Source organism: Cupressus sempervirens, chromosome 11 (genome assembly GCF_028749045.1).
Source record: "Cupressus sempervirens isolate cs-2001-9-10 chromosome 11, ASM2874904v1, whole genome shotgun sequence".
NCBI classification, from domain to species: domain Eukaryota; kingdom Viridiplantae; phylum Streptophyta; class Pinopsida; order Cupressales; family Cupressaceae; genus Cupressus; species Cupressus sempervirens.
In genome coordinates, this window is record NC_143128.1 from 727,431,174 (window position 1) to 727,719,531 (window position 288,358).

Below are 288,358 nucleotides of genomic sequence, written 5' to 3' on the forward strand. Positions count from 1 at the left end.
GTTCATTTGATGGTTTCCCCAAAAGTCTTCCCAAGTATCCTAAAGAAAAAGTTGTTCTTGTTGAACTATGTAGACAAAAATTGAAGGTGAACACCTTATGTTCCAATTAAAGAAGATATCTGAGATTTCCTTCCCAATAATAGTATGACCTTATTCCTGTGCTTCTAGGTCTAGTCCATAGACCTATTCAAAAATTTTGAAAGTAAGATTAAACTGATTGATTATGAGGTAATAAGGCCTGAATATTACCCAATGAATTTTGTAAGAGATCATCTGAAACTTAGGTCTGCTCATAGACATGTCCCACACATTGAATACTACTGGGTTAGATGGTATGATGAATATTAGACTAGGGAAAGGTATGGTCTAGGCTATCAGTCAATAAAATAAAATTATATTATGATATTTTTGGGTATGTACAAGATCATGGTGTGCCAAAAAGTGGCAATCTGAACAAAGTGAAGTCCTAAAATGCATCAAAGCATTTCAAAATCTATTCCAACTTTTTCCCACCCATCTTGATACTAAACAAAAACAATTAATACCTTTATAGGGTCTATCATATCTTTTGATAGCAACCCTGTATGGTAAACTTTAAAAACGTCCTGAAAATGTGTTTTTGGCCTGTTCTTGTGTGTTTTTTACTTCAAACATATAGCTGATGACTTTTTTTGACCAAAATTTGATGAAATGAAAAGGGTTTCTTAAGAATGTTCTTACATTTTCATAAAGGAAAAGTTTGTCAAATTACAAGTTCAGTAAGTAATTATTACCAATTTTCTAATGGAGTTACATATAAAGAGTTGATTGACACACTACTTGAAAAACAACTATAGCTTTCAAATGGTACAACTTTTGAAATCCAAAAGATGCATCACATTCTATGCTTCTTCTACTATAAGGGAGAAAAAATAAACAATAAATTTTGCACAGTTTTAAATTACTTAAAGTGGTGAGACAGAAAAGTTTTTTAATTCCAAAAATACTAAAGAAGAAAATTAACAATTATTTATTTATTTAGAATAAAAATACACAAAATTATGTGTCACATTAGGGCATGAGTCAGTTCTTCTATCTAGAATATTATTTAAAATTATTATCATTTAATTTTGATTAAGGTGGTTAGACATACATCTACTTCTTATTTTTGTCGTGAAATTTTTGTATTATTGCATTATAATTAAAAAATTTGACCAATCAATTTTTATTTTTTTTCAGATAAGGCCTAGTAGTTTGGAAACTAAATTCAATTTCCTAGAGATTCTTTTCTCTCAACTTTTTGATATAAATTTTATAACAAGTAGAAAATTGCACATCAAGTTGACATAACCCTAATTTGCTATTTTTTTATTACCACTTAAGAGCATATTTTGGTTGACCATGATCTTGCACATACCCTATTGACATTTTTGATCTTGCAAATGATGGCTCCTACATGCATCCCTCAAGTTACAAGCAAGTCAAGAAGACTCTGATTGTGTCAACTCCACCTGAAGGTCCTATTGTCAACATAATGCAGGCCCTAAAGTGTTGGATCATCAAAAGGACAAAGAAGTGGGTGGAAGGTACTAGAGTGAGGAAGAAACAAATTGGAACTATGAGCTCTAATGGTGGAGTAGCTTTTGGAACAGCTCAATCGACTACTACCATATCCATGATTGTTATTACTTCAACATTAGTTGGTCCAACATAATTTGTTAGTGGTGGAGGAGACCAACCTCCTGAAAAGAATATCCAAGTCACACTGACCTATGAAGGAGGATCTCTTCTAGACATGTGAAAGGTTGGGAATGATGAGAATAACACAGAGAAGGGGTAGGAGAACTCAATGACCAAGCCTCCCTCCCCCATGCAAGTCATCGACCTTGATGGTGACAACAATCCCCTGGATGGTCAACAACAAGATGCATCTCAGCAATGTGATACTTTATCCCTCTTAGTCACCAAGGTAACTATCTTTCCTACTACCACCCAGAGCAAGGAGACACCTGCAGTGGCAAGGAAGCTCTTCAATCCTACAACCCTACACTAAGCTATCAATGTCATTTCAACTAAGTCATAGTTAGAAGAAATTATTGATTGAAAGAAGAGAAGGTATGAGGAAGCTTCCCCATCCAAAGACCTCATTGTATAAGGGTAAAAGCACAAACCTATGTCACCTTTTATAAAGAAACGTGATATCAGAATGTGACAGTTCAACATTAATGACCAAAAATATAGTATTTGTGTTTAAAATATGAAGATGATCTAAACTAATGAAATGTGTATAATTGGATGAATTTTATGCCTATAATTATTATAAATTTTTTGAGTAAGAATTTATTCATTTTATTTTATTTTAAAGTCCCTTTTTTAATTGTAAAAAATATAGGGTGTAGTTCCCGTCAAACAAGTATATGCAAATCATCTTTTTTTGTTCTGATTTGAAAATATCGTATAGATGACATGTATAGCTAGTGAACAAAAAAAGAAATAATTATTTTTGATGTATATTTTCCTTGGTATAAGTACTCAAGTTTGATCTTATCAGAATCCAACATTTTTTTCCTCCTGTCAAAACTTCCCTATCAAATCTATACCTTGTTGAAAAAAAATTACATATTCGTGAAGAGGATTCTCTCCTCTAGAGATAAATATAATTTTTTAATTCTTTTGATATGATTTACTATTTTTTTTTCCCTTTTTTGAGGGAGCATCTTCTAAAATGTTAAAATATTGGCTTATAATATTTTGAGATTATAACATATTATAACTAATCAAAACACTCAAAAATTTATATAATGATGATATTGAATTTGAGATCTATAAAAGGGTCTTTTTAGTTTTTGAAAAAATTTGAGTTTTGATAGAGAAATGAGATTTGACCAAAACATGTTTTGGTATCATAAACAGTGACATAGATCTATGCTTTTACCGACAAGAAACTTCTTCTCAACCACCAGCAAAGAAGGCAAAGAAGCAAAAGATTATAGTGACATCAGACACTGATTCTTCTACTATTCATATGCTAGTAGAAATTGCAAAATCTTAGAAGGAGGAGAAGCTTCATGAGTTGACCACAAGTGATTTCCAAATTAGAATTGTTGACATAGGTATTCGTGTGCATGATTCCATGGTCAACATATAGAAATCAACAAATGAGAAATTTTAGGATAGACTTGAAGAATTGAGGGCAAAGATAGAGGTAATAAAGGCCTCAAACAAAGAGTTGATGGATTACATCAAGGCTACACTTTGAGGCACCTCTACAAGTACATTTGACCCAAGTGTAGAGGATAACAATAATTTTCTATTAAAGTTACAATAGGAGAGGCAATTTGGTCAAATTGATCATTCTCTAATTGATCAAATGAAGGCCCAAGGTCTACCTCTCATTGAGAACCTTGGAAATATATTGTTAGACATTTGTAAATTGAGAGAAGTAGTGTCCAATCATCAAACTACAATGTAAAAAGCATAAGAGAATTTTAAAAAGTAATTGAAATTGTTGTAGGAGGTAATTGATATGAAAACTAATATTTCTGTGACCCATGGGATTCTTGAAACACATCAAGAACCATTTCTTCATTGAAAGAAATTATTAGAATTCATAGTTGAGAGACTAGTAAGATCTAGAAGTGAGCTAAATGATGTAGATGATTAAGTGCAGAAAGTCATGGATAAGATATTTGAACATCTAAAGGTGTTGTATATTGAATCATATATCACTAATAATGGTCAACTGGTTGACATTTAGTGAATGAAACCTAAATTTTTAGCATTTCTAGAGGAACCCAATGATACATCAAGCTTGTAGATGTAAAAGACCCAGGAGCTTTTAGTAGCAAATTATGTTTTGAAGTACACATAGAAGAAGCTCCAATTGTCACCAATTTTCATATCAATTAGATTGGTGACACTTCATAGCCTAGTTACTAGGTGAATTGGCATCTGCATTACCCTAGTTTGGCATTATTATGTGATCTTGATTAGATTTGTGTTGATTTGCATAATAATGGAAAAATCAAGCACATCTGCATGAAAATAAAGGAGCTCAATTGAAAATGTAGGGAAAGGTGTATGTGATAACAATCAGTGAAATATATAGACTCACACAAGTTGTGAGCATAGAGAACACATAGAGAATGCTGAAATAAAAACACATGCATAAGAAAAGAAAGAAAAATACAAGCTATCATAAATTGCCTAAGTTGAATATGTTGATGGTTGATCACGGACTCTATTTTACTTCCAGGATTGGCAAGAGTTACAACGAGAGAAAGTGGGACATTGGATCTAGAAATATCTAATAAATGTTTGATATCTTGCAAATATCATGCATACATAATCAAAAAGTACTTAGATGACTATCCTCAAAACATGCACAAAAGGCTTAGAAAGATGATATAGAAGGAGACAAACCTATTTTTTATCTAATGTGTTTGTTGCATGTGTATGTAGAACAAGTTAAATAAATTGGAGATTTCATATGTAGCATGTAGGAAAAAATTGTGGAGGTGATAGGAACTAGGCATTGTTCCTATAGAAAAAAGAAGAATGTAGAATGCAAGCATGTTATCAATGATAGTAAGAAAGAAGAGAACCACATGCAACATAAATGCATACGACCAAAGCATAGTATAAAGGGTGCAAGTGTGAACTAAGAGTAAAAAAAACACCAAATAATTTAGACATATAATGTACATCAACAAGTGATGTGCATCTATGCACATATGTTAAAGAAATAACACACATTCATCCTACACAACATCCTACAAGAGGTAGTAGAAGAAGGGAAAAAGAAGAAGAAAAATATTGCTACATTTGACATGCATGGTTTAAATGCATCATTGAAGTATGGAAGCAATATCATGCAGCCACAACATGAGACTCAAATTCATGCCCACAACACCCTTGCTAGAAAGGAAAATGTATTTGCATAAATATTCAAAAGGAAATATAAAGATGAAAGTGCAGAAATCAATATGCAGGAACGACATGCATTCACATGGGGATAGTAGCATTATATGGAAAATAATTCCTTAGCATTATCATGCAGCCATTAGTATTTAAACCCTCATCACATATGTAGAGAGGTGACAATACATAATCAAACATATTCTTCATGTAACATGTAGTGGATACAAAGGAATAAACATAAGCACAAAACCACAACTTGCAAGTCATGACCCATATCAAAGTGTCGAGGTTGGGCATATGAAAATAAGGTTTAAAAAAAAGTATGAGACTTGCATCCCATGACCTCTAGAGCTATCTAATTTTATACCATAAATAACGATGGGAAAATAATGAAGAACATGCATGAAAATGAAAGAGATGAACAGTTAAAAATTGCAAGCTCAGCCACAAAATCATTGCATTTTTATAGAAAATTTACTTAATGGAAGAGGAAAATTCAAATTCCTACCTTTATGCGTTGAAGTACCTTCAGTTCCTAAAAATGATGCTACAAAGACTAGTTCATCTTCATGTTGCAATAGAAACTTTCCCTCATTATTTCAATCCAAGTTTGAGTTCAAACTAGGACATCTTTTTCCTCTTCATGTTCCTTTATTTTAATATTAATGTGTGAAAATGCATTACTATATTCATAAAAGTGGGTGGCATTTTAATATGCATAGTGAGAAATGTTTTATTTTTTCTAATTGTTAGAAAGGGGGAATGCTTATGTGTTGAAGGGGGTATTTTTAATAAAGCAAAGTCCAAGTTGTGTATAAGGGGATTTTAATTAAATGTTTCCATTTTATTACAAATGTAAATATTTTAATGGGTGATGTTTTTATAAATCATCCCATTTAAATATATTTTCAAAATTCAAAACATTATGGAGTTAGTGGGATTTATTTTTGCCAAAATTATGGGTAGGAGGAATTGTATAAAAGAGCAAGTTGCATACACCTACCAATGCATTTCTTGGAGATGTCAATTTTTTAATTTAGTTTGGGGCATGATTCAAAAGGGTGATAGCTTTCAGTGTTTAGCTAATTTCATAGAAATCATTGATTGGTTTCCAATTTGGAGGATGATGCATAATGAGGATTTTGGACCTATTTATGCCCCATTCTCAGGCATTATTCAAGTTAGCTCTTACACTCTACCTCATTGTGAGTTCTTGAATTCTACCTCCTTTGAGATATAGTATTTTGTAGCTCAAATTTCAATTTATAATGTACTTTTAATCATTTTGGATCCTTCTAAATAAATATGGAGTAGTTATGTTTTTGATCTTGAAGATGATGGCTCCTACATGCATCCCTCAAGTTACGAGCAAGTCAAGAAGACTCTCATTGTGTCAACTCCACCTAAAGGTCCTATTGTCAATAAAATGGAGGTTCTGATGTGTGGGATCATCAAAAGGATGGAAAAGTGGTTTAAATGGACTAGAGCGATGAAGAAAAGAACTAGAAGTGCAAGATCTACTAGTGGAGTAGCTTCTAGAACAACTCAATCATTTTTTTCCACATCCATGACTGTTGCTACTTCAACATCAGCTCATCCAACATAGTCTGGTGGTGAGGAGGAGACCAACCTATAGAAAATAATATCCAAGTCACTCTAACCTTTGGAGGAGGATCTCTACCATACATAGGAAAGGTTGGGAATGATGAGAAGAAAAAAGAGGAGCATGAGAAGTTAGTTACCAAGCCTCCCTCCCCCATGCAAGTCATCAACCTTGATGGTGACAAAAATCCCTTGGATGGTCAAGAGAAAGATTCATCTCGATAAGGTAACACTTTAGCCCTCTCAATCACCTTTCCTACTACCACCTAGAGCATGAAGACACCCACTATGGTGAGGAAGCTATTCAATCCTATAGCCCTATAGTCAGAGATCAATGTCCTTTAAACTAATTCATTGTTGGAAGAGACTATTTATTGAAAGAAGAGAAGATGTGAGAAAGTTTCCCCATCCAAAGACCTCATTATACAAGAAATTTCTTCTCATCCACCATCAAGGAAAGAAAATAAGTAGAAGACTATAGAGATATTGGCCATTGATTCTTCTATTAGTCATATGTTATTAGAAATTGTAAAACCTCAAAAGGAGGGAAAGTTTCATGAGTTGATAATGAGTGATTTCCAAATTAGAACTATTTACATAGGTATTCCTCTACATGATTCCATACTCAACATATGGAAATCAACAAATGAGAAAATTGAGGATAGAGTGGAATAATTGAGGTTAGAGAAAGAGGTACTAAAGGTATCAAACAAAGAGCTGATGGATTACATCAAGGTTGCACTCGGAAGCACCTCTACAAGTACATTTGACCCAAGTGCAAAGGAGAACAAGAATCTTCTATTAAAGTTACAATAAGAGAGGCAATTTAGTCAAGTTGGTCTTTCCTACATTGATCAAATGAAGCCCCAAGGTCGCCCTCTCATTGAGAACCTTAGAAACCTGCTATTATACACTGATAAATTGAGAGAAATAGTGTCACTTATCAAACTATAATGCACAAAGCATCAGAGAATTTGGCAGAGTAATTTTCCTTTTTGAAAGAGGTAATTGATATGAAAACTAATATTTATATGACCCATGGGATTCTTAAAATAGACCAAGAACTATTGCTTCATTGCAAGAAATCACTAGAATTCATAGTTGGGAGCTTAATAATATGTAGAAGAAAGCTAAAGGATATACATGATTTAGTGAAAAAAGTTGTAGATAATATATTTGAACGCCTAAAGGTATTGGATATTCAATCACATGTCACTATTGTCACTTAGGTTTGCACCCTTGTCCAAGGCCTATGAGCAAGGACAACCTAGTGAAAAATGGAAACAACCTCCAAGCTGTGGGACTTGAACTGTGAGGTTGAGTCTTCGAAGAAGGTCGACTTCCTCTTACTATCAGGGTGCACCTATCTACTCTTGGAGAGGAAAAGGGGGAAAAAGGAGCACAAAAGAAAATCCACCTAGTCTATTCTAAGGAGGTGATGCACCAAAATAGAGTGTTCGGACCCATTTCTGCCCATATATGCACTACAAAACCAAGATAACATTCAAAGACATACACACTCAGACTTATGTCAATCAGTAACCGCATACAGATCAGAGAACCAGTTGAATAACACAAGGAAAATTGTTTCACTTATACATTATCTAGTAGGCCAACAATAGATACAATATGCTAGTCACAAATCTCAACAGTACACCAATGAGAGGCAAGATGAACGCACATGCACATTGATGGCTGAAGGAGATGATACATTATGCTATATAGTTTAGAGACACATGGAATTTTACACTGTAAACCTATGAGCAGTAGCAAAGAATAACAGAGAAGGGTCGACCTTAAGAAAAGATCACAAAATTGCCTTTATAGTTCAGGCATAACTGAGGAAACTGGCTCTGCATTAACTGCTCAACTACTGCCATCGAACCCAAAAAATATCCAATCAAAGATCACACTCGAGCATGGTTCTGAAGTACAAAATTAGATATTTGACTGAAGGAATGCCTTGAGTAGACAGAAGCGGTGCCAATGAATGATCTTGACACAGTAGATGGATTGACTGAGATGGTGGAGTGTTTCCCTATGCCTTGTATTCATTTCTGGTAGGTCGGAATTGATCGCGAAGATCAGATCGCAAGATAACATTGATCATCTTTGCTTCCTGGTTCATGAATCTGTCAAAGTCAAAAATTCAACCAGGCTATATAAACCAGTTGGGCCAATCATCTCTCTTTATTCTACCACCTAGGGAGTCCTTCCGCGGTTGACCACCTTTATCTAACTAACCGCACCACCTTTTAGACTGTTATTATTCACCGTAACTGCCAGCTGCTAACCGTCAACCGTCAACAGCCAACCCTGGTCTACTAGTGAGCCACGTGTTGAAAAATTGCTATGTCACCAACATATACATCGCGCAGCTTCTCCATAGCGCGATGGTGCCTTCCATCGATCTATCTCAATCTGGCGATTGTGAAGACTCGTCATACTCTGTGCTATCCTTACCCCGAGCCCATCCTATCCGGTGCTTCCTCAGTGACTGCGCCACCCCAAATGACACCTCGCAATATCTGGTGAGACCTGGCCTGCTGATCCACATGGCAGATGGGTGTTATGTCGCCATGGTAAAATTCGCACATCTTCACCATAGCGAGATGGTGCCATCTGTTGATCCGAATTGATCTGATGGTGAGCAAAGTAGATCATTCTCCTCAGCCCATCAATGAATAAGAATTGGCCACGTACCAATGGTCTAACGGGTCCTCGCTGACATCCCTAGACCCACGAGGACATGTGTCCTCCAGGTGCTATATCACCATCATAATTCTCATGTAGCTCTTCTATAGCGTGATGGCGCCTACCGTTGATTTGAGCTGATCTGACGGTGGAGATCTTAACCTCTGACGGCATTGACAACGCTGATGATCTGGTCCCATGTACTAACTATTTTTTGACTTGGTATATGTGGTAGTTTCTTATTGGCCATTTGAAGCGTCAACCTAGCAGATTACAAGACCTAACCCCACGGAGTGGCCATGTGTCGACTAGGTGCCATGTCGCTATGAGAAAATTGAGGTCAAATTCCCATAGCGCCATAGTGCCCAATTGATGACATGTCTTTTATCTGCACATGACTCCCTCTGATTCACCACCATGGCACTGAGCTTTTTGACTGTGCAGGTGAAGTACAAATGGGACCCAACCGCTTGCTTGAAGTTCCTGCCATTGATATTTTTCATCGCTGCGAACCTTGCCACCGATACAGAGACTCTCCATAAAACATCTTTCGGTTGGCCGAGCGCTATGTCGCTATCAAAAAACTCATGAGTTTTTTGATGGTGACATGGCACCTTGCCACCTTTCATATTTTTTGGCCAACAAAACTGACCGCCCGTCGTGAACCTTGTCGGTAACTGATCACCCGTCGTGAACCCTTTTTCGGCACGCCGCGAAACCTAGTGCCTGGCTCGTGAACTGATTGCCTATCGCTGGACCCACTGAACACGCGTCAACTGGGTGCAATGTTGCTAATGTAACTCTCACATAACTTTGCCATAGTGAGATGGCACCCTCCGTAGATCTTCCTTAGATCTGACGACCAAAAAACTTGTGGGCCATGGAAACTTTTATAAGGTTTGATCGTTTAAATTTTTTATGTCTCTTAGGCATTAAAATAAAATTACTTTCGGGATGAGCCGTTGGACGAGCTGAATGTTTGAATTTTGAATTTTTTGGCAGGTGACAAAAGATAACATTTCTGGTGACTCACAGGAGGCATGAGCCTGCTCGATGTATAAGACCAATGCTTGCAAAAAACTCCATTGGGGTATAGGGTCAAAAAGTGTGAATGTAAGAACTGCAAAACCCTAACCCGCCTGTTGGGACATTGAAAACCTTGAAAACCCTAGCTCTATTTCTATAACTGGAAACAAAATAGAACTTCCTTTGCAACCTAAGACTGTCAAAACTTTGGAAGTTGGAAACTCAAAAAAAAGAACCCTGTGCACGTGCACTACTTGAAAAGCAGGAAATAACAGAAAAGAAACTAGACTAACTATGTACATGGATTCACAATCTTCATCAGAAGCAAGCTTTAAGATAAATCCCATTGACTGGGATGGGCAGAACTTCACCGTTGGGTCTGCTCAATTGGAATGCATTAGCCTGTTTGCAACAGGCAATCAGATAGGGCCCACTCCATAGTGGGTCAAACTTAGAATGTCTTCTTAGTTTTTCTCTATCGGAGTCCCACTTGAGGACTAAATCTCCTTCTCTGAAGGTTCTGGCCCTTGCCTTCTTATCAAAACTCCTTTTCATCTGCTATTGATGCATCTCCAGGGCTTGCATGGCCTTATTTCTCTTTTCTTCCAGTTCAATCAGCTCTGCCATTCTTACTGACATGGCATTATCTTCAATCAATTCCAGTTGATGAGCCAACTCCAAGGAAGAGAATTCCAATGAAATTGGGAGTCTGGCCTCTCTACCATATACCAGCACAAAAGGTGAATTCCCAATAGATCTCTTGGGTGTTATCCTATCAGCCCACAGAGCAGTTCTTAATTTCTTATGCCAGACCCTTTGATTGTCTTCTATTGTCCTCTTCATGATTCTGATCAGATTCTTGTTGGAAGACTCAGCCAAACCGTTGCCCTGGGGATAATAATTTGATGATGTGCTTAGGTAGATATTGTGATTCATTTCCCATGCACAAATCTGGGTTCCAACAAAATATTTAGCATTATCTGAGATGATAGTAGAAGGAGCACCAAACCTAGACACAATCCCATTAAGGAATTCAACAACTGATGGTTCTGTGGCATCCTTCAAGGCAACTACTTCTGTCCACCTAGTGAAATAATCAGTAGTAGGCAAAATCCATTTATGACCTACACTAGATGGAGGATTAATGGGGCCTATAAAATCCAACCCCCACTGCGTAAAGGGTTGATCCACCTGAATAGGATGAAGGGGGAGAGCTACAAGCCTTTGTTTTCCTGAAAAGAAAGCACATTTCTCACATTTTCTCACATACCTATAACAATCATGGAATAGAGATGGCCAATAATAACCAGCCCTCATGTTCTTCATGGCAGTTGTTCTTGTAGAGAAATGGCCACCATCAGGTCCATCATGAAGTTCTTTAATCATCCTTTCAGCCTGATCCTCTTCAATGCATCTCAATAGGGTCCCATTAAAATCCCTCTTGAATAGGATACCATCAATTACAACATAGGGAATGGACTATAGTCTATATTTTCTTCTTTTAGCTCTGTCGAATCCTTGAGGGTATCCATCCCTTGATAAGAAGCTCTTCATATTATTTATCTAGCTCTTTGGGCCATTAACATTTCCTTCTTCCTGCTGCTATGTTAATACCATAGCAGCCTCTTCATCAAAATCCTGACCTAATAACATTTCTTTGCACAATCCTCTCCCTCTTACCAGCTTGGTAATCTAAATATCAACATCATATTCGATTACCCTAGTGATCCATCCAACTCTCTTTTCACTGATATCCTTGCTTAGCAAAAAATCTTTTACACTGGCATGGGGCACCAACAAATGGATCCTATTGTGGGATAAGAGGTGCTTGAATTTCTTCAAGGCTCTGATGACTGCAAGGGCTTGCTTCTCAACAAAGCTAAACTTATCTTCATATTCTTTGAGCCCTTAACTAAAGAAAGCTATGGGCTACTCCTCATCCTTGCCATTTGTTTCAGTCAAGACAACAGAGATACTTGACTCACCACCTAAAGTGTAGAGGATGAAATCTTTCTCAAAATTTGGGTTCATGAGAGTAGGGGCTGAGGCTATGGCTGTCTTGATTTCTTCAAAACTCTCCTTCCCCTCCTTGGTCCATGAGAAGACCATGTCTTTCTTAAGCATGGCTATAATAGGTTTCACCATGGTAGCAAGATTAGGGATAAACCTTCTCACAAAGTTTATTCTACCAAGGAAACTTTGCAGCCCCTTCTTGTGTTTAGGAAGAGGAAGGGCAAGTATTGCCTTTTTTTTTCTGGATCAATGGTCAGACCATCCTCAGATACAATGTGTCCCAATAATTTTCCTTGGCTTGTAGCAAAGACACACTTGGCTGGGTTGAGGGAAACCCCAAACTCTCTACATCTTAGAAATACCCGCCTTAGATGATCAAGATGATTTTCTACATCTTTTGAATATACAATTATATCATCAAGGTATACTAAGACAAACTTATCAATTAATTTTTTAAAGGCCATCTCCATTGCCTTCTGAAATTTGGCACCTGCATTTGTTAGTCCAAATGGCATCTTGCAATAAGCATAGGTGCCCAATTTAGTAGTAAATGATGTCTTGTATCTATCAGATTCTTTAACCAGCACTTGATTATAACCAGAGAATTCATCAAGAAAAGAGAATCTCCTTGACCCACTGACCTTAGATAGAATCTGCTCCATAGAAGGGAGAGGATGGCGATCTTTAAGAGAAGCCTGATTAAGATCCCTAAAGTCCACACACAATTTGATCTCTCCACTCTTCTTCCTTACAGGGACAAGGTTAGCTACCCATGATGAGTGTTTGATAGGAAATATTATATTAGCCTTTATCAACTTGGATAGTTCTTTTCTCATTAGGGGCTCAATCTTAGGGTTCACTGGTCTCTATTTTTGCCTTACTGGTTTGGCCTTATCAACTAAATCTATGGTATGCTGAAATAAACTAGGGTCAAACCCTTTTAAGTCATCATATGTCCAAGAAAATACATCATTAAATTCTTGACATAAATGAATGAATTTTTCTTGCTTAGTTTCAAAACATACCTTCCCCATATTCAGATATTTTCCATCAGCAATTGTAACTGGGGCATAATCATCCTTTTCTGCAGCTAGATTCATTCCTTTGCCTGTTGTTTGATCATCAGGATTAAAAACACTCTCCAAAGTAATGAGACCCTTGGGAAACTTGTTAGAACTAAGGTGAATGATCTGATCACCATACTGATCTTGTAGCCTTGACTAGTTTCTATCTGAGAATTCTGCCTCATTCTGCAAGAAACTCACAATTTGTTATCAGAATCAAATACCTGCCAATGAGTGTTGTTGTTAGGGATGGCAGGCCTCACTACCACCTTAATTTTTTGCTTCTTTTCCTCCTCAAGATTCCTTGGTACATCATAAGCTGCACCCACCACTGCAAGTCTATCAGCATGTTTATTTTCTTTCCTAGGAATGTTCTGAATATTAAATACATTGAAACCCTCAAGCAAATCCCAGACTCTGTGTTTGTAAGACTTGAGTAGGCTATTTTTGGTGATATTCTGGCCTCTCACCTAACTGACTACCAACTCACTATCTCCATATACTTTCAAGGCTTGAATTCTTCTCTTTTGGGCAAGTAAGAGACCTTGAATCAAAGATTCATACTCGGCCACATTATTGGTGCAACTGAATTGGAGCCTAAAGGAGAAGTAGTATCTTATTTGTGTAGGAGAGACCAACATAACACCAGCCCCTAATCCATTTCTATTCCTTGAGCCATCAAAGTACATACTCCATATCCCATTTATATCATCATTAGTCCCAACAAGATCAAGAACTTGAGCCTCTTTCTCTATTATGCAATATGTACTAAGGCCTGTCTCAAGAGTTTCCGATATAGGCTCAAACTGATATGCATTTGCCCACTCATCTAAGAAGAAATCAGGGATCTCTACTATGGAATTGATAGGCTCATTTACTATGTGATTTTCATCCATCTCTAGAATAGGGCAATTCATGTTGATGGAATTGGGGGTGTAAGACTTAGTGTGATGAAGGCCTTGAGGTTCTGCTCTAATTGAGGCATTGGCTCCATATCTAGTCTTAAATGACATATATGACCAATCAGAAGATATGAATCCACCAATTTGAGCAGTGAAATCCCTTGAAAGACAGATAGCAAAATAGGGCTTGACCTCAGTAATAGATATGTCTTGAATCACAGTGCAACCAGGGCTTGCATGTAGGGCCATCTCCACATTCCTAAGGATACCTATAGTTTTGATAGTACTACCATCTAATTGTAACACATCCCTAACAATGGGCTCATATCTCATTCCTAAAGCATCGGCAACACACCTAGGCATTACTGAGCTGCTAGCCCCTAAATCTATCATGCAATTGTGGACTAATTTGCCTCCTATAATCAGAGAAACATAGAATGGAGGAGGTCTAACCTTTTTATTTGTCTCCACATCCCTTACTGGCTATACTAGACTTGTGGCACTCTCCATGGTAGATGGTTGATCCTTGGGTTTAATGTTCTCTAATTCTTGTTGCAACAACCTCTTCTACATTGGTATAGTAGCAACAGCATCCCACATAGAAATATTCACATTGGTCTTCTTCATTTGCTCCACCACATTGAATGGTGTATTAGGAACTTTGGTAGAGACTTTGGGAGCTGCACTTATAAGAGGTTGAGATGGAGCAACAAAAGGATCACCTGCATCTTTCCTTCTAGAATCTTGTTTTTGCTGCTATGAAGCACTTATTTGTTCACTTGATGCATGTGCATGAGGTGTAGCACTTGAAGTTGAGGCCTGCTTAGGAGAAGGAGGGGCAGCATGTTCCATAGCTCTCTTCTTGCTTCTTGTGTTATGAGCAACAGAATCCTGGTTTACATTACAATGCTCCCCAACCTGATGATTCATGAAAGAGCAATCATAACGTCCTTGAATATATGAGGCCTCCTTGGGATGATCCCCCTTGACTGATTGCTTTGTTGCAGGTTCTTGGATAGTTAGGGCCATATAAGATTTTGCCTTTTGGCACATGCAATAGGTATAAGAATAGTTGCAAGAAGGGCAAAAATCTTGATCTTGGGCCAAGTTATTTTGAGGGACTATAGCTCTATTCTAATTTGAGCTTGAAGCAGAGGCATGACTATTTTGCCTACTCTGATCAAAAGAGCTATTCCACTGATTAGGAGGCCTACTACCACTTGGAGCTTGATATTGCAATTGGGGAGGCTTGCCACTTTGAGCTTGCTACCTTTCTAAGGCCACCACCTTGTTACTCATCTTTTGTATTAGAGAAAAACTATCCTCTAATCTCTTTCCTTGGTCCTTCAATTCCCTCCCTTGTTCTTGCAATTTTTTATCCAGGGTCTTCTCTCTTTTATTTGTATTCAGCACTAGACCTTGGAGCATTTCTTTGAGCTCATCTATCCCATTTGAGGATGTAGAAGCTCAAGGGACTAGAGTAAGGGCTTGTGATGTAGAAGTTTTAGGAAGGGGGGCCATTGCTGGTTGGTGGTTAGGAACATCGGGAAAGAAAGGCATAGGGGGCCTTGGAGCCAATTTTCCTCCTTGTATTAGGATGTTCTCAGCTTTTATGGCTGTCTCATAAGCATTAGGCAAGGTATCTCCTCCCATAGTTTGGATTGTAGTGGCAATATCACTGTTAAAAGCTCTAAGGTAATGCAAGAAGGCATTACCAGGGGTAGGTTTCACTGTAGTAGGTATTCTATCCCATGTCTTTTGGAATCTATAATTAAAATCAGTCATACACTCATGGGGGGCTCTTTTTATTGTAGTCAACTGCTCTAAAAGTGACAGATGGTCACTTCTACCCTCAAAATGTTTGCATAATCCTGCTCCTAGTCCATCCCAATCAGTTATAGAACCATGAGCTGAGTCTCTATACCACTGTAACACTTTTCCTTTTAAAGATGAGGCTAGAAGTCTGATAGCAACATAATCCTCTGTAATACCATGAATATTATAGACATTTGCTACTTCTTGAATATGCTCTAAAGGGGAGATGGAAGTTTCACCAGTAAAATTAGGTATACTTTTTAGTGCAGATACTAGTATATCATGTCTTTGGGCTAACAATAGAGGACTCCCACCATTAAAGGTGGCAAAGGCATGAACCCTTGGCTGTGCCATGTAAACAAGTGTTCTATTGATGAGTGTTGATGGAAATCTAGGCTGAATTCGAATAGTAGGAGGAGTAGAGACAGACCTTATGGGTATATTAACTATTATTACACCCCTAACTAGTGATAATGAAGTTCTAGTCCTCCTTCTTCTAGGATTTGAAAGAGAAAGCTCTTGATATTGAAATTTACCTCTAGAAGATGCCCTTGTTTCAGCCCTAGGCATGAATCACTACAACTTTGGCATGGAACTAGATCTGTTGATGTTCAGAGTCGCCAAGTACTTTGAAGAACCAACCTCTTGAAGGCTTGAATACTGAACCCAGCACTAACTCTTCAGCATTAATCTCTAAAACTCTTCCTTCTTTGACACCAGTAGACTTTAAATTTGTAAATCTTGTTGTTGTAGTCCCACCAGGCATGCCAAAAATTGTTTTCACTTAGGTTTGCACCCTTGTCCAAGGCCTATGCGCGAGGACAACCTAGTGAAACATGGAAACAACCTCCAAGCTATGGGACTTCAACTATGAGGTTGAGTCTCCAGAGAAGGCCGACTTCCTCTTACTATCAGGGCACACCTATCTACTCTTGGAGAGGAAAAGGGAGAAAAAGGGGCATGAAAGAAAATCTACCTAGTCTATTCTAAGGAGGTGATGCACCAAAATAGAGTGTTCAGACCCATTTCTGCCCATATATGCACTACAAAACCAAGATAAGATTCAAAGACATACTCACTCAGACTTATGTCAATCAGTAACCGCATACAGATCAGAGAACTAGCTAAATAACACAAAGAAAAGGGTTTCACTTATACATTATCCAGTAGGCCAAGAATAGATACAATATGCCAGTCACAGATCTCAACAGTACAGCAATGAGAGGCAAGATGAACGCACATGCACATTGATGGCTGAAGGAGATGATACAGAATGCTATACAGTTCAGAGACACAGGGAATTTTACACTGCAAACCTGCAAGCAGTAGCAAAGAATAACAGAGAAGGATCGACCTTAAGAAAAGATCACAAAATTTCCTTTATAGTTCAGGCATAATTGAGGAAACTGGCTCTGCATTAAATACTCAACTACTGCCATCGAACCCCAAAAATATCCGATCAAAGATCACACTCGAGCATGGTTTTGAAGTACAAACTCAGATATTCAATTGAAGGAACACCTCGAGTAGATAGAAGTGGTACCAATGAATGATCCTAACATAGTAGATGGATTGATTGAGATGGTGGAGTGTTTCCCTATGCCTTGCATTCATTTCTGGTAGGTCAGAATTGATCGCGAAGATCAGATCGCAAGATAACATCGATCATCTTTGCTTCCTGGTTCATGAATCCGTCGAAGTCAAAAAGTCAACCAGGCTATATAAACCAGCTAGGCCAATCATCTCTCTTTATTCTTCCACCTGGGGAGTCCTTCTATGGTTGACCACCTTTATCAAACTAACTGCGCCAGTTTTTAGACTGTTATTATTGATCGTAATCACTAGCTGCTAATCGTCAACTGTCAACAGCCAACCCTGGTCTGCCAGTGAGCCACGTGTTGACAAATCGCTATGTCGCCAACATATACATCGCACAGTTTCTCCATAGCATGATGGTGCCTACCGTCGATCTGTCTCAATCTAGCGATCATGAAGACTCATCGTACTCTGTGCTGTCCTTACCCCGGGCCCATCCTATCTGGCACTTCCTCAGTGACTATGCCACCCCAAATGACACTTGGCGATATCTGGTGTGACCTGGCCCTACTGATCCACGTGGCAGATGGGCATTATGTCACCATGGTAAAATTTACACATCTTCACCATAGCGAGATGGCGCCATCCGTTGATCCGAATTGATCTGACGGTGAGCAAAGTAGATCATTCTCCTCAGCACATCAATGAATATGAACTGGCCACGTCCCAATGGTCTGACAGGTCCTCGCTAACATCCCTAGACCCATGAGGACACGTGTCCTCCAGGCACTATGTCGCCATCATAATTCTCATGTAGCTCTTCTATAGCACGATGGCGCCTGCCATTGATCTGAGCTGATCCGACGGTGGAGATCTTAACCTCTGACAGCACTAACAACGCTAACGATCTGGTCCTATGCACTGACTATGTTTTGACTTGGTATATGTGGCAGTTTTTTATTGGCCATTTGAAGTGCCGACCTGGCAGATTACAAGACCTGACCCCACAGAGTAACCACATGTGGACTAGGTGCCATGTCACTATGAGAAAATTGAGGTCAAATTCCCATAGCACCCAACTGATGACATGTCTTTTATCTACACATGGCTCCCTCTGATTCACCACCATGGTGCCATTCTTTTTGACTATGCAGGTGAAGTACAAATGGCACCCAACCGCTTGGCTAAAGTTCCTGCCGCTGATATTTTTCGTCACCGCGAACCTTGCCATCGATACAAAGACTCACCGTAAAACATCTTTCGACTGGCTAGGCGCTATGTTGCTATTAGAAAACTCATGAATTTTCTAATAGCAACATGGTGCCTTGCCACCTTTTGGATTTTCTGGCTAACAAAACTGACCGCCCGTCGTGAACCTTGTCGGCAACTGACTTCCCGTCATGAACCCTTTTCCAGCACACCGCAAAACTTGGTGCCCGGCACATGAATTGATTGCCTGCCGCTGGACCCACTGGACATGCGTCAGCTGGGTGCGATGTCGCTAATGTAACTCTCACACAACTTCGCCATAGCGAGATGGCGCCCTCTGTAGATCTTTCTTAGATCTGACGGCCAGAAAACTTGCGGGCCATGGAAATTTTTATAAGGTTTGATCGTTTAGAATTTTTTGTCTCTTAGGCATTAAAATAATATTACTTTCGAGACGAGCTGAATGTTTGAATTTTGAATTTTTTGGCAGGTGAAAAAAGATAACAGTCACCAATAATGGTCAATTGCTTGACATTGAGTGAATGAAAGGTAAATTTATAGCATTTTTATAAGAAGCCATTGATCTGTCAAACTTCCAGATGTCAAAGATCCAAGATCTTTCATTAGTGGATTCCATTCTGAGGTGTGCATGAGAGAAACTCTAATCAAATATCTCTAAAGTTAAAGAATTGACAAAAATGCATGATTACTAGATGACTTGAGCTGATAACATTCTCATCCTAGCTGTTGATAAGCTCAATACTATAACTAATGTAATGAAAGCATACAGAACTAAGGTTGTGACCAAAAAGAAAAGATGATTCTCTAAAACTCTCTTTTACAAGTGTCACCTCTTCTCTTCCTCAATTTCTAATATTGTAGCCATTTTTGGTATTCTTCTCATAGGCTTGGAGTTTGTAACAGATTTTGACTTAGTCAATCCTATTTTTTAGCTTTCACCTATTCAAAGATTCTCTATAACGTAATCATCAAATGTAACTGGTCATTCCTAAAAATGTCCTTCAAATGTAAACTCTTGAAGAGTAAATAAGATCGACAAATAATTTTGTGGGAAAACCCTTGTAGCTGGGACTATTGTGTGAGAATCTTCATCTTGAATTTGTTGTTCATCTAATTTCTATATGGTACTTGGGATGAAATGTGATGTTAATGAAAATTGAGAGATTGCAAATAAATTTGGTTTTATTTCTTTGATTTCACTGGGTTGTGTTGGGTGGTCATTTTACACGAGATCAATGGTAGGAATCCATTGCATAATTCCTCTCTTGAAAAGCTTATCCTTTTGGGATAAACTCCAAGGTTTAGTATTTCTCTTGCGACCTACCAAAATCTACTCAGTTGAAGATAAATGTGATTGTTCATGAGGAGGCCTTTGTTGGTTTTGATTATAATCTCAAAATGAAGAAAATCTATTTGTTGTCTCAAAATCACACACAAAAGAACAATATTTTTGTATTTTTCAGGTTTTTCAATGAATGCAATTCTAACAGTGCAACTAAAATGAGTTCCTATTCTAAAGAGGGGTTAGTAAAGAAAATAATGAAATTAAAAGAAAATAAAATAAAATTGAAATAACTTGAAATTGAAATTCTAAAAGGACATAAGCTATAGAGAACAAGATGCTGTGAGTTAAAATTTTGAAGAAATTGATAGGAAACTAATGAAAATAGGAGCAGTGCTTCCTAGAATCCACTAATGCAATTGTCGATGAGAAATTTTAATAATCGTATGATATTTCACCTTTCATCAAATCAGAAGACCATGGAAAGTGGACTCATGCGAGGCAAAAATCTATGTAGACACAATTTGATGATCTCTTCTCAAGCTTGTAACATTAGCAAAATTTGTGAATCTATAGAAAACACCAGAACTAGAAGATCGCACAACCAAAAACAATGCAATAAACCTTTGGCTCAATCACAATCTTATGAATAAAATCCACAAAACAATGACACATTTAGGCAAGAATCACTACACTCCAAATGCGAGCACAAAAGCATAATTTTATTGCATAATAAAGGCGGCCCTTCTTACATTTTACAATGGGGTATTTATAAGAAATTGTCTTCTCAATTTGTGTTGAGAGTGAGAGATATCTTCATGCAATAAAATGCATTTAAAAGATTAAAAAAAACTAAATATATACACACTAACAATTAATCTAGTGCTTAGAGGGACTCCATCCATATTTTATTCATTAATTGGATGCATGAGCCCTTTACATGTCAAAAACAGAGAAAACATGAGAGAGAAATTAGCAGGAAGACATCCGTTGAAGTGGAAGTGCATGGAGGTGCCAAAAATAGAAGTTGGTCCTTCACTAGGTGTGTGTCAAAGTTAAAATATCATCAGAATGTGCTCCCAATGCATGGAAAGTGTTATTTTTGGAATTGGCAATTAATTGTTGGCACACCTCTAAATTGTAGAGCTACAGACCTATGTACTTGTAGACCTACAGAGCTACATGAAAATGTGGAGCTACAGACCTGCGGAGCTGCAAACCTTGACATGGTCAAAATCTCAAAATTTTACTAAGTGTCAAAATTAAAATTCTGGCATCTAGGTTTTGTTCTTCTTCATCCCAGAGCTATGTTTGGATGTTTTCCTTTGAATTTCTCTATCATCTTAGTAATCTTAGTAGCATCCAAAAGATCTAAAGCCTCATGCTTTTCCTTGATCTTTTGTCTGTAGTTGTCCACCTCAATTTGAGTCTATACAAAATCTCCAAGTTTGGTGTCCAACTCTAATAGTGCTTCCTCTGTCCTAAAGGCTTGCCTAATATCTTCAACACTGGATGCTTCCTCTATTGTCTTCTTGAAATTATCTACTAATACCTCAACTAGCAATAGCTTCTCTCATTCTTCATCTTCAAAAATGTCCAAGCATGCATCACTATACAACTTTTCTGCTTCCAAAATTCACTCTCAAGCTTGGTCTTTGAGCTGATGGATCTTTTTGTGTAATGTTTCCATTACTTTATTGCCATCCGCTATCTTCTCTATCCAATCATTAATCATGCCCATCTCTTCTCTGGCATATATATTGATCAAAGTGTGGTACCTTTGCCCTTTTATGGCTTGTAGAGTCTGCAAATCCTTGCTCCATGCCGCTACCTCATCCATGATACTAAAGTCCTACCTTAAAATTGCTATGATCTTATTCATGTTCTCTTGCATAGCATGCAGTAGCTTCAAATTCCCTATGATTGTGGTAACACCTCTATCCTCAAGTCTTTATCACCATTCCTAACAAGCTTTTAAGAATGGTTTGAGCTATACACCTTCCCCTTCTCTAAGAATGGTATTCAGAGTCTACTCAGGGTGCTCAGGATCAAGATGACCAATTACTTCGGCTAGATATAACTTTAGGATTTCAACTTGCCTCTGAAGTGTGTGGAGTTCAATCTCATCTTGTTCCATGTGCTTGAGAAACTATTTGGCTCCCATAGTCATCATCTATTGGGTTAAATCCCATGTAGACCTTCCCAACATAACATCCTTCACTTCATAATCCTCAAGACTAATAGCTTCTACATCTGTACCTTCAAGAGGGAGAGGTACTTGTGCAAACAAATCCTATTTTTGTATGGTAGTGACAAATATGAATGGCATTGCATCATGTAATGGAGACTCGGGTTTTTTTAAGATCTCTACAATATCACAAATGTCATCCTTCAAAGCATGGAACTGAGGCTTAGCACTCCTCATTATCTCCTTTTAGAACCATCTCAAAATGCGTTTCTCTATGACCTTGGCTCTTGATGATGAAGAGATGTGTTCAACTACCTCCTTCCCTTTATCACTCTTTCTTGGAGTTGTCTCCTATTGTGAGAACTCTCCTTTTGTAGCCTTAGTCTCTATAGATTATGCAACTTGTTCCTCAGCATCTTGGGAAGGTTGTTGTGCATATTCTACCATCTATCCATCTTTTGATGATTCATCAGTAGCCTTGGCTCTTGTTGCTCTTGTGGTGATGGCTCCTTTTGAACTTGTTCCTCTTCTGAACTCGAAGGTGGGGGAGTTACTAAACCCTTATCTACCACCATAATCTATCATGGAGATGGAGGAGTGAGATCAGTACCTTATGTTTCTGGTGGCATCTATGTCCAATCTTCTTGTTGGAGTTCACCTATAGGAGTGTCCTTGATCTTATCCCCAATCAATTTTGTACCTATGGGCATGAAATCAAAATTTGACATTGAGAAAACACCACCACTCTCTTCACTCCACTCATCTACCCACTATTATGCTTCATCTTCTAAGGAAGAGAGCTCTAATGGTTATGCTTGAGTGGGTAGTGGGATACCCATGATACTCTTTCTCCTTTGTAATTTTGTGGCTCTAGCTAGCTAAGTTTGTCCTTGTAGGGGCACTTGTTCCTCCCCCTCTTCTGATTCTATTTCTTCCTCATCTTCTTCCTCCTCCAAAATAGTTTTAGGAATAGGTGGATTAGGTACTAATCTTCTACTAATCCTTTTCCTTTTCTTCATCTTAATCTTGATCCTCTTATGTTTCTTAGGGATGGAAGGAGAAGGGGGCTCTTCTTGTATAGGAGGAATGGAGGCTTTTGGAATTTCTCCCTCTTCTGGTTGGCTTGGCACAATAGGAGACAACTATGGTTCATCTTGGACTAGGGTAGCTCCAATATCTTAAGACTCTTGTGGACTCTATTCCTACTACTAGGAAGGTGGCTATTCTATTTGAATCCTCTAAGGAGAGCTCCTCTTTCTTTTTTTCTTTCCCTTCCTTTCAAGAGGGTGATAATATCCCACTAGACAATCAAGCCAATAGACTGTCTCTAGCCTGATGGGAGACTAGAGCGCAAAGATAGGAATTGTGACTTTCCTTCCTTTACCCCTTTCTGGGTGAGCATGTCCATGGAAGATGACTATGTCAGGAATTGGATCAAGTGGAAAAGGTTTCTTAATCCAATCCTTTGTCAATCTAATAACATGCCTCACTCAATGATTAATATCATCACCTTCTTCCCTGTCAACCTCGACATTCAAAATAGGTCTTTCACCAACTTTATCTGCATTGAATAGGGGATCCAGTAATTCCATAGAATCTTGTTGCCTTATCTCCTCTAGGATGTTCAACTAGAGAGCCTTTTCTGCTAGATACAAAGTCATCGTATAATAGTCCCTAATGTGGACATCATAGTCATTCGTGGCATTCATCCAATGATCTTCAACAACATCCTCATGATCGAATCCTTTTCCTACTAGACTTTCCACTTTCCCAATATTGTCAAAATATGGCTAGAGAGAGTTGTATTCTTCAAGGGGATAGTTCTCCCACTCCCACTCGAAAGATAGAATATCATGTTTTTGCTTCACTTGATACATCCTAATAACCAATGGCCATTCCCACTAGGGTCTCCATTGCCTCTTTATCTTCTCATAGACTAACTCAATTTTCCTAGAGATCTCCAATAGTACCAACTTGTCACTAGGATATCCTAGGAGCTTCTTAGGATTGATGGATGCACCAACTACCCATAAATATATGAACATCTTGAATTGTATGAAGTAGGTTCTGATATCATTGATTTGTGCTTTGGCTTCATCAAATAACCTTTTCCCATAGTTAACCTTAATGAATCATATGATAACAAAGATGAATGCATCATTCACAATCATGTATTCCTTGCTCTGTGCTGAGAGCTTCTTCTTGACCAACTGAGGATAAACTATGTAAGGCTAGGCATTGGGGTCTTACATATTGCCTCTCTTGTACAAACCAGGATAGTTGGTTGTCCTTGCTACAATTAGGTACACCAAGTAAGAAGTCATGTAAAACTTCTTCTTTTCCTTCACCATCCTCAATTTCTCACACAAGTTTTCACTTAGTGTGGTGGCTCAGAGTCATGGCATCTTCATCTATCTAATGGTCTCAATGAAGTTGACCATGAATGTGCTGAGGTGACCTGCTACAGGTAAACCCATGACTCTACTTAGGAGAATAATGAAGTATCCAATGTCTTCCTTCATGTATCCCTAAGTCATATCCACCTTTATATTTATCCTTCCTTGAGGAGGCCTCTCAATGAGGTATGATGTTTGTATGATGTTAATGGCCTCTGTTGATGCTCCTTGTACCATCTCTCAGCAGCTTCATAGGAAAGTCAGATGAACTGGTCTAGCCATGGTAGGTGGAAAGTCTTCTCATTGTTATCAAGTTTTAAATCCAATACCACCTCCCCTGTGACACTCTTGACCACCCTCTAATTAAGGACAAAGTGTTGTGATAGAGCCATGATTAATTCAGCTAGTTGTACCGACACAGGATATGATGCTACATTCACCAATTTAGAATGGATCAATATGGATACCAAGGCTGACCTTTCTCTTAACTTATTGCAAATTCTCAAGAATTCACCTAGATCTGTGTGTCTGAGGTTGGTATCTTTTATTTTAGTGTAGTCATCATGGAATCTAGACTTTGGAGGTACACCTTGGAGCCTGAATACTACAGTTTTGGGTTCTGCTCTAGATGTGGATTCCATTTAATCACCTGCACATTGTGAAAAAGAAGAAGAAACATTATTAGTCAAAGGATAAAACACAAAAACTATGAATTAAAGAAAAAGAAAGAAATGCCCCTATTTGGGCATTTTGCTTTTTTTCATTTTTTTCATTTGTTCCCCTTTTATTTTTTATTTTTATTTTTTTTAATCCTTTTTTTTTCGAAAAAAGAAATTTAAAAAAATTTAAAAAAGAAAAAAAAATGGGAGGGGGAAAGGTGCGCTCACCTAGGGTTTTAAGGCATGTGGCCGAGCTAGTAGTGCGTGAGTGCAAAATAAAAACAAACTCATTTTTAATGCATAGGGTTCTACGAGTGTGGGTGGGGAGCATCGTCATGCGAAGACTTTGGAAGCGTGGATGCAAAGCATCACTGCACTAATATTTTGAGAGCATAGGTGTAAAGCACCACTACGCTAGGTCTTTTAAGAGTGCATGCACAACTGCCACTATGCTAGGGTTTGAGTAAGCCATGGGCACAGGAAACACCACCACACAAATTTTTAAGTATGGTGTGGATACCACCACCATGCAAAAGTTTAAGTGTAGTGTGAGCACCATTGCCATGTGTAGGAGTTGAAGTATGGCACGAGCACCACTATCGCGCATGAGTATTACCTTGTGATCTCGATCCAAACAAACTCTCAAACAAACTTTGTAAAAACAATGAATGTTGTGTTGCAGCCAAGTGGGGTTTTATAACCCTCCGCAAGGTGGGAGTGTGTGGCGCACTCTACCCATGTGCGCATGGGCTTCAATGCGTGATGATAAAAATTTATCTTATTATTATTAATTATTAATTTTAAAAAAAATTAGTTTTTTGAAATTTGCATTTCAATTTTTACAATATTTTTTTTGTAATTTTCTCAATTTTGCCAATGTTTTTGTAATTTTTTTGATTTTCTAACTTTTTTGTGATTTTTTTGATTTTCTAATTTTTTTGTTTTTTTTCAATTTTTTACTCTAAAATTCTAACTCTAACAAAAATTTCTTCTCTCGACTCTCAAACTATGAGTCTGAGAGTCGAAAAAAGTAGGGGGTCCCCATTCCTAGTGAGGAATAGGGCATGTGTTGTGGACACCACAACAAATAGCCCCAAAAAAATGAAGAAATGACCAAGGCATTTCTTCATCAGCAAATATTTTTTGATGTGTGTCAAACACCAACCAAACTTTGAACATCTCGAGCATCTTTCGAATGACTTTACAATCAAAATCTCAGAATTTGAAACCTTCAAACTTAATGTGTGTGTTGTGTATTTATTCATTTTGAGATATTAGGATGTAGCCAATCAAAAAAATTTGATAACTTGAAAACAATCTTCCACTTCTCCCAACTCATTCATTCAAAATCTCCACGAAGGCTTCTATCAATCAATTGCTTGACTAGATGAGAGAATTATTTTGAGGGCTCTTGGTGGGATGCCAGGTTCTTTTAATTTCTAGCTTTTTGAATAATTTTTCCATGTTTTTCAAAACATTACTTTTGATGAAGAGATACTGTGTTTTGAAAATTTATCTTTTGCCATTTTAGATCTTCAAAATCCTTTAGATTTAACACCATATTTTCTCTTTTCTTTTCTTTTTTTTTCTTCCTTTTTTTTCTATATCTTGACTATGCTTAGACTGTGTAGTTAGAAAATCAATGTTGTTTCTCAGATTTGATCTCTTGTAAACATCCCTTGCATTCCTCTTTTAGAAATTTTTGGAAACTCTCACACCAAATAATGATCTTAGCAACCTCTCGAGGAGACCCCTCTTGTTAGAACCAGTTGAAGTTTAGATCATCCCCTATCATCTTTGTCTTCAATTCAACAACAACTAAAACCATCAAATTTTAAAATTTGCAAAGTGTGGAGAACTTTATGGTTTAGGCCTTTGATTTCTAGACTGAAAATCCCCCATTTTCACAAGAAATGTATGTCGCTCTGTTGGTATAAGACACACAATTGTTTGAATGTTTTGATGAAGAAATACCTCTTCCTGAAATCAGAACCAAAGAGTGGTTAGTGAAATCTTAAGATAAAATCTCAAGTACACCTTACCCCCTAGGACTAACACAAATTTGAATGAAAACACATGATTGAAAGCAAACACACAACATGAAAGAAAAAACACTTGTAGAAATGAAACTCTAAGCTAAATGCGGAAAGAAAATCTAACTAATTTTTTTTGTGTGTCTTTTAGGCTTCAAAATAATGCTTTAGAAATTGTCCATTTATGGGTAACGGAAGAAATTCCCCCTGTAAGGAATTGAGCCTCAAAGTGTTTTCTCCCAAAAATTTCACGATTTAATAAGGGCCTATCTCCAAGCATTGAAACTTGGTATGACTACTTGGCTTTTTGTTCACCTTATCCTTGAGTAGAACAAGGTCAAAAATCTTGAATGATTTGATCGTGGCTCTTTTGTCAAACCATCTTTTCACAATAGCCTAATTTTTAGCCATGTGCTCCAACACAACTATTCATTTTTCATCCATCTCTAAAAGATTCATCAATCTAATTTGTACTTTGTGAACATCTTCAGCATACACACTCATGAATTTCAAAATTGAAATTCTAAGATTAAGTGGGAACATTGGTTCTTATCCATAGACAAGAAAATATGGAGAAGTCCCCAAAGCATTTTTTACTCTCACTCGATCTATCCATTAAGCATATTTGAGTTGTGTATGCCAATCCCTAGGATTCTCCTTCAATAATCATTTTATTAGTGTGATCAAGTTCTTGTTTGTAGATTCTACTACCCCATTTCCTTGTGAGTAATAATTTGAAGAGAACTTGATAATGACTTTTTTTTCAAATGCCCACTAGGTCAAGAATGAAAATGTGAAAGAAAATCTATTATCCCACATAAGGGCAAATGGCATTCCAAATGTGGTAACAATGTGTTCTTCAAAAAATTCTATCACCACCTTTGCAATGCAATTTCTAAATGTTTTTGCTTCTGTCCATCATGTCCAGTAATCTATAGCTATGAGAATAAATGCATGTCCACTTGATGATGGTGGGTTGACGAGGCCAATGAAATCTAGCCCCCACTTTGTGAAGGGGCATATCTCGTACATAGGTTGTAAGTGCATTGCCAGATTCCTTTCTCTATTGGCACTAGTTTGATAGATATGACAAGAATGTACATGCTTGAAAGTGTCTTTGAATATCGAGGGCCAAAAATAACCTTATCTTAGAATCATGTGATTCATTGCTTCTACCAAACCATGTCCTATACCATACTTATCATGAAAGTGTTCCAAGACTTCTTTTGCTTCCTCATGGCCTAAACACTTCAGATAAATCCCTTAATAATTTCTCTTGTACAACTTGTTGTCATGTAGCATATAAGATTCACACTTTATTTTAAGTCCCCTGCATTGTGAACTATTCATCCACTTTGGGCATTGATCTTGTAAAAGGTAATAAAAAATCTCTTGATACCAAATATCAGTCATGACCCCTTGATTAATGTTAACTTGTGATACAACCATCTTCTTCTGATCATCCTTATCTATTTCATTGTCAAACTTGAAGTCCTTTTCATTTCCATCCTTGTTATTAGCTATCATTTTTTATAACCCTTCACCTCTGACTAATCTCATAGATTGAATTTAGAGATTGAATTCTTGAATTATAGCCATCCACTTTCCTCTCCTTTCACCAAGTTCATTTTTCATTAAAAGCATCTTTACTACTGGATCAGACACAATTGCATATACCTTACTTCTCAATATGTAGTGATAGAACTTCTTCACTGCCTTGATTAATGCGAAGGATTGTTTATCAAGGTTTGAATAATTCAACTCTACATTCTTCAAAGGACAACTCATAAATGCAATTGGTATTTCATCTTCCTTTTCCCTTTTTTGTGTCAGGATCCCTACACAAGAGTGTTTAGAAGTGAAGGAATAAATCTTGAAATATAACTCGTAATCTAGACTTACCAAAACTAGGGTCATCAAAATGGAAACCTTGATATCTTCAAATGATTTTTTTATCTCAAGCACCCATTCCATCGTAGTGCCCTTTTTGAGTAAATCATTAAGGGGATGAACTATCTCTGCAAATCAACTTATAAATTTTTGCACAAGTTTATCTTTCCAAAGAAAGACTTCAATTCCTTCCGACTATGTGGAGGTGCTAACTTTAGAATAGATTCAACTCTATCTAGATCAATGGAGATTCCAACTTTAGAAATAACATGTCTGAGGAGCTTTCCTTTAGTAACACCAAATGAGCATTTTTTGGGATTGAGAGATATGTCTTATTTATGACATCTATTGAATACCTATCTTAGATCAGTAATGTGGGTACTTCAATCTTTTGAAAAGACAGTCAAGTCATCCATATAGATGACTCTACATCTATTAATAAATCCTTTGAAGGCTTCATTGATTGCTCATTGAAATGTAGCTCCCACATTAATCAATCCAAAGGGCATCCTTCTGTAGGAAAAAGTTCCCCACTTAGTCATGAAAGTTGTCTTCAAATGATCTTCTTCATCAATCATCACCTAGTTCTATCCCAAGTAGCCATCCAAGAATGACATCATCTTCAAAGCATTAACAATTTGCAATACCTCATCTAGTGAGGGTAGAGGATAGTTATCCTTCCAAGATGCTAGATTCAAGTTACAAAAGTCAACACAAAGACGAATCTCTCCTATCTTCTTCCACACAAGAACCAAATTTTCCACCCATGTGGAATGGTGGATAGGAAATATGATCTTAGCATCTAGTAACTTCTTTACTTCTTTCATGATCAGTAGTTCAATGAGAGGATTTACCGGTCTTTGTCTTTGTCAAAATGGTTTGGCATTGGGCTTCAGTGGGATGTCATGTGCGATAATCTTAGGATCATAAGTCTTTAACTCCTCTCTTTCTTGTGAGTTTCACACTTTTCCTATATGTACCATTCTTGGTTCTTCATCAGTACCCAAATTATACGAGTCACATTCTTCATTCCCTTTTCTTGAGTTTCCCTTCTATTAAGTGCTAATTCATCATGATCAAATATGTGTTCTAGTTCAACCATTCCTTTTGGAATAGTGTTAGTTTTTAAATTTAGAATCCCATCTTCATCTTCAAGCCCATCATCAGGTGTATCATCAATTTCTTGTCCCTCAAAATGGTGACTGCACATGATAAATTCAAGTATATGTTGATCATCTTGAAAGACCTAAAAGTTGGTGATATTATCAAGAATCGATGGAACAATGACCAATTCCACTAAAAATATTTTCAACTTGGTTCTTTCAACTGGTTGCAAAGCACTTGCTATGATGGAGAGAGCATTTTCTACCATGTTCTTTCTTCTTGGGATGGATTTTATGCTTAAGGCTTCAAAGTCATCCAATATATCCCATACCCTTTTTCTATAAGCAAGTAATCTTTTGTCATTGCAAGAGTATATGAATTTTATTTGTCAAGTGACCAGTTGGGAATTCGCTTCAATTTTAAGAGTTGTAACTCCTTTCTCTAATGCAAAGAGAAGTCCTCAAATTCTATAGCATTGTTAGTGCATCTAAACTACAACTGATACATGGTATAGAAAGACCTACCTTTTGGGTTGACCAATTTGATACTTACACTGGCTCCCATCTTGCACCTAGAACCATCAAAGCAGAGTGTCCAAACTGCATTTTCCTTGGGTTTTATGACTTTATGCTTATTCGTCCTTAATTTCTCCTTCACTTGAACCCTAAATGATTGTTTCTTAGGAACCCATTGTAACATTCCTTGTGTAGGGCTTGATGAGTCCCCTTCATAATTTGTAGATAGAGGAAATGTGTGTTTTTCTTATTTATCTTGAATTTCCCCTATTAGCTCTTTGATTTCCTCAACTTTAGGTTCAAGATGAATGACTACTGAAGTCCATCCTTTACCTTTCACATATCATCTTCTTGTTTGTACTTTGATCATCCCTAGAGGAGGAGAAGACAAACCTCCCCCATCTGAAGAGTAATCACTATACGACACATTAAGATCTTCACTTTCCTCTTCAATCTTTTCAACAGGGTTGAATGAGTTCACTAAATTTAGGCTTTCAACAAGTTCATCTATTGAAGTATTTTTATCCTTTTTTTTCCATCATATGGGTCCTTGTGACAATCTAAGACATTTCAATTCATTGTTCATCTATGACATAGTCTTCTTCATTTCACCAACTTTTGAAATAAGATTGTTATCTGTTTCCATAGGAACCATTACTTTCTATTCAAAGAAAGCTATTTTTGGAGGCTCTTACTGTAGATATGTTATCTCTTGATTTTATGGAGTGGGTACCTGCTGTAACAGAACTAGATTCATAGGTATGAATTGGTTGGGCACTATAGGTGCTCCCATGGGGTACGTTGGTATTGTAGGGACTGCCTGTGCTGGAAGCATCATTCCTCCTCCATTAGGATTGGCTTGCTTCATGAATCTGATCACTTCTACAAAGAATTTATCCAATGTGTCAATATTTGCTATAGGAAGTCTTCTTAGAAAGATCACAGTAAGAGGGTCCATAGTGTTGGCGCTCAAAATTGAAGGCTTGATTTTGAGCACCATTGAGAAATACAAGCCCTATAAGTGCTTTTAAATGCATTTGTACCTAACTATACCTTTGAGCCCTGTGAGGTGTTTAATGTTTCTAACACCTTCCATTTAGTGTGTCTACCTATTCCATGAAGTTAAATTGAGATTCTGAGTCATTTTGTGAAGTCTCATTTTGAGCACTTTCCAAATCTGCATTTTCACCTAAGTGTCAAATAGTGACAAGAACCTATGTTTGCATTTGAATATCTTGCACCCAAAAATGTTTTGTGACTCGACTCTTTGGAAATGTTTAGTGTCGATACCTAAGAGCCTATGTTTCATATTTTGAGTCATTTCAAATCCGTATGACTAGGTTTTGAATCCCTCAAAGTTGGTCAGTTAATGTTTTCATGCTGATGCACATTGTACCCAATTCTAGGAAGCCTTGTTTGACTTGTTATTTTTCATGTTTCAGCTTATAACAAATCCATTTGATCAGTTTTCAAATGTGATTCCAAATGCAATTTCTAACTTTTCACTAGTGTTAGTAAGTGAAAATTGATTAGTACCCCTATTCATGATGTTATAACTTGAAATCCATGATAGGTGAGATTGAATGGATTGTACCACTATGTTGTCCTTTGAAAATACTTTAAGTGTGCCAAGCTTGCAAGTCTTGATGAATCTATTTGCAAAAAATGCTTTTCTATCTTTGTTTCAATCTGCAAATTTTGAGTAGCCTACTTTGATGCTTGTCAAATGCGCCCAGTTATTCATCATGAGCCCAAATAACAAAACCATATTCTCCTCGCGAAAGTGAACTAATGCCCTAGTTTTCATTTTCTCAAGTATCCATTTGCCTAGTTTTCAAAGCCAAATCCAAATGCAATTTTTTGTTTTCTGACATATTTTCATGGAGGTGATTCTAAGAAGGCAACTTTGATAGCGAATATCTTTTGACCCTGAATTAGTCATGCAATGAGATTTGACATGGTGCAAGTGTGTGCTACAAAGAATCAGTGTCTCAGTTTTTAGAGCTCACTCAGAGGTTTGGGTCAATTTTTAAGGCCAATTAAAGGACCTCCTAGCATGAAATTGACAATCTACATAAAGAGGTGAAAGTGAGTTTTTAAGTTGAATCAATGATGTAAATTGATTTCAGTCAGTTCTGGTTGATTATTAGATTAGTTTTGCATTTCACGTGTTTAAAAATGAATTTTTTTTTAGTCAAACCCTCTTTAGGGACTGACTAATTCCATCAGATCATTTTAATACCATGGATATCAAGGTTATATTACTAGTCCTAATGTTTGTAATTATCAAATATCTTAGTGTGCTTGTATTTTCATTTGAGAACAAAAGGGCATAGGGAATGTATAGAGTGAATGAATGTGTCTCTGTGTAAGATTGTGAGCAAGACATCACTAGCTCATCTTAGTCATGTTGATGATAGTGTTGGAGATGGATGCAACTCCAAGGAAGATAAGGATGCCTTTTAGTGGATGATCACGTAATAATAAAGACTAATAAGTGCATACCAAATTGCTCTATTTCTTGACCAGTTGTCATAGTTACTAAAGCCTTAGATGGATGGTATATGAAGACACTAGATATTGAAGAAAGCATCCAACCTCTAGAAGAAAATTCACTCTCCAAATTGACTTTTACCAAGTATTGGAAATCGAGACCCACTATATGGGCAATGAGATTAAAGGAGATTATGTCTTCATCTCTAGAAGTCGTCTAAGCAAAGGATGTAAGAAAAATAGGATAATGCTTACATATGAAGACAAATACATGTGGTATGATTCATTCTCTACATAATAATCAACATTATAGCCTTGAACCAAAGCTGTGAGTTGTATTTATATAATGTTTGGAGGCGGCAGTGTTAAAGACAAGGGATTTTTTTTTAAAAGCCCAAGCCGCCCATGTAGAAAGTAAAAGGAATTCATGCATAAGAGGGCCATTCATGGCATGAAGTAAAAATAGCCAAGAGCTAGCTAGGAGTGCAAGGCATAAACAAGAACAGTTTGCATGAACAAGATTAACTTGGGGCAAGGAGGAGTAGAGATTATGCATGGAAAAGATAGAGGAAATTGCCACAAACAAGAAAGAGATTTCCCAAGCTATAAAAGAGGTAGCTACCTATAAAACAAAAGCAACTCATGTAGGGTAGATCTGGTATTAAAAGGAAAATTGGAAAGTTTGGAAGAAAGAGGCAATTAAAGAAGCTTTCTTAACTCATGGATATGTAATCTTTTCTAATTTGTGAACCAAGAGCATAAATTAGGTTGCATTTCATTTTGGAATGTATGTGGTTAAAATGTCTTTCTGGTGGAACAAAGAGCCATGTAATTTCTTGGTGTTTATCATAGGGTTTGCACATTTCATGATGGGATAATTTGAGTATGAGATTCAAATCTGAAGCAGATGTATGTTCGCAATGTGAAAGATAGATCAGGGATCTTGATGTAGGAAGTATGTCAAAGATTCCAAAAGATGTATGGTTATAACTCATGTAATTTCCTAATAGATAAGGCCCTGATCAAAGATAGGATCATTAGGTGTTGTTCATCATACTTGGGTCTTGCTAATATCGACATATTAAATCATATTTTCCCTTTTATGTTGAAATTTATTCAAAGTTTAACCTGCACTTAGCTTGCTAGTTTTATGATTTATGTTCTTAGTTATTTCATGCTTGTGATTTCTAGTTAAGTATAGAAGATTTAGGGGGTTTCATCTGCTATTCTAGATCTTTCTTATGCTTATTGCACTCATCACATAATTAGATCTTAAGAGGTCTGCCTAGGTTTTGTAGAGCCTAAAGTGAAGAAGGAGTGTAGCCTTATAGTTGGCCCAGGTTCCTTGTGAATTATGTCCATTATTGGAGATAGTTGCCCATAGATGTAATCTTACCCTATATACTTGGTTATTAAAACACTATTAAATCAAGAGCCAACAAAATGGTGACTCTGTTGGAGATGTACATATAGTAAGAACTAGAATCTCTGGTTTAAAATAGATCGGACATAGAGAATCTATAGCAAGAGGAGTTTCTTATTTCCTTGTTGAAGTTTCATGTCCCCTAGTGTTCTTATTAATTGATAGGGGCACTTGTTCCTCCTCCTCTTTTTATTCTATTTCTTCCTCATCTTCTTCTTCCTTCGGAATAGTTTCAAGAATAGATGGATTAGGTACTAATCTTCTACTGATCCCTTGCCTTTTCTTCATCTTAATCTTGATCCTCTTATGTTTCTTGGGGATATAAGGAGAAGGGGGATCTTCTTGTACAAGAGGAATGGAGGCTTCTAGAATTTCTCCCTCTTCTGGTTAGCTTGGCACAATAGGCGGCAACTGTGGTTCATCCTAGACTAGGGTAGCTCTAGTATCTTGAGACCCTTGTGGACTTTGTTCCTACTGTTGGGAAGGTGGTTGTTCTTTTTGAATCCTCTAAGGAGAGCTCCTCTTTCTTTTGTTCTTTCCCTTCCTTTTAGGAGGATGATAATATTCCACTGGGCGATCAAGCTGATAGACTGTCTCTGGCCTGATCGGAGACTAGAGCGCAAATGTAGGAATTGTGACTTTCCTTCCTTTACCCCTTTCTGGGCAAGCATGTACATGGAAGATCACTGTGTTAGGAATTGGATCAAGTGGAAAAGGTTTCTTAATCCAATACTTTGTCATTCTAATAGCATGCCTCTCTCGATGATTAATATCATCGCCTTCTTCCCTGTCAACTTTAGCATTCATAATAGGTCTTTCACCAACTTTATCTACGTTGAACAAGGGATCTAGTAATTCCATAGAATCTTTTTGCTTTATCTTGTCTGGGATGTTCAACTAGAGAGCCTTTTTTGCTAGATACAAAGTCATCCTACAATAGTCCCTAATGCGTACATCATAGTCATTTGTGGCATTCATCCAATGATCTTCTACATCATCCTCATGATGAAAGTCTTTTCTTGCTAGACTTTCCATTTTCCCAATATTTTCAAAATATGGTTGGGGAGAGTTGTACTCTTCAAGGGGATAGTTCTCCCACTCCCACACGAAAGATGAAATATATTGTTTCCACTTTAGCTGATATGGCCCAATAACCAATGACCATTTCCAGCAGGGTCTTTGTTGCCTCTTTATCTTCTCATAGGCTAACTCAATTTGCCTAGAGATCTCCAATAGTACCAACTTGTCACTAGGATATCTCGAGCACTTCTTAGGATTGATGGATGCACTAGCTACCTATAAATACGTGAACATTTTGAACTGGATGAAGTAGGCTACGAGATCCATGATCTATGCTTTGGCTTCATCAGATAACCTTTTCCCATAGTCACCCTTAATGAATCGTATGATAGAAAAGATGAATGCATCATCCACAATCCTATATTCCTTGCTCTATGTTGAGAGCTTCTTCTTCACCAACTAACGATAAACTATGTAAAGCCAAGCATTAGGGTCGTGCATACTACCTCTCCTATACAATCCAGGATAGTTGGTTGCCCTTGCTACAAGCAAGTATACTAGGTAAGAAGTCATGTAAAACTTCTTCTTGTCCTTCACCATCCTCAATTTCTCACACAAGTTTTCAGTTAGTGTGGTGGCCCACTCTAATGGCATCTTCGCCTGTTTGATGGTCTCAATGAAGTTGACCATGAATGTGCTAAGATGACCTGTTGTAGGTAAACCCATGACTCTAATTAGGAGAATAATAGAGTATCCAATGTCTTCCTTCATGTATCCTTGAGTCATATCCACTTTTCTAGTTATCCTTCCCCAAGGAGGACTCTCAATGAGGTATGATGTTTTTATGATGTCAATGGCCTCTTGTTGATGCTCCCTGTACCATCTCTCAGCCACTTCAGAGGAAAGTTAGATGAACTAGTTTTCTTGTGGTAGGTGGAAAACCTTCTCAATGTTATCAAGTCACAAATCCAATACCACTTCCCCTGTGATGCTCTTGACCATGCTCTCATCAGGGATGAAGTGTTGTGAGAGGGCCACGATTAATTCAGTTGATTGTACTGACACAAGATGTGATGCTACATTCACCATTCCAAAATGGATCAATGCAGATGCCAAGGCTAGCTTTTCTATTGGCTTGTTGCAAATTCTCAAGAATTCACCTAGGTTTTTGTGTCTAAGGTTGATATCTCTGATCTCAGCATAGTCATCGTGGAATCTAGACTTTGAAGCTATGCCTTGGAACCTGAATACTATAGGTTTGGGTGTTGCTCTAGATGTGGATGCCATTTAATCACCTGCACATTGTGAAAAAGAAAAAGAAAATGTTATTAGTCAAAGGATAAAACACAAAAACTATGAATTAAAGAAATAGAAAAATAATGCCCCTATTTGGGAATTTTTCTTATTCTCATGTATTTTTCATTTTTTCCCCTTCTATTATTTTTTATTATTTTTTTAAATCCTTTTTTATTTTTTTATTTTTTTTATTTTTTATTTTTTATTATTTTTTTGTTTTTCAAAAAATAAGTTTATAAAAATTTTAAAAAGAAAAAATGGGAAGGGGCAAGGGGCACGCATGTAGGGTTTTAAGGAGCGCGACCAAGCTAGCGGTGTGTGAGTGCAAAATAAAAACAAACTCATTTTTAGTGCACAGGGTTCTACGAGTGTAGGCAGGGAGCACTGTCGCATGGAGACTTTGGAAGTGTGGGCGCAAAGCATTGTTGTGCTAATATTTTGAGGGTGGGGCGCAAAGCACCGTTGTGCTAATATTTTGAGGGTGGGGTGCAAAGCGCCACCATGCTAGGTCATTTAACAGTGCAGGCACAACTGCCACCATGCTAGGGTTTGAGTAAGGGATGGGTACAAGCACTACCACCATGAAAGTTTAAGTATGGCATAGGCACCTCACCACACAAAATTTTATGTATGCCACGAGTGCCACTGCCATGTGCAAGAGTTTAATTATGATGCGGGTGCCATCACCATTGATGAGTATTACCTTGTGAGCACAATCAAAACAAACTCTCAAACAAACTTTGCAAAAAAAAATTGAATGCTATGTTGTAGCTGCATGGGGTTTTATAACCCTCCACTAGGCAGGAGTGCACAATGTGCCTCGATGCATGCGCTGATGTGCGGCACAATCCACTCATGCATGCGTGTGCTCCAATGCATGATGATAAAAAATTATTTTGTTATTATTAATTAATAATAATTAATTAGTCAATTATTATTATTAATTAATAATAATAATAATTAATTACTTAATTATTATTATTAATTAATAATAATAATTAATTTTTTTATTATTATTAATTATTAATAATTTATTTTTATTTATTTTTATTTTTTGAAATTTCAATTTCAATTTTTGCAAAAAAAAAATCGTAAATTTTTCGATTTTGCCAATGTTTTTGTAATTTTTTTTATTTTCTAATTTTTTTGTGATTTTTTTTTATTTTCTAATTTTTTGTGTTTTTTCAATTTTTGACTCTAAAATTCTAACTCTAACAAAACTTTCTTCTCCTAACTCTCGAACTGTAAGTTTGAGAGTCAAAAAAAGTAGGGGGTCCTCATTCCTAGTGAGGAAAGGGGCGTGTGTTGTGGACACCACAACAGGTTGTAAGCTTTACTTTCTTCACTACAGTATTATCTTATTTTGTTATTCTATACATGTTAGTTCATATACATTTCATTTTTGTATGAGAAGTTGAAGACTTTGTCAATGAAAGCAATTGATTAGGAAATAATCTAGGTATTATAAAATATTAGTCACTTGAGCAATCCAAATATTTTCAAGTTAATCACACATTCTCCTATTATGTAGTGTGAATTGGTAGATAGTCTTTTATTTTAGTATCTTGCATTAAGAAAATAGAATAAATTGCATTTTAAGTGTTAGATGAGTTTAAAACTGACTCATATGCTTTCTTATCGATGGATATTGTGAGTCAAAACCCAAAATTGGCCTTAGATTGTTTGAATTTTTGGACAATTTGGTATATACCTTGTTTTCTCTCTAGTTAAGAGAATACCCCCCAAAATCAACTAATCTACTACAACAAATTCCTTTAAAATATTTGCACCATAAGGGAGTTGTACCTTTCAATTCAGGGGTCTCTAATAGATTACCACATTGACCCATTCCGTCATTAACTATTGTACTTTCCACCACTTTGGGTACATTAAGAGTCAAGGTATAAACCAAAATCTAAGGAGGACAAACTGTTAACCAACAATTTTTGGTGACTCTACCTAAGAACTTTTAGAATCTCTAGTTCACATCCTTCCTTGTATTGAAAGATAAAATCTTGTGCTTCTTCCTCACTATTTAAGTTATCTTCAGTAAGTTTTCTATAGAAATGCTAGAGTAACTTCATGTCTATGGAAATACTAGAGTAACTTCAAGTTCTATCCATTTTAGTATCCACGCATTCATCAATTCATGCCTACTAACCCATGAGGAAAGATGGTGTTGCCTAATGAAGATCAAATCTTAGTAGTTGAGCCCAACCTTATCTTCCAAGATGAACAAGAAGATATAATCAATTATTTGAATACACTTGCCTAGAGAAATAAAAATTCCCTCTATGAATATAGAAGAGTCATCTTTTCATTAGAAAGAGAAGAAGCTAGTGTTGAGTATTGGGAAGATGTGTTGCAGCAAAGAAGATTGAGATAAGTGCACCAATTGTGAATAAAATTAGTTCATCCTAGATCCCAAGTATACCAAAAGTGTTTGTGATGGAGGCCAAATTGATCCATTAGTTGAAGAGCTAAGGAAAGATGATTTGGAAATATTAGAAGATCCCATGAGAAGAGGGAGAGCTTGCTCAAGAGAACTGATATTTCAAGGTATCTATGGAGCTCTATTCCCATCATCCCATCCTGTTTCTTGGAGATGTAGCCATTCTTCTTCCCCTCCTATCTTTCACACTGAAATTCCATCATTGTATAATATCGTTACCTTACATGGATTTGTAGCCCTAGCTATTGTCACCTTCCAACTAGTACCAATCATTCTTCCTACATCAATTGTCATGCCTTGGGCTAATGAGATTGGTCCCCTATAACTTGCTACTAACAATTACTTAAAAAGAGATTCCCAAAAGAGCTTTCCCAAGTTCAATGGTGATGGGAAATTCTCTGTATATGAACATATCAATGCCTTCTTTATAGCATGTAGTATTTTTTTCCCTCAATGTGAAGATGTAGCTGTAAGAATTTTTATTGTGACTCTAGTTGAAAATGCGGCCGATTGGTTCCAACATCTCCCTTTGGGATTCATTACAATCTAGGATGACATCTGAACTTGATTTGAGTCATTCTATAAAAGTATAGAGGATGAACATACTTTATTATCTTAGCTTACTCAAATCACGAAGGAACCTATTGTTCTCATTAGAGACTTTATTGCAAGATTCAACAAGTTGGTCTACCAATCCATGTTGCAAGTAGGCTAATTATGGATAGCTAGAAAATGTTTCTCATCAATTTTATGCCTTAAAATATTAGCTTTAAAATAAAAAGAGTGCATGTTGATAATCTCCAAGATGCTCAAACATTGGAAATAGAACTAGAAGATGTTTTGATAGCAGCTAGAAAATGGAACAGAGAACTACAAAGTAGAACTTTCATTAACACTACCACTAGTACAACTAAAAACACAAAAGAAATGCTTCAAAAGTTGTCAAATGAGATGATTACCATGAAAAGGAAAATGGGTAAAATAGTTCATTCCAACAACCTTACCAAGATGTATCTAGAAGGAAACATGAGGGAAAATCCTTGCAATCACAACTTGCTCAACAAAAGCTTTCCACTAAGGAAGTTCCTAAGAAGTAGAGTATCTGCATATTTCACTTGAGAGAAAATTATGATGGTGAGTCTTTTCTACAAATGAACAGATACAGGTAACTCAATGCAAGTAATGAGATAACAATGGAATACCCTAAAAGTGAAGATGATTTTTCTCCCCTTGATGATTCTGAAACATTTTACTTAGAGTATGGATCAATTTTGGAGATAGGAGCTAACTATTTTTCTACCTTGGATAGAGTAAAATTTATTTTAGTAGTAAGAAGCCAAAGGAATTTTTTTTGGAAAGCTAAGTTCCTATTTGGAACAACACTATTGCCCCCGCACTAGCCATGGCCAATGCATCTACCCCCTCTACTTCAAGGAGAGAACAATAAGTAGTAGAGCCAAGTGATAAGTCTCACCCCTTATTTTATATTATCTAATGTTGAAAAGATTCTCATATTCAAGTTTCTCCCCTAGAGTACTTGAAGTCTCACCCTACTGAGCTACAAAAATTAGTAGACTATTGCAAAGAAGAAACTAGTCTTAAAACTCATCCCAATGTCAATACTATTATTAGCAATGATCAACCTAGTAGAATTTCTTGTTCCCCTACTAATGAAGAACCAATTCCACACATGATATTAAAGGAAAAAGAGTCTTTAGTCCTAGCTACCTCACTTGGCCAAAAACCTAATCCATTATATGTGTCCTTATATGTAAATGGTCACAAGTTGAGTAATTGCATAATTAACTTAGGTGCCTCAAATAATGTCATGTCTGCTATTGTTTCCCATGTCTCAGGATTGTCCTTAACTAATACCTTTGGGCATTTTTACTCCATGGATGCTAAATAAGTTCCCCTTATAGATCAAGTAAAGGATCTCCAAGTAGCCCTAGCCACACACCTAGCAAAGAGAATGAAATTCACCATTCTTGTGGCTTGCATCCCTACCAATCATGGCATGCTATTAATTAGAAGATTTTGCAATGATATGGGAGGTGAAATTAAACTAGATTCATATCATACTATATTTCATGTTGGAAATAAAAAGATCAAGCTTGAACCTTAAGAGAAAGCTACGTTTAATGTAATGAAATCTAATGATCCAAAAGCCCAAATCTTGTATCAAGAAATGGAGTTTAGAAACTACATGATGTTTTCTAACTTCAATTCTATAGAAGAAGAATCAAAACCTCTTGATGATCAAAAGATTTGGACCTTACAATTTTATGGAAATTGTACAACAACTAATTCTAGAGTAGGTGTGGTGTTCATTTCCCCTAGGGAGATGTGAAGCAACTTGCCTACAAGATGTAGTTCAAAAATAGAAAAAAATTATAGAGTATGAAGAATTACTATTGGGTATCACTGCTACAAAACAAAGAGTTGTGAAAATCCTAAAATCCCAAGGCAATGCAGAAATTATAGTGAGACAAGTCTAAAGTCAATATATTGTGAAAAATACAAGACTTTGAAATTACAGGAACACAATCTGGGATGAAATAGAAGAATCTAATGCCTTCTCTAGACAAGATGTTCCAAGGGAGCAAAATGTAAGGGTGGACATGCTACCTTCCTGATGAGGGCACAACCAAAGACAAAATGAAAACAACAGGGAAAGGGGAATATTATTATCAAAAGAGATCTACTATTACATTTAGTACAATGAAAAAATAGACCCAAAGACATTCCCTATGAGCTTACAATGTTGTCTAATCCTAGAGTAAAAAACCCTCCTCCAGTACCTTCTCCCAAACTCCACCAAAAGTTTCCCTTTCAATGTCATAAAATTCCTTAAGTACCCAAATTAAGTTTAGGGTTAGGAATAGATTTTATAATATGTCATTTTTCATCCAACACCAAAATAGAAAGTTCTAGAAAACACGTCAAAAGTTAGTGTAAAATTAGAAGAATCCAAAAATGGTAGTCCAACTTCTAGGAGGCATAACTTTTGATTCAAGACTTTGATTGATGAACTATTTACATTTTTGGAAAGCTCTCCAAATTTTTATAGCCCTATGGACTAGGTTTTCTCATCCCCCCTTTTTTAGCCCTATATGAGGCCATTTAGTGCCTCAAATCTAACTTTGAAGTGCTTAGGAGGTCTCTAGGAAACTTATGACTGTAATAACTTTCCAACCATAAAGCCTTTTGACCTGATTCTTTTTCTAGTGTGTTTTAAATTAAAATTATAATCATCCCTCCAACTAACACCCTCTAACTCATTATAATTATGGTTCAATTATAGAATAACCTATTTTATGCATTGGCACATATCCCAAGGTGCTCAAAAACTCTAACTGAGAAAAGCAATAGTGGAACTATGAGAGTTGGAATCTTTATTTGACACAAAATGCTTATCGAGAAATGAAAATATATTAAACAGAAACTAACACTAAGCATATTTTTAGGGTGATACAGGATTGCCCTTACACCACTGGATGTTCCTGCATCACTTCCTCTTCATCACTTCTTCTACCTCATCCAAAATTTAGAGATAAAGAATATAAGGTGGAATTTCTCTTCAAATCTAATGTACCTAATAATGTTGAATCATGGAAAGTATTTACCAATGATAAGAAGATCCAATGTTTCTTAGAAGGAGCTAAGCCTTTCACTAACAAGTTCTTTGAAGGAAGTGAAAGCCTCTGTCAAGAGTTCTCCCCTGATAGCATGATAAATATGGAGCTTGGCACTAAGCAACTTAAAGGTAACAAAATCCTAGGCATTTAATCTCTTTAGAAAAGTTGTTCAATAGACACGATGCATATATTAGAAGAGAAAGAGGTAGGAAAGGAATAACCTCTAAAGATTATGAGGTAATGATTGTAGGCACTGAATGTAAGCCTAAAATGATTAATATCAGTAGTATTTGTTCTAATGAAGAAAGGACTAGGGCTAAAAAAATTCTTTTTGTAGACCAAGATGTTTTTGCTTGGCAATATGAGATGTGAAAACATTTAGACATGGTGAGTTTAAACATAAGATTCCCCTTAAGCCTAAGGCATTTCCTTTTAGATAAAATAAATGTGACTACAATCCAATGATCTCAGACACAATCTTCAAAGAAATCTATAAGATGATCAAAGAAAGGATCATATATGTTGAAATATTCAAATAGGAATAATGCTTTTGAGAGGGGGGTGAATCAGAAGTACTATACTTTTAGGATTAAAACTTTTTAACTGAAAGTAGATTGCATGCATATAAACATATCAAACAATTATGAAAAACACATAATCATCACCACATAAAACTTAAGATTTTGGTAACCCGAAAACCCTCCAGAAATAAGAAAGTAAAACTGGGGTGGGGATGATACCCACAAAATCACTGTAGTAATAAAGTTTAACCACTTCTAATGGTCTGCCTTGTTAAAGGCTCTACACTGTATCAATAGTGACCTAGTTAAAGGATTTCAAACACTTTACATGAAGTGCTACCTTGTTAAAGGATTTAATCACCTATTTAAAGGATTCTACAAAATAGTTGTTAAGCTAACCTATCACCATAGGGTTTTCTTCCTAATACAATTGCTAGAGAATATTAGGTATAATAAACCTAATAGATTACAATCCTTTGATTGCTGAATACAGGCACTTTATCTTCTTTCACTAATCTTGATCCTTTGTGATCTGATACTCTTCACTTTAAGAATAGCTTTCCCTTGAACACCCTATTCCATCCATCATTGGGTTCAATGTAATTTCGTCTTCCTTATAAAGACATTCAAAGACACTCAAATGTCACTCGGCACTTGTATCATGCTCAACACCTGAATTCATTCGGCACTTAATCGTCACTTGGCACCTGATCTTCACTCAGCACTTGAAGGCTACTCAGAACCTAAAGATCACTTAGCACCTATTGGATTTCTTGACTCGGCTCATGTTGTGGCTCGGCATATGTAGTGTACTTGGCTCCAATGTAGAAAGTGATTAAGTGTGTTGGCACTCAAGTGTCAAAAACCATTCTAAGATTAACAATCTCCCCCTTTGACATGAGTGGCAAAAACACTTAACTACCCTTATGAGTACATGCACTAATTTGCTTGGTATATATAGTCAAAATTTGTAATGTACAATATATATACCTCAAAAGTACTGTAACTCCCCCTGAGTTGATTGTACCATTATCAGTGTTGTCTTGGTAACCAAAATTTGATGTTGTATATCATGCTCTGCCTTTGTTGTCTTATTTCCCCCATTATCTTGTCTCCCACTATTTTTATTATCTCCCCCTTTTTTCTATTATCTCCCCCTTTTTGACACTTATGTCAGAGGGTTTTAAGGGTTAAGACCATAATTTGCCAAAAATGTGTTGTTTACCTCCATAATCATCCTAAGAGCTGCATCCCAATTATGCAAAGAAATTTCCAATGATTTATGCTAGAGGGCAGTCTTTGCAACAAGATGAATAAGTCCTTCTGAAGTAGAAAGATTAGGATCTTTCTTGAGAACAATTTTAGCATAGACTTGTTCTTTATGGAGAATTTCCAAATGTGGGGTTATAGAAGATTGGAGCTATAATAGTTTGGCCTTGATGGTGGCCTCTTCTATTGTTAATACAACTATTTCTTTCGAAGTGTGAAGCGTTTGAGAAAAATGCTTCTCACTTTGAGCTGGATTGCTAGGTAGCTGCATGCTAGAAATATTCAAATTTCTTTCCAGGCTCTTTATCTTTTTGCTAGTCCCTTGTGTGAAATATGAAAAGTCACACAACTTTTTGTATAATGAGAATATATTCTCAAGTACCTTTTTGACTTTGTCTATGACCTTTTCCAATTCTATCTGAGAAAGTGCTATTTTAGTGGATATTTTCTCATTAACTTTTCCTTGAAATTTTTTTTCAGACCATTCCATGAGTTTTGCATTTGTTTCTAGGTTTGCATTTGTCACCTATTCAACAATATCTGATAATTGCTCCATAATATGCTTTGACTCATCTAGTGACTAAATATTGAAGGCATCCATAAATATGTCTTTAATCTCATGCATTTTTTGCTTTTGTTTATACTCCTTCTTGAGTATTTCTTGCCGCTTCCTTCTATGTAATACTTCCTATACCTCATTGATTTGATCAATTTTTATTGTTTTTGAGTCATAGCTTGGCATGACTATCTCCTCATCTAGTTCAATGTCTCCATAGTGAAGTACCCTTGCAACTTTGGTAGAACTCAATCCTAGTGCTAATATTTGCAATTGCTGTTGTGAAGGAGATCTCGAGGTAGGAAAATTTATCAATGTTTGTATTGCCTCTTGCTCTTTAGGGGTTTCCTCTATTTTCTCCTCCTATTTTCTACCTTGATCAATTATTGTAATTTTAGGAAGTCCACCTTGTATTTGAGCTATAGGATCAGATGTAATAGTTTGTCCTATTTGTTCTATTACTTTTTCTCTTGCTGCACTTGGCTTCTATACTATGGTGTCAACTATGCCTATTAAAAAGACTATTGGCATTTGAAGTTAACCACTAGTAGTTGTAGAGATGTTGGAAGGTGGTTCTTGTGGATTCACCTTATCTCTAATAGTGTTTTCTACTAGCTTTTGCAATTCATCCACACTGACCAATATTGGATCTATACATAATCTTGCTTGTTGTGTGGATTGGTCAAGGATTCTTTTGAGATCCTCTACAGTTAATGGATTGATGTTTTGAGAAAAAGTGTCAAGAACATCCTATATAGTTATTATTTTTGTAGGTGTGATGGGTACATGAGGAGGGCTGGAAGGTAGCACTTGTGTGTCTTGCACACTCTGATCTTGTTGCTGCTCTTGCTCAGCTATTACCATTATATCTTGCTTTTGTGTCTCCTCCTTTGTTTCTCTCTTTTCTTCTTCCTTCTTTTCTTCTTCTTGTTTCTTTTCTTCTTCCTTCTTCTCTTCTTCTTGTTTCTTTTCTTCTTCCTTCTTCTCTTCTCTACCTTTCTCTACTTCTGTCTTCTCTTCTCTTCTTTTTCTTCTTTCTTCTAGTGGAGCAGAAGCTTCTTCCTTGTATTCTTCTTCAAGAAAATCTTCAATCTTTTTGTACAAGTTCATCCATGATTTGGTTGTTCTTTGTACAATATCTTCCATTTTTTTTTGGAGAATGAAGAATGCCTTGTATTTAGGTGTAAACCTGGCATTGTGCCTTTTGACTTCTTTTTCTACTTGCTCCTTAGTCAAATCAGGCAGTATGCTTGCTAGGGTTGATTCTCTCATCTCTTTTTCCATTCTTAAACAGAAATGTCATCTGTCTTCTACAATTTTTGACAGTTCATTTGGCAATTGTCCATCTAGTTCAAGAGGGGTGTATTTGAACTGTGTCATCATTCCATAAATTGATTCCTCTATTCTATTATGTTCTTCTTTAGTGAACTTATTAAAATCAACTTTATTTATATTTCTTAAATCTCCATTTCCAATCTTTTTACATATTATATCAACTAAAGAATGACTTACCTTTTCAAATGTATCTTCTTCATCAGTATCGGGTTGAGCTACATATCTTCTTCTTTTCCTAGGCTCATCTTGTGTCTTCTTGATTGGTTTCTTCTTTTTTTCTTTCTCTTTGGCTTTTTGAGTTGAGGCCCTTGTTGCAGCTCTGTTTGTTGCCTTTTGGGGTGATGGCATAGTAGCTTTCTTTGGTTTGGGCTGAGCTAGAAGCTGATCTTTTGTCTTTCTTTTCTTTGGCTCGACCTGGGTTGTTGCTTCCTTGGTTTCTTCTTCCTTAGCACCTTCCTCCTTGTCTTCACCTAGGCCTTGAGTTAATTCCATGATCCTTTCTCTTGTTCATCCTCTTCATCATCATTGTCATCATCATCATCTTCAGCTTCAGCTTCAGCCTCTACCACTTTACCAAATTGCTTCTTAATTTTCTTCATCAATTTATCTTTCTTTTTCAATGTGGAGGTAGTTTTTAATTCCATATTTATTTTTTATCTTACCACATCATAAGTGTAAAAATGTTGGGCACTCTTATCTGTTTCTTCTACCAACAATGCAGTTATTGCCACAGATGCTTCATCAAAATTGATTTCATAACCAAATGGCCTTAGCCATCTCACCCTTGGAATTGCAGCTTGAATGTAGGTAAAGTCAATATCAACTAAGAAACATATATCATTAATATGTTTTTCTACTAAAGAAACTGGTATTCTCTCTCTTTGCTTCATGGATTTCTTGAAATCCTCAAAATAGCTTGTCATTAGAGTATCAAAATTTTCTTCCATTTATTCTATATACTCATTTATTTGGGATATGATAGTCTTATCACTCCTCCATGTAACTTTGCCAAAAGAAGGAAATTCATTCTGAACATAAAAGAATATACAAACCAAAATTGCTCCAAATTTACATTGAGCACCCTTTGTCCTTTTTATTGTAGTTAGGTTTTCATTTATCTGCTATAGTTGTAGTTCAGCAAGATCATAAGTATGATTCTTTTTCACTAGTTTATAACCTACATCTACTGCTATGCATGGAACACTATTGAGTCTACTAGATTGGTAGAATTTGTGGGCAATAACTCTAACAGCAAACTCAACTAGAGGATCCTCAATGGTATGAATAGTCATTCCTCTCTTGTTCCACTAAGCACCTATATTCTTTTCAATGACCTCCTTGGATTCACTTCTCAAGGTCTTGTGTCGATCTAGGGTAGGATATCCAATTACCCTATGAATTATTCTTTTTGTTAGTTTGATAGGGACATCTTCTAGCCATAGACTACCATCATGAATTTTGCTCAATACAAGTCTGATCCACTCTATCTTGAATACGGTGGGAAAACTTAAAACTTGTGTCAAAACCTTCCTTTCAACAATTTTGTATTCATCTTTTAATAGTCCATTGACACACAACTTTGCAAAGGCTTCTCTAATTTCCATGTCTCCTAGGGCTCCTATCTTACAATTGTAACATCTTCTTACATCCTGAACCATGACAACGTTTTGGGGTATGCAAGAAAGGGCTTCGACTGGGTCATTTTTGTATGCCACTTCAGGAATAGAGAAAAAATCAGGTTGCCTAACTTCATTAGACACTAGTTGTACTTCAAATGACTATTTTTCTAGGGTTTTCTTGGAACTCGAAGCCATTTATGTAAACTAGGGTTTCTTTTATAGAAATACAAAACTGCATAGCTCGACACAAATGAAAATACCTTAAGATTGATGAAAACTCATTGTAGGAGGTTACAATTTACTTGGAATACAAGATTCTATGTTGTGAAGTTGCTATGTGCTCTTTATCTCCTCTACTTCTTGATCATGATGAGGAAAAATGATTGAAATCATGATAATATACCCTATTTCCATCACATTAAATGCTCAACTGCAAACTCGACTTATGAAGGATTTTTAACACTACTCGACTTGCACTACATTCTTATTTACTCAACTTCCATATGAGTTTCTTAACTTGGCATCAATCATCAACTCAGTCGCTATTAGGAACTTGGCATCCAAAGACTGTCTCGGCATTATTTTGTCTTGGTATCTTGTTTCATGCATATTTGTACTTTGCATTGCTTCTTCATGATTTAGGACTGATGTATGATACTTCTTTGTATGTATCAACCCCATAGACTCATCTTTGAGATTAATTGGATGAGAAATGATCACTTGACCTTGTGTGTGAAGTGACCCTTTCATTAGATGTACTTGATTCATTCTTTTTCTTCCATGTCTTCTCCATGTTTGTTCTAATGTATTCCTCATCAATCTTTTCTTTGCCCTTGTTTGATTCAATTTTTGGTGCTTTTGACCTTGTAGGACAGTTTTTGCTGATGTGACCAATTCTCAGGCAACTAAAACATGTGGTTTGGCTTAGCCACTTGCTATAATTCCCTCTAAAATGTGTTCTTATTCAAGTCTAGGGTATATGTCCATATTCCTAACAATAATGACAACTATGCCTAGTGTTGTAATCCCAATGGTACTGACTTCCATTTCCTTTTGTTTTAGTTTGATGATTTGATGTCCACATAGGCTTTGATCTACATTCAAATGCTCTATGTCCATACTTCTTACAATTATAACAATCTCTATCAAATCTTTGTGTCCTTGTAACTTTGGATCTACAATCTTGTGTCATATGTCCTTGCATGTTGCACTTGTGACAGTAACTTTTGTTTTTGAGTGTGTTTGTCTGATTGATTCTTCTACTCCTGCAAACATTAACATTATGCCCCCTTTTATTACAGTAATGATAAGTAGGTTTTGAATCCTTACCTTTGTCACTTCTTTCTTCAATTCTCTTTGATGATTCTCCAATTTTAGTGTTTTTGTATCCAAGTCCTGATGTATCATGGGCTGATCTTGGAAATTTAATCGGTTGTTCAAAGTACTTGATGGCTTCACTTGATTTGTTGAGATTCTCTGCTACCTCTTTTTCTCTATTCAATTCATTGTGCAGTTGTTCAATCTACATCTTCAAAGTGGAGAGCTCAATATCTTTTATGTTGAGTTCATGATGAAGATTCATTATTTGGGCAAGTGTATCCATCTGCATGTTTGAGATCCTTGATAATTCAGTACATTTTTCTTCAAGTCTATTTGCAAGATTTTTTTTGTCATTTTCCATCATGACTTTGTCCTCAACTGCTCTTTTCTTTTGTTCAGTGATTTCGCATAACATTATTGCCTAAGATTCATGTTCCATCTTGAGAGATCTTTTTTCATCTGCTTGAACTTGTTTTTCTCCATCAGTTCTGCTATTGTTGCATCAAACTCTTTAGTGTCTCCATTGGTACACAGTTTTGTGGTATCAATCTCCTTGTAGTTTATATCATTTTCAGCTATGGCTATATCCTTCCTTCTCTTCAAGGATTTTCTCAATTCCTCCCTTGCTTCCTCTACTTTGTGTAGAGCTAGTTGCACATCAATCAATTGATTGTCAATAATATTCCCAAGTTTAAAGACCTCCATATTTAGATCTTTTTCTCCAACTTGTTAGACTTCTTCTTGTGAGAACCTTGTCACTTTGATACCAATTGTTGGAATATTCAAATAGGAATAATGCTTCTGAGAGGGGGGTGAATCAGAAGTACTGTACTTTTAGCATTAAAACTTTTTAACTAAAAGTAGATTGCATGCATATAAACATATCAAACAATTATGAAAAACACATAATCATCACCACATAACACTTGAGATTTTGGTAACCTAGAAACCCTCCAAAAATAAGAAGGTAAACTTAGGGTGGGGATGATACCCACAAAATCACTGTAGTAATAAAGTTGAACCACTTCTGATGGTCTGCCCTATTAAAGGCTTTACATTGTATCAATAGTGACCTAGTTAAAGGATTTCAAACACTTTACATGAAGTGTTACCCTGTTAAAGGATTTAATCACCTATTTAATGGATTCTAGAAAATAGTTGTTAAGCTAACCTATCACCATAGGGTTTTCTTCCTAATACAATTGCTAGAGAATATTAGCTATAATAAACCTGATAGATTACAATCCTTTGATTGCTAAATACAGGCACTTTATCTGCTTTCCCTGATCTTGATCCTTTGTGATTTGATACTCTTCACCCTAAGAATAGTTTTCCCTTGAACACCTTCATCCATCCATCATTGGGTTCAATGTAATTTCATCTTCCTTATAAAGACCTTTAAAGACATAGGGTTAGGTATGGATCTACGATCCATATTGAATCTCTATTTCCACTCATTCCTTGCACTTCTCTTATTGGTTACATGCCTTCTCCATATGTTGATTGCATGGAAAAAACAAAAGATTCGATCTTATCTTTTAATCCTTTGATTTCAAGTTCAATCCTAGCCTTTACATCATCATAAGTGCCAAAGTATGCAGCTTTAGGGTAAACAGGCTCATTAATTAATGCCTCAATAATGTTCTTGGTTTCATCTATGTTTACCTCTTAGCCAAGAGGTTTTACCCATACTATCCTTGGTCTAACTGCCTAAATGTATACTTTGTCACTATCAACCATGAAAAAAACATCATCTCTGTAATCATCAACTAGTTTCTTAGGAATACTATATCTATTATTCATCTTTTCTTGGAATGCATCAAAGTAGTTGTCCATAATACTTACATAGTTCTCTCCCATTTCAGCTATATACTCTTTAATCTAATAAAGAATAGTTACATCCTTCCTCCAAACTACTATACCATTAGATGGAAATAACATTTTCACATAGAAAAATAGACAAGTCAAAAGGGAACCAAACTTACAAGGATTGTTCTTGAAAGTTTTTATACTCTCCATGTTCTTGTTGAACTTGTTCAACATCAACTTGGCAAGGTCAAGTGATAGATTATTGTTGACCACTTTGTATGCTAAATCCACTGCTTCACATGACATGTTGTTTTGTCTGCTTGAGCTATAAATCTTGTGAGCAATGACATCTATTCTAAACTTGAGTTCCATGTTAGTATCACAACTAATCTTCATTCCCCTTCCATCCCACTTGGCAAGGGTTTTTTTTCTCTAGTTCAACCAGACTTAGGGTTTTGGTCATTTTCACTTTTGTCAACATGGGAAGACCAGTAATCCTATGGATCATCTTCTTAGTTATCAAAATAGGTTGTTCCAACCATAGCTGACCATTGTGCACACAACTAAGAATATATCTTATCCATTTTATTTGAAAATCCCATGACATATGCAAAATGTGAGTTAAACATTTTGTTTTAAGATTTTGATGTTCTATTTTCAACACACCATTAACACATAGTTCCTTCAATGATTTATCCATCTCCAATGTTCCAATATCTTGACTACCACATTTAAAATGTGAATGGATATCATTGATTAATAGAACCTTTGGTGGAATTTGCAACTGCACTCAACTCAGATCTAGGGTTTCCACAATGGTAGGAATCAGCTTAAAATCTGGTGTCTTCCACTCTATGCCTTAAACTAACATGTCTAAACCTTTGTTTGATTTTCTATTGGTGGATGCCATCTTTGCTCAGTAGGGTTTGAGAGGATATGAAAGTCTTCAATAAAAATTCACTCAAATCACTTGAATGCTCTAAAGATAGCCTTTCATAGATAGCTCTCGATAATTCATGGTGAGAAATGACTTAAATTTTTACCATTTTTATCAAATTTTTCCATAAATGCCTAGTACAATTATTCTCTCAAATGAAAAAATATAATCCACTTCACTTGCATTGAATGCTTGATAGAGTCTTCCATGACTTAGTATCCACATAGAACTTAGTTACTCCTAACTTAGTTTAGTAAGGTCTACAACCTAACCATGCTTGATAAAGACTGACATCTTTTACTCGGTGATCTCTTTGCATCTTGAATGCTGATTTGGATCTTTCATTCTACTAACTAGAACTAGTTTGAGATATCTTCTTCAGAATCCTAGTCCTAGATCTCCTATGAGAGATTAGGTGGAAATGGTGGATTCACCCAATTCTTGAGTGACATTATCATCATTGCTTCAACTTGTATTCTTAGAAGATTTTGGAATCCATTGCTGTCTTGTCTGCTTTCTGATGTTATTAGATTTTTTATTCTTTTCATCTTCAATTCTTCTAGTATTCATATAGTTCTTGGCAAGATGGCCAAGTTCTATACAAATAAAACATCTTCTAGTAGTGTCTCTTGTCCTCACATGATGTTTCACACAATTCATTCCTATGTGTCCAAATTATCCACAGTAATGACATCTTCTATAAATGTTATAGTCCTAACCAAATATGGCTTTCATAATGTATTCTGTTGGATTCAATATCTTAGTTTTTCATTCTAAGGATTTGTGCCCATGCTTCTTACATTTATGACATTTGCCTTCAAACTTAGGTTTCTCTTTGCACATTTATTTCCTTATGATCCTATTAATTGCAATTGTAGCACATTCCATTGAATTTACCTTTTCCATTGCTTCAAGAAGACCTTCTATTCAGTTCTTGCTAAACAATGATGAAATTCCAAACGTGTCTAAAATTTGGAATTTTATTCTTAAGGCTAGAGACCTGGCCAAGGCTAACGTTATTTGGAAAGTGGGAAATGGGGTGGATATTCTCTTCTGGACTGACAATTGGTTGTTTCAAGGACCCCTTTTAAATAATCCAACATTTGAAATCTAGGCTAATGATTGTATTAGGAATTTGGTTTGAAAGTTAGTAATTATAGAATAGACTAGGGATGGAGAGACTTGTCTCTCATCTCTAAGGATCTCAAGCTGATCATGACAATGTTGAATTCTATGGTTATTAACAACAAGAGGGATGAATTTATATGGGGAGACAATCCTAATGGTTTTTACTCAGTAGCTTCGAGCTATAAATCTCTTTGGAGACTAAAAGAGAAACCCCCTTGGTCGAAAGCTTGGTTACCTAGTCTTACCCCAAAGATCAATATTTTTTATTGGCTATCTTTGTAGGAAAAAATTCTTACTTGATATAATTTAATAAAAAGAGTTCATATTATGCCTAATAGATGCATCCTTTGTAAAAACCAAATGGAATTGGTCAATCATATGTTTCTCCATTGTCCTTTCTCAAGGGAGGTATGAGATAATATAACTAAGGATTTTGGGGTAAGCTGGTGCAAGCTAGAAAATCTTCTAGATTTCTTTTGTCATTGGACAAGCATGTTCAAAGGTTCAGACTTGTTGGATTTAGGCACCTGGACCTTGCCTCATTTTTGTTGGGGTGTCTAGAAGGAAAGGAATAATAGAATTTTGACAGATAGAGAGGAACCTATTTATGTTCTAGGGGAGAAGATTTATATAAATATAAAGGAAAATTACTAGGTAAGGAAGGGGGGAGATATTGAAAATGGAGCTAATAAGAAGGAGAAAGATAAGGATAGGAGGACAAAAAGACAAGATGTGAAATGGTTTCCACCACCTGAGGGATGGCATAAAGAAAATTTTGATGGTGCATCAAAAGGTAACCCTAGAACTTTGGGTTGTGGAGGAATCATAAGAAATAATTATGGTGGAGGGGTTGTGGCTTTTTCTCATCCTTTGGGTTTCCAAACTAACCACTTTGTAGAAGCCATTACTACTTGCCAAATAGTTAAATTAGTCTCTGTCATGGGGATTAAAAAACTATGGTTGGAGTGGTATTCTAATAACATTATAAGATGTAATAAAGGAATACTCAACCTTCTTGGTCTATTGCAAATATAATTGAAGAGACCCGATCTTTACTTGAAAATTTTGAATGTGTCCACATCACCCATGTTTATAGGGAGGCTAATCCCATGGTGGACTTGTTCACCAATGAAGTAGTCAAGTAAGACAAGGTGATGACATGGAATTCAAGAGGGAATATTGTGGAAGAAGCAAAGAGTCTTATCTAACTAGAAAAAATCCAAGGGGGTATGGTGGAGATCTTTATGTAATAATGATTATTAATGGTAGATAGGGTGTGATTTTTTGCAATTATGGTGTTTACGGTAAATGTAGTCAAGTGAGGTTATTAGTGTTACATCGACATGCTTTGTGTGTTGATGTTTACATTTGCCATTTTTTCTAGGGTAAAGAAAAATATATAGATGCTTTTTAGAGAGGTGAAAACTAGAACATTCAAAGGTTTGAGAAGAGTTTGCAGAGTTCAGTGCTTATGAGAATTATTAGGGTGGAGAGTGCTGAAATGGTAGGGGAACAAAGTAGGAAGGAACCTATGGGTGAAGTGGAAAAATGGAAACAAAGGGAAAAAGTTTGGGAAAAATTGGAGAAGGGAGGTATAGAAAATCATATTGCAAAACTCAATGTCTTTGACCTAGTTGTTACTAAAAGTATGGTTAACTCTTGGAAGGACGTGAGGGTGAAAGTGAATGGAGTTTCTTTTTAGATTACAGAGGAAGTCATTGCTCTTGTGTCTAAAATTTTAGTGGAGGGATTCAAATTTTATAGAGACAAGAAGCTGTCGACGAATGCAGTCAAGGATTTTGCAAAGAGCACAAAGGAGAGGAATGATCTGGTAAAATGTGAAATGTACTATGATATGGATTCTATCAAAAAAATTTGGAGGTATGTTTCACAATCTGTTATTGAGTACATTACATTGGATACTAGATTTGACCATGTAAGAACTCATCACTTTATTCTTCTCAACCATTTCTGCCATGGCATTAAAATCTCTTTTCCTTTTTATTTATTTACTTCTACGAGCAAGGCTATTTTAGGATTCAAGAAAAAACCCTTAGTGAATCCTACACTTCATGAGGGACTATTGTTGTTAATTTATGATTTTTTTAAAACTCATACTTTAAGCAAAACTCCTCTGCATGGTGTGGATGCCTCTGAGGAATTTAGCAGCTCTAGATTTTTGTCTGATATAGAGGATATCCAAAGTATCAGCTCAAAGGGGGAGGAAAACATATCCTCAGGAAAGAAGGTTAAAGAGCCAAAAAAGAAATTTCCTTCATCTATTACCCCAAGTAGGAAGATTCCTAGAGGACATGGGCCTAAAACTATAGGCCAGGGTGATGAAGAATACAATGAGGAAGGGGAGGAAATGAAATTTGATGATGAGGAAGAGAAGGAGATGGAAATTAAGAGGGAAGAGCTAATTGTAAAAAAATGGAAGAGGGTTAAAGAGATGGAAGTTGAGGGGGTTTTGGGTCTAGGGCCAACAATCGTAGCAATTCCTCTTTCCCCTATTAATCCCCAAGAGAAAAAGAAGGATAATATTGGTAGAGAGGGTGAAGAAGTGGTTATGAAGGATAGGAAAAAGGCATGGAGAAATTTTAATGTAAGAATCACCAAAACAGGAATTGTTAGAGAGATAATGAATCCCCAAATCTTGGAAGAAAAATAGGGCTAGCTTCAGTTTGAGGACCTCATCAATCCTGCTATGGTGGAAATAATAGATAATGCTAGGGAAATGGGCATGAATTTGTTGAATAATTCCCAAAATAGCTCGATTGATAACTTTAGGTCAATCAAGTGGCTTTACCATGAATTGGAAGAGTTTTCAAAAAAATTCAGCCAACTGGAAAACAATAGGAAGGAGCCAGGTTTGGGAAATCAGAAAGATCAAGAGGATCAACTCAACTTGGTTGAGAAGAGAATCTTGAATTTGGAAAATTATATTCATAACCTGGTGAATCAAATGATTTCCATCCTGAATTCTATCAATGATAACATTTTGTCCCTTACTGGAATGTTAAAAGCCAGAGGTCTACTAGATGAGAGTGAGGACAAGGATAGAGGAAGAGGCAAGATGGAAGAGGACATGGAAATAGAAATAATATTTAGTAGTCTAGATTGAGAGGCTCGGAAGACTTAGGAGTAGATGGTAGAGGAGACTCACAAAGTCTATGAAGTTGCTTAGATGATGCGAGAGCTCGTGTGAAAGATAGAAGAGTAATCTTGGTTTATTTTTTCCTATCTTTTGCTATTAGTTTTCTTTTATTTTTGTCAAGCTAGTTTTTTCTTGTTCTAGCTTTCTAACTATTAGATAAATTGGCTTTTTCATTGGCCTTTGTTTTTGGCTAGGTTTCATGCTTATTATCATCCTTGTGACTTGTCTTTTCTTGACTAGGCTTTAACTACTTTTTATCAGCCTTGGTTTGTTAGGAATAAGGTGTCTCAACCTTGTATAATTCCTATTCTTATTATTTGTTTTGTAAAATGTATTTCTTGCAAATAATGTTGATGTGTCGACATCTTGAATTGTGTGTAAGGAGATCATGACTAAAATGGTTATGATAGATTCCTATGACACGTAAGAGCTATGTTAGGAAGATTCAATGACAGGTGAAGACATGTGGCAACTAAGATATTTGAGTACTGTACACTCTACCCCAATAGTGGGGTTCAGAGTATCGGCCCAAAAAAAAATTTTGGGGTTCCTATTTTCTCAGAGAATGGTAAAACCCTAATATAGTTTACCTTTGGGAGTAGCCCTAAAGTGAAGTGCATGTTATAAGCATTTTTAGGGTTGTGAAGAGATGAGATGCAAGAGAGTGTATTGTTGGTACTGCGAGTAGCCACTGGAGTCTTTTGTTGGCGATGTTGAACTTGCATTGCAAGTGTATTGTAACCTTGTGTTGAAGATAATACATTGTGCAGGTTTTGAAGGGGTGGGGTTGTTTTACTGAAAGGTTTTTTGCCATCGGCAAATCCTTGTGTTATGTGTTCCTTTCTCTGTCTATTCTCTATATGCATGGTTGGCTGCAATATTGTTATTTACATGATATTGAATCTGTAAGTGTAGAAGATTTTAATAGGATATGAAGAGTTTGATGGTGGAAAGGTGTACTTGGGTGATGATTTGCACCTGAAGATAGTTGGATGCGGAAGGGTCACTATCAAATTTCCTGATGGACAATTAAAGGGAATCAATGGAGTTATGCACATTCCAGGTTTGGCATGAAACCTATTATCTATAAGTATGATGAATGATGTAGGTGTGCAAGTTGGTTTTTCTAAACATGGATGTAAGATGATGAGAGGAGCTATGGTGCTTGCTAAGGGTACTAGGAGAGGTACTTTGTTTCATCTTGATGCACACATTTCTCAATATAATAGTTCTTTTGTTTCAAAGAAGAGAGTAGCTATCACTTCATCCCCACCATCTAAATGAGCAATAAAGAAGACTGTGGTTAGTGGTTTTGATGGTAGTGCAACAAGTGTACCTAAGGGTGCAAAAGTTTTGGAAGGAAAGCTTCTTTCAAAAAAGACAATGTTGTGGCATTTGAGATTTGGTCACATTGGTGAGAAGGTTCTCAGAACCTTGAAAAATAAAAATCTCATTGAGGGGTTAAATGATTGCAATCTCGAGTTCGACTTCTGTGAACACTGTGTATATGGTAAACAAAATCATGTTCAATTTTACTCTAGTTCTCACAAATCTTATGATGTTTTGGATCTTATTCATTCTGATGTATTTGGTCCTGTAAAAGTTCCTTCAATCTCCAAGTCTATATTTTTTGTATCTTTCATAGATGATTACAATAGAAGGACATGGATTTATTTCCTTAAAATTAAGACACGAGTCTTTAGTTGATTCAAGGAATTTAAAGCCCTTGTAGAGAATCAGACTAGTAAGAAGATTAAGTGTGTGAGAACTGACAATAGTGGTGAGTTTTTCTTAGTAGAGTTTGAACAGTTCTGTAAAGAACAAGGTATCAAGAGGCATAAGACAACTCCGTATACCCCACAGAAAAATGGAGTTGTAGAGAAAATAAATAGGACACTGATGGAGAAGGCTAGGAGTATGCTTAGTGGAGTTGGTTTAGAACAAAGGTTTTGGGCTGAAGCTGTGGCCACTGCTTACTATCTGGTTAAGAGATCTCCTACATCAGCCCTTGTTGATAAGACACCCATGGAGGTGTGGTCTGGTAAGAAGCCTTCAATTAGACATCTTTGTGTTTTTGGTTGTGAAGCTTCTGCACATGTTCCAATGGAGAAAAGATCTAAGTTGGAAAAAAAAGCTATTAAATGTATTTTCATCGGGTATAGTGCTGGTGTGAAAGGATACAAGCTTTGGGATCCTGTGACTAGTAAGGTGTTGTATAGTAGAAATTTCATTTTTAGAGAGCTAACATCTTCTCCTATTGTGATACAACCAGATGAAAAAGATAAGGAAAAAGATGTTGTTTAGTTGCCTCCTACCCCTAAGAAGACTGAACAGAGAGACCATGTTGGGTCTAATGATGAGGAGAGCTCTTGCAGCTCTGATAATTTAGAAGAAGAGGAGGAACAACCTCAACCTCAACCCTTGAGGAGATCCACGAGAGAAAGAAAGAAACTAGAAAGGTTTGGTTATTCTATGTTAGATTCCAGTTGTGCTTTTGCTTTGATTACTAACACTGATGAGCCTAGATCTATGAAAGAGGCTTTGGGCATGGAAGATGTAGGTTCCTAGATTGAGGCTATGGATGATGAGATGGCTTCATTAGAGAAAAAAAAAACATGGGACATTGTACATTTGCCTAAAGGGAGAAAATTTGTTGGCTGTGAATGGGTATTCAAGAAGAAATTCTATGCAGATGGTAGTGTTGAAAGGTACAAAGCTAGATTGGTTGCAAAAGGGTATTCACAGGTAGAGGGAATATATTATGGTGAAATATTCTCTCTTGTTGCAAAGTTGACATCCATTAGATTTTTGTTATCTCTTGCTACATCATATGATTTAGAGATAGAATAGATGGATGTGAAGACAACTTTCCTTCATGGTGATTTGGAGGAAGAGATTTATATGTCACAGCCTAAGCACTACATTGTTAAAGGTAAAGAATCCTTAGTTTGCAGATTAAAGAAATCTCTATATGGTTTGAAGCAATCTCCTAGGATGTGGTACCTTAAGTTTGATGCCTTTGTGTTGTCAATTGGATTTGTAAGATCAAAATCAGATCATTGTGTTTAATTCAGAATTGAAAATGGTTGCCTTCGATATTGTTGCATTATATGTTGATGATATGTTGCTATTTGGGAAGGGTAAGTGTATGATTTCTGATTTTAAATCTCAATTGTCAGCACAATTTGAGATGAAAGATCTTGGGGCAGCTAGGTATATTTGGGTATGGAAATCAGTAGAGACAGGTCTAATAGAAAACTTTGGTTGAGTCAGAGTAAGTATGTGAAGTCTGTGTTGGACAGGTTTAGCATGGCAGATTGTAGACCACTATGTGTTCCTATTCCTGTGCGAACAAATTTATCTGTAGATGATTGTCCAAAATCTCCTAGTGAGGTGGAGGACATGAGTAGAGTACCTTATGCTAGTGCAGTTGGTAGTCTTATGTATTCTATGGTCTATACTAGACCAGACATTGCCCAAGCAGTGGGAGTCCTGAGTCAATTTATGGCTAATCCTGGATAGATACATTGGGATGCAGTTAAGCGAGTATTTAGATATTTGAGGGGTACATTAGATTACTCCATATGTTATCATGGTAACTCTTTTGGATCTCCACATTCAGTTTTTATTCATGGGTTTTTGGATTCAGATTGGGCAGGTGATATTGACCATAGGAGATCCAGCAGTGATTATGTGTTCACTATGTTTGGTGGTGCCATCAGTTGGATGAGTAAGCGACAACTTGTGGTTGCTTTGTCCACTACAGAAGCTGAGTACATGGTTGCTAATCATGCTTGTAAGGAAGCCATTTTTCTTAAGAGATTATGTTTTGATGTTGGTGTCAATGCAGAATAGATTACTATTTGGTGTGATAGTTAGAGTGCTATTTTCCTTGCGAAGAATCCAACTTTCCATGCCAGAATGAAGCACATTAATGTGCAGTATCACTTTGTGAGAGATATGGTGGAAGATGGAAAGGTAAATTTGGAAAAGGTAGATACTGTGAAGAATGTTGCAGATGCATTAATGAAACTAGTGGGTACTGAGAAGTTTAGATGGTGTTCGGAGTCTATGGGCCTTTCGGCCTATAGTGATTAGTTCATGTTATGTTCATATTGCTCTTACAAGGTGTTCAACAAGTGGGAGAATGGTATCAGAGCAAATTATGATGCAAATCCTATTAAAATCTTCTAAACTTACATATTCAATATCATGTAAATAACAATATTGCAGCCAACCATGCATATAGAGAATAGATAGAGAAAGGAACACATAACACAAGGATTTTCTGGTGGGGAAAAACCTTTCGGTAAAACAACTCCACCCCTTTAGAACCTGCACAATGTATTATCTTCAACACAAGGTTACAATACACTTACAATGCAAGTTCAACATCGACAATAGAAGACTCTAGTGGCTACTCGCAGTACCAACAATACACTCTCTCACATCTCATCTCTTCGCAACCCTAAAAATGCTTATAACATGTGCTTCACTTTAGGGCTACTCCCAAAGGTAAACTGTATTAGGGTTTTACCATGGTTATGTTTTAACTATTGGGTTTCAGGGTCCCTGTAAAACCTATTTATCTTATCAAAAATATTTGTTTGATGTATGGCCTATGTTACCATAGTGACTTCAAGTAGGTTTTTGATTTTTTTGAGCTCTTTGCTTGGATGATTCCCTTTCTTCTATATATCCAATTGTTGCTTTTCCCTTTTGTCTATAATGGCTTTTCTCATTTGATTGGTTCATGTCTACTTGAGATTTCATCATCCTCTCAATGGTTTTCCTTTCAATTTATAGATCATTCTACAGTCTTTCATTCTCTAATTTTAGATTCATGATTTCTTTATTTGCATTGGTGAGTTGATCAATGAAGTCTATTTGCTAAAGGGATAGGTGGTGAATTCCATTGTTCTTTTCTTCTATCTCTTCTTTTATCTTGTTTTTCTCTTCCATGACTTCACACAATCTTACTGATTGAATTTCTTTCTCTCTTCTTAGTTTTCTTACTTCTTCTTGAAGAGTACTATTCTTTTCAAATAGTTCTTTGATTGGTTCATCAGCTTCATCTAAATTACTTGAATGGATGTCTTCAATTCTTTGTTCAATGTAGAGTTGATCATTCAATTGGATTGCAAGATCTTTCCTTCTTTTTAGGGATTGAAAGAGTTTCTCTTTTTCTTTCTTGAGTTGTCCAATAGCCAATTCCAAATCTAGCTTCTCATTGTCAAGAGCCTTGTCAAGTTAGAATACCTCCATAGCCTTTGATCTTTTCTCAAGCTGTTAAACTTCTTTCCCAAGAATCACAAAGCTCTGATACCAATTGTTGGAAATATTATGATAGGCTAAGTTACTGAGAGGGGAAGGATGAAACAATAACTAATAAAACTTAATTCATAATTAGCAATTAATCCTTCATGTATATTTTGATTTAATTATATGCATGAGAAACTGAAAATATTAAAGCATTCATAACACTTTGACACACAATTTGTTGACCCAAAAACCTTCCAAATAGAAAGTAAAACTGCAATGGGGATGATACCCACAAGGTTTAGTATTGTATTATAAAGTTGGCCTATTAAAGCTTACAATGATCACTTCTAATGATCTACCCTGTTAGGAGCAATAACGACTATTAGATCCACCTTAGAAAAGGACTTACAAACATACAATGAAGTATACACTCAGTAAAGAGATTTACATAAGATTGTTAAGTCTACCTTGTGAAAGGATTTGATGTATCCACCCATTAGGATGAAGTAGTAGGTAATTTTTGATCTACAAATTGGTGAATTGAATGAGATAATCACCTTGTTTTGATAGATAAATCTTTGTTGCTCCTTATACTTTTGTAATTCGCTCTCCTACTCTTCTTTTTTTAGTACATTACTTCTTACCATCTCATTACATACATTGGATTTGATACAATGTATTACATATATACCAATCTAATTTACAAATTACAAAGTTAGCCACAATATATGTTTACACGAAAACCACAAAGTTGGCCCAACTACGAGAACTCAAGTTTTGAAGACTGGCTTGGTGAGGTTTTGATACTCAACATCCATTGTCAATGCTTGACATTTTCATGCACTTTTTAGAAATAGAAGATTAGTTGATACCGATCACTTCCAAGTAGTCTTGAACTCAATCTACACTAGTGACTCAGTGAATACTGTAAAACTCAACATAAAACTAAATCACTCGATTCACACTACATAGCTTAGTCAATGCTATCACTACAAGCTCAATATAAACTAAGTCACTTGGTTAACACTAAGTAGCTTGATTAACACTAGACTCACATCACATCAACTATGAACTTAGTAAGTAGTACACAACTTGGTTTTTTAGTTATAAAATCAACATACACTGAGATGTTCAATTTATACTATTGATCAAGACTTTGGTAGTAACTACTCTATGCAAACTGAATATTGTCCCTTAGACTCAGTAGTAACCGTAGAACTTGGTAGATATTGAAATGCTTGGCTAACACTATTAACTATACAATGTTCTCAATAGATACTTATAATCTAAATAAGTGTATGTCACTAATAAAAAACATGACTATAATGTCAACACTGAAGTTGTATGTGAATTTATCAAGGAAAACATCCTAGTGAGATTTGGTGTCCCATTGAATCTACTCATGGATAATGCTACATACTTTTATTCAATGGAGATTGTGGAATTCTACTATGACAACAATATTCATCTAAACCATTCTTCATACTATTTTCCATAAGGGAATGGATACAAATAATTAAGAAACAAAAATTTGAAAAACATTATGAAGAGGCTTGTGTCTAATTATCAAAATGATTGGCACAAAAAGCTATATGAAGCTCTCTTGGAAGATAAGATAACACCTAACAAGGTCATTGGTATTTTTCCATTTCAATTAGTTAATGTAATTGAGGCTAGCTTTCCCCTTCCACTAGAACTATATGTTTGCAAGTTGAAGCAAATGATTGAGGATCTAATATTCTAGAATGGTCTCAAATAGAGAATTTTGTACTTAACTAAGCTAGAGGAAGAGCATGATAAATTGGTTGATCATTTCACCAAGAATCAGAAGCATGTGAAGAGATTCTTTGACAAGAAAGAAAGGCTAATAAGGTTTATGAAAGATGATCTATTCTTGTTATGGGATAAGAGACATGAACCCAAAGGTATGTACCATAAGTTTGATTCTCTTTAGAAAGGCCCTTCCAAAATTTTGAGTTGAATCAGTATAGATATTTTATTTTTTCCTATCCTACTAGAGAGGTTCTACCATTTTCCTATAAAGGCTATGACATAAAGTTGTATCAGATCCACAATTGAGAGTAGGTAGCACCTATAGTTAGAGTTAGTTTAGGTACCTTTTCCTCTCTACTCTGTTCCTTGTTTTATTTCATATTTTTTTATTCTAGTCTTCCTTCATGTTGTGTGCTTAGCTTAGTGGTTTCCCCCTTTAGTTTTCTATTCCAATTGTGAGAAACTAGAGATGCTAAGCCCCTTCTCAAGAATTTGCAATTCCTAAGTCCCCAGTTAGAGCTAGTTATTGCTAGAATTTTAGTCCATCCCTTTGGAGGTTCTAGCATGATGTGTTTTCCCTACAATTATGTTTAATTTTGTGTTTAGGTAGTCCCAAGGTGGATCTCTTCTTATCAAGAATATTAAAGCTTTCCCTTTGTGTCTTTTCCTAGCTTTCCCTACTCCACTTTCCCTTACACCTCCATGCGGGATTCTTGGTGTTCTACTACATTAAGGTTTTAGGTGTTTTAGGTCTAGGTGGGTTGTTATCTAAGCATATTCTCGATGAGAGGAAAGTCCTATTTATTATGCATCTTTATCACTACTTCAAGTAAACATGTTTTCTATGAATTTTGGCCTAATCTATTGGATATTCATCTTTGGAAAACTTCATTAAACATTAGTCCAAAGAATGGATTAAAAATGGCATCTACAAATATCTATCCAATTGATTCATGATAAAAGACAAAGAGAAGTAAAGCTATGAAGCTATGAACACTTAGATTGAAGATCCAAAGTCAAAATTCAGTTCTGTGCGGCAAAGATGAAACTTCATGTTTTCAACTATTCATCCTCTAGAAGTGAACATCTTCTAATGTGTTCCCGAAGCTAAGATAACCTATTCTCTATTTAGAAGATTTCATATGTCTAGTGGGACCTAGGCACAATGTTATAAAGAAGTTAACCTAGTCCCTTGATATGCATCACTAAATAATAAATACATGGTAAGCAATTCATTTCAAGGATATATAAGGAGAAGTGGAAAAGGTAAAGGAAATTTTTTTGAAAGGATTCTCTCTTCGAAAAGTGGAGGTCTTGATGGTGCTTTTCTTTTTAATAGAAGAAAATAAGGCTTCCTTAACAAAGGATAGAGAGAAAAATGATTCTAAGAAATACATATGAGGATATTCTATAGAGATACTATAAATATGCTTCTAGTGAAGTTAGTTGCAAGCCTCTCCCCTCGATGCAAAGTAAATCAAGTATTCATGATCAAGGCAGAGAATCCAGTACTCGACTTCCCTAGAATTAAGTTGTGAAATTAAGAAAGAAATTCATTATGTAGAAAAGAGGGAAATTAAGTGTGCAAGGTGTTGAAGGAGTATTTCTCACATTGCAATTCCAAATCAAAGGAAAATGCATTCTTGCAAAAAGATAAGTCTAATATCTCCTTCCTTGCACATAGAAAGTTTTGGTGAGAACCCTTGTTCTGAATTGTTAAGTATGAAAGGGAGTTTCCATTAGGCCAAACTCAATTGATTTGGTAAGTGGATAATCTTTCTACCATTGGAGATTTAAAGTAAATGATATGATTGATAAATTTTATGAATTTCCATATGCTTAGAAATGGAAAGTTTTAAATAGTTGTTAACCATCAAATCTATTACAAATCTGACCATTGCAGTCATTAGTTGTAATTTATTTCATTCATGTGCTGCCAACATTCAAATTCTCGCATCTATATGATCAGATTTTTCCCAAGTATAGTTCTCCATTTTTTTAATGACTATTTATCAACTATTTTATCCCCTTTATGAAATTGTAAGTTAATCATAATTAGAGTAGCAGGGTATGATCATCTAATTGGTTTGGATAGAGAATTGAAGAGATTCTTAGATACTTCATTCAAGTTTTATGAATTAGGCAATTTTCATAGAAGTTTCAACTCTCAAAAAATTCACCCAATAATTCAAAACTTGAAGGAAAGTGGATTAGTTGAATTTTTTGGATTACCCATGGTTGTGCAAGCACTATAACTAGTAAGGGAATGTATCAAAAGATAAAATCTAAAGACAAAGTAAATATTGCTACATGATCAATCCATTCTACTATATATAAACAAAGAATTGATGCAATTTACATTTTTCATTAGAACAAAAGAGGAATATTGTGATATCAGCTTCTCATCCACTACATTGATGTCTAATGAAAAGAAGACTCTAAGAAGAGAAGACATGTATAGAACTCAATTCTAGACACCTCATTCTAAAAAGAGTAAAATGCCAAAGACTATTTTTGGAACCAATTTAAAAAAAGAGATTGTGGACATCTTGGCATTGTTGCTAAGACTAAAAGGAAGGGAGGAGATCCTAGATTTCATCGAATGCCACTTCTTTTTGGTACATGTCATGTGTGTTCATAGACTATAGATCAATTGGGATGATATTATATGTGAAGAGATTGCTTCTTGGCTAGGCTTGGCTAAGGCATTCGAGCAATTCTATATGTCTTCATATTTAATATATTCCTTAGCCACACATCACCTCTAGTCAAGTCTTCCCATTATCAAAGAGTATGATGAAAATACAAAGGTTTATGAGTTCTATCCCCACCTACAACTATAGAGAAGCTTTGAATAATATGTAAAGGTTAATGATACCTTTACAATGAGGTTGTGTTGGCAATCACAAGGGTTCCCTAAGCGTAGGTTCTCACTTGAGGCTATATCAGCTTTTAGCCAAGTTGGATGTTGTTTCATCCAATTTCTATCATTCTCCTACCTAAGGATTGGAGTATTTGATGGTTTCCCCAAAAGGCTTCCCATGTATCTTGAAGATGAGATTATTCTTGTTGAACTATGTAGACAAATATTGGAGGTGAAAACCTTGTATTCCAATGTGAAGAAGATGCTTAGGATTTCCTTTCCAATAGTGGTAGTACCTTATTCTAGTGCTTCTAGGTCTAATGTTGGGAACCTAGTCAAATTTTTTGAAAGTAAGATTAAACTAATTGATTATGTGGTAATAAGGCATTAGTATGACCCAGTGAATTTTGTGAGCAATCATTTGAAGCTTGGGTACGCTCATAGACATGTCTTGAACATTGAAGACTACTAGGTTGGATGTTATGATGAAGATCAGGCTAGTAAGATGTATTGGTCTAGGCTAATAGTCAATGAAATTAAATTATATAATGATAATGTTGATGTTTTTGATCTTGTAGATGATGGTTCCTACATGCATCCCTCAAGTTATGAGCAAGGTAAGAAAACTCCCATTGTGTCAAATCCACCTAAAGGTCCTATTATTGATACAATGGAGGTCATGATGGGTGGGATCATCAAAATAATGGGTGGAATAAACCATAGTAATGAATAAAATAACTAGGAAAGCAAGCTTTAATGGTAGAGTAGCTTCCCAAATAGCTCAATCGATAGCTACCACATCTACAACTATTGCTACTTCAACATAAGCTAGTCCAATAAAGTTTGTCATTGGAAGGGGAGACCAACCACCTAAAAATATTATCTAAGCTACTCCGATCTATGGAGGATCTCTAACAAACATGGGAAAGGTTGGGAATGATAAGAAGAACAAACAGAAGGAGTAGGAGAAGTCAATGACCAAGCTTCCCTCCCCTGTGCAAGTTATCAAACTTGATGGACAAGAGAAAGATCCATCTTGATAAGTTGACACTTTATCCCTCTTATTCAAAAAGGTAACTACCTTTCCTACTACCACCTAGCACAAGAAGCCACCACTAGTGGTAAGGAAGCTGTTCGATCCTACAACCCTACAGTTAGTAGTCAATGTCCTTTTAACTGAGTCATGGTTGGATGAGACTATTGATTGAAATAAGAGAAGCTTTGAGGAAGTTGACGCATCTAAAGACCTCATTATACAAGAAACTTCTACTCAACAACCATCAAAGAAGGAAAACATGAAGAAGACTCTATAGGCATTGGCCATTGATTTTTCTACTATTCATATGCTAGTAGAAATTGCATAACCTTAGAAGGAGGGAAAGTTTTATGAGTTGGTGATGAGTGATTTCCAAAATAGAATGTTGACATAGGTATTCTTGTGCGTGATTCCATGGTCAACATATTGAAATCAAAAAATGAGAAAATAGAGGATAGGGTGGAAGAATTGAGGGTAGAGAAAGAGGTACTAAAGGCCTCAAACAAAGAGCTGATGGATTACATCAAAGCTAGACTTGGAAGAACCTATACAAATATATTTGACCCAAGTTTAGAGGAGAACAAGAATTTTCAATTAAATTTATATTAGGAGAGGGAATTTGGTCATATTGGTCATGCTCAGATTTATCATACGAAGGCCCAAGGTCCCCCTCTCATTGAGAACCTTGGAAATTTGTTGTTAGAGATTGAAAAAATAAGAGTAGTGTCCAGTCATCAAACTACAATGCAAAAAGCATTAGAGAGAAATTGGCCTTATTATAGGAGGTAATTGATATGAAAACTAATGTTGTTATGACCCATGAGATTCCTAAAATAGGCTAAAAACCATTGCTTCATTGGGAGCAATCACTACAATTCATAGTTGAGAGATCAGTAAGATCTAGAAGCAAGCTAAAGGATGTACATGATTTAGAGAAGAAAGTCATGGTTAAGATATTTGAACATCTAAAGGTGATGCATAATGAATCATATGTCACCAGTAATGGTCAATTGGCTGACATTGAACGAATGAAAGATAAATTTCTAGAATTTGTAAAGAAAGCCACCAATCCATAAAACTTCCAAATGTTGAAGATCAAGGAGCTTTCAACAAAAAATTCTATTCTAAGATGTGCATCAGAGAAGCTTGAACTGTTACCAATTTTTATATCATTCAAATTGGTGATACTTAGTAGCCTAATTACTAGGTGAATTTTCCTCTACATTACCCTAGTTTATCATTATTATATGATCTTGATTAGATTTGTGATCATTGTCATAATATTGGAAAAATCAAGCACATCTACATGAAAATAGAGCAGTTGAATTGAAAGTACAAGGAAAGGTGCATGTGATAATGATCTCTAAAATATATAGGCCTACACTAGCTATGAGAATAGCCAACACATAGAGAATACTAAAATAAAAATGCTTCCATAAGAAATGAAATTAAAATTCAAGGTATCATAAATTGCCTGAGTTGAATATATTGATGGTTGATCACTAGCTCTAATTTCCCTCCAGAACCTACAAGGGTTACAATGAGAAAATGAGGGAGATTATATCTAGAGAGATTCATATATCTTGCAAATATCATGCATGCAGAATCAAAAATTACTCAAATGAATATCCTTAAAACTTTCACAAAAGGCTCAAAAAGATGATACAAAAGGAGAGAAGCCTATTTTTTATTTAATTTATGTTTTGCATGTGTAGGTATAAAAATTTAAATAAATTGGAAATTTCTTATGTAGCATGTAGGAAAAAAATTCAAAGGAAATAGGAACTAGGCATTTTTCCTATACAAAAAAGAAGAATGTAGAAAGCAAGCCTTTATCAATGATAGGAAGAAAGCAAAGAACCACATACAATAGAAATGCATGCAACAAGGGAATAGTGTAAAGGGTGAAAATGTAAATTAAGACGCAAAATAGTACACTAAATAGTGGATACATACAAGGTACTTCAACAAGTGATATACGTCTATGCACATATGTTAAAACATTGACATAAGTTTAGCCAGTCGTAGCATTCTACAGAAGGTAGCCGAAATAGGGAAAAAGTAGAAAAAATAAAAAATATCAATACATTTGACATGCATGGTTTAAATGCACCATTGAAGTATAGAATAAATTTTATGTAGCCATAACATGAGATTCAAATTCATGCCCACAATACCATTGCTGGAAAAGATAATGTATTTGTATAAACATTCAAATGGAAATATCAAAATGAAAGTGTAGAAATCAATATGTAACCATCACATGGATTCGGATGGGGATAGAAACATTATATGGAAAATAATTCCCTAGCCTTATCATGCAACCATAAATATTAAACCCCTCAATAAATATGTAGAGAGGTGACAAGGAATAATCAAACATATTCTTCATGTGCCATGCAGCACATACACAAGAATAAATGCATGCACAAAATCCCAACTTGTAGGTTGTGACCCATATCAAAGTGTAGAAAAAATAAATATGAGACTTTCATCCCATGACCTCTATAGTTATCTATTTTTAAAATAGAAATATTGATAGGAAAATAATGAAGAACATGCATGAAAATGAAAGAGATGAACAATAAAAACTTGTAGATCAACTCAGCCTCAAAATCCTTATATTTTTTAGAAACTTTTGTAAATGGAAGAAGCAAAGTTGAATTCCTACCTTTATGTATTCAAGTTCCTATTGTTTCTAAAAATGATGCTAAAGAGATGGGTTCATCTCCCTGTCGCAATTGAAACTTTCCCTCCTTTTTTTAGTCCATGTTTGAGTTCTAGCTAGGACATGTTTTTCCTCTTCATATTCCTTTATTTTAATATTAATGTATGAAAATGAATTAATATATTCATAAAAGGGGGTGACATTTTAATATGCATAGTGGGAAATGTTTTATTTTTCTAAGTGTTAGAAAGGGGGAATGTTTATGTGTGCAAGGGGGTAATTTTAATAAATCAAAGTCCAAGGTGTGTATAGGGGGATTTTAATTAAACATTTCCATTTTATTAAAAATGTAAATATTTGAATGGGTGATGTTTTTATAAATCATCCCATTTAAATATATTTTTAAAATACAAAACATTATGTAGTTGGTGGGATTTATCTTTGCCAAAATTATGGGCAGGAAGAATTGTATAAAAGGGCAAGTTACATATACCTACTAGTAGATTTTCTAGAGATGTTAATTTTTTAGATTCAATTTGTAGCATGATTCATGAGGATGATAGCTTTTAGTTTGTAGCTGATTTGATGGAAATCATTGATTGGTTTCCAATTTGGAGGATGGAGGATGGTGTAAATTGAGCATTTTGGACCTATTTATACCCCATTCTTGGACATTATTCAAGTTATCTCTTACATTCTACCTCCTGGTGAGTTATTGAATTCTACCTCCTTATAGAGAGTGTTTTTTAGCTCTAGCCTAATTTTTTAATTTAGTTTTGAGCATTTTGGCTCCTTCTAAATAAATATGCATCAATGATCCTCTTTGGTCTTATATCTAATTTTTCATTTTTCTTGTCAGTGTTGTTACCTTTAAGTTAGTGTGATTTTTACAAATCCTTGGCTTAAAAGATTAGTGTTTTATGAGGCATGTGAGAGATAGTTTCATAAAATATGTGTAATTTTTGTGTAATTTTTGTTTAAAAGTTGCAAGCAATTTTCCTTCTTTTAAACCCCACACATTGTTACATTTCATGTAATTAATACTAGTAGGGTCTTTCTATGATCAATCTATTACATTCATTTTAGTTGTTAATTTTCCTTTCAAATTTGCATTACCTTCATAACATTGGTGAATCACCTTAGTTTAAGATCAAGTTGTGTTCAATTTATTTTCTCTATCTCTTTTCTCATAAATTTTAATTCAATTTTTGAGAGGTGATTCAAGGGAATCTAATCCTTTGTATCGGAGGTTGATCCTTAACATGGCATACCCACAAGTCAAGGATCATCCCATGTTTCACTAGATTGCTAGAATTTACTTTTTAGCATAATGGTGCAATCTAATTGACAACAATTTTTGGCACACCTAGTGGGACAATTTGGACTTTTTCAGTCCAAAATTTTCCACAAAATTCTAGTTTTTGGTGTGGAAATCAATTTTATAGCCTTCTGAGGCAAGGAAGTCACACACCTAGCAACTCTAGAATGACTATTCACTGGTTTCAAGTAGATTTAGCTGTTTTTATAAGAGTGAAGTCATATTTTTTCTCACTTACAAGTGTTTCCATTTCCCTATGGTTATTTGAGTATTGATTGTCATCATTTCTATTCATGATAGTATGTTGTATCATTCCCCATTTCATGAAAATCAGGTCTTTCAACCCCCATACCAACCTCATTAGCAATTTTCATTTGTTCAACACCTCCCCAACCCTACTCAAGATACTAGCCTATCTGGCCCACTATTAGATCAGTCCCAAGAGCTTAAGGAAATTAAGGAATAGAGACAAAATATTCTTTTAAAAATTCCAAAAGTTATTCAATGAGCTAGCTAGCATAAAAGGGAAATAGTTTCAACAACCCCATGAGAGATAGTTCTTCTGTAGTTATCATAATGATTTCCAAAATCATCCTTCCCATGCTTATCAATAGCCACAAGAAAATTCATATATATATTTTTAGCATGTTCCAAGCATAGATGAAATCCTTACAAATTTTCAAGAACAAATGAGGGATATAGGAAGGGAGCATGAGTATAATATGTGGTAGGAGGATTTTTTTTATTAGGTTGACATTGATCTATGGTAGTTAGCAGCACAATAGGAGCAATATGAGGGACTTCTTGCTAAAAGGGAGAAGAAATTTAAGGTTTAGAAATAACAATATGAGGGACTTCTTGTTAAAAGGCAGAAACAATATAAGGTTCAAAAAAAAATATGAGGAACTTCTTGTTGAAAGGGAGTAGAAATATGAGGTGCAAAAGCATAAGTATGAGGAATATTTTTGAAGGGAGTCAACAGCCTATGAGGAATTTCATGATAAAGAGCTAGAAAATCAAAAAGTGATAACTAGAAGACCAATTTCTACATATAAACAAAATAAAAAAATTCAAGAGGATAATGGTATTTCAAATTATCCTACAATGCAAGAGGTTTATAAGCCTAAGATTCCTAGTTTCCTAAGTTACAATCCTACAAAAGAAGGGAAAAGTACAATCCCAAATGAGTAGCCAATTCAAAAACCTATATTCATCCATGAAGAAAAAGGAACCTATACTTCAACTGATACTTTCATATTCAAGGCTCGTTCCAAAAGCTCATCTATCTCTAGACATTCTAATGCAACATAAAAAGAATGTTTGTAATTGTGATTTTCAAATTTTTAAATATTTCTTTCCTAAACAACAAGTTGAAGTTGAGGAATATAAATCTCTACAAGAAGACCCACATATTGGAAAATCAAACATTTTTCAAAGTTCATTTGATTTGTTTAACAAACTTCTTGGTTTTGTGAGTGAGGAAGAAGATGATGTCCATGATGAAAAAGAAGAAAACCAGGATCTTCCCATGTTGAATTCAAGATAGTAGAAAGTGGATGATGATTTGATTTCTTTGGTTATTCAAGATAATCTTGAAGAGGTATGTAAGAGTCCCATGTCTATCAAGATTAAAAATGATGATGATGAAGAAATTTTTTGGGACAATTTGGAAACATTCATCTTGGAATTAGATACCCCTCATAGATCATCAAAGAAGATAAATCAAATTTGAGAAGTTGTTGTTGAGGAGATTTTTAAGGAAATTTATGTTTAAGATAATTTAATGCTTGAAAAATGTGTTATTTTATAACGATGAAAATATAAGAAGACAAAATAATTTGTCAAGCTTTAATAAAAAAAATGAGGGACATATAATATTCTCCACAACTCTTGATTCTCTTGATGTTAATATTCAAAATCAACTTGATTTGATGGTTGACAACACAATTGATAGAGTTAAAAAGCTAGAATTGTACCCTATAAGGGGTTTCCCAATCAAAAATTTTGTGAGGATGGATTTCAAGGAGATAGATTTAGACACTAAAGAATAGATTTTACCTCTATATGTACCCCAAAATGGTAATGGTTTTGACCAATTTCAAGAGGTATGCAAGCTGATCTATTATTTTCATGTCATATTTTAAGTGCAATTGACTATTTCAGCCATATGGTATATCATTTCAGTTGCATTGAGGCATGAAATCTACCCTATGTTGGTCAGAAAAAGAATTTATTTCAATCAATCAATAAATAGATGTATTTGACAAATTTTAATGATTAATTATGTTTTTCCTAAGTGCCAAGAGCATAGTTTTAGTTTTAGTTTTGGTTTGTTGCTACTCTATTACTTGAAGGAGACTCTATGCCTAATGGATAAGCTAAGGAAACTAGTCAAATGATGCATAGTAGGAAAGAAATCAATACAAGTCACCAAAAATGTTACCAATTTTCATATTATTCAAATTAGTTACACTTAGTAGCCTAATTACGAGGTGAATGTACACCTACATTATCCTAGATTGTCATTATTATGTGATCCTTATTAGGTTTGTGTTCATTTTTATAATAATGAAAAAATAAAGCACATCTACATGAAAATAAAGGATTTGAATTGAAAGTACAAGGAAAGGTGCATGTGATAATGATCAGTGAAATATATAAGCTCACACAACCAATGAACATAGCCAACACATAGAGAATACTGAAATTAAAATGCATGCATAAGAAATCAAAGAAAAATACATGGTATCATAAATTGTTTGAGTTGAATATTTTGATGGTTGACCACTAGCTCCAGTTTCCTTTGAGAACCTGCAAATGTTCAATGAGAGAATGATGGAGATTAGATCTAGAAAGATCTAATAAATGTTTTATATCTTGCAAATTTCATGCATGTAGAATCAAAAAGTACTGAGATGACTATCCTCAAAACATGCACAAAAAGCTCAAAAAGATGATGTAGAAGGAGAGAAGCCTATTTATTATCTAATGTGTTTGTTGCATGTGTAGGTAGAACAAGTTAAATAAATTGGAAATTGCATATGTAGTATGCAAGAAAAAATTGCAGAGGTGATAGGAACTAGGTATTGTTCCTATAGAAAAAAGAAGAATGCAAAATGCAGGCCTATATTAGTGACAAGAAGAAAGAAGAGAACCACATGTAATAGAAATGCATGCAACAAGAACATACTATAAAGGTTGCAAGTGTGAATTAAGAGTCAAAAAAATACAAAATCATGTAGATATATAAGCTACATCAATAAGTGATATGCATCTTGTTGGTCTCAAATTGGTTTTGACAATTGAATGTCAACACACTTAACCAATTCTCAAGTTGATGCCAAGCTATAGTATGTGTCAAGCCTAAGAAAACTTTAAGTGCTGAGAAAAGTTCAAGTGCCAAGAAATAAGTGATACTGAGTCACTATAGGTGCCAAGAAAAGTATAGATGCCAAGCAAAATAGAATTACTATAGGAGCCGAGTGAGACAAAATTCATATATGTGTCAAGCATCAGCAACTAGTAAGTGTCGAGTAATATAGAATCAGAATATGAGTTTTTATCTTCATAAACTTAGATGTAAACCATTTTTGAAGCTGACTTTAGATGAATCTTGAAGGATCTTGAAGATAGGAAAAGTGAAAGAATTGAGCAGGAAAAGAAGAATGAATATTGATCGTAGATTCATACCTAACCCTAAGTCTTTGAAGCTTTTAAAAGGAGGAAAAAAACCCATTGTGTACATGCATGAGTAAGAGTTTATGGGAGAATTCTAGTGAAGTACTAAGGGGTGTAAAAACTTAGAAAAAGTAGACCAACAATTGCAGAATTCAATTGATCAAGAAAAAAGTATCAAAATTTTGAGGAGAGACATATTAGATCAAGGAAGGATTAGAACATAAAAGAGTAGAACAAGGTTTTGGAATCAGCAATTGAAGATTGCAAGTCAATAGGTCAATACTTTCTAATACTCTCTAGCCATTGTATTAGGAATTAAAATCCTATGATGATAGGTTGGTCTAATAGCCATGTTGTAAGCCTTTAAACAAGGTGCTAAATCCTTTAACAGAGTAAGTGTTTGTAAATCCTTTAACTAGGCCACTTTTAACAGGGTGTAAAGTCTTTAATAGGATAGGCCTCTCATAAGGAAAACCATTGAAAGTGGTCAAACTTTGTAACCTTAAAATAGTTACATATTGTTACAGTGATATTTTGTGGGTGTCATCCCCACTCCAGTTTTACCTTCTCATTTTGGAGGGTTTCTAGGTTACCAAAATCTTGTGTTATCTATTTTCATGCATGTCTTTATTTTTCATATTAAGTAGATATGTTAGATGCATGTGAATGATTTCAGCTAAATTTTTAAAAAGCTAAAGTTAGTTACTTCTAATTCACTGCCCTCTTAGAAGTAAATCTTCCCACTTGTAAATTCCAACAATTGGTGTTAGAGCTAAGTTCTCAAAAGAAGGAGCCTTACATCTTGGAGAAAAGATCTAGAAATGGAAGTCTACAAGCTTGGGAAGATCATAGAGAATCATGCAATTGATTTACAACTTGCTATATACACTTTGGAAGAATCTAGAGAAGAACTAAGAAAATCCTTAAAGAGAGGAAGAGAGATTGCCATAACTAGGAATGATGCACAATACAAGGAGATTAACACCTCAAAGTTGTTTGAAAATGGAGATCCCAAAGAGTTTGATGTAGTAATAGTAAAGTTGATGGAGAAGAATAGAGCCCAAGCCAAAGAAATCAGAACACTCAAGCTTGAACAAGAATCACAAGCCATGATGCTTTGTGAAGTGACTGAATAGAAGAAAAGAACCATTGAAGATAAGGCTATGCGAGAAGAAGACAAGAGAAATCTTTCTGATAGACTGGAAGAGAAGTCAATTGAACTTGCAAGAATTTCAAACATGCAGCTAGACACCCTAAGTTAGATGATGAATGCACATCATGAAGTGAATGTCAAAGATATTGAGATATCCACACTGAAGATGCAAAATGAACAATTGAAAAATGACCTAAAAAGAGAGAAGGAGATTGAAGAAAGCTTCAACAAACCAAATGAGTCTATCAAATACTTTGAGTAGCTACTGAAACCACCAAGAACTAGCAATGATACTTCAGGACTAGGTTAGATCGGTACTGAACAAGAAGAGTCATCTAAGACTATAGAAGAAAGAAGTAACAAAGGTAAGAACACTAAACCTACTTGTCATTTCTATGGTAAAAAAGGACATACCTCTAATGTATGTAGGAGCGAGAATGCCCATCAAAATGACAAACATAAGAATATGGGTCACTGTCACAAGTGTAACAAACAAGGATATCAAGCACATAACTAAAAGACAATGACTATTAAAACACCAGGATTTGAAGGTCACTGCTACAATTGTAAGAAGTATAGACATAGAGCTTTTGAGTGAAGATCAAAGCATGTGTGGACACCTAATTAGCCAGCAAGGGGAAACAATTATGGACATCACTACAATTGGGACTACAACACCACATATAGCTTCCATTACTATAAAGAATATGAACACATCCCTAAAAATTGCATAAGAACACATTTAAGTGGAAACTACAGTAGATGGCTTAGCTAAACCACATGTTTCAATTGTTTGAAAACTAGTCATATCAGTAGGAATTGCCCAACAAGGTCAAAGGCACTCACCTCGGAGATCAATAAAGGAAAAGAGAAGATAGATGTTGAACACATCAGAGGAGAAATGAATTAAACATTGAAGAAGAATGATCTGATTGATGGATCTAGACTAATTGCAGTATTGAATGCTTTAATAAAATCAAATCAGAAGAAGTCTTATTACAGTTATACATAAATGAAATTAAGCATAAAAAAAACTTAAGAGTTTAAGGTGAAATGAATAGAATTGAGAGAGAAGGAGATAGAACACACAAACAAGTTTGATTTCGGAGTTTGCCACAAATGTGACTACGTCTCCGGGTCGACTCCAATAGAGTATGGTAGATCTGATTAATCTCCAAAAATCAATTACAAATGCACCAAGACTTATCCCCTTAAACACATCATCATAACATGCCCTAGATTTGTAGAATAGTCTTCAAAAATCTCCTGAGCATTCTCCTATTCTCACCACCTGAATGCTTTTCCAAAGCCTACTACCCCAATTTTATACATCAAATTTAGCCAAAAATGGTTAGGAGTTCGACTCCCATTATCTCATTCCTTTAATTCGAATTAAATATCCACTTTAATTTGAATTTGAATGTTTTCCCTCTCGTTATGATTTTGTGACATCATGGTGATGTCACCATTTTAAATTTTTGCCTCCAAAATTCAAATAGTCATAACTTCTTCATACGAGCTCTGTTTTTGATGAAACGAACACTCTTGGAAAGCTCTCATCGAGATCTTCATTTTGAAATCCATTTTTCACCACTTTTGAGATGGTCTAATTTTTCCCCTTATCTAGCCCTCTAGTCTACCTATTGACCAAAACTTTGACCGAGTGTAACTTCTACATCTAGACTCTATTTTTGTCTGTTCAGGTTGCATTGAAATCAGGATGCCAAGATCTTTTTGATGGTGCAAATTTTGGAGAAAAATAAGACACTTCAATTTTCACTGAAAATATCCACTAGATCAAGCCTCCCCACTGAAGACCTTTTGGACCTCCAAAAGTGACATTTACTCTGAAATAAAGTGAGGACTTGGCCTCCCCACTTGTCCTATATCAGCTATACATCTGAATACCTAACTCACAAGTACAATGAAGACTACAACAACATTTTTGATCATAAACATTATTCTATCACTTCCATAAGCATCTACATCGGTTGTCGTAGCCACTAACCAATAAACATTAACTAGCATCAAGCTGAACAATAATGCAAAAATGAAAGAGAATAAGTCAACAACATATCAATCCTTCATAACAGGAACATTTTTACCTAAGGAACCATCAATGATTTCAATCATCATTCCCTCATGTTGTACTATGGGTGCATCCTGCAACATCTGACCCTAGTTAGCTACTCCAAGTTCAAGTGTAGAACCACTTGTACTGACAGACATAAGAGTTAACTCTTTACTTGCATTAATTACCCTTTTTAACTACCCTGTGTTTGCAAAAGAATGATTAGTCTTAATCCTGTGAGAATGTACAATATACTGAATGCCATCTTTAAACAAGTGATAATGATTCTTCTCCTTGTAGAAAATTTCTTTTCTATCATAAATATAAGGGCTACCAAGCACTATCCCACAGATATCCAGTGGAACCACATCAAACTGTACTTCATCCACAAATTTACTAGTGATTGTGAATCTTAAGGTGCATTGTCTTGTTACTTGCAACTTATCATTTTCACAAATCCAACCTAGTGGTTAAGGTTTCTTATGTAATGTAGTTTTCAATCCCAAGTTTCTTACAATACTTTCAGAAATCAAGTTCACTTGAGAACCACTATCTATGAGTGCATCAATTTTAGTGTTCTTGGCAAAAACCCTTAAATGAAACAACTCATTCCTTTTCTTATCTTCAGGGAAATAATTAACTTTAGATGAAGAAGTGCAACTATGAATAGAAATACTAGAGATAGGAGTTTTACCTTTTACACCCATAGCTATTATCTTAGTCTCATCATCTGAATCTGAACCAAGATCCATAACAACATTTGGGGCTTTCTCCTTACCTTTTTGCTTTTGATTATGTCTTTGAGCCCACTTAGGCTTCAATTTGGGATGCAACTTCCAGCAATGTTCTTCATCATGACCCTTCCTATCACAATGAGTGCAAGAAAGTTTCTCATCCTTCTTAACTATAGTTGCCTTCTTTCCTTTCTCTATCTCAACATTCTTAGAAGATTTCTTTACATCATTATCAAACTTATCAATAAAAGATCCTTTACCCCTTAACTCTAAGTGTGTATCTTGAACTAACACTTCATCCAAATTACAGGGGTGTAATACCAAAATAGAATGTCTAAGGTAGGAATGAAGACCTCCTATGTACTTTAACAAAGTATCTTGGGTGTACAAAGGAACATTCAAAGAAATAGCCCTTTTCCTAAATTCATGGTTGTACTCTTGGACAGTTTGACCTTTCCCTTGCCTAAACATTTTCCAGTCCATCATTAACTATTGCATATGTCCTAGGGGATAAAACTACTTCTTAAGAGCATTAACAAACTCTGCCCAAGTTAAACTGACTCTACCATGCCGTGAAACTTCTGCCTTAGTCTTACTCTCCCACCAGGTTAAAGTTGTACCTCCTAACTGAAGAGTAGCTAATTGAATCCTATCAAAATCATCTAATAGGTTCTGGACTCTACAGTAGACTTCTACTTGCTAAATCCAATCATCCAATTTTTCAGCATTAAGTTCACCATAATACTTAGGCAATTCAAATTTTACATCCAGTTTGATCTTAGGCTTATACCCACTCTTGAAAGGATTAGAAGAAGTAGAATGAGGAGAAGATGGAGAAGGAGAAGAGGGAGGAGAAGAAGAAGAGGGTGGATTTGGTTTCTTGTCACCATCTCCATGATGTTTCCCTTTCTTGTCTTCACGTTCTTTCCGCTCTTGTCTCTCTCAAAAAAGAATGTCCACCTTAGCCTTCATCTCGAGGAATGCTCTTCAAAATTCTTGCTCACTGATCTCATCAGGAACCTCCATTCTATAAATAGACATCTTCAAAAATGTTCTTCACTTCCCGATCTCAGGATTAAATTCTTCAAGCTTTCCTTCGCCCTTCTGAATCCTAGATCTTGTTAGCATTCAAGAAAACAACTGCAATAGTAGTCAACTGGGCTCTGATACCAATTCATCTGATTGATGGATCTAGACTAATTGCAGTATTAAATGCTTAAATAAAATCAAATTAGCGGAAGTCTTATTATAGTTATACATAAATGAAATTATGCATAAAAAAAACTTAAGAGTTTAAGGTGAAATGAATAGAATTGATAGAGAAGGAGATAGAACATGCAAACAAGTTTGATTTCAGAGTTCGCCACAAATGTGACTACGTCTTTGGGTTGGCTCCAATAGAGTACGACCAATCCGATTAATCTCCAAAAATCAATTACAAATGCACCAAGACTTATCCCCTTAAACACATCAGCATAACATGCCCTAGACATGCAGAATAGTCTTCAAAAATCTCCTGAGCATTCTCCTATTCTCACGACCTAAATGCTTTTCCAAAGCCTACTACCCCCATTTTATACATCAAATTTAGCCAAAAATGGGCTAAAACAATTAACCAACATAATCTCCCATTTTGGTTACATATTTCGAATTTACCCCTTTTACCATTATTTTGTTATCATCTCACACCAAAATTAAGGGTTTGTTTTCAACAAATACCCTTAATTAAATAAGATTGGGTGGATTTTTTATGCATAGATAACAACTCTTCTCTTAATATTTCATATGCTACAAATAGCCCATTGGTTGGCCTTAATTTTAGGAGGCCAATGGTCAGGAGTTCAACTCCCATTATCTCATTCCTTTAATTCGAATTAAATATCCATTTTAATTTGAATTTGAATGTTTTTCCTCTCTTTATGATTTTGTGACATCATGCTGATGTCACCATTTTAAACTTTTGCCTCCAAAATTCAAATAGTCATAACTTCTTCATACGAGCTTCGTTTTTGATGAAAAAAAACACTCTTGGAAAGCTCTTATCGGGCTCTTCATTTTGAAATCCATTGCTGACCACTTTTGAGATGGTCTAATTTTTCCCCTTATCTAGCCCTCTGGTCTACCTGTTGACCAAAACTTTGACCGAGTGTAACTTCTAAATCCAGACTCTATTTTAGTCCATTCAAGTTGCATTGAAATCAGGATGCCAAGCTCTTTCTGATGGTGCAAATTTTGGAGAAAAATAAGACACTTCAGTTTTTACTGAAAATATCCACCGGATCAAAGAAAGATGGGAGTAGCACATCAAATGAAGGGATCACTTCACCTAAAAGGTCAAGTGGTCACACTTCATCAAACTAAGCACAAGAAATATTATGGAATTGATCTACAAAGCTTTATCATACATCAGTTCCTAACAAAACCAATACTGAAAAGGAAAGATCAACATAAATAGAGATGTAAAGCTAAAACTTTAAAATTTCATAAGTGTTTCCAAGTTGCCCTTAGATGCTAAGTAAAATCCTAGTGCATGCCGAGTTGGTTGACAAAATCAATAGAAGTTGAATGATTAGTTGCAGCTAAGTTAGTAGTAGAAGCCGAGCAAAGAGAAATTTTAGATGAAGCCAAGTGAGCAATACTTCAGTGGATGCCAAGTGTTTGGAAAGACAATGGAAGCTAAGTAATGCAAAAATGCTTAAGAATTTGAGTGGACAGTTGTAAATGCATTAAGCATTAAATGCTATGAAAATAGGGTATATATCACATTTTGAACCATTTTCTTCATCGTGAACAAAGAGCAAAGATGAAGAAGAGTGCAGAATGATTTATAAGTAGAGAATTCAACATTTGAGCTCATTTCAATAGTAATTTAGATTGCTTTCATTGATTTTAAGGTATTTACACTAGTGCTGAGCTATGCAGTTTTACATTTTCTTTGTGTTAAAACCCTAGTTAGCACAAATGGCCTCCAGTTCTAGGAAACCATAGGAGAAAGAGTCATTTGAGGTCCAACTCATATCAAATAAAGTGAAACAACCAAATTTATGGCCAATCCCCCAAGTACCATACAAAAATGACCCAACTGGAACCCTATATGTTATTCCACCTAAAGTAGTTATGGTCCAAGATGTTAGAAGATGTTAAAACTGCAAAATTGGAGCCATAGCCTGAGATATGGAGATGAGGGAAGCCTATGAAAAATTGTGTGAAAAAAAAAATTTGAAAGAAGAGTACCAAATTGTTGAGAAGAAGGGTTTGACACGTGCCTTAGAATTCCCTATAGTTTTCAAAAATTAATGAATCAGGATAGTGCTAAACAGAATTCATGATGGAAGTTTATGGTTGGAGGATGGTCTAGTGAAAAGAAAAAAAAGGATGATACATAGAGTAATAGGGTATCCAACCCTAGATCGACCAAAAACCCTTAAAAGTGATTCCAAGGAAGCTATTGAAAAGAACACTGGTGCCAAATGGAACAAGAAAGGAATAACAATAGACACTATCCAAGACCCTCTTGTTGACTTTGTTGTTAGACTTATTTCACACAAATTCTATCAATCTAGCATACTTAACCATGTACCATGCATTGCAGTGGATGTTGGTTACAAACTAATGAAAAAGGATCATACTTATGATCTTGCAGAACTGCAATTGCAACAAATCAATGAGAACCTAGTAGCAATAAGGAGAACAAAGGGAGCACAATGCAAGTTTGGAGCAATTTTGATTTGTGTATTTTTCTATGTACAGAATGAATTTCCATCCTTTGATAAAATCAGTTGGAAAACCAATAGGACTATAATAGCTCAAGTTAATGAATATATAGAACAAATGGGAGCTAATTTTAAAACCCTTATGACAAGTTACTTTGAAGATTTTAAGAAGACCATGAAACAAAGGCTAAGGATACTAGTTTCATTGGTAGAAAAGCATGTAAATGATGTATGCTTTATTATAGATATTGATTATGCATACATACAAGTAGCTACACCAAGGGCTAGATGGTTAAGACCTCTTGGCTATGAGATAAACATAGATGAGGCATCTATAGTTATAACTGCATTATTAGCCAAGGAAGTGGACAAGAGTGCACCGCATTTTGGTACTTATGATGTGGTAAGATAAAAGGTGGACATGGAATTGAAGACTACCTCAACACTTAAGAAGAAGGAAAAACTTTTTAAGAAGCTAAAGGCAAAATTTGGTGAGGGGACTACTAAAGAAGAAGAAGGTGAAGAAGCAGAAGAAGATGAAGATGAAAAGAACAAGGGCCACCTATATTAACCCAAGGCATGGGTAAGGATGTAGAAGAAGAGGAAGATGTCAAGTAGGAAGCACCAAAGCCATAGCCAAGAAGAGAAAGGCATAGAAATAGCCTACTGCACAATCCAAAGGAAAGAATAAAATAATAGCAAAGCCAAGCCTAGCCAAGCCTACCACAAGGGTATACACAAGGGATACAACTAAGGTGGGTAAGGAACAAGAAAAGAAAAAAACCATAGAGAAAGGAGGGGTAGTAGAAAGAAAAATAAGGAAACATATGGCACCACTAGAGACAGATGAAGAGAGACCTGAATCTGACAATGATCAATTCAGAGTGGTAAGTCACACTATCAAATCTAATCTTGAAAATGTTTGTGAAAACATTAGGGAAAATGCAGATTTGACTAGTTTAAAAGGCATTGATTTTAATAAGCTAAGTAGAGAAGAGAAAAACATAGTGGAAGAATCTATCTACACTATGATGGCCAAGTTCAAGGCTACTCCACTTGAACTAGACAATTCTATACCTAAGGAGCTAACCTCAATAGCTTAAAATAAATGGAATTATTGCCTAAAAATGGAGAAGGAAATAAGAGAGTCAAAATTTGCTCATGTAATGCCAGACCTTACAAAAGGCCAAATAAGAAAAGCTAACAAGAAACATGGGAGCAAATTTGCACCCAAATATAGAGCCCTTAGTATTTTACAGAATAAAATTGAAGATGTTGTAAAGAAATCCACACAAATTTGAAAATTGATTTATGGATTGACTATTGTCAAGGAAGGGAAAGAAGATCCCTTTGAGGGAAGAAATGATGATGAGGAAGGAGAAGAAAATGAAAAGGAGGAAGAAGGAGAGAAAGAGAAAGAAGATGTAATAGTGGAGAAAGAGACACATAAAGGTGATGAGACAATAGTTGGGGAGCAACAACAAGAACAGAGTGTCCAAGACACCCAATTTCCACCACCAAGTCCTCCACATATAGCACCTACATCTACAAAAATTATAAATATAAAGGATTTTCTTGATGCCTCAGGTGAGAACATCAATCCATTAATTGCAAAGGATCTTAAAATGATCCTTCACTAAACAACATTACAATCACAATTGTGCATAAATCTTATTTTGGTGAGTGTAGAGGAGTTACAAAAGGGTGTAGCAAAAATTTCCAAGGATAAGGTGAACACAAAAGAGGCACCTTCACAACCTCCCATAGCTACAGATGATCAACCAGAAGAGCAAGTAGCACAAGACACAACTGCTAAGGTTGATCCCATAGTGATAGTAACAACAACTACCGACGAGTCAGCAAAGGAGCAGATAAGACAAAAGGTTCCTACAGCACAAAGCCAAGGTGCACCTCCTCAAATCATTTTCATTGATCAAGGTAGAAGAGAAGAAGATAAGGAAGAGGATAAAACCCCCAAGGAAAGAGAGAAAGAGGTAATATAGACATTGGTTAATCTCCCTACTATGGGGACTCCTACTAAGCAACTGAGCACTGATGCAATACCAATGCAAATTTCAGCATAGGCTCGAGCTCCACCAAGGTAGTAAGAGAACTTCACTATGGAGACCCTGCACTTGACAAGGAAATAGTAATACCAAGTTATGACCATAAGAAAATGAACCTGGCATAGATAAATGAAGTGCAAGAGGCACTTGAGAGAAAGAAGAAGTAGGAAATACTTAGAAATGAGTATAGCCAAAAGAAAGCATTAGTAGAAATCAAAGACATTTTCCTTAATGCATTTAGCTTGCCAGTACCTGATGAAACAAAGCCCATCATGGAGTAATTGTCCAACATAGTGGACCAGGTACAAAATGAATACCTTGATACTAATGTCAAATTATTAGAATGGTCTAAAAATGAATTTCAAATGAAGGTTAACGAGAATATATCTAGTGAGATAGCACTATCACAAGTGGACCTGGCTAAGAAGATAGAAAAGGTTAAAATAGTACTTGAGAACATATTCTCATTGTACTCCAAACTGTGTGACTCTTCATATTTCACACAAGATACTAGCCAGAGAATATTGAGCTTGGAGAGGAACATTAAGATATCTAGCACACAACTACCTAGGGATCCAACTCAAAGTGAGAATCATTTTGCAACAATGCTTCACACTTAAAAGGAGTTAGTTGTATTGATAGTAGAAGAGGCCAATGTTAAGGCCAAACTAATATAGCTACAGTCTATTATTACCCCACATCTAGAAGTATTGCATAAAGTAGTGTCTTATGTAGAAAATATTTTAAAGAAAGACCCTAATCTTTCTACATTAGAAGGCCATGTACATCTTGTAGCAGATACAACCATCTATCTCAAAGCACTGGAAATAGCATTGGAAAACTAGGATGCTTCTCTAAAGATAATAATGGAGGTAAATAAAAAAATTTTGGCTAAATATTTCATTCACTCTTAGGACCCTTTGACATAAGTGTCAAAAAGGGAGAGATATAGTAAAGATAGGAAATAATAAGAATGGGGGAGATAATACATTATGTAATGAAAAAGGGGACATATGAGATATACAATTTTGAATTTTGAGGAAGTAATAAGGAGATGTGTGAAAGAGGGAATAGACACAAAGAAAAAACAAAAGAGGGAGTAAAAACAAAGCAGATACAAATTAGATATAGAGAAAATGAGGCAAAAGAGTATTAGACATATCAGCATGAGCCATTTAGCTTAAGGAATTTTGGCTATAGAAATGGCACATTAGCTCAAGGGGTTAGACTTTTTTGAAGGATATAATCATCTACAAAATTTTGAAAGTTTTGTACATATGCCGAATAGGATACATATTATAATCATAGAGATCAGATTCATAATGCTTAGTTAAGTGTTTTTCCCACTCATGTCAAAGGGGGATATTGTTGGTCTCAAATTGGTTTTGACAATTGAGTGTCAACACACTTAACCAATTCTCAAGATGATGTCGAGCTATAGTATGTGCCGAGCTAGAGATTCAATAGGTGTTGAGTGAAATTCAGGTGCCGAGCAAAGTTCAAGTGTCAAGTGATAAGTGATGTCGAGTCACTATAGGTGCCGAGAAAAGTATAGATGCTGAGTGAAATAGAATTACTATAGGAGCCGATTGAGACAAAATTCCTATATGTGTTGAGCATCAAGAACTAGTAAGTACTGAGTAACACAGAATCAAAATATGAGTTTGTATCTTCACAAACTTAGATGTAAACTATTTTTGAAGCTAACTTTAGATGAATCTCGAAGGATCTTGAAGATAAGATTGAATGTTTTATATTCCCTATGTAATAAGCATGCAACTAATAAGAAAAATGGAGAAAGCATGCAGCCAATAGGAAAATTGAAAGAATTGAGTAGGAAAAGAAGAATGAATATTTATCATAGATTCATACCTAACCCTAAGTCTTTGAAGCCTTTAAAAGGAGGATGAAACCCCATTGTGTACATGTATGAGTAAGAGTTTATGGGAGAATTCTAGCGAAGTGCAAAGGGGTGTAAAGACTTAGAAAAAGTAGACCAACATTTGCAAAATTCATTTGATCAAGAAAAAAGTATCAAAATTTTGAGGAGAGACATATCAGACCAAGGTAGGATCAAAACATAAAAGCGAAGAACACGGATCTGGAATCAGCAATTAAAGATTACAAGTCATCAGGTCAAGACTTTCTAATACTCTCTAGCCATTATATTAGGAATGAAAATCCTATGATGATAGGTTGGTCTAACAGCCATGTTGTAAGCCTTTTAAAAAGATGCTAAATCCTTTAACAACATAACATTCCAAGCAAGTGTTTATAAATCCTTTAACTAGGTCACTTTTAATAGGGTGTAAAGTCTTTAATAGGATAGGCCTCTCATAGAGCAGACCATTGAAAGTGGTCAAACTTTGTAACCTTAAAATAGTTACATATTGTTGTAGTGATATTTTGTGGGTGTCATCCCCACCCCAGTTTTACCTTCTCATTTTGGAGGGTTTCTAGATTACCAAAATCTTGTGTTGTCCATTTTCATGCATATCTTTATTTTTCATATTAAGTAGATATGTTAGATCATGTGAATGATCTTAGCTAAAATGTTAAAAGGCTAAAGTTAGTTACTTTTAATTCACCCCCCATCTCAGAAGTAAATCTTCCCACTTTTAAATTCCAACACATCTATGCACATATGTTAATGAAACAACACATGTTCAGCCTCCTGCGATATTCTATAGGAGCTAGTGGAAAAAAGAAAAAAGCAAGAAAAAAAAAATATTGATACATTTGACATGCACGATTTTAATGCATCATTGAAGTATGGAAGTAATACCATGTAGTTACAACATGAGATTCAAATTTATGCCCAAAACACCCTTGCTCAAAAAAAAATGTTTATGCATAAACATTCAATAGGAAATATCAAGATGAAAGTGCAAAAATTAATATGCAACAATGACATGTATTCACATGGGGATAGTAACATTTTATGGAAAATAATGCCCTAGAATTATCTTGTAGCCACTAATATTCAAACCCTCATCACATATATAGAGAGACAACAAGAAATATTCACACATATTCTTCCTATATCATGCAACAAATACAAAGGAATAAACACATGTACAAAAGCCCAACTTGTAAGTCGTGACCCATATCAAAGTGCAGAGGTTGGGCATATGAAAATAAGGTCAAAAATTTGTATGAGACTTGCATCCCATGACTTCTACAATTATCTAATTTTGGAATAGAAATAGCAATTGGAAAATAATGAAGAACATGCATGAAAATGAAAGAGATGAATAGTAAAAAAAATTACAGATCAACCTCTACCACAAAATCCTCATATTTTTATATCAAATTTACTAAATGGAAGAAGCAAATTCAAATTCCTAATTTTATGCATTCAAGTTCCTACTATTTTGAAAAATGATGCTACAGAGACTAGTTCATCCCCCTATCATAATGGAAACTTCTGAGTTTGAGCTAGGGCATCTTTTTCCTCTACATATTCCTTTATTTTAATATTAATGTGTAAAAATACATTAATATATTCATAAAAAGGTGGGATTTTAATATGCATAGTGGGAAATGTTTTATTTTTCTAAGTGTTAGAAAGGGAGAATTTTTATGTGTGCATGGGGGTATTTTTAATAAATCAAAGTCCAAGGTGTGTATAGGGGGATTTTAATTTAATGTTTGCATTTTATTACAAATGTAAATATTTGAATGAGTGATGTTTTTATAAATCATCTCATTTAAAGATATTTTCAAAATGCAAAACATTATGGAGTTGGTGGGATTTATTTTTGCCAAAATTATGGGTAGGAGGAATTACATAATAGGGCAAGTTACATACACCTACCAATTGATTTTTTGAATATTTCAATTTTTCAGATTTAGTTTACTGCATGATTCATGAGGATGATAGTTTCTAGTTTTCATTTGATTTGATGGAAATCATTGATTGGTTTCCAATTTGGAGGATGGTGCTAATTAAGTATCTTAGACCTATTTATACCACATTCTTGAGCATTATTCAAGTTAGCTCTTACATTCTACCTTCTTGTGAGTTCTTGAATTATACCTCCTTGAAGAGATAGTGTTTTTTAGCTCAAGTTTGATTTTGTAATGTATTTTTGAGCATTTTGGCTCCTTCTAAATAAATATGCAACAATGATCCTCGTTGGCCTTATATCTAGTTTTTTATTTTTCTTCTAAGTGTTGTTAGATTTAAGTTAGTATAATTTTTTACAAATTCTTGGCTTTAAAGGTAAGTTTTTATGAGGCATGTGAGAGATAGTTTCATAAAATAAGTTTAATTTGTGTGTAATCTTGGTTTAAAAGTTGTGAACAATTTTCCTTCTTTTAAACCCCACACATTTTTACATTTTATGCACTTAATGTTAGTAGGGTCTTTTTGTGATAAACTAGTTACATTCATTTTAGTTGCGAACTTTCCCTTCAAAGATGCATTACCTTCATAACATTGGTGAATCACATTAGATTAAAATCAAGTTATATTATATCCATTCTCTCTATCTCCTTTCCCATCAATTTTAGTTCAAGTTTTGAGAGATGATTCAAGGAATCCCAACCCTTTGTAGCAGAGGCTTATGCTTATCATGGCATACCCACAAGCCACGGATCATCACATCTTTCACTATAAAGGGTAATAGAACCTTTTCCTTTTATATGAAAAGTTGCATTATTTCCAAATCTAAAAATTCCTCCATCATAGCTATTGAATTCAACAAACTTATTCATATCTCTAGTTATGTGATGGGAACAACCACTGTCAATAATCCAATAAGATTTCTTCTTTCTAACCTATGACACTGATGCTTTCTCTTCTCTAACTTCTTATTTTTTAGGAGTTTCTTCCTTAATAGAAAAAAATCCTATTTCGCAATTCTCATCATCACTTTCACTTTAAAAACTTTCCACACTATCATCTAATTCCTTATCATTAGAAAATAGACAATCCTTAGGAATTCTTGATTTATAAGGCTTCTTCTTATAATTCTTTACTCTCTTAGAAAATTTAGAAGAATAATGACCATATTCATTACATGTCCAACATTTAAAGATGTATGTACCTTTAGGTTCTCTTTTAATAAGTTTTGAAAGTCCTTCACTCTTCTTATCTTCTTCTATTCTTGTTCGACTACTACTAGCATAATCTCTATTGGTACTTGCACTCCTTGTAAATATAGGTTAAACACTTAATGCATTTAAAGAAGTTTCAACATTAGCAATTCTCCACTTTGTCTCATCTACATTTATACTTACTACAATCTCCCAAGAAGAGTCTCTATTATAAAAAAAATTCTCAAGGGAATAACTTTTTCAACCATCTGTGTTGTTTGTCTAAATATTGGTGTCAAACTCTTCAATATCTTCCATATGATCTCATCTTCATATTTTTATCCTCAAAATGTCTTAATTTATGCAATAATTTATGTTATTTTTCCAAAATAACTTCTAATATATTCATCCTCCATCATTTTAGCATCTCGATATAAGCATATCAAATTGTGTAGTCTAACTTTCTGAGCATAATTATCACCTTCAAATATAGTTTGTAATGTAGTCCAAATTTCATGAGCACATGTCAAAGATTTTACCTAAGTGATATTATTTTTAGAAAGAGATGATAGTAGTTATTCTATTGCAATAATATTGGGCATGGATACATCTTTTTGAAGCTTCATCACAAGTTTCAAGATCCTTTTCTTCAATCACAACCATCTTACTCTTAGTAAAAAACCAATAACCTAGACCCATGTTGGTGCAACAACACCTAGGTTAGGTCTAAAAGAAGAAGAAAAGATTAAAGGAGTCTTGATAATACTTAGGTCCTACTTATGAATAAGGATTCATGCATGGGGAAGATCAATGTAATGTATGATAAGCAATTAGGTGTAATGTTACATGTATTGTCAATTAGGGCTCAAAGTGCAAAAGTTGATTTAGAGGGATAAATAAGTCAAAAAGGTTAGGTAGAAATGGTAATGGTATAAATATTACCTAAATAAAATCCATAATTTTTTTTATTCATAAGGTATAGTCCTACCAAGTCCAAGTTGTATAAGTGCAAAAATTGCATATTGACAATTTTGTAAAAAGTGCAACTTTTCTTGTCAAAATTTGCAAAATTGGTTAAAATTTACTAATATGTCAGAAAAAATAAAAGTTTGTTTGAGTTAGTTGTGGAATGGGTATATAAATCCCTCCACATCACTTTTGTATAGGTTGGAGTTTTTGGAATGTACAGATCAATACAACAATTGAAAAATCCATCACAATTGAATGAGAAATTGAAGTTTTTGATTGAAATAGGATTTAATTAATTTTTTAGCTTCTAAATATAGTTTATACAATTTAATTTACCTTCTTTTTGTTTTGTCTAGGAGAACTAAGAAATCCATTTGAGTGCACAATAAATGTTTTGCTAAATAGTCTACTTGTTAGCTTGTACTAGGTAGACTTGGAAAAATGGTGTTTACCGACATTCCCCATGGTTGAAACCTCATGAAACATTTAGAAATGATAGTATGTACACCTTGTATATTATGTGTTAGAAAGGATGGAACCAAGAGTGAAGGGCCAAGCCAATTCCTTGGAAGCCCTACATGAGACAGTAATGTTCTTTTCTAGAAAGAGAGAAGATTTTTTGCTAGGGAGAAGAGAAATGATTAGTATGGGTGTAATGGAAGGATAGAGGATAGAGTGAATAAATTTTTTTGACAAGGATGATCTTTGAAGATCTCTAGGAAGTGAGGAAGAGTATTTTTTCTCTTTCACTAGTTGTAATTTTTGATTAACCCTAACAAACCCTTAAAAATAGGGTTAGGGTATGTCATAGGTGTTAATAGCATAAAACCTCAAGAATATTGAAGACCTTGAAAATAATATTCCAATCTAGAGTTTTTCTGGAACCTCCTTGAGGAAGGTTTTGCACAAATTCAAATTTTGTCCATTAGGAGGGCTAACATAGGAGATTTCCAATAGTTTGAAGGTATTGTGTAGTAACCTAATGAATGAAGTGTAGGAAATGAATGAAAAAAGTCCAAGACACTCTAGGAGAATCCTCCAACCCTTTTAAGAACAAGTGAACCAATAAGGAGGCCTCGAATGAAGTTTAAGTTATTGAGAAAGCTTGAATAGATAGGGTAGCCAATGGGGAAAATTGTTCTTAATTGATTAAGGATAACTTGATTAGGTAGGGGATATCTAGGAGTGTTTATGCACTATCAATATTACCCTAGATTACTCCTATCAACTTGGTAGTAGAGCCATTTAATTTTAAGAAAAGAAGTGCATGTCTAACAATGAAGGAGAAACCTCCATAGGATTCATCATGGTGCAAATGAAGAGTTGGCTAAGAAGGTTAAAGAGAAGGATGAAGAGAATGTAGAGTTGAAGGCTAAGATAATAGCGTTGGAGACAAACTTGAGAGAGAAGCTCTCAAGAATAAAGTAGTGACCAATAAGATCAACCGGTAGGAGGAATGTAGCAAGTAGAGGCAACAGGTGTCTGATGAAGAGGATGTAGCCACACCTAAACCTGAGATGGTAGAAGGACCATTTCTTAGGTTCCATAAAAGCACTGAGTTAGAAAGAATTAGAAGGACTGCCACTTTTTAGTGAAAATTTGGATATAGACCATGTCTTGGAATGGTTGGAAGGCATGTAAAACTACTTGGAGAGTGAGAATGTGATAAAAGCTCAAAAAGTGAAAGTGGGAAAGGCAAGAATGAGAGGAGAAGCTCTCACATGGTGGAAGTTCATTCAAGATGAAAAAGTGAAAGAGGGTAAGAAACTCTACACAAATTGGAAGAGTATGATGATCCAAATTAAGAAAAAACCTACCTTCCTAAAGACTTTGAAGTACATATGCATACCAAAAGGAAGAATCTCAAGTAGAGGGACAATGATGCGGCAAGTTATACTAAAGAGTTTGAAAACTATGCCTAAGATCCAAGGTGAAAGAAGCTAAAAGCATTAAGATAGAAAGGTATGATAATGGATTAAGTTAGAATATTAAAGAGGAGATTCAATGATGGACTCCTAGCATAGTAAAAAATTGCTATTAGTTAGCACTTAAGGTGGAGGAAAAGTTGAAAAAGAAGAAACAATTCAGCAATAGAAGTAGAGGTAAAGGCAGAGAGAAAAGAAATCAAAGAGGGAACTTTGGTAGTGGAACAGGCTAGAAAAATAGCCCCAAGGGGATAGTAAACCTAGTGAAGCAAGTGGTTCAAGCAGTCCAAGAGGAGGATTCAACCAAAGAGGTAGGGGCAGTAATAGTTTTAGGGGCTAAATTAGTAATAGTAAAGTCCACCAAGCTAACTGAGATGGGGGGTAGGGAGGGGGGATGAATTAGATATGAAATTATAAAAACTCTCAATATCCTTATTAATTCCAAAGCATGTAAATAATAAATGCAAAAACCATAGAAAGATTACCATACACAATAACACTACATTTGTTAACTAGGGAAAATCTTGGTGGGGATCATACTCACAAAATGATGTACTAATATATAATTTCCTAGAAGGAGGATGGAGCCTATTAGGAGTTAGAGAAATAAATTCAATGCAAAATATTCCTTTTTAGGAGACTTTGAATCCTTGTTAGGAGATCTCAATCTTGTTAGGAGTTATGGAAGGTAGAAGGAACCACTATCCAAACAGGTTCAGAGCAAGACCACCAAACTTAATTTCTACCTAGCCTTAATAATATCCTTCATAGAATAATACTAGTACATAAAACTATCCACAAAATAATATTTTTCAAATCAAATCTCATTGTAAGCTCATCATGCCTCTGTTGCACCATACATGTCTCTGATCAAAATAAATTCTTTTACAAGTTCTTTGAATCTCACATACAAGTTTGCATACTCACATTACACAAGTATTTTCACTAGATGATTATAACTATGGAAACCATCCTTCCTTTATACCAAGTCTCAAAACTAATTATCAAGTTAGTATTGAGGCTTTCCTAATTTAAAATTATAATATAGGATCATCTTAAGATATTACATTTACACATTACATTGTAATATTACAACTTTTCACAATTAAAACCAAATTGACATCTCACAATCTTCATAGCTCTTCATAACATATAACTTTTCTCACTTAATTATATCATCTTCAGAATGTACTCTTGTACCTATGTACAACCTCATATAACAAGATTCTATCTCTATTAAGAGATATAATCAAAATATTAGCAACTACTTAAACAATAACTCTATCTGAACATTGTCTTCAATAAATTTTAAATAGCTCTACACTATCCTCATATTTTTGTACACACACTTAACCATAGCACCAAGACATTATATAGAAAAATTTCTCAACTTCTCATAAGCTAATATACAATCCTCAAACTACATGAAGAAAAATTGTGTCTACTACTCTAATAGTCTCACAAAATAACCAATATGTTGACATAATTGACAAACTCTATCATGAATGTAACACATAACCTCCAAATCATGTCTTTAGTAATACTAGGATACTCCCCCATAGAAATACTATCAACATTCATTGTTAACAAAGAGTTCATGCATTCTTAGCATAACTATACACTCTTATAAAGAGGTTCATGAATTAAAATTTTCAAAAGATGATTTGAAAATATATTTTGTGAACACAATGGGGGGTGAAAGTACAAGAAAAAATGAACCCCATATATATATTAGATGGTATCAACACCCATGCATATTTGAGCATTTTTGGAATTGACGGTGGATGGTATTTGACCATCCACCACATGCTAATCATGAGGTGCCCATCTACTTTATCAAAATATTATGAACACAATTTGAATTTGGGTAAAAAGCCCAAATATTTTAACATGAGAACATTTTATGGGGTCGATAGAGGTATGCCTTAGGATAGGCCAAGGGAAAGAATTAGTGATGAAACTATAAATTTCCAGTGTCCACAATCTCTATTTTCTCTTCTAGTAGCAATTGTTCCTACACCTATCTATCATCAAGTAGTCACCTCTGGTCTTGGTTTTTTAAGTGTTCTTTTAGGCAATTTTTTAGATTAGTGGACTTAGATAAGGGAAGTTCCTAGTATAATTTATATTTTCATGAGTTATAAGGATATATGTAGGGTTTCCTAGAGTGATCTAGATGATTCTAATTATTTCCATAGTGATGTTGATAATGGTGGTCATGATTTTGATGTGACCTCATATGTTGAACTTCTATATACGAAAGATAATATTCATGAATAGGTAAAAATTTAATTATAATTTAGAATATAATTATTTACATTCCACATATATGTACATATGAGCCATAACATGTTGATTTTTTAATAGAAGATGAATGATAGTTTGCCTTCTAGGAGTTGTCATCATATTATCTCAAGACCTAGAGGTGTTGGCATCCCTTACACGGTATGTACTTTGATGTAAATAATCTGAGTTACATTTAAAATAAACTATATTCTAACTTGAATTTACTAAATATTCTTATTTATTATTTTTTTGTATATTTGTAGGGTTCCTTCCTCCCGTGCTACAAAGCAGGTGATTCTTTGCACATCGGTCCATCCACCAGCTAGATTCAACCTCAAATACCCATTGAAAATTTTTTAAAAATATTATGTTCAAGTATTTATCTGTACATTATTACTAATTTATGTACAACTCTAGTTCATTTCTATTTAATGCAACTTTATGCTATTAGAGTATGTGATGATGCATCACACATATGTCATGACCCATCTATAATTGTGGTTATGTATTATGTATTATATATAAGCTTTTATTTCATAAATTTTTAGCCTTTATGTAATTTATAATTTATGCATATAAAAATTTGATTCATGGTTTATATAATATGCTAGATGGATACCACCATGAGTCACTAGTAAATTTTGACCCAATTTTTGACAAAATTTGGTCAAAATTTTAACTCATGTTGGTCAAAGTGTTGAAAGTTGGCTAAATATGATATGTAATTTTTGTCATTAATGGAAACACACGATGTACATGTTGATAGAAAACCTCAAAAATAAAGATATTTAGTGTTTGGTTGTCAGAAAATTGTCTAAGTATACAATTTGGTTTACAATAGTGTATTGTTTTGTTTATAACATATTGTAGATGTCATATTATGAAAAGAAAATTTATATAGAGATAGTATAAATGTTGATAATGATGTGTATAACCTCAAAAATTTGTATAGACTATATAGAATAGAGTTAATCATGTTTTTTATGAAGCAGAACAATGAAATTAAAGGAAATAAATGTTTTGGTTGCAAAATAATTACTTGTCCAATTAGGGCCAACATCCTAGATGTTTACTCTAACTTGGAAAAGTGAATTGTGGTCTTAGCTGACCAAGTATTATTTTATGTAAATGCATGGTACTTATGCAAAGGGCTTCTTGTGATAAGAAGTGTGTTCTATGTAATGTATCAAGTATGCAAACTTGTGAGCGAACTTCTATGAAAGCAATATATGTGAAGTTTTTTATGAACTATCTGGTGATCTGAGATCAAGAAAAAGATCAAAGATCAATCAAGGAAGGAAAATAATAGTAGATTACTTGATTGAGTAGTGAGCTCTTCATGTGGTTGAAATTGCATGTTTAGGCAATGGGCTCATCTTGCATACATTTTTTCACAACTCCTAACAAGGTTGGAATCTCCTAATAGGGATTCGAAGTCTCCTAATAGGGATTGTTATACTAAATTTTCTCATTGACTCCTAATAGGGTCCGTTCTCTAATAGGGAACATATATATCAGTATATTATCTTGTAGGTATCATCCCCATTAGGGTTTTTCCTTGGCCAGGGTTTCCCTAGTTAACAAAATATAGTGTCATGAGTTATCTTTGTGTATTGCTACTATTATTGTTCAGCATCACTTTACTACTTGGTTATGCATTGTTTAAAGTAAGTAATACTATCCAGTTGGTGACTAAATATTGTAGATTATTGATTCATCCCCCGCCCCCGTAATCCCTATTTCTAACACAAAGTTGCAACTAAGTAGTTTATCACAATTTTTGTCATTAAAATTTTGAGCAAACCTCTAATTGGTCAAAATTTTGACAAAATCTTTGGTTGAAAAGAGTGTGATGCGTATGAGCCTAATTGGTCATTATTGGTCAAAATTTTAACCAAATTAGAATGGAAAACTTTCAAGAATTGGTCAAAATTTTGACTAGTTCTGGTCTATCCCATAACTAGGATGCCATGGTCATGACCAAAGAGTTGGTCAAAATTTTAACCAATTCTTGGTGGAAAACCTCTAAGCACTGGTCAAAATATCAATCAATTCTGGTCTATCCCACGACCAAGATGCCATAGTCATAACCAAAGAGTTAGTCAAAATTTTGACAATTTATTTGTGGAAAACCTCCAAGCATTGGTTGAAATATTGACCAATTCTAGTCTATCCCATGACTAGGATGCCATGGTCATGACCAAAGAGTTGGTCAAAATGTTAACCAATGCTTAGTGGAAACCCTTCAAGAGTTGGTCAAAATTTCAACCAATCTAATTTGTTTTGTAAAAAATACAATGGGTTGTAGTGGATACTGATTACCATCGTAATATGTATGAATTTCATTAGTGAGTGAATCCAAAAGAAGTTATTGTTGGATGAAGATTCTTTGTAGGGAAAGAACCTAACCCATAGAGGTAGGGTCTACCATAGTAGCCACATCCAACAATGAACTAAAATCTTGGTCAGATAGAGTAAACCTATTGGCACCATCAACAACCATAGGTGAATCCTTAAGAGTAGATTTTTGAATCCATGAACCATTAGGTATGTCAAGTTTGATCTTCTTAGGGAGGGTCTTCAAATAATTAACCACCACGAGGATGTGAGTGTAAGTGGTATGAAAAATATCAAATGATTTAGAATCACACCATGTAGAAGTCACCAATGGCATCTCCAATAGGTTTCAGAACTAAATCTAACCAACAAGTGAAGGGGAAGATTTGGGAGCTTGACCCAAAGAGGCATATGAGAAAAAGATTTAGATACATTGTAAATCTAGATAAATTCATTCAACAGGTCCTAGTCATATCTAGAGTCTGAATTCCTTCATGCTCTTGGTCATTATTGGTGCTCACCCCCTTCATTGGGCTTATCCTCATGCCTAGGTTCATATTTTGATTGGCTTTCACTATGAGGATGAGTTTCCATCTCATTCTCATTGATTGTGGAAGGACCAAGAGGGTAACCCCACCATGCCAAACATAGCTAAGAAGTCAAAGAAACAAAGAACAACCTCACAATAGAAGGCTAACCCATAGAAGTGGTATTGGTAGTAGGAGGGTATCAACAATGTTGTTATCTCTAGTGATGTCTCATACTAGTAGAGGGAGTGGAATTGGATCTCTGGGAGTTGTATCTCTAGGGTATCACTGATATAGGCATGGAATGTGAGTCCAAGTGCCTACAAAACTTACTCTTGTAGCTTGCACAAAGTAATTAGTAAAAGCACTACTCATGAAAGATGGGTCGAGTCCTAGTGCTTCACCTCTATGATCATCACCTAGATCTAACAACTGCTAAGTCTTCCATTTATCCTCATGAGAGTTGGGTTCATGTGAGCCACTACTCATGAAATATGAGTCAATGAGTTTGACTCAAAAAAATAAAAAGTTGAATCCTAATAGTAATATCACAATAAATAAATAATTTGTAAATAATACTAATTTACTAAATTGATCAATATATAATATGCCTACAAAACTTACTCTTGTAGGCTAGTAGCTTTCACAAATTTGATTAGTAAAAGAACTTCTCATCAAAGATGGGTCATGTTTGGGTGCTTTAGCTCTATGAGCATCACCTAGATCCAATAAGTGCAAGTGTTCCACTTATTCTCATGAGATATGGTTTTGTGTGAACCACTACTCATGAATCATTCGATCAATTGAGTTCAACTCAAAAACCACATAGTTGAATATTGATAGCAATATCATAATAAATTAATGATTTATAATTAATAGAAATGTAATAGAAATATAAGAGAATAAAAAATATATATAGATCTATTCTTAACATAATATGATCTAAAACATCAATAAAGAAGTGCATACAAAAGTAAATATATAATAGAATAATGAATTATCTGTATAACTTACCTTTGCAGGAGTCCTTAAGGCCCTACCCATTATGAGACTTCTAGTGTACCCACTCAATTATCTGCAAGCAAATCAAATTTTATCCTAATTATCTTAGCTATCATATAGAACAAAATATAGAGATGTGAAGGTAATGGAAATAGGTGCATGATGTGAATAGACTCCATGCTAAGAGAGTGAAGTGAAGTGAGAAAATGAGAAAGAGAAAATGAAAGTGAAAGAGAAAGTGAAAGGCACCTTCATTGCTAAGTGACTGAAATAAGTTTGTTGGGCTTTGCCTCCCTCCTCCTCTCCTAGTTGGAGTAGTTGTTGGAAAAACAATTCAATGTTTTATAATTGTGAGTAGAAGTATGTAGAGGGGGTCGTCAAATCAATATTTTAGAAATATAGGCATCCTTGTGTCTTACAAGTCAAATTTTTTTATTCTCAAGTGTCATTTGAGACAACACCTATGTTGTTCATTTTTGTATTTCATTCTCTAACTAGAAAATATGGGAAGATGAAGTGATCATATTTTGGATTACAATGACTAAAAGTCAGGTTATCAAATTAATCTTTTAGAAACATAGGCATCTATGTGTCTTATGTACCAGATTTTTATATTCTCAAATTATATTTGAGACAACGCCCACAGTGTTCACTATTGTGTCTTTCATTCTCTTATGTGAGTACACTTATTCTAGCACCAAAAAAAAGTTGCAAATGTCAATTCAATAGAGTATCTAAATACACATTAGCCAATGAAATGGGAAATCTTCAACAATAGAAATGAACCTTTGTTACCTAAAGCAAGTTGTTCATAATATAGAGACTAGAATTTTGGATGGATGGGTGTGCACCATAAAATTCTTCTAGGATTAAGGATTCACTACTATCTATCAATAATTCTCATAGGGAAAAACCCAAAATATCCATCTAAAGACTTCAATTAATATTCTGTACACTGGCATATTGAAACATCAGCCAAAATTTTTAAATGATACAAAGACTTGACCATGATACATATTGACATTTTAATAAGACAATAAAATTTTGGCTTTGTAAATATTGAACAAACAACCAACTCTATCATCTTGGACCAGACAATTGAACTGCATGAAGATTATCTATAGTCTACAATCCATTCTAAGTTTCTATGAGGAATAAGCTCTACTTCTTGGCTACACACAACTTCCACCTTTTGCCACTCTTCCCAAATCTTTGCTAAGCCATCTTCTTCCAACATACATGCCCCTTTAGACATCTTTAGTCTATCCATTGGTGACCCTTGTGTGCAAAGTAATGCAACTTGAATAAGTTGTTCTACCTCTACCTTGACATAATTGTTCTGGAGGTCAAGATCAACTAGCATATCAAGTCCTCTCTCTCTTAATAGGCCTTTGACCTATCCAATAATCAACAAAATGTTAGTGATCGATTTAATACACCAAGGAAATAACCACCAAGTTTATGTATCTTAGATAAGCAATCCATTAACATGTGTAATTTATAAAAAGCTCAACTCTCCTTCTAATTCACATTATAAATTAGAAATGCAAAAATTCCAACAATTTTAGACTACTTGGATAAAAATTCCACATGAATATATTGGAATAGATATAAAAAGACTGCGGTAAAACATACATTGAGAATGCAAATCTTAGATTTGATTTGCTAAAATCTTCTACTAGCACAAATCATGGATAGTGCCTTCCCAATAAATAAATGAGCATGATGTACACAATCATTTAAAATATAACCTAAACATAAATGCAACCAGCTCATAGTATACCTCATCTAAGTGCTTACCACAATTAGGCTATAAGGTGTCCTAAAAAATAAATGGGAATTGTGTGCAGATTATTCAAAATAGAAATTGAGAATTCACCGCATAAATGAAATGACACTATTAGAATGTTACATTTAAAAAATGATATTCTTTCCATGCTTCAAATGATAGGTGACATTGTCAACAATATTTATATTACAGTAAATAGAGTTTCTAATACTAGTCTATGAAATATCATGGTAGTAGATGGCATAAATAAAGTTAAGTACTTGATGGAAGTAAGTCAAGGAGTGGAAAAAAAAAAAAACATAGAGAAAATTCCAAGAACTATAAAAAAGTAACCTATTTGAAAGTAAAATTATTTTTAGAAAGACAGGGTTTTACCCAAATTTTGGGAGGTTATAATTGCAAGCTAGTTAGCAAGTGGAATAAAATAATAACCTATCTGAAAAGTACTATTATTTTTAGGAGGAAAAGGTTTTACCAAAATTTTGGGAGGTTGCAATAGTTTCTACTAATGATATCTATTCATATTTAATTTTAAAAATGTTTTGTTAAGGAGAACTATTGGATGTGAACTGTCATATATAGTTTGATCAACATAAGCACTATAATTTATATATAGATTTCTTCTTGACAGGGTTCTACCAGTTAGTTAGTTATTTAACAGAATTTAAATGTTGATTGTCCCTCTGTTGTCATAACCTTTCCACATTCCATTATGTACTTACAAGAATGCTTCAAGAAGAAATTGCTTTATTTTTGTTTCAACATTTTAGACTGCACTTACCAAATGATCATCAAAAAGAGGAAAAGTAAAAAAATATTATAATATTGATTTTCCTTGTGTTGCTATGCTTATACACTAATAGCCTATTTCCACTTTTAATAGATTCATGCTAAAAAAATTTAAATGATGGGTCTTTGTCAAGACTCAAAGCTTTAACAGCTACTTTGGAGGTCCAAACTATCTTGGGACTTTTTACAAGGCATAATATTTTTTGGGAATTTTCAATATTGTAATTTTTTTTTAATTCAAAAGTAAGTCCACTGTTAAGGAAATTTTTTTTCCGTTAGTAGAGATATCAAAAATTAAGTTGTGTTTTCAAAATGGTATGAAATTTAAATGATCAACACCAAGCATCATAAGTAGGGGCTAGTTGGAAGAGAGATGTTTAGGCCATGTAAAAGCACTTGTTTTGATAATGTATAGAATTAATTTAATACAACAAAAAAATTGAAGAGAATAAAGATTGCAAAGAGTAGACCTTAGCAGACAACATTATAATACAATATCCAAATTTTCTATTTTTAATTCTACAGCACATGGAGAAAATGAATCTTTTCCAATAATTGTGCAAAAAGTGTCACAAGAAAGAAAAAAGATACTACTTGAATAAAAATACAAAAGTTGAAGAAATCAAACATTAGGACCATGACAATACTTTAGAAGGATGCATTGTGTTATGTAATTTATGATTTAAATGTCCATTAAGTTTCAATGTAAGGGGCTTGAGAGTTGAGATCTACCATGATTGTCACAACTAAAAACTTGAGACAATTCAAATCAATCAAATTTGTGAAAATTTTGAGTTATGCTCAAGTAGTTTATGGTACTAAACTTTAAGTCTTGAACAACATGTCTAAAAGCACTAATAGAACAACTATTGTATATTTGTTTAAATAAATTGTCTTCTGCATACATGTATTCAAAATTAAAATCAATTTTTGAATGCCATCATGTTTAGTTTGAATAAATATAAGGGAATAAACAAAACATCAATTTTGAACATGAAAAAATGATTTTATTTCCTCAACTCTATTGCACTAGACCTACAACATATTGATCATTATATAGAGGTTAATTTTCTCAATGAAATTGTCCAACTTGCAGTCCCTTAATGTATTTTATCTATATCATAACAATACTTTTGTATATGGGTGAAAATACTACAAAGAAAATTTAAAATAGGCATCATGGAGCCAATAGAAGAATTTTTAAAGCATGATTGATCATACAAACATTTTTCACATGCAAGGATATGCAACAAGAACTAATCCATTAAATTATATAAATTTCCCTCCAAAACAATGCCAATATTTATGAAATCTATGCAAGTCAACATAAAGGACCAAAATTTGATACTTACATGCATCTTAAATGCATCTTACCTTTTTATGAAATCCCAAAATCAACACTACCTTCTCATTACAACATTCCACCTCTTCATCATAAATTTCATGCATCACTTTCAACCACTCTTCGTATTCCTTATCTAGTTGATTATTTGATAGTTTCTTACCATCTCTCTCTCTATATCGACATGCACTAAAAGTAGACCACATCAAACACAATAATGTTCATCTTAACAAAGTTATTGTTGCAAAACTCTAAAATCACAAAAATGAAACACCTAGTAATTTAATAAACAAATAAAAAGAATAGAAAAATAAATTTAACTTCTTACAATAAACTACCTACTTGGAGAGCTACCATCAGGATTGTTGCCAAGATTTATTAATGTAATAGTTAATTTCTTCTTGTAGACAAGGTTAGTTTGTAAAAGGCACATACCAAAAATCATTGAGATATGGTAAAGTTATGTGTCAAAAAGTTTTTATCCATAGAAGGAAAAAACAAGAACAATCAAAGCAATGCTCGTGAGGTCTTATGGTTTCTTGAAAGAGCCTTCAGTCCAGATCTAGCAAGCCATGCATTATATTTTAGGTGCAAGGAGATATCCATTATAAATTAATTTTAATTAGAAACCTAGCTAAATTGAGATATTCTGAATCAATATGTGCACAATTTTGGAATATGAACCCATCAATTCCATTATGCCTATTCCTTAAAATATGGTAGGAGATATTGACATGGATTCAATTTTATAAATATAAAAGAAAGAGAAAATTCTAAATTAAAATTCTTTTGAGGTTTCTAAATTAAAATACAAGAATTCTCTCTAATTATGTGATTCATTATTAGACTACAAAGATTGGCATGAAAAAATTTAGATTCAAAAGATGATACACAACTTGCATTTGTCAAATGACTACATTTTAATTATACATTTTAAACACATATTTCAATTAAAAGGTGCATGAACTTCTTTATATTTTAACAAGTTCCAATGTTATAACAACATGTTGTAGAAGATGTTCACTTTTGTTAGGCTTAAGCAAAATTGTGACATTAGCTTAAGTTAAGCTTCTTACTGATGCCTGATGTCAATTTTTCCTTCTTGCATGCAAACACCATCACAATAGGTTTAGAAGGGATACTAAGTCATTCTTGAGGAAAAAATATAATAAGGATCAACCTCAACCAACACCATGAGGCTTGTCCAACCTCATCCAGCACCCTCCCCAAAGAGTCTCTTGGTTTTAGCGAAGGCAACAATAGAACGAGTAGTTCTACTTCCTTGGTCATTTGTTATGATTTCAATTGTATCAAAATACCAAACACCTACACAGTTGTATGTGGTGCCCAGAGCAATGCCAATAGCTTTGTCTCTTACATACCTTTTTTTTACAAAAATAATTCACAAGTAGTAACATACTCATGACATGATCAACCTTTACTTCTTTATAGTCACAACCATTGAAACATGTTGTGCTACTAGATCATTTCCACTATTACCACATTAACAATAATCAATTTAATATGTACCTACTAAAGCAATCTATGAGCTAACTTAATTTCATCAAAGAGACTAAATTGTGATTTTGACAAGTAAAATATTATAAGAATAGAAAAGTGATTAAGGAACTAAATTTACTACTCCCATAGATGGAGCTAACTACAATATCAACAAGTATTCAGAGCACCAACCTATACATTTATTAACCCAATAATTCTTTATTGATCATATAGGATCCTCTTAGTCTATTTAATATCAACTAATGGTTTTCTTCATTGGCTTCCTTTTTATCACTTTGATTAAAGTTTGTTGTTTGACCAAAAATAAATGTATATAAAGACAAAATAAATTTTGTACGTACACTGATGAACATAATAATCATGATTATTTTCAATTCTTTAATAATTCACATTCTTCCTCACAAGTTTGTTCTTTTATCTTAGTTGAGAATTTCTCAGGCCCTACTAGTTGCACCAATTATAAAATCTTGAGTCACTGGTGATTCTATACCATGCACATGTATCATGAAGAACAATGCTTATGACATTGGGAGATAAGTAACACTTTCCAAAATCATTGATGAAAGAAAAGTATATCTGAAGAAAGCAAAGATCTTCTAAAACCAAGTGAGATGAAATAAAAGGTTGGACAAGCCTCATGGTGTTGGATGAGGTTGTGGCCTATCCAAGATAATAAGGATCTTTTATGAAAATAGGTTTAAAATGGATCCTAAGCCAAACCCTTGGAGAGTTGGCTTAGGAAAGGTCATTGTTTCCAATGTGTTTGTTGATGTTGATACTATTTAAGATATAGCTAGTAATTACAAATTTGAAGCAATGATTGTGAGAAGAATAGATAGGAATTATTTATCAGTCATCAATAAATCCTATATTTAGGAACACTTTGGGTTAAATACTCAAGCCTTGACAAAAGTGGATAGGAAGTAGTTCCTACTAGACTATGAAATAAAGGTAAAAAGTATAGGTTTTAGGGAAACAACTTATCTATGAGAAGAGAAATAGTAATATGTTGGTTAGGTGTGACAAAAAGGCCCATATCTAACCAATAACTTCATGCATTTTTACTGAAAGACCTACTATGGATGAGCACATGTATGTAGATAATATCATAGGGAAAATATGACACTCAACTTAATATACTTTTCAATGAGGACTCAACAACCTAACTTTTGTTTTGAGTTTGACATTGTTGCTGAAATTGAAAGGATTTTGTATAAGAGGATGATGCATTGGAAGAAAAATAGAAGTTTGAAGAATTACACTTTGTTATGTTAGTTATTATTATTACAAAATAGAATTATCATCCATCACTCAATGAGATTAACCATGTAAGAGGGAAGTGGAGCAAGGTTACCAATTCAACTCTACTCTAGAACTTGAGATAAACATAGTAAAGTTCATAATTGTGGGATTTTTCATGAATCTCTAGTGTAAGTGTTCCAAGGGTTTCTTGCACTGCACCTATCCACCTACATCCTTGATTGGTTTAGGTGATTAAATAACACCAATCCAAACTCTTCTCCAAGAGTTTGATCCTTTGTGCTTACCCTCAGAAGACTAAAACTTTGCTTTTAGTACTCTTCTCCACACTCACTTAAAAAGATCCAAGTGCAACTTGCTCTCTAACTACATTCCAAATTGTAGGGTCATCCAACATCATGAGATCACTCCATTTTCTTCCATTTGTGACTATTTGGAAATATCTTTAGACCTCTTCCTTAATGATTTCAATATTTTGCCTCAAAGAAGCCTAATTAGGCCTAATCAAATTAGCCCTTGGAATCTACTAATTCCTCTTTCTTGAAAAAAAATCTCCAAACAACTTGGTAAATTAACTCTAGATTAGAACACCCTTTTGGATTCTCTAAAATATTTTGCAATTCTTTAAACCCCAAGTTTTCCATACAGGTGATTCCTATTATGTAGGGCAAATAGGACTAAAAAACCTATTTCCTAGGACTAGACCACAAAATTGTTTAGAAAATTACCTAAATGTTCTGGTAAGACCTCAACCTATAGCATATGTCAAGATAGTACTATCCCCTTCCTAAAAATATACTTTTTATGTATAGTACTTCTATCCCCTACATGAAATCATTGATTCAACACTATCAAACCACTAACCAGACCTTCCTTGCTTGCCTAGGGCTTGACATTTAAAATAGTAGTAGGACTCTCTAGACTCCTAGATTTATATACAACATTTATAGAGGCCCACTTGAAGATTCAACCATTTATTTATTGTTCCCATGGTTGAATCTCATGTGGGAGCCATTTTTCCTAAATCTACCTGATCGAGACCAATAGACTGTCATTAACCTAAAACAATTTACTAAGCACACTAAACCTAATCTAAAACCTTAACTTATCAAATAAAAAATTATTCTAATACACTATAGAACACATTCCAATCATTATATCAATACACTTAATGGATTAACGTGGTATTGTTCACGCAAATCTTGAAATGTTGTTGTAACACAATCCATAAGTCTATTCCTCGCACCAAAATGATACAAAGTAACTTCTATCCTTTCTAGATTCAAGTCTTGGATAACATATTATGCTATCTCCATCATTCTATGGACTATTATTCGAGCATAACTTTCCATAACTTAGGGAATCTAAAGTTTCCCATGTTGCATGCAACATTTGGAATAATTGCAAATGTTGTCATGACAACTTTTTAGCAACATTTGGCATCTTTGCACTTATGTATGAACCTTTGTTTCTAGGACCTCTAGCCTCCATGTCTCAAGGATCCAAATCCTTTTAAGGCCATAATAGCATCTCAACAACCATTAACAACTCTTACATCTGAGACACCTTAAAGACTCAATCTCCCTAACTCCTAACATTATGAAATGTAAAAAAACTAACAAAGGCTATTAGTGTGACCTTAGTCCGAATGGCTAACTCACCTATCAAACATTGCAAATTACTTTCTAAGGTCCAAAATAAATTAACCTGTGCTCTTGACTTGGCTAGATTCAAGTACAAGCCAAACAATCGAGGTTTTCTAGCTGCGCTCCTACACCAATCTCAACATGAATCTTTTTATGTCATAATTATAGTAAAGATACTCTAGAATATTTGTATGCATGTGATGGTAGAATGGTGAAAGAAAAGGATCTTTGATTGATCCTAAGCTTGTGAGCCAAGAATCATGAAGGTCATAGAAGTTGTCTAGTAAGTACCTAGAAAGAACTAGGAAGTAAGGAAGCAAGCCTTGTTGTTACATCAATGATGCAAAATTTTGATAATAGAGAACATGACCTATTTTGGTCAAACTGTTAGGGAGGATATATAACAATAGGAAAAAAAAAAAAAAAAAAGGCAACTTTGAAATCTCTAAGACCTTCTTTGAAGAAAGGTGAGCAAAACATGTCAAAAATTACATTGAGGTAGTGGATGGGGGTATTATGAAAGTATGGAGATGGAAGTCTCTACACAACATCTACATCTCAAACAAAGAAAAAGAGGAGTTGATCAAAATCTTAGGATATATAAAATGTCACATTTCATCCAAGGCAAGATAAACTAGTTTTGGATGGCTTGAAGATGGAAACTAAAACACTAAGGAGGGCTATAATTACCTAATTATAAAATAGCCAAGACCAAAGATAAATATCTAATTGTGACTATATTGGGATTAAAAGCGTTTACCTAAGGTAGGATTGTTCTCATGGCTAGCACTACAAAATAAAATCCTTATAGTTGATACATTTAGACTAAAAGGACATGTAGGTCCAAGAAGGTGCCCTTTTTTTGAAGAGAATGAAGAAAATGTGGACCGCATATTATTAACCTACAAATATGCTCACCAATGTTGGAGCTAGTTACATAAAAGACTTGGATGGAAATCAGCAATACCAAGGTCAATCTTAAGAATGTTTCAAGCTTGGCCTATTTGAAATAAGGATTGTTTGTATGGTGGCTTGTGGAATGCAACGCCATCTATTGTCATATGGGAGTTATGGTATGAGAGAAATAGATGCATTTAAAAAAATAAAAGGATAGGATAGGAACAACTTAGTGACAAGATGGAGACTTATATTATCAACATTTTGAATAATAGAATATTAAATATGCCAAAAGTGGTGGAAAAGATAACTTGTTGGGATGAGAAGAGAGGTAGATGGATTGGGCTTAAGATTCCTTGGTATGTTAGTTTGAGGTTCACTTGGTTTTGAGAATACTTTAATATTCTTTACTTAACAAGGCCAACCACATGAATGTGGAAGATCATCTGGCTTCATCCTTCTCCCCATAACATCAATCTAAGTTACCCATTATCATCTAATTACATACTTCATTCATGCATTCATCCATTTTTGAACCATAACATTCAATCAATACAATCACATAACATTCATTAATATGATATAATATTCATTAATACAAAATACTAATCAAGACTTCATTAACACATAACAATATTCATTAATATGACATAAAAATCAATATTAATATGAAACATTCATAGATAATTACTTAAAAAAAAGTTATTTCATTATCCAATAAAGTTTATCAAAAAAGGTTTGTCAAAGATCATTTTTAAAAAATCATTTCTTCTTTTTGTTTTTCTTAGCTTTGTTAAGAAAAAGGATGATAGGAGCATCAATATCTTCCTCATTCTCCTCCTCTTCTAGCATATGTAATGTCAAATTATGATGCCTCCTCCTATTTCAAGGAGCAAGAGGTTGTTGCACTAAAGGGGCTTTATTGCAAGAACAAGTAAATGGGTTAAGTTGGCATACTCTTTTTCTTTATTTAACTATTACAAGTATTTAATTAAGTAGTACAACATAACATGCATTTTTCTTAGCTAAAAATGCCACATCATGTAGATTAACATTTTGATCCACCACCATGTCAACATGCTAAACACTTGGAGCATGCTTCACACCTTCACCATGATGTTCAACATGCTCTAAAATATTAAAAAAAGGTTACATGTCAAATTGCAATTGAAGATGTTAAATTATATTCATAATTGCATAATTAATTTTCAATAGAAAATTAATACCTCCACCACTATACTGCACATTACAACCTTAATCACAAGAAATTTTTGTGATAGGATATGAAGGTTGTAGTGAAATTTTATGTGCATTGTTATGCAATCAATTTATGTTCAAAACTAACACCAAAAAATAAATTTCTCAACTATTCAATTTGATTTACTTTTTATCTGACCAATTTACCTATGTCTCATTTGGTGCACCAGATTCTTGGATATGACTTTCAAATTCTTGGTGTAGGCATGCAACCACGAATTTATAGCCTTCCTTCAAAACAACCTATTTACCTTCATCCATGAGCTCTACATTGAATTATGTGCCTTGTATTTTTTACTTAATACCATCAGTTTTGCATGTATGGTTTGATTAAACAAAATTGTTTGCAACATTATATAAAAAAGAATATATGAAATTCCATTGCTACTACTTACAAGTTGAGACTAAAATTCATATAGCCACTAGAGCCAAGTTTGAGTTGGCCAACCTTTTCTAGTCTTGCTTTTGTAGCCACTAATGTGTCTTGCAGTCTATGAACAATTTGAAACATGTCTATACATTTAAAAAGATCACTAATTAGTACATGATTACATTCTACTTAATACTATCATGGCATACCTTCTTTTTCCATTTTCTGGTTCATTTCCTTTATTATCATGTAGTATTTTGTCCTTTGTATCTTCTATTATTTTATTTTGCTACATCAGTAGAATCATAGAAGGACAATCATACTTTGGGTTCTCCTTTAAACCCCTTTTATATTGGTCCCTCACAGTCTTTGTATGTCTTGATGTTCTTTTGAGAATAGGGCAATGTCAAAAATGTTTTTTTTCCAAAAAGGTCCTCAAAAGATGTAATTAACTAATTTTTTAATTCAGAACCCTATTTATTCTACCTTTTTTAAAATACAAAATTGTTAGTTCATTAACTTTAATATAGTACAATAAATGAAAGAAAAGAAAAATATTGTAGCAATTATATGAAACTACATACCTTTTCTATATAATGGATCCAAATAGCAATGTCATATGAAAAAGATGATCAAAGAAAACAATATTTCCTACAAAAACATAAAGGGATTATCAGTCCAAAATGAGTTATGTATAAGTAAACTAAAATTATAATTTAAATAATAAAAATTTTAAAGCACTTGGAAGCTTTTGTAATTTTAATAGAAACATAGTTTTAATGTTCATCAACAATGTCCCTACAAATGAACAAGTGGTAGTCACACAGACTATTCCAGAAAATGGACAGCTTTAGTAGTACTGGTCTCTATTGCTCTACAACTAAAGGTCTATCTATTAGTGCACAAAATAGGTACATGAGTATAAAATCTACCAAAAAAAAAAAAATGCATGATTAGCACATTACAAAATATAGAAAAAGAAGGTTTTACCAATCGTGGTGGGCATAGACAAGGATGTTTGCATGCTCCTTAATGCCAACAATGTGCTCAACAATATTGGACCGCCAACCAAAGGAGGGGCCTACACTTCATCATGAGCTAAAGAATACAATACTGTTAGCAAAGACATTTGCAATGGATAAAGATCAAATGGGATGCTAGCTAGAACCATCCAAAAATAAAAGTTAAGTGTTATAATGTAGAGGAAAATAAAAAATGTTGCACCAGTTTCACTTTCAACATTAGATGTCCTATTTCAACACTTACTAATTGCCTTAAACAAACTTAATGGTGCAATATTTTTTTAATTTTCGGTAATGTTGTAAAGAGAAACTATTACTTACATGGAGGTTGTGTGCTATAGGCCTCACCATGTTCACCACATTGTGTCACAGCTATCACATATTGCTTTAGAAGAACACATAATATATTATATCATGATACATAAGATACTATAAAATATAAATATCTATTGAATTTGTATTATTGCTTGAGATTAGTTACTACTTACCTTTAAAGAATTGATTCTATGGTCCAATTCTTCTTTTAGTTCCTCTTTCTCCTTGCTTGTGTCACCCTCGATGATAATGTCAACAATTTCATCACTATATCTTTGTTTGAGTTGTTGGGCCATGAACATAGGCTCAGCACTAAGGGTGACATCATGTAGAAATGACACCCATATTTCATATCATATTTCATTTTCTATCATTTTAGCTTTTCCCTATCATTTGTGACATCAATATTATTAAAATTCTATCAAACTAAATCCAAATGCATAAAGAAAAGAACATAAAAATATGATGTAAGAGCATTCAATGGTGTAAGCTCAATCTTGTATCACCCAAAAATATTCTTAGAGATAGTTTCTATTTAATGTGTTTTCATTTTTGGATACCCATTTGGGTCAAATAAAGGTTCCAACTCTCACAGTTCGACTATTAGTTTTCTGGGATAGAGTTTTATTAGTTTTTAAGCACTTTGGGATACATGTAAATGTAGAAAATGAATTATTTGTTAATTTAGCCAAAATTATGATGAGTTAGAAGGTCTAATTTGGAGGGATAATTGTACTTGTAATTTAAAACACTCTAGAAAAAGAATCAGGTCAAAGGGCTTTAAAGTTAGAAAGTTATTACAGTTTTAATTTTTCTAGAGACCTCCTAAGAGTGCTTCAAAGTTAGATATGGAGAACTAAATGGCCTCATATGGGGTTTAAAAATGGGGACAATAAAATTTGGTCCATAGGGCTATAAAGTGCTTCAAGAGCTTTCTGAAAATGTAAACAATTCATCAATCAGAGTTATGGTTCAAAAGTTATGCCTCCCAAAAGTTGGACTATTGTTTTTGGATTCTTCTAATTTTACACTGACTTCTAACATGATTTTTGGAACCTTCTATTTTGGTTTTGGATGCCAACTGGCATATTCTAGAATTTATTCCTAACCCTAAACCATTTGGGGCTTATTTAAAAACATTTTTGGCATTGTAAAGGCAACTCATAGTGGAGTTAAAGAGAAAGTACTGTGTGGAGGATTTCTTTCTCTAGAATCATATTGTTGTAAGCCCATAGGGAATTTTTCATTGATAATAATATTTCCCTTTTCCTGTGTGTTCATTCTAGGCTTTGGTTGTGTCCCAATCAAGTGGTATTAGAGCAGGTTTTCCTAAGTGTGTAGATAGAGTGCCAACTATGAGGCAGTTTACACTAGGACTGTGTGGTTGTGGATTTAAGACAAGAAGATGCCTCCACGAAGGGAACATGGCGAAAGGGCTCGAGTTGTTACTCTCGAGGTTAGAACCCACTATAGAAAAGTTCAAACATTGTAGGAGGAGATCCATAAAGGACTAAATGTTGCCACAGGCAACAAAAGTGAGGAAGAAAATGAAGAAGAAAATATTGGATAGAAAGGGGAAGACGAAGGGGAAGTCCTAAATTAGGTAGAGGGGATGCTTTTTAGGGCCATTTCTAAGCTTGGAAAAAGACCTAAAATTTATGTGGATATTTTTTTAGGAAATCTAAACCCGGATGAGTTGATCGACTAGATCAATGAACTAGAGGAGTATTTTGAGTATGAGGATATTAGGGATCCAGATAGGGTTAAGTTTGCGAAGGCCAAAATGAAAGGCCATGCCAAAATCTAGTGGCAAGAGATTCATTTGGAAAGAAATAGAAAAGTAAAGGAGAAAATCACTAGATGGGATCATATGGTGGACAAACTAAAGAAGCAGTTCATTCCTATTGAATACAAACTTGATTTGTTCAAGAAAATGCAAGGATTAAAGAAAGCAGGAAAATCTCTCTAGGAATATTTAGAGGAATTTTACTAACTTCTTATTAGGGTATGGAATGCAAAAGAAAATAAGGAGAATTTTTCTCATTACCTTAGTGGGTTACAACCTAGCATTCACGAGGAGTTAAGTCTAGTTAGAATAACTAGCATTGAAGAGGCATATCAGTTTGCCCTATGAGCCAAAAAGAAGCTAAATAAAAGGTTTGAAGGAAGGAAAAGAGGGCATGTTCAAGGAGGAAGGGGTGGTAGTAGGTCATCTGGAGGCTGAAATGAGACCCAAAAGGAAAATGAAGATTTTGGTACTAGCAGAAACTAGAGAAATGAGGGTTTAAACCACTCTCGTGATCAAAACTCTAGAGATCATAGAGGAAGAGGTAGATGACATGGGAAAGGATCTAGAAGAGGAGGCTTACATGGTACCTATTTTCATTGCAATGAAGATGATCATCATGCCTTTGAATTCCCTCAATGACAAGGAAGGATAGATAGGAGAATTTATGGTCAAGCAAGGCTTGCTCATGTGGATGAGGATGCATAGTCATCACATTTAGAGGATGTAAAAAGAAAAGAGGTTCTTTTAAATGAAAGGGTCTTACTAAGTAGTGAGACTAAACCTGGACAAAGGAGGAGTTTGTTTCATACCAGGTGCAAGTGTGAGGATAAGTGTTGTGATGTGATTGTTGATGGTGGTAGCACTAACAACTTGGTGTTTGAGGAGATGGTCACTAAGCTAAAGCTCAAGAGGGAGAAACACCTCCAACCCTATCAGATTGCTTGGGTGAAGGATGGTCATAAGGTCCTGGTCAGTGAGCGGTGTTTGGTGAAGTTCAAGATTGGGAGTTACCATGATGAAGTTCTTTGTGACATTATTCCAATAGATGTCTTCCATTTATTGTTGGGAAGACCATGGCAATTCAATAGGCATGTTGTACATGATGGTCATGAAAATACATACTCTCTGACAAAATATGGAGTTTTCCACAAACTAAAGCCCTTAGTAAAGGAAGGTGAAAAGGTATGCAGTAGTGCTAGGATATGTCTTGTTGATGGAATAAATTTTTTGGATGGTATCAAACATCAGCATATGTGTTATGCTTTGATTCCTAGAAAAGATAAGGAAGGTAGTAGTGAAATTCCACCTAAAGTTTTAGGCCTATTAAGTGAGTATGGAGATGTCATCTCTAATAATGTTCTAGAAGGGTTGCCACCAGTAAGGAAAATTAGTCATCAGATAGATTTAATCCCTAGAGCTAGTTTTCCTAACAAGGCTGCTCATAGGATGACTCCTACTAAAATTGAAGAGTTAAATAGACAAGTTCAAGAGCTATTGAGGAAGGGGTTGATTCAAGAGATCCTGATTCCATGTGTAGTACCTGTAGTACTAGCACCAAAGAAGGATGGAGAGTGGAAAATGTCCACAAACTCTCAAGATATAAATAGAATAATCATCAAGTATCAGTTCCCTTTACCAAGAATGAACAATCTTATGGACTCTTAAGTGGGGCTCAGTACTTCACAAAGATAGATCTCAAGAGTGGCTATCACTAGATATAGATGCAAGAGAGAGATGAGTGGAAGACTACATTCAAGACCAAGGAGGGTCTATATTATTGGTTAGTCATGCCTTTTAGATTGACCAATGTGCCAATAACCTTCATGCAGCTTATGAATGAGGTACTAAAGAAATTCTTGGGAAAATTTGTTATTGTCTATTTAGATAAACATTTATTGCACATTTTTCGAATCCTTAAAAGGTTGAGGGAAGAGAAAATGTTGATTAATTTGAAGAAGTGTAGCTTTGTAAAAAAGGATTTAGTCTACTTGGGGTGTTTTGTATCATCTAAGGGTCTCAAAATGGATCCAGAGAAGGTAAAAGCCATCTTGGAATGGCTTACTCCAAGGTCTTCTACTAAGGTGAGATCATTTCATGGTCTAGTTAGTTTTTACAGAAAGTTCATTAAGAATTTCATTGGCATATGTGCACCCCTAACTGAAAAAAATAAGTGGGGATAGGAAAGAGTTAAAGTGGACTATGGTAGTTGCAAGGAGTTTTGAATTGTTGTGGCACTTCTTGATTTTAGTAAAGTGTTTGAGGTAGATTGTGATGCTAGTGGCAGTGCTATTGGGGCTGTATTGAGCCAAGAAGGTAAGCGTATTGCATATTTTAGTGAAAAATTGAATGATGCAAAGAAGAAGTATTATGTTTATGATCAGGATTTCTATGCAATCATTTAGGCCTAAAAAAGTGGAGGCATTATTTATTTCCAAAAGAATTTGTCTTGTATATTGATCACCAAGCATTGTAATACCTAAATAGCCAAGGTAAATTAAACCAGAGACATTTGAAGTGGGTAGAATTCATGCAGAGCTATACATTTGTGTTGAAACATAGAAGTGGAAGGTCTAATAGGGTTATAGATTCATTAAATAGGAGATAGTTGTTGCTGGTAGTAATGCAAGTTGAAGTGGTTGGGTTTGATGAACTCAAGAATGTATACCTTGAGGATCCTGATTTTGTTGAAGCATGGAAGGCGTGTAAAGAACATGTTACTACAGATAGGACTAGGTGGCTAGATTATTTGATTGAAGATTGTATGTTGTTCAAGGGTAGTCAATTATGCATTCCAAGGAGTTCCATGAGGGAAAATTTGATCAAGGGGAAGTATAGTGGGGGAATGGCAGGCCACTTTGGTCAAGATAAGACCATTTCCATTCTTAGAGATCATTAATTTTGGCCTCAAATGTCACAAGATGTGAACAAGTTTGTACAGAGTTGTCAAGTATGTCAAGAAGCCAAGGGATTTAGTCATGATACTAGACTCTATCAGCCATTACCTATTCCATTGAAGCCATGGGAGGACATAAGTATGGATTTTGTTCTTGGATTGCCAAGGACACAAAGGCATAATGACTCAATATTTGTGGTGGTTGATAGGTTCTCCAAGATGGCATATTTCATTCCATGCCACAAGACTCATGATGTTGTATATATTGCAAATTTTTTTTTAAGAGAGGTGGTGAGACTACATGGTCTCCCAAGGAGTATTGTTTTCGACAGAGATACTAAATTTGTGGGGTATTTCTGGAGGACTTTGTGGAGGAAGTTGAGGACAAAATTAAAGTTCAATTCTACACATCATCTGTAGAATAATGGATAAACAAAAGTGGTAAATAGAAGTCTAGGCAATCTTTTAAGGTGTCTACTAGGAGACAAGCCTAAGGGATGGGATTTGATTATACTATAGGCAGAATTTTATTACAATAATTATGTAAATCAGAGTACTAGTAGATCACCATTCCAAATTGTGTATGGCACTAGCCCAAGGACTCCACCAGAATTAAGGAAGATGGGGCAAGGGGAGAGGACAAGTGCCAAGGTAGAAGAATTTGCTAAACATGTCAAGAGCCTACATGAGGAGGTCCATGCACACATTACCAAGATGAATCAAAAGTATAAAGCTAGGGCAGATCAAAGGAGGAGACATAAGAAATTCCAAGTAGGGGATTTGGTTATGGTACACTTATGAAAGGAATGGTTTTCAGTGGGAACTTACAACAAGTTGAAGATGAAGAAATTTGGCCCCTAAAATTTTTTGAAGAAACATGACTCAGGAAATGCATATGAGGTGGAGTTGCCAAATGGGATTCACATTTCTCCTATCTTCAACATTGTAGACTTAACATAATATCATGATGATGGTGTATATGAGGGGTTGATGCTGGAGCCATATCCAATTCCTATTTTTAAGGAGGAGATAGGAGAGATTTTGGATAGTCATGTGGGTAGGAGTACCAGAAATAGGCAATATAAAGAGTACCTAGTGAAGTGTAAGGGATGACCAATAGAGGACTCAACTTAGATATCAGCAACTCAGGTTGCCCATTTGGGTTTTCCTCTACCATAAAGTGGCAGGGTCACTTTTCAATCTACCCTAGTTGTTTGATCTAGGAGCATCCAGTGGTGTAAGGGCAATCCTGTATCACCCAAAAATATGCTTAGGGATAGTTTATGTTTAATGTGTTTTCATTTCTAGATACCCATTTGGGTCAAATAAAGGTTCCAACTCTCATAGTTCTACTATTAGTTTTCTAGATTAGAGTTTTATTAGTTTTTAAGCACCTTGGGATATGTGTAAATGTTGAAAATGAGTTATTTTGTAATTTAGCTAAAATTATGATGAGTTAGAGGGTGTAAGTTGAAGGGATTATTGTACTTGTAATTTAAAACACTCCAAAGAAAGAATCAAGTCAAAGGACTTTATGGTTAAAAAGTTATTACAGTTTTAATTTTCTTGGAGACCTCCTAAGAGCACTTCAAAGTCAGATATGGGTAACTAAATGGCCTTGTACGGGGCCAAAAACATTGGGGGATGAGTGAATCTGGTCCATAGGCTATAGAACACTTTGAGAGATTTCTAGAAATGTAAACAATTCATCAATCAAAGTTATAGTTCAAAAGTTATGGCTCCTGAAAGTTGGACTACCGTTTCTAGATTCTTCTAATTTTAGACTGACTTCTAACGTGATTTTTGGAACCTTTTTTTTGGTGATGGATGCCAACTAGAATATTCTAGAATTTATTCCTAACCCTAAACCATTTGGGGCTTATTTAAGAACAGTTCTGGCATTGTAAAGGCAGCTCATAGTCAAGTTAGAGAGAAAGTACTATGTGGAGGATTTGTTTCTCCAGAATCATACTATTGTAAGCCCATAGGGCATTTTTCATTGATAATAATATTTCCCTTTTCCTATGTATTCATTCTAGGCTTTGGTTGTGTCCCCATCAAAATATGACATTTGTTTCTATATAATTTGAAAAATTACAATAATTAAGGTTTATCTTCACTAAAGAAGATGTGTGTGCATCCCCATCTGTGGGTGGTGGTCTATTCATGTCACCCTATGAAAAAAGATTAATAATTATTAGAAATCAGCAACAAAATGAAAATATTTGTTATTTTGTAATTAATCTTTATATCTACACATATAGTTTTCAAAGAAAAATTTGGTGTAACTAATGTGTATATCTGCAAAATTCAATATCAATAAAATTCCATCAAAATAATTGCAAAGCCATAAAGAAAAGAACATAATATTACAGAATTTCTTTCTATATAATTTGAAAAATTACAATAATCAAGGTATACCTTTGATGAAGAAGGTACGTGAGATGGTGCATCCCTCCCTGTGGGTGGTGGTCTATACATGTTGCCCTATGAAAAAGATTAGTAATTCTTAGCAATTAGTAGTGAAATGAAAGTATTTGTGATGTTGTACTTAATGTTTATATTTGCACATATGGTTTTTAAAGAAAAATTTGGTGTAACTAATGTGTATATCTGCAAAATTCAATATCAATAAAATTCAATATCAGTAAAATTCCATCAAAATAACTCTAAAGAAATAAAGAAAAGAAAATAATAATACAATATTTGTTTCTATATAATTTGAACAATTACAATAATCATAGTTTACCTTTGCTAAAGAAGGTGTATGAGATGGTGCATCCCCACTTGTGGGTGGTGGCCTATCCATGTTTCCTTGTGAAAAATATTAGTAATTCTTAGCAATCAGTAGCATAGTGAAATTAATAGACTTACCAAAAAACAAAAATTAATAATAAAGTAGATTGTATATTGGAGTCAATATCAATTGGAGGCAATTTGTTTAAATGTTATACTTACTAGTCCCATGATAGGGAATTTTTTTGTATCTACACAATTCAAATTGTAATCTATTAGATGCTCTTCCCCTCCACTTATTGATTTTATCACACATACAAAAACACAATTTCCCTCGCGTGCCTCAAATATACAGTTTGTCAACTTATTAGTTGCCACATGTCAAGAAATATTTATAAATCCTACAATATTCCTTGTCACTTTTGTCCTTCCATCAATATAGATAGAAAACATTTTACTTTGATCATTTTCTTTGCATTTTACATAATTTGATGACAATGCATACCTATGCATACTTTTTTTTTTATTGCACAATCTACATCCAATTGGTGTAATTGTAACAAGGTCCTACATACTCCATTAGTTCAACAACTTTATTGTAATAGACCTTTATTTCATCCATGGAAAATAGGCCCAAACCATGTAATGAAGATGGAGCTATGTGATATATCCTTTCATTAATAGAAAAATCATTGTTAATTATAGGTAGTTCCTTGGGTACCCATTCTTTCTAAAGATGTGTGTACCTTAAGGGAACCTTCCTATCACCTTCACTCTCATTATCATAAGAACATGACCCCCCTTAGCAAGAAAAAATTGCATTCATTTTTTTAATTTTCTTCTAGTCTTTTGACCTCTAGTTAATCTCTCTATTTTATAGCTACTAGATGTCTGACTTTTGTCTTCTATTCTCGCATTTTCCTCACTTGAAGAAGATAGATCAAACAAATACCTAATTGGTGATACCTATAATCCATAAAATGAGAGATACACTAGGAAAAAATTTGATGTTGATGATAAAAAGAAGATATGCAAATAAAAAATTGTATCTATAGGGTCTATTGACATATACTTATCAATCCATGTGATTATTCAAGATCCTAGTCAAAGGAATTAAATAGCTTGCATATGTATATCATTTATCTAAAGTTAGCCAAAAAAAATTGGTCTAATTGATGTGGATATCTAAAAAAATATTGTACATGTACTTAATGTTTATATCTGCACATATGATTTTGAAAGAAAAAGTTGGTCACCTCGCTTATCAAATTCACCAATATTGTAATGAATGAAAAGTTGTCCACTTACAATGCTCTATAAACTACAAATTATGTAGAAGACAAAAATTACATGATGCATTCATTGAAATCGAACAAATTTCTATAAATAAAAATCATGACCCCATCATACTTGACATTAATCGTACCTCAACAAAAATTTCATTGATCATCATCTTCATCCATGTAGTTATCATCACCATAATTGTACTTGTCATTTGATCATCATCATCACCACCACCATCTTCATTGCCATCATTATCATCTTCATCACCATTATCATGACCATCATCACCATGATCATCACTATCTTCATCAGTGTCATCATCATCATCACCACCACCACCATCATTATCATCAACATGATCAAAATCATCATCTTCTTCTTCATCATTGAATCATTATCTAACAAAAAATGACCAACCTAGTTTGTGTGGAATGCCAAGTAAAACACTTTCTTGCATTTTCTTGGAAGAACATAGGTCTCATCTCCAACTAGCTCAAACAACCTTATATTAATCATTATAAATCCACTATCATGTTCAATAACAGTCCTATTAGGATCATACTGATTCAGCCATAGTCTGTACCATTTGATGACAAATAGAACTAGGTTGAATGAATTAAAGTCACACTCAAATATATCATCCAAAATTTCATAGTATCAATTTTTATATTATTGAGAATATATGTCATTTCTAGATGAAATATTGGTAATACTACACTTATCCTAGAATCACAAGTTTTTTCATTTCGTCTGATTTTTTTTAGCAAAATTTATGGCCATGGTAGTACATAGCTTTGTGGTGTTTGACCTACAATTATTCAAAAATTTCAAGATTATTTGTATCTATCTATGAGTTGATATTAAACTTATGGCTCATGATTATTAATCTTCTATAGACCTTTGTATCTCTTAAGTCATATGCTAGATCAAGTACCATTGGCATAACATTGGGATCTCTATTATGATGGGATTATTTAAACAACAATGCAACACCAATGAGTGACTATTTTCTTGATATTGTTGAATCTATACCATCATCCAATCAAGATTGTTTGTAATATACAAATGTAGTGCATCCCACTCATGACAAACTATAAAGAAAACAACTAGACTAGCTAGAAACAACTTATATTGATGATCAATAAGAATTAATTAACTACAAAAGACAAATTATAATTACATCTCACTCTCCTCAATCTACCTCTCCCCGTTAAGTACTACCCTTTGAATTTGTTAATAGAGTTAAAATCCAAAATGTGATCTACATGGATATTTGCTGCAAACTTTGGAAGATATTCACTAATGTACACCATGGTTTGGTATACCATATATCCCTTTACCATAGAACCCTCAGGAAGATCTCTTTGTCAAATTAAGCCCTTCATAAATTTAAAGTGCCTTTCAACTATCCACATTGGCATAGTTTGTACAGGTCTACACAATTCAATCTCCTCAACTTGATGTATGATGTAGTGTTCTTGATCTTGAAAAGGTTGAAGGTAGACACTTTTACATTTCAGACATAAGTTGTGGAATTTTTCTCTTCCAATATTTTATATTTTTTTTATCAATTTCTTTATATGATAACCACCTAAAAGAGATTCAACATGCAAGAACATATAAATGAGATTTTAAATAAAATTATACAATAGATTACATAAAAAGTAAAGCAAGTCATAAATATAATATATATGCAACAAATCTAAGATAGAGTACTTTTAACCTCAAGTATTTTCTAAAATCATATGGGTATGTGCAAGATCATGGTGTGCCAAAAAGTGGCAATGTGAAAAAAGTGGAGTTTGAAAACATCTAAAAGCATTTTAAAGTCTACTTTGACTCTTTTCCACCCATCTTGATACCAAGACTAAAAAGTTAGGACCAAGCCTTTTTGGGTATCCAATTAGTAATCATGTATCTAATTTCATATCAGATACCTAATATTATATTGGGTATCCAATATGAAATCTAGTACCCAAAACCTATGATATAGATTTATTTATTTTAAACTTGAGAGCTCATTTTACATTGCATTTTTTTGTTTGATTGTTGAGCTCCAATTAGGTATCGAATTTTCGAATGGGTATCAAACAAGGGTAATTTTTTATTATTATTTTAATTTTTTTGAATGAATATTATTATAAATTATTTATTTTAGATTAAAGTTGTTAAGAATTAGGTTTTTTTAATAGAAATTATTGAAATTTATGTTTCTTTTAATAGAAATTATGTTTTCAAATTAATAGGTATGCTTGAGCCAAATGATGATACCAAGGCAGGAAATAATGTTCCTCATAACTCTCCATCGAATGATCTAGTACCCCCTCAAAACCATCTAGTAAATGATCCCTTACCCACTCAAAACCCTCCTTGAATTGAAGATTTGATATTTGAAAATCTCGTTGAACTGAGGGTTTTGAAAGCCACATATAACACTATACCCGCATTGGCTCCCATGTTATCCATGTTGAACACCATAGTGGATAATATTGAAACACTCACCAATGAACAAAATGTTTCTCTTCACTCACATGACCAAATGCATGCCATGTTTGATGATGGATTGGACTATGATGAGGTTGCAACCCTAAATATAACTAAAGATGATATAGTTATCCTTTTTGTGGACCCAAAAATTAGTAAGCAAGTAGAATGCACAAAGCCCAAACTATCAATTAGATGGTGCACAAATGAGGTTATGCCTGTGAACTTTTGGGATCGTTGGTGGATGGGTTTTGATATCCCTCCATAAAATAATTTAGAGGTGTCATTCTATTTCATTAAAAATTGTATGTTGAATTTGTGTTGCACCTCAAGATGAACTATTGGAGCATAAGGCCCAACATGGGTGCAAGAGGAGGAGCTCTTTAGAATAGACTCTTTGTCCAATGGAAGAAAGTTGGCACTTTTGTCCCCCCTACTGATGTCTCTCCCCCTCTAGTGTGGAATCCTAATATCATTGCAAAGGCTAGATCTCAGACTATTAGAGCCATCCATAGATTGCGTAGCCTATTGATATCCTAGTTTAGGTTAGTGTTACCTCCCCTTGTTGATGATACTAGTGTGAGTTCACCATCAATGAGCTCATCAAATTTTTGTGTGCTCCATACTTGCATAATATGGAAGAATATTTTTCTAGGTAGGTGATCTTTCTGAGTATCAGTTTGTATTTGAGGAGGATACACTAAATGCACATACAGAGGCTACACACATTGACATGAGAGAGGAGGCACATGTAGAGGCATGGAATCCTTCTATGTCAATACATGCATGTATACATTTTTTTGTTATGACATATGCAATTTAAAGTTAATCTTTATAATAGAGTAATTTTAATTTTTAACCCATACTGACTTATACATGTATGTGATCTTCATTCATGTTTAGTTGATGATTAAGGAGGAGCTCACATAAGTTGATAATTTTACACTCTCAAATATTTTATTTGGCCTTAAGAAATATATGGTATATTATGTTGTGTTCTCATTGTTTTTTCTATTTGATATTGGAGCATATATGCTTTCTAATATTTCTTTTCTCTTGCAAGTATCACTTGTCAATGAGGGGTAGAGTGTGGGGGATGAGCCATAGCCCATTGACAACGGAAAGGTAATTAGGTGCTTTTAAAGTGATTAAATATCAATGCATTCTTGTAAAATGTTGGTGGTAATTAAATTTAATTACATTCATTATTGTATAGGGTGTGGCTACTGGTGATGAGTCTAGTCAAATTCCACATCGCAGACCCTCTAGCATTTCCATTCATAGTGAGAGCCCCATTGTATGTATATGTATCATTTATTTTTTATTTTCCTTATTTTCATATATAAATTGAAAATTGATTTCCACGATATTAAAAACTAGTATTTTGTATCTCATAGGAAACACCTAGTGCACAAGAGGTTGGATGCCAAAGTTTTGTATCTTTGTTGATGCAGCCATTATATCTAGAGGAGGAGTCAATAGAGGTAAGTTGTAGTTTGAATTATTGATTTTATGTTATAAATTTAGCATGCTATGAATTATAATGTTATAGTTTAAGTTGTAGATTCATCTAATAAACATATTTGAATATACACAGGCCACAATCAACGAGGTTCAAGCATTGTCAAGGACATATGAGAGGACTCCTTACTAGCATAGGAGGTCAAACAAAGAGGTATTTATGATGAAATTTTAATACTATAAATATTCATTAAAAAAAGGATCATTATGCATTAAAGTAATTCAATGTTAGATACATAGAATCACATAAATTTAGTAGTCTAACTTTGGGTTTTGTTTTTTTGTTTATGTAGGAGGCATCTGATCCACCCAGTACAGCAAAGAGGCTACACTTTGATCACCTACCACCAACATAGAATAGTAGATTTGTCATAGGATGCATCATGAGACATTTTGAGATGGCATATGTCATATTTTATATAGAAACATTGATATTATAAACATTTTGATGGCATGATCAACCGCATTTTGTATATGGGTCTATGTATTTTGATATATATTTGCATAATTTGTCAATGGATGCATGAAATTTAATATATATTTGTGTAATTTGTCTATGGATTCATGTATTTTGATATATAATTAAGTCATTAATATGCAAAGTGATATACATATTAATTTAGTATAGTATTAATCTTGTTCGTTATATTCAATTCAAATGCAATAATTTGTGAATAACAATTTAGCAACCTTTATTATAAAAATTTGATGCAATTTTTAATTTGAAATGCTATCATATATGTTTAATTTGAAATCATCTCTGCAATCCCTTAAGATGTCACTATGCTTCACCCACCTAAATGCACTTAGAGGAACTTGGAAATGAGATAGGTTATTATAGACCTCAACATGACCATCCTGTAGTATTTGATATTTCATCAATATCCCCCATGAGCTTTGAGTTATGACTCTTGAAAGGTCAACCTTGAAACATACTTAGAGGAGCTTGGAGACTCTTTGGTATGGGGTGGCTACAAAAAATGGAGACTCTCCATGGCTAGAACAAGGGTGTCACTAAGGTTCACCCACCCATCTAGAGCTAATGGTGCTAACAATTTGATGCCAAGATTAGTGGTTTCAAAGTTATGCTATGATGCACCTATGAACTCAGGCACACTGTGAGTTTTGGCATTGAGCAAGATTGTTGTGCTAAATCTAAATGAAATGTGATATCTCAAAAATTATATAGCTTATTATAGGCCTTGGCATGACCATCTTGTAGCATTCAAATTTTCATCAATAGCCCCTACAAGCTTTGAGTTACAACCTTGAGAAGGTCGACCGAGAAACACACTTAGAGCACCTTGGAGGCTTTTCAATATAAGGTGGCCACAAATGATGGAAGCTCTCTATGTCCAAAAAAAGGATGTCGCTTGGGTTCACCTATCCATATAGAGTTAATGGAATTGATGATTCAATGCAAAGATTAGTGGTTTCAAAGTTATGTTGCGATACACCTATGAACTGAGGTAAACAACGAGTTTTAGCATCGAGCGAGATTGTTGTGCCAAATCCATAAGTAATGTGATCTCTTAAAAATGAGATATTTTATTTTATGCCTTGGCATGACCATCCTATAGCGGTCAAGCTTTCATTAATAGCCCCCATGAGCTTTGAGTTATGATCCCGGGAAGATTGACCTCGAAATGCACTTAGAGCACCTTGGAGACTCTTTAGTATGGGGTGACCACTAATGATGGAAGCTCTTCATAGCTTGAATAAGAGTGTCATTAGGGTTCACCTACCCATTTGAAGCTAATGGAACTGATGATTTGATGCCAAGATCAATAATTTCAAAGTTACATTGTGATGCTCCTATGAATGGAGACAAACTGTGAGTTTTGGCATCAAGCAAGATCATTGTGTCGAATCCAAATAGAATGTGATCTCCCAAAAATAAGATAGATTATTTTAGGCCTTGGTCATGAACCTCTTGTAGCATTTGAAATTTCATCAATAGCCTGACCAAGATCCAAGTTACAACCCTCGAAAGATCGACCTTAAAACACACTTAGAGCACCTTGGAGACTTTTTGGTACAAAGTGGATGCAAATGATGGAGGCTCTCCATGGTCATAATAAGGGTGTCACTAGGGTTCACCCACCCATCAGGAGCCAATAGTGCTAATGATTTGATGCCAAGATCAGTAGTTTCAAAGTTACATTGTGATGCACCTGTGAACTGAGGCACACTACGAGTTTTGGCATCGAGTGAGATCGATGTGCTGAATCCAAATGGAATGTGATCTCTTAAAAATAATATATGTTATTTTATTCCTTGACATAACTATTTTTTAGCATTTTATGTTTCATTGATAGCCTCCACAAACTTTGAGTTACGACCCTTGGAAGATCGACCTTAAAATGCACTTAGAGCACCTTGGAGACTCTTTGGTATGGGGTGGCCATGAATGATGGAGGCTCTCTATGGTGGAAACAAGGGTGTCATTATGGTTCACCCACCCAGTCAAAGCTAATGGCATTGATGATTCGATTCCAAGATCGGCAATTTCAAAATTATAATGTGACACACGTATGAACTAAGGCACATTGTCAGTTTTGGCATCGAGCGAGATTTTTTTGCTAAATCCAAATTGAATGTGATCTATCAAAAATGAGATAGGTTATTTTAGGCCTCCACATGAGTATCCTATAGAATTTTAAATTTCATTCATAGCTTCTACAAGCTCCGAGTTATGACCCTCAGAATATTGACCTTGAGATGCACTTAGAGCACCTTGGAGACTCTTTGGTTTGGGGTGGCCATGAATGATGGAGGCTCTCCATGGCTAGAAAAAGGGTGTCACTATGTTTCATTGATCCATCTAGAGCTAATGGCACTAACAATTTGATGCCAAGATCAGCAGTTTCAAAGTTACGCTCTGATGCACCTATGAACTAAGGCACACTACAAGTTTTGGCATCGACTGAGATCACTATGCTAAATCTAAACAAAATAAGATCTCTCATAAATGACATAGGTTATTTTAGGCCTTAGCATGACTATCCTATGGAATTTGACATTTTATCAGTAGCCCCCACTAGCTCTAAGTTATGACCCTTAGAAGATCGACCTCAAAATGCACTTAGAGCACTTTGGAGACTCTTCAATATGGGGTGGCCATGAATGATAGAGGCTCTCTATAGCCAAAAAATGGTGTCACTAGGGTTCACTTACCCATCTAGAACTAATAGCACTAAGGATTTGATGTAAAGATCAGTGGTTTCAAGTTATGCTATGATGCACCTATGAACTAAGGCACACTGCGAGTTTTGGCATCGAGCGAGATTGTTATGTTGAATTCAAATGGAATGTGATATCTCAAAAATGAGATAGATTATTATAGGGATTGGCATAACCATCCTATAGCATTCAAAATTTCATCAATAACATCCATAAGCTCTGAGCTACAATCCTTTAAATATCAACCTCAAAACTTAGAGCACCTTGGAGACTCTTTGGTATAAGGTGGTTATGAATGATGGAGGCACTACGTAGCTAGAACAATAGTGTCACTTGGGTTCACCCACCCATCTAGAGCTAATGGTTCTAATGGTTTGATGCCAAGATTAGTAGTTTCTAAGTTGTCTTCTGATGCACTTATGAATTGAGGCACACTACGAGTTTTGGCATCGAGCAAGATTACTATGCCAAATCCAAATGGAATGTGATCTTTGAAAAATGAGATAGGTTATTTTAGGCCTTAGCATGACCATTCTGTAGCATTCAACATTTCATCAATGCACCCCATGAACTCTGAGTTATCACCCTAGGAAGGTCAACCTTGAAATGCACTTAGAGCACCTTGGAGACTTTTTGGTATGCGGTAGTTGTGAACAATAGAGGCTCTCTATAGCCAGAAAAAGGGTGTCATAATGGTTCACCTGCCCATTTAGAGTTAAGAGTACTAACATTTGATGCCAAGATCAGTGGTTTCAAATTTATATTGTGATGCACCTATGAATTGAGACACATTGTGAGTTTTGGCATCATACAAGATCACTGTGCTGAATCCAAATGGAATGTGATCTCTTCAAAATAAGATAGGTTATTTTAGGCCTCGACATGAATGTCTTGTAGCATTTGACATTTCATCGATAGCCCCCATGAGCTCCAAGTTATGACCCTCAAAAGATCAACCTAAAAATGCATTTAAAGCACATTGGAGACTCTTCATTATAGGGTTTCCATGAATGATGGAGGCTCTCCATGGTTAGAAAAAGATTGTCACTAGGGTTCACTTTCCCATCTTGAGCTAATGGCATTGACAATTCAATGCCAAGGTTAGTAGTTTCAAAGTTACACTTTGATGCACCTATGAACTCAGGCACACTATGAGTTTTGGCATTAAGTGAGATCATTGTGCCAAATCTAAATGGAATGTGATCTCTTGAAAATGAGATATTTTATTTTAGGCCTTGACATGATCATCTTGTAGCATTCACATCAATAGTCCCCATGAGCTCTAAGTTACGACCCTACGAAGGTCAACTTTGAAATGCACTTAGAGCACTTTGGAGACTCTTTGGTATGGGGTAGCCACCAATGATGGGGGCTCTCTATGGCCAAAAAAAGGGTGTCAGTAAGTTCCACCCACCTATCCAGATCTAATGGCATTGAAGATTTGATGCCAAAATCAACGGTTTCAAAGTTACGATGTGATGCACCTATGAACTGAGGTACACTACAAGTTTTGGCATTGAGCAAGATCGCCATGTTGAATACAGACAGAATGTGATATCTCAAAAATGAGATAGGTTATTTTAGGCCTTGGTATGACTATCTTTTAGCATTTTACATTTCATCAATAGCCCCCTAGGAGCTCTAAGTTATGACCCTCAAAAGATCAACCTTAAAATGCACTTAGGGCACCTTGGAGACTCTTCAATATTTGGTGACTAAAACTTATGGAGTCTCTCCAAGTCTTAAAAAAATGTGTCACTAGGGTTCACCCACCCATTTGGAGCTAATGGCACTAACAATTCGATGTCAAGATCGATGGTTTTAAAGTTACACTGTGATGCACCTATGAACTGAGGCACACTACAAGTTTTGGCATCAAGCATTGTGATGAATCCAAATGGAATGTGATCTCTCAAAAATGAGAGAGTTTATTTTAGTCCTCAACATGATTTTCCTATAGCATTTTATATTTCATCAATAGCCCCCATGAGCTTTGAGTTACGACCCTCAAAAGATCAACCTCAAAACACACTTAGAGCACCTTGGAGACTCTTCAGTATGGGGTGGTTGTGAATGATGGAGGCTCTTCATAGATAGAAAAAGGGTTTCACTAGGGTTAACCCTCCAATCTAGAGGTAATGACACTAATTATTTAATGTCAAGATCAGTGGTTTCAAAGTTATGTCATGATGTACCTATAAACTGAGGCACACTGCAAGTTTTGGCATCGAGCGAGATTGTTGTTCCGAATCCAAATAGAATATGATCTCTCAAAAATGAGATAGGTTATTTTAGGCCTCAACAATACCATCTTGTATCATTTATCATTTCATTGATAGCTCCATGAGCTCTAAGTTACAACCCTCAGAATATCAACCTCTAAATGCACTTAGAGCACCTTGGAGACTCTTTGGTGTGGAGTGGCTACAAACGATGGAGGTTCTTTGTAGCTAGTAAAAGGTTATCACTAGGGTTCACCCACCCATCCTAAGCTAATGGAACTAAAAATTTGATGCCAGGATTAGTGGTTTCAAAGTTGTGCTATGATGCACCTATGAACTGAGGCACATTGCAAGTTTTGGCATCGAGTGAGATCACTGTGTTGAATCCAAATGAAATGTGATCTCTCAAAAATGAGATAGGTTATTGTAGGCCTTGGCATGACCATCATATAGCTTTTATGTTTCATTGATAACCCTCATGAGCTCTGAGTTATGACCCTGGGAATATCGACCTCGAAATGCACTTAGAACACCTTGGAGACTCTTTAGTACGGGGTAGCCACGAATGATGGAAACTCTTCATGGCCAGAACAAAGGTGTCACTAGGGTTAGTATTAAGTAAGAACTTTATTTTTTATGTCTCTCAAGTTTTTGGCATTGGGCACAGTGCAAGTTTGGTGTTAGTATGTATTAAAATCATCACTTTTTAGGTCCCTCCACATAAATTGCATTGAGTAAAATCATCTTTGTTCCTTACATTAAATCAAAAGTTTACATTTACAATATCTCAAGTGTTTCATCATTATTACATCAATACACAAGTATCAAAAATTGTAGTGTCAAAAATAGAATAGATTTTTCTTCATTCTTCTCCTTATTTAGTTTCTTATCTTCATGCATGGCTACTCTACATGATGTACCTACATTCCAATATCATAAAAAATATTAGTAACGTATTTTATTAAAAAAGATAATCATCGATTTAGCAAATCATTATGAAGAAAATAACATAAGAAGTAAATATACATATTTGAGTGTTCTAGTAGGGTCCTCTCTCTATTTTAGGGTCTCCAATAGGGCTTCATGATCAAAATTAGTAATAGTAAAAAGTTATTTTACTTTTGGTCTTCCTTGATGCTTCAACAACTTCACATTTTTTGCTATAATAAGATTCAAATATATGAAAAATATTTTCTACTGCTAATAGTCTTTGAATATAGGACCACAACCATGTTCTAACAACAACCACTGAACCAGTAGGTTATGTGAATCTATCATCATATCTGATCACTCATGCAAAAAAAAATTACCTCTTACACAATGTACTAACCAATAATCTAATTTCTCATCATTCTCCTATGGTGCAATCAATGCAAAGACATGTCTTGGCTGATAGATGATTGTGCTCAAGTGAAATTTCCATGGCATCATTGGGTATGATAGACAATGGATTAAGATAATGTGGAGCCCATGTGTCCACCTACTCACTCAATTCACAATGATCCCAATCACATTGATAATACCTAGGAAAAATACAAGCTAGTTTTCATGTCCAAATGGTCCATGTACTAGAATCAGAGCTCTAAAATGAATGCATATTTGATGAGTCTCTCGCTATAGCACAATCTGATCTATCACCCATGGACCCTTCCTCAACTAACCAAAAGAACCTATGTACTACTAAATCAAGAGTCCCCCCTTTGATAATGTTGAACTACACCAATTAATAATACTACAAGCATCAAGAATCTCTCCTCCTGAAATCTTCAATTGCTCCTTAACTAGAGCTCTCTTCACGCAAGCCCCTACTCCATCATGTTCCCTTTTCTCATGGTCAGACTCAAAAAAATCCAAATATGAGGCACCACCCTCTCTATGTGTATCCTACACAATCAATAAAATATGCAAGCATTCTTGAATTAACCTATGCAATTATCTAACTAAATAATATGTTTATCCATAGAAATGTCATGCTCCTATAAGAAATAAAAATAATTCTCGAAACAATGTTGCACAAACTCATGAGAGTGAGATCTATCATCACTAATATAAAAATGGTACTTTCTAATAATATTTTGATTATCTTTTGCACTATCAGGGCATGCCTATATGTTATATGGATAACAATAACAATTTGAATGGAGTTATAATACTAAGATTGTGTCTCATTTTGAGGCTCCAATGTGTAGTTCTTAGCAAAGTCAACAATTGATATAATAGTACCAATGGGAAAAGTCTCCTTACACATTCTAAATTGTTGATCTAACCACTGAGACTTGTGACTACATCTTGCATACTTGTAGAAAATATTTTTCTTGAAATTTGAAATAAAACTAGCCACACTAATTTTTTTTAAAGTAATTCACATCTAGAGCCTCACCCCCACTCTTCAATGTGTATTTCACCATTTCATATACCATTATTTTTACTATTTTCTTCCCAAGATCTTGTTTGCACCCCTCATGGAAACACATGTCAAACTTGGATAAGCCACCACATTCTAAACACTTCTCATTTAAGGAAGCATTTCTATAAAAGAAACAACCATCAACTCTATGACATAAAAATTGATCTAGCAAGTCTCTTGATAATTTTGAAAGCCCACTAGCACCATAATTCTCCAACATTTTTTTATTATGTAAAGTAGAATGGATGAAGTGTAATAGTTCATGGTGCATAGAAAACTCAATATGATATTTGTAACAACATTTATTTTGAATTTTAAGTGACACACAATAAAATGGCTTCAAATATTCAAAAGCCCATTGTGATATATACAATCTTGGATACTCTCTCTAAATTCTTTAAACAACATAGTTTGACTTACCTTCAAATAATGTTTAAGATGTGGCATGTGGTCTCTGATGCCAATTCTCATCTTCAACATGTCTTTAGCATTGGGTGATACTCTTGAGCTAGAGTGCCAAAATTGTGTAATTTTTTCCTTCACATCATCGCATAGCTTCTTATCAAAATGTGGAAGCTCCCACCAAAATCTCATGTTTCATTTTCAAGAGAATCATCAATTCTCTCTCGTCTACTAAGTGATCTTCTCAAAGTAGTATGATTTAGGTTCAGGTCAATACAAGTTTGTCTCATATACCTACCCTTTCTCAAATGATGACTTGCCAAAGAGGTTGTAACATCCCTTCAAGCGGATCTCTTATCCTTCTCCTTGCTATTTTTTCCAATGTTTTTGAGAGCACTGAAAAGATTCTTCATAATATTGGTATTTCTTTCTAGTTTTTTATTGACACGAATATTCAATTTTGAAAACATAGGTCTTATCTTTTGCATCTTTAATAAGTGCATAAAAATTTGACATTGCTTCACCACTATCTTTTTGTCAAAAAACATCTATATAGTCTTGAAGCACATAACCAAATGGTTCATTTGGATTTTTCCCCTCCCAAATTGGTAATAATCATTTTATCAATTTCAATTATCTATTTTGGGTTCTAGAACCTTCATGCCGATTATAATTAGAAGATATGTAACATTCTTGTGCATTGTCATTTTCGACATGGTGAATCATACAATTTACATTATGAACTAGTAAAATTTCATTATCAAAATTTTCAATTCCACCATTATCATTATCAATTGGTACATTTTTATTCTCCAACTATACATATTCATTATCTAACTCTATGATTTCACCTTCGATCAATGCATCATCAACTTCACTCACATTTAACATACCTTGTCTCTTCCTTCGGTGATTTACCTTGTCCCTTTCCCTATATGTTGCAATCTCTTCATTCAATACCTTCCTTTTGCATTTATCCTTTCAATGACTACTACTCCCCATTTAGAAAACAATATCAGGCACCTAATCATACATTATAGAACCTTTTTCGATCATATGGCCCCCAAGAAATCATTTTTCTCCAAACTTTGAAAATGACCCCCAAAAAACATAATTAATGGGTCTGTAAAGACAAAATATTTTGGAAAAAGTATGTCAGTATTCAAATCATACCCAATCCCATATTGGGTATCCAATCCCAAGTTGGATACTTGATATGATATCAGGTACCTAAAATGGATGCCCAAAATTTTGGAGGGAAGTCAAAATTTGGCAAGTGTGGGCAATGTAAACAAATTTGTACATTATTACATATTAGTATTTTATTAAATATAATATATGTATATAATTATTATTATGAATATTATTAAATATAATATAGTAATATATATTATTATTATATTTAGTAGGATATTATATATGATTATTTTATTTAATAAAAAATTATATATGATTTGATTGAATGCATTGAAAGGGGTCATAAGATAACCTATAACCCATTTCATTGCATTTCATGACAACATATGTCCCTAGGGACCTATTTGGTTGGATCGAATGCATCGAAAGGGGTCATAGATTAACCTGTGACCCCTTTTAATATATTTCATGATAACATATGTCCCTAGGGGTCCTAGGACCTCTTTGGTTGGTTTGAATGCGTCAAAAGGGGTCATAGGATATCCTATGACCCTTTTTGACAAATTTCATGATAGCATATGTCTCTAGGGGCCCTAGGACCCATAGGGACATATTTGATTAGTTTGAATGTGTTGAAAGGAACCTATGACCCCTTTCAATGCATATCATGACAACATATATCCTTAGGGGCCCTAGAACCTATAAGGACCTATTTGGTTGGTTCAAATGTATCAAAATGACACATTTCATGACAACATATGTCTCTAGGGGCACTACAACCCCTAGGGACCTATTTGGTTGGTTTGAATGCATTGAAAGAGATCATAGGATAGCCTTTGACTCCTTTCAACATATTTCACAACAACATATGTTCCTAGGGGCCCTAGGACCCCTAGGGACCTATTTGGTTGGTTTGAATGCATTGAAAGGGGCCATAGGTTATCCCATAACCCCTTTCAACACATTTCATGACAACATATGTCCCTAGGGGCCCTAGGACCCCTAGGGACCTATTTGGTTGGTTCGAATGCATCAAAATGGGTCATAGGATAACCTATGATGCCTTTTGACATATTTCATGACAACATATGTCCCTAGGGGTCCTAGTACTCATAGGGACCTATTTGGTTGATTTGAATGCATCAAAAGATCTCATAGGTTATCCTATGACCCCTTTTGATACATTTCATGATAACATATGTTCCTAGGGGCCCTAAGACCCCTAGGGACCTATTTGGTTGGTTCCAATGTTCGATGTATTTCATGACAACATATGTCCCTAGAGGCCCTAAGACCCCTAGGGACCTACTTCGTTGGTTCAAATGCATTGAAAGGAGTCATAAGTTATCCTATGACCCCTTTCAATACATTTCATGACAACATATGTCCCTATGGGCCATAGGACCCCTAAGGACCTATTTGGTTTGTTTGAATGTGTCAAAAGGGGTCATAGTTTATCCTATGACCATTTCGATGCATTTCATGACAATATTATATTTAATAATAATAATACTATATATTTTAATATAAAAATAGTATATGTCTAGATTATATAACAATAATAGTCATATATATTACTATATTATATATTATAATAATAATCATATATATTACTATATAATAATAATAATCATATAATATTACTATACATATATAATAATTATCATATATATTACTATATTATATTATATTAAATAATAATAATCATAATACTCATAATAATCATAATCATATATAATAATAATAGTTAATAATAATGCCCACACTTCCCAAATTTTGGTTTCCCTCCAAAATTTGGGTGGTTTCCCTCCAAAATCTCCAAAATTTTCAAAATTTGGGTAGGGCTATGAATGTTTGAAAGAGTTTTGGCTACCACTTTTTGGGTACCTGATCTAGTATCTGGTACCTAATTTAAAATTGAGTACCCGATTAGGCTTGGTATTTACCAAACCTATTTGGTCAACTCAAAAAATGTGTTTGAGAAAGGTTTCACTGATATTTAGACTTTGAGTAGCCATCTGACAATATTATTTTGATCAAAATTCAATGAAATGAAAAGAGCTTTTTTATAACACTCTCAAGATTTCATCGATGTAATTGCGATCAAATTTTGAGTTCGATAAGTATTTATTAGTTAATTTTTAATGAAGATGTTTGTAAAGTGTTGATTGACATACTGATTGAAAAATAGCTATAACTTTCAAATGGTGTAACATTTTTGAAATTAAAAAGTTGCATCACATTTTATGCTTCACCTAGTATAAAGAAAAAATAAAAAATAATTTGATAAAGTTTTCAATTAGTTAAGGTGGTCAGACACAGGAGTTTTTTTATTCTAGAAAAGTTATAGTAGAAAATTCATATTTAATTATTTATTTGGAATAAAAATACCCAAAAATATGTGTCACATCTAGTCATGAGTCCACTTTTTTAATCTATAATTATACTAAAAAATATATTATAATTTTATTTTGATTAAGGTGGTTAGACATACGCCTGCTTTTTATTTTTGCCCTCAAATTTTTGTAGTACTACATTAAAATTCAAAAATTTGAAAAATCAAATTATTTTTCTCTACATAAGGCCTAGTAGTTTAGAAATTACATTCAATTTTCTATATATTATTTTTTACAAAATTTTGATATAAAGGAAATAACTACTTTAAAATTATGTGTCAAGTTAACATAACCTTGATTTGCTCATTTTCCACTGCCACTTAAGGCCATAGTTTGGTTGACCATGATTCTGCACATACCCATATATAACTGGTGCAGGAGCACATTAAATTTCAAGAAGACAAAGATATAAAAGCTAGAGAAGCCATTTGTAATAAGTTGTCAAAGGAGGTCTTAATATGATAAATAATGTAAAAAAAATTATTTAATTGGTGAATGGATCTATTGACATCCATCTAAAGTCATTTGAGTCATTTGTATTTGGGTCAAGTTGTAAAGGCTATGAATCCATTTTTGTCAAAAATGTAAAAGTTGCGTAAAAAGTTGTAAAATGCAACATTGAGAAAGTTGCTAATAATAGAAAAATGATGTAAAAGGGTATATGGTTGGTCTTGGGGGTAGTTAGGAAGGTTTATAACTGTCAAATGGATATAAAAACCATTGTATGGTCGAACCAAATCAGTTTGGAAGAAGAGAAAATACTTTGATACAGTTTTGGTGCATTTTATTGTTGTGGTTTTGATTGGTTTTTTTAGTTTTAGAGTAGTTTCTAGGCATTGTACGGCTATCTAAAGCCTGGAAACCATGTAATATAATAATTTATATATATTATGATGAATCCTTCTTATCATGCTTTTGGTTTGGTTCAATTTTATGAAGAAATGAATAAGTTATGGGTATTTTGGTGAAAGTGGATGTTTGCAGATTTGAGATTCGTTGAATACAGTCATGTTATAGCGTGTGATGCAGACAGATTTTGGAGACTCAAGATCTCTAATGATATTCATTGGAAAGATATGTGAACTAAATTTCATTTCCAACTGGTTTGAATCATTTTTATATATATTTGTGAAAGTTATGGGAATTTTAGTGAAAACTGGTTTTTAACAATTTTCATTGGAGTTATAGACAGTGATTTGTGTTTGGAACTTTATATATGAATGATAAAAATGAATGGCTTACATATTTGGAAACTAGAATCATAGATGGATAATATGGAATTGGTTTGGTTTCATTTAGATTTATTTTGTGAAAGATATTTGATGCCCTAGGCAGGGTTACCAGTTTTGGTTCTGGTTTATGACAGAGAAAATGAGTCTTGGTTCAGAGTACGTAATTTATAATTTGCTTATTGGATTGATCTCAGATTTGGATATGTTTTATAATTACTAGTTTAGAATGATTATTCCAAAGGATTTTTCAAGAAGATATTTAGAACTGTATTTATGAACAACGCAATCATACATCGCAATCTGATTGTGTGAGTGAAGATGTTGTCTTTATCGGTGTATAATGTCAGGGTTATTTGTTGTAATCTCTGAGATGTTCTTGGTTCCTTGAGGGTGTACCAGCATATTTTGAATCCCTTGAATTGAACTAAGATTCCTTGAAGATAAATACAGAGGGCTCTGCATCAGATTGGTATCAGAGCTTGAAGATCTTGAGTGTGTGGGTAGAGCGCCGAGGGAGGCAATCCACACCAGGACCTTGAAGAATTTGTATTTTTTTTGTTGATAAGTTTTGGTTGTAGGTGCTTATCCATGTTGCTGCACATGAAGGTTGTAATGTATGGGTAGACAAGAAAAGGTCTATCATAACCATTCTCCAATGGAGATAAAGCTGGGTAGAAGGTGCATGGCACAAAGAAGGTGAGGCATCTTCTAGGATCTACTGTTGGGTAAGATGAATGGTCAAGGGCCATGGATTGGTCTAGTTGATTGCCAAGAGACTAGGGAGAGAGGAAAAGTGGAGGACTCCTAGGTGAGGCATAGGAGAGAGTTATTTGTGGTGAGTTTGAAGCAGCAATGGTAAAGATGGATCTCTTACTGATAAAGCATCGTGGAAGTTGCAGCCATTAATGCTCCACTAAAAGGAGTATTTGAGAAGATGATTTTGAGGATAGTCATGTGTCCTTAAGGGAAAAGATGATGGTGATAAAGGCATGAAGAGCCAAAGGAAAAGATGAGGATTTTGATCTAATATTTTTTCTTGTAGGTTATTGATTCCATGTTTCCAAGGGACTTGGAAACTTTTCAAGTTTGGGAGTATGGTGCAGGAGCACATTAAATTTCAAGAAGACAAAAATATAAAAGCTAGAGAAGCCATTTGTAATAAGTTGTCAAAGGAGGTCTTAATATGATAAATAATGTAAAAAAAATTATTTAATTGGTGAATGGATCTATTGACATCCATCTAAAGTCATTTGATTCATTTGTATTTGGGTCAAGTTGTAAAGGCTATGAAGCCATTTTTGTCAAAAATGTAAAAGTTGCGTAAAAAGTTGTAAAATGCAACATTGAGAAAGTTGCTAATAATAGAAAAATGATGTAAAAGGGTATATGGTTGGTCTTGGGGGTAGTTAGGAAGGTTTATAACTGTCAAATGGATATAAAAACCATTGTATGGTCGAACCAAATCAGTTTGGAAGAAGAGGAAATACTTTGATACATTTTGGTGCATTTTATTGTTGTGGTTTTGATTGGTTTTTTTAGTTTTAGAGTAGTTTCCAGGAATTGTATGGCTATGTACATCCTGGAAACCATGTAATATAATAATTTATATATAGTATGATGAATCCTTCTTCTCATGCTTTTGGTTTGGTTCAATTTTATGAAGAAATGAATAAGTTATGGGTATTTTGGTGAAAGTGGATGTTTGCAGATTTGAGATTCGCTGAATACAGTCATGTTATAGCATGTGATGCGGACAGATTTTGGAGACTCAAAATCTCTAATGATATTAATTGGAAATATATGTGAACTAACTTTCATTTTCAACTGGTTTGAATCATTTTTATATATATTTGTGAAAGTTATGGGAATTTTAGTGAAAACTGGTTTTTAACAATTTTCATTGGAGTTACAGACAGTGATTTGTGTTTGGAACTTTATATATGAATGAGAAAAATGAATGTCTTACATATTTGGAAACTAGAATCATAGATGGATAATATGGAATTGGTTTGGTTTCATTTAGATTTATTTTGTGAAAGATATTTGATTCCCTAGGCAGGGTTACCAGTTTTGGTTCTGGTTTATGACAGAGAAAATGGGTCTTGGTTCAGAGTACGTAATTTATAATCTGCTTATTGGATTGATCTCAGATTTGGATATGTTTTATAATTACTAGTTTAGAAAAATTCCTCCAAAGGATTTTTCAAGAAGATATTTAGAACTATATTTATGAACAATGTAATCATACATCACAATCTGATTGTGTGAGTGAAGATGTTGTCTTTATCGGTGTATAATGTCAGGGTTCTTTGTTGTAATCTCTGAGATGTTCTTGGTTCCTTGAGGGTGTACCAGAATATTGTGAATCCCTTGAGTTGAACTAAGATTCCTTGAAGATAAATACAGAGGGCTCTGCATCAATAACTTGTTTAATATTATTGTCAATCTAGTGTGGGAGGGGTAGAGGTAGGACATACTACAATCATTAAAAAATGATCATTTCAATACATGATAAAATAATACAATACGTAGTACATCCAATTTTACAAATATATTGTAAATAGAGAATATGACTTGCCTTGATGAAGGTATGTTGATCATGTGTTTTCAACCTTGGCCCAAAATCACCTTTCTTTGATACAAAACTGCTTATATTTGTAGCAAATTCTATGGGAAATTTTTTTTTTTAATGACTTCTTTTAATGCATCACTTTGTTGCTCCATTAATAACTATCGATCTCAGATTGGTTTTGACAATTGCATGTCAACGCAGTTAAGAAATTTTCTAAGTTGATGCCGAGTTACAATATGTGTTGAGTCAAAAGTCATCAAGTGTCGTGTCATTTAGATGCTAAAAAAATAGATAGTGCTAAGCAAGTTTAAGATGTCAAGCAAGTAGATACTGTCGAGCAAGTTTCAGATGTCAAGTGACTAACAGATGCCGAGAAAAGTTCAAGTGCCAAGGAAGAAAAAAATTAGTATGTGCCAAGCACTACTAATCAGTAAGTGTCAAGTAACACATAATCAGCATAAGATTTTGTGCCTTCACAAACTCAAATGTAAACTTTTTTTGAGCCAACCTAAGGATAAATCTTGAAGGTTTAAAAGATAAGATGAATCTATTTGGATTCTCTATGCAATCAACATGTAACCAATCATCAAAAAAGAAAGATTTGAGCAGGAAAGATGGATGAATCTCAATCATAGATTCATACCTAACCCTAAGTCATGAAATTCTTTTAAGGAGGTCAAAAACCCCATACTTCAGTAATGTATGGGAGAGTATGTGAGAAGAGAATGCATGCAAGGAGATAAAGCTAGAAAAGTTTAAAGGAAGTGAAAGGGGTGAATTGACTTAGAAGAAGCACAAAATTATAGAATTAGTTAGCAGAATAGAGAACTAAGGTCACAATAGTTTCATACTAGATTAGTGAGGATCAGATTGGATAGAACAAGGATCTAAAATTAGCAATAGTAGATTGTAAGTAATCAAGTCAAACATTCTACTATACTTTCTAACAATTGTATTAGCAGAATGAAATCCTATGGAGATAGGTTGGTTTAACAATCATTGTATAAAGCCTTTAATAGGGTAACATTCCAAGTGAATGTTTTGTAAATCTTTTAGCTAGGTACACTTTTGATACAGTGTTTAAATCCTTTAACAAGGTAGGATCTAACAATCCTTGTAAGCTTTTAATAGAGTAGGCCTTTCACAAGGAAAATCATGAGAATGGTCAAAATATGTAACCTTAATAGGTGAACTTTATTGCTATAGTAGTGAAGAGTTGTGGGTGTCATCCCCACCCTAATTTTACCTTCTCATTGGAGGGTTTCTGGGTAATCATATCTGGTGTCAAGTGTTTATGTGGATGCATTTACTTTACATGCTATTTTTATATGTTTATGCATGAAATGTTTTAAGGTTAAAAATTTTATTGGTTAAAGTTTAATACTTTTGATTCACACCCCCTCCCTGAGAAGTATTGACAATCAACACTATTGAGAATCAGGAAATTGAGATACACCTCCTACTACAACAATTAGATGAAGCTAGAAATGCCTTGAGGAGTTCACTAAAGAGAAGAAAAGAGATTTCCATAGCTAAGAATGACACTCAATACAAGGAGATTGATACAACAAAGTTATTTATAGATGGTAACTCATGTGAGTTTGATGTAGCAATTGTAGATCTCATGGACAAGAACAAAGCACAAGCTGAAGAGATCAGAAATCTCAAACTGGAGCAAGAATCACAAGCAATACTGCTATGTGAAGTGATTGAACAAAAGAAGAAAGACATTAAGGATAAGGGCATGATTGAAGACAAAATAATTTTGTCAAACAGATTGGAAGAAAATTCAATAGAGTTGTCTAGGATCTCAAACATGCAATTGGGTACCTTAAGCCAAATAATGAATGCCCATCATGAATTGAATGTCAAGGACATTGAAATAACTACATTGAAGTTGCAAGATGAGAAACTATAGAATGACCTAAAAAGAGAGAAGGAATTTGTTGAAAGCTTCAACAAGCCAAATGAAACCATTAAGTACTTTGAGCAAATACTGAGATCTCCTAGATCCAGTAAAGACACCTTAGGTTTGGGCTATAGAAGTACTAAGGAAGGAGAGTCATCCAAGACTTCTGAGCAAAGGAATGACAAAGGTAAGAACTCCAAACCCACTTGTGATTTTTGTGGTAAGAAAGGACATATAGCTAATGTTTGCAGGAAGAAGAATGCTAGTTAGAATGCTAAGCCAAAGAATATGACACATTGTTATAAGTGCAAAAAACAAGTGCATTAGGCACATGAATGCAAAACAAGGACAATGAATGTACCAAGATCTAAAGAACATTGCTATAATTGTCAGAAGTATGGACATAAAGCTTTTGAATGTAGATCCAAGCCCACATGGTCATCAAACAAGGGAAGAAGCCATGAAAATTCCTATAATTGGGATTACAACACAAGACATAGCTATCACTACTATCAAGAGTCTGGACACATCCCTTAGAATTGCATAAGAGAAAATTTTAGTGGAAGCTACAATAGACGGTTGAGCCAAACTACATGTTTTATTTATTTAAAGATTGGTCACATTAGTAAGCACTGCCCAACAAGGACAAAGGCACCTAACTCTAACTCAAACAAAAGAAAAGGTAAGGTAGATGTTGAGCATATTAGAGGAGAGATGAATAATACATGGAAGAAGAAAGATGGGAGTAGCACATCAAATAAAGGGATCACTTAACCTAAAGGGTCAAGTGGTCATACTTCAACAAACTAAGCAAGAAGGTATGTGGGACTGATATTTCAATGCTTTATCATACATCAGTTCCTAGAATGAGTTAGCACTAAAAAAAGGTACATTAGCATGAGTAAAGATGCAAGGATAAAACTTCAAATTTTTCACACTACTACTAAGTAAAGAAAGTTTCCCTCAGATGCTAAGTGAAATCCTAGTATATGTCGAGTTGCCTACCAAAGTTAGTAGAAGCCAAGTGTGTAGTGGTTACCGAGTGAAAGGAAACTTCTTAATGAAGCTGAGTAAGGGAAACTCTAGTGGATTCCAAGTGTTGGAAAATCAATGGAGGTCGAGTGAAGCAAAATTATACAAGGAGCCAAGTGGACAGTTGTACATGCACTAAGCATTAAATGCTATGAAATAAAGGGTATAAGTTCATATTTTTGATCATTTCTTGTCATTGCAAACATAGAGCAACAGTAAGAAGAGCATAGAAATGATTTCCAAGAAAATATTGATGCTTTTGAAAAAATTCTAGCAAAGATTCATCATTGTTTCATCAATCTAAGGTACTTAGTGAGCTGAGCTACCTAGTTATGAAATTTCTATATTTTGAAACCCTAGTTTTCAGAAATGGCATCTAGCTCTAGAAACCCCAAGGATAAGGAATCATTTGAAGTCCAATTAGTCACCAATGAAGTAAAACAACTAGATTTTAGACCAATTCCCAAAGTGGCTTACAAAAATGACCCTATCAAAGCTTTGTCTATCATTCCACCTATGGTTGTTATGGTACAAGATGTCAAAAAATGTAATAATTGTAAAGTTGGAGGAATAGGTGACATGGAGATTAGGCAAGCCTATAACATACTTTGTGAGAATGGGGTGTTAAAGGAGGAATTCTAGATTGTTGAGAGAAAGGGCTTAACCCGTGCCCTAGATTTCCCTATAGTTCTCAAAACTGAATGGATAAGGATAGTGTTGAGCAAAATTCATGATGAGTGCCTATGGTTGGAGGGTGGACCCATAAAGTTATCAAAGAGAATCATACATAGGGTAATAGGGTATCCAACCCTAGAATAGCCAAAAACCCTAAGGAGTGATTCAAAAGAAGCCATAAAGAAGAACATTAGGGCTAAGTGGAACAAAAGGGGCATGACAATAGATACAATTAGAGATCCACTTGTAGAATTTTTTGTTAGGGTTATATCCCATAAATTCTACTAGTCAAGCCAACTAAACAATGTCACATGCATTCAACTTGATGTAGGATACAAACTTGTCAAGAAAAATCATACATATGATCTAGCAAAACTACAACTGCAATAGATTATGGAGAATTTGGGAGCAATAAAGATATCCAAGAGTGCTCAGTGTAAGTTTGGATCGGTTTTGATATGTATATTTTCTATGTTTAGAATGAATTCCCCTCTTTTGGAAAAATAAGTTGGAAAATAAACAAGTCTATTGCAGTACAAGTTAATGAGTATATAGAGCAGATTTGAGCCAATTTTGAAGACTTTAAGAAGTCTATGAAGTAAAGGCTCAAAATACTAGTTTCTCCAGTCAATCAACATATAAATGACATTTGTTTCTTAGTTGAAATTGATTATACATATATCCAAGTAGTAGTACCAAGGATAAGATGGCTAAGGCCACTTGGATATAAAATTAATGCTAATGGGGCATCAATAACAATCAGAACATTTCTCGTAGAAGACATTGATAAAAGTGCAAAACCCTTTGGAACTTTTGATGTTGTGAAATCTAAGGTGGAGATGGAGTTGAATGCTAATTCAACCCTAAAGAATAACGATAAATTGGTCCAAAAGCTAAAGGCCAAATTTGGTGAAGGGACTATTGAAGCAAAAGAAGAAGAAGAATAGGGCCAAGGACCACTTGCCTTGACACAAGGGATGGGTGAAGATGGAAAAGATGAAGAAGGTGTTGAGGAGGAAGAATAAGCTAAGGAGGCACTTGCCAAGGCAGAGCAAAGGAAAATAAAAGCTCAAAAATAGCCTGTAGCTTAGCCTAAAGGCAAGAAGATAGCCAAGCCAAGCATAACAAGCCCTAATACAAGGGCAAGTACAAGAGCTACAAAAAAGAAGGCTAGGGAGAAAGAAAAGAAGAAGGCTACTAAGAAGGAAGGTTCAACCAAGAAGAAGCTAAGAAGAAAATATGTTGCACCTCCTGAATCAAATGAAGAAAGGATTGAATCTAATGATAATAGCCAATTTAGAGTGGTAAGTCACACCACTAAGTTTGAATTAGAAAATATATGTGATAACATTATAGATAATGCAAACTTATCTGGCTTAAAAAGAATTGATTTTAATAAGTTGAATAGAGAAGAACAAAACATAGTTAAAGAATCAATCTACACTATGATGGCCAAGTTCAAGAACACTCCACTTGAACTTGACAATTCAATGCCAAAGGAGTTATACTCTATTGTAGAAAATAAATGGTATTATTTCCTTAATATGGAGAAAGAAATAAGAGAGTCAACATTGGCTTGAGAAATGCCTAAGCTCACTAAAGGGAAAATAAGTAAGGAAAATAAGAAGCATGGGAGAAAATTTACATCCAAATATAGAGCATTCAGGAATTCTCCAAAATAAGATTGATGATGTTGTGAAAAATTCCACACAAATGTGGAAATTTAGATATGGCCTCACAACTATAAAAGAAGGTGAAGAAGATCCCTTTGAAGGGAGAAATAATGGAGAAGAGGATGAAAATGAAAAGGAAGGTGAAGAAGAAAAAGAGAAGGCGGATACAGTGGAGAAGGAAACACAAAAGGATGATATGGAAATTGTTGAAGAGAGGCAAATAGAATAGAGTGTGCAAGACACATAATTGCCACCTCCAAGCCCTCCACATGACACTTCTACACTTGTAGAAACTACAAAAGTCAAAGATGTTCTTGAAAATTTTGGTTAGAATATAAACCCATTGAGTGTACAGGATCTCAAGAAGATCCTTGACCAATCGACTCTTCAAGCCCAATTATGCAGCAATCTAGTGTTGGTCAGTGTAGATAAATTGCAAAAAGCAGTAGCTGATTTGACTAGGGATAAGATGACAACACAAGAAACATCTTTAGTCATCCCTATAGCTACAAGTGGAAAACCCAAAGAGCAAGTTGCACAAGATACATTAGCTAAGGTTGACTCCATAGTCATAGTCACTATAACTTGTTGGGACTAAAAATTGCATGCTTCATTTTTAGTCACATTTCAAAAAGTTTAAGAAAATCAGTCCTATAAATGCTTTGTGAAACCTATGTACCTCGTTGTACCTTTGAGCCCCAAGAGGTGTTTAATGCTTCTAACACCTTCCTTTTAGTGCATCCACTTGTTCCATGAAGTTAAATTGAGATTTTGAGCCATCCCGTGAAGTCTTGTTTTAAGCAATTGTCAAATCTGCAATTTTACCCTGTAAGTGTCAAATAGCGACTAGAGGCCCAATTTGCATTTGAATATCTTTTACCCAAGAATGTGTCATGACTAGCCACTTTGGGAGTGTTTAGTGTATATAACATAGAACCTATGTTTCAGTTTTCAAGTCATTTCAAATCCGTTTGACTAGGTTTTGAACCCCTCAAAGTTGGTCATTTACTATTTTGTGCATTTGTGTAGTTCACAATTCTGGGAAGCCTTGTTCGACTAATAATATCTTTGACCAAGTTGACCTAAATGAAGAATTTCTTTTTTCATTTTGTTCCAGGGGTCAGAAGCTTCATGTGTTCCAATTTTGAGATCATGACGAATCCATTTGATTAGTTTGCTAACATGATCAAAAACTCAGTTTATATTGTTTTGTTACGGCTAAGGTATCCTGATTGATCCGTACCCTTGTTCGGCACGTTATAAATTTGATCTTACGATTGGCTAGCCTAAATGGATTGTACCATTATGTTTTGTCTTAGAAATCCTTGAAGTATGCCTATTCTTAAGTCGTGACGAATCCATTTGCATATTTTCATATGTCCGTACATTTGACAAAAATTACTTTTTGACACAATTCTCTGTTAAAATTTCCAAATGCTTGTTTTTAGAAATTTTCCAAATCTTCCCTATGATTCATCATGAGCCCAAAACATGGAATTATATTCTCTTCATGGCAAAGAACCTATATCCTAGTTTCTAGAACCCCAAGTGGTCAATAACCTAGTTTTATAATGCCGAACCCGAGCCTAGTTTATGTTTTTAACATTGCTTACTTGTAGGATAATTGAAGTATGAATGTTCAGCAATTAAAATATTTTGACTAGAGATTCATCATGGGGTAAAAATTTGCAGTGTAATAAAGTATGCAGGATTGAACACTCATGTCAATTTTCATGGCCTGGTTACTTGATTGAGTTAGTTTTTACGGCCACCTGGCGGGCCTCCAGACACAAAATCACAATTTGTAGAATTGATTAAATTTTATTAAAGTTAAGGAAATTGAAGGTGTTTTAAAGAAGAGAATGGTAATGTTTTGAGCAGATCCGCAAATGCATAGAAGAAAAGAATTTTCTTTTGTTGCATGAAAAATTGGGTGTCAACTTTTATTTAAATGGAAGTTGTTTCTAAAATAAAGATTTTGGAATAAAGGTAAAATGAAAGATCCTCACATTAGTGTCTTATTCCCAATCTATGCACTAACTCATGGCACCAGTTTTCCAGCATGGCCTTTTATAAGGTATGAAGTGCATTTTGCAATAATGTGAATCTAAAGTGGATGTATGGTTACCAACTTCACCTTTCCATTACATTCTAAATTTACAAAATAAGAAGCTCCATGCACTTAGAACAAAGGATAGCAATTAAACAAAGACTCAGCTCCATGCAATCAAAGTAAAAGCTCCTCATGCTAGAATGAAGAAAAGAACCATGGCAATGGAGAACAGGTAGCGATTTAATGTTAAACAATCACAGTCAATGCCAAAGGAAAACGTTTTTAAAGCAGGGTTAGCCTACACAAAAAGAAACCCAATGTCAGTAGGAAGGGAAGCTTCATGCCTATCAAATAAAGATCCAATGTGTATACAAGTGGAATACCAACACGCTGGAATAGGGAGCTTGCATTTTTTCAGTTGGAGGGCTTCAAAAGCTTCAAAGAATGCAGTCCACACATTATAAAAAGAAGTAGCCCATTAAAAGAAGAGTCCCATGTATAAAGAAAGACTTGTGGTCAATGAAGATAAAGCCATTCAATAGGGGAATCCATAGAAAAGAACATCTCAAATCCATCCATGCCATATCAGCAAAGCCTCACACATGTAACTGGAGGTTGCTCCACACGTTTTTTTTTTTTTTTTTTTTTTAAATTCTCTACACCATTAAGAAAATGCCAAGTTCAAAGCTCATACCAAGTCAAAGCAAATAGCTGAATAAAGTGAGCAGCAGACATTTTCAAATGGAGTCCAAAATTTTTTAAATTAGGGACAAGCCTCAGAGACATCATGAGCAGATCGCCCATCCAAGAGGCCATTTGCATGAAAGTAGGGTAAACATGTTGAAACAGAGTCCCATTGTGCAATGGAAAATAAAAGATGTGTAAAACTGATTATCCCACATGCTCAGCGGGTAAAGACTTTTACTTCTTTAAATACAACTCTTAACAATACATAAGATGTCAAATAAAAAGTGCCTTTTGAAGGCAAAGCTCACGCCCAGGTGGGGTTCTCATGGATAACATTAGTGGATTTTAGTGTATTAATTTTACACAAAGATGCACACATGATGAGTTGGTGCCTAAATTGAAAATTGCAAGAGATGCTGCCACGTGGCAGATCGAATGGTGTCCGCTTCCCCACATTATCAAGATGTGAGGAGGATAAAAAAATGTGAGAAAGTAGGCTATTGACAGGTGGCGAAACAGGCTTCAGGTGTAGTGACATGGCAGGGACATGCAAGTTCAAGCAGGTGCACAGGATCATGCCACGTGGTAGATCCAGCAATATCTGCAATTTTGCATTACGAAGATGCAAGGTGGTTAAATAATGCGAGAATGCGAGAAGGCGACACATGGCACTCGATCCCGAGAGTGATGAGGTGGCATCTGATGAATAGTGGTCAGCCAATCAGAGGCCACCACATGGCAAAAAGGCTGGTCAACTTTGGGTTGACTCAAAATTGGAGGCATAGGGGGTGGAAATTAAAATGATTTTTAAAATTTCTCATTTTTAAAAATTATTTTCAAAATGATACGGGCATGATTTAAATTTCAAAAAGGGGATTGTTTCTAAAGTTTTAACTTTAGAGTTTTTTAAATTTTTCAAAAATAAATTTAAAAAACAATGAGTTGTAGACTTGAACTTTTATAACAAAGGAGCATTTTTCAAATTGACTTTCTGGGTGTTTTCAAGAGGCTAGATATGCACTCCAATATATCGCCAGAATTGAGAAGATCTAAATTTTTTGAATATGAGGTCAGTTTTTGCATAGGTAGCAATCTGTTCAAGCTATAAGGAGATTGATCTTAGGTACCTAACTTGCAACTGAATTCAGGCATCAAAGCTCAGAACTGATTTCTAACAAGGTAATGACTTAAAATATCAGTAAAAGATAATGGAAATGTAGCTAGAGTCAAATTTGTTCAGATTTACTCAGTAAAAAACTTATTTTCACCAGCATCTTCATGAGACAAATCAAATATTTTGGCAAGTAAAGGGTTTCATCATTTCAACAGAGATATTTTGCAAGTTAGTAACAGAAATGATGAAACAAGATCATATCAGAATGGGAGATGAAGGAAGAAGTTATTCAGTTATAGAGAATTGCATTTCAAAAGGACACTTGTCACTTGAAGATCATATCCAAGATTATTTCCTTTGCTATATCTTTCGATCTTTCATTCTTTCTAGGGGTTCCAATTTTTTGTAACTGGGAGACCATTCATGGTTCCAATCTTGAGTTCTCTCATATCGGTGATACCATTCTTCAGCAAATTTCTCATGTGATGAACAGTAAGAAATAAGAATACAGATAGTCAGATCTGTTAGGTAGCTTTGCATTTAAATTTCATGCATCTTATTGTAATTTGTTTCAAGGAAATGAATGATAAGGCAGCAGCAAGTTAATCTTTATTCTGATATCTTGTCTCCCATTCATGTTGTTTGTGATCTTTTGTGATTTGTAAACAAAGAATATGAAACACAGTTGTAACCTATTGGTTGTATATGTTGATTTATTTTTCTTATGACCCAAAGAGTTATGTAAATTCTTGATTCATCATCATAGGATTGCAGTTTTCATGAAGGGATAGGTCGAGTATAAGGTTCAAAAGGATGCAGATGTCTAATTCACAAAGTGGATGGATAGATTAGGAAGTCCTAATGTATGGCATATGTTAGTGACTTTCAGGGATGTGTGTTAGGGTTTTGTGTGAATTTCCCAACAGATAAGGCACTGATCATTTTGAAGGATCATAAGGTTGTGTTGTTCATATCATGTTTGGCTGAGATCAACATCAATAATCAACACTTTTCCATTTCATGTTGAAGAGCTATAATAGAATGCCTTGACTTAGCTTATGAGGTTCCTAGATCTGCATTTAGCTACTGTAGATTGATGTTATTTCATGAGTTATCAGGAGAAATAAGGGTTTTATCTGCTTCATAATAGATTCAATGTATTCTTTGATAACTGGTACCATATAAAGAATCTATAGGTCCACCCACCTAGGTTTTGCAAAACCTGAAGAAGAAGAAGGGTCATGCCTTATAGTTGGCCTAGTGTTTGAATGGGCATGTTGAAAATGGGAGTTAGCTACCCCTAGATGTGTTTTGTTCTCATCACGGTAATTGAAAATCAGTAACATTTTCAAACACCAACATAACTACCGAGGAGCTAGCAAAGGATCAAATAGGACAAATGGATATCTCTATTCCTAATGCACAAGCACAAGGTGCACCAACTTAGATAATAATCATTGATCAAGTAAGATTGGATGAGGAGAAGGAGACCACAAAGGAAAAGGAGAAATCGGCTATTCAAACATTAGTTAATCTGCCAATCTCTATGATCCCAACAAAAATGCAACAAAATTCGAGCATTAAAGCAATACAACTTCAAATATCAGCATCAGGCTCAAGCTCTACAAAGGTTGCAAGGGTACTTAACTATGGAGACCCTGCACTAGATGAAGAAATAGCCATTCCTAAGTATGACTATGAAACTATAAACATTGATCAAATCAATGAAGTGCAAGAGGCACTCCAGAGAAAGAAGAAGCAGGAGATAATAAAAAATGTGTATAAATAGAGGCAAGCATTAATTGAAATAAAGGGCATCTTTTTAGATGCATTTAGCTTGCAGGCACCTAATCAAACAAAATTCATTATGGAGCAATTTTCAAACATAATGGACCAGGTGCAAAGTGAAGACCATGATACAAATGTGAAGTTGATAGAATGGTTAGAAAGGAAGTTCCAAACAAAGGTAAATGAAAGAATATCTAGTGAGATAGCACTCTCTCAAGTAACACTAGCTAAGAAAATTGAAAAGATGAAGCAAGTACTTGAGAACATATTCTCAATTTACTCAAAATTGTGTGATCCTTCTATCTTTACATAGGAGACTAGTCATGCAACTATCCAAAGATCTAGGTCAAAGTGAGAAGCACTTTAACACAACACTTCACACTCAAAAGGAATTAGTTGTATTAATAGTAGAAGAGGCTAACACAAGAGCCAAATTTGTATAGATACAAACCTCCCTCACCCCTCACATGGAAATTTTGTAGAAGGAATGAGCCTATTTAGAGAATGTGATAAAGAAAGATCCCAATCTCTTTGCATTAGATGGCTTAGTTCACCTTGTAGTAGAGACAACCATTCAAATTAAATTATTAGAAGTTGCAATACAAAACTAGGATTTTTCTCTAAGAATTGTAATGGAACTGAACAAGAACTTCTTGGCTAAGTATCTAGTCAGTGTCTAAGACCCTTTGACATAAGTGTCAAAAAGGGGGAGAAATTAAAGGCACAATAGGAGAAATTGAAAAGCTAGAAGGATACTTAAACTACAATGGAAACATGTGAAAGGGGGAGCTAAAATAAAAGGGGGAGTAATAAATAGAGAAGGAGAAAAATAGAGCATAACAAGAACACATCAGATAAAGAGTATCAGAATTGAAGACAATGAGTATTAGTTAAGGCACATAAAACTATTTAGAGATATTTTGGTTACAAGGATATGGCACATCAACTTAGGGGGAGATACAAAATTTTGAGGTATATAGTTCTTCATAAAATTTTGAACAATTTTGAAGTTTTGTATATATGTCAAACAGAATGTATATTATACTCGAAGAGATTAGTTTCATTATGTATAGTTAAGTGTTTTTGACACTCATGTCAAAGGGGGAGATTGTTGATCTCAAACTAGTTTTGACAATTGAGTGTCAACACACTTAATAAATTTTCTAAGTTGATGCAAAATATAATATAGATGTTGAGCTACAATATATGTTGTGCCAAATCATTCAGATGCCAAGCAAGTTTTAGATGTCAAGAAAACACACAGTGCCAAGCAAGTTTCATATGTCGAGTGACTAATAGATGCCGAGAAAATTTTAAGTGTCGAGCAAGACATAATTTAGTATGTGTTGAGCACTAGTAATTAGTCAGTGTCGAGTAACACAAAATTAGCATAAGAGTTTGTGCCTTCACAAACTAAAATGTAAACCATTTTTCGAGCCAACATAAGGATAAATCTCAAAGGTTTAAAAGATAAGAATGAATCTATTTGGATTCCCCATGTAATCAACATGCAACCAATCAGAAAAAAAAAGATTTGAGTGGGAAAGATGGATGAATCTCAATCATAGATTCATACCTAATCCTAAGTCACAAAATCCTTTTAAGGAGGTCAAAACCCCACAATTCAATAATGTACGAGAGAGTGTGTGAGAAGAGAATGCATGCAAGGAGATAAGGCTAGCAAATTTTAAAGGAAGTGAAAGGGGTGAATTTGCTTAGAAGAAGGACAACATTGCAAAAGCAGTTAGTGGAATAGAGAATTAAGGTCACAACAATTTCACACTAGATTAGTGAGGGTCAGATTGGATAGAACAAGGATCTAAAATCAAAAATAGTAGATTGCAAGTAATCAAGTCAAACATTCTACTATACTTTCTAACAATTGCATTAGAAGAATGAAATCCTATGGAGATAGGTTGGTTTAATAGCCATTGTATAAAGCCTTTAATAGGGTAACATTTCAAGTGAATGTTTTGTAAATCCTTTAGCTAGGTACACTTTTGATAGTGTTAAAATCCTTTAACAAGTTAGGATCTAACAATCCTTATAAGCTTTTAACAGAGCAAGCCTTTCATAGGGTAGATCATGAGAGTGGTCAAAATATGTAACCTTAACCAGTGAACTTTATTCCTACAATAGTGAAGAGTTGTGGGTGTCATCCCCACCCCAGTTTTACCTTCTCATTGGAAGGTTTTTGGGTAATTATATCTAGTGTCAAGTGTTTATGTGGATGCATTTACTTTACATGCTATTTTTATATTCTTATGCATTAAATGTTTTAAAGTTAGAATTTTAACCCCCCCCCCGCCTCCAGAAGTATACTCCCCACTTGTTAATTCCCAACAATAACCAAGGAAGGGCACTCATATTTATGTGGTATCCATTGTTATTTGATTCAATGAAATCTTTTAGTGCATGATTGGGTTCATGAATTTCATTACAAATTTTGGCAATTTTTTCTCTATTATGCCTTCCATCCAATATTTTCCATAGTGTCTCTATTACATTCTTTCCAATATGCATAGCATCAAACAAATGCACGATTTGGAGATCCTTGTAATACGGTAACCTATTAAATTGAGTAGAATAACTTTTCATTCCTCTAGAAATTTGGTCATTGATGCCTTGACGACCTTTATGACCATCAATTACATTATTATTAAATATAAGACAATATCAAAATATAAATTTCAAACTTTGAACCGCAAACTAGACATTACCTCAGTGATTTTGTCAATTATATTCCAACTTCCATAGATGAGGTTTCATTCTTTGTGTCCTTGATGTTGTCTCTTCTTTCCCATTAAATAGATATTTTTCATTAATTCGATACATATGATTATTATGGAGAAAGTTCCTAAACTCATCAAACACCTACTTTCCTAAACTTCTTGAATGATGAGATTTCATCTTTAGACCACAAATTGGACATGCAAATTTTTCCTTTATCTAAAGACCTAAAAGATCATGTATAGTTGGATCATATACAATTATCATGCGCAACTTAAGCATACAACAATAATGTGTAAGCACTATAACAAACCAAAAATATGTGATCTTAACAATATAACATACTACAAAAATGAGTTAGCCCTGGGGCATCATGTATTTTCTATACAACCATTGCATGAAGTTGAAATTATCTTTTTCTCATTTGTCTAGGGATGTCATACATAGTGACACCATTCCACAACTTCAACAACTCATCATTTAGGAGCTCAATATACATGTTCATATTTTTAACTTGGTACTTGCCTAGTAATTGAATGAATAAAAATATTACTTGATTATTATGACCATTTTCATGCACTATTTATAAATTAGTTTAGATAACTATTAAATGAAAAAAATATTTGGCATAATCATTGATAACATTATGTGCTCCCTCTTTATGGGCATCCAAGAAGGAATGTTATTGTTGTTGGAGTTGATGAAATCCAACTTCAAAGATGCCCAAGATCACCTGCATGTAAATAACTTGTCAAAGGGATTCCAAGGAAGGAAGAGTGTGGAGCAAGGGAAAAATCCTAAACGGACATAAGAGACAACAAGTATGCAAACACAAGAAAATATGTATTTACAATATGCTAAATGTATTGATGTTGTTATGAAAATGCAATGAGGGAGAGACCACTTATAAAAGCCTCAAGGAATCTCCTAGAACAAATTATAAGATGCTAGGAGATAAGTGTGACAACTAAGCATACATCCACATGAGGTGGAAAGTCCTCGAACAAGGTGAGAGGATAAGTATGACTTAGGAGAGAACAAACTCCCATATTGTCAACAACTTATAACTAACTCCTAGACTACAACTAATAAATAAAATGCATTTATCTAAGTAAGCTTAAGTAAATAGAATAAATAATTAGTAAATTAATTATTTACTCTAACACCCCCCCTTAAGTGCAACTTAAGAGAATGCCTTAAGCACACAAAACTAAGATGAAAATGCAAAATGGGTCCCAGCAACAAGGTCATTTTAGGTACCCATGTACAATGCAATAGATGCATCCTTTATAAATGGGGAAAGAGATAAAACCACATTGGAAAAACCGTTCCCCAAAAAGAGGTAAAAACCTAGTGAAGAACTGAAGAAGCCTCCAACTAGAGAAATGTCCCCTAACATGAACAAGGGGAGATCATGAAGAGCATCACTGAAGCATGAAGAAGTCGAAAATCTACCATCAAGAAAAAAAATATTGATCTGAAGAACCACCATGGAAGAAGAAGGCACAAACCAAGCGTTTCTATATGGTAGATGATCCATCTCACCGAAATGCATAGGTAGCTAGCCATTGCAATCGCCTTGTATATAGGATCAACAACTGAATACATAGTTCACAATATCAAACCATCAAACCACAGATGCATTAGAATAACAGCATAACCCCCCCTTAATGTGGACAGGGTGAGATGACAGGAAACTGAGAAGGTGGGCCGAAGTCTCCTACTGACGAACCAAGAATAGCGAGAGAGAAAGAGGTACAGACACCTATAAAGACACGATCAAACTAACACTACATGGGGCTAATGTCATGGAAGGTACACTCACTTGACAAAGGGAGAAGGCCTAAAATAGCAAACAGCTATCCCCCCATGGTGCTTTACAAAAATAGTGCAAGTACAATTGTCTCAAAACAATGTTCATGACCCCCAGAATGCAAGAGTGGCACTTTATCTTAGTGTGATACATAAAAGTGCTTCAAAATGATAGCTACAATGATCAAAACTAAAAGCAAGCTGCAACAAAATAAAGTACAGCTCAAAACAAAGGAAACCATACTAGGAAAATGATCCTCAGGCCTAAAACATTCAAGAAATCCACCATATAGAAAAAATTCCAAAATATGATAGAAAGAGTATGGGCCAAAATCTAAGGAAAAGGACTACATTTCTAAAAAGGTGACAAAACTAGCTTTCCAAAACTATAAAGTTTTCAAAAAATTGACATGGGATGCAAAAGAAAAGCTTGTCGGAGTCAAAAATATAACTTTGGACTTTGACTAAAAAAGACAATAAAAAAGCATCAAAACTTAAAAATACCTACACCAATGTCTCTGTCTCAGAACCAGCTTTTTGGTACTTCTTTTGAATTGGAAAAATACCTCTGTATGCTCAAGTTATGGCCAAAAAACCTCAAGTAGGTCCAAAACTGACCTTGGAGATGTGCAAGCAAGGTCTGTTGATGTAGTGTTAATGTCATGCTAACATTAATATTTCACTATCCTAAATTTGATGGCCTGCACCTTGTCAATGTAAAAAAAGGTGCCATGTGGTAGTGCCATGTGGATGCCACATGGTAGAGCAGATGACATGTAGGGTCCATGTGGCAAAGTGCCACGTATCACCCCCACAGGCTGCCAACTATGTTGCAAAACCTGTGAACAATGCTGAGCTAGCTAGGTAATGTTAGAGTGGCACTATCTGGGTGTAGGCAGAGCGGAGCAATCTTGGAGTGGTAGGAACTAGTGCATACACCATGCTAAGTGGCATAAAGGGTGGTGCCTAGGTGGTTTGCCGGTGGAGGATGGGTTGCAATGCTATCGTGGTGGCGCAGGTGGCTACAACCACTACGGGAGGTATGGTGACAGCTCCACAGTGGGGTGGTGGTGGCCGCTCGACAATGCAACTTTTTTTTTTTAATTAATTTTTTGACATCGAAAATGTTTGTACGACCATACAGAAGGGGCCTGCAACAAAAAAAATTGCCTCTCGGAGCCCTTTCTCCAAAAATGAAAAGTTTTATATGAATCTTGACTGCAAATGGCCTTCCAAATCCAATGGTAGCATCTATTTGGGCTGAAAGTGCTCCAAAAATTTGTTGTTCCCTCGATTTGAAAAAAAAATGCACAAACAAACTAGGGTTTGTGACTTCAAATCATGGCTTCAAAAATTCTTCAACAAAGCAGCAGTAGGAAGGCTCTAATACCATGTTGGAGTTGATGAAATCCAACTCTGAAGATGCTCAAGATCACCTGCATGCAAATAACTTTTCAAAGGGAAGCCAAGGAAGGAAGAGCGTGGAGCAAGGGAAAAACCCTAAATGGACATGAGAGACAAGTATGCAAACACAAGAAAATATGTATTTACAATATGTTAAATGTCTTGATGTTGTTATGAAAATACAATGAGGGAGAGACAACTTATAAAGGCCTCAAGGAATCTCCTAGAACAAGCTAGAAGACACTAGGAGATAAGTGTGACAACTAAGCATACATCCACATGAGGTGGAAAGTCCTCAAACAAGGTGAGAGGATAAGTATGACTTAGGAGAGAACAAACTCCCATATTGTTAACAACTTATAACTAACTCGTAGACTACAACTAATAAATAAAATGTATTTACCTAAGTAAGCTTAAGTAAATAGAATAAATAATTAGTAAATTAATTATTTACTCTAACAATTGTTAATAAAAAACCCAGGTGACACTGAGTAAATAGATGTCATATCTCCAAATGGATTAATACCTTTCATTGCCAATGAAAGCTTGAGATTATGAAGTTCTTCCTTAAAGTGTGACCATGTTTCTTCTATCTCTTTAAATATAGAACCATTTGTAGGCATTTAGATAATGTCATCTTGACTTCTATTGTGTGCATGGTAATCCATAAATTGTGCCAAGCTAGTGCACCTGAATAATTGTTGAAGACATGGAATAATGGGAATGTACTAAAAAACCTTGTAAGGCACCTTTTTTGTTATTTGATCTGACTGATATCTACTAATATGACAATTAGGGCATTCTGTTGCAAATTTATGTTGTTTATGATGTAAAATCTGACCATTGGGACATTCATGTATTATTTAATACTTCATTCCAATTTGATTCATAATGGTAGAAAATTCTTGGTATGAACAAGGTGATGGTGGTAAAAAAATCTCACCTATCAACCTAAAACAACAAATATGCATTGTTAATATAAAGAATAGTAATGGTATGCTAACATTGAAGATGAAAAAAATGGCATACCTTAGCATACGTGAAATTGCTACATTGGATAAACCATTCATAACCTTCAAGTTCACCAATAACACTATAGCAAAGAGAAATGTTTTTTAGGAGCCTTTGTATAGGGGCTCATGTGCCTTCTCAAGTAAAGGTATATCAAAGTTGTCTTCATCATCATTATCAAATGTGCTAGTGTCATCATCGTGAGCATCTTCATCACCTATGCCAGTACCATCTTCTTCAATCATGTCCTCTGGAAAATTATCATCTTCTTACATGGGAGTGTTATCCTTAGCTTGGATATTCACACCTCCATGTTCTTCCAGTAGGAAATTGACATCTAGAAATGGATAAAAATCATGGCTCCCTTCAACGTGACCATGTTGCCTACAATGACTCTGGGCTATTGTGATTATAATTCTTCAATTCTTTAAACCCTTACACTTTTTGTAAGGACAATTACATTTATCAGCTTTTCTTTAGAACTAAGACCACAATGTAGCCATTGTCTCATTATTTTGTTTTAGGTTCATATTGTCAGGCATGGTCTTTCTTCATAGGAAAATTTTTCTATAAAATTATTGGACATGTTGTACTTAATGTTTATATCTACACATATGGTTTTGAAAGAAAAATTTGATGTAACTAATGTGTATGTCTACAAAAATATTGGACATATTATACTTAATGTTTATATCTACACATATAGTTTTGAAAGAAAAAATTTGTGTAAATATGTATATCTACAAAAATATTGAACATGTTGTACTTAATTTTTATATCTGCACATATGGTTTTGAAAGAAAAATTTGGTGTAACTAATGTGTATATCTACAAAAACACTAGACATGTTGTACTTAATGTTTATATCTGCACATATGGTTTTGAAAGAAAAATTTGGTGTAACTAATAAGTTTATATGGAAAAATATTAGAACATGTTGTACTAAGTGTATATATCTGCACATACAGTTTTTAAAGAAAAATTTGGTCACCTTGCTCAAATTCACCCATTTTATAATATCAACAACTTTCGTTGACATAAATTCAACAACTTTCATTGAGCCTTTCCTTTACTCCTTGTTTGTCATCAGTTAACATTGTTTTATGGAGAAATATTGTATTTAGTATAGAGTATGCATATATTAGAGTTGTGATTGTTTATTTTAGTAACTTGGTATGATTAATTCATTCTGGCAATTGTTTGGCATCCTCTTAACCATTTTTCTTGTTTTAAAAAAACATTAAGGATTTAATTGAAGAGAAGATTGAGAAAAAGCTCAACAATTGGAATAAGTGTTACCTTTCCTTGGCTAGAAGAAATGAGTTCTACCAAAAGATATTTTCCTCTTACAACATCTATTCTACTTCTTCCTTGATGCTCAACTATTACTAGTTTTATGTTATACAAAAGAAAATTAGAGATTTCTTATCTGATGGCAATGGGGCTTTGAAGGCGTTGGTGCTTTTCAAATATTGAATAAAAAAGGTTCAATACCAAGATAATAATGCTCACAAATATAAGGATTAGCTATGTCCTATTAATAATTATTCTTTCATATTATTTGGAACCAACTTCAACAAAACCTGGACTAGCTTTCTACTCTTTAGGCTCTACAAGACCAAGGTGGGTATACCTAAGGGATAATTCAGAATGGATGTTGTTGCATGAGAATTCTATTAGTTTCATTTTGATTCTCATCTCATACCTCTAACATATATATAGTTTATTCATTTCTTGTTGCTTTTAGATGATATGTATCTCTTATAAATACATTTGGTCACAATTCTTCTCAGATTTGCAAGTATTTCTAACCATAGCAGCTAACTAAAGCTAAAATGCTACATGCAAAAAAGTGTTGACTATCTTTAATGCTCTTCAAATAGTAAAATAAAGGTGATTTTGATTTTAGACTTGATGCTTATTCATGATCTCCCTATTTGCAAACTGGATTGATTAGATCAGTGCCTATTCCATTAGGACTCAGAGTCCACTCCAATTTATACATCTAATTTATTGCCTTACAACAAATATTATCAGCAATTCTTACTAGAATCTATTCTTATAGATATCATTTCTACAATCATAGAAATCCCATCAAATTCATTAAAGCTTTTACTTAATTCATTGAATCAATAGCAATAATGAATTGATATACAACCTAAGTGAATTGCATTCAATTGGACAAGTTGTACTCATACAATATTAGAATAACTAGATAGTAACAAAGGAGACAAACTTTAACAAGAACAAATATGGGGACAGTTCAATTTTCTATTAATTTTCCTTGAAAATTGTATACAATTGCAATAAAACTCAAAATGACCCTAAAAAGACACAAATATTATATGCTATCAATGTATTCTCAGAAAATTTACAGAGAAGATACATCATGAAGTTTTTCTACCATCACTGGACCAAACTATACTCAATATAGACTCAAAATATATTAGAAATTGGGCCATTCTCTAGCCCTAGAATCTCACTTATATAATGTGAGATGCAACAAGCTTCAAGTGTAAAGAACTAGTAGGTGTCTTTTTACAAAAGATATTTACATTTTGCTGTCACAAAAAGAAAAACTTGTATGTAATAGAAAAACTTATACATGATTACATTATTTTGGTAGGCCCCTCTTCTATTACATCCTTTTTTGGAAAGCCACAAACTCCATGATTTTACCTTTCATTAATCTGATTCTTCAGAGTAGGTGGCTATCAAGCTTAAAAGTGATGTGTCCAGTTCTATTTCCTACAAGCTCACTTTAACTTGAGGGTTCTCACTATCCTCATCATGAAATATTAAAGTTACCATCACTTTTGCATCTTCCTCTACCCCATCATCTTCTACCATTTGTTCTATAGAAAAAAAATGTTCCTTCCACTCGTTGTAAATAGTATCATTAGGCCAATCAAAATTTAGGATCTCCCTTTGCATTGTTACAACAAAATTTCCAACTGCCTCTATCTCAATGAGGTCCTTTCTGATGGCTTTATAGAATGATTGTACTTTAACCAACTCCTCATTGGTTATTGCCTATAATATATGCCCCTTCTCATTTATAACATTATTCATTCTCTGGCATAATATATCATCTAACTCATTTTTCCATTCTTCCTTTTCCTTGATTTTATCAATCTTTTTTAGAGCACTAGGAAAAAGGTTGAACTTCTTAGCTATGTATTTAGAGAGGCAAATGGTTATTCTCTTCTGAATAGAGACCTGTTGATTATCAAAATACTCCAATTTACTTAATAAATCAAATATCTTTTCTATTTGATCACAAGGCAAATGGATGACAGATATGCACATGGTAGTGATATCATTATTTCTTATACCCCATTTTTGCATAATGGGTTTCAAATTATCTTCATCCCTTTTTATTTCAACCCAAAGAATTATAACTCTTCCCAACTAATCAAAAAATGTTGGCCATTCAATTCTATCCACTAGGAACAAAATTGTTTGTCTCATCTTTTCTTCATACCGATTATTCAATTCTACATGCAGTGCATACAATTTCTTTCTTTCTTCTTCAAACTCCTTTGCAATATAGAATTCAAGCCTTTGTGGAGTGTCTAGGATTTCCACAATCGGTGTGGATTTGAATCGCTCAACTGGTGGTTGGGGGTATACAATTCTAGGCTTGCTAGATTCTCCCACTTTTCTCCTCCCAAGCAACTTGTCCATTTGAGAGACCTTGTCCTCTGGTAATTGTATTTGCTTTCCCCTATCCTCATAAGCCTTCAAGAATTCTTCAAATTTGGCATTAATCTCTACAAAGCTGTCTTATTCTTTTTGAGACACCACATTCCCAAATTGCACAATTTCTAAAGCCATTCCAAAATTTTGTTGGCTACTGACTTCACTAGCCCTAAATACTCTAAGAGCACTAGTATGTTCTATACTAGAAATTTCTTGGATTCTAGTTTTATCTCTTTTTTCAATTTACCAGATTACCAAGGCCTAGTGGTCATTGCTGAATTTGACTCCCTTATGCACCTATAGTATCTCTTCCTCAGTTCTATACTGTACATCTTTTCTTTCCTAACTGAGTCAAAGATCATAGCATTAGCTATGTCCCACTCAGGAAAAATTAGGACCCATGACTTCTTAACTAATTACCTCCTAGCCTCAGGTGTCAACTAGGAAAAATCACTCAAAATTTTGGATTTTACCTCTTCCTCAATAACAGAGTCTAGTTTTCTAGGCTACTCTACCTTTATTTTCTTGCACACATTCTCAAAATTTCCTATATTTTTTCTCCATAGGAACTGTGCAAAATCCCTAGACTTAACAAAATTTTCATCATTTATAAATTTTTCAGAAGCTTGAGCAATTATTAGATCTATCTCCTTACCTTGATAATCAGCAATTGTAAGGTAAAAGGAGGGTATATGAGGCTCTTGAGGCACTCCTCATTCCATGTCTATAATGGTAACAATTATATCCCCTTCTCCACCAATCTATCTCAGTTTCTCCCTTAAGGATGCTTCATCATCTATTTTGATTGGGGTTTGACTTGGGGAGTACTCCTCTACTTGAGAAGAAGATCCTTGTTCCAATTTTTCCCTCTTTGGGGCACTAACTGTAGGTGGTCTCTCTAGCCTTGGTCTTATGTGAGGGGGAACCTACTATATGTTTTGTACTACTACATATCATGTCATCTTTTGCAATGCATACTAACTAGGAGAAACTATATTTCTGCTATTTATCCTTCTCTGTAGCTCTGTAGCTATGTTTGGATAGGCATTAACATAATTAGCATTCTTCTTATTCATGGCTTACATTATTGTAGCAAAATTATTTATTAAAACATGAATTTTGGCTCCCCAATATTTGTTATCTTTCAGAGTATCATAGTTAGGTTCAAAAGCATTGATGAATTCCAAATTTTTACTGAACACTACCCATTTTTATTTCCTTACTTCTTGCTCTTGTAAAGAGAAAATATTTCTAATAATGTCTTCAAGAAAATATACTTGTTGTATCATATGAGCAGCTTTTATTCTTTCTCTCGAAAGATCATAAAACCCTTCTAGATCAATATATCTTGCATGGGACTCTACCATGTTGTATCTATCCAAAAATAAACTGAGGTACCTCCATTCCTTTTTCACAAAAACAAAATCATGAACCACAATGACTACTGGGAAAAAGGTACCTTTTTTGGTCATTTCTCTCTCCTCTATGGTCCTAATCTACCATAATAATTTAGCTATCCCTATCTTTAATGGTACATGGAAAGGCAATACATGAGGTTTTCCCAAAAAACCATACACTCTTATCACTGTAGAAACATTATATGGGATTATATCCCCCCAATTGTGACTAACCAAAAATCATTTTGCATAATCTTTGGGTCTAATTAATTCTAATAGTGATTTTGGGATCCTAGGGCTATCCCCTCTCAAAAGCAATCTAAGCTTAGATGCAAAATACCTGTCAAATCTCACAAAACTGGCATTTCTAGCCTCTGAAGTCATATCAATGCTCCATAATTGGACTAGATTCTTTTCTCCATCCCTTGTTAATTTCAATTCCATACCCTTAGAGAAAAAGTTAACTCTCTTAAAGAAACATATGTGCATGAGCAATGAGTACCAACAAAAGGGCCTGTTTACCTTTCCTTGTCATATCCCCACCAAACCATTATGAATTTCTTGTGCAAGAAAAGTGGCAAAATCAAGAATACTGCTCATTCTGAATTGTAATGTTTGAGCCATGAAAAGAACAATTGTGCATTTAATGTGTTCCTCCTCATCCATCCCAAAAAATTTGCATAGGGTGAAGTATAATGCTTGAGCACTAGGATTGAAATGTTTCTTCATTAATTGCTCTGGTGTATGGGTTGTAACTAAGGGTAATGTACTAATCCTAGAAAAATGTTGTTGCAGAGGCACTATCCTTAGGTATATTCTCTATGCATCATACCTTGTGTGAAGGTCATCCATGTCAATGGTCTCATGCACATCACAGTTAGGGTTAAGATTGAAAACTTCCCTAATTAGTTCAGGAGAAACCTTAAAAAGATTTTCTCCAGCATAATTCTTCACAAATTTAGTAATATGATCATGCTTCTTAGCCAAATCAGCAAGTAGATCACTATCAAAGAAAACACCAAGTACTACAAGTTTCCCAATGTCAAATTCCCAAACATTTCTCAAAGGGGTGTCGAGGTTTCTCTCAGCAAACCATTTTTTAAACAATTCTAGACCTCCCATAGAAACCTTGGTGTCTCTTACCCAATTAGCTCTATCATAAAAACCTTCTGATATAGCTAACCTAGGATTCTTTGGAATAAGCTCTCTCCCCTTGGTTATTTCATTAACAAATAGTGGGAATTGTTGAAGAAAATCATCATGCATAGCCCTCTTAAGGTAATCAGTTTTTCTAGAAAATTCCTTTCATGGAGGCATCTTGAAAACCCTAAGCTCTATACAACACCAAACCTTTGATTTTTAGAAGTTTCAAAGTATTTACCCACGGAATTGTGCCTCTTTGCTATGGAATTTTCACTGTAATTCATTGAATCACCTGGTAGAATTTCTATGCCCTAGCTCTAGAAATTCTTTGTGCTTTGATAACCTTTTACACTTTGGTGGTTCAATAATGGTATCTTTGCAAATTTTATTCATGCATTGAGATCACATGAATGAACTCTAAGCACATTAACTTCCATTAGCCGTTATTTCCATGTTGCTTTCGAATTTGAATCTTATTCATTGATTTTAGTAGACTGGACGATCCTAATTCAAAAAAGAAAAATTGCTTTATAACTTTAAATGTCTAGCCATGTGTTGAATAGGTGCTTCCTTGTATTGTTTAAACTTCTTGCATTTTGATAATGTGGGCAAGCGTCGACCGTTGATCTTTCCTTAGATCAACGGTCATGAGAAATAAAACATCCTTACAACACATGCTAAAAAGTGAAATATAGCTAGCATAATAAATCTTCCAACCTGGCACACATTGACCCATCTTAGTCATAGTTGGTCCCACTTTTCCATGTGTCATTTTAGTGCTTCCCCGCATTGCTTAAATTTCTTGCACCTAGAGAATGTGGGCAAGTGCCAACCCTTGATCATGGTTGAATTGACGATCATTGATTATTGTACTACTATGACACCCAATCAACTACATTAACGAATAGAAAATCTCCATGTGGAGTAGTACATTCTAAAAAAATCTACATAAATAGGTACCTTATTATCTCCTAAAGGGGTGAGCCCCTGACATCACATTTTCCATGTTTTAGACTAGCACTTCCCTGCTTTATTTAAAGTTTGAGCATCTTCTTCATGTAGGTAAGTGTTGTCTGTCGATCCTACCTAGATTGATGATGTATCAAAATCTCTATCTTTTATGGTCCAATCATCCAACTTGACCAGTCAAATAACACCTTTTAGTCATCATGCTCTGACAAGTCTAATTGCTACATTAATTGTTAGAGTTTATGCACCCATGACATCATCACTCCTAACTTGGCATACATGTCACATTCTACCAATGAATCCACTTGAAATTATCACAGTTTTACAACTTGGCATGACTTAGTAGTCTTCCCAAAACATGGTCCCACTATGCCACGTGGGGCAAAGGTGCTTACCCACATTATTTAAAATTTAAGAAGTTTCTTAATGCGGGTAAGTGTTGGCCACTCATCTTTAAAAGATCTATAGTTGTGAAGATTCAAACATCTTTGACAAACAACCTTTTTGACTGGTCCAACTAGCATTACACATCAACATCTCTTTACAGCCTATCACACATCAAAAAATACCCTTTTTAGTTGGTCCTACCTTGCCAAATTTTAGATTAGGGCTGCCCCACATTATTTCAAAATCATGAAACTTCATAAAGTAGGTAAGCGCTAACCATGAATCTTACATAGATCAACAATCATGAAATCTTGCATCCTTGTAACATCGAGTTAGCTGAACTGACCAATGAGATACTTCCTTTTTAATCCAACTCACCTTACAACTTCCATGGAAGACATGTCATCACTACCCTCTAAAAAATTTGGGCCCATGATATTACATTGTGCCACACATCGCATTGGCACTTCCCCACTTTGTATAATTTTCATGCATTTTCTTAATGCGGGTAGGCACTAGCCTTTGATCTTAACAAGATCAACGGTGCATCAAAACTAAACATAAAGTAATGCCTTCATTAAAAGACCAACCAATGACATCGCAGGAATTTTAGAATGTACACTAAAGACAATTCTGCAAAAAAGGTTCCAACCACCTCTGACAAACCATAAACTTTGTGGTGCACTAAAGTTCCATCATTAACAAGGGCTATGTGGTGCAAAGGTTCTTGCCCACTTTATTTAAAGACCTTGCATTTCAATATTGTGGGGATACACTATCTATCGATATGACTAAGATCAATAGTTGATCAAAAAGGCACTGTAGTTAATAAATTTCAATAAAATATTCAAAATAACTATGATCAAAAGTAAGATTATAAAAGGTTTATCAAAAATTAATGAAGTCATCCTTGTGCAAGTAAAACCTTAGGGTAAATGTGTCCCACCTAAAAATAGTTTGAAATAGTATTTTCAAAAAAATTCAAAGCTAGGGTAAAAGAAGATAAGGCATTAGGTTTTTTTATTTTGAATTTTACCTAGGGACTTGACCTAATTTCAAAATTGCAAGGCACATACTCAGGGTTTTTCACTACTGAATGCACAAAATATGAAATGGTTAAAAACCAAGCTAACAAAAGGCACATGGTATGAAATGGGATTGGTGTGCCATGAGTAAAAGAAAAGGAGGATTGGGCTTGAAGGATCTTAGAACATGGGTTGACACTTGCTGCTAAATAGATTTTCAAGCTACTACAAGTAATAGAACCTTGAAAAGTCTTGGTTAGATATAAAATTAGTAGGGCAATCCTAAGTAGAGGTTCCTCATGGAAGGATTTGCACTTTTGTGACCTCAAATTATTGGATTCTTTTCCATGATTTGTTTCTAGATCTAATATTATAAATACTTATAAAAAGGATGGGAGAATGTTAGACAAGATATTACAAAGAATGGGAATATATCAAAAAGTAATAAAATATGTGGGGAAAGCTCTAGTTGATGAGACTTGGTGCATAGAAACATATCAGTAGCCTTACTACAAGGGAGCTCAGCAAGAACATGATCTAGAAAGGGAATTAAAATTTTGCTATTGAAAACTATTGGTCTAGGAAGAAGTATTGTAGTTTAAACCATAAACAAAAATAGTTTGAGGTAAACATGATTTCAATTTAAACCAATTAAATTTCATGAATTGTCGATAGCCATGGGTTATTTATTATTCTTTGTTTATGTTAAAGTGAATTTTTATTGTGTATAAGAATAAAAACATTGGCACGAAGTTACTTCTAAAGTTGATGTGTGAAAATTAATTAGAACTTTAATCAATTACAAAGGGGACACTTTTTTTTGAGAGAGAATTCATAGTTTGAGAAGAAAGGAAGTTGTGGAATTCCTCATAGGAGATAATACAAGATAAACCTATAGGCACTCAAATCAATTCCTTAATATTTGAACAAGTATATTATTTATAGTAACACTTATTCAGGCTCCTAGCAAACATTAGAAATCAATTTGGATTCCATGATTTTTTCCACATCCAAATATTGTTTTTTGTGAACTATTTTACAAATCGTAGAGATGAAAACTATACTTGTAGTTTGAGAATAAATAAATTCAACAAAACATAGATTGTAGAGATGTTCTAAAAGTATGGAATCTGCATATACTTTGGATAATACTAAAATTTGGCTCATTTTTAAAGATGTAATTATCATATATTGAGAACTAAAGGTTGTAATTGACATCTTGTGACAGTAAATTGTTCAATTTGCAGACATAACATATTGAGTTGGAAGTTGAAATATACTATATTTGTACAAACATTATTATCTGATTTAACTTATGTCATCAAGAGTTGAATTGTTCTATCAAAGTCCTCTCCTAAGAATTGCTTGCCCTTGAGCAATTGCAGGTTTAGATATAATCAAATCTACATGTTCTACCATGTAGCATCCTCCACAAGTAGGTTTCTCCATTGAACCAAATTCTCTCTAATGATCCTCTTCCTCAAAGTATACTCCATGTAATTTGGGGACATGTCCTAGGCCTATTTGACCCATCCTAGGAAAAGTGCCATAAGAATGCCACAGGGATGTTCTGTAGTCTTAATGCTTTAGTTTTGATTTTTTCTTCAAATTTGACTCTCATATGAACTCTCAATTTAATGCAATGTCTTTTGGTCTTTCTTTGTTGTTGAAATTTTATGGCTCATTTGGAAGTTTAGAAATGACTATTTTTTAGTGGCAAGGATAGAGCTCTTACTGAGTCACTAAGGAGGCTCATTCTCAAAAGGTTGATGTGCAGGTCATAGATCCTTTGAGATTAGTCAAGAAAAAGTTTGAAAAGTTGTTACAGGTTGTAACAAATATAATCATTATGTGGGAAATATCCCACAGCTTCACATGGGCTAGAAGATTTGTGGGGAAGTTCTTGTATGAGATTGCACTAGAGAACATTGTAGGAGAATTGAATGAGCAACATGAGAGGGAGAAACAAGGTGTTGTTGAAGTAATACCTATGGCTCTAGTTTCCATTACAATGGTGTCAGGTGTTGAGATTATAGTAGTTGAAGTGTTGATGCATCCATACAAAGACTATATACAGAAAGACAAAGAACTACACTGGAAGGAGGGTCCTCTTGGCTTGATAGTGTTAATGAAAAGGGTGTGGCACATATGAGTTGTAGTCCTGGTCTTTTTTTTGTGACATATTGCAGACATTTTACTGATATAGACATAAAAAAATTTGTTGATGTTGCATATGATCATATAGCTGATTTATATGCTGATATAGCTAATAGATACTCGATAACACATGTAGAATTTGCTAGAAAATGCAAAAATATTTACTCTTCCACAAAGGTTGACTTTCATGTTTTTGTCTCTATTTTAATTTTTTTTTTTTTCTTCATGTAGGTATTGAGGGGAAAGTTTTCATGACCTATGATGAAATATAAAACAAGAAAGTGAAATTAATATTTTTAACTTTTAGGAAATGAATTACATACATTTTATTTTAATTAAGCCATTTTCAAGCCTGGCGACCAAAACACTATGCACAATCTGTACAACACTTTCCCCATTTTTTCCAACCCATTGAAAAGGTTATCCTCATGATTTTAAAGGTTCCCCCATCAGTTTCATAACTATTCCAAATAGTTAGAGCATTACAAACATGGATTTTCAAAATCTTGCAAAAAAGGTGTTCTTAGCAAGAAAATGTTGTCATGACAATATGACAACATTTTAGCAACTTTCCCAAATTGGAGTTAGACCTCCAAACTTGTTCCAAAGATCAAGTGGGAATATAATATGCATTAAAGGAGCTCAAATAACATATCCAAGGCCATGGGAAATTTAGTAGACTAGTTTACTCTTTCTAGAACCTAAGTCACCTAGTTGACAACATTTTGCACTTTCTAGCAACTTGGCCATTTTGGGTCTTGCCAACTCTCCTAAACACACCTAAGGACCAAATAGGACCTCTTCTTACACTAGTGATTTGGATAATCATCAATACAAGCCAAAAAAAAATGAAACCCTAGGTTTCATACTAGCCTACCTCAGTGCTCTTGCACCACCAACTAGCTCACATTGACAAACTAAGAGACTGTGTATCTTGGATGCTTGAAAATTGCAGCTTCCCTACTTCTTGTAATGCCAAAATCAGATATATGGATGCAATGTATGAAAATACCTTATACCATGATAGAGTTAGTTACCAAGATAGGATGAATTCATTGATTGTAATTATATGCAATACATTACAATCTGACAATCATTATAAGATTCTAACCATATGCTATGACTCAACTACTAAATGCTCAAGAAATTGTACTACTAAATATAGGGAACCTAGTAATTTAGTTTCTTACACTAGATCAGTTATGTGTCAACATTTCTCAGTCCAAATTTGGGACTATTTGGTTGATAGTAGCCACTCTTTGCATCTAAAGATGTCTAGTTTGCACCTAAACTACATACTTCATGCCTAGCACCATACACAACTTGATCACAAGTATACTATACTATGTAAGATTAGAAAACTATACGATACTATGTATGCATCCACATAGAGTATACCATACTATGTGAGATTAGAAAAATTGAAATCTAATACTTGATTAGAATTGGAACAACATAATTTTATGGATTCAACATCACCCTTGAAAGTGTTGTAATGAAAAAGTGATTGCACAAAGGGTTGGATGCATTTACTCTTTTCAATCACCCCCCTAAATGAGCACATTGATTCAAGAGGTAATAGTATGAGAACCTTGCTTAATCTAAAAAAGAGGTCTACTAGTGATGTGTAATGCATGTGGATTCTCAGCATGGAAGCATTTCTCTTCACACTACACAACCAATATAAGAAGATATTTAATCTAACCCTATTGATCTTTACAAACCATTTCTTGTTCTCTTTTTAGAAATTGCACTTCAATTTGTACTTTGCAAGTTTCTTATTCATAGCAAGGTTTCTATGATACTTTAAACTTTAAATAAACCTATTTGTACTTAAATTTTTCCATAAACATATCCTCATACTCTATATTAGTAATTACTTCAAGTGATCTTCCTAAAAAGCCCCTTGTGACAAATATTAGTGTAAATTATTATTATTTACACTTTACTTAAGTCTACTTAGGTTAAATGCATTATTTTATTAGTTGTCATGTAGACACCTAGGAGTATGTGTACTCATATGAGTTTTCTTGTTGACAACACAAGAGTTAGCAACTCATTTTAGCACATGGTGTCTACAACACAAGAGTTTTCATAATCAACTAAGTTGTCATGTAGACAACATAGTTGTTCACACTCTAATTAAGCACATGGCATCTACAACATCTTTTTATGTGACACACATATGTAAGCTTATCCTCTCATCATCACACAAACTCCTATGCTTAATGGAGGATAATCCACTCTTGGTGGACATGTGCTTAGTTGTGAGGCTTATAATTTTGCTAACTCCTAATCATTCTAGAGGCCTTTATATACAAGCTCTTCTAGGGTACCTATACATCAATTCATTATCATATTATTATTTTGATCATACATCATTTGGCCCATATTGTGTTTTGTTCTTGAGCTTCTTAATCTTGGCATCATTTTTACCTAAGGCAAGTTCTTACATGGTACCAAAGCTATACCAAATTCTTACATAATATCAAAGATTTACCAAATTCTTACATGGTATTAGAGCCATAGGAGCATCATTTCATAGCCATTGGAGACCATTCTTGCTTCACCTCTCAAAGGACCTCGATTCAAATCCAGAGTATCCATAGCTATTGGGAGCTTCTAGAGCCAAAGCGAACTGCACCATTACATCCAAAGCATCGATTTGGTGAATTTAGACTATAAATTCACCTACCTTAGGCCATAGTCAAAACTGAGGCAAAAAAAATTTTCCAAACAGGCACTTGAAGGCCCGATTTGCAGAATTTAGTATGATCATTTTTTTATCTATGTAATTTATTTTCAAATCTACAATTTTTATTGTCTGTGTCTCTCTATTTTTTCAATCTACTTTTTTTTTCAAAAAAAATTTTGGCCATCAGGCCTATAGAGAGCATTTATTACAGGAAACTGAGTGATTAAATCACAGCTCCTACAAACAAAATCTCCATAAATCGGTGGCATATTCCACCATCATCTTCAACAATTCCAGTGCTTCATAATCTAGCCTATTTCAAAAAATCACAATGGTCACAAGGCACAACTGATGATAGGTTTCAGCAAAACTGACAACTTTTTAGCCACCCTCCCTCTTATGGCCTAGTGATCTTATACAACTGTGTTTTTAAAAACACCGCAGACATGGGATTAATAATCCCTCACCTACTGACTACATATTCTTCCACCATTGGCCACATATTCTCCTTCCATCAACAATCTGAAGCTTATGACTACCAACAACTATAGGTAACCCTGTCTGCTCTATGTGGCTCCAACTCAGCACTGCCACATCTACTAGCTCATGCGATTGGCCACATTAGAAACACATCATCTACCCAATCATGTGTATAGATGGAAATGTAGACATGCCACATCAGTGCCCTCATCCAAATCAAATCCCAATCAGCAAATGTGTGGTGTTACCATGTAGGACCTCTATATGCCCACTTGATAGTAGATATCAGCACTTCTATATGCCCAGTCACCTGCTAATGTCATCATTCATACTTCCATGTCACTCAAGGCCCTTTTTGCTGATGTCATCATATACATGAGCCTAAATTTGATAGTCATATGACCATCACCAGCAAGCCATATTACATTGCCACAATGGTCATTTGGACATCAAATTTAACATAATGTTTTGCTAATCAAATCCCTCACCATACGCAGTTTTGATTTGATAGTCCAAATTTGGGAGGCCATATCTCCATCATCTAGACTCCAAATTAGGTGCAATTATTTTTTGATTTTTTCTATAATTTCCTAAATTTTTAGTGGTGCTATTATTTTCTAGTTTTGGTGCACATATTTGTCAGAAAATTCAATTTTTTGTGACTGTACCTATCCAATCCTATATTTTGCAACTTCAAATGCTTCATACGGGCTCATCTCGACACATAATCAGGTTTTATTTTTCTGAAATTGAATAAATTTTTTGTCTACTTTCCAAATTTTCAATCAAATTATAGACTTATGTGGATAGAAATACCACTTTGAGAAATAGGTTCTTTTTTGCATTGTATTGCTTTGATCAAGCTTCAAAATTGTTGTATATCTGAGCTATATTGCTAAGTTCCAAATTTGAACTCCAAAAGAAGGTTGTAAACAAAAAAAATTAGAAGTCCACTTAGGCCTAAATTGGCACATGGCTATTGTAATCACACTAAGTATAAAGTGCCAAATCATACAAAAGGGGGGTTCAATAGTTATTTTTGTATTTTGGGAGGTGCATACATTTATTTATCTCATGGAGTCTTGTTTCACATGTCACTTTTGTATAAGAACAAGGAAGAGGACCTATAAAAAATGGAGTGATTTAGTGATTAATCATCTAAGAGAGCATAAGGAAGTATTTCCTTTTCTATGTTCCAAAGAACTACCCTATTACACTAATCTAACACCTATTTGCATAATTGTGTTAGCTATTTTTTTCATTATCAATGCTGATTGCTTTGATGTCCTTGGAAAGTTCACTAACCCTTATGATCTTTGGATGGCTCTTTGGAAAGCTTATGGAGATCCTACAGTTCTTCCATTTCCAGAGGATATTCTACCTCCAGTCACTCCAATTATGGTACCCTCAACTCTAGATGAGAATGTACCTCCAAATGCTCCTGTTGCTTCTATTGATCTGGTTCTAGCCATAGATGCTCCTAATTTAGTGCAGTAGGAAACACCATGTCTTCCTATTTTAGTTTCATGGGATGAATTCCTTCTAGACATTGCAGTGTTGTTTGTGGAGTCTTACATTGAAGATATGGGAGACATTATTGATGGCATCCACCTTCTCTTTGTTGAGGAGACTTCTTCTTCACTTTTTGTGTGGGAACACTCTAACCCTCAACCACTTGATCTTTATTTTGAGACTTACATGATTGTAGACACTTCTTTATAGTAGATGGAGGAGGACTCCTTTACTTCAGAGGAGACACATCAGTCTTTGGAGATTGTATTCTAGTTTCCTTAGACATCATATTTTTTAAGGATTCTTCCTACTAGTTGGGGAGCATTATCTACAACACCTATGGCACCACTTCTTCCTATAAGGCGGAATATCATTTAGCTTTCATGTTATAGCTTCTTCAATCATTAAGGACCTTCTTTCATAGGTGTGCATTCATCTTTGAGGGGAGGTTACATTGCTTCTCGTCCCATATCTTCCTATTAGGATGATTCATTGTCTTTGGAGTTGGATTTAATTTCATACATGGACATGTTACCTTGATTTCCACCTTCTTTTGGGCATCCGCTAGATTGGTTCATGGCATCTACATTCACTAAGGACTTATCAACATATGAGAAGACTTCAGAGGTAGAATCCACAACATACTACATTTGGATCCCTCTTCCATCTTCCTATCCACAATGGGAAGCATACTTGTACCTATAATTGGTGTACCTTCTTCCTAAAGGGATAAATTTTATTTTTCCAGGCATTTGATTTCCTTTTTTCTTCAAGCACTCATCATACCGAGATCCTTCACTAAGGAAGGGATTTCATGGAGAAATTCTCTATTGTATATGCATGATGTATGTCATAAAAGGGGGGTCTTGATTACTCCATCCATACATGCATCTTTCTTTATTATACTTATCTCTCTTTTTGGGGGAGGGTTTTTCCCATGAGGTTTTCCCTCTTTCTCCATTTTCAAAGAGATTTCATTACATCACATGGTATGTAGAGCATTGCATTTGTACATGACTACCTGACATGGCCTAGTAGCTAGGACCCGTTATGAATTTTTACCATAGCTTTTGTGAACTTAAGTGCATTCCTCTAAGTTGCACTTGGAAGTGGGGGGGGGGGGTGTGGGGGTTATTAGTGTAAATAATTATTATTTACACTTTACTTAAGTTTAGTTAGGCTAAATGCATCATTTCATTAGTTGTCATGTAGACACCTAGGAGTATGCATAACATATGATTTTTCTTGTTGACAAGACAAGGGTTAACAACTCATTTTAGCACATGGTGTCTACAACATAGGAGTTTGCATAATCAACTGAGTTCTCATGTAGACAACATAGTTGTTCACACTCAAATTAAGTACATGGTGCCTACCACATCTTTTTACATGACACACTTATGTAAGCTCATCCTTTCATCATCGCACAAAATCCTGTGCTCAATGGAGGATAATCCACTCTTGGTGGACATATGCTTGGTTGTGAGGCTTATCATTCTGCTAACTCCTAGTCATTCTAGAGGCCTTTATATACAAGCACTTCTAGTGTACATGTTCATAAATTCATTATCATATTGTTATTTTGATAATACATCATTTGGTCCATATTATGCTTTTTTCTTGAGCTTCTTGATCTTGGCATCATTTTTCGCTAAGGAAAATTCTTACATGGTATCAGAGCTATACCAAATTCTTACAAAAAATACATACAAACTATTGTCAAGAAGTTCTTGATCAAAATGTAAGGGCTTTTCAATAGAATTTGAAACTTTTCATGCTATCTTCTTCATAACTCCCCACAACATTATTAAATCTTCATTCTTTCTTATTGCAATGCACTATAGATTTAAGTATGAAAATTTCTATAAATAAACAAATCACAATAGTTTAAGTGTGCATTGGATTTTGATATATGTATGCAGTCCTAAGAACTATGTAGAAATTTGAATTGATATCATAGAAGTAAATCGGTACCATTTGGCAGGGATGGCTAGACTCTTTCAAAACTAGAAGCTAGAATTTTATTTGTAGAAAGAAATTGAGAAGGTCAAGTTTAACTAGTTGGATTTTTTATAGTAGGCTCCATAAAAGGGTCTTGCACTCTTTCTTTAACCATAAGAATAGTACTACAAAAATAGAAAGTACAAGTTACTAAAGTAAAATAGATCTATATCTATTCAATGGAAGCTCCTCATATATAGATATAAGGTCCAAGTTGGTCTTGAGGTATTGAAAGTTTCTCCACCAGTTTAGGGAATTTTGTGCTATGTGGCAATTTGCAAACATATTGTTTTTAAAATTTATATTCTTAGAAAATAAAAAGATACTATCTATTTTGATATAATTTCCATCATTTCTTACATATACTCAAGTGATTTCTACTTAAGTTATTTCTAAATTATTATTTTGCATTGTGTATGGGTGATAGTGTTGGAAGATACAACCAATGAATTCCTAGAAGAACACATATGTAGAGAAAAATGAGAATATAAATTAAATAACTTCATGCATGAGGAGGATGAATATTATGAACAAACTATTTTAAATATTCTATAGTAAATCTATATAAATTGTTGAGCTTATAGTGCAAAGAAGATAGGGGAAAATAATGCAATGCTTCAAAGAAAATGCATAGGATAGCTTGGAAAATACTATTCAAAAGTAATAAAGAGGTTTTTTTATCTTGCATAACCTAAATAATAAAATAGAGTAAGGGATAAAAGATTAGCAAAAATTTGTACTTACCCAACAGAGATCCAATGCAACATGAACCAAGACAAATAGTCCCTAAAGACCAAAGAGGGATTCTATGGAAATAGAAAGAAATCATAAGCAGTGAGAGAGAAAAATAAATTAAGGGTTCTTTATTTATCTTGTATAACCTAGAATAGAGAAAAGGATAAAGTATTGTTGAAAATTTGTACTTAACCATGTTATAAAACCAAATTATAAGAAATTAGCACACAAATATTTAGATCGAGAAACATATTACTTGGTTGAACTATAGATATCCTATAGAAAATCCTAAATATAATGTTTTTAGCGCATATACCTTGTAGAAAATCCAAAATTGAGAATGTAATGTTAGAGTTTGCTATCCTAAAATAGCTTTACCTTTATCTATCCTAACATGGAAGAACTAGATTCATATCTATCAATAGTGGACCAGCCTGACTAGATATTTTTTAATTGGGATTTGCAGACCTTGATGGTTTCATTGGTCCAACAAAAGTAATGGAGCATCTTTGTAAAGATGTGAGATTAACGACCACTTCTTGTCACTGTTAAATCATATGAGTAACAACTCTTGTTGAACCTTAATTAAATGTCTGATTGGGCCAACCTATTAACATCAACAAGTAGTAGTTTATCCAATTTAAAATGGGGTTAACTGATTCCTTTTTTGCTTCCCTTCCATGTGCTAATGGTTTCTCAATAGCTACAAACAAGGACTTGTAGTTTTTATTCTTCATAACTTATTTCTTTCCCAACATTATTGATTAATGTTTTCACTAATTCATGGACTTATAGCTTTTTTTCTTCATAACTTATTGCTTTCCCAACATAATTGAATGTCATCACTAATTCAATCAAGAAACCCATCAAGGGGATAATAAGAAATAAGTATAATCATCTAAAGAATAATTGGTAACTCAGGCCCAGGTAGTGTAGGGATCATGCTACATTCCCATTTAGGTTCTTTTGCTAAAGGTAGTCCTTTCTACATGGGATCAGATCTCAAATTAGTCAAATGTAACACTCACCCATGTGCAACCTTGTTGATAGCATCAGTGTTTAATTAGGAGGATATACTTAGCCTGTTGATTGAAACATGTGCACTTTATGTTCCTTATTTTGGAGGATTAATATATTATCTAATTTTTGGATGGATTGGAAGTAAAGTTGGTATTATTAATGGATTAAATATATGGAAGGCAATGTAAGTAACTATGAAATTGTGTTTGATGTGTCTACACCATCTACATGATGAGAAGTTGCATTTTCATGTTGCTTTAGCTATATAAGTTTCAATGGTTGTATTTGAAGTTTATTTGAGTGACAAGTGACAAGTTAAATCATACTAGAATCAAGGGACTTATCTCATTATAGAAGTATATGTCATTGTTTATGCACCAAAGAATAGACCAAACCTTGTAATGTATAGCATATTGCATATAGTCAAGTAGATAATATGTATGCTCTTCAATGAATACATGGAAATCAAGATGTGAGATATTATGTGAATATGCCTTTGGCTTGGTTGGGTTTGATAATGTGAATAGTAAACCTAATATAAAATAAATTAGACCCATTAAATTGGGTTCCAAAATCAAGATTGGCACAATTTATCAGGCTATGAGATATTATGTGAATATTCCTTTAGCTTGGTTGAGTTTGGTAATGTGAATAGTAAACCTAATATAAAATAAATCAGACCCATCAAATTGAGTTCCAAAATCAAGATTGGCACAATGTGTCTATAAGAAATAAGAGGGTTAGGAAGATGCCAATTGTCAAATGCAGAAAAAGAGTTGGATAGTTTGTAAAAAGCATTCTTGAAAAGAAATGGTGTTGGAAAAAGATGAAGAAATGAAGTGAACAACATGAAAATAAGAGAGAAAGCTAAGGGACAAAGATAATCTCTACAAGAATTAATGAAGGAAGGTGAAGTAGACTTGAGAAGATGTTTCCTTTTAATTAAAGGTTGGATGGTTGCCTCAAGATTGAATCAGATGAATAAGAGGAATAAGACACATCAAGTAGAGAAAGAGAAATGAAAATAATGGTTTTGGAATGCTATGAGGAAGTAGTCAAGATAAATAGATATGGAATGGCATTGCTATGAATATATCAGTAATGCAATTTTACTATTGGTGTAGTAACAAAAAGGGACAGTTAAGTTTGATCAATTCTAGAAGATATTTGGAAGGAATGTTGAATTCTTTGAATTTCTAAATGAGATGGATTGAAGATGAGGAGTTTTCAAACATTTATTGATCAAGAAGTTTCACAAAAATGACCTCTAAGAGACATGCTTTTATAGCATGTAGAGATAGTGAGAATTGGAAAGGAAAAAAATATTTGCAATTCCATTCAAGGTTTTCTTCCTAGGTTCCCACTGCTTCACTTGTAGGCCTCATAGTGGTGGGGCCAACATGGTTGATTATGTAGTCTCCAACTAGTTATTCCTCCACTCCATCTGCCACTTCTCCATCACCCCCATTCCTCTTGTTAACCTCTCCCTCCCATCCAATCAGGTATAATTCCCTATCTTTCCTAAAGTGTATTCTATCTAAGTGGCTATGGCAAAGAAAAAAGTACACAATTACTATACATAAGAGAAATAAAGAAAAAAATTCTAGAATAACTTGCACCATTTCATTTTCATATTCCTTCCAAGGTAGATGTATGCATAAACATTTTCAATAGAAGAGAAGAAGAACCTAAATCAATGAAATTCATAGTTGAACGAGTGCCTTCCTCCTACTGTAGGCCCATGTGTAGGGATTTCTACTCAACACACTTAGATATGCCTACATGAAGTAGTGACCTATGATGGTTGATCTATGCAAAGAAGAAAGATGGGAAAACCCCCAATATTACTCATAGGAAAAGACCTCAATGTTAAACCTAAATGAAACCATGAATTGTGTTGTTGTTAATAAAGCTGCTACTCAAAATATGACATATAACATAATATAACATTTTCTTTTTCTTTTTTTTGTTATATAACCTAAGTTGGTCAAAATGTTGACCAACTTGGGAAAACCTAAGTTGGTCAAAAGTTTGACCAACTCGGGCATAAAAGCCTCATTTGGTCAAAATTTTGACCAATGCAAGGATAAAAAAAAGATGAAATCATAGGCCAACATGGCCTTTGGTCAAAAAACAAGTAGAAATGTAATAGTGACTCTTGGTGTGACTATGAGATTGAGCCAAATACAACCATCCACATCATCCTTTGAGATCCTAATTAATTAGTTAATTAAATTGCCCTAAGTATTTTTTCTATAACATGTACACTTATTTTACAGGGTACATGAATATGAACCTATGTATAGGTACTTATGGGTATTTTTTGACTAGCTCACTTATGGAGTTTTAATTATGAATACATATTTTGAGCATGATAATTTTAGAGTTTTGATACCCAAATAGTATGAGTGTGTATAAGGACATGTGAAATTCATTGTTGAAGTTTTTGTTGCTGAAGAGATTGCTTCTAAAAGATCCATAGGAGAGAAGTATTGTTCAAAATAAAAACCAAAGAGTAAAATAGTAGACTAGTACACAAGCACGATAAGGAAGAGTTGAACAAGAAACATTCATAGAAACAAGCTAGAATAGAATTGAAGAAGATCACCAAATATTTGTACATAAATAGAGAAGATCTAAAAGGAAATGTGTACCATATTATTAGATAAAAATCTTTTAGTTTTCTTTCTTATCAATGTAACTATTGTAAGCCTTTAATAGGGAAAACTTGAATGTAATTCTTTAAAATCATTTAACAAGGTGTCTCTTTGAAAGAGACCTTAAATACTCTCAAAAGGTAGTCTTAGAAGGATATTGTAATCCTAAAAAATTATATTCATTCCTAATAGGATGAGGTCTTAGAAGGAAAAGATCTAAGCCTATTTAACAAGACACCTTTATACTTGCAAGGAAAAAGCTAGAGGGTATATTACTCCCACCATGGCATTCACTCTCATATTGAGGGTTTCCATGTATAAATACACATGTTATTGATGTATGCCTTCTTATGTGATCTTATATTATTTTATTGTTCTTAAATTTTTATATTCTTACTTGTTAAGGGACTCATAAAATTCTTGTAAGAAAGATTGTTGTTATAACTAGTAGGAAAGTTGGCACTAATTCACCTCCCCTCTTAGTACTAGCTACGAAAAACAATTGGCATCAGAGCTTAGAACCTAGCAATGACAAGCTTCAAAAACTAAGGTAATATCAAATGGTAGCTACTCGACTTCAAGATAGCTTGATGATGCTCTAGACACTATTTAGGACTTGAAGGAAAAATTGAGAGAATCGTTGGGAAGGAGAAAGAAACTGATGAAGAAGATAGATAAAAATCAAGTGCTAATAGAAAATATAGAAGAGAAAAGTGAATCCAAAGAACTTGAAGAGGAAATATCAAAAATTATTACTGACAATGAGAAATTAATAGGGAGGATTAGGGTGATGAAGAGTTAACAAGATCTAGTAGAAGTGAGAATGAGATAAGCTTGAGGTGAGAGAGGAAATGTCATTCTAGTAAGAGATCAAGAAAATGAAGAACTAAGAATATCTAAAGAAGAAAAATAGGAAGATGAAGAATTTCTAAGAGAAAAGGAAGAAGAAAACTAGTACATCAGAAAAGAGAACATTGTTTTGCATGAACAATGTCACGATAAAGCAAAATAGTTAGAAGTTATGATTGAAGAAGGAAAGAAAATATAATAGAAAGTTCGTTAGCTAATGGATGAAGTGTAGGAAAAAAAAAATGAATAAAATATTGATGAAGTATGATAAAATTAGGTCAATAAGTTTGAAGAGAAAATTAACACCCAAAGGAAGATTGAGAGTTCAATTGGTCCAAGGTTCAAAGGAATCAACAAAGTGAAGAAAAGAGAGTCTTTGGGAACAAAAGATTTGAACTTTAGGAGGAACAAGAAAACACCAAATAGAGGTAAGACATCTAACAAACCTACTTGTTATTGTTGTGGTAAAGTAGGACATACTTTGAATGTCTATTGGCACACAAAGGTAGTGCCTGATACTCTACATGCCTACATCAACTACTAAAAATTCTACCACCAGTATGGACATAGTGCAAAAGAGTGCAGGGATCATGCAAATGAGACAAGATTAGATGGCCACGGTTACCATTATAATAGGTATGGTCACAAATCCAAGGACTATAGTTTAAAGACTCGATCAAATTAGTTATTTCCAAAGATAGGATGACACACTAAGGTAAAAATTTAAAAGTTTCAACAAAAAATAAGAATATGATTGTAAATGTTATTTTGATAAGCATGAGGACATTCAATAGAGAACCACTAGACATCAAACCATAGCTTCTCACTGAACTAGACAAAATAACTTTCTATAAATGGAAGGAAGAAATCATTCAATGTAAGGTCGTGTTAGATCAATATTTAGCCAAAATAAGACTAGATTATACTAACAAAGAAAGAAAAGTACCTGTAGACACATGAAACAAATACTTCAACATGCTAGAAAATGTGGCTCTGGCAACTACATATAAAGGAAGGAAGTATTTTAGAATGTAATAATTTTTTGGAAAAAACTTGTAAGTCAAGAAGAATCAAGCATAAAGAAGAACTGGGATCCAAAGTGATGTAGCCAAAATTCCTCAAATAATTAACATAAACATAAGAGAGAAAGAACACAAAAATAAATATTAGAACTCCAAATTCTTCTTTATTATTCTTCCACATCCTTCTCTTTCTACAATGGGAGAAATTACAATTTTAAATACAAATTTGAAATTACCATTTTTGGTAATTTTTAAAACAACTCAAAAAAAGCTGAATTTTTTTGTGAAGCTTCCTAAAACTAAGATAAGATGAACTACCAACTAAAATTTGAAATTGGAAGTAATATTTTGAGGTTATTAATAAAAAGCAACTTTCTAAAAACTAAGAAAAGCATTAAAAGCTTTTAAAAACTACTTAAAGCTCCTGCTTAGAAAGCCACTAAAAGCTCTTGCATCATTCTCCTCCAGCTGAAAGAATGCAGCTCCTGCAAGTTATTTTTTGAATGTGTATAGTTTTTTTTTTTTGGAACTTTTCCTTCCATTGTATCAAACATTGATTTTGTTGACTCCGAGGAATGCAAGTTTATTCCTTCTTCTTGGTCTTCCAATTTTTTGACATTTTATCATTCATCTTTGCATCTATCACTGGATCCCTCTTCCTCTTATTTTTCTTAATCCATATTCTACTCAATATCTTCTCATCCTTTAAAATCCAAAATTCTATTTCTTTTGTATAAACCTTTGTACCATAATTATTTATGTCTTTAACATGTAATATATCAACATATCCACCATTTCCATAGTTAACATAATACCTTTGGGAACATTCATATACCTCATTAAAAAAATCAGTATCATCTTCATTAGAAATCTTATTATAAACAATGGTTTCTATTTTTCCATTCTAAACATAAGGCTGAAAATGACAAAAAGACTCTTCTGTGACTATGTTTATCTTGGCTTCTTCAATTCTTGATGTCAAAATAGTCATTGGTATACTCACCATTTCATTTTTTGGACCTTCCTTTATTTTTTGTGTCTCTTCTTTCCTTTTCTTCTTTTGAATAATCCTATGAATAGGCCATGTGATCTTCTTCTTGACTAGTAGGTACCATTTTTGCATTTCTAATTCCATTAGCTTTCTTAATTGTTGCCAACTTTCTTGTAATTTTCTTAACATTTCTTTCAACTCGAATCTCCTCATCTCTTCCTCCTTCCACTTCCTCTCTTTCTCTTTTATTTTATTTTCTTCTCTCCTTTTATGCAAATACTTCATCAATAAATCTAGTTCTTCAAATGAGTCCATTAACCTTGCTTCTTCTTTGCCTTTGCCTCAACCTAGGTATTTTATCTTCTCTACCTAGTATTTAGGAAACTAGTTCCTCTTCTCAACCTGCATAAACATAAACTCAAAACCACACAACCACAAAAAATCTTATTTTCTCAGACCTTCTATGCTCTGATACCAAATAATGCAGCCAAAATTCCTCAAAATAATTAACATTAACATAAGAGAGAAAGAACACAAAAATAAATATTAGAACTCCAAATTCTTCTTTATTATTCTTCTGAATCCTTCTCTTTCTACAATGAGAGAAATTACAATTTTAAATACAAATCTGAAATTACCATTTTTGGCAATTTTTTCATAAAATTACTTTTTTGCCAGTTTTGGTAAATTTTAAAACAACTCAAAAAAAGTTGATTTTTTTCATGAAGCTTACTAAAACTAGGATAAGATGAACTGCCAACTAACATTTGAAATTGGAAGTAATATTTCAAGGTTATTAATAAAAACCAACTTTCTAAAAACTAAGAAAAGTATTAAAAGCTTTAAAAAAACTACTTAAAGCTCCTACTTAGAAAGCCACTAAAAGCCATTGCATCACAAAGAAAGTATCACAGATCTTAGAAGAGAAGAGATGTGAAAAATCACCAAGAGATTATGTCTCACAAGAATAAAGATCAACAGAGCAACAAGGCTTTCCTAAGAAGATGGAAGTAATAGAAAAAAGAAAATATCAAAGACATATCACCTATGGATCAAGACTTGAACAAGAAGCCCTCATACTCCATAAAGGAGTAGAACGTAGAGGAAGGAGAGAAATCCCCAGAGGAAGAAGATAAAGGAAAAAAATATGGCACATAGATGAGAGACACCTATCCATAGATAATCATTGTTATTGAGATGAATTCAAGTATAGAGGACATAAAGAAAGATAAAGGAGATACACATGGTCAAACCTAGACTGGTGAAGAGAAATAACTAAACTGAATCTGAGAAAGAACAAGTCCAAAAACAAGAAGTCATACCTAAGGATCAAAAAATAAATGTGATGGAGATTCCTGATGACACCATGACCAAGAAAATACAAAGTTAGAATAGGTATCAGAAATGAAGTGAGAATAGAGGAGAAAAGAAGTGTCATCATCAAAGAAAGAAAGGATGCCAACTAAGACAAGGTAATTTGGTAGCCCATCTAAAGGACAAAGAAGTATGAAGAATTTGACCAAAGACATAAGAAATTGGACCTAGAAGAGGAATTTGCTAATAAGAAGAGGCACAAGTAGAGAGACAACAGTCCCTCATACTCGCCTCATCATATACATCTAAGGATGAGGGAAGAATATATGAAGTAGATGTTGAAGAAGAAATAAGAGTGTAAGCCATATTTGACAAATAAAATGATGAAATGAAAAGGTGACTCAATGATCCTGATGATAGAGATCCACACAATTATACAAAACTTAGGGGAAAATATATGAAATTAAAGATATATAGAAGAAGGAAAAAGAGAGAAAGAGACAAGTCTTATTCAAGACAAGAAAGGGAAATCAACATCGCTCAAGGTTGAAATGTCAAAATTACTAATTGATATCACCTCCATGTTCCAAAAGCTATGCACGACACACACCTTAACCTGTGAACTGAAATAGAGAAGAGGGAAAGACCAATAGGAGGTTGATAAATCAATCTAGGCTTATCATCCACTATCTAGATTATCCCTAGAGCATGCCACAAAAAATAGAATACCATGTATTTGGTAAAATGATTATAGGTATAGGAAGAGAAGAGGATAATTTGATTAATGAAACTATAATGTTTCTTAATCTCATTGGTTGGGGTCATAAGAGAACATATAAAATATGTTGAATCTTAGATTACAAAGCCACCAAAAAATATATAGTTAGGTATCAACATGAAACTATCTAAAATAAGGAGTGGAATACTTGCTTTCACTCATCTAAAGGAGTCATAGGAGAATAAACTTAACACAACATGAGTTAGGTACAAAGAAATATCTCAAAAGTTCTGAGAACCCCATACCCTTTGTCACTGGATGAAAAAAAAGAGGGAGAATAATGTTGAGAATACAAGGGGAGACTATAAAGAATAAAGGGGGAGAATACATAAATGAGGGGAATATAGTCAAGAAGTATAAACAAATTTTATTGAACCAAAAAGGGGGAGAATAAGTTTCAAAGCCAAAGATAGATAAAGATGAGAATCAAGTAAAGAGATAGGGGGAGAAACTGAATAGAAAATAGGTGCACAAGGCACAACAAATTATAGAACATCAAAAAATGAGGAGTATAACTTGTCATAACAAGTAAGTCTTCTTAATAGAAGAAGCTATGAAGAGGTTTTTCCATCAATGCCAAAGGGGGGGGGGATTTTTGCACTTAAGTAGTCACAATGACACCATGGATTGACAAAATAATGATAACTAAGTTGTAGCATTACAAAGACTCAAGCATCATCCAGGACTTTGAGTGTTGTCACTAATTGGAAACTACTTAGCAAAAGAAATAAATGTTGTAAAGAAATGCAACCGTCGGTAGACTTGCATATTGGTCACAAAAAAAAAGAATGGTGTAGTCAAGGCTATCACTAGAAGATAGGCATAGAGGTTAGTTAATCACATATCATCTAAGCTCAATCACCAATGATGTGATAGGACTAGAGGATAGTTTGATAAGGATGTGACATGCACATGGTAAGAAGTGGTTGAAGGATGCATGGACACAAGTCTAGATGCAAGGTAAAAGCACAAACCTATGTCACCTTTTATAAAGGAAAAGTGATATCAGAATTTAAACTCTTCAACTTTAATGACATAAAAGTGGCATTTGTGTTTAGAATTTGAAGATGATGTAAAGTAACAAAATGTGTAAAATTGGACGAAGTTTATGTCTGTAATTTTTTTTTAAGAAATTGAGTGAAATTTTTATTTATTTTTTAATTTTTAAAGTCTATTTTTTAATTTTTTAAAAACGTGCAAAATATAGAGTTTTTTTTCCTATCAAACAAATATATGCAAATGTTCATATTTTGGTCTAATTATGGAATATGTTAGAGCTAACATGTATACCTAGAGCACCAAAAAAAAAAAATTTGAAATTTGGCTAATATTTTTCAAGTTATAATTGGTCAAAGTCAAAGTTATCAGAAATTGACAGATTTTTTCTCCCGTCAAACTTTTTTCATCAAATCTACATATTTTTTTTTTTAAATTATATATTCTTAAAGAAGACTCTGTCCTCTAGTGTAGTATTAAAAAATAATAATTTTTGAATATGATTTACTATTTTTTTCCTATTTTTAAATAGACATCTTCCTGAATCTTAAAATTCCTACTTGTAATATTTTCAAATTATAAAATATTATCCATAATCAAAATAATCAAAAATTTATATGATCATAATCTTGACTCTCAGACCTACAAAAGTATATTTTTTGTTTTTAAAAAAACTTTAATTTAGTAGGTCAAATTGGCCTTCAAAGTGAGATGTTTGCAAAAGATCTTAATTTTGCTTGTGTGGCTGCCACATAGACAGTTACGGCTAAAACACTTTCGGTCATAACCCTTTCGGCCGAAAGGGTTTCGACCGAAACACCTGTTAGCCCATCAAACTGCTAGCGGTTAGTTTGGTTGTTTCATGTATAAAATAAGATTTGTGTTTTCTCTTTTTAATAAATATAGAAAAAAAGGAAAAATAGAAGAGCATTTTCGAAGACAATGATTTTTGTAGCCATTTTCAACAACTATTTTGTGGATTTAATCAGAATTGCAAAGGATCAAATAATTTTAATGCATTTTTACCTGTATACTTATTTTTATTTTTATGTATTCTAAATTGAAGTATTAGCTAGTGTTTAGTGTTCAAAATCTAAATTAATTTTTTTGTTTCTATAGATTAAAGTATTCAATGGGTAGTAAAAGGAAAAGATCAAGGAAATGTGATAGAATAAGAGATGACAATATGAAAGGTCATACAAAACATAACCAAAACCAACCTACTAAAATTTCTAAATAGGATGAGATTCATGAAGAGAATGCAAGTAATGAAGAGGAATAAATTGATAGTTCTACTAATAGAAACAAATTAGAAGGCATAAAAAATTTGATGGATTTGGATGAGGAACTACTTTTTAACCAAATTCCATCTAAAGATATGATAAATGATAACACTATTAGAAAGCATTGTCAGAAGATGTGGGATGAATATTTCAAAGATAAAAGTATATTTGGATAGGCATAATTATTTGTCAAGTTATTTAAGAGAAAATATATGAGAACTATTTTGGAGTTGTTGGGTGTTGATAATAGGAAAAGCCATGTGCATAATATTAATAAAACAATAGTTGAATACTTGCAAAATGCTTATAAAAAAATTGACAACACAACTTGAGGAGGTGATTTGAGTAATGTGCATAGAGCATTGATGACTACTATATCTAGTAGAAAATTGACACATAGAAAATAGGTACATGCAATTTCTAATGTACTACATATATCTAGAAGAACTATTCAAAGATACATCAAGAGGAGAAATATGTTAGATGATAACATTGAGAATAACTGGGTGAATATTTGTAGAGTTCCTCGAAAAGACAAAATTTCTAACGATGTGAAAAGCCAAATTATTGAATTTTGGACCACACATTCTTCTGTTTCTTCCAATAGATGTGATACTATACAAATTAAAGATCAAGAGATAGGGGCCAAAATTGAACATCCAAAACATTTCATAGATATAACTTATAGTGAATTATTTCAAACATTCAAGCAAGAATTTTTGAATGTCAAAATATGTTAGAGAATGTTTGAGAGTTTGCATCATTCCTTTGTATGCATAAATAAGATCCATGAAACTTTTTGTTGTTGAAATCATGTTGAATTTGGTCTACTCTTGCAATCATATAAAAAAGTTATGGCAATACTTGATCCTAATTTGGTCATCCCTAGTAGTACAACACAATTTGTGAAGTCCATATTATGTGGTAAATTAGAAGATTCAGATGAGTTCAAAGTGTAATGCATCAAAAATTAGTGTGAAGATTGTGGAGATTTACGCAAATTTTCTAAAGTAAAAATTGAGAATATTAATGAATTGACACCAGTTTCATGGATATGATATGAATATGAGACATACCAAAATAAGACAGGAGATGAATCCAAAAAAATTGTATTGAAGGAGAGTTAATTGTGTTATGATTAGTCTATGACCAAGTTTCATCCATTGATATATCCACATATCCAACATTTTCATGGTGCACGATGGAAAGCTAAATAATTACGTGATTCAAAAAATTGTTTTCCACGTGGTTGTATACTTTTAGTTGTAGATTTTTTTGAGAATTATATATTTGCACCTCAAACAGAGCTTTAAGGGCAATATTGTCATTCTAAAAAAGTTGCAATATTTGTGTAAGTGACCTATAGACATGCACAATTTGAGGTGGATGAGATAGAGAGGTTGGATGAAAATGAACGCATCATCATCAAAGAGGTTCATTTCTATATTAGTGATGATAGAGTTCATGATAGGAGTTATGTGGCTCATTGTTTTGCAATGTTCTCTAAAAATCTTAGAAATCATGCAATAAATGTTTTAGAGCACTGGATTTGGTCTGATGGATGTGCAAGTTAGTATACATGAACTTACACATTTATTTAACTTTATTTCAACTTATATTTATTTGGACATGCCTATTTCGATTTGATACATGTACACAGATAATTGTTTCTACTTATCATGTTTCATGTTCATAGGACAATTCAAATCTGCAAAAGCATTTAATTGGTTAGCAATGCAACATGCTAGAACCAATGTTAAGTTTTTATGGAATTTCTTTGAAAGTGGACACGGAAAAGAGGAGCATGATGGAGCAGGAGCATGTATAAAGTGTGTGCTTTGACAACATGAACTTGCAAGTAAATATGCATTTACTATGCATGTTTAATACAAGTAGCATATATTTTTAATTATATATATGCATGTTGTATGTACATATAGGGAATATGATAGAGAGGGCAAATCAAATTGTTGAATGGTGCAAAGTTCATTTTTCTACTCGAGATACTGAATATAATAAGTGTTACTTTTGGGAAGTGAAAGGTAAACTAAGTTATATTTATTTTTAATGTATTTTTCAAATTCTTGAGTTTTCTATTAAATATTTATTTTGAAACATGACAATTACTTTTTGTATTTATAACAGATATAGATTGATCTAATCCTTACAATTGTCAAACAATTTGTGGTATTAGAAGTTTACATCAAGTGATGACTATAGGAAACCATAAACCTCCAGTAATTAAATTAAAAGAGAAAACATGTTTTTGTGATGATTGCATTAAGGACAATACAATGAGTGTATGTGAAAATATTGTGAATGGATATGTTTCACATTGGAATTTGAAGGAGATAGTTATAAAGCCTCCTTTTGAAGATGCTAACATTGTTATTGACATTCATGATCCTATATATTCAGCTGATTATGAGTGCATTTCTGATTTAGTTATGGTAGGTTTGTCTACATATATACATATATATAAATTAATATCCATGTATATATTCATTTTAAAATTAATTTATATTTATCTATTTTTATATACATACAAGAGATATTTTTGCAATTCAAGCCTTACTAGATAATGCAGAAAATGTGGACTATTATCTTTTAAGATGCACAAAAGAAAAACACAAGTTGCTAGAAGGAACTATACATTCTGATGGACAATCATATCCAATTAGATCAGTTGTTATTGAAGGAACATAGTATCAACAAACAAGGGTAATTGATAATGGTATTGAATTTATTGAATACAAGCCTAGAGGAAAAGTTTTACATTACAGTAACCATGTTATAGCAACAAAGATACAATTTGAATCAATACAAAGAAGAGGACGTCATGGAAATCAAAAGTGGAAACTATCTATTGAAGAACATGAAAAACTTCTAGAGATAATAAAAACTAGAGAGGATCCTAACAATACAATGTTTTTGGAGCTCTAGTTCAGCTATGTCTATATAGCTAAATTATAATACTTTCACATTTAATGTTGATAGGATATTTGCTTTATAAATTTGTATACATTGGATCATTTATCAAGTGGATATGTGAAATTAGACATGTTTTGTTATTTTTATTTAAATTAGGCATGGATATCTCATTTAAGACAACCTCTTAGGACCTCCCCTTAAGAAAACCTCTTAAGACCTCCCCTTAGGACTACCTATTACCTAACCTCCCTTTAAGACCATCTATTAGGACATCCCCTTAGTACCACCTTTTAGGACCTCTCCTTAAGACAACCCCTTTAGTAAATTTGTACGTATTTATATATATTGTTTATGTTTACTTATTGATTGTTAATGCTCTTATGTATTTATGTATATAATCTTTCTGTTCTTATATGATACATGTTCTTTGTGTTTGAATATAATTGTTATGTTCTTATATGTATTAACTTTTATTAGTTAAATTTTGTAACATGCATTCTTTAAGTCATACTCTTTATATGTTCTTATGTACATGTATATGTTATATTCTTACGTGTGCATTAATCTACATTCTTATTACATATTTAATTTAGGATCTCCCCTTAAGATATGTCATTAAATATAGTTACTTATACTTAGATTAAGACATTAAAAAAAATAACATATACATAAACATGAATATCAAGAAAACATACATGTGTACATTTAACATGAACATATTTACATACATCTATGAAATAAAATATACATTCTTTATGTTTGTATATAATCTAAGTTATGTTCTTATATGTATTAACCTTTATTAATTAAATGTTGCAACATGCATTCTTTAGGTCATACTCTTTATATGTTCTTATGTACATGTATATGTTATATTCTTACCTATGCATTAATCTACATTCTTATAACATATTAAATCTAGGATCTCCCCTTAAGACATGTCATTAAATATAGTTAATTATACGAAGATTAAGACATTAAAAACAATAAAATATACATAAACATGAAAACATACATGTACTCTACATTTAACATGAACATATTTACATACATCTATGAAATAAAATATACATTAATCTACATTCTTATGTATAATTTAGGATCTCCCCTTAAGACATGTCATTAAATATAGTCAATTACACTTAGATAAAGACATTAAAACCAATAACATATACATAAAATTTGAATATTGAAAACATGCATGTCTACTTTTAACATGAACATATATACATACATCTATGAAATAAACAATACATTAAATTAATCTACATTCTTATGTATAATTTAGGATCTCCCCTTAAGACATGTCATTAAATATACTTAATTGCACTTAGATTAAGGCATTAAGATGAATAACATATACATGTAAACTTGACTATTGAAAACATGAATAAGGCATTAAGATGAATAACATATACAAAAACATGAATAACACATACATAAACATAAAAGATTAAGACATTAAAAGATCAATAACATGTACATAAACATTAATAAAAATATGACTATTGAAAGAATGCATGCACATTCAACATGAACATATGTACATATACATCTATGAAATAACATCTAAGACATGTACATATATAATAAAATATATCTGGAGAATAATGTACCCATATCAAATGTATAAAAATATCATGTATCAAATGTCTCCAATTAACACATATAAAACATCAAAGTCTCCATATAAACATGTATCTAGAAATAACATATAAAACATCAAAGTGTCCATATAAACATGTAAATCCAAAATACTATATCAAATGTCTCCAAAATAACATGTATAGAATTGTTGAATATAAGACTAGGTTTTGACTATTTCGTGTCAACACACTTAAGATGTTTACTCAGTTCATGCCGAGCTAGTAGCACATGCTGAGTAAAATATGTATAGATGTTGAGTAAATAGTTGATGTCGAGATACAATGTATGCTGAGCCTGACAAAACAACAATAGGTGTTGAGTGATCTTTATGTGTCGAGCAATCTTCAGGTGCCAAGTGAAGATCAAGTGCCAAGAAAAGTATAGGTGTCGAGTCACTATAGAAGCCAAGTGAAAAAAAATTTCTATAGGTGTCAAGTGATCCAATTTTTCTATATGAACCAAGCATTAGAGTTAACAAGTGTTGAGTAACACAGATTGGACATAGTTGTTTGTAATTACACAAACACCTATGTAAATCATTTTCTGAGCTGACATAGAAGGATCTCAAAGGATATTAAAGATAAGAATGAATATTTGACATCAACTATGCAATCAACATGCAGCCAATAAGAAAAATGGAGAAGGAATGCAACTAATAAGAAAAGTGCAAGGAATGAGTGAGAAATAAAGATTTAATATGGATCGTAGATTCATACATAACCCTAAGTCTTTGAAATCCTTATAAGGAGGAAAAAACCCCATTGTATGCATGGGTGAATGAAGTGTATGGGTAAACTATATCAAAATTTAGAGGGAAGTGTGGAAAGACTTAGAGGAATAGATCAACATTGCACATTCAGTGGATCAGAATAGGGCAAGGGCATCGAATAGATATCAGATCTAAGAGGATCAAGATCAGAGAGAGAAAATCAAGTGCCTGAATTCAAAAATCAAGGATTGTAAGCTATCAATTTTATTAATCTAATACTCACTAGAAATTGTATTAGAAAGAAAATCCTATGTTGATAGGTTAGCTTAATAGCTAGGTTGTAGAACCTTTGACAAGGTGATAAAATCCTTTAACAGGGTGACACTTCATGTAAAGTGTTTGTAAATCCTTTAGATAGGTCACTATTGATACAATGTAAAGCCTTTAATAGGGCATGCCTTAAACACGAAAAACCATTAGAAGTGGTCAAACATTATTGCTATAGTGATATTTTGTGGGTATCATCCCCATCGAAGTTTTACCTTCTCATTTTGTAGGTTTTCTAGGTTACCAAATTTGGTGTTGTGTGTTTTGATGCATGTGTTTACTTTATGCTTAATTGATATGTTTACATGCATGCAATTTATTTTTAGTTAAAAATTTTGAAGGTTAAAGTGTGATATTTCTTATTCACCTCCCCCCCCCCCCCCTCTCAGAAGTATTCTTCCCATTCCAACAATTGTTATCAGAGCAAGGTTCTCACAAGGAGAAGCCTAACAGCCGTGAGAAAAGATTTGAAGATGAAAATCTTCAAACTTGGGAAGATTATAGAGAATCAGGTGATTGATGTGCACCTCACTCTACACAACTTGGAGGAAGCCAGAGAAGAATTGAGAAAATCCTTGAAAAAGAAGGAAGGATATATCCAGAGCTGAAAATGACACACTACAAGGAGATTGATACCATAGAAGTGTTTGCCAATGGAGATACTCAAGAGTTTGATGCAGCAATAGAAAAATTGATCAAGAAGAATAGAGCTCAAGTAGAAAAAATTAGAATACTCAAGCTTGAACAAGAATTACAAGCCATAATGCTTTGTGAAGTAACTGAATAGAAGAAAAGAGCCATTGAAGACAAGGTTATGTTAGAAGATGACAAAAGAAATCTTAGCAATAGAATAGAGGAGAAGACAAATGAGTTTGAAAGAATCTCAAACATGTAGCTGGACACCTTAAGTCAGATGATGAATGCACATCATGAGCTGAATATGAAAGACATTGAGATCTCTACACTGAAGATGCAGAATGAACAACTGCAAAATGACCTGAAAAGAGAAAAGGAGATTGCAAAGAGCTTCAAAAACTCAAATGAGGCCATCAAGTACTTTGAGAAGCTATTGAAATCACCAAGGGCTAGTACTGATACTTCAAGACTAGGTTACATTAGCACTGAACAAGGAGAATCATCCAAGGCTACAAAAGAAAGGAGCAACAAAGGTAAGAACACTAAACCTACTTGTCATTTCTGTGGTAAAAAGGGACACATTGCTAATGTATTTAGGAGCAAGAATTCCCATCAGCATGATAAGCCTAAGAATACAAGCTATTGCCATAAGTTCAAGAAGCAAGGACATCAAGCATAGGAATGTAAGACTAGGACTATCAGGACACCAAAATTTGAAGGTTACTGCTACAATTGCAAGAAGTATGGACATAGAGCATTTGAGTGTAGATAAAAGCCTATGTGGACACCTAATCAGCCTACAAAGAAAAATAATCATGGTAACCACCATAATTGGGACTATAACACCAGGTACAGCTATCATTACTATTAAGAATATGGACACATCCCTAAAAATTTCATAAGAACGCATTTTAGAGGGAACTACAATAGATGATTAAGTCAAACCACATGTTTCAATTTCTTGAAGACTAGTCATATTAGTAGGAATTTCCCTACAAAGTCAAAGTCACTCAAATTAGAAGTCAAAAAAGGAAAAGAGAAGGTAGATGTTGAACACGTCAGAGGACAAATGAACAAGACATGGAAGAAGAAAGATGAATGTACCTCATCAAATGAAGGGATCACTTCACCTAACAGGTCAAGTGGTCAGACCTCATTCAACTAAGCATGGAAAGGTGTATGAGACTAATATACAAAGGTACATCATACATCAGTCCCAAGACAAACAAGCACTACAAAGAAGAAAACAACATGAAAAAAGATGCAAAGTTAGAACTTAAAATTTTTGCAAGTGTTGTCGAGCTATCCTTAGATGTCGAGTAAATGTCAGTGCATGTCAAGTATTTAGTTGTGACTGAGTTGATAGTTGATGCTGACCTAATCTTTAGTTGATGTCGAGTAGTGGAAAACCAATGGAAGCCAAGTTATGTTGAAATATTCAAGAGTCAAGTGTATAGCTATATATGCACTAAGCATTTAATGTTGGGTTTTGAAAGAGTATAAGGTCAAATTTTCAATCATTTCTCATCATTCCAATACAGAGAAAGAATGAGAAAAGCATAGAAATGATTGATGAATAGCATTGAAACTTTTGCATGGATTGCAACAAGATCAAGCACTATTTTTATCGATCTAAGGTATTCTTTAAGTGCCAAGTTGCACAATTATAAAGTTTTATATCTTTTGAAACCCTAGATTTACAAAATGGAATCTAGTTCTAAAAATCCTAAGGAAAAGGAAGGTTTCAAGGTTTAGTTGGTTAGCAATGAGGTCAAACAACAAGATTTTAGGCCAATTCTAGAAGTTGCTTATAAAAACAACCTTGTTGGTGCATTATCCATGATTCCACCCAAAGTCGTAATGGTGCAAGATGTTAGGAAATGTTACAATTGCAAGATAGGTGCAATAGGAGACTTGGAGATTTTTCAAGCATTTGATAAACTGTGTGAAAATTAAGTTCTTAAGGAAGAATTTCAAATAGTTGAGAGAAAGGGTTTAAACCATGCCCTAGTTTTCCCCATAGTTTTTAAAACTAAATGGATAAGAATTGTTCTAAGTAGAATACATAATGGTTGTTTATGGCTAGAAGGAGGACCTATCAAGATAACAAAGAGAATCATGGGAGAATCGTGCATAGGGTTATAGGTTTTCCAACCCTAGATCAGCACAAGACCTTGTAAAGTGATTCAAAAGAAGCTATTGAAAAGAACATTTGGGCAAAATGGAACAAAAGGGGCATGACTATTGATACAATCACAGATCCACTTCTGGACTTTGCAGTAAGAATCATATCTCACAATTTTTATCAATCAAGTAGATTGAATAGTGTTCCATGCATTGTTGTGGATGTGGCATACAAAATTGTTAAGAAAGATCATTCATATGATCTAGAAAAATTTCTATTACAACAGATCATGGAGAATCTAGGAGCAATAAGAAGGTCAAAAGGTGCTTAATGTAAGTTTGGATCAATTTTGATCTATATATTTTTCTATGTTTTGAAAGAATTTCCATCTTTTGGCAAGGTAAACTGGAAATCAGATAGGTCAACCATTACTCAAATCAATGAGTACATTGAGCAAATGAGAGACAACTTTGACTCTCTAATGACAAGTTATTTTGAGGATTTCAAGAAATTCATGAAGCAAAGACTAAGAATACCAATTTCCCTAGTGGAATAGCACATCAATCATATTTGTTTCCTAGTTGATATTGATTATACTTATATCCAAGCAACAATTATAGGGACTAGATGGCTAAGACCTCTAGCATATGAGTTGAACATTGATGAAGCATTAGTAGCAATCACAACATTACTTTCAAAGGAAATCAATAAGGAGGCCCCCATTTTGGGACATATCATGTAGTACAATGCAAGGTTGATATGGAGCTAAAGACTACCTCCACCTTAAAGAAGAAAGATAAGCTTGTAAAGAAGCTTAAGGAAAAGTTTGGAGAAGGCACAATAGGAGAAGTAGAAGGTGAAGGTGCTAAAGTTGAGGAAGAAGAAGAAGATGAGAGTGAAGAAGATGAATAGGGGCAAGGCCCACTAAAAATTACACAAGAGTTAGGTGAGGATGAAGAAAAGGAAGAAGGTGCTAAGGAATAAGAAGCCAAGGAAGCACCAGCTTAAGTTGAGCCCAAAAAGAGAAAAGCCAAAGCTCAACCTACAACCCAGACTAAAATAAAGAAATGTGCAAAGACCACCCAAGCCAAGCCAACAATACTAGTGACAAGAGTTACCACAAGAGCCTCAACTCAAAAGTCCATGGAACAAGAAAAAGAGAAGAAGAAGGCTACTAAGAAGACTACTCATGTGTAGAAGAAACAAAGGAGAAAATATGTTGCACAACCAGAGTTAGATGATGAGGAAAGAACAGAATCTGAAGATATCAACCAATTCAGAGTGGTAAGCCATGTTCCTAAGTATGATATTGATAAAATATGTGATAAATTTAGGAAAAGTGCAAATTTTTCTGGATTGAAAAAATGTTGATTTTAAGAAATTAAGTAGAGAGGATCAAAATAAAGTTGAAGAATCAGTGTATGCCATGATGGCAGAATTCAAGAACACTCATCTTTAATTGGACAATACAATGCCCAAGGAGTTATATGAAATTGTTGAAAATAAGTGGCATCATTGTTTAAAGATGGAAAAGGAAATAAGAGAATCCACATTGGCATAAGTGATGCCAAAATTGACTAAAGAAAAAATCACTAAGGAAAATAAGAAACATGGGAGCAAGTTTGCACCAAAATATAGAGCATTTAGCATCTTGCAGAATAAAGTTGAAGATGTTGTCCAAAAATCAACAAAAATGTGGAAGTTGATCTATGGCTTGACTACTATCAAGGATGGAGAAGAAGATCCCTTTGAGGGACAAAATACTGAAAAGGAAGCAAATAAGGCTGAGGCCAGCTAGAAAGAAGAAGAAAGAGAAAAAGAAAAGGCTAAAGGAGAAAAAGAGGTAGAAAAAGAAAAAATGGAGGAGGAAACTACAAAAGAAAATGAAATAGCAACAATTGAAGAAGAGTAGAAAACTTAACAAGATGTACAAGATACACAATTGCCACCTCCTAGTCCTCCACACACAATAGCTATAGTTACAGTCATAGTAAAGGATGTTCCTGACAATTCTTCTTAGAACATCAACCCTTTAACTATAGAGGATCTCAAGAAGATCCTTCACCAATCAATACTACAAGCACAACTATGCACAAATCTAGTATTGGTGAGTGTTGATGAGCTGCAAAAAGTTGTTGCAACAATAAGGGAGAAGGGAAATACTCAAGAACAATCATCACAACCTCTTATAGATCAACCTAAAGTGTTGATTCTACAACAAGAATAACAACCACTTCTGAGGAGACAACAAAGGAATCAATATGACAAGATGTTCCTGTAGGAAAAACCCTAGGTGCACCTACTCAAATTGTCATAATTGACCAAGGCAAAAGACAAGAGGAGCAAGAAGTAGAGAAAACCACTAAGGAATAAGAGGCAATACAAACATTGATAAACTTGCCTACCTCAAGGACTCCTCAATAGAAGCTGAGCACTGATACAATGCCATTGCAAATTTTTGCACTAGGCTCAAGCTCTACTAAGGTTATGAGGGTACTTTACTATGGAGACCCTACATTAGATGAAGAAATAGTCATACCAAGCTATGACTCAAAGACAATGAACCTGCAATAGATCTATGAAGTGCAAGAGGCACTAGAAAAGAGGAAAAGATAAGAGATACTCAGAAATGAGTATAAGGAAAAGCAAGCACTAGTAGAAATAAAGGAAAGACATTCAGCTTGCAGACACCTGATTAAACCAAGCCAATATTGGAACAATTGTCAGATATTGTAGAATAGGTGACAAATGAAGACCAGGAAACCAATGTAAAACTCATGGAATGGTTTGAGAAGAAATTTCAAGGAAAAGTAAATGAGAAAACATCTAGTGAAATAGCATTGTCCCAGGTTGAAGTGGCAAAGAAAATTGACAAAGTGAAAAGGTACTTGAGAATGTATTCTCATTGTACAAAAAATTTTGTAATTTCTCATACTTCACATAGGAGACAAGCCAAAGAAGCTTGAGCTTGGAGAGAAATTTAAAGATTTCCAACACTCAATTTCCAAATGATCTAGTTCAGAGTGAGAAGCATTTTTCTCAAACGCTTCACACAAAGAAGGAACTAGCTATGTTGATAGCAGAGGAGGCCAAAATCAAGGCCAAACTGATGCAAATATAGTCTTCCATAACCCCACACTTGGAAGTACTTCATAAAGAACAAGCCTCTATAGAGACTGTTCTAAAGAAAGATCCTAATCTTTCTACTATGAAAGGACTTGTTCATCTTGCAGCAGAGACAACTATCCAACATAAATCATTGGAAATTGCTTTGGAAAATTTGGAGGTCAATAAAACATTTTTGGCAAAATATGATCTTAATCCTTAGACCCCTTTGACATAAGTATCAAAAAAGGGGGAGATATAGTTAAGGGGGAGCATAAGGAGAAATAATTGAGAAGGAGATATAATGTTTTGGACATAGAGTATAGGCACATCATCTCAGGGGGAGCACAAGGAGAAATAATTTAGAAGGAGATATAATGTTTTGGACATAGAGTACAGGCACATCAGCTTAGGGGGAGCACAAGAATTTTAGTTATAGTTATAGGAATACATCAACTTAGGGGGAGTTATACAACAAAATTGTTGAGGTATATTCAACTTTCACAGAATTTTGAGAAGTTTTGAAGTTTTGTATATGTCGAAATGCATGCATATTTTACTCAAGGAGATTAGACTTTGATATATTGTTAAGTGTTTTTGTCACTCACGTCAAAGGGGGAGATTGTTGAATGTAAGACTAGGTGTTGACTATTTTGTGTCAACACACTTAAGATTTTTACTCAGTTCATGTTGAGCTAGTAACACATGCCAAGTAAAATATATATAGATGCCGAGTAAATAGTTGATGTTAAGCTACAATGTATGCCAAGCCAGACACAACTACAATAGGTGTTGAGTGATCTTCATGTGCCAAGCAATCTTCAAGTTCTGAGTGAAGACCAAGTGCCAAGAAAAGTATAGGTCCTGAGTCACTATAGAAACTGAGTGAAACATAATTACTATAGGTGTTGAGTGATCTAGTTTTTCTATATGAGTTGAGCATCAGAGGTAACAAGTGTTGAGTAACACAGATTAGACATAGTTGTTTGTAATTGCACAAACACCTATGTAAACCATTTTTTGAGCTGACATAGAAGAATCTCAAAGGATATTAAAGATAAGAATGAATATTTTACATTTCCTATGCAATCAACATGCAGCCAATAAGAAAAATGGAGAAGGCATGCAACTAATAAGAAAAGTGCAAGGAATCAGTGAAAAATAAAGATTTAATATAGATCATAGATTCATACCTAACCCTAAGTCTTTGAAATCCTTAAAAGGAGGATGAAACCCCATTATATACATGGTGAATGAAGTTTACAAGTAAACTATGATGAAATTTAGAGAGAAGTGTGGAAAGACTTAGAGGAATAGATCAGCATTGCACATTCAATTGATCAGAATAGAGTAAGGGTATCAAACAGATATCAGATCTAAGAGAATAAAGATAAGAGAGAGCAGATCAAGTTCTTGAATTCAAAAATCAAGGATTGTAAGCTATCAGGTTTATTAATCTAATACTCTCTGTAAATTGTATTAGAATTTAGAAAATCCTATGTTGATAGGTTAGCTTAACAGTTAGGTTGTAGAACCTTTGACAAGGTGATAAAATCCTTTAACAGGGTGACACTTCATGTAAAGTGTTTGTAAATCCTTTAGATAGGTCGCTATTGATACAGCGTAAAGCCTTTAATAGAGCAGGCCTTTAACAGCGCAGATCATCAGAAGTGGTCAAACATTATTGTTGTAGTAATATTTTGTGGGTATCATCCCCACCCCATTTTTACCTTCTCATTTTGGAGGGTTTCTGGGTTACCAAATTTGGTGTTGTGTGTTTTGATGCATGTGTTTACTTTATGCTTAACTAATATGTTTACATGCATGCAATTTATTTTTAGTTAAAAGTTTTTAAGGTTAAAGTGTGATACTTATGATTCACCCCCCCTCTTAGATGTATTCTTCTCATTTGATTATTCCAACAATAAAAGGCCATGATCTAATTAGCTGCATCCCCCTCTTGATCCTAGATGTCCCCAAAAGGATCTATTAGCTATGTCTGAACCCTATATCAAATGATAGTGTCAAATTATGTACAAACAAATTATATCATACATATAAATCAAATATATATTTAAATTGTAACATACCTAAGACTCAGGACATGTAGGATATGTTAGTGTCTGCAAATCACCAAATTGTAACATACTATCACTCAGACCCTATAACACGTACATAAACATACACATATATATAAATTTAAACATATAGACATATTTACCATAATTAAAATAAATTTAAACATATATACATATAAATATCGTAGCATCATGTAATGCTCTGTTGATCTGACTGATATCTGAATCATACAATGATAAAACATTATTGGTGTCCAAGTCAATAGTGCCATCTGAAAGCATAGAGGTAAATAGACCAAGCTATCTAGTAGTGAAATCTTGAGTAGGAGGGGTTTTGTAGGGTCTTGAGTAGCTGGGGCTGGTGTTGTAGGGGCCTACATAGCAGTAGCAGTAGTAAAAGGTGCAAAAATTTCCTCCTACCTCTGTGAGCCCTCTCATCTTGCTATATGTGATAGAATATGACTAATCTGAGAGTTTATGTCATGAAGTGGAATCCCTGTGACTATAGATAGTGCTCTATATGAATCCAAAAGATTAGATACTAAACAAGATCCCAAATGACGCAATGCATCCAAATCTAAGACTACAAAAACCTCTAGTGGAGAAGGTATGTCTACTACCCCATATGCATCATCAACACCTACACTAGATGATGCAGCTGCACTGGTACCTCGAGATTGTAACGTATATCTACTACACCGATTAGAAGAAATCTCCTGCAACTGTATGGAAATGATGATGATGCTTGAAAAATTTGTGTCCTAATTGTATCATCAAGAACACTTTGGCCTGCACAACCATCTGTGGACCTCTTGATTTAACCAAAAGGTTTGGACCCACCATTGCTCATTTTTTAATGGGCTTAGGAGTGTTTGTGGGTCTGAATCTGTTTGAAAGTCTCCCAAACCCTTCCCAACATGACCTAGATAATCTTTGTAATCAACATCATGGTGTAAATAAAATTTTGCAAATAATTGTTTGCAAAAATATAGAGGGAACTCATCCTTTTGTGGCCATCTATGATGAGTATCCAACCAGCAAGGATATATGAATGGTGTGATGAGCTCATCAGTACACTTCGTCACAGATTAGCCTCTAACTCTAGCTCTATCTGTATAAAATGGAAACATGGTCTTCACCATGGCAGTAGAGACCTTAGTGTCAACCTATCTATACTTCATAGTGTCAGTGACATTGTGAGATAGAGAAGAACAAAATATCTAATTACTAATATCATCAAAAGAGTTGTATGATTCAATGGTCTGAATCATATAAAACAACTCCTCACGCATTGTTATGATCTTCTCCCTATTAGGGAGGGTGGTCGAAGAGGAAAGCAAGGAATCTAGACCCCTATAGCAAGAGATAATCTGGCAAGTGTATCTCTAAATAATCACTCTCTATCCTTAGTGGAGGATGTTGATCTGTGTGTTGTGTTAGACTTGGTACTCTAACCCACTCTATGGACACTAGAATCCCCTGAGGATGTAGGACCACGATCCCCAAAACTATATTCCATAATGTATATATGTATATAATGTACGAGGATATGAGTGTGAAGCTACAAGATTGATAAATATCTACAGATCTACACATACATACATACATATATATATATATATATATATATATATATATATATATATATATATATATATATATATATATATATATATATATATATATATATATATATATATATATATATATATATATATATATATATATATATATATATATATATATATATATATATATATACGCATAAACATACAAGTGTATAAATTAAAATAATTAAAAGTTAAATTTAATTTGAAACACACGTACATATAAATACACAACATTAAATGTATGGTGCTATTCAATCATGTAATATATGTATTTTAAAACAAATTATCTTAGAGACCATATCTAATGTATTTTAACATGTTCATGCAAATGTGAAAAATAAATATTCGTACATGTACATGTATATGCAATAATTTAAAAAATAAAAATTATTGATTAAATTATAACTAAGTGTACACATCTATATGCGATAAAAAATAAATTAATAAATTCTTGACTAAATTAGATTATGATTTAACTACAAGGTTAAACAATTTTTCTAAATTTCATATAAATTTATATAAAGGTACATTTTACCTAATGTTTTTCTACATTTTTATCTAATGTTTTTTTTGCATTTTTTAACTAATTTTTTTTTACATTTTACCTAATGTTTTTCTACATTTTTTGACTAATGTTTTTTGACATTTTTACCTAATATTTTTCTACATTTTTATCTAATGTTTTTCTAGATTTTTACCTAATGTTTGAGTACATTCTTGCTTATGTTTTAAATAATTTACTAAAAAATCTTTAAAACAATTTAAATATATTTTTAAAAAGTTAACAAATCTAAATAATTCACTCATAAAACACGTAAAAAATAATTAATTTGACTACCATTAACATTTATTAATAAAAAATACTTTAAAATTTTGAAAAAATGGAAAAAAAAAAAAAAAGTCACTAACCCGTTACGACCAAAACACATAGACCTCTCTCCAAGAAATCCAAAAACCACTATAGTGAAAATGGTAGTTGCAAAGTTTTTTTTGGTGGTTTTATAAAATTGGGGGGTTTCAACCGAAACAATACAGTCCATGTTGGCATGCAGAACTGCTACATATGTATGGCCAAAACCATTATGACCGAAACTGGTATGGCCATAATCGTTTCAACCATAACCCTCTTTGATATCACAGAGGGTGACATAGCTTTGTACTTTCACCCTACAGAATTATAGGAGGTTAGCTTGGCCTATGTGAATAGGAACACATGTATAGGTAGTCATGGGTATTTTGTGACAACCTCACTTATGGATTTTAAATTTTGAATACATATTTTGAGCAAGACAATTTTAGGGTTTTGACACACATATAGTTTGAGTACATATATAAGGGAACTTTAACTTTAATTTTGAAGTTGTTAATGCTAAAGAGATTATTTCTCAAAGATCTATAGGAGAGTAGTATTGTTCAAAAGAAGACCCATAAAGAAGAATAACATACTAGTAAAAAAATAAGGTAAGGAAGAGGTGAATAGGAATTGTTCATAGAAATAAGACAAAATAGAAGGAGAAGATCATAAAATCTTTGTAGGTAATCGCACATGATCTACAAGGAAAGGTGTGTCATATTCTTAGGTCAAAACCTTTATTTTTCCTTATTACCATTGAGACTATTATAAGAATTTGATAGGGTAGACTTGCATGTAAGTCTTTTAAATCCTCTAACAAGGTTCCTCTTAGAAATAGATCTTAAATACACTCACAAGGTAAACTTAGTAGGCTTTTAAAATCCTAACATATTATGTTCATTCTTAACATGATGAGATCTTAGAAGGAATAGATGTAATCCTTTAATGGGGCACCCCTTTACTTGCAAGGAAAGGCTAGTGAGTATATTACTTCCACCATAGTTTTCACCCTCACATCAAGGGTTTCCATGTATAAATACTTGTGTCATTGATGTATGCCTTCTTCTATAATCTTATATTATTTTGTTATGTTGCATTTGTTATTTTTGTACTAGTTAAGAGATTGGTAACAAACATAGTAATAAATATTGTTGTTATAACTAGTAGGAAAGTCTCATATTGATTCACCCCCTATCTCACTACCAGTCAAGACTAATAGTTGTTATGCCTTATATGTTTGTGTACTCAACACCTATTATGACTTTCTAGGGAGATCATTTTTTTTGGGACTATATATTATTTATATATTGTTATGTTATCCTGTTAGACCATGCTATTCAAACTTTCAAATTTCATGTTTTGTTACCATATTTAATCAACTTGTTATTTGGACAAGTGTTATATTGTCATGTTATCATGTTGTTTGGAATTCTTATATTGTCATGTTATCAATTTATATATTATCATATTTAATAGACTTGGGAATATGAATTGTATATGTAATGAACTTAGCAACATTAAAAATATATTTAATTAAACATAAGAATTTATGAATAGTATATTTAATTGAACATATAGAAAGTTTTTATAGAGTTTTTCATCATGAGGTTAATCAAATGACCTCTTCCATTATTGTTGGATCATTCAATACAACTTCTTAGTGTTATTTGAGAAGGTGACGTAGAATATTTAACTTACTTTATGTATGTTATGCATAGGCTAATTGTGATCCCTTACTTTTCCTATTCATCTTAGTTTTAACCATTGCCTAAATGTGCCTAAAATCATATAATGTTACTATGGAAAAATCGTTTGTCTATTATGTTATTACTATTCTTTAAATTATGTCTAGTAATTCAAAATAGTAGAAGTTCCATTAAAAAATATAGAAACTGGTATTAAATCCTCTATCATACAGTCCCTTATGAGGGTTTTCAAATATCTCAAAGTTCAACTGTTTAAAAATATTGATTCTTAGCTATGATGTAGTGAACTGGTGTATCTTTCAAATCAAATTGGTGTCGAATTGAATAATTATGGCATGTCGAATTATAGTGATGCCCTAACAGACAGAGCACAAGGAATCTATGTTTTTTACAAATTTTTTAATGCCTAGAATTGATTTTTTTTTAAAGATTCTTAAATATTGTGAAGTGTTTGGATGATGTTAAGGCAAGCACTACACCCTTATAGATATATAGAATAATTAGTTTGTACAGAGAGGGAGCTCTAATCACAAATGTGTTTGTAGGTCTTCTAAAATGTAATTAATTAACAATTTAAAACAAGGTGTGGAGTTTTGTTATTTAATATGATTTATAAATAGTTTCAAGTGTAGATATATTCATGTTTGATCAAATGACAAAAGATACAAGTGTTGATAAGATAATTCACATGATGACAAGTAGTAAAAGTTGTCCATTATTTTAGAATTTAAACAAGGACAAACCTATTATTTAGGATAGAACTAGTGTTTGAATGTCATTTCTTTAAGTAGACTATTACATGGCATATCAAATGAAGTTATTTATTATGGATGTTAAACTAAAAAGATAATGGTTAGGATCAAATATTGAAATAGGGTCCACATAAGTAGGGAGAAGATGAATTGAAAAAAATGATATAGTAGAAAGAGAGGGAGGTTTGAATCCGCATAAGGCTTTGAATAAGAATGTGATTTAGTAGATTTATTTTTAAAAGGACACGACTCATTGACCTTCCACCAAGTGGAAGATTTAACTTATACGAGAAATGTGAGGGTCTTAAAATTTTTAATGTCATGTATCTAAACATCATCTATACTAGAAAATGATCTCATTATAGACTAGAATCTATTTCAAATGCATCTCACTTGCCCTTGTTGAGATATCAAGAGTAGTGACTTAGAAAATTCTGAATCTACACAAAATTTGAGCATAAGAAGTGTGAGATATAAGGTTTGTATTAGCAGTCTTCTTTAAGGAAAACCCCTAAGTAGGAGAAAACTTAGCAAGTTCACCTAAAGGGTTGAAAAAGTGAGATAAAAGGTGAATGGATTAGAACATTCAATCCCCATTCCAGAGAATTCATCACATATGTAGTCCATTTCATCCTTCTCCCCCTATAGAGAAACACACTCAAAATCATAAAGGAGAATAAGGCAATAGCTTAGTATGCACAAAAATGGACACCATAAATAATTATTTCTAAGTTAGAACTAGCTCATTCACCCATAGAAGGACATAATCCAAATGTTTAACACAATCTCACATTGTGATTTATTCCTACCAATTTAGCTCATCATAAAAATGTTATACTTTGAAAAAATAGATTTGAAATATTATTAGGCCTAGATGTCATATGCATAGATGAAATATATTGTGAATCTATGTATTTTGATTCTACATGCTTTGTATTAGATGAGCTTTAAAGGAGTCTCTCCATTCTTTATTATGGATACTTTTGTATTAATTCTTATGTTAATTAGTTGGTGTCTAGGGTAAAGAATTGACAAGAAAACATTCAAATCCAAGGGTCACAAGTAGACGATCCACATAATTCCTTCTCTTAGGAGTTCTACTCTAAGCTACATTTTGATTAGTTCAACACAAATTTTCACCTTATTAATAATACCCTTGGTTTTGAAAAGATAAATAAGTTAGCTACATAATACATCAAATTCTATCTCTCAAAATATGTCATGATACTTGTAGATAAGTGTTGGAAATATTCAAGATATGACAAGTTACTGAGAGGGGAGGGGTGAATCAGTAACTTTTAAAATTTCAAACAATAAAACTACATACTGATATATTCACCATTCATCCAAGTAACCTACTGTAAGCATGAAACAAAATCATTTGCAACACTTGAACACACAGATTTGGTGACCCAGAAACCTTCCAAATAGAAAGTAAAACTGGGGTGGGGATGAAACCCACAAAGGTTCGTTACTACAGTATGAAGTTGGCCGATTAAGGCTTACAATGACCACTTCTGGTGATCTGCCCTGTTAGGAGCACAAAGGATTCCTAGATCCACCTTGTTAGAGGATTTACAAACATACAATAAAGTATGCACTCTGTTAGGAGATTTACAAAAGACTGTTAAGTCTACCTTGTTAAAGGATTTACAAAAACTGATTCACCTGTTAGAATGAAACAGTGGATCTGATTACAACTGATTGCTGATAAGATCTTCTATGCTCTGATTCACCTTGATGTCATAGATAAAACTTTTCTGCTCCAAAACTTGACCTTGCTGAATACCTTCACAACTCAGCACACATACTTTCGCTCACATGTATTTCTTTCACACTTTCACATTTTCATTCATTACCATTACATTTGAATGATACAATACATTGCATATATATACCATCCAAATAAACAATACATGCAAGGTCAGCCAAAACAACAAGTGCAAATCTCTATACAAAGTCGGCCCAAGGTAAAAACTCGGGTTCACTAAACTGACTCGGTGTCCTTCTGATACTCGGCGTCCACTGCGTTACTCAGCATCATCATGCACTCGGTAGAAGTGAAGGCACAGTCCATACTAAACACTTCGAGTAGTTCTGAACTCGATAACCACTGGAGACTCGGTAGAAGAGATGTCACTCGGTGAACACTTCTATCTGAACTATAGCTCGGTGATCAAAGGAAACACTCGATAGAACCTTGTGACTCGGTGATAGTTAGTTTCCTTGATAACCGTCTGAGCTCGGTAAAATTAATTTCCTTGATAACCTCAGGAGCTCGGTTATCACAAAGTTCTCGGTCAATACTAAGTACATCTTCACTTGGTCAAAACTGATTCCTTTCTTTACCTTGAACACTCGGTAAACACGGGCTGCTTTGTTCACCTCGATCACTCAGTAAACACTGACTTCTTTGTTCACCTCAATCACTCAGTAAACACTGAGAACTAGGTAAAGCTTGGCTTACAAAAGAATGTCTGGTGAGAGCTCGGTAAGCATTCAGAATCTAATAAGTGTTGTAACTAATGACAAAAATGTATCATAATGCCAACAATCTCCCCCTTTGGCATTAGTGACAAAAACACTTATGAGACAAAATTTATCTGACATGCTGATTACTGATTTTGAATATACATAGCTTCGTTATATACAACTCCCCCATAGAATGTACATACAGTATTTACATGAGTTGTATATCTCTTCCTTTGTACAATTTCTCCGAAAACACTTATTCACCCATAGTATACATATCCAACAATAATCTCCCCCTTTTTGATAATAATGCCAAAGAATAAAAGAATATATATACTTATATAGAAACACCAAAATGAGAGATGAACTCTGAATGTACCTGAAGAATAAGCTGGAGAGTCTTATCCCAATTCTCTTGCAAAATTTTGTAGGTGGAAAGAGCTACTTGAACTTCAGCCGAAAGTTCAATCACATGGTCTGCAATGGAGAAGTTATTATCATGGATTAATGTCTTTGAATGTGCAATGTGCTTCTGCATTGAATCCATGATGGGAAGGATCATGTTTTGGATATCTATCAATGTAGATCGGATCCTTGCCTCTTCTCTCAACAGCTCTGCCTGCTTCTCTGACAAAAATTTGATCCTGAGGTGATGAGATGAGCTTGAACTGGGGTCAAGCTTCAAGTTCTGTGCACTCACCTTCAGATCCTCATCAATTTTATTTAGTTTCTCTCTTATTCCCTTAGTGTACTCGGTAACATCAAAAAGCTTAGCAAAAAGAGATGTTACATTATTAAAAGAATTTTCCATATCTACCAAAACTGAGGTTAATGCAACCTGATTTATTGCAATGTTCTAGGCAATGTGCCCCAACACCTTATTATCAAATTTCTTTGCTGCACGCTTAATCAGCTTTTCTTGTCTGGAGGCATCTTCATTGAATTTATTAACTGCCTCTTCCAATTGAATCAAAATGTGTTGAGAAGTATCAACATCAACACCTATAGCCTCAGTAATTATGTTTTAGGCATCCTCAATTATCCTGTATTCCTTATCCCTTTCCGATCTTAACTGCATCTGAGTAGCCTTTTTCTCAATAATTTGACTAGCATACCTCATTTCTTCAATGGTAGCATTATCAAAGTCAATCTTTGGAATTACTATCTCTATGTCCAAGTCAATGTCTTCAGGAATTTCCTTTCCAGTGATCATAAGTCTTAATGGTTGCTTTTGTTTGACTTCTGAGATGACTGGTTTGACCTTTGGAATAGACACAACAGTAGAGACAGAAGGACTAGCAGTAAAAACTGGGATGCTTGAGGGTTGAGTGCCAATAGGAGTATGTACAAGATCAAAAATTTGAGTACTGGCCAAAAATGGTGATACACTTGGTAATATAGTATCTAAGCTCACTGTGCCTGAAGTAGATGGCGACAAAATTGTAGAACAAATTGGAGTAGTCAAAATTGGAGAACTCACAGTAATACCAACTGATGATGATGGAGTTGAGGAGGCCAACTCAGTAGATGAAGAGGGGTGCAGCTTGGTATACGAAGTGGTAGTCACTTCCACTGATGATACCTGGAGCTGAGATATGGCAGGTGTAGATGGTAAATCTGGTGTAGATGAACCTGCTGAAGCTGACTCCAACCTTGATGATGTCACAAGTTTAGCTGGGGAGTGAGGAAGGGATGCAATAACTACTGCTGCAATTTTTACCGGATCATCCTCCTTATCTTCCTCTTCAGCTTCTTCCTCTTTCTCTTCTTCCTCTTTCTCTTCCATCATTGCATGAAACTCTCCTGGTGTAACTGTGATGGATGGAGCGCTATCTGATTCATCACTGTTGCTGCTGCTGTCATCATCCTTTATTTCTACTGGGTCTACACTAGGCTTATGTAGATGATAGATATTTTTCCACATGTTTGTAGCATCATTTACAACATGCTCTATATCTTTGATCAAAATCAAACAAGTGTGGAATCTGATCATCATTTTACCTTTATAGGTTTTCAATTCAGATTTTACCTCTGCTCCAGTGAGACTAGGCTGAAGATTCTTCAGGGATTGCTCATATATATCTGTTACCATCTTGGTGGCTAACTCCCATCTCGACTGTACTCTCTCCAGCAGTTCTTTAGAGATATGAGGAGCAATCTGGTCTGGGGAGTATTTCTATTTTCCCATTTTGTTAAGTACCAGTTCCTCAATCTGCATTTTCTCTGCATCAGTCCTTGTCTCAAATTTCAATGCCTTGAAATTTGTGATGCCAGCTCCTTCTTCCAATGATTTGAGCCTTTGCTCGAATGTAGGTGCAGGCTTGACCAATACAGGTTCCTGAATACCTTTTCTTGTCCTCCGAGTAAATACTGCAGTAGGCTACTTCTTGGGCTTGGTAATGATTACCTTGCCTTTCTTCTTTGCCAGTTGCTCTTCTTCTGATTCTTCTTCTCCTTCTTCTTCTTCTTCACTTTCTTTATCTTCACCTTTTCCCTCGGTGAGCATAAGAGGACCCATTGCAGTTTTCAGTTTGGCCACTTTCCTCTTACCTTTGCTGATGGCCTATGGAATTTTGATTTCCAGTCCAATTCTGGCCTTTGCTTCATCATAAGTACCAAAAATCCGTTGCCTTGGGTCTACTGGCTCATTTACGAGTGCTTCAATGATATCCCTTGTTTCATCAATATTTACCTCATATGGAAGAGGTTTCACCCATGCAACTCGGGGTCTAACTGCCTGTATGTACACCTTGTCACAGTCAACCATAAAACATACATCATCTTTATATTCTTCAACAAGCCTAGGAGGAATTCTGAATCAGTTATTCATCCTCTCCTTAAAGTCTTCAAAATAGTTATCCATGATACTATCAAAATTTTCTCCCATCTCTGCTATAAACTCTTTAATCTGATACAAAATTGGGACATCTTTTCTCCATTCTACGGTTCCCTTTGATGGAAATAATTTTTGTACATAAAATAGTAAACATATTAACAGAGATCCAAATTTATAGGGGTTATTCTTCGATGTCCTTATACTGTCCATGTTCTTGTTTAACTGCTTCAACATTACTTCTGACAGATCAAACTCAAGATTCTTCTTTACAATTTTCAGGGCCAAATCCACAGCTTCACACGGTACACTATTTAACCTACTGGAACTATATAACTTATATGCAATAATATGTATGCCAAATCTTAGTTCTGGATCTGTTACAGTGTTAACCTTCAAACCTCTACCGTCCCACTCGGCTAGGGTTTGCCTCTGTAACTCATCCCGTCCTAAGGTTTTGGTGGTTTTGGCTTTGCTGAGCATCGGGAGACCCATGATTTTGTGAATCATCTTCTTGGTTATCAAAACGGGTTGTTCCTGTAGACACCTAAAAACCTTTAGAAAATAAAGTATTTTTATTTTCTGAAAAAGTCCTGATGACATCATCATTTATTAATTAATTAATTATTTAATTAATTAATTAATTTTTATGCCATTAAATCCTTTTATCTTAATTAAAAATATTTAATTAAGGAATCCCTCCCAAAAATGTTTAAATCTTATTTAAACATTATTTCCTTATTTATTAATTATTTAATTAATAAATTGACCAAAAATCCTAAAATAAATAAAAATTTTATTTTTTTCCCAAAACTTGGCCAATTTCCTTAAGACCAATAACCTCTTCCAAAATCTTCTAATCCTTCTTTAATTTTGATTAAAGGCTAATCCCATCATTTCCTACCCCTAATCCCAACTCAAAATATTTAATTAAAATTAAATATTAATCCTCATGTTTATTAAAAAAGTTTTAATAAATATCTCCTCAACCCAAACCCTTGAAATAAATAAAACTTTATTTATTTCTTAAAAATCTAATTTATCCTCATCCTAAGAAGTTCTAGACTCTTCTAGAAAGTCTTCATCCTCATCCTAGGAAATTCTAGACTATTCTAGAAAGTCTTTATCCTCCTCCAAAATCTAGACTCTTCTAGAAGATGTCTTTAAACCTAATCCTAATCCCCTCCTAACCTTGTCACATTCCCTAAACATGGGTTAAGACTTACTAACCCAAGCCAAAGTTAACAAATATCTCTTCCTTCACCCACCCTCATTAAATGCCATCCACTTGCCTATCCTTAAGCTAATCCTAAACCATCCTAATCCATCCTCTAATCATTTGCACAAGCCTAAGCAAGCTTAAAACCTTCCTAATCAAGTCCAAGTCGAATTTGCTCTCATCACCCTCAAAATATCTCAACCATAAAACTTTATGAAGTCCACTAGGTCATAAATGACTCTTACAAGCCCTTTTATTGCTCTTACAAGTCATTATGAGGGTCTTTATGAAGATTTTATCCCTTGAGCCTCTTTTGTTGACTCATCCTTCCCCTTTCCTCCATCCTCTCACCATGTGACATGTGTCACTCCTTGATTGGCTATAAGGAAGCACAATCCATGTGCTCTCCTCTCATGCAATCTGAGCCTTCCATAAGCTTTTTCCCATCCTTGCATCTTAGCCCTCAATCCCTCAAGCCTCTTGCCTATAAATTGGATCCTTCCCCTTTGCAAAATAACACAATCCATGAAGTAAAGTTATAATGCTATTTTGAGATCCAAATCCATACTAAAGCCATCTATCCACACCAAAAATCCACAATCATCCATTGAAGCCTTTGGAAGCATATTGAGCATACATCCTATCTTTTTAGACAAAGCTACTCAACAAGAGAGCTTCTCATTGAGAGAGCCCATTAATGGCTCATATTTTCAATTGAGAGCTCATCTTAGTCTATCTTGAAGTTTATGAATTTTGTTTAGTTTGTAGAAGCTTTATTTAAATTTGGTTTCTATTAGCATACTAACATTGCTCATATACATTTCCAACCACAACTGACCATTATGCACTCGACTCAAGATATACCTAATCCATTTGGTTTGGAAGTTTCTAGGCATATGCGCGATGTGAGTCAAACCTTTAGTTTCCAAATGCTTGTGCTCGATTTTGAGAGAACCATTTACACATAACTCCGCTAGGGCATTATCCATGTCCAATGTCCCTATTTCTTGAATAGCACACTTAAAATGAGTGTGAATGTCATTCACGAGGAGTACCTTGGGTGGAATCTGTGATTGAGCTCCATTGGGATTGAGCGATTCAGCGATGGCAGGAACGAGCTTGAACGTAGGTGCCTTCCATTCCGTTCCCTTCACAAGCATTTCGAAACCCTTCTTCGCCTTGCTGCTGCTGGTGCTTGCGGATGCCATTGCTGCTCAGTGAGTGAAAAGGTTTCGTAAGAATACTTCGCTGGAAAATCTCTTCAAATCGCTTGAACTCGCTTGAAAGCCCTTTTTTTTCTGTGTAAATCTCAAATTTGTGGTAAAAAATGAGGTCAAAATTTGCCCTTTTGATGAAAAATTTGCCATTAATGTTCAGTACAGAGGTAGCTGCGATCGACAGACTATCATCCACTAGCTCGGCTTAAACTTCGCAACTCGGTGACCAAAAGAAAATAGGTTAAACCGACCTTAACTCGGTAAGAGAAGAACCAACCATGCTCGGTAAGTGCAACTTGGTGAAAGAAGCCTTATTGCACCCGACTGAGCTCGATAAGGTCATGTACTGACCATGATCCTGATGTATCTGAAATACTGATTTGATCATATTTTCATTCTAGGACTGCTTAGGATATTGCTTTGTAGATACAGTCCTGGTCTTATCCTGATGAGTCTTAATTGGAAATGGTAGAGTCACTCACTTCTTGAGTGACCATTCCATCACTTGAATTATCTGGCTCGGTAGACTTAGGAATCCATTGTTGCTTCATTTGCTTCTGAATATTGTCTACTTTGATTTTCTTCTCATCCTTGACTTTCTTTATGTTCATGTAGTTTTTAGATATATGACCAAGTTCTGTACATGTATAACATCTTACAGTGGTATCCCTTTTTCTTAGGTGATGCCTTGCACAGTTTATGCCAGTATGACCATATTCTCCATAATAATGACATCTGGACCAAGTGTTGTAGTCCCAACCAAATATTGCTTTGACAATTTGTTCAGCTGGATTAAATGATTTGGATTTGCATTGCGATGCCTTATGACCTTGCTTTTGGCATTTGTGACATTTACCTTCAAATTTCGGTTTCTCTTTGCATTCATTGGCTTTGTGTCCATGCTGATTGCAATTGTAGCACTTTCCATTAAATTTGCATTTTCCATTGCTCCAACATCTGTTAGATGTATGACCTAACTTACCACAGTGGCTGCAAGTAGGTCTTTGATTCTTTTGAGTACCCTTTTTGGAGGATTCACCTTCTTCCTTGTATCCAAGGCCTGCTTTACCATTTTGTTTATGAAAGTTTTCTTCATTTTGCAGATTCAATTGATCCATGTCCTTTTGAGATTTTACCATTCTCTCATTGACTTGTTTTTCAAAGATTAGATCACTTTGTAAGCTTGCATTGATTTTCCTTTCAGTAATTAAGTCATTTCTCAAATTCTCATTCTCAGATCTTAGATTCATAATTTCTTCATTTGCATTAGATAATTGAGTTACAAGATTTTCAAGCTGAGAGGATTGATTATTCCTTACCTCTAAGTCTTCAGCTGCCTTGTTCCTTTGCTCCAAGATTTCATATAGCTTGATGGACTGGATTTCTTGTTCCCTTTTGAGCTTTCTTACTTCTTCCTGCAGAGATCCATTCTTTTCTAAAAGTTCTTTGATTGCTTTGTCAGCTTCATCTGAACTACTTGATGGTGAGAGATCTTCAATCTTTTCTTCAACATACTGATGGTCATTCATTTGCCTTGCAAGTTCTTTTCTTCTTTTCAAGGATTGTGAAAGATGCTCTTTTTCTTCATTGAGTTGAGCCATGGCCATTTTCAGATCTAGCTTTTCATTCTCAATAATTTTGTCAAGTCTGAATATCTCCATTGTCCTTGATCTTTGCTCAAGCTGTGAAACTTTTATCTTGAGAACCTTATTGCTCTGATACCAATTGTTGGAAATATTCAAGATATGACAAGTTACTGAGAGGGGAGGGGTGAATTAGTAACTTTTAAAATTTCAAACAATAAAACTGCATACTGATATATTCACCATTCATCCAAGTAACCTACTGTAAGCATGAAACAAAATCATTTGTAACACTTGAACACACAGATTTGGTGACCCAGAAACCTTCCAAATAGAAAGTAAAACTGGGGTGGGGATGAAACCCACAAAGCTTCGTTACTGCAGTATGAAGTTGGCTGGTTAAGGCTTACAATGACCACTTCTGGTGATCTGCCCTGTTAGGAGCACAAAGGATTGCTAGATCCACCTTGTTAGAGGATTTACAAACATACAATAAAGTATGCACTTTGTTAGGAGATTTACAAAAGACTGTTAAGTCTACCTTGTTAAAGGATTTACAAAAACTGATTCACCTGTTAGAATGAAACAGTGGATCTGATTACAACTGATTGCTGATAAGATCTTCTATGCTCTGATTCACCTTGATGTCATAGATAAAACTTTTCTGCTCCAAAACTTGACCTTGTTGAATACCTTCACAACTCAGCACACATACTTTCGCTCACATGTATTTCTTTCACACTTTCACATTTTCATTCATTACCATTACATTTGAATGATACAATACATTGCATATATATACCATCCAAATAAACAATACATGCAAGGTCAGCCAAAACAACAAGTGCAAATCTCTATACAAAGTCGGCCCAAGGTAAAAATGCGGGTTCGTTGAACTGACTCGGTGTCCTTCTGATACTCGGCATCCACTGTGTTACTCGACATCATCATGCACTCGGTAGAAGTGAAGGTACGGTCCATACTAAACACTTTGAGTAGTTCTGAACTCGGTAACCACTGGAGACTCGGTAGAAGAGATGTCACTCGGTGAACAATTCTATCTGAACTGTAGCTCGGTGATCAAAGGAAACACTCGATAGAACCTTGTGACTCGGTGATAGTTAGTTTCCTTGATAACCGTCTGAGCTCGGTAAAATTAATTTCCTTGATAACCTCAGGAGCTCGGTTATCATGAAGTTCTCGGTCAATACTAAGTACATCTTCACTCAGTCAAAATCGATTCCTTTCTTTACCTCGAACACTTGGTAAACACTGGCTGCTTTGTTCACCTCGATCACTCGGTAAACACTGACTTCTTTGTTCACCTCGATCACTCGGTAAACACTGAGAACTAGGTAAAGCTTGGCTTACAAAGGAATGTTCGATGAGAGCTCGGTAAGCATTTAGAATCCAATAAGTGTTGTAACTAATGACAAAAATGTATCATAATGCCAACAAATAAGATGAGTTGTTGGTGCAAGAAAAATTAACATCTGGAAAAAAAAAGTTGGTGATTGTAACATACCTCTACAAATTATCAATGAGTTTGTGCTTGAAGTCATTCTAAACTTGACTTGCTAGTGGAACTAGATAGTTGATTTCCCACTCCTTCTTAGTCCTTGAAGATGACCTTCAAAATCTTTTGAAGCCTTCCAAAGAATTTTTCCAAGCACACTAAAAACTAGAAAAATAATTAAATCTTTTGTATACTAGGCAAGGCCAAACTAGAACATAATGTAACGAAAAACAACAATATTTCCAAAAATAGGGCAAAAAAATCCTAAATTTTTATGTATATATAAAAATTTCTTCAAAAAACTCATATTTTCTTTGAGATTTTTGAATTTATTTTTTGGCTCATATAAATAAATCTTTGAATATAGAAAATGTAAAAGAAAAATATCTCTAAATCCACCCAAAAACTTTAGAAATGATTCACATTGACTTTTGACTTTCTAAGATGAAGGAAATTAACATTATGCATATTTAGACATTGATTAAATATAAATTTCCCCAAACTTGATAAATAATTGTGGCTCTCAAAATGACATGCCTAACATATAGGGTCCACATAAGTAGGGACAAGATGAATTGAAAAAAATGGTATAGTAGAAAGAGAGGGAGGTTTGAATCTGCATAAGGCTTTGAATAAGAATGTGATTTAGTATATTTATTTTTGAAAGGACATGACTGATTGACCTTCCACCAAGTGGAAGATGTAAGTTATACGAGAAGTGTGAGGGTCTTAAAATTGTTAATGTCATGTATCTAGACAGATTCTATACTAGAAAATGATCTCATTATAGTCTAGAATCTATTTCAAACACATCTCACTTGCCCTTGTTAAAATATCAAAAGTAGTGGCTTACAAAATTTTGAATCCACCCAAAATTTGTGCATAGGAAGTGTGAGATATAAGGTTGGTATTAGTAGTATTCTTTAAGGAAAGCCCCTAGGTAGGAGAAAACTTAGCAGGTTCACCTAAAGAGTTGAAAAAGTGAGATAAAAGGTGAATGGGTAGAGCATTCAATTCTCATTCCTAAAGAAATCATTACATATGTAGTCCATTTCATCCTTCTCCTTCTATAGAGAAACACACTCAAAATCTTAAAGGAGAATAAGGCACTAGCTTAGTATGCACAAAACTAGACATAATAAATAATTATTTATAAGTTAGAACTAGGTCATTCACCCATAGAAGGACATAATCCAAATGTTTAACATAATCTCACATTGTGACTTATTCCTACCAATTTAGCTCATCATCAAAATTCTATACTTTGAAAAAATGGATGTGAAATATTATTAGGCCTAGATGAAATATATTGTGAATCTATGTATTTTGATTCTACATGGTTTGTATCAAATGAGCTTTAAAGGAGTATATCTCCATTATTTATTATGGATACTTTTTGTATTAATTCTTATGTTAACTAGTTGGTGGTCAGGGTACAGAATTGACAAGAAAACTTTCAAATCCAAGGGTCACAAGGAGATGATCCATATAATTCCTTCTCTTGGGAGTTCTACCCTAAGCTACATTTTGATTAGTTCAACACAAATTTTCACCTTGTTAACAATACCCTTAGTTTTGAAAAGATAAACAAGTTAACTACATAATACATCAAATTCTATCCCTCAAAATATGTCATGATACTTATAGATAAGAGGAGTTGTTGGTGCAAGAAAAAATAACATCTAGATAAAAAATTTGGTGATTGTAACATACCTCTACAAATTATCAATGAGTTTGTGCTTGAAGTCGTTCTAAACTTGACTTGCTAGTGGAAATAGAGGATTAATTTCCACTCCTTAGTCCTTGAAGATGACCTTCAAAATCTTTTGAAGCCTTCCAAAGAATTTTGCCGAGTGCATTAAAAACTCAAAAAATAATGACATCTATTTGTATACTAGGTGAGGCCAAACTAGAACATAATGTAACAAAAAATAACAATATTTTGAAAAATAGGGCAAAAAAATCCTAAATTTGTATCTTTATATAAGAATTTCTTCAAAAAAACTCATATTTGCTTTGAGATTTTTGAATTCATGTTTTGGCTTATATAAATAAATCTCTGAATATAGAAAATATAAAAGAAAACTCTCTCTAAATCCACCCAAAAAACATTAGAAATGATTCACATTGACTTTTGACTTTCCAAGATGAAGGTAATTAACATTATGCATATTTAGACATCAATTAAATAGAAATTTCTCCAAACCTAATAAAGAATTGTTGCTCTGAAAATGACATGCCTCATAATGGATTATGCAAGCACTGTGGTGTTCATGGGAAGGACATTCACTACACAGAATAAACTCTCGTAAAAGTGGTTTAGGGATTTTTTTAATATTCCTTAACTTTGTCAAAATTTTGATGGTATACAATGATGTAGTCAAAATTTTGACAAACATGGAGACCGTTTAAAACAAAAATACAAATTCTCACAAAATTTGCACCTTTTAAAGCACCATCATAAATGTTTGTTAAAAATGGCCTAGAAATGTGTTAGTGGTTTATCCCTCAAGTTTCCTCTCTAGATCTCTCTATCTCTTCCTCTATAGGCTCAACCCTTTTTTCTCTATCTCTTCTTCTAACTCTCTCTGCCTCTCTATCTACTTTAAACCCATACCTCTCTTGCTCAATCTCAATCTCTACCCCAATCCATCCATATAACTCCCTCTCTTTCTCTCATTTTCCTCTATTTAGACCTCTATATTAATATCTCTATCTTTCTCTATATCCACCTCTCACATTTCTTCTTTAATCCATTCCTATATCTCTATCTAGTCATCTCTCTCTACTATTGTATTTTTCCTCTTTATATATCACTTTCTATCACTACTTGTATCTATCTCTTTGCCTTTGTGGATGCCACTTCCTATCTTTATTTTTATCTTTTTGTCTCCCCCTCTTTATACTCATGTATTTTTTCTTTCCATCTTTATCTATCATCCATCTTCTCTATCATTATCTATCTATATCTCTCTCCTTTCTATCTCCATCTCTATCAATGTCTCTATCTTCTTTTATATCTCTATCTATTTTCCCCTCTCTCTACCCCCTTTCCTACTATTCTCTTGCTCTTTATATCCCCATCTCTACTTTTACCTTTCTCTTACTCTATTCCAAACACAAGATGAGTCTATTGGTTATGCAATTTGATTATCTTCCCAATTTAAACATTTTGTTTCAATTATGATTGGATCCTTGTAAGTGGGCACATAATTGATTTGAAACCATCACTTCTAGCCACCCTCAAGCATTACATACTAAGAGAAAAATAAAGCTTGGCAAAAATATGTCAACTTTGACTATTTAACACTTTTAGTCCAAGAATGAATTCTTAGTATGTGATGTTTAAGTCGTTCCATCACTTCTCCATCAAAAACATTATTACCTAAACTGCATTATTTTCTCAATAACCTACCAAATTAACCTCATGTACAATACAAAGTTATATGAAAAAATAGGCTACATTATCTCTAATTCGCCTTATAAACTTATCTTCTTCTATGAGATATCCATTACACAACAATGTAAAATTGAGATTGAAGGAGAAACTAAAACCACCAAATATAGAAAGAAGAAAACATTGGTCGATGAGATTATGTCAACAATTTCTTGTAAATCATTTGATATATTCGCCTCATATTAAAACGTTCCAAAGGATGAGTTATATAGAAATGGTTGTACTTGATAGCTTTGAAATGCATGAGAAATGACATTGATCACAAAACAACAGAGGAGACGATCTAGATTGTATAAAACATTCAACAAGAACGCCAAATGTTCACAAGCTATTAAAAACATCTCTAAATGCATTCAATTATTAGTTTACCACTATAGATAACAACAGTGATTGTTAGCATGACCATGCGAGTAAGAAGCTTAGGACTAGTGTTGTTGTGGGTGGTGGTGGGATTTGCAACATATCCAATACTGCTACAAACGAAACCTTTTCATTCTTTATATGTGCGATTCACTTACATAGGGGTGGTGCTTATGGTGGGGGTTATTATTAGTTGTTTCACAGCTGAGAGGATTCTCGTGGAAGTAGAAATGGGCATGTTTGATTACAGGTGTGAAGAGGGAGAAGAACAAGATCAAAAGGAATGTGTTATCTGCCTCTGTGAATACTAAGAGGGGGAGCAGATGATGGCGTTGAAACCATGTCTTCACAATTTTCATGTGGAATGCATTTGAAGATGGGTGCAATTCAAGCTCTGATGTCCCATATGCAACACATGTTTGCTCCAGAAGTTTGGATCCCATGCTCAGAATGATGTTTCGATTCAAATTCAACCTTCGCCGGCTCCTCTGCCAGATTGATGTTATATTATGTTCTTGCTTTTCTTTTGGGGCATCTTTGGTGGGATTTTGTTTTCAATTGAGAGAAGCAAAAACATGACTCAGATTGTTGTTTGATTAAGAAGGGAAGATGATGAATAAACATGAGCTATTCTTGATCCAGAGCTTGTTAAGTGAACAAGAAGAAAAATGGATGTTTGTCTCGATGAGTTTTGTATGAACAATATACTGTGAGAAATACAAATTAAATTTAACTCACAACTCAACCCTAAACCTAAAAATTCTACTCGCCACTTAAAAGTTGCTCGGCACATGAAGGTGTCGAGTGCTAGTTTTACTCGGCACTTGATGGTGCTGAGTGGTAGGTTGCTCGGCACTTGATGGTGTCGAGTGACAGGCAACAAGTGCTGAGTGAACTTGACACAAAGACGAGCTCAGCACTTGAAAGGTTAGCAGCAATAGATGTCGAGTATGCTCGGCTCCAAAGGAAATGCTTGGAAACAATAGATGCCGAGTGAGCTCGGCTCCAAAGGAAATGCTCGGCAAAAATAGATACCGAGTGAGCTCGGCTCCAACTAAAGTTTATAACTTAAAAAAGTCCAACGTGAATGCATTCACCATTAAAACTAGAGAGCCAAAGCTTTAAGCTTTCAAACAAATTTCTCAAATGCAACATATAAGGAAATATCAATAGATTCAAGTATGCTTGCTTGCTTTCTATTCAATCTTTCATTAAACTATTACAAAATCTGGGAGCATTCGGCTTCAACCAGAAAACTCTAAAATAACCCTAAACTGATAATACTTCAAACTTCAATAAAATTTAAACCTGCAACTCTAATGGCTGCATACAATGGTGCTTGGATCAATCACTACTTCAATAGGACAAAACTAAATAACAAAAAACTCACAAAATGAACAGAGGTGTCATGTGCAACTAGAGACATTGAACATACTTCCTTCTGTCTCTGCAACAAGTGGATCTGCCGACCACTTTCTTCTTCTTCCTTTTCTCTGCTCTACTAAACTCTGCAACTCTTGATCTGCTTGATCTCACTCAATGAATGAATAAAACATTCCTTTTGTTACATCCCAGTTTCCCCCTCTATTCAGAATTTGAAAATCTCACCTACCTGTATTAACTTTTCTGTCTTTTCTGGACGTCAGGGTGGTAGGTGAGCATTTGGCTCAAGGGGAAAATATCAACGCTGCAATAAGTTTTCCAACACTCCCCTTTTATCCCAAGCCAAACAAAACAAGGATCACAGCTGATCCAAATCAACTACACCAAGACTCTATCTTAGGTGCACAAAAGTTCCAATGCCTAATGGCTTGATGAAAATATCTGCTAGCTGCTTCTTTGACTTGCAAAATTTTATCTTGATATCTCCATTCTCCACCACCTCTCTGATGAAGTGATATCTGATCTCTATATGTTTGCTTCTCCCATGGAAGACTGGATTCTTGGACAATGCAATTGATGAGATGTTGTCACAATAAATTGTGGTTTCATCCTCTTGCCTTTCATTCAAATCTATCAAGATCCTTCTTAGCCAAATTGCTTGACATGTTGCTACATTTGTTGCAATGTATTCAGCCTCTGTTTTAGATTGAACAACAATAGGTTGCTTCTTGGATGCCCATGAAATTGCACCCGATCCCATATGAAACATGTATCTGGAAGTGCTCTTCATATCATCTAAACTTCCATCCCAATCACTATCAATTTAACCCACCAACTTGAAATCATCATTTGCAGTATATAAAATCTCAAATCCCTTGGTACCTTTCACATACCTTAGGATCCTCTTTCCCGCTTGCCAATGGGAATACTTTGGTGTTTCCATAAATCTGAAAATTAGACTTACTACATGCATTAGGTTTGGTCGAGTTGCAGTCAAATGCATTAGACTTCCAACCATACTCTTGTACAGTGTTGGATCCACTCTCTTGCTAGAGTCTTCCTTGCTCAACTTTAGACCTACTACTATTGGTGTGGGGGCTGCCTTACTATTCTGCATTTTAAATCTCTCCAAGATCTGCCCTGCATATTTTTCTTGAGAGATGAAAATGCCATCATGCATTTTTTTTACTTCTCTGCCTAGAAAGTATTTCAAGAGACCTAAGTCTATCATTTCAAATTCACTTTTCATGGCCTCTTTGAATTCACCAATTAGAGCTTTGTCATTACCATTAAAAATTAAATCATCTACATACAAGACAACAATCAATACATTACCATCTGCTGCCTTGATGTAAAGAGTGGGCTCACCATTGCTTTTGCTAAAGCCATTTGTCATCAAATATGAGTCAATCCTACTGTACCATGTCTGTGGAGCTTGCTTGAGCCCATAAAGAGCTCTCTTCAATCTATATACTTTATTCTCTTCACCTGCAACTTCAAAACCAGGTGGTTGCTCCACATACACTTCTTCTTTTAATACACCATTAAGGAAGGCAGACTTCACATCCATTTGAAATACCTTCCACTTTTTCTGAGCTGCAATTGCTATGACAGCACACACGGTTTCCATTCTTGCAATAGGGGCATATGTCTCATCATAGTCTCTTCCATACTATTGTTTGTAGCCCTTGACTGCCAACCTTTCCTTATGCCTATCAATCTTGCCTTCAGCATTGCATTTGGTCTTATTGACCCATTTCACTCCAATCACTTGCTTCTTGGGAGGCAATTCAGTTAGCTCCCATGTCTCTTTCCTTTCTATAGCATCTATTTCCTCATCTATGGCATTACACCATTTCTTCTCCTTAATAGCTTCCTCAAAATATACTGGATCACTATGAGAAAATAATGCAAAATTAACACTCTCATCATAATCTTCATACCTTTCATCTTGGTATATCTCCCTAAGACTCTTGGTATTTCTTGGTAATAGGGAGGAAAGTGTGGGATTAGAATCTTCATTGCTGCTACATTGCCGACTAGCTCGATCTTCACTGGTACTCGACACTGACACTCGGTCATGCCTAGAGGAGCTTGGCAATGTATGAATTTTCTTGCCTTTTCTTCTATTTGCTCCTTCTTCTTGTTTTTCATCAGCATCTTCTTCACTCATAATTTGCACTTTACTTGAAGTGCTCGATGACTCATCAGTTGAACCATACCAAGACTGATTTTCAAAAAATTTCACATCTCTTGACAGCATCATCTTGTTGTTCAATGGGTCATACAATCTGTATGCCTTTAATTCTGGGCTATACCCTATGAAAATGCATTTCACACCTTTGTCATCAAATTTTTTCCTTTGCTCTTTAGGCACATGTGCATATGCAACACATCCAAACACTCTTAGGTGTTCAACTATCCATCTTCTTCGTGACCATGCTTCCATTGGAACTCTGTCATGAACTACCTTTGTAGAACACCTATTAATTAGGTAAACTGCTGTTGCCACAGCCTCTCCCCAAAATTTAGTTGGGAGACCTTTCTCTTTCATCATGCTCCTTGCCATTTCAACAATGGTCCTGTTCTTTCTTTCAGCCACTCCATTCTGCTGTGGTGTGTAGCTGGCTGTGAGCTCTTTCTTTATGCCATGTTTCTTGCAAAAATTTACAAAAGAATTGGAGGTATACTCCCCTCCTCTACCTAATCTAAGGACCTTGATATAATGTCCACATTCTCTTTCAGCCTAGGCTTTAAATTCTACAAATTTATCAAATGCTTCAGATTTATTCTTTAAGAAATACACCCATGTCCTACGACTGAAATCATCAATAAATGTCATGAAATAAGTACTCCCCCCAATGGAAGTAACTTGCATAGGACTGACTAGGTCAGTATGCACTAATTCTAGTGGATATCTAGCCCTCCTAGAATTTCCAGAATTAAAGGGAAGCCTATGTTGGTTACCCAAAATACAAGCCTCACACTTGTCACATGAATTTCCTATACGTGGCAAACCTTCTACCATTCTTTTATTTGACAATAAATTTAAACCAGCATAGCCAAGATGACCATACCTAAGATGCCACAACCGTGAAGGGTCTTCAATCACACTCCTTAGAGCTGATTGTGTGTGAGGTGTAGCACAAACTTGAGATGAGAAACATGTCTCTATCCTTAAGGGAAACATTTTGTTCTTTGTCATTTGAACTGCTGCAAGTAAGTTCTTGCTCCCATCTTTTTCACGAATGACACGTGTCATTCTCCATCAGCACTTTGTATCCATTTTGAATGAGCTGACCAATGCTCATCAAATTGTGCTTCATACTAAGGGCGAAATACACATTTTGTATTTCCCTTTTCTCACCTTTCTTGGTGCGGACCATAATAGATCCTTTGCCCACAACTTGTAGGGTTCCATTGTTACCCATCTTAATTTCTAATTTGAAACTCTTGTCAATGAATGAAAACAAGGTTTCATTACCACTCATGTGGTTACTACATCCACTATCAAGGTACCAAACCTCAGGTCTTCCTTCTTCACCAACATTACACATGATGAAGGAAGCAGCATTGGGTCCACTTCTCATGTTCACATCAGCCACATTTGCTTGTCCTGACTGATCATTCTACTTCAATCAAACTTAGTGCTTTTGCATCTTTCCTCCTTAACTCTTTCAAATGAGTCTTGTGTGCATTTTTGAGAGCAACATACTGATTTGGGTCAGTCACATCATTGAATCCATTGACCAAAAACTCCCACAAATCATTTGCAACCATTATGGTCTTCATCTTCTATGCAAATGTATCATAATTTTGTCCATTAAATGATGGTGGCTGCTGCCATATCTTTCCTGCATCTCCTGCCATGATAAATATCCCAAGAAAAAAAATGCCCTAACTCACTGTGGATGTGGGGCCTCAAAGCTCTGATACCATGTGAGAAATACAAATTAAATTTAACTCACAAGTCAACCCTAAACCTAAAATTTTACTCGGCACTTAAAAGTTGCTCAGCACATGAAGGTGTCAAGTGCCAGTTTTACTCGGCACTTGATGGTGCCGAGTGGTAGGTTGCTGAGCACTTGATGGTGCCGAGTGATAGGCAATAGGTGCCGAGTGAACTTAGCACAAAGAGGAGCTCGGCACTTGAAAGGTCAGTAGCAATAGATGTTGAGTATGCTCGGCTCCAAAGGAAATGCTCGGCAACAATAGATGTCGAGTGAGCTCGGCTCCAAAGGAAATGCTTGGCAAAAATAGATGACGAGTGAGCTCAGCTCCAACTAAAGTTTATAACTTAGAAAATTTCAACGTGAATGCATTCACCATTAAAACCAGAGAGCCAAAGCTTTAAGCTTTCAAACAAATTTCTCAAATGCAACATACAAGGAAAGATCAATAGATTCAAGTATACTTGCTTTTTATTCAATCTTTCATTAAACTATTAAAAAATTTGGGAGCATTTGGCTTCAACCAGAAAACCCTAAAATAACCCTAAACTGATAATACTTCAAAATTCAATAAACTTTAAACCTGCAACTCTAATGGCTGCATACGATGGTACCTGGAGCAATCACTGCTTCAACAAGACAAAACAAAATAACAACAAACTCACAGAATGAACAGAGGTGTCATGTGCAACTAGAGACACTGAACATACTTCCTTCTATCTCTGCAACAAGTGGATCTGCCGACCACTTTCTTCTTCTTCCTTTTCTTTGCTCTGCTGAACTCTACAACTCCTGATATGCTTGATCTCACTCAATGAATGAATAAAACATTCCTTTTTTCAAATTCCAATTTCCCCCTCTTTTTAGAATTTGAAAATCTCACCTACTTGTATTAACTTTTTTGTCTGTTCTAGACGTCAGGGTGGTAGGTGAGCATTTGGCTCAAGGGGCAAACGTCAACGCTGCAATAAGTTTTCCAACATTTACAAAAGATGAAAACATATGAAATTTGATATGAACAATAGCTATCTGTTGGTTGGCCACTTGCATTTTTGTGTTTTTTTCGAGGTATTTTTAGATTCTTAGTTTTTAAGTTGCTCCTATTTCTTTGATGGGCTTTCAACAGGTATGGATTCTTATTCTTTAGCGTGCAAGGATGTGATATTCAAATAAGGAATAAGGTTGGGATCATGTTTAAGGTGAATCTCACGAAATGGATGTCCATCATTTCTTGACTTTTAATTGAAAATCTTAAGCCAAGAGTTCGTACTCTTGTATTAAATGGTTTAAAAAATTTCATGGAAAATTGGACAAAGAATTTTGTAAGAAATATTAGCACAAATTATGAAAATATTATGATTCATTTTATTCAACTTTGTTTCACCTTTTTGCATAACATAAACAATTGATCATTACGTATGTGCAATATTTGATCTCCAAGCCCATGTTGACTATCCTAAGGACAATTATAACCTTATCATTAAGATGCTCATTAGACCTATGGTGATTGTGCATACATGTTTTCTTGGTTCTTGTCTACTATCAAATATGAACATCGTTTGAGTGTTTTCAAGGACCAAAAATTTAGTTGGATCCTAAAAGGACAAAAATTTATGTTCTTGTCTACAACATCTATGCACAAGTGAGTTTGTGAGGATCAATGAATAAGGAGATTTATAAAAGAGGATTGTAATGGGTAGCTCTGATACCACTGTAATGAGCACCTTGGAAATGCCCAAAAACTGAACCAACTGCTGAAATAGATTTTTTATGCAAACTGAAGATTGAACCAATGTTGAAATTATATTAGTTCTCAAAATGATAAAAGCAAGTACATATCAATGTATACCAAAGGCCAAACCCCAAGAGAATGACATCTAGAATGTTACAAGAGAGGATGAATGTCCTCTAATGCCAAGAAAAGATATGTGAGTCACACATCCAAGTTCTTATCAAATGTCATTCACAAAAATCTCATGCTAAACAATGAGACTCTCACCCCTATTTATCCTTTTCCTTCACCCTTCCAGAAGGAACTAAAACATTAATTAATTGAAAGTGCTAGAAGCTTCCCCCTTCCAATAATTAGTGCACTCTCTAGAAACTCCTCCCTTGCAATACAATAATTAGTTGTGCTTCTAGAAAATTAAATTACTAGAGGCTTCCACCTTTCTAATAATTAATACACACTCTAGAAGCTTCTCCCTTGTAATACAATAATTAATTTAATTAATTAAATATAAAGTCACCTTTTAATTATAATTTGTTTAATGAGTTTATGAGAAATTAATTTAACTACTAAAGTGGGGACATTACAAGGACTAAAAAGAAACCTAGATGTAGTTGGATTGGAAGCCATAAAATAATGCATGTTTTCTTTTTTTTGTGGAAGAGACAAACCATGAATCACAAACACAAGAATCTATTGAGAGATGAAATATTAGTGTTTTTCTTGTCAGGCTCTCCATGGTTGCAATAGTATGGGTGGAAATGGGTCTAGCATGGAGAAATTTTAAAGTTTTGGGGCATTCCCTTTACTTTTCAAGCCTCCCCTATGGAGTTGTGGAATGTTGTCCTCGCATTGATTGAGAATAAGCTAGAATATTGGATCACTAAGCCACTCTCCCTTGCGAGAAAGTTTCAAATTTGTTCTAAACTGCTTGCCACTATGCATACATACTACTCTTCTTGTTGGGCCCCTTCCAAAGCTTCATACCTCAAGCTCAATTGTCTCCTTTTAGACTTTCTCTTGGTCTCTAATGTGGTGCATCATGATAGAGTAGCCTAGGATTACTATTTCTTTCCCAAAGACTCTGGTGGGCTTGGATTGTTTTCCACTTGCAAGTAGGGTATTGCCCTTTGTGCAAAATGGGTCAGTTGGGCCTTCATTGGAGATGAAGCTTGGAAAAGTTTATTACAATATTGCATTTCTTAAGGCTTTCCAATTAACCAACCTGCTAGGAAGGGGATTGGCTTTTAGACCCTTCTTGTGACTCCTAAACCTATTCAAATTCAAGCATTTTTGTTGTTAAGAGCATTTGGAAAGCCTAGGAAGCTCTCAAACCTTGGCTTCGCTAGGCTAGTAATGGGTTCAGAAATGGACTCTTAATGAACCAAAAAAACTTTTGGTGGTTTCCCTTGTTTGCTACTCAAGGTGTTCCTTTAGCTAAGATTCAAGGAGCCAACACTCTGCACTTATTTTGAAGGCCTCATGGGATACATTAATGTGCCCTTAAGACCTCTTGGAAAGCCTATGAAGTTCTCAAGCCTTGGCTTTGTTGGGCTAGTAATGGGTTCAGAAATGGACTCTCAATGAACCAAGAAAAGCTTTGGTGGTCCCCCTTGTTTGTTGCTCAAGGTGTTCCTTTAGCTAAGATTCAAGGAGCCAGTGCTTTGCACTTATTTTGAAGGGTAATCAAAACTCCCAATGATTTATTTTCTCGAGTTACTATGAGCCTTTGCTCATGGGAGGACTTGCAGGTGCAATTCAAACTTATCTGTGCAGATCGACAAACAGTTGATCTTCTAGTTTCTGTGGTGCCTCCTAATTTGTTACACAAGCTTGGTATTTATTCATCTCACCCAAGGTGGAAATATTGGAAGTGGTATGGTGCCACTCCTATGACTAGTTACAAGCCCAAGCTAGTGTATTGGTGGTTGGTGCCCCATCGTCCAATGATTGATACTCTCAATCAAGGTTGGCATTTGCATTCTTCTTATAAGACTTAGAGTATTAGATTTTTCATCGTCTGGCATATCATTATGGAGCCAGAGATTTCTCATTTTTCCCAGTGCATCCTCTTCTAGGGCTTGCCTTTGGGCCCTCGGCTCTGTCCTTTAGGAGTCCCAGATCCTAGATGCCCTTTTTTGTGGTCAACTGAAGACCTTCTTGCACATTTTTTTGGTTTTGCAAAAGAGCCCAAAACTATTGGCACCTTCTATCCCCCGGCCCTTTTTTTTTTGAATATGTATCTTTAAATTATAATTAATGGAAAAAGATCTATTCATTAAAAAAAAAGTATTTCTTGAGAATACAAGTTTGTAATAATTAAAGATATATTATTTTTTACTTTTGATCATGTCAACCTACCCATTAACTTATGTACAATATCTCTTGAATGATTTCACATTGTGCTAAATTCTTGGTCATTAGACTCTTCACAAAACCCATGCACAAATTTAATATAGAAGAATTTATGCACAAATTATATCTTGAATGGTACCAAATTGAGATATTTTTTGTACCTATATTATGTGGATAGAATTTGGAGCTTCTTGTAGTCTCAAATTTATATTTGTTAATCATCGATAAAATACTACTAAAATATTTATATAAAATCAAAGTCTGATTTTATGTGTTTTGTCATGTGATGAGTTTGGATGCTTCATTTTAATTATGCTTTGATTGATTTTTTGTAAGAAATCTTTAGTTTGGACACTGACTAGGAGAGCCTAACACTCTATATCATTTTATCATATTGTGGATGTTACTTAACATTGTGAACTTGATCATGGATTCCATAATCAATTCTTGAATCCATAAATGTTAGATATCATCCTTCACTAGACCTTAAAATGACTAAAGTAATTACAAATGATGGTTGATGTCACATGTTATAAAAAACCTCATGAAATGTTTTAATAATGTTGAAGCGAGATGACATGGATAATTTTTTCGTGCTTGTCATTTCTTGACCATTAACATATTCATCCCTCATCAACTAAATATTATCATCTAATTTCATAGTCTAAAGGGAGTATAGGGTATAGTCCACAAGAAGGAGGGATGGCAAGAGACTAGGGGAGGAACAATAACATTATGATTTCAAACCAAAGTCTTGAACTAAGAAATATTAGTAAGATTAGGGAGCATAGAATTAGAAGCACCCAAGTCAAGAAAAAATGAGCTTGCAATTATATGAGGTTACAATTTGCATCACTTCAACTTGTTATTGGCAATTTGGCTTAATGCTCTAGTGGATAAATACATGGTTATTTGTTGCTTATTACAACATGCAATTTACATTTTTTTTAATTGACTTGATATGTTATTTATGTTAATAATATTTTATATGTTTGTCTACATTTAATATTATTAATATATATTAAATTAATTTGTGAGTTTTAATCAATGGGTCAAGTACGATAGCATGTCATACCCTTTTACTATTTTTAGCCTACATCATGCAATATTTTTCAACATTTAACACATTTTGTCACCGATACCAAACAAGCTGTCAAATATTTTAAGATGATATGAACTACTAATTTGTGTTAATTTTTCATAAAGATTCAACTCTTATACAAGAGGATCTAAGAAAGTTACAAAAAACTAAGCTAGAGTTGTTGTCAACAATGCTGAAAAAAAAATCAAAACTAATAGGGTTAAGAAAACTAGATAGAAAATATGAAAGAACATTGGAAAAAAAATACAATCTACATAATAACTAGTTGTTGTTGAAATAAATGACTACATTGAACACTACAATTATACTTTAAGGTGCCCAAACATCAAAATAGTGCTATAATTTTCATCATTTTGGTTTTTCTCCCCATGGTTTTAATGTTCAATCTACCCTTGTCCTCTATGGACTTGATTTTCAGCGTATACAATTTTTTAGTTGATATCATCTATAATCTCTCAAAAGATGTATGCGTTGGTCTCAATTTTTTTTAAAGGGATATAATTTGAAAGACAAAACTATAAGATTCTTTGTAACCTTTTCTTTAGTTTTGAAAAATTGTTGTTGTCGGAAATGATTGAAAAGATCATGAGGAAAGTTGTTAGAATGATCATATGGAATTAGTAAAGAATGTTCTCAATCATTGTTTTGTCATTGATGTCAAACTTGCTACTTGCAGGAATGACAATTGCTTTAGTGATCCAAATACTATCAGTTAGTTGATTGACAAGAAGGAGGCAATCAATAAGATGTAACTAGTACACCAAGAGAAAGGTTAAAGTTATGATGTTGTAATGAAGTACAAGGATCAGCTAAACCATTGATTAAAAAGTGTGTTGATGACATACTATAAGACACAGAGAATGAGCACACTGAAACATATCAAAGATGAAAGGTTTTTAGCTAAGACATCTACAAAGCCTAACTAAAGTTCATTAGAGAGAGGGAGCCGAGCAAGCTAGTAGGTGCTGAACAGATTCCTAGTTGAAGCTGAGCAAGATGAGTAAACTTTAGATGCCGAGTGATACAAGTGCTGAGTAAACTTTAGATGCCGAGTGATACAAGTGCCGAGTAAACTTCAAATGCCAAGTGATACAAGTGCCGAGTAAATTTCAGATGCCGAGTGATACAAAATTTTTCAAGTGCTGAGTAAACTTCAGATGCCGAGTGATACAGAATTTATCAAGTGCCGAGTGAACTTCAGGTGCCGAGCTATCCAAGAAATAGATGTCGAGCATCAAAAAACTAATAGTGTCGAGTAACATAGAGGTGTCGAGCACCAGTAAATCAATGATGCCGAGTTGCTGCATTATTTTGAAAATTGAAGATTTGCCAGATCTGAGCCGACAAGGTTGTTATCTAGAAGTTTGTAAATTAAATGGAAGATAAGAATGATGAGTTGGTGGCACAGAACACCATGTAGAACATTTTTAAAAGATACAATGACGAAGTTTTTAATAAGAACAATATATGGGTTAGATACATTGTATCCTACCTAATCCATTTGAAACCCTAAAATTGGAGAGGGGGAATTGAGCAGAAAAGGCAAATCAGATTTCTATTTAAGGAGACATAAGTTCATGAAGAAAATAGAGAGAGAGAGAGAGAGAGAGAGAGAGAGAGAGAGAGAGAGAGAGAGAGAGAGGCAGTCAAGCATGAAAGCATAAAATGCTGAAGGAGGTGCTAAGGAGGAAAAAGAGCATAGTTACTCTATTTCAATAAGAAGACCCAGATATGGATGCATTGGTATGATGAGTAGGAAGACTCAAGGAGACGAAGCTTGAGAAGAAGACAAGCAGTTAGAGCTGAAGTGATTAAAGCTAAGCAAAAGGATAGAACTGAAGTGTGATCTGAAATCTACAAAGTATGTTGTAAGGTATATCAAATCAAAAAAAGCCATTATTGTTACTCTCTAGCAATTGTAACAGATAGTTTAAATCTTATGGACTTAGGTTGGTTTAATAGCCATGAGGTAAATCCTTTAACATGGTGACATTCCAAGTGAATGTTCAAAAAGTCCTTCAACCAGGCCCATTCCTAATAGTTTGGTGAAATCCTCTAACAAGGTCACATTTAACAGTGTGTTGTAATCCTTTAACAAGGAAGGCTTTTAACCGGGCATCACTTTAGAAGAGTGAAAATTAAGTAGCATGTTACTGGTGGTTTTTCCCAAATTAGGTTTCCACGTAAATCATTGTGTCATGTTTTGATCTATCATGTTTTATCTCTGCATGTTGATTTACTGTAACTTGCACATACGGTTAATTTAAGTTTGGATGAATGGATTCATTAAAAGTAGAGAAAAAGTATTATTAGGGCATTTGGACCTTGAATAACTGATTCACCCCCCCCCCCCCCCCCCCCCCCTTTCAGTTATTCTAAAGAATTCTAACAATTGGTATCAGAGCTAAACTGTTGATTCAGTTTAAAGGGACTATAAGCAGAAAAGATCAAAATGCCTAAGAGAGAAGTTCCCAAGCTCAACAAAGACAACTTTGTTGCATGGCAAAGTTTGATGAAGCTACATCTTGGATCCATAGGAGATTATGCCCAAAATTCAATTATCACTGAACATGTAGATCCAACTGGTACTCTTACTGCAAAAGACATGAAAAACAAGCAGGAACACAATTAGACAATGTTGGAGATTGCCTCTGCACTCAACTATGCTGAATTTGATGATACCAAAGGATGTGACGCTGCATTCAAAATGTGGAAAGCCTTATCAGACATCTATGGAGGATATCAAAATGTATAGAGAGCAAAAAGAGAAAGTCTCAGAGGAAAGTTTGATAATATGAAAATGGAGGAAAATGAGAATACTGCTCAATATGGCGCAAGAATAAAGGAAGTGGTAAGTGCAATAAGATATTTGAATGGTCAATTGGATGAAGATACTGTTAATAGTAAGTTCTTAAGAACCTTGCTCCCTATCTATGCTATTAGAGTATTAGCAATACAAGAACTAAGATGTGTACAAGGAAACAATCTAAGTTTTGAAGGTATAATAGGTAGACTCACTACATTTGAGTTATCTAACTTTGACAACTACAGACTTGAGAATGTTGAATCTGCATTTAAGGCCAAGCTATCACTGAAAAATGATGAACAGGTGAAATCAAAGAAAGGAAAAAAAATGAAATATGTATCCAGTGATAGTAGCACTGATGAGAAAGATGTGGAACAATTGGAAGCATTGATTGCTAGAAGATTTCACAGATGCAAAGGAAAATTCAAAGGTAAAATGCCTATTATTTTTTTCAATTGCAATGAAGTTGGTCATATTGCTGTCAGATGTACACAGAAAAAAGATTACAAGGAAGGCAACAAAAACAAATTCAGAAAAGATGATGACAGGAGAGATTACAAAGACAAAGGTAAGAAGTGTTATATTGTTGAAAAAAATTCTGATGATAATGATGATAAAGTTGTTTATTTAGTCATGAAGGACCAATCTGATGAAGAAGAGCCCACAACACTGGTAACATGTATGAACAAGAATGATAGGTGGATCATAGACAGTGGATGCTCACATCACATGACAGGAGACAAAAGTAAGTTTGTTAACTTTACTCAATATGATGGAAATAGTGTTAGATTTGGTAATGATGCTCCATGTCAAATCAAAAGAAAAGGTTACATTAAGCTCATAGAGAAAATGTCATGTGATAATGCATACTATGTTGAAGGATTAAACTACAATTTGCTAAGTGTCTCACAGTTAGGCAATATAGGATGCAAAGTAGAATTTGGAAACAAAATTGCAAAAATCTATGATACTGATGGTAAACTGATAGGAAAAGGAGATCAAACAAGGAGTAATCTATTTTACCTTGATATGGATGATGTTTCTTGTTTTATTGCAAAATTTGATGATGAATGGTTATGGCATAGAAGGCTATGTCATGTCAACTTTGAAAATCTGGTCAAGATCAGTAAAATGAAGAAAGTCAGAAGTTTACCAAAATTGAAAAAGCCTAATAATATCATGTGCAAACAATGTCAGCTAAGAAAGATGATAAAGTCAAGTTTCAAAAGCAAAAACTATACATCCAAAGAAGTACTTGAACTAGTTCATACTGACTTATGTGGTCCAATGGAAGTACAAAGCTATAAAGGAGATAAGTACATAATGTTGTTTGTTGATGACTATTCCAGGATGATGACTGTTATGTTCTTAAAGAAAAAATCTGATGCTTTTCAAATGTTTAAGTGGTATGTGGCTAGAGTTGAAAAGGAAACAGGAAAGAGCTTGAAATACCTAAGATCAGATAGAGGTGGTGAATTCAAATCAAATGAATTCGAGATATTTTGTAATGATAAAGGAATCAAAAGACAAACGTCAGCTCCTAGAACTCCCCCATAGAATGGAATTTCTGAAAGAAGAAATAGATCTATGATTGACTGTGTCAGAACATTAATGATGGAAAAGACTATTGCTCTAAAATGCTGGAGAGAAGTTGTAAGTGTAGCTATTCATACACTGAACCGAGTACAAGTCAAGAGAGGTACAAATACAACACCTTTTGAATTATGGTATGGTCACTCACCTAATATAAAACATTTCAAAGTATTTGGTTGCAAATGCTTTATCCTTAAATATACTAAAAATGGAAAATTTGATGCAAAAAGTGATGAAGGCATATTCCTTGGTTATTCCACTAGAAGTAAGGCATACAAGTGTTTGAATACTAACACTAATAAAATTGTGGAAAGTGCAAATGTAAACTTTGATGAACATACAGAAGTCCAAGCTAAAGAACCAAAAAGAATGGATGAGTACAAAACCTTTGTGTATTCTTATGAAGGAATGACTGATGAGGATGATGTCAATCAAATTGAAACTCAACAACAAATTTCAGTTTCAGCCGACTCACAACCAACAAATGTCGAGTTGCATTCAAAAGCCGAGTTGCAGAATGAAGGAAATGCACAATCTGATTTTGAAGTCAATACATTTGAAAGAGATGAAGAACAACTTGAAAACTTAGTACATAGTGACCCTGAATCAGAAACATCAAACATGGAAACAAGGACAAAACCAAGATTGTCCAAATATGTAAAAATACATCACCCTGCTGAACAAATAATTGGTGGCAAAGATGCAAGACCAATGACAAAGAATAGGCTAAGACATTAATCATGTCTGATTAGCAAATTTGAACCTAAGACAGTATATGGTGCATTGCAAGATGATGACTGGTATAAAGCTATGGAAGAAGAGATTGATCAAATAAAGAAGAACAAAACTTGGAGTTTGGTTCCCAGACCAGTTGACAAAAAAGTGATTGGCACCAAATGGGTATTCAGAAACAAGTTAGATGAGAATGGTGAGATTACCAGAAACAAAGCTAGACTAGTATGCAAAGGTTATGCTCAAGAAGAAGGACTAAACTATGGGGAAACATTCGCCCCTGTTGCTAGAATGGAAAGAGTAAGAACTTTACTTGCATATGCTGCATATAAAAATTTTAAAGTCTATCAGATGGATGTAACTGCTTTTTTAAATGGTATGCTAGAAGAAGAAGTCTACATTGAACAACCGGAAGGATTTTTTGATGAGAACAACAGGGATATGGTTTGTACGCTACATAAAGCACTCTATGGTTTGAAACAAGCACCTAGAGCATGGTATGAAAGACTTCACAAGTATCTAGTGCAAATAGGATTTGAAAGAACTGATGATAGCAGCAACATGTACATCAAAGTAGAAGAAGGTAAGGATATTATTATATCTGAAATCTTTGTGGATGACATAGTGTTTGGTGGAAAGGAAGTGCTTTGCAAAGGCTTTGCTGACAAAATGAAACATGAATTTGAAATTTCTATGTTTGGAGAAATCAAATTTTTTGTTGGATTGCAAGTACATCAACTAAAACATGGTATATTTGTAACACAAACAAAGTACATCAAAGATATTCTTAAAATGTTTGGATTGGAGGAGTCCAAACTAGTCAACACACCAATGGCAACAGGGAATAAGTTGTCCAAAAATGATGAATTAGCTGAAGTCAATCAAACAATGTAAAGATCCATAATTGGAAAACTACAATATGTTGTACATAGTAGACCAGACATAGCATTAGCAGTTGGAATAGTGGCTAGGTTCTCTGCTAATCCCAAAGAAAATCATCTCATAGCAGTAAAAAGAGTAATGATATATCTTAAAAGAACTGATAACTTTGGTCTATACTATAAGAAGAATGGAAAATTTGAGCTCAATGCATATACAGATGTAGATTGGGGAGGCAACATTGATGATAGAAAAAACACAAGTGGAAGTGCATTATTTCTAGGCAAAAGGCTAGTTACATGGACTAGCAAGAAACAAACATGCACATCTCAGTCCACTACAGAATCATAATATGTGGCAGCAACAGTCAATTGCACAAACATTGTGTGGCTCACACATCTATTGGAAAGAATGAAAGAAGAGGTAACAAAACTTTTGATATTGTATTGTGATAACACAAGTGTTATAAACATATCCAAATATCCAGTAATGCATGCAAAAACCAAGCACATCGCAATCAAGTATCATTATGTCAGAGAATTGGTAGAAGACAAACAAGTAAAGTTAGAATACATTCACACAAAGGAACAAACTGCAGATATCTTCACCAAACCATTGCCAAAGGATGCTTATGAATATCTCAGAGGCAAGTAGGGGGTAATACCCCTAACTCAAGCAGTCTAAAGCAACAAGAAAGCTGCCCTGCATCACCAGCAATAAATTATTATCAGAAGAATGATGCAGAGGATGACAGTAGGAGCAGAAACTCCAAATCAGTCACAAGCATGGTGACTGAGGGAGAAAAACAACAAGAAGCCAAAGCTTATATTTTGCATAAAAAAGATGCTACATCTTTGACATTTATGTCAAAGAGGGAGAAATATGCAGAAACTTGATCAATACAAAGCAAGAGGGAGATATATATGAAAGAGGGAGATTGTAACTAAGTTGAACAATTGATCAGTTTAGTTTTTCCATCAATGCCAAAGAGGGAAATTGTTGAAAATGATTGAAAAGATCATGAGGAAAGTTGTTAGAATGATCATACAAAACTGGTAAAGAATGTTCTCAATCATTGTTTTGTCATTGATGTCAAACTTGCTACTTGCAGGAATAACAATTGCTTTAGTAATCCAAATACTATCAGTTAGTTGATTGACAAGAAAGAGGCAATCAATAAGATGTAACTAGTACACCAAGAGAAAGGTTGAAGTTATGATGTTGTAATGAAGTACAAGGATCAACTAAGCCATTGATGAAAAAGTGTGTTGATGACATACTATAAGACACAGAGAATGAGCACACTGAAACATATCAGAGATGAAAGGTTTTTAGCTAAGACATCTGCAAAGCCTAACTAAAGTTCATTAGAGAGAGGGAGCCGAGCAAGCTAGTAGGTGATGAACAGATTCCTAGTTGAAGCTGAGCAAGACGAGTAAACTTCAGATGTCGAGTGATACAAGTGCTAAGTAAACTTCAAATGCCGAGTGATACAAGTGCCGAGTAAAATTTAGATGCCGAGTGATACAGAATTTATCAAGTGCCAAGTAAACTTCAGATGCTGAGTGATATAGAATTTATCAAGTGCCAAGCTATCCAGGAAACAGATGCCAAGCATCAAAAAACCAATAGTGCCAAGTAACACAGAGGTGTCGAGCACCAGTAAATCAATGATGCCGAGTTGCTAGATTATTTTGAAAATTGAAGATTTGCCAGATCTAAGACGACAAAGTTGTTATCTAGAAGTTTGTAAATTAAATGGAAGATAAGAATGATGAGCTGGTGGCACAAAACACTATGTAGAACGTTTTTAAAAGATACAACTTACGAAGTTTTTAATAACAAGATATGGGTTAGATACATTGTATCCTACCTAATCCATTTGAAACCCTAAAATTGGAGAGGGAGAATTGAGTGGAAAAGGCAAATTAGATTTCTATTTAAAGAGACATAAGTTCATGAAGAAAATAGAGAGAGAGAGAGAGAGAGAGAGAGAGAGAGAGAGAGAGCGTGAAAGCATAAAATGCTGAAGGAGGTGCTAAGGAGGAAAGAGAGCATAGTTACTCTGTTCCAATAACAAGACCCAGATATGGATGCATTGGTATGATGAGTAGGAAGACTCAAGGAGACGAAACTTGAGAAGAAGACAAGCAGTTAGAGCTGAAGTGATTAAAGCCAAGCAAAAGGATAGAACTGAAGTGTGATCTGAAATTTGCAAAGTATGTTGTAAATTATATCAGATCAAAAAAAGCCATTATTGTTACTCTCTAGCAATTGTAACAGATAGTTTAAATCCTATGGACTTAAGTTGATTTAATAGCCATGAGATAAATCCTTTAACAAGGTGACATTCCAAGTGAATGTTCAAAAAGTCCATTAACCAGGCCCATTCCTAATAGTTTGGTGAAATCCTCTAACAAGGTCACATTTAACAGTGTATTGTAAGCTTTTAACAGGGCAAGCTTTTAACCGAGCATCACTTTAGAAGAGTGAAATCAAGTAGCATGTTACTGGTGGTTTTTTCCAAATTGGGTTTCCACGTAAATCATTGTGTCATGTGTTGATCTTTCATGTTTTATCTCTGCATGTTGATTTACTGTAACTTGCAAATATGGTTAATTTAAGTTTGGATGAATGGATTCATTAAAAGTAGAGAAAAAGTATTATTAGGTCATTTGGACCTTGAATAACTAATTCCCCAACCCCCCCCCCCCCCCCTCTCAGTTATTCTAAAGAATTCTAACAGTTGTCAAATGTAATCTTTACTTGTGAAATAGAAAATCATTGAAATTTTTCTTGAATATCTTCCATTTTCAATTTCTATATACCATATTTCACATGCTATTATTTTTCTCAAAAATCCATAGAAGTACGAGTCATGATTTTCAATCCTTTTTCCAAATTTATAAAATCACACAATATGTAAGTTTGTGGTGTAGCTCAAGTAAATGTCAATAATTAATAAATTGACATCCCTCTTTATGGAGTGATTACTGGTAGCTTTCATATCAAATGTTGACATACAAGTTGAAACTACTACAATAAAATCTTCTAGCAAATGTATGAGAATCTAATTTATTTTAAGACTAAGATAATCATAATATTATTCCACGATTGCATAAATCAAATACCACATCAACACAAGATTTGCATCAATAAAGAAGAGGGGGGGAAATTACTTTAGAAGACCAAAGAAAAAAATTATCTTAAAATAATGAGTTACATATAACAACCTAATGCCTTGATAAGTCTAATAACGTGTTGACAATTCACTTGTACCTACAAAATAATATATAACTTGTAATTTATCAAATTTCAAATCCTAATTATTCAGATCTTTTGACATTTCTTGTTTTCAATCAAACCTATTATTACAATTCAACTTGGAAAACTAGAAAACTAGAATCAATCTTTATGTTTCAAAACTAAACAACACTCTACAATTATGATTCTTATCTTTAAAAATAACAATATATACAATTTTAATCATTAAAATTTTAAACTTAAATTTAAATATGAAATCAACACAACACACTTTGCTTCAATGCTTGTCTACCAACCCTTTCATAAAGCGTTCAAATTGCAGCACTAAGATATAAGAGTCTTTTCAAATATCCAGAAACTTTGTGTCAACAACTGAAATCATTAAAACACCATAAATAACTCCATTATTTAAAGATGCCAGCACTGTTGTTTACAACAAATACAAAATTATATCCAGACACCACAGTAACTCAGAATCATTAAATGAATAAAAATAAATGATAAATGAAATCAGAATCATTAAATGAATAAAAATAAATGAAAAATAAAAATCAAGTTTGAAAGGTTGACTCATAGATTTAAATGATGCAATTGAGACTATTTAAACATCACACAGCTTGATTTCCAAGCTAAAAGTTTATAATTTATTGCAACTCTGGATCCAGGAAACAGATTTGCTTGTGAAAATTGTGGCACGTGTGTCATGTCATCTGAAAAGATGTTTTTTGTGCTCTTCACTTTTTGCAGATGCCCAAAAGTGTCGTGGAGCAGACGTTTCATTTAAGTCCTTCCATAAAGAGGTTTAAATAGCTGCTGTACTTCCGGCCCTCACAATTGAATCTGCACCTCACGATGCCTGGTTACCTTAGCCTCCATCACACAAAAAACCTCAAGAAATATGAGAAGTGAACAAAATCTACACATCTAAATCAACGTTCGAAATATGTCCTCGTCTGTTCATTCCAATATCTGAAAAACAATACTAAAAGTCCATGCTCGATAACCCTACCATACACATATTTAGGCAACATGCAAATTCTATCGGCAATCGTTCATCCCAGAAGATTTCTTGCGACGAGAAAACAGCTGCCGACAAAGGCGAGTCACCAAGCTCTTTTTCACACCACCTTCATTTTTGCTGACATCTTCGCCAAAACTGCAATGCCCACCAATTCGAACCTTCGGTTTCCCATTGGAATTAACATGCCCAAATTCTTCATGAAGCCCATTGACATCTGGGCACGAGAAGCGACGGTACTTCATAGACTGGGCTCCCATGGCAGAACAAATGATTTCTTCGTCTGATACTTGAGAAAAATATCCAGCAGAAGAATTAGAGTGATGATGAGGAGGAGGAGAATGGGTGATCCAAGACATGTAAGCATCTCTCATTCCACCAATGCCTTTGATATCATCTGATTTAGAAGAGGGGGAACATTTGCGCTCTCTCATAGCCATAGCTCTCTGCACTGCTGCCCCAAGCCTATAACTTCCTCCTCCACCATTGTCCTTCGACGTCCCTTCTGCAGAGCTTTGTGCACCATTAAAGAAGGTGGAGAGCCCTTGGGGATCGCTGTGCATTCGACTGTGCTGCAGCCGAGCATATGTTTTCATTCTCAGATTGAAAGCTCTGTGTAACAAAGCCTAATATGGCTTCTCTGTAGATAAATAGTATTATTTCTTCCAGCAGCGAAACAAAATGGTGAGAGCAATCTGCAAGGCTATTTTACTTTGCTGTGTTCTAGTGACAGGGGAGTGGGCATTGGATACTGAAGAATATATGGTATTTTTTTGGGGTAAGGCCGTCCTCTATTATGCAGTTAATATCCTGACTAAAACAGATTTCCATTTACTGCATTGCCTTGAATGTCTGTCCTTAACAGGGAATTCATTTACTGGGGATGCGCTGGAGCGGACGCGGTAAACGTCCTTCTCTATGGGTGCCTTGGAGTTTTCCCTCTCGTCCACCTGCTTTTTCTTTACTATTTTAGAGACAGTTTCTTAGGTTAATTTGTGTAATCTAATTTGCATCGATGGAATTAGGAAGGTGCAAATGGATGGTGGAATTTAGGTGGAGGGGTTTTACGGTTTACAATCTAGAGTTGAGGCCCCTCGAGTCCAATGACCCCTTGGGTCCAAAGGGTCTTAAGAGGTCCTATGACACACTAGTATGTTCTAGGACTCCTTAACAATTCTTAAGTCTTCTAAGATGTATAGAGAAGGGTCTTAAAGGAATATAAGGGGTCATAGGATACATTAATGTGCCTTTAAGATTTCTTAGAACCAATTATCATATATTAGTGCATGATAAGGAGACTTAAGGTGTCTTAGAGGATACTAATGTGTCCTAGGACCTCTTAAAAACCCTAGGACCCCTAATGTCTGTGTGTGTGAGAGAGAGAGGGTGAAAAGGTTATATGGGTCAATACGTGAGAATGAGTTAGAGAGAGAATTAGACAAATTCATAGGGGTTGTAAAGTGTCTTAGGTGGTCCTAGGACACATTAATGTTTCCTACGACACCCTATGACTGCATAGGATCATAAGGGGTCTTAATGGGTCCTATGATACCTTATGATCCCTTGTAACCCATTACGATATGAAAGATGTATCTTTAGAGATCCTAAAGGTTTATAAGGGGCTTTAAGGGGTCCTCAGATACCCTATGATCCCTTATAAACCCCTAGGACCCCTAAAATACATTTTTAGGATTCTAATAGGTCTTAAGGGATCTTGATGGGTTGTAGGACACATTAATGTGTCCTAGGACACCTTACGAACCCTTACAACTATCTAAAAAGTACTAAGGGGTTGTAGCCTAGATCTGAAGAGGTGATAGGACACCTTATGATCCCTTATAGTAATCTTGTAGGTCCTAAGGGGTTGTAAGGGGTCCCAAGTCACATTATGGCCCCTCATTATTCGCTAGGACTCCTAAGATGTACTCTTAGGGGTTCTCAAGGGTCATAAGAGGTCTTAAGGGGACTAATATGTCATAGGACCCCATGTGATCCCTTATGATCAAGAAGAGAACACACTATAGATAATCTGGTTATTAGTTCTATTAAGAATGAATGCATTAAAGGGAATCACATGATATATTACTCCATGGTGCAAGGGATATTCGCGATGAATGTGAGTATCAGCTAAATCTAGATTTAGTATACTATTAAGTGGTAAGGGTTCCTAATAGGTCCCATGTTGTCTTCATGAGTAAAATTGTGTCATAAGGGATTGTAATGGATTGTAAGGGGTCCTTTTGTTGGAATTATAGATGAAGTAACTGAGGGGGGGGGGGGGGGGGGTGGGGGGGGGGGGGGGTGCGGGGCCGGGGCCAGTGGGTGTGAATTATTTACCACAAAAACAAATCCAGATCCCTTAGATGTCTTAAATAACTAGTTATTGTTGATACTCAGTAAATTAACTTGTTACTGATCTTCATTCATAATTACTCACATGCATTCAAAAGTAAATAACATGAACACAAGAGACACCAAATTTAACGTAGAACCCCAATATGGGCAAAACCACCAGGTAACTAGCTACCAATTTTCACTCTTCTGAAGTGAGCCATGTTAGGAGCCAACCCTGTTAAAGGTTACAAAACACATTGTTAGGTGTCTAGTTATTGTTGATACTCAGTAAATTAACTTGTTACTAATCTTCATTCATAATTATTCACATGCATTCAAAAGTAAATAACATGAACACAAGAGACACCAGATTTAATGTAGAAACCCAATATGGAAAAAACCACCAGGTAACTAGCTACCAATTTTCACTCTTCTGAAGTGAGCCATGTTAGGAGCCAACCTTGTTAAAGGTTACAAAACAGATTGTTAGGTGCGACCTTGTTAGAGGATTTAATCACCATGTTAAGAGTGGCCTTGCTAAAGATCTTTAGAACAATTCAACTGAACTGTCACCTTGTTAGAGGATTTACAAAATGGCTATTAAACTAACTCTGTTAAGAGATTTTGAAATCATTGCTACAATGGTTAGAAAGTAACAATGAATTGACCTAAAAATGATTCAACTGAATTTGCTAATTACAGATCTCTATTCTATACCATTAGATCCTCCTTGATCAAATATAGCTTTTCTACTCCTCAATGATCTCTGATCATCCTTCAAAATTTGCTCCCCCAATAATCAGTCCTCCTTCACATTTGCATCACATCAAATCCATCACACACTTAAAATTTGCAACTTGACCTCTTATATATACCATTCAGATTATCAAGTCGGCTCGTTCACAAGTTACTTTTACCAATAAACCATACATCAGTTAGCTACAAGTATTACATTAAACAAATAAACTTTATTTCACAAAACAATGAAATCCTTCATTGGCCGACCCAGCTCGGTAAACATTGCTCCAGAAACAATTTCCTGAGTTAACCATCTCAATTCAGTTAACACTGCAAAATCTGCAGAATCCTTTGGCTGCCGAGTTAACTCGGTAAGAACTGAATCTCCTTCGCTAACCAAGAGAGCTCGGTAAGAAATCTTCTTGCAAACCTTCTGAGCTCGGTAGACTCTGTCTTTTTCCTTATTGACCAACTAAGCTTGGTAGACTCTGACTAATAACCGATATGACATTTGTGTAACATCAATGACAATATACAATTGAACAATTGTATCCAACACCTTCAATCACACAAAAACTCATTTTGACCCCTTATGACACATTAGAACCCATTATGATGTACATTATAACCAATGAGGGCTCCTTCGAACATATTAACTATCATAGGACACTCTAATGGGTTCTAAGTGGTCCTAATGTGTTATAAGGGGTCCGTACTAGTTATAGGACCCCTTAATGCCCATTATAAAATCTTATGATGCATTAAGACTCCTCAATACACATTAGAACTTATGTTGATTACAAAATATTTAGTTGAAACGGTATTACAATGATCAAGAAGCAAACAGACAATGGAGAATCTAGCTATAAATTCTATTATGAATGAAGTGATTAAGGAATTCTATTATATATTATTCTACGATTTAAATAATATTCTTGATGAGAATGAGATTGCATATCCATCTATTGAATACAATAATGAGTTGTAATGGGTCATAATGTATCTTAAGGGTACCTAAGATATCCTAGGACCACCTACAACCCATTTGTTGGACTAATTTCCACCAGTCCCCTTCGAGATTCATGACATGCTTTAATAATCTCTTATGTTCCATAAGCCTAGTGATTATATTAGGCATTAACATGTTTATCTTTTGGTGCAATAACAACTCTAGCTTGTAATAAGTGGTATCAAATATTGGTCACATGTTTGAGTATCCTCAAGTAACATCGAGAAAGGGATTGTTCAACTAACCACCAATAGTCCCCTTCAGGATTCATGACACAACTTAACCACATTGTGTGTTCTATAAGTCTACTAATTATATTGAGTATTAATAGGTTGATCTATTGGTGTAATGACAACCCTAGCTTGTAACACCATTATGACTGTTAATTACATATTAGGACCCGCTAGAGCACATTATATCCCATTAGGACCCTTTATAACAAATTAACCATTGTAAAACACACTAATGGGTTCTTAGTCATGCTAATATATTATAAGGGGCCATAATGTGTCTTAACTAGTCATAGGAACTCTTAGGACCCATTGTGAACCCTAGGGTGCTTTGGGACCTGTTCAAACACATCAATACCCTTGTTGATTACAAAATATTGAGTTAAGAATAAAGTAATCCAATGGTCATCAAGAAGAAAATCAACTATGGAGAATTTAGTTATTAATTCTATTAAGAATAATACTATTGAAGAATTTCAAATTATATATTACTCCATGGTGCAAGGAGTATTCTCAATGAACATGTGATTATAGCTACACAGATTCAATATAGTGTGTGGTAAGGGATCTCAATAGGTCTTAATGTGTCATAATATGTTCTAATGGATCGTAATGGGACCCTAGGCATCCTTAGCCATGTCAATGATCCATTATGACACATTAAGATCTACTAGGACATAATACAAGTGATTAGAACCCCTTAGAAAACATTAACAATTGTAGGTCATACTAGTCAGTTCTAAGTGGTCCTAATATCTTCTACTGGGTCAAAGGACTCCTTAGTACCCATTGTGAGCTATTTGGATGCATTAGGGCCTATTAAGAGACATTAGAACTCATGACGATTACAAAATGCTCAATTAAGGAAAAGGTATTACAATGATAAAAAATAAACTTGGCTATGGATAAGCTATTTATGAATTATGTTAAGAGTGAAACTATTAATGAATTCATGATATATCCTTGTTAGAGTGGGGTTGTTATTGCACCAAAAGACCGATTTGTCAATGCCTAATATAACCACTCAACTTATAGTACACATGAGGTGGTTAATCCCTTGTCACGAATCCCGGGGGGAGTGTTGAACAAATTTCTAACAATCTCCCCCTTAGCATCACCTAAGGGTGTGAAGATTCAAACCTATGACGAAGCTCTAATACCATTTGTTAGAGTGGGGTTATGGTTGCACCAAAAGATTGCTCTATCAACACCTAATACAACTACTCAACTTATAGTACACATGAGGTGGTTAAGCCCTTGTCACAAATCTCGAGGGGAGCATTGAACAAATTTCTAAAAATATTACTCCATGGTGCAAGGAATATTCTTTACGAACATAGGATTATAGCTATATCTATTCAGTATACTAATGTGTGGTAAGAGGTCCTTATTGATCAAGGTGTCCTAATGGGTTAGAATGTATCAAGCAATGGGATACAATGGGACCTAAGGTTCCCAAGGACTACCTACAACCTATTATACTACCTTATCACACATTATATCCCATTGGACATATTATTAATCATTAGGACCACTTAGAACCTAGGATTAACCATCATAAGTCACACTAAAGGGTTCTAAGTGATCATTATGTACTATATTGTAAGGAAACTTGGCAATAAAGAATATAACCATTTCCACATAACCCATAATAGATCTGAAATAAATACGGAATTAAAATCCACATGCAAGAGAATAGACAACATACCCACAAAATGTGACACAAGATATACCCTGGGAAACCCTCATTGAGGGAAAAACTCAGCCTCCAAAAGCATCCATCACCATGTATTATTCAGCAAAAAATACCATTGCCATACAACCATGGAAGCCTTCATGGCCATAGCCACAATCGAGCAAACTATGTGAACAAGCATGAATCCACACATCCCATGCCATGCTTCCAACCTTCACAAATGCTCCCTTGGCTAACCTGTCAAGCCTTGTCCCGCTTGACTCTTGCCTTTCTCCTTCTTGTCACTCTCTCTTACTCTCTCTACAACAACTACCCTTGTGGCTGCTTATATAGTAGCAAGTCCCACAAAACCACTAAATGGTATTACATAAACCATGTGCTAAAACCATGTGCTACCTAACCCACTGACCCCACATTTAATATTGGGCATTTAATTCTTTTCCCCAATATTAAATAATTACATAAAATATTTTCACAATGTTACAATACAACTCATCAAAAATATTCCATAGGAATCTTGTACATGTTGCAAGTCCATCTAGGTACAACATTACATAATAAAAAATAAAATAATAAAATAACAATATTATGCAATGTGTGCAACACTCATTATCTCAACAATCTCCCACTTGTTGTATACATTGCATAGGGTCAATCCGTAGCCACATAAATGAACAAGGGAACAATCCCTCCTAGCACATCCACCATCATGGATCAAAATACACCAAGTGCTCCATCCTAGTACCTGCAACAAAATCAAAGTATCCAGCATCTCAAACATGAATGATCTCACCTCCTATTATGCCACTGCTACTGGACATACATAGAAGCCATCCAAAGAGAAAAACACCCAACCTGTCGCATTAGAAGATCATAAAATCCTGTACCAACTGAAAAATTCCGAGCACCAATAACCTGATCCAAAGGTAATCACATGTATCCGTAGTTGTCAAAATATCCATAGCTGAAATAGCACCCACAACAAAGTGCCAAACCCATCCAACTATCCATACCTCAAAGGTATAACAAGTGAATCTTATATCATCGACATATCCAATCTATAACTTGCAATCACAAGCCTCAAGAGCAATACCTGCCACATATATACCAAGAAGCTCCCACTGCAAAAGATAATGTCAAATATATAACCAATCCACTCACAACATCTCAAAGAAGTGAATCCATGTAGTATCAAGGACATCCACAACACATAAAGTAATATCTTGCAAGAACAACTCTCATAACAAGTCTCCAATGCTCTCCCAAGTTCACCACAACCAACAGAGGAAAGAGAAAGAAATAACCATGTCATCTCTCACATGACATACATGAGCACAAACCAGTGATCACAATCTCTAACCAATCTCAAATCCAATGTAGGAAAAACTGAACATCCAAGAAGATAACCAAGACTAGAGAAACCATGCAAATCATAACCTGTATCATGTCCTTCTACACACACCTCTAGATGTAAACTGCGCAAGTATGATCTCCTCCATAAAACCCCAACAAGAAGCCTCAACAACACCCAAACCATACCATATAACTAATCATGGATGTAAGCCTCTCACAAGAAGATCAAACTCAATAAAACCATTCCTAAACCAATGAATAACCATTCCTAATCCAAGAAAAATGCCCAATATAAAACCATCTCCCAAACTCAATCAGCATAACAACATATGCACATGGAGATAACTAATGCTTAACCATCTCTCAAATGAACCCTCCTGAACTAACTCATGTACCATAGCTCAAGATCCATATCCATGAAAGACAAGCATAAATATAATGCAACTGAGAGAAAAAAAAAAGGGCTATACCTCCCAAGTAGCAAACTGTCGAGTAGACCAAGAGTGGAGAATGAGAATGCTCATCAAGATACCCAAGTCTCCAACGAAGACTCATCTAAGAACAATCTCCTCTCAAGTCCATATCAGGTGACTGCCCCTCGGACTTCCTGTTGAAACCATCAACCGTCCCAACAAATACTTCTCTAATCCAAGAGAAATCAGCGTCACCACCGTCTCTAAGTATCCATGAGCACCTGTAACCAATCAATCCATGCCAACTCCAAATGCAACATAGCAATATCATGAAGTATCCAGCTTATGATCAGTGTACTCAATACCAAGAAACTAAACCAAGATCAATGTCAAAGTTCCAACCATGGCCTCAGGAACATAAACATGACAACATGATCTAACCATCTCAATTAAAGAGATAACATGCTCCACATGAACATACCATAACATGTCACAACTCTAAACGCGTATCAAGAGTTTACCATGACATAATAATGAAACCATCCTCATACCAAGGATAACATGTCAAATAAAAAATATAAACCACACTTTTGCCAAGAACCCTATGAGTCCTCAAGATGCAACCATCTCCATACACCATGAAGAAAACCATCTCCACATACCAGGAAGAACCATCTCCACATACCATGAAGATAACCAAGAACTCCATGAGTCCTCAAGATCTAACCATCTTCAAACATCATGAAGATAACAAGTGCACCATGCAAATGTCAAAGATGCTTCTGCAGCAACAAGATCTAAGACAAACCTCCAACATCTGCAAACACTCAATAAATAAATCAATGCCAACAACTACCACTCAACCGTGGTACCAAGTCACCTATGGCATCATAAAATCCATCTCCTATATGAAGATCCAAATCAAACCAGGAACTAATCCTGCACTGTCACCCCATCACTGTCTCAAGCTCCCACTAAACCGTGTATCCAAGCTATCCATGACATCATGATGAAAACCCATCCTCTAACCATGAGAATCAACCAAGGAATCAAACTATCAAAGAACTCAAAGTGCACATCATGAGCTCCTCAAAAGAAACCAAATAACCATGATCCTCAACCAAGAAGATATACTACCATAATTGAATCAGAAATCCAAGCTAATGAACATCAAGGATGTACTTGTATAACCAATCATGTCATGCCAAAATCTATGACACCATGATCACATCCATGAACCGAACATCTGGCTCTCAATATGTCCAACCTGTCAGCATAGTCAACCACAATCTTCCACCATGACTGTACCTGGTAACAACATCTCATCCCTTCTACATGAAGATAAATAGTAAATCATGTGACTTAGGGCATAGACAACCCAAATCCAAGTCACCAATCTGAATATGCATCAATAATGAAAGATCAATGGGCAAAGACAACTCATAACCAAGCTATAAATGCAACCTGTAAGTATAGACCGCTCACAACACTACACAACTTGTAGACCCAACAAGTCATCATGCATATCCAAACCAAACACTAATAACCATATCATCATGAGACGAATCTGAAATATGAACTGAGTATACAATGACATCAAATCTTAAATCTCCAATGCCATAAACTCACAATGTTACCATAGTCAAAATATATACCATAAACTATTCAGATCAATATATCAACAAATAACTCATGCCAAACCTACACCAAATCTAAACCAATGTGTAGAGCTCTCCAAGAGCTTTCCGTTGACTACTTGAAGTCCAAAATCTGACTCCGTATGCCCAAGTTATGCCCTAATCCGTGCTCAAAATAAACAACATCTGACTTTAGGGCTCTTAAAACCTGACAAAATTTCAAAATCACAAAACCAAACCTGCACCATGTTGTAGTGCTCTGAATTAGCTTTCCAATGCCTGTAAGAACTCTGAAATCTGATATTTTGAGAGAAAGTTATGGCCATTTTACTAAGACAGTCTTTTTACCATTTTCAGAACGATTTTTCATTTTTAATTTTTTTCAGTGACGAAAATTCCGACGGGATTAAATTTGACAGCCATCATGGGCTGAAACCAAAAAATTATTTCATTTCCTCTAAACATGGCCAAACTGGGGCATATTATATATCAAAATTTATGAAAATGTCGACCCGGATCCAATGGTGAGGTCTATTTTTACCCAGGAGGTCATTTCTGCATGCTACCCCCGAAAACCCTCATTTAAATAAAACATCCGAAAAACTCTTTTCTCCAAAAAATTTCACATGCCCAAATTTTTTAACATCCCATCATAACAGCAAATCCAAAACCCTCAGATCTGCAATAAATTATTCATATATCTTGCCATTTTCTTTTATCCTCTCATGCATTCCCATGGATTCAATCTAGGGTTACAAACAATAAAACCATATCTCTGATACCACTTGTAAGGAAACTTGGTAATAAAGAATATAACTGTTTCCACATAACCCATAATAGATCTGAAATAAATACGGAATTAAAATCCATATGCAAGAGAATAGACAACATACCCACAAAATGTGACACAAGATATACCCTGGGAAACCCTCATTGAGGGAAAAACCCAGCCTCCAAAAGCATCCATCACCATGTATTATTTAGCAAAAAATACCATTGCCATACAACCATGGAAGCCTTCATGGCCATAGCCACAACCGAGCAAACTATGTGAACAAGCATGAATCCACACATCCCATGCCATGCTTCCAACCTTCACAAATGCTCCCTTGGCTAACCTGTCAAGCCTTGTCCCGCTTGACTCTTGCCTTTCTCCTTCTTGTCACTCTCTCTTACTCTCTCTACAACAACTACCCTTGTGGCTGCTTATATAGTAGCAAGTCCCACAAAACCACTAAGTGGTATTACATAAACCATGTGCTAAAACCATGTGCTACCTAACCCACTGACCCCACATTTAATATTGGGCATTTAATTCTTTTCCCCAATATTAAATAATTACATAAAATATTTTCACAATGTTACAATACAACTCATCAAAAATATTCCATGGGAATCTTTTACATGTTGCACGTCCATCTAGGTACAACATTACATAATAAAAAATAAAATAATAAAATAACAATATTATGCAATGTGTGCAACACCCATTATCTCAACATATATAAGGTTATAATGTTTACTAGCTAGCCCTAGGAACCCTTAAGTCCCATTAAAATACACTAGGACATATTAGAATCCATTATTACAATTTTGAACCCAAATTGATGACAAAATGTTCAATTGAGAAGAAGGTATTACAAAAATGAAGAAGAAAATTGACCATGGAGAACCTAGTTATGAATTCTAAAAAGAAATAAACTATTATGGAGTTAAATGATTTATTACTCCACGGTGAAAGGAATATTCTTGATGAACATTAGATTACAACTACCTCTTTTTAATATACTAAAATGGGCCACAAGGTGTCCTAATGTGTTTTAGTGGTTTATAATGGGACCAAATGCATCCTAGGATCACTTAAGACCAATTAGAAAAGAAAACATGCACTAGGCATCTAGATCATATGTAAAACAATATTCTATTTTCTATGAATTCTCAAGGTTTCTAAATTATGTAATGGGTGTACAATGCATTCAAGCCTAACTTGAGACAATAATATCATTATTAAAAGTGTTGCAAACTCATACAATTTTGTAATAAAATCTCTCTCTCTCTCTCTCTCTCTCTCTCTCTCTCTCTCTCTCTCTCTCTCTCAATCAATCAATCAATCAATCAATTTCCTATCCTCACCTAGGGCATACATGTTAGAAATGTTTAGAATATTTGTGGGGGGGGAGGGTGTAGGGGGGTGAATTAGTTACTCAAGGTCTATATGTACCACTTGAACTATTAAACATTAAACATATTAATGCTCAATTGATCCTGCTTAACTTGTTGTTGCTCGATCTATACTCTAAAATTGTCATAAACTTAACTTGCATTGCATAATAAAAAACATCATCACATGTGAACTATTCATAAGACATTCATCACAGTTTGACACTAGGATTTTACATGGAAACCTAATTTGGAAAAAAAACACCAGAAACATGTCACTCTTTTTCACTCTTTTGAAATGAGCTCTATTAGGAGTCAACCCTGTCAACGGTTTACAATACATAATGTTAAATGTAACCTAGTTAGAGGATTTAATCACCCTTTTAGGAATGGCCTTGCAAGAGGACCTTGATCATTCCATTTAGAATTTCACCTAATTAAATGATTTACATAGACTATTATGTCTTCCAATGATTTTTAGGTCAACCTCTATTTAAAGGATTTCAATACAAACTGTTTACAATGATAAGAAAGAAAATAATAGGTTTTGATCTATGTGATTACAACCCATTTTTTTGGGTTCATATATCTATTTAGTCCTCATGTTGGTTCATCGATTAGCCTTTCATTGTCATCTCTAATCTTGATTTGCTTGGACATTCTTCAAGAAATCAATCTACTCTTCTCATCAACACTTAAGCCTTCTTCTCAAAATAAGTTATCAATAACAACATCACATTTACAAGATTTCTCCTTTAGCTTCACATTCACACTCTTGTGTGCTTATGATCAACCTTTCTCTATATATGAGCTCACTCATACACACTAGGTGGGCTCAGCTAGGCTTGACTACACATGTCACCAAAAGTTCGGTTTAGTATCCCTTTAAATAGGCAATTTGTGCTTTATTGCTTTCTACATCCAGTATAAAGCATAGGGTTTATGATCAGCTTCAACTCGATTCAAATTATATGTACAACTTCTTGATTATCCTCTAGAAAATTCTCTAGAATCGTTCTTTTAGCTCTTTACCTAATCACCTTCTTGAATTTAATGATCTAACTAATTAATCTAATCTTCAACACATTTTATATCTCCCAAGAAATCAATTGTATTGGCTTGATCTTACAATTCCTTTGAATTTGATCTTTTATTGTCACTCAGAAATCACTAAATTTTGACACTCGGTCAATACTAAAATATTTGGTCAATGTTTAATCTTTCAAGCTTGACATCAACTAACTTGCTCAGTCAATGCTAATGCTCATTCGACATTGGATTTTCTCAGCACTAACTATGGCTCAGTTGACACTAGCATTACTTGAAACTCCTTAGTAATTTACTCTTTTGCTTGGCTTGGCTTAGCTTTCTTGACATAAATAATTACTTTTCTTTATCAAAGTCTATCTAATCAAATATCCATTGTAACTTCCTTTTCGTAACTTCAACCTTTCTTCCAAGTGCTATAGCTATGTGTAACTCTTTAATCCTCATCATCAATCAAATAGATATGACATTTAGATTAGGTAGCAATATGTCTCATCCATAGATTTGACATCAATGACAAAGCAAAACTTGTTCAAATTGTAAGTTTCCAACAATATCCCTCTTTGGCATTGATGACAACATTTCAAATATTTGAAGTACTAATAATAACTTAGTTACCATACAATCCAAAAGATTTCACTTCCATGAGTGACCACTATCCTTAGTTTGATTTTGATTCTCATCCATTCAAACTATCAAAATCCCTCTGTCAATTTTCTCTTTTTCATGATTTTCTTCCTCTAAGGTTTTTCTTTTTGTTCTCTATAATCTTGAGACTTCTTAGTCTTTTCTCCTTTTAGTAATATCTCCCTCTTTGACAACAATGCCAAAGACATGTAGCTATCTCAACTTTAGATTCTTCACACATCTGAATTATGTATATTTTGCATGTTTGGCTACTACTTGTCATCTAACTATGACTAATCTTTGTATGTTGTACTAAAGTATTCTACCTTAGGCATGTCCCAAAGTAGAGTTTTACTAGACTACTATGTAAAATATGTTGTGTAGCACATGTGATACAATGCACCTTGGCTTCTTAAGTAGCCTTAGTTAAGGGAACGTCCCCTAATTTACCTTTAAGATATTCATGAGCATCTTTGGGTAATGGTTTTGCGAATATGTCAATAATTTGTTCCTTTGTATTCACATACTCTATCTTCACTTCTTTGTCTTGAAATAGTTCTCTCAAGTAGTGGTACCTAATAGCAATATTCTTTGTCTTAGTGTGCATCATTGGATTCTTTGAAATATTAATAGCACTTGTGTTATCACAATAGATAACTACTGGATCTGTAATCTCTTCTTTAATGCATTTTAACAATTTCTTAATCCACTTTATTTTTTAACAATTCACTGTAGCTTCCACATACTCAATTTTAGCTATTGATTGGGAAATACAAATCTATTTCTTGGTTTTCCATGGCACCAATTTCTTTCCTAGAAAGAATGCACCTCTACTGGTGCTTTTCCTATCATCAATATTTCCTACCCAATCTGAGTTAGTGAAAGCCTTTAGTTCAAATCTATCACTTCTCTTGTAGTATAGTTCGTAATCTTATGTACCTTTTAGATATCTCATTATCCTTTTTATGGCCATCATGTGATTCTCTTTAGGATTTTCTAAAAATATAGAAAAAATCCCAATTGCTAATGCAATATCTGGTCTTTTGTGAACAACATATTACAATTTTCCTATCATAGATTTTTATAGGGTCTAGTTTACATAAGTAGAATCATCAGTCTTAGATAGCTTATGTTGTGTCAACGTAGGTTTACTCATTGGTCTTCAGTCTTCCATACCAAAAGTATTCAATATTTCCTTGTTGTATTTGGTTTGTGAAATAATACTACCAAATTTTGTTTGACACACTTATAAACCAACAAATAATTTGATCTAACCAAACATAGACATTTAAAATTCCTTTTTCATTTCATTAGAAAATGATTTATATAACACTTCTCTTCCCCCAAATATGATATCATCAACAAATATCTCACTAACGGTACCTCATTATTATTTCCCTTTTTCAAGCATAGATTGATGGTATCATTTGTTCTCTCAAAACCAATTTTCACTAAAACTAGAATCTCTTCAAAGCCAAAGTTGCAATCCCCACCAATTCAAACCTTTAGTTTCCCACTAGAATTAACATGCCCAAATTCTTCATGAAGCCCATTGAAATTTGGGCATGAGAAGTGAAGGTAATTTATAGACTAGGCTCCCATGGCAAAACAAATGATTTCTTCATCTGATACTTGAGAAAATATCTAGCAGAGGAATTAGAGTGAGGAGGAGGAGAATGGGTGAGCCAAGGCATGTAAACGTCTCTCATTCCACCAATGCCTTTGATATCATCTGATTTAGAAGAGGGGGAACATTTGCACTCTCTCATAGTCATTGCTCTCTGCACTACTATGCCAAGCCTATAACTTCCTCCTCCAACATTGTCCTTCGACATCCCTTCTGTAAAGCTTTGTGCACCATTAAAGAAGGTGGAAAGCCCTTGAGGATTGTTGTGCATTTGATTGTGTTGCAGCTGAGCATATGTCTTCATTTTGATAAGATTTTAAGCTCTATGTAACAAATACTAATATGGCTTCTCTGTAGATAACTAGTATTATTTCTTCCAACAGTGAAACAAACTAGTGAAAGCAATCTACAAGGCTATTTTACTTTGTTGTGTTCTAGTGACAAGGGAGTGGGCATTGGATACTGAAGAATATATGGTATTCTTTTGGGGTAAGGTTATAGTCCTCTATTATGTAGTTAATATCCTATCTAAAATAGCTTTTCATTTATTGCATTGCCTTGAATGTCTATCCTTACTAGGGAATTCATTTACTAGGGATGCACTAGAGCTGACGTAGTAAACATCCTTCTCTATGGGTGCCTTGGAGTTCTCCCTCTCATCCACCTTCTTTTTCTTTACTCTTTTAAATTAGAGACACAATTTCTTAGGTTAATTTGCATAATCTAATTTGCATCGATTAAATTAGAAAGGTGCAAATGGATGGTGAAATTTAGGTGGAGGTGTTTTAGAGTTTATAATCTAGTGTTTAGGTGTCTTATGAGTGTTGGAGTTAATGTTCTAATAGTATAACTCAAATGATTGTTCATGTGGCAAGTCTAGTTTGAGTTGTTCTAAACACAAGTTTAATTAAGGTGTGACTCAAAGAGTTTTAGTTTGAATTAGTTCCTAATTGTAGATGTGTTTGAGTTAGGTGTCCATAAGTTTTAGTTAGCTATCAAGTTTGTGTGTGTGTGTTGTCAATCATGAAGTAGTTTGTTATCAATCTAATTATGAGTCATTTAGGAATGTTGATGGGTCAAGCTTGTAGACACCTAAATCTGATTACACCGCTTCGGTAATCCTATTTAGCTATCTCTAAAGGCATCATTAATTAAATTCTTATTTAATTAATCTTTTTTCATCCCCTAGCTGATTAATTTAATTAATCATCTATAGTCCTAATTAATAAATCAAATAACCCATTATTTATCAATTAATCCTATTCTCCTATCTAATTCCAAAAATCTCAAATTTATTAAAATCACTTTAATAAATAAAGCCCTCAAAATCTAATAGCCCCTAATCTATCCTTAATCCTTCATTTAGCCTAATCCACCCCATCCACCCATACTAACTAAGCTTAGCCACTAACTCACCCACCCTCATAAATGCCATCCACTTGCCCATCTCTAATCTAATCCTAACCCAAGCCTAATCCATCCCCTAATCATTTGCACATTCCTAAGCAAGCTTAAGACTTTCCTAAACCGAGCCAAAGTCTCCTCTCAAAAATATCCCAACCACCAAGCCATAAAGACTCTCACAAAGCCATAAATGACTCTTACAAGCCCATTTATTTCTCTTACAAGCTATTATGAGGGTCTTTATGAGCTTTGAGCCTTCTCTATTGACCCCTCAACCCCTCTTGCTCTAACCAATGACCCTGTGACATGTGTCACTCCCTGATTGGCTATAAAGAATCACAATCCATGTGCTTTCCTCTCATTCAATCTGAGCCCTCCTTAACCATTTCCCCATCCTTGCATCTTAGCCCTCCATTCCTCAAGCCTCTTGTCTATAAATTGGATCCTCTCCCAAGCCAAATGATCACAATCCATAATCTTAAAGTTACCATGCCATTTTGAGAAGCCAAGTTCATACCAATTTCACATATCCACACCAAAATCCACATAAATTCCACCATTGAAGCAATTTGAAGCTTGAGCATACATCCCAAATCTACATAATAGACACATCTCCAAATCAAGTGATCATCCTCATTGAGAGAGCCTATCCATGGCTCATATTCTCATTTGAGGACCTCGCTTTGTCTCTCTTGAAGTTTATATTGATTTTGTTAGTTAATGCTTTGGTTTTTAAATAGATTAGTATTTCTTGCTAACATATTAGTGTACACATTTTGGCATGCTTGGTGGGACCCCGCAAGGGTCATTTTAATCTTATTTAATGCTAGTTTCACATGCTTTTTCATGTTTTGGCTAACCATGAGAAACTAATGTTTTATGCTTTAACTTTTGTGCCTGTATCTTGTGGCTTTTGATTGAAGGGTACAATTGACTGCCGTAGGAATGCACACACAACCCTCTAAGCAATTTTTACGCAATCAACTCTCAAAAAATTTGGTTTTTTGCATCCTTGTGATCATAGGAATGTGATCCTATGACTGCGGGAATGAGGCTATTAGCCGACGGGAACGTGAACCCGCAACTGTGAGGTCGCAATTCATCCTAAGAAGTTGCTTTAACATATCCCAGAATATCTTCGCATTCTTTCCAGTGTTTCTTTCGCAGGAACACTAGAATAGCTAGTGGGATCACAACATTCACCTATAGGAATGCCATCATTAACCTACAAACTAATTCTTTTTGTTGACCTCTCAAACTTGTTGAGGAATTTGCCTGCGGGAATGCTCAGAAATCTGCCTGCGGGATTGCTTTCTCACGGGATCACACTGTGTTTTTTAACCCGCGGCCTCATTTCCTACATTTTTTTCACCAGTCCTATGTTGCGTTCTTGTGACATTTTCCCATGTTCCTGCGCTTGCGGTATCGTAGCTTAAACCCACGGGTTCGCACTGTTAGCTGATTTTCTCATAATTCTGACAGTTTTTCATGTAGGTTTTTATTCTTACTTGTTTTTTGTAGGTTTTATCATCATATCTTTATGCTCATTAAAAATCATAATCATAATCATTCAAAAAAAAAAAAGAGTATAAATCAAATTTTAACTTCTGGTGGTTCCATAGAGTAGAGCTTTTTCTAAGCATTTTTACGCCTATGAAAAAGAACAAAAAAAGTTGATTTTGTTTTTCCCATAGTTAAGCTTTGATTTTTGAGATTTTTGGTGACTAATCAAATTTTTTTTTGTAGCTTTGCATATTGGAGCATCTATGAAACCACTAATCATGTTTCTTGTAGGTTCTCCTTACATGGTTTAATGCATGTTGCTAAAATGAACTTTGAATGTTTAAACACTTGTCTTTGAATGCATGTTGCTCAAATCAAATCTTGAATGCCATGGATTAAAACATAACATTTTCATTGGAATGCATTATCAACACAATCTTGGATGCTAAAGGTTAAAAAGAATGAATGCGATGAACATTTGATTTTGGGTATTAAAGAACATTGCAAATCAACACACTTTAACTTTGGTGCTTAAAATGAACTTCATTCAATCTTGAATGCTCTAAAGTGAAAATGTTCTCATTCCCTCCTTTTTAAAAGCTTTCATGTACGTGATTTACTTATGTTGACGATCTCTCAATTTTCATTATGTTGACGACGCTGTCAAGTTGGAATGAATTTTTTATGCCATAATCATGAGTGTCTTCAATCATAGCTTACAAAATCTAAATCATCAATTGGAAAATAACTAGTGTCTTTTAAACCCAAGATCACTTATGTGGTCTTGTTTTTAACTTTTTAGGAGGCCTACTTGGGGATTTCATCACCCCTTGGGATGACCTCAACTCCAGCGTTCCAATGGAGTATAAAGATCGGGAGGTGAATCCAAAGACACCTCTCTTGGGATCAAGAGTTTTTCATTCGGGCTAAGCCTCAAGGAACATTATACCCTTGAGAAGTGAAAGAGGAGAAGTGGGTTACCACTCCTCTCGGCCGTGTGACATATTTTTGGTTTCATCTATGGAATTGGGCCTCATATACTTTACGTCTATCGAGGACACCCCTAGCTAATCTTGTATATCCTAGCAAAAACCTTATAGGGCTATTGGTGTGTTTGACGTTTTTGCATGTTCAACATCCTCCCCATGTTTTAGAAAAAATCAAATCATTTTGCTAAAGAGATCACTTGTCTATCCTTTGAAATAGTTGTTAGCAAGTCCATTCGCAACAACCCAACCATTGGTCAATCATTCAACCCAAATGAAGGGCATACTTAGCATAGTCACTGCCTCATCCAAGATTCATCCAAGCTTCCAAGCTTTCCTCTAGTATCATCATTTCTGAGGTCTTTCATAAAATATTCTTTTTCTCTCCATGTCTTAACTGTGCAGCATCCCATCCCTTCCCAATTCATCATCCAAATCCAAATCTAAGCTTCCCAACTTATCCTAATCTGCATTTCCATATTCATCCTTCATCCCCACCTAACTCATCATTAAAACATCATGTCACAATCCTATTATGATGAGTTTTGTCATCCCACCTTTTTTCCCACCCCATCCTATTCCAATGATGATGATGATCTTCTCGACTACGATGGCTATATTGAAAGTCTTAGAGATATTCCTCCAAACATCCTCCAAAATCCAAACATTCCTCCAAACTACTCCATCCTATCTCCAAACATACCCACTAGTACTCCTTACCATACCTTTGACAAGGGAAATCCATTATTATCCTCATCCTTACCTTCTTCCTATATTGTGCCTACATATTCTTCTTATACATCAGTCATATCTCCATCTTCCTCTACCTACATCTCCTAGCCTCCACCATTCCAGAACAATTCTAGTAGCTACATCCCTAGTCCAAATCCACCATCCCAACCTCTTCCAAATACTCCAACCAATCCTAGTTCTACAATGCATCACCCTAATCCCCTTACTCCTCCTAGTCCAACACACTTGTCTCCAAGGAATTTTATAACGAAACCCAAAGCAAATCCATCTCTCACCCCCATCACTCCTCTTACATCATCCTATCGCTACCATCCCTATTGCATCCACCCCACTTATCAAACCCCTTCCATCTCCTACCTCCCATCCATCGAATCCCTCCAAATCCCATCCACATCTCCTCCTCCTAGCATTACCCAAATCCCATATAATGAACCTTATGAGTCCCTCCCCCATCAGCTCATCCCCATTGAAGAAACTCCTACCCATCCATCTTCCTCACTTAAAGAAACCATCCATACTTCTCTTATCACACCATCTACTCCCATCCATTCATGTCAAAATCTTGTCCAAAAGCATGTTGAAATATCCCCTAACACAACAGAAGATCCTGCCATCCCACTTATTCCCCTACATGATCCACTTTTACCATCCCCTCCATATCTGAATCCTACCATCACACCTACTCCATCTCAAAACCCTTTTCATCAACCCATCCAACTCAAGATCCTATCCTTCCATCCCCTTTGCTTCATGCTCATACCAATCCCATAATCCATGATGATAGATCAATAGAAGAAGAACTAACTATCATATTTGAACTCACATCTTGTGTTCCAAATAATGAACATCATATTAAAGAAAGAAATAAAAGTGTATCTCTAGATGTTAGTATCCCCTGTATCCCTGCATGGTCCCAAGTTCTTCCATCTTCACCCTAAAGTTCCCATCCATCTTGTTCTACATCTATTTTGGCCCCTTATCCTACTTCTTTTCAACTCTCCATTTTGGTTCCATATACCCCTTATCCAAATCTCCCACCCTTTCCATCCATTTTGGGTCCTTACATACCTAATATGAATCCTTTATCCCCTCCATCTATCTTGGGACCTACACCTTCCCCGTTTCCCTCTATTTTGGGCCCATATCCTTCGTTCCCTCCATCCATTTTGGGTAGTTATATCCATCCATATCCCATGTTCTAATCTATCCTTCCATCCCCTCAAATCCACCAGCTAGATCATCAAAGGCACTCACCCTTGAATCCCTTCTAACCTTCACCCTATATCATCCCATCCACAATCCCTCCATACCCCCCATACTCTTGTTCCCATACCATGGCTAATGAAAGCATATTGGATGCCAAACTCAAAAAGCATAAATCCAATCCACAAAAATCCAAGTCTCGACATGTCCCTTCTAAAATACATGTTAAAGAAGAGCAACATTTAATCCCAATCAAAGAAAAAGTCAAGAGGCCACAAAGGCCCAAGCTGCAAAAGTAAAAAATCATGTGGATTATCCAAGATGCTCATAAAAGAAATGCATCTCAAAGAAAAATTCTCAATTGGCATCCATTCATGCTACTCAAAAAGCCTCATCCATCCATCATTTATCCCAATCCCCATATATGCATCCTTCATCCCCCCAACCCACTCTTAGTCCATATGCTTCTTATCCTAAATTTCCCATCCTCCATCTTCCAACTCTACTTTTAGTCCTTATCTTTCTCTTCCTCCATTTTCTCCTCAACCTCGCTCAATACCATCTTTCCCACTACTTCGTCACCTTTCAAGGTGTGTGCCAGTGATGATCTTTCCATTTTCCTCATCCATTTATCCACAAGCCTTATGTCTTTGCATCCATTATTGGCCAAACTCCCACCCACCATTCCATTTGTTCAATCCAATCCTTTTCCATCCATCCTACCAACATCTATGAGTAAAAATGCATTAAAAAAAAAAGAAATTAAAAAAAAAAAAAAAAACTCATCCATTGGTGAAAACTTGGCAATTCAAGCGCCATGGATAAGTACCATGATGAAAACTTAGCAAAAAAGTGTCATGCGCAATCCCTCCATCCAAATGATCTGTACACTTGGGGGCATGTTCCATCACCCCTCATCCCCATCTCATCCCACCATACCAACCACATCCTATCCATTCCACCCACCATCCTCCTTTGGATCTTGATAGAAATGAAGTCTACCACTAGATACATGCTTTTGGTCATCCCTTTGAAATCCATTTTCCATCAAAGTTTGTATCCACCTATCCTTTGTCTACCCATTCTTTCATCCATCCAATCCCTCCATTGGCCTCATCCACCCATCCTCCTTATCCTCTACCTGATTAACCTTTCACATCCTAGCTTCCATCTATCTCCCTCATCCTCTTGTTGACCAATATTCAATCCTACCACATCCCTCACAAAAAATCCTCTTGAATAGCATATTATAACTGGGGGCACTCTATTCCTTGGAGACCGTGTCGTGTCCATCTTTCCATCAATCCTTATCTTTTTGCATTCCTCTACCCAACTCCCTCTATCCATTATTCCCTTTTTCATCTATCCTTGCATCTCCTAGCATTACCTCCATCTTTCCATCACCTGGTACATCCCTTGTCATTGGTATCTAGCCCTCAGCTATCCCTCATCTTGAGCTTCCATTCGCTATCCTCCCATCTTGAGCTTTTCATCCACTCTCTTCTCATCATGAGCCTTCTTACTCCCACTATCTTAAGCTTTTCACAAACCATCTTCTCCTTTTGAGCTTTTCATCCCCCCTATCTCCTTATCCCACACTTTTCTTCTATATTCTCCTCTCGAGCTTTTTATCCCTTATCTTCTCATCCCAAACCTTTCATCCACTATCTCTTCATCTTTATCTTTCCTATCGCTATCCTATCATGCTGCACTTTTGTTTGGTAATCCCTTGTACATCCTTGGATCTATCAGCTATCTATTCCTTGTCCATTGGTCCTTATCTTGATCCCATTATATACCTCTCATTTCTTCACGTCAGCTCTTGCTTGATTGTAACTTACAGTTCTCTTGGTTAAGTGCTTTAGCGAATCCTTGTACGAGATCCCTTGTCATCAAAATGTTGTCCTAAAGAGTTCTGCTTGCCCAACTCATCCTAGTCCTTGATATTATTGATAGATCCTTGTAGGATGCATCCTTCCTCTTGTCTGATCTTGGTCCATTAGTATCCAATCCTATCGATCTCTTTGGAAAAAGGTTAACTTTTTTATGGATTTACATTTTCTTTCGATTTATTTTCTTTTTCGGATTTCAAGTTTGGTTCTTAACGTATCTCTTCCAAGTGATATCTCTTCCAAGTGATTTGAGTTGTTCCCTCCTCATAGTCGCCATGATCTTTTATATCATGGTGTGCTACGAATGGGGCAATTCGAGTGTAAGGTCTTGATCAGGTCTTTTGTTTGTTTTTCTTTTTTGCTTGTGGGTTACCTAATGTCAGTTCCACGCTGCTTCCTCTAGGATTCATGTGTGATGCTGGGGAAATCCTTGTGTGTTTGTTTTGAGTCAGTTCATCAGTCCTCTAGAAAGTTGGGGAACAGGCCTTGCTGTTCTTGGTAACCTTGGCAATTAACCAACATTCTTATATTAAATCTAGTGCTCAACTATGTGGTGGTACTTCTCTTTGAAGTATCCCCCTGCTCAAAATGCTTCAATGGACTCTCGTCATCTCCATTATCTCCTATCCATATCCAACATCCATCTCTCCCACCCTTGCTTTTGCACCAATTATCTCTCAGCATCAATCATCACTCTTCACTTTAGCGATCCAAAATCTTAGTCTTAGGGATCCACCCATCAAATCAATCCACCAAGCCTCATCTTTTGAGATCCACAATCCTCGTCCTAGGGATCTCCGAAAGCCATCTTCCATCAATCTGACTCTTTGAAATCCTATTGCATTAGCTTTATCTTCCCATCATCCATCCCCTCCTCCTGGTTTTCTTTTATAGCGCTCCACTCCTTCATCCTTCCCCCAATCCTAGAATGTCTTAAGCTTGCTTCTTTTTGTGAATCTGACCTCCTTTTATCATTCTCCCATAGTGAAGGTTTGAGGTAATTCAGCCCCTTCCCTTTGCCAATCTGTGTCTCTACTCGTCTCGAATTCTTATGCTTTTCAAGAAGCCATCGAGCCTCGTCTTCTCTCTCCGCCACCTTCTTGAGGGGGCATCTCATAGTCTAGTCTCTCCTCTTCTTATCCAAAACTGGGGCAACTTTGTTGCTAAAACATCTCCCTCATGTCATTTATATTCAAACTTCTTTGAAATAGTGTTGTCTCAACACTATGTCAAAGAGGGGCAAAATGTAGACACCTAAATCTAATCACACCGCTTCGGTAATCCTATTTAGCTATCTCTAAAGGCATCATTAATTAAATTCTTATTTAATTAATCCTTTTCCATCCCCTAGTTGATTAATTTAATTAATCATCTATAGTCCTAATTGATAAATCAAATAACCCAATATTTATCAATTAATCCTATTCTCCTATCTAATTCCAAAAATCCCAAATTTATTAAAATCACTTTAATAAATAAAACCCTTAAAATCTAATAGCCCCTAACCTATCCTTAATCCTCCATTTAGCCTAATCCACCCCATCCACCCATACTAACTAAGCTTAGCCACTAACTCACCCACCCTCATAAATGCCATCCACTTGCCCATCTCTAATCTAATCCTAACCCAAGCCTAATCCATCCCCTAATCATTTGCACATTCCTAAGCAAGCTTAAGACTTTCCTAAACCAAGCCAAAGTCTCCTCTCAAAAATATCCCAACCACCAAGCCATAAAGGATCCCACAAAGCCATAAATGACTCTTACAAGCCCATTTATTGCTCTTACAAGCCATTATGAGGGTCTTTATGAGTTTGAACCTCCTTTGTTGACCCCTCAACCCCTCTTGCTCTAACTAATGATCCTATTGTCTCAACACTATGTCAAAGAGGGGCAAAATGTAGACACCTAAATTTGATTACACTACTTCAGTAATCCTATTTAGCTATCTCTAAAGGCGTCATTAATTAAATTCTTATTTAATTAATCCTTTTCCATCCCCTAGCTGATTAATTTAATTAATCATCCAGTCCTAATTGATAAATCAAATAACCTATTATTTATCAATTAATCCTATTCTCCTATCTCATTCCAAAAATCCCAAATTTATTAAAAATCACTTTAATAAATAAAGCACTCAAAATCTAATAGCCGCTAACCTATCATTAATCTTCCATTTAGCCTAATCCACCCCACCCACCCATACTAAGTAAGCTTAGCCGCTAACTCACCCACCCTCATAAATGCCATCCACTTGCCCATCTCTAATCTAATCCTAACCCAAGCCTAATCCATTCCCTAATCATTTGCACATTCCTAAGCAAGCTTAAGACTTTCCTAAACCAAGCCAAAGTCTCCTCTCAAAAATATCCCAACCACCAAGTCATAAAAGCTCTCACAAAGCCATAAATGACTCTTACAAGCTCATTTATTGCTCTTACAAGCCATTATGAGGGTCTTTATGAGCTTTGACCCTCCTTTATTGACCCCTCAACCCCTCTTTCTTTAACCAATGACCTTGTGACATGTGTCACTCCCTGATTGGCTATAAGGAAGCATAATCCATGTGCTTTCCTCTCATTCAATCTGAGCCCTCCTTAACCATTTCCCCATCCTTGCATCTTAGCCCTCCATCCCTCAAGCCTCTTGCCTATAAATTGGATTCTCTCCCAAGCCAAATGATCACAATCCATAACCTTAAAGTTACCATGCGATTTTGAGAAGCTAAGTTCATACTAATTTCACATATCCACACCAAAATCCACATAAATTCCACCATTGAAGCAATTTGAAGCTTGAGCATACATCCCAAATCCACATAATAGACACATCTCCAAATCAAGTGATCATCCTCATTGAGAGAGCCTATCCATGGTTCATATTCTCATTTGAGGACCTCACTTTGTCTCTCTTGAAGTTTATATTGATTTTGTTAGTTAATGCTTTGGTTTTTAAATAGATCAGCATTTCTTTCTAAGATATTAGTGTACATGTTTTGGCATGCCCGGTGGGACCCCACAATGGTCATTTTAATCTTATTTAATGCTAGTTTCATATGCTTTTTCATGTTTTGGCTAACCATGAGAAACTAATGTTTTATGCTTTAACTTTTGTGTCTTTATCTTGTGGTTTTTGATTGAAGGGTACAATTGACCACCATAGGAATGCACACACAACCCTCTAAGCAATTTTTACGTAGTCAACTCTCAAAAAATCTAGTTTTTTGCATCCCCGCAATCCCGCGACCATGGGAATGAGGCTATTAGCCGACAGGAACGTGAACCCACGACTGCAAGGTCGTAGTTCATCCCAAGAAATTGCTTTGACATATCCCAAAATATCTCCACATTCCTACCAGTGTTTCTTTCACGTGAACACTAGAATAGCTAGCGGGATCGCAACATTCACCTGTGGGAATGCCATCATTAACCTACAAACTAATTCTTTTTGTTGATCTCTCAAACTCGCTAAGGGATTTGCCTGCAGGAACACTCAGAAATCTACTTGCGGGATCGCTTTCTCACAGGATCGCACTGTGTTTTTAAACCTGCGACCTCATTTCCTGCATTTTTTTCACCAATCTTGTGCCACATTCTTGCGACATTTTCCCATGTTCCTGCACCTGCGAGATTACAGCTTAAACCCACGGGTTCACACTGTTAGCTGATTTGCTCATAATTCTGACAGTTTTTCATGCAGGTTTTTATTCTTACTTGTTTTTTGCAGGTATTATCATCATATCTTTATGCTCATTATCAAATAATAATCATAATCATTCAAAAAAAAAGAAAAAAAAAGTATAAATCAAATTTTAACTTCTGGTGGTTCCATAGAGTAGAGGTTTTTTTAAGCATTTTTACGCCTATGAAAAAGAAAAAAAAAAGTTGATTTTGTTTTTCCCATAGTTATAAGGGGATCCAAAAGATGATAAAACATATTAGGATCCGAATGATGTATCTTTAGAGGTCGTAGAAGGTTATAAGGGGCCTCAGGGGGTCCTACAATTCCTTATGATCCTTTATAAACCCTTAGGACCCATAAAATATATTCTTAGGATTGTAATAGGTCATAAGGGATCTTCATGGGTTATAGGACACATTAATGTGTCTTAGGACACCTTATGAACCCTTACAACTGATGCAAAGGGATCAACATTGAAACTCTCCTTAAGGGATTCAATAGTGGATTTTTCTCTACATCACAATAAGATTTAAAATGAGCTCTTTACTTAGATTCTATGCATTTCAACATATCCAAAAATATGTCTTTCTAAATCTGTCATAAAAAATCAAAATAGAGAAAACTCAAAGTAAACATATATTATTTTTGCAAATCTATAGTAACATGGTTCTGTCCTAAAATGATAGGAAGATGATGTTAGAAATAAGAATTACTGAGGGGGGGGGTGTGAATCGTAATTTACAAACTTTAGTCAACAATTGAATATTATTTATTACTTTAAACCATACATAAGAAAGTAAACAAGTAATGCTAAACAATAATAGTAACCATGCACAAAGATAACTCATAATACCATATTTTGTTAACTAAGGAAACCTTGACCAAGGGAAAACCCTGGTGGGGATGATACCCACTAGACAATATACTAATATATATGTTCCTTGTTAGAGGATGGACCCTGTTAGGAGTCAATGAGAAAATTTAGTATAGAGAGTCATTTTTAGGAGATTTTGAATCCTTGTTAGGATATTCCAACCCTGTTAGGAGTTGTAGTATAGTAATTTATGAATCAATGACTCCAACCTTCGGTATGTAGGTGTTGTGACTTCTTTCTTGACCGATTTTTTATCTCAGCTAGATCTCATATTACAAAATTAGGTTCTCAACACTTCATATATATTGCTTCACAAAAAGTTCACATATCACTAGTCATAATACAAAATACACAACATACCACTTGAATTTGCAAGATGTCCTTTGCATAAATACCATGCCTTTTCACAAATTGTTGCTAGGTTGGCTAAGACCATAATATAATTTTTCAACTTCGAGTAAATATTTAGGATGTTGGCCCTAATTAGTCAAGTAATTATTTTGTAAACAAAATAATTCCTTTACCTTTAATTCTATTGTTTCATTTCACCAGTAAAATATGAATATCTCTTTTCCATATTATTCATACTGATGTCCAAGGTTATACACGTCATCATAAAAATATATATTATCTCCATCTAGCTTCACTAATCATAATATGATGTCAGTAACAAGTCACATACAAAATAATACACTGTTGTAAACCGATTTCATACTTAGACAATTTTCTGAGTACCAAAAGCTAGGTATCTTGATTTTTGAGGTTTTCTACAAGCATGTATATCATGTCTTGCCATAAATGAAAACAATTACATATCTTCATTAGCCACTTGTCAACAATCTCCCCCTTTGGCATTGATGAAAACAAAATAGGGAAAATTGGCTAAGTATCCAAGACATTATAGTAACAAAAAAATTAATCATCTTTTACAACTGATCTATCTTACATATACTCCCCCTATCAATATGATTTCATACCTTACCTTACTTATAATTTTCTTACATATCTTCTCCCCCTTTGACATCAATAACAAAGGTTGAAATGTCAAAAATTGTTCATCTACTATTAAAAACTTTGTTCATCTGCCTTAGACTAATAATATCTTCATGCAATCATCAAAAATTACTTTAAGACTATTTAAACCTTTTATCCATGTATCCTTGGTTGTTTCAGCAGAGGTGAGAATTGCACATAGGGCATATGATGCAATCTCAATTGTATTAAGATCAGAGTATAAAAAGATTGAATATGTGTCCTTGGTTTTGACACACTCCTCCAACTATCTCTCAATAATAGATATCTTCAGAGAAATAGACTCTCTGAATTCTGAGAATCTCTTAAAAACTTGTTCTTTCTAAAGTTCTAGTCTCTTGATATCACTATGAACACTGACCACTTGTCCTTCAAAGTCATCAACTTTGTTAGAAGGTTGTTGTATCTGGTTTGATAGAGCTTTTAGCTCACTCAACTTTCCTTTCAATCTTACTATCAACATCCTTGGTCAACCTATGAGATAAGGTACACTTAATGTACAATACCTTTCCATCTTGTTGACATTTCTAAAGTTCCTTGATACAAGTATCAAGACTTAACAAATCATTCTTTATATTCTGACAAATGGTGCTAAATAGATTAGCATCACGAAAATCTAGGACTTGGATTTTGCAACATTTAAAAAATTTGTAAATTCTTCATCAAAATATTTTAATACTACTTGTGCCCTCTGTTTGAGATCTACCTTTGTATGTTGAACTGCCAGAGTACTATGTAATCTATCAGTTACCTCCATTAAGGTTCTTTGTAGGCTCTTCACTATTCTATTCTTCTCAATAAGTTTTGTCAGAGATGAGATCAAGTCAGTTTGATCATTATCATCACTTGTTAGGCTAGCAAGCGAAAGTGCAGTAGATGAACTAGATGGTTTAGATTCATCTTCCCTTTGCTTCTCCTCTGCTACCTCTTTAACTCTTCTCTCTTCTTTCTCTTTCTCTTCATTTTCTTTTCTTTTCTTCCTCCTCTATTTTCTTCTTCTTTTCTTCCTCTATTTTCCTTTTCTTTTCTTCCTCAACCCTTATTTTTATTTCTTCTTCAAGCAATTTCTGCTTGGCTTTTTCTTCTTTCTTTCTTTTCTTCTTCTAATAGCCTCTTCTCCTCTTCAATTAGTTTTAGTTGACCTTGAATAAGCTCATCTTGATATTCAAGCTATTTAGAACTCTCAAAAGGGTTAGTATCATTAATGTTAATAGTAACATTGGTCTAATCAATTTTCATTGTGTCACCACTTAATGACACTTCTGAAGTTGTAGGTTCTAGTAAAGGTGTTGCCTTAGACTATGTCAACATCTAATTGATAGTTGTGGTTATTTCACTCCTTATTTTATCATTCTCACCCACCATAAATATAAATGGTCTCACCTTGTTTCTCAAGTAAGGTGCTAGACTACTCAACAAATTCTTGACATCTTCCTCATCATCAGTCTTGCATATGGTCCTTATCATAGAATTCTAAAGTTCTATATCTTCTTCTCGAGTTGGTGCCTTCTTCTTTATAAGTCTGTCATAGACTTTCTAATTTATTGTGCCTTCAATATCCTTAAGTTTTAGATTGTTAGCAATTATATATATCATAGTAGAGACATCGATATGATCTTTCTCAATATCATTATACAAATTATAAAATTTCTTCATTTGAAAAAAGTTCCCCTCATTTTCAATGGCTAAGTTTATCTTCTCAATCTTCAGTTTCCAAGGTTGCCTCGCTTTTGCTGTTGACTATTTAGAAATAGTATCTTTCTCTAGTTGTTTTTCTTCTTGTTCTTGTTCTTGTTCTTCACTGGATTCCACAAGTGTCAACAATGTATTTTTCCTTTTTCCTAGTCCAATAGCTTGTTGCTTGACTCTTTTAGTCTTGGTAGTCATGACTTCCACTAATCTTTCTGATTTTCTCTTCGGCTCACTTGGTTGTTCAATTGATACTGCAACATATGGAATGCTTTTTTTGAAGATACCTCTACAATAGACACTGATAAAGGTTGCACATACATTATTCCTTATTTCATTATTTTCCTAACTACCCGTGACTCACTTTCTATCATACTAGCCTCAGTTAGAGCTTTCTTCATTATAGTCTCAATCTTTTTTTGTGGGATGATTTCTCTAAGGATGCTTGATGAGTAGATTGGGTAATATCTTCATATGTCCCAAATCTATACTCAGCTTGGTCCTTCTTGGAGTTCAACAATAGATTAATATATCCAATTGCTACATCATCACTTAATTCATAACCTAACGGATAAAGGAATGTTTCCTGAGGTTTTGCTTCTTGAATATGAGTTAAATCTGTATTAACCATAAAACATATATCATCTTTGAATCTTTCTAGAATTGTAGGTACAATTCTGAATCTTTGTCTCATCCCATTCTGAAATGTTTTTTTTATCAAATTTCCACTATCCAAGATTTTATTTGCTAGATGTCTTCTACATACATTTTTAATCTTCTCCATGGTACATCTCTCAGTACTCATAATCTCAGTAACTAATAAGTATGAAAATCTCTTAAGTACATGATAGAATATATGATTGATCAATGAATGAAATCTAAACATACCATTCTTTGTCCTCTTGATCTTCTCTAAGTTTTCAAGCAGTTATTCTCTCAGAATTTCACTTAGGTTAACTTGTTCCTTCTCAACACAAATCTTATAGGCTACATAGATGAATCCTACTGACAATTCATCAATCTTGGAACTTGCACATATAGAGTAGGCAATGATTCTACTTAGAAATATTACATCATCTTGTTTAATGGTGTTGATCACCATGGCCTTTCCATTATAAATTGCTTTGGTGTAGCTCTCAACTTTCATCTTAACTAGTTTCTCACCTATAGGTACACTGCCTTGTTTGTGTACTCAGGTGAAATGTCAACTACATTGTCTTCCATCAACAAATTTCCATCATGAATTCTATTTAGTATAATCTATGCCCATTCCTCAGTATCAAGTTTATGGTAGAAATGATATTTGAATAGGTCTAGTTCTTTCAAATATTCAAATCTGAGCTTTACTGACATATCATGGTTAAAGACAACTTCCATATCTTTGTGAACATATACTTGCTCCCAATAGTTTCAAACTTGTTAAGATAACTTCCTACATCTTCCAAATACACTATATTGTTTAGAGTAATAGATAATGTTGAACTAGGGTTTCCTTCTATGGGTTTCATGGAAACAACCTTCAATTTTAGTCTCTCCTCATTCTTAACATTATGAACTATTAACATATCCATGATTCTATCAAATATAAATTTTATCAAAGAAACTTTGCAGAGAAACAATAAAATACCTCTTTCAAAAATAGGGTGTAGTTTGAAATCACAATGAAGTGGTAATCAATTTTGTACTCTATTTTATTCATTCAACTCGAACTTGCATTAATTATGTACTTTGCAAACATGAAAAAGATGTTAATTATATTCTAAAATCAAATATCTGCTCGAAATATTTGTTTGATCTTCACATGATACCCAAGGTTTACCATAGCTTCCTTTCATCATAATAATGCTCCAAGGATCTTTACTCCATGAAATTCTCTGTAAAAACATAGTTTTCATCTTTTTTTATAGAGTTAACTTTCTTTATTAAAATAGTAACTCTTAATTCCTTCATAACAAGTTTTGATAAGCTCCAAATTGAAAGTGAGCTTAGATACAGTCTAACCTTATCTCCATACACCTTTTCCCAACTTCGCTACCACTAGTTCAATCTCTAAATGAAGTTTCAAATTCTGGTGTTGTGAACAAGCCTAATTTTACTTAGTTGAATCAAACTTGATAACTGACTTCTATCTTCTTGTTTCTGCATCATCAAAATTTTCTTTAGAAATATTCAATCCCTTTATGAATGCCTCATTTAGTTCTTCTTGAAGTTCACTGAATATATTCATTTGTTCCTCATTGTCTTTCTTAGTTCTAGAGTTCCTTTCATGATTCCTATTGTCATTTCTGATGTTTCTTCCAATTTTCCTTTTGTTTCCAAAGTTTCTTCCATTGTTCCTTCTATCTCTAAAGTTTCTATCATTGTTCCTTCTATCTCTGAAGTTTCTACCCATTCTACAATACTTTTCTATATGTCTGAAGTTGTTGCATAACTAACATACTCGGGTTCTTCTTCTAGGATTCTGTTGATCAATAGGTGCATGAAAATTTTGAGTTATGTATCTAAAGTTGTTACACTTATAACACACAATATGCCTTCTTTCTTCATAAGGTTTCCTTCTCTCAATGTCCTCTCATTGGATCTTCTTCTATCTGTAGGGTTAGTATTTCTAGACATTCTACTATTCCTTCTATCATTATCATATTTAGGTTTCCTACAATCAATTGCTTTATGACCCATACCATGAAAATTATGACAATAAAAATCTATAACATGATTAAATGACTTATTTGTACAATTTCTTTTCATATGACCTATTTCATTACATGAAAAACACTTACCTCTAAATTCATACCTAGTTTCCTTAGGAGATTCCACTTGCTTAGGTTCATCCAATTTCACACTTTCCTTATCTTGTTCAACTTCTTTAGGTTTATCAGAAGATTGAGTGGATTCAATCTTATCATCAAATTTATCTTTTTCTTTTAGATATGATCTATTTTTAGGTTTATTTATAGACATGTTAAATAGATAACCAAGACCAATCTTATCATAGGCAGGTCTTTGTAATGACATTGAATCATCAAGCTTTTCTCTACTAGAATAAAAAATTTCAAGTTGTTTCTTGTATTGAGTTAGTTTACCTTTCACAATAGTGTTGTACTTATGAATTTCTTCATGATCTTCTTTCAATGTTTCAAACTCCAATGTCTTCTTTGCTAGTCTTGCTCTAAGATTTGAATTTTTAGTCTTCACATCAAATTCAACTTTGCTAGGATCACTCTTCAAACTCAACTTTAGATTGGTAATCTTCAATTCATGTTTCAAGATCTTGAACTTTGTCTTCAGCTTTGAATAATCATCATCACTAGTTTTAGATTTAGTAGATTCAGCCTTGGATTTGAGATGTTCAATATTTTCCTTCAATTGTCCAATATACACTTTGGAGTCTTTATATCTATCTTTCAGCTTATCTCTTTCTTCAAGAAGGAGATCAATATGTTCAAGTGCATCTTCAAGATTCTTTAACAACTATTCCATATCCATAGGGTTCTTACTCAAGTTGTTAAGCCTCTTCAAAGTAACTACACTTTGATACCAATTGTTAGAAATAGGAATTACTAGTTGTGGGGGGGTGGTGGGTTTGAATCAATAATTTACAAATTTTAGTCACCAACTAAATATTATTTATTACTTTGAACCATACATAAGAAACTAAACAAGTAATGTTGAATAGTAGCAGTAACCATGCACATAGATAACTCATAACACCATATTTTGTTAACTAGGGAAACCTTAGCCAAGGGAAAACTCTGGTGGGGATGATACCCACTAGATAATATACTAATATATATGTTCCTTATTAGAGGATGGACCCTGTTAGGAGTCAATGAGAAAATTCAATATAGAGAGTCCCTGTTAGGAGATTCCAACCCTGTTAGGAGTTGTAGTACAGTAGATGCAAGAAGAATGCACTGCCTAAACATGCACATCCAAATAAAAGAAGAGCTCATTTCCCAAACAATTAATTAGTCTTCAATATGTAGCTGTTGTAACTTCTTTCTTGACTAATTTTTGACCTCAACTAGATCTCGGATTATAAAATAAAGTTCTCAACACTTCACATATATCGATTCACAAAAAAGTTCACATATCACTAGTCATAATGCAAAATGCACAACATACACTTGAATTCACAACATGTCCTTTGCATAAATACTATGCCTTTTTACAAATTGCTGCTAGGTCAAATAAAACCATAATATACTTTTCCAACTTAGAGTAAACATCTCGGATGTTGGCCCTAATTGGTCAAGTAATTATTTTGTAAGTGAAATAATTCCTTTATTGTTAATTATGTTCTTTTGGTTCACTGGTAAAACATGAATATCTCTTTTTCATATCGTCCATACTAAAATTTGAGGTTATACACATCATCATAAACATGTATACTATCTCCATCTAACTTTGCTAATCATAATATGACGTCAATAACAAGTTATATACAAAATAATACACTACTATAAACCAATTTCATACTTAGTCAATTTTCTGAGTACCAAAAGCTAAGTATCTTTATTTTTGAGGTTTTCTACAAGCATGCACATCATGTCTTGCTATAAATGAAAACAATTACATGTCCTCATTAGACAATTTTCAACAAGTGAAACCTTTCTATAGAAAATCTGTTATTATTTGTCAACATACATCAAACTCAAATCCAAATCATATTCAAACTCCAGTGTAAATAATTTTGAACCAAAAACCAAAAACAGAGATCCATACATATTTTGAAATATTTCCATACATGAGTGAACTGGTTACACAACTCAAGAACAAAGACTACAACTTTATCTTTCACAAGGATGATCCTAAGAAATAAAAGAAGAAATTTGAACCTAAAATATAAAAAACTTTATTGAAAACTAAACAAAACTACATAAAAGAGATCATTGTCTAGGGCTAGAGAAAAATGATAAGACTACATTTTTAACTATTCTTTGGTGTCCCTCTTTTCAAAACTCTAGCCCATTATATACTATTCATGGTTAGTTACAAAATGAATCTTCTTGTTTTGATTATATGACTCTTCATATTCCATTGTTACAATGACAAGTGGGAATCATTTAAATTTTATAATAAACATCTGCATTTTAATACGATGTCCTCCTGTTGCTGTCAAAATTCCTGTCATTGTCAGACTTCCTATTGTAAAACTTTGAGATTTTACTAATATTTCATGTTTCCTTCCTATCACCACTGGACTTCCTGTTGTAATAAACTTCTACATTAATAATACTATATGTTATCTTCCTATCCCCACTAGGCTTCCTATTGTAGATGTGCTCCTACATCAACAACTATCTTAAAAGTACTAAGGGGTTGTAACCTATATCTTAAGGGGTGATAGGATACCTTATGATATCATATGCTAATCTTACAAGTCCTCAGGGGTTATAAGGGGTCCTAGGACACGTTATGACCCCTTATTATCCCTTAGGACTCCTCAGATGCACTCTTCGAGGTTATCAAGGGTCATAAGAGGTGTTAATGAGACTAATGTGTCATAGGACCCATTGTGATCCCTTATGGTCAAGAAGAGAGTCCACTACAAAGAATCTAATTATTAATTCTATTAGGAAAGAATGCATTAGGGAATTAAATGATATATTACTCCATGGTAAAAGGGATATTCTCAATGAACATGAGATATCAGTTAAATCTATATTTAGTATACTAATAAGTGGTAAGGGGTCATAATAGGTCCCATGGTTTGTTAATGAGTAAAATTGTGTCATAAGGGAATGCAATAGTTTTAAGGGGTCCTTCGGTCACACAAAAACTCATTTTGACCCCTTATGACACATGAGAACCCATTATGACACATTATAAGTAATTAGGACTCCTTAGAACACATTAACTATCATAGGACACAATAATGGGTTCTTACTAGTCCTAATGTATTATAAGGGGTCATAATGGGTCCTTACCATCTCTAGAACCCCTTAATGCTCATTACAAAATCTTATGATGCATTAAGACTCCTTAATACACATTAGAACCTATGTTGATTACACAATATTTAGTTGATAAGGTATTACAATGATTAAGAAGATAATTAAGAATGGAGAATTCAACTATAAATTTTATTATGAATTAAACTATTAAGGAATTGCATTATATATTACTCCATGTTGTAAATAATATTCTTGATGAGAATGAGATTGCATCTACATCTATTCAATACAATAATATGTTGCAAGAGGTCATAATAGGTAGTAATGAGTCATAATGTGTCTTAATGGTACCTAAGGTATCCTAGGACCACCTACAACCCATTTGTTGGACTAACTTCCACCATTCCCCTTCCAGATTCATGACATGACTTAATCACCTCTTGTGTTCTATTAGTATAGTGATTGTATTAGGCATTAATGTGTTTATCTTTTTGTGCAATAACAAATCTAGCTTGTAAAAAGTTGTATTAGAGCTTGGTAACATGTTTGAGTCTCCTCAAGTAACATCAAGGGAGGGATTGTTTGACTAACCACCAACATTCCCCTTCAGGATTCATGACACAACTTAAGCACATCTTGTGTTCTATAAGTATAGTGATTATATTGAACATTAATAGGTTGATCTATTAGTGTAATGAGAACTCTAGCTTGTGACACCATTATGTCCCCTTATTACATATTAGGACCTGCTAGGACACATTATATCCCATTAGGACCTTTTATAACACATTAGCCATCGTAAGACATACAAATGGTTTCTAAGCAGTGCTAATATATTATAAGGGGCCATAATGGGTCTTAACTAGTCTTAGGACCCATTGTGAACCCTTAGGGTGCATTAGGACATGTTCAAACACATCAACACCCTTGTTGATTACAAAATGTTTAGTTGAGGATAAAGTATTCAAATGGTCAAGAAGAAAATTTACTATGAATAATTTAGTTATTAATTCTATTAAGAATAATACTATTAAAGAATTTCATTATAGGGTATGTGTAGGATCATGGTGTGCCAAAAAGTGGCGATGTGAAAAATGTGTAGTTTTGAAACATCTAAAAGCATTCCAAAATCTGCTTTGACTCTTTTCCCACCCATCTTGATACCAAAAATGTAATACCTTGCCTTAATGGGTATATGATTTGAGAATGGGTATCTGATTTGAGAACGAGTACCTGATTTCATAATGGGTACCCGATTTATGTACCCAAATCATGGTGCAAAATTTAAATTTAAAGGGGGTGGGGACCAATTTTGATGAAGGGTACCACCCTTAATACCATAACCACATAGAAAAAACAAAGAAACAACAACAAAGGCAAGAACAGAATATGGACTTCTAATTTTTACCATAAATGTAGAATTACATAATTCACAAGCACAACATGCTAACCTATATGGGTGTCCTCACTACAATAATATACAAGACTAAGCTTCAAACTATCACCTAGAGTTGTTCTAGACAATATTTGGGTCTTTCTTAAATAGGCAATTTTATGTCACTTGGGAAGTTTATAGACATTAGAACTTAATACCTAAGGCCAAAAGACCCTAAAAATACATAGAGTTGGCCAAATACATCTTTGAAAATTATTTTAGAAATCTTGGGTAACCCAACTTTGGAAGGCCACAACTCTTGGACTGTTGCTTCAATTGGCTATTAACCTCATTTGGACACGCTAAGGCCACCAATGGCGAGCCTAAAGATTTTTCCCCTAATTTTTCCATCGAAATCTGCAAAAAAACTCCAATACTTAGGAGTAATGAGATTTTTATGGTAGGTTTATAACTCTAAAATGAACCTTTATGTAGAAAATGAGAACATTCTGAGCTCGGAAGAAAAACTTACTAAAAATAACAAGTTCCTATAAATAGTAACCACCATGTCTACTAGTCCTTATTAAAATAGAAAAGACTGAAAATAAAACATTTTTGGGTGATGCAAGATTGCTCTTACACCCAGGATGCTCCTACATCAAATTTTTAAGATAAATATTGATTTTTATTTACCAAACTCAAAGGGGGGACCAATTTTTAATTTATATTGAGTGTTAGTATAATATAGTTATAACACAATTGAGGGGGCAAGGGGGAGGGCAATTATTATATATATTTACTAAAAATTATTATATAATATTAAATAATAATAATCTATTATATAATTATTTTATATATAATTATTACTTATTATATATTATTATATATCATATGTATTATTATATATTATATATATTAGTATCCTAAGTTAATAAACTATATGATGATGTATGTTTCTAGGGGTCCCCCTAGGGACATACATGTATTCCAGTGAGTCCAAATGACTCATGGGATACCCTTTAACCCCTTTTGACCCATTACACAACAACATATCTTCCTAAGGGTCATAGGATGCCTAGGGACATACATCTTGTGTTTTAATGGGTAGAAAGGGGTTATAGAGTATCCTATGATCCTTTTTGACCTATTACATGATAACATATGTTCGTAGGGGTCCTAGGACCCTTATAGACATATATTTTGTGTTTTAATGGGTCAAAAGGGGTCATAGAGTATCTTATGACTCTTTTAACCCATTGCATGACAAAATACATTCCCAGGCATCATAGGACTCCTACGAACGTATGTAGTCATGTAATAGGCTAAAAGGGGTCATAAGGTATCTAATGACCCCTTTCAATCCATTGGAATATAACATGTATGGCCCTAGGGCCTTAAGACCCCTAGGCACATATGTTATCATGTAATGGGTCAAAATTCAACCCAATGGAACACAACACACATGATGATAAGGGTCCTGGGACCCCTAGGAACATATGTTCTTGTGTAATGTGTTGGAAGGGGTCATAGGATACCCTATGACTATCCTATGACCCCTTTCTACCTAGTGGAACACAACATGTATGTCCCTAGGGGCCCTAGGACCCATACGAAGCTACATTGTCATGTATTTGACTTAAATGGGTCATAGGTTGTCTTATGACCCCTTTTAACCCATTTCAACACATGTTTGTCCCTAGACATATTAGGACCAACAAGAACATATTTTGTCATGTAATGGGTCAAAAGGGGTCATAGGATATCCTTTAACTCCATTCAACCCATTGGAACACAACATGTATGCCTCTAGGGGTTGTAGAAACCCTATGAACATATTTTGTCATGTAATGGGTTGAAATGTGTCATGGCATGCCCTATGACCCCTTTTTACCAATTCAAACTAAATATGCACATCCCTAGGTCCTGAGACCCCTGGGAACATACACGATGTGTTGTAATGGGTCGAAAGGGGTCATAGAATATGCTTTTTGACCCATTACAACACATCGTGTATGTCCCTAGGGGTCCTGGGTCCCATAGGGACATACACCATGTGTTTGAATGGGTCAAAAAGGCCATATGGTTTTCTATGACCCCTTTTGACCCATTACAATGCATTGTGTATGTCCCTAGGGGTGCTAGGTCCCATAGGGACATACATCATGTATTTGAATGGGTCAAAAAGGCCATAGGGTTCCCTATGACCCCTTTTGACGCATTAAATGATAACATGTGTTCATAGGGGTCCTAGAACCCCTAGAAAAATATATCATGTGTTCAAATGAGTCAAAAGGGGTCATAGAGTACCCCATGACCCCTTTCAATATATTATATGACAACATATGTTCATCGGGGTCCTAGGACCCCTAGGGACATAAATCATGTGTTTAAACGGGTTGAAAGGGGTTGTAGGGTAACCTATGACCCCTTTTGACCCATTAAATGATAACATATGTTCCTAAGGGTCCTAGGACCACTAGCATATATCATGTATTTGGATGAGTCAAAAGGGGTCATAGAGTACCCTATGGCCCCTTTTGATATATTTCATGAAAAAATGTCTTACAGGGTCCTAAGACCCCTAGAGACCTATTTTATTTATTTTAATGGGTTTAAAGGGGTTATAGGCTATCCTATGACCCCTTTCAATGTATTTCATGAAAATGTATGTCTTTAGGGGTCCTAGACCCCTAGAGACCTATTTCATTTGTTAGAATGGGTTGAATGGGGTCATAGGATAATGTATGACTCCTTTTCATGCATTTCATTCTAGCACATGTCCCCTAAGGACCTATTACATTTGTTCAAATGGATCCAAAGGGGTCATAGGATAACCTATGGTCACTTTTGACACATTTCTCAATAACATATGTCCCTAGGGTTCTTAGGACCTTTAGGGACCTAATTCATTTGTTTAAATGGGTCGAAAGAGGTCATAAGATAACCAATAACCCCTCTCAACACATTTCATGACAAAATATGTCTCTAGGGGTCCTGGAATCACTAGGGACCTATTTTATTTGTTTGAATGGGTAGAAAAAGGGTCATAGGATAACTTATGAACCCTTTCGACATGTTTCATGAGAAAATATGTTCCTAGGGGTCCTAGGACCACTAAAGACATATTATGATTGTTTATATGGTTTGAAAGGAGTCATAGGATAACCTATGACCCTTTTCATGAAAAAATATGTCCCTAGTGTCTTGGGACTACTAGGGACCTATTTTATTTGTTCAAATGGGTCGAAAGGGGCAATAGGATAACCTATGACCCCTTTCAACACATTTCATTGCAAAATATGTCCTCAAGGGTCCTAGGACTGCTAGGAACATATTGTAATTGGTCATATAGTTTGAAAGGGGTCATAAGATAATGCATGAGCATTTTCAACAGATTTCCTTTTAATGTATGTGCCCATGGGGACCTAGTTTATTTGTTTTAATGCACCAAAAAGGGGTCATGGGATAACCTATGACCTTGTTTGACACATTTTATGATAATCTAGGACCCTAAGATCTTTAGGGAAATATTATAATTGTTCATATGGGTCAAAAGGGGTGATAGGATGACCTATGACCTCTTTCAACACATTTCATGACAATATATGTCTCTAGGGGGTCCTAGGACTCCTAGGACCTATTTTATTTGTTCCAATGGGTTGAAAGGGGTCAAAGGATAACCTATGACCCATTTCAACAAATTTCATGATAACATATAACCCTAGGACCTTTGGAGACATATTATAATTGTTCATATGAGTGGAAAGGGGTCATAGAGTACTCTAGGACCCCTTTTGAACCATTAAATGAGAACATATATTCCTAGGGCTCCTAGGAACATATATCATTTGTTCAAATGAGTTGAAAGGGGTCATTGAGTAGTCTAGGACCCTTTTTAACCCATCATACAATAACATATGTTCCTAGGGGTACTAGGACCCCTAAGGACACACATGATGTGTTTGAATGGATCAGAAAGGGGTCATAGGCTATATTATGACCCCTCTCACCTTATTATATGACAATATATGTTCTAAGAAGTCCTAGGACATCTAGGGAAATACATCATGTGTTTGAATGGGTCAAATGGGTTCATAGGATGCCCTATGAACCCTTTTGGCTCATTAAATGAGAACATATGATTCTTAAGGTCCTAAGACCTCTTGGAACATATATCATGTGTTAAAATGAGTCAAAAGGGGTTAGAAAGTATCCTACAACCCATTTTAAGTGATTATATGAGAACATATGTTCCTAGGGCTCCTTGGAACCCTAGAAACATACATCATGTGTTTGAATGGGTTGAATCAGGCTATAGTGCTCTGTATGACCCCTTTTGACCTATTAAATGAGAAGATATATTCTTATGGGTCCTAGGACCCTTATGAACATATATCATGTGCTTAAATGAGTCAAAAAGGGTAATAGAGTACCCTAGTACCCCTTTCAACCCATTTTATGACAACAAATATTGACCTAGGGACATATATCATGTTTTTAAATGGATCCAAAGGGGTCATATAGTATGATTTGCCCCTCTCAACCCATTATATGAAATCATATCTTTTAAGGGGTTCTAGGACCCCTAGGGAGATATATCATGTGTTTGAATGGGTCAAATGGGGTCATAGGTTTCCCTATGATCCCTTTTGACCCATTAAATGATAACATATGTTACTAGGGGTCCTAATACCCATAGGAAGACATTTAATGTGTTTGAATAGATCAAAAGGGGTCATGTGTTAATCTCATATTAGTTTTGACATATGAGTGACAATATACTTAAGTCATTTTCTTAGTTCATACTGAACAAGTAATACATGTCGAGCATAAGTTGTCAGATAATATATGTCGAGTAAGAGATATTTAGTAAGTCTCGAATAACTAGTGAGTGTCGAGTAGATAGTAAGTACTGAGTCATTCAAATGTCAAGTGATCAATGGATGCTAAGTCATTCAATGGATGAGTTACAATATTGAAGTTGCAACTGATGCTGAGCATCAAGGAGTTCAAGTACCAAGTAATATAGTTTTGACATAGTTATTTGTAATAACACAAACTACTATGTAAACCATTTTGGAGCCAACTTGAGGATTGCTTTGCAATCTTAGATGATAAGGAAAAACCTTTATTGATAACCCCTATGCAGTACATGTAGCCAATCAGAGAAAAAGGGAAAGATTAATAAGAAATATGGGTGAATCACAATCGTTGATTCATAACTAACCCAAAGTCACGTAGGTCTTCTTAAGGAGGAAAAACCCTAAACTTTTTATCTATGCGAAAGGAGGAAAGAGAGAAGTTTGCATGCACAAATAGAGAATTCATGGTGGCTAAGGAGTTGTGAATTGAGATACATTGTAGGATTAGCTAAAGAAGAATAGTGGAAAGGAATTAGAACACAATAGAGATACATTTGATCAGAAAGGATCGAGTAGACATCAGGAAAAGGGTCATCTATTATCTAGTAGTAGAGTGCTAATTGAATGATTATTGTTGAGACACTCTAACATGTGAATTATTTAAATCTCTTAACAGAGTATTCTTAACAAGCTATTGCAAATCCTTTGACATGGTGCTTACTTCATTGTAAGTTAAAGTTCTTTTACCAGGCACACTTCTAACATGGTATTGAAATCGTTTAATAGGGTAAGATATACAATCTTGTAAGCCTGTAATAGGACAAACCTTTCACAGGGTAGATCATGTTTCATGATAAACATTTTAACCTTCATTGGATACACTTTATTAATGCAGTAGTGGAGATTTGTGGGTGTCATCCCTACTACAATTTTACCTTCTCCATGGAGGGTTTTTGGGTAATAAAATATCTTGTGTCATACATGTGTTGAATGTTTATTTACTTTCATACTATGGATGTATATGCTTAATTTGGTATTTCACTTTACATTCATAGATTGTGAGATGGATGTGTGGTGAATGATTTTAACATTGAAGTTTTAAGTACTAATTCAGCCCCCCTCTTAGAGTTTACTTTCCCTATTATATTTCCAACAATTGGTATCAAAGCTTAGTTATCTGGAAAGTAAATCTTTAAAACTTTGAGGAAATATCTTGAAGATGAAAGTCTACAAGTTAGGAAAGACTATTGAAAACTAGAAGATCGAAGTACAACTTGCTCTACATCAGCTGGATGAAGCAAGATATGAGATAAAATGATCATTTATTAGAAGCAAAGAGATAGCTATTGAAGAGAATGACACACATTACCAAGAGATTGACACTACTGAATTATTTGTAGATGGAAACATAAGTGAATTTGATTCAACAGTTACAGATTTGATGGAAAAGAATGGAGCCCTAATTGAAGAGGTCATAAATCTCAAGATAGAACAAGAAGTCCAATCAGTATTGCTATGTGTTGTGATCGATTAGAAGAAGAAAGTTGAAGAATAAAAAGTCATGATTGAAGATGACAAAAGGATACTGACTAGAAAACTAGGAGAAAAGACATTAGAGGTGAATATGATTGCTTACATGCAATTGAAAACATTGAATCAAATGATGATTGTAAATCATGAATTAAATGGTAAATATATTGAGACCACAACACTAAATTTGCAAAATGAACAACTGAGAAACAACCTGAAAAGATAAAAGGAGTTTGCTGAAAGTTTCAACAAATGTAGTGAAGCCATCAAGTATTTTGAGTAATTGATGAGATCTCCTAGATCCAATAGTGACACTACTAGATTGGGTTATACTAGTACTAAAGAAGGAGAATCATCTAAAAGTGGTTAACAAAGTAATGTCAATGGTAAGAACTCAAAACCTACTTGTCATAATTGTGGTAAGATAGGTTATACTACTAATGTTTTTAGGAGCAAGATTGCAAATTAGAATCCTAAGCAAAAGTTCATGGGTCACTACCATAAATGCAACAAATAAGGACATCAGGAACATGAATGTAGAATCAAGACCATAAGCACACAAAGATTTGAAGGATACTGCTACAACTATGATAAGTATGGAAATAGAGCATATGTGTGTAGATCCAAGCCCAAATGGTCATCAAATAAATATATAAAGGTAAAGCACAATTCCAAATCTTATAACTAGGATTATAATACTAGGTATAGTTGTCACTATTGTCAAGAGTATGGAAATGTTGCTAAAAATTGCATAAGAACACATTTCAAAAGCAACTACAAAAGATGGTTGAGTCAAACTACATGTTGTATTTACTTAAATACTGGTCACATAAGCAAGAATCGTCCAATAATGTCAAATGCACCTAGCATTGAATTCAACAAAGGTAAAGGAAAGACATATGTTTAGAATGCCATAGATGAGATGAACAAAACATGGAAGAGAAGGGAAGATTATAACACATCAAGTTCAAATGAGATCACTTCACCCAATGGGTCAGGTGATCACACCACCTCCAATTAAGCAATCAAGAGGTATGTGTGGGACTAATATTTAAAAGATATAATATACATCAGTTCCAAGTAATTAGTTCTAAAAAGATTATATTTGCATGAAGAAAGATGCAAAGTGTTGTTTAGAATATGGAAGAAATCTTTAAGTTTTGTCAATTTTCATGTTACTATCGAACATGAAAAGTTTCACTTAAGCTACTGAGTGAAATCTAGTTAATGTTGAGCTATTGTAAATGATAGTGTTGACCAAGCTTGTAGTGATTACCAAGCATAAAGGAAACTTCATGGAAGCCAAGTGAGTTGAAATTTCTATTCAAGCTGAGCTTAAAGCTATGTAAGCACTGAGCATTAATTACAAAGTTTTAAGGTCTATATGATCAATTTTTGACCATTTGACATCATTCAAAACTAGAGAGAGCACAAAGAGCTAGAGGCCAATTGAAGAGATCATTCCAAGTGTTTGTAGAGTGAATTTAGCCACTGTTGGATACCATTCATCAGATTTGTTAAGGTATTTATCGCGTGCCAAGCTATGCTATTTGAATTTGTGCAAACCCTAGGTATTAAATATGGTGTCTAGTTCTTCTTCTACAAATTTAAAAATGGGAAAGGAAGTTTTAAATGTTCAATTAATCAGAAATGAGATTAGACAATTGAATTTCAAGGCAATTCCCAACATTGTTTATAAACAAGACATGTCAGGTGCATTATTCATGATACCACCACAAGTCTTAATGATTCAAGATTTGAGATGTTGTTACACATGCAAGGTGAGCATCATAGGTGATATGGAAATCAAAGACCTATATGGAAAATTGTGTGAAAATGTAGTACTAAAGAAGGAATACAAAATTTTAGAAAGAAAAGGGTTAACTCATGCCCTAGATTTTCCAAATGTCTTTAAGATAGAGTGGATACAGATTTTTTTGAGAAGAATTCATGAAAATTCAATAGGGTTAGAAAATGGACCGATCAAGATTACTAAGAAGATTGTGTAGAGGGTAACAAGGTATCCAACCCTAGGGAGATCCAAAACCATGAGAAGTGAAGCAAAAGAGGTGATTGAGAAAAACATAGGGGTAGTGTGGAACAAGAGGAATGAAAATTGATACCATCACAGATCCCTAGTTGCTTTTGTAGTGAGGATTATATCACACAAATTCTTACAATCAAGCAGGTTGAACAATGTACCTTGTACTATTGTTGACGTAGGATACAAGATAGTGAAGAAGGATCATACTTATGACATTGCCAAGATATAGTTGCAAAAATTATCATAAAACTTGGGAGCCATAAGGAAAACCAAAAGTGCACAATGCAAGTTTGGATAAATACTTGTATTTATATCTTTCTATGTGTACAACACATTTCCTTCCTTTGGTAAAGTTGGATGGAAGACAAAAAAATCTATTGCAGTACAAATATGTGAACTCATTAAGAAAATGGGAGAGAATTTTGAGTCTATTATGACTAATTACTTTGAGGACTTTAAGAAGTCAATGGAATAAAGACACAAGATTCTAGTGTCACTACTTGAGAAACATTTTAATGATGTTCACTTTCTAGTTGATACTAATTTCACAGATGTATAGGATGGAGTTCTAAGGGTAAGATGGTTAAGAACTCTAGGATATGAGATTAATGTGGGTAAGGAATTTGCAACAATTATATCTTTTCTTGTAGAAGAAGTAGATAAAAAGGATACTACCTTTGGAAATTACAACTATGAACTTGAAGACATCATCAGTATTAAGAAAGAAGAAAAAAATAGTTAGGAAGCTTATAAAGGAAAATTTGGTGGAGTAGGGGAAGATGAAGAATAGGAAGAAAATGAAGATGAAGAAGAAGAAGATGTCCTTGCGCAAGCACCACTAGCCCTAACCCAAGGTCAAGGGGAAGATCAAGGTGAAGAGGAAGCTGACCTTAAAGAAGGTGGCAAGGGAGAAGAAGCTAGTGAACCACCTATAGCCATAGAGAAGAAGAAGATGAAAGCCAAAGGTCAAAAAATCAACAAATCAAAGAAGTTTGTAAAACCTAAGCCTACAATTCTAGTTACTAGAACCAACACAAGAGCTATTGCTAAGAAAGCTCAAGAAATGGCAAAGACAAATGAAAAGAAGGCTAGGAAAGCTATACAAGTTGATGAGTCCAAGAAGAGACAAAGGAGAAAATACATTTCTCTAGCCAAACAAGATGAGGAGAGGACAAAATCTAATGATAATATCAAATTCAAAGTGGTAATTCATAGTCCTTCTTCTAATTTAGATAATCTATGTGAAAATATAAAGAATAATGCAGATTTGAGTGGATTTTCACATATTGAATTTGATAAGCTTGGAAAGTTAGATATGGATAAGGTTGAAGAGTTAATATATGCCATGATGACAACATTTAAGATGAATCCAATTGAGATTTCCAACTCTCTATCAAATATTTTATATGATAGAGTTGAGCAAAGATGGAAATATAGTATCGCAACAGAGAGAAATATAAGAGAAACTACACTTGCAAGAGTGATGCCAGATTTAGATAAATCTGAAATGACAAAGGCCATTAAGAAGTATGTAGGAAGATTTTCTTCAAACTACCAAGCATTCAATATTTAGTAGAATAAAATTGAAGATGTTGTTCAGTAGAGTACCTAAGCATGGAAGGTAATTTATGGGATGACAACACCCAAGGAAATTGAGCAAATACCTGTTGAGGTAGGTGATGAAAAAGGTGAACAAGAAGTAACTAAGATTACTATAATTGATACTGAGAAAGATGCACATGTGGAAGGCACCGAGACAAATGCATATACATAGGCAACAACTAAAGATGAGTAAAAAATAGAACAGAGTATACCAGATATATAAATGTTGAGTGCTAGTCCACAACATGGGACAAAAGTAGACATTGAAATTATACAGATCAAGGATGTTTCTGAAAATGTGCCTTAGAACATTAATCTCCTAATAGAGGAGGACATGAAGAAAATATTTCTAGACACCACCATGAAGGAACAACTATATAGTCATCCTATATTGGTCGGTGTAGATGAACTTAAGAAGGAAGAGAAGACATCTATAGAGGTAGAAGCAAAAGATATAAAAACCCCTCAATTTGCTATGATACAACCTATATTACCCATTGTAGT